We start from the raw sequence: 221,571 nt of genomic DNA, 5'->3' as shown, positions 1-221,571 counted from the left end.
TGCTCTTCAACAAGGAATAGCGACTCATTTTGGAAGCATAGCTCTTATAGTGGAATATATAGGGAACCTTTACGATTAGCCGCTGAAAAGTGGAGGGCTATTCACCTAATACCATTTTAACCATCCAACGTGCTCAATCAATAAATTCCCTTAAATGGAACATTCTCAGGATCTATCTGTTCAGTCGCGCCACTACACTGCTGAAATGATTCAGCATGAATGAGCTCGCTGAAAAGTTCAACTGCTTCCCTGGGGAAGGACACAGGGGCAGGCAGAGGGCCGGAGGTTCGACTGTTTCTGAAATCACACCAACTCAACGCTGCGGGAAGTGGGAGGAAACCGTTTTCGCTTGAATCTAAAGCTGACATCGAACAACAGGGTGATACTCGGTTACGTTTCAGTGAACACAGTGAGTGATCTTAAAGTATTGATCTGCAGCATCAAGTGGGTAAACGGGTGAGAGAGAAAAACAGGAAGTGGACAGCGGAGCAAAACTAATGCGGCAAGTTCTCAAATCTGACAAATCTGACAGATTGGAAAAAACTCAATGTTTTAATAGACTGTAAGACCGTAATTATTTGTGGTTGCCGAGGAATTATACAGGATGCTGTTTTAGTCGGACAAAGCTCAAGGTTTTTTGGTCTTGCAGCATTTTACCCAAGCAAGTTCCAGGCTAACAATAATAACAAACTATTTGTACCCGATGTACCACATGGTTATTGTTCACCAGCTGTTTCGCTCCATTCTTTCCACTCATCAATTTCCCTATTAGAGGACCAGTGGAGGTTGAATACCTCGTCATTCACCAAATGGAGCCTGAAACAATATCAAAGCAATTCCAATAGGCCTATAGGAGCGAACGCAAGGGAAACCCCCGCTCAATATGCACGCCCAATCTGCTCCGGGCATGGGGCTGTCATGGGGCGGTGCGTTGAGTAAGAGTTGTTCTGCAGGAAAATACTTCCTACCACACCTCTGAAATCTATTCCCCCTGAAACTAAGTGCTCTTGCCGGAGCAAAACAGGGCATGCTTTTGGGATGTTAGCTAGCAAGGTTAGCAGGACATTTCTTATGATACATCAATGATATCAGTTTCAAGTTTCAAGGCTTTTATTGTCATTTGTGTATAGCTAGTATATTTATGACAATGGAAATCTTAGGTCACAGGCTCCTCCAACAGTGCAACACAATAACAGATAAAATAGTACAGGTAAAATAAAATAGAATAGAAAGTGCAGAATAGTCTATACAGTAATTGGAATATTGATATATATATATATATATATAAGTTGCAAACCGATGAATGTTATGGATGTTCTTTCAAAAGTTCAGGTGTCTTATGGCCTGTATTATAATATAATATAGAAATGAAGTTTTGTCTAATGGGGTGAGACAGAGCTCTCGAACTCTCAAGCAACTACATCAGCTGTTACTACTGTATACCTCAAGATTTACCAATACGCTTTCTAAAGAAACCCCAGCTGTGTTTTATTGCTAGTTAAGAAATCGTGATCTAATTTCTCCCTGAATTGTCCCTGTGTTTTTTTTAGTGTGTAGTTTATGTAACATTGTGCTAACTTCGAGTTGAAACCATTTCCAGAAGATTATGCTGTTGGATTATGTTTGAGTTGTGTTGCACAAACATGAACATGGCGTACATGTCCAATTAGTAAGGAGTAGCACGATATGCTTGCTGTCATATGACTGTGTGTGTCTGTTTAATGCTCCTCAAGCTTGCAGCCCTTTGTACAACGTGCAGAGCCGAAGTGTCGTCTGGGTGAGACATCATAGGCACGACGTACTGGTTTAATCACTGAAAAGAACATATTACTATAATTCAGAGACGGAAACAATGACTGCAGAAATGATACACACTTTTAATTAACCAATTAAAAAGTTTAATCTAATTATGCTCGGTACGGAACAAATTATTCTGACCTACATTCACCAACAAGTTTGATTTGATTGAACATTGGAGAAGAGATTTAAAGACATCATACGTAAAGTCTTCTGTCTCTAAATTCAAGTTTCTTTTAATCCTTTTTCTCGCAACTTCTTCAATATTTAACACTTTTAATGATGGCTTTTGAGCTGATACAGACACACAATGTTTAACTTTCTTTTCAGGCTTGTAATGAATTGTTTATGCATCTGTCTAGTGGCTTGTTTTACTAATTATAAAGCATAACTGGCAATTAACTAACCCAGAGACACACAGGCGTTTGTTTTGGCAGATTATGTGTTCAGGGCATGTGAGAGTTCAAAGACCTGCTGATCATTTAGAAAAGGGGTAGTCTGTTAAACATTATCCTGCCTTTAAATGGAGTTCATAATATATTTACTTATTACATATTTAATCTATGCTTCCCAGAAGACTGTATAGGGAAAATCTCTGTTCCCTTAATTACAGTTCATCCACAGTTTCCTTTCTATGGAAGAACAAAGTGCAAGTAGTGAGTCATGAATCTTTAAAATAACAGAACGTATCATGGTCATCATTAATAAAGTAATGGAAGTGTATTTGTTCTCCCCCAGAAGACCGTGGGTGAGCACAATGAGAGGTACTGAATGAAGCCGAGCAAACAAACAAAGACATTTCCAAACATCCACTTAACCTCAAGTCTGCAGCATGTCAGCGTTTTATCTTCCAAAAGTACAAAAATGTCAATTGTATTCGAAATGTGCATAATTTGACTGCAATGACGTCGTAGAGTAACAATCTAAATAAACTAAAACGTTTTCCTCTTATGTTGTATTCCACCTGTATGGTTTCGTTTTGCTGCACCCAGAGAAGGAAGGCAGGCAGACAAGACAAGACTGTCAACACCAACACAGAGATGAAATCAGAGTGAAGCCTTTGATTCGGCAAATGTGATCCAATCCCACTGGCAGGTCACGGTTTGTTTGTGTGCCTCGAGGGACGCAGCAAAATGTCTTCCCTGGGCTGCACCGACAGTCCTTTAATCGAAAAATAAATCCATTTTGAAAATGGATTATTCGTCTAAGGTCCATTGCCCTAAATTTAAACAAACGGTAATGGGTTTATGCACAATTTAGAAAACTACCCCCCCCCCCCCCCTTCCTGAAACACCTCCATTTGACTCCTTTGTTTACTTCCGGGACATCTCCAAGCGATTGACCAATCACAATAGAGCCAGCCAGCTAACCAATCAGAGCAGACTGGGCTCTTGTTTCAGACAGAGGGTGAAAAGAGGTGCTGCAGCACAGGCAGTATGAGAACAGTAAAGAGCTTTTTGAACATTAAAGCATGGAGACATGTCCCAGTTAGAGGCACTAAATACTAATATGAACCTGAAAATGTGCAGAATATTTCCTCTTTAAAGCAATTATTTACTCAAATAATAATACCACCTTTCATGTGGATATGTAAACAAATGTAAACACATTGATCTCAATGCAAATGTATGAGGATGACATTTTTTTGCCATTGATGTAATGGAAAAAGTTGACTGAGGAACACTAAATTACATTTTTAAAGCTCAAGGAGGTTCAGGTCAGTTGACAAAAAAAAACAATATACTGTAAGCATGAATTCTGCTGCATTAAAAATAGAGTATATAAATAGGATATGCATGCAAATATAAGCGAGCATGAGGCCGTATGGGGCTGTCAGTCAGTGCTGATGGTGCCTGGGGACCTGCAGCACCGTTACAAGGACAGCACCCGCCCCCCCACCCTGCAGCACCCGGCCGGGGCCACAGAAGGCTGCTCAGCTGTGTGGGATCACTCTCACAAGCTGCTCCCTCAGTCAGGCCTAGCTGAAGCTTCACACTGTTTACTGGGTGCCTAGAACAGGGCCTCAGTGAGCGGTTGTTGCTGGGTTTTAGGTCGGAATAAATTCTGTCTGTGTTCTCCGTGCCAGCGACTCCTCAGTGAATCACGCCTGAAAGAGGAGTTTTCTTAATTCTATCTGTAGACTCGAATCATGAGAGTAAACCTCTTCTTTTTCCTCTTTCATTACCTAAAAAGTATACTTTTATGTGGGATGCATATATATTCAATGCAAAGCAGACGTTATGCTATGAATGTTGGGCTTTGTGATGTTGCTAAAATCTTTATCACAACATGGAAAGTATTATTACAATGTAATGCAAAATAACAGATGCAAAAATATATATATAAAATTCAATGTAATGAACCACATTCAACTGTTATGAATCACTTTAGACTTGGGTCTGCACAAATATCTAACATTGTGTTGGTTTTGAATTAATACATTTAATAATCTTTTGATTCATATGATTATATTGAAATTTTATTTTTGCTCAAATTTCAAGTGAGAGGTAAGGGTGACCGCTTAACAGTCAGCTATTCCATCTAAGGGCCCTTGTTCTGTTTAGAACCATAACTAATGGCGCGTTTCCACTACAGCGCGGAGCACGGTTTAAGAGGGCTGTGACGTCAGCGGCCCGTCTTTGGTTGCGTTTCCACTTGGCCTAGTACCGGCCGGCGGGTCCTAATTCACAGTTTTTCTGGCCTCATAAAATTGCGGGTCTAGGGCCAGAGACAACGAGGCTGAGTCGGGCTGAGTATGCTAAACTAGAGAGAGCATAGCTGGCAAGGGGGCTACAACGACAACAAGATGGACATATTTGACCGTGATTTAATTGTAATACACGTTTCAAAATGATGCCGAAGTAACAACATACTGATACCGGTTAGTAAAAACCATGAATTAATGCTTTGTCAAGTCTGCAGACAGACGGCAGGGGAAAAACCTTTTAAAATGCTTGTTTTCTAAATGGAGATTGGCTAAGCTAACGCAGTATATGCTCCGACCGTCCACACTCACAACAACGGCCTATACAGACATAAATAAAGCAGCGACTGTATTCACCATGACACAGGCAGTCTGTGGTTTGTACTTGTTTAACTTTTGTCTAGTTTCTGAACATATATGAGGAGCTGTGAGCTCTGAGTGCTAACAGCTAACGGCTGTGTTGTTTTTCTGGGGTTTCTCTGAAGATGACGTCACGGCTCCGCCTACACTGCGTTACTATAGATACTACCCCAGTTCCTAAACTGTAATGGAAATGCGCCATAAAGTGAGCCAGTCCTAACGAGGCCCAGCCATACCGAGCGAGGCCGTGTAGTGGAAACACACACACACACACACACACACACACACACACACACACACACACACACACACAGAGGATTGCTTGAAAGCAAATACTTTCCATGTAAAAATGCAGCTGTTAAAAGCAAAGTGCCTTTACACCCGGGTTATGAAGTGTGAGCCAAAACCAGAAAAAGACGTTTGGATAATAAATGTTTCCATTGCAGCTTTTGAAGTCACACCTGGTATTTCTATATGTTCACTGTATCTGTGATGTCTGCATATTGTGGGTTTTACTGTGTGCCGTTGAATGGATGCAATATGAAATGCTGTGAGTCTCTGAAGTATTGTGGCCGTCTACATAGATTCTTTTTTACCTGGAGAGTAGATACAATTCTGTTGCATCAACAAAGGTTGCATATTAAAGTATATTCTGCCACTACGCAATTTCCCTAAATGTAATAATACATCTTGTAAGTACTGCAATACATAAGACCAATCCATACATTTTGATTAGTCCACAAAATGTGATTTATTTACTATTCCGTTGACACAAACTTGAGGTTAACTAGTAATTTATGTTTTATGGGTACACACATTGCAACTCTAATACGGTACAAATGATCAAAATAGAGTTGCAGCGGTGACACATTTCAATTTGTTAAATAAGCAAAGTTTGTCATCTAAAACAAAACATTGTGATTTCTCTACAGCTATAAAAAGGTTTCTTTATGAAGCAAAACTCAAACGGTTATTCAGCAAAAACAATCTACATGAACAGCAGCGATGCCATACAACAGTCTACACATGCCATGCTCTGAAAGTCTGTAGAATAGCGGTCACTTGAGATAAATGCTGATGTCGGCATGCAAACATGCTCGCATTGGAAAGTCTAACATGCTGATGTTAAATAGGTATAATGTTTCCCATGTGCATGATATAAGTTCAGTGAGTTAGCATGCTGACATTTGATACAGTAACTGAAGTTGAACATACAGTGGGGGTTAAAGGACAACATATTGGATTAATTAAAAATCTGACATGATTATGGGCATACATAAAAAATGTAAAAGGATCACCAAAGTGGTTCAGATTCATCCTTATGGAAGCATTTCTGTCTGAACCAAAATTTCATTGCAAACCACGCAATATATTTCACTCTACTACCACAATGTCAACCTTCTCTGCACAACAGGAAAGGTCAGGGAATCACTAAAGTCAGTAAGAATCATCCTCTGGGGACCATGAACATCTGCACGGAATTCCATGGCAATTCAACCAATAATTGTTGAGATAATTCAGTTTTGACCACAGTGATTAACAGACCAACCAATACTTTAATTTCCAGCCAGACACTTTTACTGATCTAATATAATGTGTTTTATTGCAGCCACTGAGGATAAAAGCAGAGCAAATGTCTCTTACATTCCATGCACCATTACATTACCAGGTCTGACTGTAGGCTCCCTCGATTTCACGCAGGTCTATTTCCTTTCAAGGGTCAGCTTCAACTTACAGTAAAGGGGACCTATCATGCAAAATGCACTTTTGTACGTCTTTTATACATGAATATGTGTCCCCGGTGTTCCAGGGAACTCACCAAGTGTCAGAAAACACAACCCTCTCTATTTTCCTCCATACCCAAATCTCTAAAAAAGGGGCTGCAACGGATCTGATAAAAACTGATCCAGATTTGAACACTGTCCTGACGTCAGGACGGTGGCGCTACGGCTATTGGGCCAACTCCACCAATCAGGAGGAGACAGCCACGGCCATTGCCGTTCGAAAGCGCTGCAGACGCTGTAGTACATATGCCAGGCCAGTAGGTGGTGCTGTTCTCACAGAATCTGCCCTTGCTAAAACAGAGCTAAAAAAGTGCAAATTGAGCGAAATGAGGCATGGCTAAAATGCATGATCTGTTTGGTATTTTGAAAGAAAAAAAGTATAAATATGCCTTATATAGGTATGGTCCTACACTATATTATCAAAATATAGCATGATAGGTCCACTTTAAGTTGCAATATTTTTGTCTATTTTTCTTCCTTTCTCTCAAACCAACAGGTTAGACCAGCGGTTTTCAAAGTGTGAGGCGCGCCTCCCTGGGGGGGCGCCAGAGAGCTTCAGGAGAAAAAAATAACGAGAAAAAGATGAGTAAAGTCTCACTTGCACACTTTTGGCTGTCTGTGGAGACCGAGTTCCCCCCCCTCGCCAAAAAGGCTGTAAAAGTGCTCATTCCCTTCATCTCCACCTACCTGTGTGAGTGCGGGTTTTCCGCATTGACTTTGATCAAAAGCAAGGCTGCAGCCAGAGGATGATCTGCGTTTATTCCTGTCTACATTGCATCCCCGCATCATCTGCCTGTGCGCATCAAAGACGCAGACTCATTGTTCCCACTAAAGTAGGGGTGAGTGTAATAAGGAGGCAGAGTTGACGTTCAGTGTGTTGCCGGGAGCATATAAGGATTTATCCACCATGTTGAAAATGTAAAAAATGTAGTGTTTAAAACATAACAAAAATGTATATTTAAAACATCAAGATAAAAAGGTTTAAAAAAGTTATTGTTTAATGTTTTAAGGAGGGGACGCTACTCAGCCACTCAAATCGGTGCAGTCAGGGAGTAATTTCAAATGGGGTGCTCAAAAAAGAGAAAGGTAGACAGCGAAAACAAAGCATTTAATGACATTTTCTCTTACTGGACCTCTTTGAAATGCAATTGAATACCCCTGCATTAAAGCAACAACAACAATAATAATAGCAATAATAATTGGGAGGGGGGGCGCGGCTGTTCTTATGTTCTCTGAGGGGAGGCCCACCTTCCCACACTTTGAAAACCCCTGGGTTAGACGTTCTGTGGAGAAGTCTCCATGTTTGGACAGTGCAAACAAAACTGTCTGAATGCATTTGTATGATCGCTCTCCGGTTTGTTTGAAGAAGAAGAGCGTGATCTTAGTAATAAAGTGCAGGTAAGTGTGAAATGAAATCAAAATAATGTGTGCAATGTTACAGATTTTCTGAAGATCACGTTCATTCTATCGCTTTTTTTTGGGTTGACTTTGCAATTTATACATTTTTAAACAGCCACATACCAAATAAACGAACGACTTGACTCCCATTATCAACTGAAAATGAGTTTATTTACTTAAAAATCATCCAATTGCTTTCGTTAAGAAAAATAGAATCAGTTACATAGCGCATCAACGGTTGTAACTGCGACAACAACGTAACTTAAAATGGTGGCAACACTGATCGATGTTTACTGTAACTGTCCAAGTGTGTTCACAGTTTCTTCCCCACTAACAACTCCAATACCTAGTTAGTGTTTACTTCCTGTCTGCCTTCTTCTGGTGTTTCTCTGACATCCAACGCTCTGTCTTTAAACCTCTTTTCTTCTCTCCCTTGATCCTCCTTATAGCAGCGGCCATTATTTTGCTTAGCAGCGGTGTTTTATCGAGTATTAACAACCTCTGAAATGTCCAAATTGACCAATCAGAATCAAGTATTCAACTACGCCGTATAATAAAATATTATATCTATTGGATTTCCACTTCTATCCTCATGAGTTGAGTAACAGGATAATACGATTATTATTTTTAACCGTTTCCATACTTTATGCTGAATTAACTTTCTCCCATCTCTAACGTCATTTTTCTTCTCACCTAACTTTTAATAAGGAAGCTCATTAATGTGTTTAAACATTTCACATGTCTTGAGTGTAAAACAAGTGTGAACAGAGCAAATCAAATCAAGTTTTATTTATAAAGCACATTTAAAAGCTATTTTTGGTCGAGCCAAAGTGCTGTACATGTAATAAAAACACATTACTACAATCACAATAAAAGACAATAAATTACAACAGATATATATTAAAAAAAAAACACAAGGAAAGCAAGGTTTAATGTGAGGTTCAATTATCAGATCCAGCTTTCTTTTGAACAGTGTGCACATGGAACACTATAGGTGATGCTCCTCTCCACATGCACTTTTTCACACACCTCCCGTTTACCGCGATTCACTCAGTAAACAATACCAATATATAGGAGAGCGTGATTATTGCATAGAGTTCATAATTTGAACACACAACGTTTTTTTGCCATCATTCCTGCGGCTATTTGCCTTGCATTTTCAGGCTCCAAGTGCTACAGTAGTTGTGAGATATTTCTTCCACAGTACATCACAGTGTCCCAACCTCAAATGTATGTGACGCTGCAAACAACACTCTCTACTCTCACGACTTTATGAATCATACATTTTATTCCTTTTTCTGTTTCCACAGTCTTTTTTTGGAGGCAACTTCATTGGAATGACTCAATCTTTTATGATGGACATGCACTCTTCTCTATAGTGGCTGATGTGAAACTTTAATTACTCACATATGACCTGTACTATTTATAGATTTGGTGAGAATGTGTCTACTTTGGCAGGTAGGGGTGAGGGAGCTGGCTGAGGTTTTTCCATCAGCGATGATTGATTGGTCATTGGGTTTGCTACTCTTAACAATGTCCATATTGCAGGACAGATTTTTGCAGCTGGCGATTGTCATTGTGTAATAGGAAATTAGATTTGTGATGCTGCCTTTCCTTCCTTCCATCGATCCATCATTCAATCTATCCATTTATCCAACTATGTATCCATCCAACCATTCATCTATCCATCTATCTATCTATCTATATATATATATATCTATCTATCTAGATGGCGATTGTCATTGTGTAATAGGTAATTAGATTTGTTATGCTGCGTTTCCATCCATCCATCAATCTATCCATCCAACCATTCAACTATCTATCTATCCAACTATCTATCCATTTACACGTATCCAACTATCTGTCCATCCAACCATTCCTCCATCTACCTATCTATCTATCTATCCATCCAACTATCAATTGTGTAATAGAAAATGTGATTTTTCATCCATCCAATCTATTCATCCATCCATCTCTCAATTTTGCAACACAGCAAAGTGTCTTTTATACCGCTCCATTGGTACTTTGCAGCAGACAAAACGTTTTTTGAGGTAAAACATGTAAATATAAACGGAATGTATAATTTTGGTTTTGATAGTACACTAAGGTCATCATAGTAGCACCATCAATACAAATGACAAACCACAATCAGCCATTAACATTTGCTTTTAGTGGTGATTTTCTCTGAATATTATTTTCACAGCTGTTTTGTGAAACGTTCAGCTGCGAGCTTAAGAGACATAATCAGCGGCCTCATCAACATCTGCATCAGCGGCATCATCACCCCTGCTATCAGGCCTTTAGTCTTCCACAACAACACGGCCGTCATTATCCTCATCTTCATCATCCACTTGATCCCCTTCTTGACTTTTAACTCATATCTCTGCATCAGCTGTTTTCCCGACAATTTATATGTTGCATAATTTACAGAGACATACAACCCTTTCAATATCTGCATGGAGCTGATGTTTGTGCTGCCACTCTCTTCACACTGTCGGCTACACAAACTGTTTTTATCAGCGACTTGAAAGCATCCTTTTGAATATATAGATTTTAATTGTAAATATGCGACTACAAAAATCTTGTAAACCGTTTATGCAACACTTGTGGTCATGGTTGTGCTGCTGGTTTGTGTGCGAGTGTGTGTGTACGTGCCTTTTATGTTTCTTCACAAACTGCCAATTTGTCTTGCTGGGAGAGTTCGAAAATACAGGCAAACAGAGAAAACAGTGTTTCTACTGTACCTGTAGATGTAATGTGATAAATATAAGGAGATAGGGTGCTGTGGCTTGAACCACTCTCAGGCTGTGAAACCAATTTTAACACTATATTACTATATATATATATATATATATATATATATATACACTATACTATATACTGAGTTTCATTTTTTTCTCAGTGACACAGGGCACTGTAACAGCTGACATTTTCACAAACCAGCAAGCCAGGTAATTAGGTAACGACATAACACTTGCTACAAGCATAACCATGCTACTGTGCACAGTACCCTCATTAAGTAAATGTAAATGTACTGTAGGCGTTGCAAAGGATAAAATGCATGCACATCTGTTTGCTACATAGCTGTAATACCATTTGAAATGCTTTTCTTTTAGAGATGCAATTGGTTTGGGTTCCCAGAGCAAAAAAAAAAAAAGGTGATTTAAATGACAGCAGGCAGCATCCTGTTTATTTGGTTAGGCAGTGCGAAATGAACCCGCTATAATCAAAGCCTGTGTCCAATCTAGCGGGATAAGAGCACCACCCTTATCACCGTCAGTGTTGGAGGTCGGGTGGCGGCTATCAGGGGCTCAGCCGAGGAACAAAAGCTACCAAACATCATTAGACAGAGCTCTGCCCGGGTATATTCACTTTCAACACCGAATGTATTCACTCATACTTCAGTGTTTTATTGCATACAGAAAATGATCCTCGCTGAAAAGAACTATTTGTCTTTTTGATATATTTTTTTTTACATTGTCCGCTTGCCACCCACTCTAATTTGTTTCAGCACATAATGACGTGAGTGATGTGTGTGTACGAGCGCAGGACGTCGTGGGGCGCAATTTATTTAGATTCTGTCAATCTCACGCAGGTAAGACAAATTAGGAATGAGTGGGAAAATCTTTTAGGCTCATAAATGTATTTGATATTGTGATTATACGGTGGGCTGATATTTCAGGAAAATGCTTCCTGTCAAAGCGGGTGTTCAGACCAAAATCAGCCCTGGAAAGAGGCTGCCCTCGGGGCGGGAGTGTTGCTTCACGACCATGACATGAGACATGAATCCTGAAATAATAAGGAACAGGGGTATATTATACTGCAGAGTGAAGCACCATCACAGGGGCAATTCATGTATGTTTCGTCACAAAGGATCGCAAGGTAAAAGCAGTTTATGATACAAGTAATCCACATGCTGCCAGCTTTGCCTCATTCACATGCATGGGAAAGTTGCATTATCCGCAATAAAGGGCCAAAATAAACAATTATTTGTGTTGATTAATTGTTTAGTCTAAAAAGGAAAGAAAGAAAGGACTAAAATGTATCTTAATATGCAAAAGCCAGTTGAGATCATTTGTTTTAACAAGTCCAAAGTCCAATTCCTAATATTAAAGGATAATAGAAGGAAAATAAAAGAAATACTAATTACTGTCATTTTCATAAAATTGACTTTGTAAAACTATTGGACAATCTGAGAACCTGCAAGTGTTTGGAACATTAAATGTTATTCAGAATGTCCCAAAAATTGTTAATTATTTTTGAACAACCCATGGACTGTAATTTCTATGAAGCAGTGATTTGAGCACGGCTGAGGGAAATAAGGCACGGTGATTTCTATCATCAAAGATTATTAAAAAAAAATGTAATTAGAGTCCTGTTGATAGATGTTTTTAAAAGCATGATGTTCAGCTTTCTTAGTTGAATGTGGCAGAGGTTAGCTTATGCAGGTTAAAAAAAAAAATGCATTCTCAATCTTCAATTCATTGCTCTTAATTTTTTAGAGCATTTATTTATTTATTTAGTCATTTAAAATGCCCATGAAGCAGCTCACAGACAGGTAATGTGCAAGAACCTCTTATAGGGAATTCCCAGAAGATCCTAAAAGATTAACCTAAGCAACTACACACAAGATAATACATATATATTTCATTAAAACTGTCAAAACATACACTAATACAACAGCAATACAGATGAAATACACTGTCTGAGAGTTAACATTTACAGCACACATATCAAAGATCAATGAAGCCCTTCTGTTACTGTGAATACATTTGCACATCTTTCAGACTGCCTACTCAGGAGTCTGAATTTATGCAAATATTCTAAAACATAACCATCATGAAAGCAGATGATCTTTACAATAAATGACAGTTCTTTCCTCCTCAACACTCAAAGAATACTTAAATTGCAACCGAGCTATCATCCTCATATAGATATTTCAGAAAATACACATGGAAAATATGTAACGAGACAACTAGTCCCTCCTGTGTTTCAGTGACATTACCAGGAGCCATCACTCACAACTGTACAGTATACTGCTAATGATGGCAGTGTTTGTCCTTGAAAAGCTCAGTTAATAAGCAGCCATGCCATGACATCTATGGTTAGATCACCCAGCGCTGTCAAATCTCATCCTGAGGAGAATGCCACCAGACAAAACGGAGAGTGGGAGCAGGCAAGCGTCCTACTCTGTGATTCTCCTCTCGACACACACACACACTGTCACACACATCTCCTCCTCAGCAGCCATGCAACAGAACAGCCTGGGTTAATCTTGGGTAACAGCTCCTTGGCCGCGATCAGGCAGCTCCACTAAGACCCAATGAATGCTGACATTGATACGGCAAGGAGCCTCCTCACACAGGTAAGACACACGAGACAAACGCCTTTATAGATGAAGCAGCCTCGGGCAAGGATAAGATTGATTTTGCAATGCAGTATTAGATGAGATTTCCGATGCATACTATAACGAATTAGCATGAATCTGTTCCCCATGAGGGACGCCTGCAGACACGCAGTGAATTGAAATAAATGGCTGTCCCAGTGTTTACCACACAATCCTATGCTGCAGTCAGCTGGCCAGCTAAGTGTGACAGGCCCGGTTTCAGGCTCAGCAGAGATCAGCGTGATGGATGGACGGCCAGGCAGCTGCTGAAATCCCCTGATCAACGGCCAGCCTGATATGCCACTCACTGATCAATTGCATCCACGTAGATTTTCGCCATCCGCTTTAATGTGACATGATAAGGAAGGGGAAACCTCACAGGACCGTGCCCCTTTGACCTCCAGTCGTACACCAATTTACAACGACTGGCCAGGTCATTTCCGCTCTTATTTTCCCCCGAAACATAATCTACCTTTCATCGTGTCCCGTGGCTATTACCCCGAAAAGACGAATGCCTGTGCCGGTGAGAGGAACGCCGTGAATGTAAAATAAATATTCATCGGGCGATCTGCAACTAAGATAGTGTAAGACCTCGGCAGCCCCATCAGAAGTCCCTGGCAACAGATCTGATGCAAGTACTGTCCAAACGTTTCAACGGCCAAACTTTTGTGGGGATTTATTCATTTGATTTCAAGCAACCAGCTGCTGAGGTGATGTAGATAAAGCTTATTGTCAGGCTGCCAGTCACTCGAGGTGAGCGCTTGACCTTCCTTGTGTCACCTGTAAAAGAAACTGGCCCATGCACACGTTTCTTTTAAGATGAATCAGTATACCATTAAGGCTCAATGTGGTGCCATAATGAATCGTGCAGTATTGATCCAGTCTGTTATTGACATTCATTACTAATGCATCATTTGCATTTAGGAATGGCAAAACCAAATATTAAACAAGGCAATCCCAAATATCAAAGTATATTAAATTGATGATATTTCATGAAATACTGGTTCTTTCACAGTCAATTAGGCGCCCCAATTTGGGCCACTTAGCTGCAATTTAGCCTTTTGGATGAGTTAAAAACCCACACAGAGTATATCATTTATACTGTATAAATACCAAAATCCCAGACAATATCTAGTCCCTTATCACACCGCCAAGCTTTACTTGTTTTGGGGTAAAAATAAAACAGTAAGTAGAGCATACAGAGGAGTATAGTTTTTCGCTATCAGTGCTGTGTAGTAAGCCTCGCTGTATTGCCATCTTCTGAGCACTGTTACTGCATAATGTATATCCTGACGGGGTGATATTGTTTTCTATATCTCTAAGGGCACTGATTATGCTGCCTGGGCATGTTTTGGTTAACATTGTGCAGTTTCAGTTTCCTTTTCTCATACCGTCACACAATAATGACAATGGATGAGCTGAAATACCTACAATTGCAATGCAATGCAACATTCTTGAATGTACAAAAGACCTGACTGGAACAGAGAGATAACCTGCTTTCTTCAAATGCTTGGACACATATCTTAGGTTCAATAGTAAATTCTTATTATACTGTAAATATCACCCTCAGGGGCTTTTATCTGCACTATGAACGTATTATTCTGTATGCTATTTTGGTCCAATTACAACAGAAAATGAAACACTTAAATTACCCCGTTTCGATTTTTTTTGTGATTACTGGTCTACACTATCCTCTTAAATCAAGACTAGAAGCTAATTGGATGCCTCATAATCAACCTTAGAAGGTCATCAGTTATAAAAGCTGTGTTTTTTCTGCTCTTCCTAAATTATCTTTTATCAATAGTAACACGGAAACGCCATAAGATGTACCAACGTTACTGAAAGGAATATCCTGGTGTGCTGCTCTCCGAGTTATCATATATGTGACTTCATTACTATTAATATAGCAGGTGTGACTTTTCTGCAGTCATTCTGCTTCCTGAACTTTTCTAACCCACTCAAGCAACATAAAGGATTTTAAAAGTTAAAAAAATTCATTGAAATAAATGCATAATACAGAAACGTTGGTTGTCGGCATTATGTCAAGCTAAAAATGTGATCAGGTACGTTTTTGTCATTCACATAATAAATTAATCACAGCTGAGCTTTTCAAATAACATTTCTGTCACTGCTTTTTCCAATATGACAGCCTCCAATTCTGCAGCCTTGTCTGAATTCTGAGCAGCATTCAGCTTATAGGAAATTATAGACCACCTTCAGTTCCATTCCACCTACTGTACCACCTGTGGTGAAAATAACCGGCAATTTCACCGACTATTATTCCTCAGATATATTGCAATATCAATCAAGCTTACCAGAAACCGTTGCCACTGAATGTACAGATATGTTCTTGTAGAGATATTGGTGTCAACATCCGGACTTTAATTCTATCTAGTCTTGAAACAAGTAGAACAATGACCTAGATTGGGCTGCTGGTGTCATAACTCTGACAATAAGGCTTCTAGCTATGACTGGTATTGAATGTGGGATTTACATTTTTGTATTGAAGTATTTTGTTTTCAACACACAAATAATTAAATAACTCAAACTTGCCAAAGGTGTAAAGAGACAAAGATCTCAACAATGACCTTTTTTTTTTGTCTTCACCATCCAGGGACATAATCCCGGTTTGGCTGTGCAGCTGGCATGCAACTGAGTCACGCGTCAGCCCTGATTAGAAGCAGCAGTGGTCCGCGGGCCCCGTTCCTCTGCCAGAGCCAGGAGTGGAAAAGGCCAGGGCCACCACTTTCAGTCTGTGGATATGACCTTGATGGGGTATGATAGAGAGGAAGCGACACAATTCGCTATGCCGCACAATATCTGTAACCTTCCACTTCCACAGTACACGCATGCTGAAGCGTGACACACACACACACACACACACACACACACACACACACACACACACACACACACACACACACAAACACACACCATGTCAACTCTGCCCTGTCATTATTTCAGGCATCCTTCATCTCCCCCTTCATGTCTTCTGATCATCCAACCCTCTGTTTATATTTGCTTGTGATTTCCACCAGATATCTGAATATCAAATATTATATTCTTTCCTGTTCAGCAGCTGCCATGCCATCGTTAAAGTCAAACCAGTGTAGCTTTATGAGATAATGGATCAATTTAAATGATTACGCTTTATGAAAAATAACATGATGTACCATGCAGTTCATTTCTATTAATTAATATACAATTATTTGTAATATTATTTAAAACATTATTAAAAGGAAGAATTGTGTTGGTGCTGTTTTTTCTTTTTTTAAAAGGCAACCCTACCCAAGCCCTTTAATCTCATTGGAAGCAGAAATGGAAACAGATGTCTTGTGAGTCAAACATAGCAACACGAGTGGGGTAAAGATGGCACTGAAGGCACCAAAAATACTTGGTGGTGAGTAAAATCTTGGCAGTGGCATATCCTGTGTCAAAACAGAGCGGATAAGAAAAAAAGATAAGCATGTGAATTATATCACAGAGTGAAAATAAAATTGCAGTACAACAAAACAATAAGCCAAGACAGTGACACACCCCGCTGTTGCATTGCTGCCTAAAAACATCACCATAACGACACTATTTGCACACAAAAAAAGTCCTGCATGGCATTGCATAAGCACATTGCTCACATTTTGAGAATAGCAAGCCATGGCTTCCTTGATGTCAATGTGGCTTTCATTTAGGAACCCAAGTGGCTTACTAAGTAAAGAGTGAAACAGCCTTTAAATTAGTCTGTCAGCACTGGATTTAAGATTATAGCCTAACATCTAATGTTTATGAGATAATGTGCAAGGGATCTGAGATGCAACAATTGTGTTGCTGTCCACAAGTGAGGTGCTGAGAGATATCCAGCAACAGTAACCAAGCAGAGGTGGTCACCTATTACTGCTGAACAGGAAATCTGAGCTAGAAGTGCCCTTGCCTGCTCTGTGAATACAGGCGATTCAGTTTCCCTGCTGCGAGAAGTGAGTTACAAAATGTGCTGTTGGAGGAGAATTTACAAAGCAAATAGGTTTACAGGAGGAGGAGCAGTGGGTATGCTAGGCCTATATGTGCATGGCTCTGAATCCATGGGCACCTCCCCCCATATACTAATTTCCATGTCAAACAACAGAACCAGAAGACAATCCAAACACAAACACATCCTTGAATGTATTAAAAGTCAACAATACATGAATGCATGCAATCCAAGTACAATAAACTGTGATTGGGTAAACCGTCTCTATCAACTTTAAATATGCGTCAGTGTTAAAATGAGGGTGGAGGACTAACTGAAATGTATTTGTTTTCTAAAAAAAAAGAATTTTTGTATTTTGGAGCTTTAATGTGAACCACCAGTGGTGGACCCGGCTGAACTGATTATCTGCTGTATGGAGGCATGCAGCTCCCATGTAGGCGTGGATACTGGGCTGCAGGTTTTAAGAAACATTATCTTATCACCCAGGTAAGAACCTCAAAACTCCCCCCACCCCTCCTCATAATTTCAGGCATAGGTTGTAATGCCTCCTTTGTTGCAGATGATGTGGCATCTGCTTGACTCAACTACTGTTTCCCTCTCTGTCTCCCTGCTTCCTTTAAACTGCCCAATCCTTTGGCACAGAACATGAAATCCCTCTCAATAATAAATAGGCTACCTCAAGCATTTTCAGAGACAGGGGGCCTGCATGCTGCATGGCTCAAAGACCACCTTAACTTCACTTTTAAATATATTTATATTAAATGAATTCAGCCAAACCGACATGTGGCATCTGGCGTAAGCAAACAAAAGGTGTCTCGTTTCCATATTTCTGCCGGGGCTGCAGCCTTTATTCAGAGGAGAAGGCAGCCCTGTAGGTGCTGTATAGCCCGACCACAGGACATGTCTTCCGGCACGCAATTAAGCGACCTCATCCGCAACCGTGTTGGATTTGGAGGGCTGTACCTCTCCTCCACCCACCTCAACTGACTGTAAACACTGATAACAAAGACGGTTTGGGTTAAAAGCGTGTTATCTCTAGCTGCATTAAGTGAAATCTTCAAAAAAAGACTCCTCAACACAAGTGTCAATAATTGGCGAGCAGCTGCTCCAGCATCCCCCGAATTGGAATACAAACAATCCACTGACATTGAAAAACACACACAGATACGGCACGGGCTTATTTTTGCCGCTTCCTACCGCAGCACGCGTTAAAGCTAATTATCCAAAAGGTCGTTTGTGTGTAGGAGGTGAGCGGTGTCGTTTACCTGAGCATCATCCAGCGATCCGACACATGGACACGGCGCGATTATTCCAGCCAGGCAAACGCAAGCACAAGAGGAAGGGGTGGTGGGGGAAAAAATCTAAACTGAGCAGAGATGAATGCGGCAGATGAATATGCGACCTCTGTCTTCAGAAAGGATAGTCTTCTTATCTTTTTAGATGGTGTTGTGTCGAAGGACGCAGGCAGGGAAGCCCCGAGCTTCTCCGTGCAGACAAATATGCTTTCTCTCCTCCGCCGCACCGAGCAGCACAGCCGTCATTCCCTCGACGCTTGATGGTAATAGTTTGGTAGGTAGATTATATGGGTTGAGGGCGCGGTCAGCTGTCGTTGACCAATCCTGCTCCCCATCAAACTAACAGCAGCGTTGCCATGGAAGATTAAATGGAGTTTAACCACAGAAAGGTAACATTTGGTAATGAAGCACAGACTATCATATTGGAATGAGCATTATCAGAGTAGATCAATGGGGAGCAAGTAGTATGAGAGACACCCTACACTCTTGCTGCCTGAGTGTCCTCAAGCAAGGCAGGATACACCAGCTGTTGGATAACAACAAAAAAACTAAATTGTATTTGAATATTTAAAATGTTTCTTCAATGGAAGTGAACTGTAATTTCCCCAAGTTGTGCCTCCATGTTTAGGCTAGAGCCACTTAACATTATAACCCGTCATAGTCTGTCCAATTACACATCTATGTTGATTGTTGAAGTTAATATTCTTAATTCAACAGAATTCCATCAATTTAACCGGAAAATATCGTTTTTAACAACATTAATCAAAATGCTATCAATGAGCGCAATAACTCACCGATGTATATCTCCAGCTGCCATCATCAGTGGCAGGTGGGTGGTGTACGTGCATTTGTATTTGGTAGAGAAACACATTAGTGTGATTGAGGTTTGCTACTTGTAATGGCCCCTATTATAAATGCAGGACAAGCTACAGCCACACTGGGGTCTAACGCCATGATGGCAGGGAAAAGAGGACAAGTGGATGCTGGGATTAAGATTTGTAGCAATGAAATATTGATTGAATAATGTATTGGTTTGGTTGGTAGTGAAGTAGAAATGTAAAATCTGAAATATGCAAATGATCAAATAAAGACAGCCTAACATGTATTAGTCTTGTAAATAATGCCTAAACTAAGTAATTAAAGAAACAAGTAAAGGTTATTAACCTCTAAAAGCCTCTTAAGGTGAACTATATTGGCTTGAGCCTGCCTTGTGAGAGAGATCAAATCAAAGCAATCTTGAATTTGAGGATGAGGATGAGGTATGAAAAATTAATGTTCTGAAATGTTTTTGCCTGCTGAGCAATTCAGCCTGCATGATTAAATTAACTTTACTTTTACGGGTAGATTTCAAAAAGCCTCACTGCTATAAAGCAACACTATATCGGTGTTTATAATTTAACACTTGTGGGAATTAAGTAATGTGTTTTCCTTACACTATGATAGAAAAGGGTACATTGTGTGTCACATTGAAATATTCCATAATATCCTGAAAAAGGTAGCAATGACACAAAAAATACAGCAATAAACAAATTCAGCAAAACAACCAAAAGCCATTTTCTGAACCAGAAGCATGTCGGCACCACATTTGCCTCCTGGTCACATACTGAAGGAGAGACAGAGGCACTGAAAACCAAACAACGTCCAACGCCTCATCATGCTGAATGTTTTAAACCCTCCACTGAAGAGTAAAGTTCAAACACATTTTAGAGGTTAAATGTCTATGGAGGGGTTGCTGATTCTACTTAGCACAGAGGTGGAGTGGTTCTGAATTAGCTGTCTTCATTACATTCAACCCCTCTTTGACTATTGCTGCTGCATTACGATTTGGCAGAGAAGACTACACGGTTTGACTAACAGGATATTTGACGCAGATGCTCTACGGGATATACTTGTTCTTCTCTCAAATCTTGTCCTAATAGTTATAAGAACAAAAAGAGGAATAAATGCTACTTGTAATGGCCCCTAATTATAAATGCAGGACAAGCTACAGCCACACTGGGGTCTAACGCCATGATGGCAGCGAAAAGAGGACAAGAGGATGCTGGGACTAAGATTTGTAGCGATTAAATATTAACTGAATTAATGTAGGTTCTTGTTTAATAAATAATAAAAAGGAGTTTATTTAGTGAAGTACAAATGCAAAATCGCAACTTTGAAAATGGGCAGATGAGCATAACAATTGTGCATTTTGTGATATAGATTGGGGTGCTGCAAATGTGGCAAAGCCGAAAAGGCTCTATTTATTCCCAATAATTGTAAAAAAAAAACATGATTGCATGTCTCTTAATGATTTCTAAATTGTCTTCAATCTGATGACCTCACATGTCAGAGGACCAGAGACCTAAATGTGTCCCTGTGCTATTTTTTTCAAGGGTGCTTTTTAAGCTTTTAACCCAAAAAATAACATGGAAATCTAAATAAAAAGTAGTACATTTCAAAGTTTACCTTCTTGCCTTCCTGTTAGAATAAAAACCAAATCATCTGAAGAGGAAAATGTTCAGCTCTCCATTAGCACTTTGCTTTTCACCAGCAGAACATTTGACAGAGATATTGCTGGATACATTTTACCGTCGCTGTCAACACTTGATATCATCAGCATGTTGTGAGGAAAATGTGCTTTAAAAACATTTAAGCAATATCCTGTGTTATTGTGTGTATATTTCATATTCTGACTCAACATCTCTGCTGTATTCTGGAGATTTTAAGAAGATTTTAGGAGACAAGCAAGCTGTTATTTAAAACAACGCACAGTATGGATACAGCAACATGTAATTGAAAGGACTTCTCTTAATTCTAAGTGAGGCTGTCTTTGTAATTGCTCACCATCTGTTTTATTTTAAGCCACAGTGGTGGTGCGGCTCCATTGATGGCTATTTCAGTATAAGATTATAAAAAATGGTTGGTTCACTTCCATCAACAATTAAATGCATCAAAAAAAACATTGTGCAAGCAGACAATTATAGTCCATACAGTCAAGGTACAAGAAAACAAAGTTAGTGGAACCAGAAAGCAGAAAGAAGAATAATAACCTTATCCGATTACATAATGTTTGGTTAAAGACCTCAAATGTTATAGCAAATTAACTACAGGCTGTATTATAAAAAAAGTTTCACAATGTCATGTACAGTACAGGGGGTGCAATAATAATACAACACCAGAAAATGAGAGAAGAATACATGCCATACAAGTACATATACAGATCCCAATGCAATTTACTATGACTATTTATTTTTTGAGTGAAATAACTCAAAACCTCCTACAGGGATTGCTATGTAATTTCACACATTCATGTTCTCTAGATGAGTTATTGTGGTTTTTGGTTGTCCCCTTACTGCTCTGCTTTCCTCATGTTGCTCACCATCAGTTAAATCTTTGGTTTTTGGCCAAACGGCTGCTTTAGCATCAGCTGTAATTCGTGTCGAAGTAGCAAAGGTTAGCAGGCTAAAATGCTTAACTCAGGTGGTGAACATTGTTACTATTATTTCCGCTAGACAGACTATGAACATGCTGTAATGTTTGTGATGTTGTTTTTTTTAAGCTGTACTCATCATTATCTATTGCATGTCTGTATGTCAAGAAAGAGGGATCCTTACTCGTTTTCTTTCCATGAGCTTGTTGATTTGTGATATTGGGCTGAATAGAACTGACTTGAATTGACCAACATGTTAGCATGCTGACGTTAGCATTCAGTTCAAAACACTGCTTAATTTCAACCTGGCACTGCTGCTAGCTTGTAGAGTATTATTAATATGTTGTGTTAAAGTAGAATGATTGTGCACACATTTAATAATGATAAGAAAACACATGTAGAACCTAAAAAGTGGGTTTCACTCTAAAGCATTAAGACATTATGATGTTTGGCCACCCAGCTGTTATCAATTTGTCCCACCTATGTGACACAATAATACTCTTTCCAATACATACTTTTATTGTCAACAACAGTGATATTTCTGCACCAAACACAAAAACAGTTGTGTGTATGTTTTACAGACCTGTCTAAGGCAATTATTGATTTGTATTCTGCTGTAAGGCAGAGTGAAGCTCTGCATCCGACATGAGGACATATTTGTGCTTATCTGTTGTGCAGAGACATCTACCATTTCAATAAATTATTAAGCAACAATTGTATTAAAAAGAAAGCCCTTGAGACTTAAGTAAATAATGCATGTTATTTAAATGTGCTTTCTTGGATATAGCAGCAAATTGCAGGATAGTCTTCTTGTTTTCACCAGCTGAGAAAATGAATGTGGCTTTTGCAGTTCTCGTGTTCTCTGTTGTGCAGTTTAAGCAATTTGCTTAGTATAATTAAGCAGTTAATATTCAAAACAGACCAGATAACAAACAGTCAGCAGAAGTGCGGTGAAAGTAAAGAAGGTCTTATTAAGTCTCAGAGTACCTAACTAACTAAAATCCAATAAGTGTTACATAAATTGCTTTGCAATAGCATGCAATATTGATTAATAGGTGAACATGGATGAAACATTAATGAGTTATTTAATGTTGGATATGTGCAGCAGATCAAGTTTTAAGTAACACTAATGTGCAGTGTTATTCATATGACTGTATTTGTAGCTATCTTTCACTGACTTAAAATCTCCTCTGACTCATTTCATTGCTTTGGTAATGCATGTACTGGTGTTTTGTAAAAGTAATATGAGATCATCATAGACAAATAAAATATATAATATTCAGGTGAAGATGGGAGCCATGCAGGGAGTGCTGTGATAGGGTTGTTAGTTTCCCTGCCTTAACAGGGGCAACAGGCGATTGAGGGAGCTGTCATTCAGCCAACGTCTGTGCACACCCACACAGTCCTGGGGTCTTATCAGGTAAAAGTGCATAAGTGTGGGTGTTAACTGAGTTCTTCTTAAAAAGGAGTGAGAGAATATTTTTTACTTCTTTCCTGAAAACTCGCAGCTGTTCCTTTTACGCTAAATTATGATTTACTTGTGCATTTATCATAATAATTAGTTTTATCTTTAGGAGTATAAATACACATTTGACATTGTTACAGTGATGGCAGGCTGTGGCTCAGTGGGTTAGGCGCAGTGGTTCCCAAACGGTGTGCCGCGGCACACTGGTGTGCCGTGAGGCAAGTCCGGGTGTGCCGTGGGATTTTGTGACAACCATACGTTATTATTGCAATATACAACTACACAAAAATAATTATTTTTTAATTTACTATATCAGTACTTTGTATGCACTCATTTCATAATACAGAGGCAAACTCTATACCTAAAAACAATTCTTTAAAAAAAAATCCTCACAGAACCCCATATTTCGCTGTTAACGCAGTTGCAGGTGGGAATTATAAGACCGTGACACATCGAAGGCTGAAGGACAACATTAAAACAGAGAAACACGCAAGAGGGAAAATGGAGCGCTTTCTTGTGCGGAGCAAACCACCAACCACCAGTGCAGAGACTGCCGACAACCCACCACCGAAAGAAAAGAGGAAAAAAACTGTCAGCAGACAGTATCATGAAAGTTACCTGTCTTATGGCACTGCAGGCGAGCGGCAGATTTTCCCTACAAATAGATGAATCTACTGACATAAGTGGGGCTGCCCAACTTCTGGCAAACGTCAGATATGTTGATGCTGACTCTATCAAAGAGACGTTTTTCTTCTGCAAAGAAATGGAAAGCCATACTACGGGAAAAGATGGTGAATTACATCAAATCAAGGCCCCTGAAATCTCGCCTCTTCTCCCAGCTGTGCGCCGAGATGGGAGCCGAGAACCAAAGCCTGATCCTCCACACAGAGGTACGTTGGCTGTCACGGGGGAAAGTCCTATCCCGTCTTTATGAGCTTCGGGAAGAGCTTTTGGAGTTTTCACGTGAACACGCTGTCCCACATGAAGACAAGCTCGCGGATGAGAGGTGGTGCGCCAGGCTGGCTTACCTCGCAGACATATTTGGGCATCTCAACGAGTTAAACGAGTTAAACGCCAAGCTTCAGGGCAGGAATGAAAACATTTTATCATCCATAGACAAGATTCGGTTCTCTACTCTGGTTTACATGAAGAACAACAGGAGGTCACAGCTCTCTGTTGAACAGGACTTGCGAGTGGCCCTCTCCTCAGTGCCACCAAGGATTAAAAAAATCTGCGAGCCCCGACAGGCACATGTATCTCACTCATTTGTAAGTCGGCAAAATATTTATAATAGCACATGTTTCAATGCTGATTGCTGAAATGTTACATTTATAATTTGTAGTTAGGCCCATGGACAGTGCAGCTTCCTTGCATTGACAGTTCTCTGTGCTGAATTTCTGCTGAGTCTTTGCCTCATTTTTAATGTTGTGACCCGTCTGGTTTAAATGAGTGTGTTGCTGCTTTGATGAAGCCTAATTTGATAAAGTTTCAAATTTAATTTCTGAAATATTTCGTTAATAAATATTTCATGAGTAATATAGTTGTCTTTGTCACATTTTATTTGGCATTAGTAAATAATTATGCACATTTACAGATATTTTACATGATATGAGTGATAACACGTGTTATAAGGGCTATTTTGCACAATAGGTGTGCCTTGAGATTTGTACTTGACCTTTGGTGTGCCTTGGGCACAAAAAGTTTGGGAACCACTGGGTTAGGTGCTGATCTTCAGATCAGGGGAGAGCAAGTTTGAGTCCCACTGCAGTCAGCATGTCGTTGTGTCCAAGACACTTCACCTCAAATTGCTCCTGTGGGGGTTGCCCACAGGACTGAATGTAAGTCACTGGATAAAACGTCTAACAAGTGACATGTAATGTAAATGTCCAGTTTTGATGCTTGGACTTTGGCACGTTGGGCGTCTTGTTTTTCTGAAAGCAGAAGACACAAGAGCAAAGTAAAACCAAATGCTGAAAAATGCATATATTGGCGACCAAAATGTTACAAATGACCTTCATGAACAGAAACCACACTCTGAAAGGGTGTAAGTCGTTAGCAGACAAACTGGATGACACTGTTGTAGCCCTACCCTAAAGCTTTACCTGTTTTGTAGGCGATTTTACTCTAAATGGGACCATCATTTATAAAATTAACATCATGAGGATTGAAGATGTCTTGAGACTAAGTATGGAGACGTTAAACTCAAAGACAAGATGTTTACTTCAGTAATCAATCAAGTTAGGAGTTGTCGTTTTCTCAGACATCTATACAATCAGTTTGTATTATCAATTTATAACTTTACCCTGACTTTTAATCCCTGCTCTGAGTTAAGAAAAGAACAAAAAAAAAAACGACAGACCCCACGTTTCAAATAATGGAATTTAGCAGCAGAAATTACATTGAATTCATCATCATCAGGGTTTCTCCAGAGCCAGAGAAGACATTAGACATCTGTTTTCCTCGACTAAGTATTGTAGGTTTTCCTTGATGAGCAAACTTAACTTTATATATGAAATTGATGTACGCACATTGCATTTCTTAGCAAATCTCCTTGTGTTAATTAGTGCAGATATTTAATAACTCACACCTTGTAGCTGCTAATGCTGTTTGTGCTTCTTCAGTCTACTTAATACACAACAAAGCTGGTGTGTTTTTTCATGTGGCATTAGCAGATTTACCACCAGGTGACAGTATTCCTCTTGTCTTGGCCCCATGTTGACAGGTTCAGAGAGTGACAAAATAAAACGTTTAACCCAGAGAATAAAACATTGCAACCAAACAACATCCCAGTGAACCGACTGTTCTGTGATTCATTGCCATCAAGAAATGCAATGCAAATCAGATGATTGGTATTCAGCAAACACAACACCCTTTTAACTCTACACAACAGAAATGTTCAGCACGGATGCAATTAAATGCCTTTTTACCACCATCAGAGATAAAATTGTATTACACAAAAACAAACAATAATACTGATCGTGTTTGTCATTATTAGAAATGGCAGGGAAAGCAGAGATAAACCATTTCACGGTGCATGAAATCTGAATTGAGCACTTCAGATTTTTTACTTAGCAACTTATACAAATACAATACATCAAAGGAAAGGGAAACACTGAGGCATATTAACAATTGCTTGCTGCAGCTTCATGTAAAGGAACAAATGTGTGCCAAGTGGTAGGTGTAATACCTCAAGAACATAATTTTTGGTGAGATGTAAACAAAGATGCTCATATTCTCCAGGCAAGAAAAAGGAACAGCTTTCCTAACAGACTGCTTGTTACAATGAGGATGTCTGGGAGTCAATGTGTGACTGAGGCAAGAGAAAATTACAGCCAGATCAAATTAAGATGCAATTATTGGGTTGCTTAGATGCTCTAACTAACATGTATATTTGGACAGCAGCCATGGGTTTGTTGAACGTAGACAAGATTTTAAAAAAATGTTTAAAAAGAGACATTAACGTTAATTGCACACACTCTCACTATCTGGCCTCATGCAGAGTGTGTTGGCACGTTTTACCTCAACCACGCACCACGCGCCGTGTACTATTTTTACTTGTTTATTAATGAATCACACTTCAATCTGACAAGTCTCATTTCAATTTTGTTCACGCTTTGCTTCCTTTGAAGCAAATCCCATGACTACTGATACCTCGTGTTGTGTAAATGAAGAATATATTTCATTCTTCACCTGGTGAAAAGCTGAATTTGCCTGCTAGCCACATACTGTACAAGAAAACAAAGAAAATAGAAAGGAGAAAGGAAAAGGGATCAATGAAAAAACCCAATGCTTATGTAAAGGATGGCGTCCAATGTGATGTCAAGGACATGGAGGTGCCAGACGTAGCTTGCACCTGTAAATGTAACACTGTGTGACAGCTTTCAGATACATTTACGACCGTGTGAAGGGAGGTATTCCTGTAATGTCAGCTTCATATTGTGAATAGTAAAGTTTTGCAGAAAATAAAATCTCCTGAGCTCTTGTTGTTTAGCGCTAAAAACAAAGATCTCATCAATAAGGTATTTTAAAATAGATAGTTCCTATACATATATACAACATAAAAAACCCAGATAACAATATAATACCTTTGTTTAAAATGGATGTTTTCATGGGAGTTTACATCTACATTTTGCTCACCAAACTCAACCCAGAAATGATGTTAGAAGCCAACTTACTCTTCCTTGTATAAACACATTTTAAATATTTTGAAACTTAGAGTTGTCAACACAAAGGGTATTTTTCCTTCATGATTTGACTCCCTGCTATGCCTACACACATACTGTATTTAAAAAGAAAAGAAGAAAGAAAGGAGAAAAAATAAACAGCAATGTTTAAAAGGGCCCTATTATTCTGATTGCAGGTTCATATTTGTATTTGTTTGCCTCTACTGTGACATAATTACATGCTTTAGTGTCCAAAAGCACTTTAGTTTCCTCATACTGCCTGTGCTGCAGCACCACTGTCTGAAACCAGAGCCCAGTCTGCTCTGTTGTGATTGGTCAACCACCTTAGCCATATCACGTACAATGTGTAGGAACGCTAGCCAATAGAAGTGTGAGTGGACATCTTGATTTCACTTTGTTCCGTAAGTAAACAAAGGGGTTAAATTGGGGCGTTTCAGGAAAAGGGTGTGTGGGAGAGAAACTCAAGCATTTGAGCTTTTGCAGACCATTTAATGCACAAAAACCTATATAACACACTACAGGAAAGGGAAAACCCCACAAAAGCATAATAGGGACAACAAATAAACAAGTTGCTACCCGAAGGGATTACTGCACAAAAATCCCAGTTTGCAACAGCCCACCTGGCTTCACCAGCGACTGTCACTCATTGGCGTCTAGTCTACACCCTTTTTCTAATGCAAGCATGACAACTCAGGCGCCTTAACAACTGTGGTTACTGTTAGACAATCAGAGCATTCATTAACGTCATCGTTAATTAACTTAATATTCTCTTAGGAGTTAAATTATAAATCACAAATTAATTAGACTTCCATGCATTTTCCTGATTATTTCATGGAGATAAATAACAGTTTTAGACAGTCCCATATTGTAGATAGAAAATAAAGAGATTATAGAAAATAAATAAACTGGTCACATTGGGATGGCACATGGAGACTAGACTGTCGCAATAACTCCATTGTTGTTGAAAATCTGCCTTCACATCAAGAATACTGCTGTTGTTGTTTTTTCACAGTTTCCATCAGGCAGTGCATTCATTCAGTGTGGTCTTGAAATGCTTGATGTACCATTTGACAGAACAGCCAGTAGACATGTAAGAACATAATTTGCTCATCATAATAGACAAATCGGGGGCATGCCAGCTTCAATCTCTGTCATCTGTTGTGTGATGGTCCCTCTGTTCTGGGGGTCATTTGGTATGCAGAAATATTAAAAGAAAGATAACAGGAAATGGTGTAGACAGCGTTAATATGCCACGGAAGTTCTTACAATTCTTCAAATAATGCATAAATTGCCCTGAAGCCCCGCCATCAGCGCTAATTTGATTTCTATTCAGCTGTTTTGTTTGTTTGACAAAATAATCCTTTTGTTTTTTCCTTTGCAAATGGATAGAAAGACGCGATGATGTTACTCCCAGTACTTTTCCTGTCAACATTTATCCAAAGTGCAGTGCAGTGCAGTACATCTTGCCATTAAAGTAACAGTCACTCTTTCATCCAGCTTTTAACCAATTCCAGGCAGGAGCCCCCCTCAAACAAGGTAACGATAAGTGTGCATTACTGCATCCCGAGCGGCTCAGCCTCCACCCGTATGCTGCAGTCCGACTCATAGTAGACTAGTGTTGTCTGCCGGCGCATGCTGACATTAACAAGATATGCCTTTCAAATATCATGGCCTTTGGGACTGGGTCAGAGATACTATTTATAGAAGGTCAAGACTTCCTGATAGTTTGGCTTGCTAGAATGACAACTGTAAATAGAGCGGGTTTACTAGTTCTGCTGCAGCTGCTTTTGTGTCTGATATTGCTCTGGGCTCTTGAACAGATGTGATCTACATAGATCGGGACTGCTGGTTGATAAAAGCGTACAGTACTTTTAAAGTGATACGACGGCATGTTAATGTTTAAAATCTCTATACTGCAGTTCAGGTTTTAAGGCTGCTTAAGGAATTACGTCCTGTAACCGCCTAATGCAGGAACAAATAGTGTCATCATGCTACACAATATGAGAATTAGCTGACAGTGCCTTTTGCCTTTTAGTTGCAAAATATACATTTAATCTAATATTTATCGTTACCATCTGCTGACTAAGGTACCCCTGCCAACTATGGGGAGAAAAACAAGTTAGCCACTGTAGCTGCCAGATATTATCACTGCACGTATTCTTTCTACAAAATCAGACAATGCATCAAACTGGCAGACAGGGACATAGTTACACATTGAAAAAGATAAAAGATAATATTCAGATTTTTTGTTATAATTTCAATCATTAGGTTATTTTAGGTCAGCAGCTTTGTTAACGTCACAATTACCCTTTATGTAACAGTGAAACACAAGCATGGCAGAGAATACTAATTCTCCTAATAGGAAGATATAGATTGTGCATACTGCTTTGATCAGGTTGACTCTAAAATGGCTGGATATGACCAGTGCAAATCAAATGAGAAATCTGAAAAGTACCCACCCTGTTTTATATATTAAAAGATGTACTGTAAACATCCTCCAAAATGTCATGTAGCTAATCCAAGATGGGCCACTTGTGTTACATAACATCTATCCTCCAGCTAAGCCCCACCTTTTCCCCTAATATATACACTCTGCTCCACCCTCTACTTAATATTCATAGTTGTGGCTTTAAAATGCCGAGCCCGAGCCGGTGCTGTGGGCGCCTCTCTGCTGTGTGCCTGCTGTCTCTCTGTTTACATTCTGCCAGAGTCAAGAGCCCTGAGCTGCTGCAACTCGTGCCACCATGTCTAAACCCTTATCTGACCATGATAGAAGGAAACAGATTTCAGTGCGAGGCCTCGCCGGCACTGAAAACATTTCGGCATTGAAGACAGATTTCAACAGACATCTCCACTTTACGCTGGTCAAGGACAGAAATGTGGCTACCAGAAGGGATTACTTCTTTGCTCTCGCCCACACTGTGCGGGAGCACCTGATTGGCAGGTGGATCAGAACCCAGCAGCACTACTATGAGAAAGATCCCAAAGTAAGTCATAACAGTAACGATAAATGTATGAATAAATACATTTCATTATTGACTCATGGGCTAAATTCTTAAAAAATGGGTTGTTATTTGAATGGCAACAATGGCAGACACTTGTATTTGTTGTTAACAAGGGGAATACTGGTAATTATATTTAATCTATGAACTGGTTCACCTTCAGGATATTTATGGACAGCCTGTTGCATTGTGAGCCCCGCCTTCCCACAGTGCTCTTTGTTTTCATTAGCATTCTGTGCCATACCCTGCATCTTATACTGTTCATCTCATGCAATAACTTCAGCACATTTCATACATTTTAAACAAAAAGGCCATGAATCGTTCCAACAAGGTATTTATATTCTTCCAAATGTACTTTTAGCAGTTCTTCTGCCTGATGTCAGTGTAAGGTCATGACATTTAAACTTCATCTGGGCTTCTTAGCACTCTGTTGGTATGCTGCCGTTCTTATAGTGTGTTGAAACATTAAACCTCTCCATGACCTTCTGTTGCTGTCCTCTCTGACCATAAAGCACATAGCCCTGTGTCATATGAGCGCATGCCTCTGAGGGCATTGAATAATCAGAGCAGCTATATCTCCCCAACTGCAGTGTTATAAGCTAACAGCCATACAGAAAGAACTACAATAGGAAGCTGCAAACCACACCATCATTATATTGGAGATAACATACCAAACTATGTGAAATGACACCTAACTGTGTGCAATGACAATAGACACAGAAGTAGAGTGAAATTTGCATTTACTTAGCAGGGGGAAAAAATTGTGATTACAGTAAATAAAAGGGCGTGATTTTCTTTTTCTTTTTATCAAAGGAAGAACATTTCCCTGCACCCTCAGGCTTACTCTGCTGGGTTTTTGTTCTGTAACTTACCAAAGCCCTTATGTATTTATCTTAGGAGAGTGACATTTTCTTCTCACTTTAAGCTAGGTTTGTGAAACTTTTAAATGAGATGTTGGTGGGATGAAGCCTCCAACTCAAAAACCATCTGAACTGCATCACCTCTAGACTCAAAGGGCAAAGGTGAATCTGCCCTAAAAGGTCTAAACAGAAGCCGTAAGGAGTGAGGAACTCCAAGATCAGACTGGAGTGTTGTGCTGCATATTAGATAACGTACATATAGATTTATTTTTCACATCACGATTATGCATTATTAGGAGGGGAATACCCAGCTAATCAGCATAATGAGATGTAACAAGGATTGAAGTCTGACAACATTTGGAACAGTCATTTATAATTCAAGAGATAGCTTCTCTGTGATGCTGTTCTGTCATATATATTCATTATTTTTTAACACATATATCAATACTCGAAACTGGAAACTCCACAATGAAAGGGTATCAGGCTTCAAGCCGACCTTTACAGCAACCTCTACAGGAGCTATTTTCTGCACAGAGCAACATGTTGGTGTTATGTTACTCCAAAAGCAATCTGTCCCTTCTCCTTCTCAACTGGGTTGACCCACCATGTGAGAGGAGGGGGGGAAAAAAACAACTAAATGGCAAAGGCTAAACACAGGCTCAGGTGGCACATCTCTATGCACGCCCAACCGCGAATCGAAATAATTAAAATGGAAGGTTTCGATGACAGTCTGGGTTGGATGTTTTTGTGACATATAATTGCATAGATTTATTCCAATCATGCTATTGTGGGAATCTTTCTCGAACCATAATCACACGATGAGATTAAAATACATCTGTTAGTCTTCATCAGACTTTTTCTGGCTGTTCTTTCTAGGGCTGTGTATCGGTAATAAATCTAAAATGATAGAAAAGTTACAATTTAATATAATGTTGAATATTGCGATACTGTAAGAAAGGCAATGTAATGCTTTTTTTCATAATATGAAATCACCACCATATATAAAATCTGAATGAGAAAACTGTAATTTTATATATATTCAGAAGTGTTATTGGTATTTTTCCTTGTAACATCCAGAATTATACCACAAATCATGGATAAAGTACTGTATCACAAAACATAATGGAATTTTCCAGTGAATCAATATTTGAATCAATATTTTCTCACACCCCTAGTTCATACAGTATGTTGTTGATTATTTCGATCTTTCTTCTCAAACTGTAGCGTCTTTACTACATCTCCCTTGAGTTCTACATGGGCCGCACCCTCCAAAACACCATGGTGAACCTCGCCCTGGAGAACACCTGTGATGAGGCCATGTACCAGGTGAGGAAAAGACCTTTCATTTATTACACCCAGAACTTTAAAATGTCTATTTTCTACTATTATTGGAAGGGAAACATCTCAGATCGAAAGCTACATTCGGCCATGTTGTGTGTTGTTGTCTGTAGTTGGGTCTGGACATGGAGGAGCTCGAGGACATGGAGGAAGACGCTGGTTTGGGAAATGGTGGCCTGGGACGCCTTGCCGGTGAGCATCTTTTCACCCGTCATATTTGATCAACTCAAGAGATCTTTACTCTTGTTGACTGACTTAAATAATGCATCATTTTATATAAGAGCTTGTCAAATGTTGATTTGCTTTTTCCCCTGCCTCTGGTTTCCAGCCTGTTTCCTGGACTCCATGGCTTCACTGGGTCTGGCTGGCTATGGTTATGGTATTCGATATGAATTCGGTATCTTCAATCAAAAAATCGTTAATGGCTGGCAGGTTAGAAATGAGAGAACTGATGTAAAACTTTCCTTTTTTTCAGTGCGTATTAATAGCTTCCCTCTTTCACCTCAAATCACCTGCTAGATGATCATTATCATGTCGTCGTGTTCATCATCATTTTCTATGTCTGGCTCAGCTAATGAGTGTTTTTTTCCCCTAAAGATAAATGTATGTCATTATCCAGGTTGAGGAGGCTGACGATTGGCTGCGCTTTGGCAACCCCTGGGAGAAGGCACGTCCCGAGTACATGCGTCCAGTGCAGTTTTACGGCAGGACCGAGCAAACCCCTGATGGAGTCAAATGGGTCGACACTCAGGTGAACATGTGAATAAAAATAGATAATATGAATAGTAAGAGATGCAATGTAAGATGATAAATAAGTATGTCTGTCCCTGTGGTTTATTGGCAGACAGTGCTGGCTTTGCCATATGACACCCCTGTCCCTGGATACAGAAACAACTATGTCAACACCATGAGGCTGTGGTCCGCAAAGGCCCCTTGCGATTTTAACCTTAAAGATTGTAAGTGTCTTGCAGAGGTCAATAATTTACCATCAGTTGTCAAATTAACTTGAATTAAATGTATTTTTTTCCCCTCGCAGTCAATGTTGGTGGCTACATTCAAGCTGTTTTGGACAGAAACTTGGCTGAGAACATCTCCCGTGTGCTGTATCCCAACGACAATGTAAGAAAAAAAGACTGCATTACCTTTTGATCCTCCAGGACTGCACTCTTACTGTAGGATGGCCATGCAAATGTAAACCTGGATTAGGAAACACAAAAAAAGTTGAAAAGTTTATAGCAGCTTTGGACAGTATGGCTCCTGTATGATTTAAGGGCTTATCCTAACTCGGATGGATTTCCATAATTAGGACCCCAACTAGTGTCCTTTGTCTTCAGCTGGAGCCACTGTGTGCTCTTTCAGATTCCTCTGAAGTCGCCCTTCATAGCTGACATAAGAATTGCCGACCATGAGCTTAGTCCCTGAAGGCTAAAGATGGAGGATTTGAGAAATAACCGTCTAGATCAAGATATAATACATGTCAGTTCTGGTAGTTTATGTCCGTGCAAGTGAGAGCAGATCTTCCGCCTAATATTCCAGCCTTGTTTTAATTCAGTCAGGACAGTATCACTGCTATTGGCATTAATAATGTGTATTACTCATAACAATATAAAAGCACTGAAACAATTATTGATTAACCAAGAAGTCCATCAAAGTTAAACCAAATGTTAATATTTGACTCATAATGAATCGTGTAAACAAACGCCTACATTTGATATTGAATTGATCTGTGGGTTATTTTAAACAATTATGCCATTAAATTAATAACAAAACTATGATTTTAAATAACAATGAAATTACCAAAAACTGATGTGATGTCTTCAAATCATGAAACTGAGAAGATCCACAAAAGGAAAAATGTCTACATTTGAATGATGATGATGCTGATCATGATCTTATTAAGTCTGACATTGTTCTATGTTGCTTTAATACAAGGCTTGAAATGACAAAAAGTATCATCATCATTAAAAATGGGAAAGCTACCTTCTTCAATGTTCTTTTTTATATTATTGAAGTCGTTGAATCAGGGTTGTAAATAAAAAGTATTTAGGTTTAAAAAGAAAAGCAACAACCAATCAAATGAGGTAATGCACACATTTCCCCCACATTTCCACACAGGTGATAAATCCCAGCTCATACCGTTTCTCTTCAGTTTGCTGCTATGCTCTTGTCCTCGTTTTCATGAGCTGTCAGTTTGGGTAGATGTTAACTCTGCGGAAGAAGCCTAACTTGGAAACGTTGTCCTGCTGTATCCATTTGAGCAATCCCGAGAGAAGGATGCTTGAGATCCTCAAAGCCTTATATAGACCAAAAGCCTTCTGTATGCCTATACTGCCATCTCCGCCGAATAAAAACCCACAAGGGGGGAACAGAAGCGTTTTATACAGTCTATGGTTTTATCCGACATGCAAGCAGATAGGCATTTAGTCCTGAAGAACCACGTTAAATCTGTTTATTTTTCCCAGAGGTTTGGCTCGTTGCGTTTAATCTTAAGTAGGCCTATTTATTCAACAAGCAGGCCTGCATTTCTATACTGTTAAAGATAATCCGCATTGGTCATGGTAACAGTTGCTATCTTCTCTACGACCATACTAAACAAACTATAAACAAAGTGACGCTAACAGGAAGCAAATTGGCAAACAGCCAATCAAGTTGCAGAGGGGCAACAGGTGTGTCACGGCAAGGTTTTGGCATGCGCATTGTTGTTTTTTCACACTGGTAATCCCACATAAATTCATAACGAGTCAAGGCCCTTTTTAAAACTATACTTTACTATAGCCAACTATATCCAGCCAACGATTTTATTTTATGCATTCATCTCTTTATCACTCAATAGACTCAATTAGACTAATTTTCAGTTGCCAGTAGGTGGGGCAAATGTTGCATTTCTATTTAAAATCACCTTAATATCCACAATTGAAAACATTAAAATAGCCAAAATCACATTGGTGGTCACTTCTACTTACTTCTCCTTCTCCTCCTTTTTGTGGCTTAGCAAATGTGAAATTAGGCTGCATTGGGTCAAACCCTCACACTGAATTCAGTTTGCTTAAATATTTCAAATAATTGTTTAAGCAAACATTTAAACATAATAGAATTGTCCCAATACATTTTAATTAACTGCAATAACTGCATTAATATGATGATTATATGATATTTTAAATAGAGCTGATGCAGTGCTAAAACTTTCTTATAACATCAGGTATGGGTAATTATTTCATTAAAGAGGATTGATTGCAGATGTCTATTAGACATCTGCAATCAATCCTCTTTGCATGATTAGCAGACACAAGATGATATGATGATATGGAATAATTATTTTCCTGCAGATCACAAATAGACAAATGTGTGTCTTTGTCCTCAGTTCTTTGAAGGAAAGGAGCTCCGTCTGAAGCAGGAATACTTTGTGGTTTCTGCCACCCTGCAAGACATCATCCGTCGTTTCAAGGTCTCTAAGTTTGGCTCCAGGGAGATTGTTCGCACAGACTTCAGCAAACTGCCTGACAAGGTGAAGCATTACATTCAACACAATTGTTCTGTAAAAAATAAAAAGGATTCCTTTGTGCTTTTATTAAATTGCCTCTGTCAGTGCATTGAACATGTTGTATGTAGGTTACACTGTATTTTATGAGAATAGATTAAATTAACAGTATCTACAAAGCACTATTATGGAATATTCTAATTATGGATTTTCTTTTATTATTGTGTTGCATATTTAGGTTGCCATTCAGCTGAATGACACCCACCCAGCGTTGGCTATTCCTGAGCTGATGAGGGTCCTGGTTGATGAGGAGAAACTTGAATGGGACATGGTGAGGAAGAGTGACACTGGTGTGACAGTAGAACTGCATTTCCCATGACTTTGTTTGTGCTCCAGTGCTTTTGATTCATATTCTAGGAATGTTAATTTACCAGCATCATCGTAATGGTTCATGTTGTCCCTCTCGCTGGTGTTCAGGCCTGGGACGTCTGTGTGCGCACGTGTGCCTACACCAATCACACCGTCCTTCCGGAAGCTCTGGAGCGTTGGCCAGTCGACCTGTTTGCCCAGCTGCTGCCTCGTCACCTGGAGATTGTCTATGAGATCAACCGTCGCCACCTGGAGGTCAGTACTCCACATTGCAACATGTCATAATTTCTAATAATAATGCGTACAATGTGTATTTATGGCAGCAGAGGAAGCACACACTGTCCATGCTCTCGGTGGTTGAGTGCCACTTTAGTAATGCAGTCTTGCAGTAGCATAGCATTATGCACAGTCATCTGAAAACAAAAGCTTGGTGCAACCAATGAATAAGGGTGAGTATTATCAGAATCAGAATACCTTTATTTGTCCCACAGAGGGGAAATGTGCATGTGTTACAGAAGGAAAAGAGCCAAAGACATCTTAATATTAACCAAAAAGCATGCATTAAAAAATATTAAAGATACAAAATTAAAAAGAATAATTACACAATAAACCAAATACACAAAATACAAATATTAAATGTAAACTTTATAGTTCAAAAACATTATAAAAATGCTAAACTTATAAGACTAGAAAAGCAGAATAAAAGAAGAACAATAGCTAAAATGAAGGTAATGATGTCTTTTTGTAAATACATGTATTGATAACACAGTGGAAAGACAGAAAAACATATTTAAATGCAAGAAGTGGCTTTAAGATTAGCACGAGGATAATACAACCTGTATGTCAAAGAAAAAAAGGTTTTGTATTGGCTTTTAATTGCAGCGTCTGTCAGAATTAGCCCACGCTGAATGGAAGGTGAAACATTTCTGACATTAACTGGTGGGCAGGTTTTATGAGCTGTAGCTACACTTCACAGTACGCCGTTTCCTTATCTTTCATACTGATGGAAAGTGCTGTGTTGCTGCTTCTCTGACCTTCAGCAAGCAAAACATTTTGTCTCACATTCTTTTGCAGAGAGTTGCAAAGATGTTCCCTGGTGATCACGATCGTTTGTGCCGCATGTCCCTCATTGAGGAAGGCGGACAGAAGAGGATCAACATGGCCCATATGAGCATTGTTGGTTCCCATGCTGTCAACGGAGTGGCAAGGATACATTCTGACATCCTTAAAGCTACTCTGTAAGTCTAAGAACTATACCTGTAGGCCTGAATCACCAAAAGTCATATATGTTAGTATGCACGGGTGGCTGCATCATCTGCCTTTTCTGATATGTGTGATGCTTCTCTCTCCCTGCAGTTTCAAGGACTTCTATGAGATGGAGCCAACCAAGTTCCAAAACAAGACCAATGGCATCACTCCTCGCCGCTGGCTGGTCATGTGCAACCCGGGGCTGGCTGAGGTCATCGCAGAGGTCAGCTGGGTTTTTAACATGCACACTTCACACAAATAGCATTGTAAATACTTGTTCTTTTAAAATGTTTTCCCTTTATTTGTGTTAACAGAGAATTGGTGAGGAATTCATCCGTGATCTTGACCAGCTGCAGGGCCTCCGCGACTTTGTGAATGATGAGGCTTTCATTCGCGATGTCGCCAAAGTGAAGCAGGTGAAGTAATATTTTATCTTCAATTTACAGTGTCAGATTGTATACAATCAGACTTTATTATTTCTGCCAAAAGCACAATGCAATCAATGCATTTCCATGTTTATACTGAACATATTATGAGGTATCTCTGTCATCTGAAGCCTGCATTAAATGCTTTTTTTCACATTATTTGTTTTGCCAAAATTCAGAATGTGTGTCTTTACACAGCACAAACAAATAAAGTTTAACTTGTTGTCCTGTATGTGATTAAATGTTTTCGATAAAGTAGGAAAACAAGTTGAAGTTTGCTGTGCACTTGGAAGAGCACTACAAGGTGAAGATCAACCCCAACTCCATGTTCGACATTCAAGTCAAGAGAATCCATGAATACAAGAGACAGCTGCTCAACTGTCTGCACATCATCACCTACTATAACCGTAAGAGCACTTTCATGAATCTTCTTTCCCAAATGTTTTTATCCAAACACACACATTTCACTACTGGTATCTCTTCATGTCTCCACCAGGCATCAAGAAGGAGCCCAACAAGCAGTGGACCCCAAGAACTGTCATGATTGGAGGAAAGGTTTGTGGTTTACGGCATGCAACTGAGCTTCCAAAACAAAATCACCCTCACAAGTAAATTAATCTAATGCTCTTTTGTGCAGGCTGCCCCTGGATACCACACCGCCAAGATGATCATCCGTCTGATCACAGCCATCGGGGAGGTGGTCAACAACGATCCTGTGGTCGGAGACCGTCTTAAAGTCATCTTTTTGGAAAACTACAGGGTCACACTGGCAGAGAGAGGTAACTACCAAAGCACTGCTCTATTTCTAAGCTTTGTTCCCTTTTCTCTTTTAAAAGGTCCCCTATTATACTGTTTTTCATCAATATATAATAGGTCTCAGATATATACAAAACATGTTTCTGAAGTGTTTGGCTCGAAACACCAAACAGATCATTGCAGCATCCCATAATCCCCTCTGTTTCAGCCCTGTTTCAAAAGTGCTGATTCGTCTGTTACTTTAGATGAAAATAAGGAGCCACTCCCCACGCCCTTCTGAGAGATATTTGGTTACAAAGAACACAATGGTGCTCTATCAGGTGATAAGGTGTGTGTGTGGGGGGGGGGGTTACCTTGGTTGGTGATTGGCTAATGGTTACACAAGCCACAAAATCGTTATGACATCATAAAGTGGCCAAAATCTGATCAGCTCATTTTCAGACAGGTTTTTATAGAAATGGATCAGGACAAAAAGAGAGAGAATCTTTTTTTCTGAAACTTTCAGAATCTCTTTACACAGAGGGGACACATGTTGATGTAGAAGAGACATGAAAAAGTGGATTTTACATAATAGGTGACCTTTAATCTGTTCTCATTACATCTGTTGAAAACCCAAAATGCTTACCAATACCCTAAAACATCAACCCGCTACTTCTGTCATATTCCAGCCATCCCCGCAGCTGACCTGTCACAGCAGATCTCCACAGCTGGCACTGAGGCCTCTGGCACCGGCAACATGAAGTTCATGTTGAACGGTGCACTCACCATCGGTACAATGGACGGAGCCAACGTTGAGATGGCTGAGGAGGCCGGCGAGGAGAACTTCTTCATCTTCGGCATGAGGGTGGATGACGTTGATGCAATGGAAAAGAAAGGGTAAGTATTCAGTTACATTTGTGACCTCAAACACATTTTTTTCTATAGCTAATGGAATCTATTCACTATTCATTATGTGATTGTATCCCTTCATCAGAGCTGTGTGTCCCTAAATGTGACTGTTTGATTTGACCATGACAGGGGAACAGCAAAAGGAGCAAAGGCAGAAAAAAGGCTGAACTTTGTATATTTTATTTTTGTGTCTATTGTTGCATAGTAAGAACACAGTTATCTGATCCATGTGGTGAATTATCTACAAGATATTCCATCTCTTGAGATTTGTTTGATATCAATGCAAGAAGCTCTTAGCACTCTGTCTCTCACACAGGTTTTGGTAATGATCACTTGCACCACACGATGTTTTTTTCCACCCATGCTGGGATGTTTCACACTGAAAGGTGTGGCCTTGGGGAATCTGCTAATGTCTCTGTACAGGCACTGGATACTGCACCTTAATTAATGAGGCAGTTACTACAGCAACAAGCTTGTGCTTCTATTTATTTCCCACTTAGATACAACGCTTTGGAGTACTACAACCGCCTGCCTGAGCTGAAACAGGCTATTGACCAGATCGCTGGAGGCTTCTTTAGCCCAAAGCAGCATGACCTGTTTAAAGAAATTGTCAACATGTTGATGAATCATGACAGGTAAAGACACATCTAACATTGCTAGCCTCAGGCACACACATGCGTACACAAATACAAATAAGAACGTGTATTAACTTGCATGGTGGCGCATAAAAGGAAAAGAGACGACTCATAGACATGTACATGCATACAATAATGCACACTTGCACACCAAACACATTCCTATTGTACTATATTTGTTGTTTTTTCATTTTATTGCATCCTTTTCTGCACAGATACAAGGTCTTTGCTGACTATGAAGATTACATGAAATGCCAGGAGAAAGTCAACGCTCTTTACAAGGTATGTTCATTAAAAAACCACACAACCCATATGGTTCACGAAAGCCTTTCATGCATTTATAGTAGGACTTTAATTAGTCTGGGTATATGAGTATAACCACTAATGGAAGGTCACTACTCAGAGCTACTAAGCCTTTTAATTACTGATCTTATTACTCGGATGCCATTATCAATCATTTTCATCTTTTCATCAGAACCCCAAGGAATGGACCAAGATGGTGATCCAGAACATTGCCGGATGTGGCAAGTTCTCCAGTGATCGCACCATTACCGAGTATGCTCGTGAGATTTGGGGCATGGAGCCCACGATGGAGTCACTCCCCGCCCCTGACGACTTCTAATAAACTGTCCACATGACGCCACAACGGCCCGACTTTCCCTGCTTGTATCACAACCAGACGCATTAAGAGTCAGTTTGTCAGATACTGAGCGTCTGGTAAAAGCCACCACAAACCTGCCTCTGAGAGGGAAAGGCATCAAATGCTTCCTGCGTTACTACAGTGTGTGTCACACGACTCTTTGACTAAGTTTACATTCTTCATGCATGCAGATCTACAATATGGTTAATAGATCTTCGTGGTGGGCTTTTGTGAAGTGATCGGTGATATTTTTTGTAGAAAAATATTAACTCTTGTACTTCCACTCCACGCCATTCTGAATAAAATACATCTTAAATACCAAAACAGCCTGCGTGAGTTTGTATAGATTTTTCCATTCTGTTTGAGGGAAAGCCAGGGTTTCCTGAACATTTAAATTGTAAACTGAAGAATACATTTGCACATTTTTATTGTGCAATAATTGTATTTCCAAGCATATTACATGAACAATGGTCAATTTCACAGCCTAAGAACCAAATCAAATTATTTTGATAACCAATAGCACAGTGGGCAACACATCATTGTAATCAGTGAATATTAAAGGTCCCATGTCATGGCCATTTCTACTAATCATAATTCCATTGTTGAGGTCTACTAGAATAGATTTACATTGTTCAATGTTCCAAAATCACATTGGTTTTCTCATACAGCATCTCTGTATAGTATGTGTATTCACTCTCTGTCCTACACGGCTTGTTGGAGCTCCGGCCCCCCCTCCCTATGAGCCCACTGTGCTCTGATGTGTATTTATGTGTTACAATGGCGTTTGTTAGCAACCAGAAAAGGACACCGGTAATGACAAACAGATGAGAATGCTGCGTGGGGTCTGGGTGCCGTGTTGGCGGGACGTTGCGGGGCTCGTTGCTCCGCTCGAGGAGCGGACAGTGTGAGCTGGATTACTGGTGTCGTTTCCTGGTTGCTGCGTGGGGTCTGCGAGACAGCGAGACTCAGCCTTGTGTGGCGAACTGTTAGAGGAGATCCACGGAGCCGAGGCTGAGAAAAGACAAGGCTGAGTGAGTGGGTGTTTCTCAATCGCGAGTAAAGCTGCTTCAGAGCCACTATTTCAAGCATACTACGTCATCGAGTGCCGCCGAAGTACTGTTCCAATCTCCAGCATACTTGGAAATCTACCGAGCCCGGCGTACTCCGTTTGGAGAAATATCGAGGCTGCACATGAGTAGACTCCGCGGTCTTAAAATCCCCACAATGCTTTGCGCACGGACCAATTTCCCCAAAATCTGTGGCGGAAGATGTAAGGCGGGGCCTCTCATATGACGCACACCTGCACACTTGCTAGCATTTTCCACTCTTCGTTTTCCGAATGCCAGGAAGTATTCTTGACTCGCTTCTGAAGCAAGATGCTCGGCAGACATGTGCTACCAAGCAAGCGTACTCGCGATTGAGAAACACCCAGAGTGTGTGTGAGGAGCTCCACGGATTGGTCCATTTGGACCTGGGTATAGGCACGTCACTATACTCAGGAATAAAAAAATGGAAAAAGAGAAATCTCCAACGAGGCGTTCTGGGGCAGCATAGACAGGTATTTTCTGTGTTAGAGTTTTACTCGCTACAAGGTGTACTTTGAGGGTTTGTGACTTTGCAGACTGTTTACATGCATAAAAAGCTACATAACACACAAGGGGACGGGTAATAACCGGAAAAGCATGACATGGGACCTTTAAAGAAATGTCTTAAAAGCAAATGAAATATGCATTTAATTAAACATGGGCATTCTGTTGTATTTTGTGGTCAAATGTTGATTTCAATTAAATGTGTACAATTCAGGAAGCAGAAAATCTGTGGTCCAATCAGTGGACAGTGTTGTGAAAATTCAACATTCATTCAATAACTATAATCCTCAGATTCAGATTTTGGGTTCATTGGCCATTTAAAAATGCATCAAGTGTTTTTATTATCTGTACGAAAAGGTACAGACTATGACATAATGTTATTTAATATGACCTTGCAGCCAAAACACACACATATTGGGTAGAACCAATAGGTACCAACTGCCTTATCTAATGCAAATATTGGGAACATATGGAGCAGAGTTTAGAGGTGCAACACACAAAAAAACACTATAGCGTGTTTGATGAAGCCGTGGCCCCACAGTCCCCTGGATGACCACGGCAGCAGCAGATCGCTCAGCAGAGGACTTCAGCACTGTGGCATGAAGGCAACACGTATCTCAATGCAGTCAGAGGCAGTAAACAAATGCCAACGTTATCAAGGGCGTTTATTTCCTCCAACTAAAGATATCATACCAAAGCAATGGATCATCAACATCACTGTTATCTCATTCCAGCCCTTTAAATTTCATATCTGCATAACACAACATGTGTCACTAAAAGGATCATATCTGATGACAAAATGTTTGTTTGACTGTCAAAGAAACTAAAATAACATGTTAAATAAAAAATAAAAAATGTCCAACTTGGGCCCAAGATGTTAGAAGACAAGGAAAAATACAGCAGAGCAAATGTCCAGTGATCAATCAATATAGACCCTTGCATCGTAGGAAAAACTCCCCAAACAACACGTCTCATAAGTCTTATAGTGACTGAAAGAGCATTCCCATGCAGGCCTCAGAGCTTTCTGAGGGATAAATAAAGTTCTCTGAATGCCCTTTAGGAGGAGCTGTTGCTACCAAGTGAACAGTTGAGGGGAATAAGTTAAACGGACGGATGGTGAGAAACACATGTTACTCTGTCCCGCTGATTCAGCTGTGCACCCCTGTGACCTCAATCGATTCTTCAATGGCTCCTTTGCGTGCCAGTAATGGCTTATTATCTCACACACACACACACGCACGCACGCACACACACACTCAGGGGTTACTGGTGTAATAAATTCTAAGATAACTCCTCATTGCCCTGTCTCTGGATTTAACAGGTTTAAAGTCCAAACCTGCATTAAACATTTAACAGATATGGATAACTGAGGACAATAAAATAAATCCTTTCATTGTTTCATTGCTCTTCATGACTCTGTAAGTGGGTCCGTGAATGAATATCTTAGCTGAAATGTCACGCTTTTATATCATCATTTCAAATGTATTGTGTACAAAATACCCTTACATCTGCCTCACAAGCAGCTATGGGCTCAGGTTCAGGGCCTCATGGAGAGGAGAGTTTGGTGGTGACAGGCCCCTCTAAGCTATTTCTAAATGCTGGCCGAGGGATATGTGGGTGCAGTTGTGGGTGAAATAGTATCAGCAATTTGACTCTCCTCTCGCAACAACATTGAAATTGTGAATTTTAATAACAATAGTCCTCCCCTTACTTAATCTAGCAGCACCATAAGGCAAGATAATGCTAACCAAGACAGTGAACAGGGCAACCCTGGTAATCATCAGCATGTTAGCATTTTAATTAGCAGCATCAAAAGGTCAATCTGTATTCATTTCACATTATCAGCCTCCACTGTAACATGTTTTAGTGCTGACTAAAAAGGCTCCTCCCTGAATCTTCCACTTTGATAACACAAGTGGAGCCTTTTCTCTACATTTAAACCAATTTACCATAACTGCCTGTGTGAAGCAATTTCTTGCTCGTACATTTTTACTCTCTGTTCTCTTGTCTTTCGTTACTCATTAAAACCCTGTGCAAATATCAGCTTGTTGAGGATTGTGCTTTCTCTTTGTAAAACAATACAATTGATCTGTGTCACACTCTGTTAAATGTATAATGCTGATTTAACATGTGTCTGTTCAATCCAGACTCTTCACTTTTTACTGTTTCTCTGTTTTTCCATTTCCTAAAAGTTATTTTGTAGTTTTTAAAAACCATGTATAAATGCTTTTATAAATTATTTCAAATACTCAAACTTTAAAGGCTAAAACATAACGCCCCTAAGAAGGAGGAAATCAAAAGTACATATCTTTGTCCTTCAGAGTCTGGCAGCTGAAAAAACTGACTGTTTATTGTTTTACTTTTGTTCACCTGCTGCTTCATTCAGTCTGACATCTCATGCTGATCACTACACAAGCACACATTCCTGAAAAAAACGAATCACCAGGAAACAGAAACAGGCAGACATGTCTCAGATTTGAGAGACATTCACACATTTCTTGTTCTTTAACTTTTTATTAAGGGGTCATGTTTCATAACTCTCAGTTACCTGGAATACAACTGTTGCTTATTGATAAATCAAAGTCACTTATTGACTGCAAAGTGTGTTCTAACACGGGGTGACAGAGGAGGAGAAAAGTTCATGGTGTTCAAGTACAAATGAATAGTTGAATATTGATCAGAATCTTTTGCAATTTTTGTCAAACACTTACTTTTGGTTTTCCCTTTTCTCTTTACCTGATTGCAGATTTCCGACTGCTGTCCTTCCTTTGAACCAGTGAACAAATAGTGGTGATTTATAAACAAGTCAACAAGCAAACAATTATAGAACATATTAAAGAAACTGACAAACTTAGTTACTATTGAAACCAAATCAGTTTGTTTGACCTCACATTCACAGGCACACTAACGCACAATCTATCACCTTGTCATTAGGGGAGGCTGTGGCTCAGTGGGTTAGTGCGCTGATATACAAATCAGGGGATAGCAAGTTCGAGTCCCACTGCATTCAGCATGTCGTTGTGTCCCTGGGCAAGACACTTCACCCCAAATGGCTCCTGTGGGGATTGCCCACAGTACTGAATGTATGTAAGTCGCTTTGGATAAAAGCATCTAACAAGTGAAATGTAATGTCATTCATGTTAGGTAACCAATAAAGGACAGGGAAAAGGTCTCAGTGTGAAATGTGAAAACAGCTGAAACCACCTTTGGTTGGAGCTCACTTGCACTGAAACCCTTCATCCGAACATTGTTCCTGCACAGCAAGGGCTCAACATTCGCAATTTTTTGTAGGCCAGCATTCTTATTGTTAATATTTATGTTTTGAGAAAAGATTATTCAGGAGGTAAGTCTTTTTGAATTTCAAACTATCCAAACACCTTATGTTTGGTATTTTCACAGATGCTGGAACAACTTACTATTTACTTTTATGTTTTCCAAAGGAACCTACCAACAACAGGATCTGCTGTCATTAACATAAAGTTAACTTGTGGAGTTTTTGTAGTACACCACTATGGGGTTTGGGGAACTCTTGGAGCAAGTAGGGAGCACAGGACGCTTCCAGGTCCTGCAGACGACCCTTCTCTGCATACCTATGATGTTGATGGCCAGTCACAACCTGCTGCAGAACTTTGTGGCTTTGGTACCCCCTCACTTCTGCAGCGCACACACAAACCTGTCTCAGTCCCAGATGAGTGCAGAGGAAGCGCTGCTGGTCACGGTGCCGCTAGACCAGACAGGGAAGCCAGAGAGGTGCTTGCGTTACGCGGCTCCACAGTGGCACCTCCTGACAAAAAACAGGAGCTCCAGTTCAGGGAAGGAGGGAGACACTAACGCTGGTTTGGATGTTGACCTGCAGGGATGTTCCGATGGATGGACCTATAACATGACTCACAGGAAATCCACAATAATATCTGACGTAGGACTACATTTCTTTTTCTTTGCACATGTGTAAATGTTATCTTGTCCTGTGCCTTAAATGGTGTTCCATATTTTTTAGTGGAATTTGGTGTGTGATCAGCGGTCTTTGAAGCAAATGGGACAGACGGTCTTCATGGGAGGTGTGCTTCTGGGTTCTGTTGTCTTTGGAGGTCTTTCAGACAGGTAACATTGATCTCATCACTAATAATTTATAGTTGTGCTACTAATATGTCAGATATTAGGCAACATCAATCATGTATGTAACTTTCAAAGGGGAACAATTATGAAAAAACACACTTTCTTTTCTTAAAGAGACAGGCACTAAAACGGTGTGTTTCTGACAAAGGTGGATGCAGGATTATCTCGAAAGACAGTATACAAAAAAAAAAGTTTTTTCAACATTAAAGCATAAATAAATGTTATACTAGACCCAAAATACACGAATTAACCAGAACATTTGCATCATATTTCCCCTTTAAAAATGGTCCCACACAACACGTCTTCATGCAGTCTTGTTCAAATCATATGATGTGATACAGTCTGAATTAACTCTTTAACCCACCTGGCTCTAGATATGGTCGACGCATCCTCTTGCTTATTTCCCACCTGCTGATGGCTGTGTCAGGAACATGTGCTGCTTTCTCCACCACCTTCCCGCTCTTCTGCCTGTTCCGCTTTGGCTGTGGCATGGCTCTGTCCGGCGTGGTGCTCAACAGCGTCTCGCTCAGTAAGTGTCATGGTTTTGGACTTAAATTGCCATTTCCCGGTTTAATTTTGAAATTCTGTTCTCCCTTTGTCTGGTCTTCCTTCCTGTGTTTGCCCTCCTGTGATTGTCTCATTGTGTTCACCTGTTGCCCTTGTGTTTCTGCCTCCCCTGCCCAGCTGTATCTTGCCCTGTGATTACTCGGCCTTCTGTGTATTTAGTCTTGTCTTCCCCTTTGCTCCATGTTCGGTTGTCATCGTTTCCTACCTGGTCATGTTCTGTGCCTGTGCCTGTTCCCGTCCATCCGTCCGTCTGTCTGCTCCCATTCCTTGAGTCTGCTGGATGGGGTTTGTTAGTTATTTTCTTGTGTTACCTCGCCTGTTCCTCCAGTTCTTGTATTTTGTATCAGCTTTCGAATAAAGCTCGCTTTTGTTTAAAACCCCATACCTGCCTTCCCTGTTCGTATTGCTTTTGGGTCCTATTTACCCCAACCATGACAGTACAACCGAACCAAAGCTGGACCCAGCAGGCGACCTTTATGAGGTAACTTATCATTTAATATACTTAAGGAATGACTGTCGATACGCCTCCAGTAGAGAGGAGAGGCAGTCTATCATGTTTTCGGCACGCAAAGAAGTAACTTCGAGGCCCTGGTTAAGGGACTTATTACCCGAGTTGGTGGAGGACTTTATTGTAATTGTGAGGTCAAATCTGATTCCGGCCTGCTAGCCCCAGACATGCTAGCCCCCTTCCTGCCACAGATCCCAACATTGCTCCTTTCGAGGACCCTTTTGTGGGATCCCGCCTGGCCTTGGGAGGTCCACGGAGCCTCCAAAAGGCTTCTAAGAGACGCAAGGCCAGGCTACCGGCCCAAGCCCTAGCAGCCATGGTTCCGGCTCCCACTCCTGCCCCCCGTGTCCTGTTGGCGGTTCTGCCGACTCAAGTCCCTTCTCCGCCGCGGGTCCTGCCAACTTCATGTCCTGTTCCGTTGGGGGTTCCGCTGACACCTGTTCCCCCGGGGGTCCTGCTAACTCTGTGTCCTGTCCCGTTTGGCGTCCCGCCGACACTGGTTCGGCCAGGGGTCCCGTCAACACCGTGTCCTACTCCGTCAGGCATCCCGCCGACTTATGCTCCTGTTCTGCCGGGGGTCCCGCCGACACCAGCCCTTGTTCCATTGGGAACACCTGTCACGCAGACAGCGGTTCCTGTCCCGTCCGGGGTCTCGCCATCTCCTGCTCCCAGTGCTCCCAATCCCAGTTCACCTGCTCCGGCGATCCAGCTGACTCGCTGCCACCTTCCTGCCTGTCCTTGTGCCCGGCCTCCTGAGTTTCCCCGCCGCGGCTTTCGCCCCTGCTCTGCCTCTGCCTGGCCCACGGGCCATCCGCCCGAGACCCCCTCCTGGTCCTCTGCCGTGCCCCCGGGCTATCAGCCCAAACCCGTCCACCAGGCCCCCTCCACCCACTCTTTTGGCCCTTGTATCAGCTAACCCCATACCTGCCTTCCCTGTTCGTACTGCTTTTGGGTCCTATTTACCCCAACTGTGACAGTAAGACATCTAACTGGATAGGGTACAATCAGCATGAAACAACTTAAATGGAAGCAGTCAACATGCATGATGATTCAAGAATAATAGTTGTACTAAATTCTAAAAAAATACCTCTTTCTCTATCCTAGTTGTGGAGTGGATCCCCACTAGTGTGCGAACAATGGTCGGGACAATGACAGGTTACTGCTACACAGTTGGAGAGTTGATACTGGCGCTCATCGCGTACTACATCCGGGACTGGAGGTGGTTAACCCTGGCTGTGTCTTTCCCTTTCTTTGTCTTCTTCCTCATTGCATGGTAAGATGCCAAGTATTGACATGCAAATCAAATCAAACCAGAATCACTGATGCACATTTATTTGCACTATTAACAGAACACATATTTCACACAGGTGGTCTCATGAATCTTCAAGATGGTTAGTTATGAGTAATAACCCAGAACAAGCCATCAAGAACCTTAAAAGTGTGGCGAAATGTAATGGACGGAAGGAAGAAGGAGAGAAAATCGACATGAAGGTAAGAGAATGTGCTGTGTTTGTGTTATTGCACCATCTATCTGTGTTTATTATTGTGTATAAAATACATGAATCTTTGTCGGTATGCATAGAGGCTGCAGGAAACCATGAAGAAAGAGATGTCCTGCTCACAAGGCACCCACTCTGTCCTGGATCTGTTCCGCACACCTACAATGAGGAGAATGACGATCTGCCTCAGTGCTGTCTGGTACATGTTCCTCCTTGTAAAATCTCAGTTTTTCATTAACAAATATGTAATTGCATTGACACTGTACATGGTTTATTTTTAAAACAAACCCAGGTTATCCACGAGCTTTGCTTACTACGGTCTTGCGATGGATCTGCAGAAGTTTGGGGTGGACATCTACTTGATCCAAGTGATCTTCGGAGCTGTCGACATCCCTGCTAAAGTCGTCATGGTCGTATCTATGAGTTATTTTGGACGGCGCACATCACAATGTGGGGCTCTCATCATCGCTGGAATCACTGTTTTGATCAACCTGCTGATACCTTATGGTATGGTTGAAAACATGTATACAAGTTGAATATTATACTGCAGAAACAACACAGTCCTCTGATGAATGTCTCACTCCATGTGCAGATAAACAGACTGCACGCACGTGTATGGCTGTACTGGGTAAAGGTTGCCTCGCTGCCTCATTCAACTGCTGCTATCTCTACTCTGGGGAACTGTTCCCAACAATCATCCGGTAAGTCTTATTTACAGGTGTCCATTTAGCAAGAAGATTTAGAAAATGTTGTCTTTTATTTTTTTATTTAGGGTTTAAAGGGGCCCTTTTATGCTAGTTTTCAGGTGTTAACTTACTTTAATGTTCAGAGAGCTCATTCTTTTTCTTATACTGCCTGTGCTGCAGAACCTCTTTTCACCAAGCCCCCAGGAAGTGCGCCGGACTCTGATGAAAATATTCGTGCTGGCCAAACGGCGGTACTACACTTCCTTTTGGTTGCCAGGCCCGGAAACACTTTTTCCCATTGACTTACATGGGGAAAGAGTGGTCTGTAAATCGTTGGATAATTTTTTTTAAACTAAATAAACTACCCAGTATGAACACTTGTATAGCCCTTATTAAAAACATTCGTTCCTCAAGTTGTAAAATGTGCTAATAACGTTATTCTGAGAGTTATTTCCCTCTGCATTATGAACGCGCATCTAACCCACGGGACCGCGCCGCCCGGCACGTTCATGTTACGTGTTCAGCACTACATGCGTTTATCTTTACCCATGGATGCACAATAAGAACGGACCCATATCGCCTTACTGCCAGCCCACGGAGCTGTAATAATGGATATATTGCACATGTTTGCTGTAATTCATCATTTATAACATATTATACTACATGGGCTGTATGATTAAATCTTGTACCGTAAATGTTGTATTAAATAAAGTTAATATTACCGACGTAGATTAACGTCCCTGTAGCTTCTTATTGCACTAAGAAGCTTATTGCACTGTGTGTATATATATATATATATATATATATATATATATACAGTGCAATAATTCTTTCATGCTAAATGAAGCTCTGTTGCTTGGATATCACTAGATCCTGTTACAGCGTAATATAAAAGTACATAACGATTGATGTGTAAATTAGCATAATTACTAGCTAACCGCTAGCTGCTAACTGCCGCCTCGTTAATATCAAATCTATCATAACAAACATTACCATGCTGTCATGAACGTGCGGTGCTGTTACGTGTACGCAAATTGACGTGCTTGATGTGAACGAGCATTTTGGGGGGCATGGTTAAAGTTGCGCATGCGCTATGAGCGCACATACGGGTACTTCTCAGGCATGCCGGGTAATCTGTGACGTTTCGCTCTCTCAAAAGTTGGGCCATTTTATCATCATGCGCGAATGAGCAACTCTCATAGGAATGAATGAGGCCCCGCCTCCCACGCTGTATCCAGTTCTTATTATACATCCATGCTTTTCACCCTCTGTCTGAAACCAGAGCCCAGTCTGCTCTGATTGGTTAGCTGGCCGGCTCTGTTGTGATAATTCAACTGCCTAGGGATGTCCCGCCCCTTAGCCTATCAGGTACAATGTGTTGTAGCGCTAGCCAATAGAAGCGCAAGTGTTACTTAGTGATGTCACTATAGGAACTTTGGGATTTTACCCTTTGTAGACCATTTACATGCACACAAACCTATATCACCCACTATATGCAAAAAACCCAAAAGCATAAACCTCTTTAAGTTCAGCTCGTTTCATTTATCGGAGGATCTACATCCTGACTTTTTCAAAAGGGCATATGAGAGTTTTTCTACTTGCTGTGGACAATGCTTCAGAAGTCTTTAGGCTTGAAACAAGTTAGCATTTTCCCACTTCCATTTCCCTCTTCTTGAAGTCAATTCTTTTTTGCACAGGCTTCTGGTTCATGGCCTGAACAAAGGTCTCTCCTTATGAGATTTTCATGATTAGTTCTACAATATAAAAAGCAAACACCCCACTTTTGGAGCTTTTTACTTGTCTTAACAAAGGCGGTTGCTAACAAGTGGCTAAATCTATTAAATCTACTACTACTTCTCAGCTCCTTACACTGTACATAAGTCCGCCTTTATCTTAGTGGTGGGGACATTGAAGTCATGCCACCACTAACTGTTGAGGCAGAAACAACTAAGATCATACAAAAAAATAAGTGAGTCTGCAGTTTAATGTACAGACGGAAGATAAAGCAGATAAAGATTAATGGTGTCAAACCAGGTCACCTTTTACCCAGATGATATGAGGACTAAACGGGGGCCGTTTCTCAATGTCGAGTATACCTGCTGCAGAGCCACTATTTCAAGTATACTACGTCATCGAGTGGCGCCGAATGCTGGGCATTTAACATGCATTTAAACAGTCCTTCGGCGCCACTCGATGACGTAGTATACTTGAAATAGTGGCTCTGCAGCAGGTTTACTCGACATTGAGAAACGGCCAGTGAAAGCCCTTTAAAACCCACAAATAACTTAAACACATTTTAAACATTTTTCACGCTATGGATTCAACAAGTTTTAGAAACTTCTTAGGGCTTTTGGTTTATTTTCATCCTGAGGCCTGTACTACGAAGCTGGATTTTCGCTTAGCCGGCTAACTTCAGGGAAATCTCGGGCTTTCCGGTCCTACGACGCTGGTTCTCTTTTTAGCAGGCTAGATTTCCATGGTAACTTATGCTGAGCGGCAAACCTGCTCCGGAGCAGGTTAGGTGGCAGGCTAAGAGATCAACTCAGTGAAAGCACTGCCTGCTGACCAATCAGAGCTCCGTGTGCGGAGTTTAAAGCGATCAATTCATATTACAGGATAGAGGAAATACAGAAAAACTGCCGTTGCAGGAAAGACGGCCGGCAAAAATCAACTGACTGTGTGAACGTGAAAATTAATAGAATATCCCCTCCCATCTTCAGAGCAATCTGACTATTATAATATTAGCGTTAAGAAAGCTTACTTAAATATCTGCCACAACATAAGTAACCGGATCAGAGTAACATTAAGTACAGTCCGCGGCACTGTGAGTGCAGACGTCGATGTGTCCCATTATCATTCATATCATATCACATCATAATATATCATATATTTCCTTATTTGAGTCAGCTTCTTGAGCCGTATCTGGCCGTGCAACACTCACAGTGTCACATACTGTATGCAGAAGTATTATTTTAAGCAACACATTAAGTTGACGAAACACTCGAGTCAAATTCTCCTAATTAAAGTCAGATCCACTCGTGTCTTGGACGGGGCAGTGATTTCATAAACCTGTTAATGTACGCATTCAAACACTTTTTCTTTTACCAGCTGTATTCACCTTGCAGGTGCAGCTATGTGGCTTTTATCCTGGATAAAGTGTTTAAGTCATGGATGTTTAAAGTTTAACTTCTTCATATTTGACTAATATTAAAGTTCACTTTTCATTCAGGAAGTATGACGCTGCGCTGTCAGTACGCTTGTCTGTGTTTGAGATTGGTCGAATGCTCCAAATACCACCCCTTTCATGTGAACGCACACCTAACTAGATAGGACACGGCTGGCTTGAGCGATCCACTTGATAACCAGCGTCGTAGTACAGTTTAGCCAGAGCGCGTATGTTTTGGATTGGGCCAACCGGCTAACTCAAACATATCCAGGTTAGGTTGAACCAGCTTCGTAGTACAGGCCTCTGGTCTGTCTATTTCCTGATTCCTGGGCATTATTTGCTGTTGTGTTTTGTTGGAAGAAGATTTCCTGGCAGAAGTCACGCTTAATATGTGTCTTTGCTTATCATCTGCACACTGTGTCACCAACAAAACAAACATAGTATATCCATATTTTTTCTAATCAGTTAAATAGTTACTAAAAACCCTTGTCCCAATCAGTGCTGTATATATATGGACTGTATTTACGAGGTTGATCTGTTAAAAAAACACTTGAACTTTGAACTTTCATAGGCTTTTATAGGATAGGCATTCATTTTAATCCGTTTTATTCAACGACAATGATATACTTCTTGTACACCTTCAGCTGTTTTAGTAGTGTCCTCAAATAGGAGCCTCTGATCTACATTTTAATATCTTTCTTACAAAATAAAAAAATAATCAATAACAGTACTCATGTACATTGTTCTTTATCACCTGCCCCCTAATCACTGATTTACAGGAAAAGCATTGCTTTAATGTTAGAGTAATGGTGGTTCTTTCTCCCTCTCAGTCAGAATGGCATGGGCTGGGTATCCATGATGGCTCGGGTGGGAGCCATGGTGGCCCCGATGGTGCTTCTCACGGCCGACTACCTGCCTTGGCTCCCGGGTTTGATCTATGGCGGCGCTCCGATCCTCAGTGGAATTGCTGCAATATTTCTTCCAGAAACACTTGGCTTACCCCTCCCCGACACAATACAAGATGTGGAGGACAGGTAAAATCAGGGGGGACAAGATCTGCTCCTTTCCTTACATCTCTGCAAATCAAAACATAATTTGTTTGTCAAAAGCATTTTAGACATTAAGAGAGAGACAGAGACAGATTCATCTATATTTTTCATTTTCTATTTTGACCACAGGGGAACTGGGAGAAGCTCCAAAGTATCACGAAAGGAAGTGATAATCCTGCAAGACACCCAGGCGGATCTCCTAAAGCAGACGGCCTGAGGGCATCTGTATTCTGCTCCTGAGGTTTTCCCGACATGGTAATGAACATATCTTGGGTACTGCTTTTTCTCCGGCCTGTTTATTAGTTTGATTTCAATATAGAGCTTATTATGTTGTATGACTGCTAGACAGGTGGAGTTGCAATAAGACAGGTCAATACAGTGAAATGAATAGCTGTGAACAATTAGATCTCTGTGTGTGTTTGTGTTATAGGAGGATTTTAGTCTGGATTTGCATAAATCATGTTTTATATTTTGGAAAATGAGCCTTCTACAGGTGCTTTGCTTTTACTGGTATTGTTATAACTTCTTATTATTTGCAATCTTGTATTTGAAAACAAAACTATATTTTCAATAAAATCAGCACCACACATTTAAGTCTTTTTATTCCCTTTGCTCTGTTGAACTGAAATACTTTGCACACTTCTTTATCCAGGCTGCTTTTAAATGGACACTGTCTGATACATTTACTGAAACAAGTCAGACAAAGAAGTTTGCGACAAGAGGATTTACATGGTAACTGGTTTGCATCAGTCATTCATTGCCTGGGCTTTATGCTAAAATATCAATCAAGGTTCAAGGTTCTTTATTTTGTCATACGAACATAGCTACAGTGTAGTTATGCCGATGATAATCTTAGGTCACAGGCTTCTCCAACAGTGCAACACAATAACACAGATAAACTGAAAAATATAGTGCAAGTAAATAGTAAATACAAGAAGAAAAATAGTTGAACCTGTTAAGCCCGAGAGACCCCGACCGGGGCACTCCCGCAACATCTTGCAGGAAACAGTGTCTGAGGGCATGTTCATTTAATAAACTATGAATGTTTTATATCCATGTAACGGGAAGAAACTCATCTAACTGATCATTTAAAAAAAACAATAAAAAAAAAACAACACAATGCTAACGCTGAGACTCTGAATTAGCAACGAGCGAAAAATGCTAACAGATTACTGCAACGAAATTCACTCACAAAACCTTATTATTTATCTTTTCTGCACATCCAACACATTGTTTCACATCGTGAGATGACACAGAATCGATGGGTACATACATTATCACTCAATGATACGAACTCGCGACTTTATAAACAAAAACAGACATCAAAACATGTGGCGCTAGGTAGCTAAAAACGCTAACATGGCTTACCTGTGTCGTAGTCTGGTCAAAAGTGGTCTTCAATGGCATTAAAACGATAAAAACGCTGCTGAAATTAATCCATAGGTTAATCCAATGTGTCTGTGTCCCTTTGAAATGATTTCTGATCATCCATAAGCAATAAACCTGCTTTTCCGTTTCCAGATGTCAGAGCTAGAGTATAGGTTCGCTCTGATGCAAAACTGCATGCGCAAAGCCCCCACTTTTTTTTTGTACCATGTGTGTGAGTGGGGAGATTCCCCTTTAATTCTATTGGCTCTAACGGTCAGAAAGAGATGTCAATCACCAACATCGACCAATGGGTTCCAGAGAAACGGTAAAACCCCCATTTCTACCCAAATCACCTCAGAGGTGGAGTTTTTTTTGCTAAACCTCTCTAAAAAGGTCAAATGTCACTTGTTTTGCATCAATCTTGATACAGGGTACTTATTATATGTTGTACTTTGGATTCCTAAAGCTTTTAGTCTACCTTACCATCATCCAAGGGTAGTTTTCACTATAAGTAAAAAAGAATCTTTGGACGGACACTATAATTTACAGTTTTTTACTATGTAAAATCTGAATTTTCTTTAAAATAAAAAACATCTACTGTATATTGATTCTGACTTTTCTACATCCAACTCACAGGTTTATCATTACTTTGAGAAAAAAGATTATTAATTTAACCCTTTTAGAAGGGAAGATATGGTCATTTGTTCTGGGAATGTCATTTTCGAGCCTGAGACCTGAAAAACAGGCTCAGGGCTAAACAGGTTAAAAAAGTGAAATAGTGAAATAGTGCAATAAGAGTCTATTTGCAAGTTAGTTGTTTAGCATCTTATTGCCTATGGTATGAAACTCTCTCTGAATCTGGTGGTTTTAGTCCGGATGCTGCGGTAGCGCCTGCCAGACGGCAGCAGACAGAACAGTTTGTGCCTGGGGTGATTGGGGTCTTTTATTATCCGGAGGGATTTCTTCCTGAGCCGCTGGGAGTAAAGATCCTCCATGGATGGCAGCTCCGTCCTGGTGATGTTCTGTGCAGTTTTCACCACCCTCTGTAAAGCCTTATGATTGAGGGCGGAGCAGCTGCCATACCAGGCTGTGATGCAGCCAGTCAGGATACTCTCTATGGTGCACCTGTAGAAGTTGCAGAGTATCCTGGAGTCCATCAATCAATACATTAACAAGATTAAATCATGTAGAGAATTATGTCTTTCAGTCACACACAGAACCTACTCCCGTTTTAATTTGACTGTTTCACTTCATAATCACAAGAATGACCTCTGGTGTTCCATATTTTATGTAAAAATGTCACCTAGTCTTTAATATTAATATTTTGAGTCTCATAGATGGTTTGAACATGCCTTTGAATGGACAAACTGAATCCATTTTGACTGTCAATGAGTGCATGACGGCAAATTCAATTGGCAGTTTTTTCCACTTCTAAAAAGACAACTTAAAGTACAGAAATAATTTGTGTTTTAAATGCGATGCTAAATAACTATGATAAGTGCTATGAGAAAGCCTGCACTGTGTCAGACTTTGCACAAAAAAATCACAAAATGACAACAATTTGGACTTTTTACTTTAACGTTTTGTGCTCTGGATTTAACACGGCTCTCTCTGAGGACAGACTCAGTCCAGAAGTGAGTATATTTCCATTGTCTCTGCCAGAGAGAAATATCCGTTTAGGCTAAAACCGATTTAAAATTGTAAAAAGAGATCTAAAAATACAGCAGTCAATAAACTGCTGCTTGTCAGGATGGAATAGTTACGTAAATGAATAGACAATTTAAAATGCAATGATATATATTTCAAATGACAATAAGTTCTGTACTTTAATATCTCATATTTATGACACAAAAATATTGAACCGAGTTTTAAAGTGGAGGATTTTTCAACTATTGATTGATCTTTAATATTTAATTTATATTTAATATGGCTGCTTGGATCACAAACTGCACTCAGAAGTAAAGTAATTATTTGTTATCAGGCTGCAGTTCAGTAGAACTGTCAACCGACACAAAAATAAACACAGCTATAATTTGTATCAAACATTTACTTTTGGTTTTCCCTTTTCTGTATGCGTGATTGCAAATTTCTGACTGTGGTGTTTAGTTTGAACCAGTGAACAAATAATGTAGATTTATAAACAAGACAACATGCAAACAATTATAGAAAATATTAAAGAAACTGATAAAGAAGTTACTAATGAAACCAAATCATTTTGTTTGACCTCACATTCACAGGCACACTAACGCACACTCTTTCACCTTGTCATTCATGTTAGGTAACCAATAAAGGGCAAGGAAAAGGTCTCAGTGCGAAAGGTGAAAACAAATGAGCATAGTTATGAGCCCACCTTTGGTTGGAACTCACTTGCACTGAAACCCTTCATCCGGACATTGTTCCTGCACAGCAAAGACTCCACACTCTGCCTCAGTGTTTGGTGAACGAGTGGCTAATACCTCAAGAGGTTACATTGCACTTATAATCCAAAAAGTTCTGAAAAGCTGTTGGAATTTAAGAGCCGATTTAACAGACTGCACGAACAGCGACCTTTGTTACATCTTTTTGATTCTTTGGGCCTCGTTTTAAGGACTTCCTTTTAGGAATACTTTCTAAGAGTTCTTAAATTGACTGCATCATGTAGTAGTGGTTTTAATGAGTGCAATTTTTTGTAGGCCAGCATTCTTATTGTTAATATTTATGTTTTGAGAAAAGATTATTCAGGAGGTAAGTCTTTTTGAATTTCAAATTATCCAAACATTTACAAATTATACTTTATACTTGCACTTTATGTTTGGTATTTTTCACAGATGCTGGAACAACTTACTATTTACTTTTATGTTTTCCAAAGGAACCTACCAACAACAGGATCTGCTGTCATTAACATAAAGTTAACTTGTGGAGTTTTTGTAGTACACCACTATGGGGTTTGGGGAACTCTTGGAGCAAGTAGGGAGCACAGGACGCTTCCAGGTCCTGCAGACGACCCTTCTCTGCATACCTATGATGTTGATGGCCAGTCACAACCTGCTGCAGAACTTTGTGGCTTTGGTACCCCCTCACTTCTGCAGCGCACACACAAACCTGTCTCAGTCCCAGATGAGTGCAGAGGAAGCGCTGCTGGTCACGGTGCCGCTAGACCAGACAGGGAAGCCAGAGAGGTGCTTGCGTTACGCGGCTCCACAGTGGCACCTCCTGACAAAAAACAGGAGCTCCAGTTCAGGGAAGGAGGGAGACACTAACGCTGGTTTGGATGTTGACCTGCAGGGATGTTCCGATGGATGGACCTATAACATGACTCACAGGAAATCCACAATAATATCTGACGTAGGACTACATTTCTTTTTCTTTGCACATGTGTAAATGTTATCTTGTCCTGTGCCTTAAATGGTGTTCCATATTTTTTAGTGGAATTTGGTGTGTGATCAGCGGTCTTTGAAGCAAATGGGACAGACGGTCTTCATGGGAGGTGTGCTTCTGGGTTCTGTTGTCTTTGGAGGTCTTTCAGACAGGTAACATTGATCTCATCACTAATAATTTATAGTTGTGCTACTAATATGTCAGATATTAGGCAACATCAATCATGTATGTAACTTTCAAAGGGGAACAATTATGAAAAAACACACTTTCTTTTCTTAAAGAGACAGGCACTAAAACGGTGTGTTTCTGACAAAGGTGGATGCAGGATTATCTCGAAAGACAGTATACAAAAAAAAAAGTTTTTTCAACATTAAAGCATAAATAAATGTTATACTAGACCCAAAATACACGAATTAACCAGAACATTTGCATCATATTTCCCCATTAAAAATGGTCCCACACAACACGTCTTCATGCAGTCTTGTTCAAATCATATGATGTGATACAGTCTGAATTAACTCTTTAACCCACCTGGCTCTAGATATGGTCGACGCATCCTCTTGCTTATTTCCCACCTGCTGATGGCTGTGTCAGGAACATGTGCTGCTTTCTCCACCACCTTCCCGCTCTTCTGCCTGTTCCGCTTTGGCTGTGGCATGGCTCTGTCCGGCGTGGTGCTCAACAGCGTCTCGCTCAGTAAGTGTCATGGTTTTGGACTTAAATTGCCATTTCCCGGTTTAATTTTGAAATTCTGTTCTCCCTTTGTCTGGTCTTCCTTCCTGTGTTTGCCCTCCTGTGATTGTCTCATTGTGTTCACCTGTTGCCCTTGTGTTTCTGCCTCCCCTGCCCAGCTGTATCTTGCCCTGTGATTACTCGGCCTTCTGTGTATTTAGTCTTGTCTTCCCCTTTGCTCCATGTTCGGTTGTCATCGTTTCCTACCTGGTCATGTTCTGTGCCTGTGCCTGTTCCCGTCCATCCGTCCGTCTGTCTGCTCCCATTCCTTGAGTCTGCTGGATGGGGTTTGTTAGTTATTTTCTTGTGTTACCTCGCCTGTTCCTCCAGTTCTTGTATTTTTGTATCAGCTTTCGAATAAAGCTCGCTTTTGTTTAAAACCCCATACCTGCCTTCCCTGTTCGTATTGCTTTTGGGTCCTATTTACCCCAACCATGACAGTACAACCGAACCAAAGCTGGACCCAGCAGGCGACCTTTATGAGGTAACTTATCATTTAATATACTTAAGGAATGACTGTCGATACGCCTCCAGTAGAGAGGAGAGGCAGTCTATCATGTTTTCGGCACGCAAAGAAGTAACTTCGAGGCCCTGGTTAAGGGACTTATTACCCGAGTTGGTGGAGGACTTTATTGTAATTGTGAGGTCAAATCTGATTCCGGCCTGCTAGCCCCAGACATGCTAGCCCCCTTCCTGCCACAGATCCCAACATTGCTCCTTTCGAGGACCCTTTTGTGGGATCCCGCCTGGCCTTGGGAGGTCCACGGAGCCTCCAAAAGGCTTCTAAGAGACGCAAGGCCAGGCTACCGGCCCAAGCCCTAGCAGCCATGGTTCCAGCTCCCACTCCTGCCCCCCGTGTCCTGTTGGCGGTTCTGCCGACTCAAGTCCCTTCTCCGCCGCGGGTCCTGCCAACTTCATGTCCTGTTCCGTTGGGGGTTCCGCTGACACCTGTTCCCCCGGGGGTCCTGCTAACTCTGTGTCCTGTCCCGTTTGGCGTCCCGCCGACACTGGTTTGGCCAGGGGTCCCGTCAACACCGTGTCCTACTCCGTCAGGCATCCCGCCGACTTATGCTCCTGTTCTGCCGGGGGTCCCGCCGACACCAGCCCTTGTTCCATCGGGAACACCTGTCACGCAGACAGCGGTTCCTGTCCCGTCCGGGGTCTCGCCATCTCCTGCTCCCAGTGCTCCCAATCCCAGTTCACCTGCTCCGGCGATCCAGCTGACTCGCTGCCACCTTCCTGCCTGTCCTTGTGCCCGGCCTCCTGAGTTTCCCCGCCGCGGCTTTCGCCCCTGCTCTGCCTCTGCCTGGCCCACGGGCCATCCGCCCGAGACCCCCTCCTGGTCCTCTGCCGTGCCCCCGGGCTATCAGCCCAAACCCGTCCACCAGGCCCCCTCCACCCACTCTTTTGGCCCTTGTATCAGCTAACCCCATACCTGCCTTCCCTGTTCGTACTGCTTTTGGGTCCTATTTACCCCAACCGTGACAGTAAGACATCTAACTGGATAGGGTACAATCAGCATGAAACAACTTAAATGGAAGCAGTCAACATGCATGATGATTCAAGAATAATAGTTGTACTAAATTCGAAAAAAATACCTCTTTCTCTATCCTAGTTGTGGAGTGGATCCCTACTAGTGTGCGAACAATGGTCGGGACAATGACAGGTTACTGCTACACAGTTGGACAGTTGATACTGGCGCTCATCGCGTACTACATCCGGGACTGGAGGTGGTTAACCCTGGCTGTGTCTTTGCCTTTCTTTGTCTTCTTCCTCATTGCATGGTAAGATGCCAAGTATTGACATGCAAATCAAATCAAACCAGAATCACTGATGCACATTTATTTGCACTATTAACAGAACACATATTTCACACAGGTGGTCTCATGAATCTTCAAGATGGTTAGTTATGAGTAATAACCCAGAACAAGCCATCAAGAACCTTAAAAGTGTGGCGAAATGTAATGGACGGAAGGAAGAAGGAGAGAAAATCGACATGAAGGTAAGAGAATGTGCTGTGTTTGTGTTATTGCACCATCTATCTGTGTTTATTATTGTGTATAAAATACATTAATCTTTGTCGGTATGCATAGAGGCTGCAGGAAACCATGAAGAAAGAGATGTCCTGCTCACAAGGCACCCACTCTGTCCTGGATCTGTTCCGCACACCTACAATGAGGAGAATGACGATCTGCCTCAGTGCTGTCTGGTACATGTTCCTTCTTGTAAAATCTCAGTTTTTCATTAACAAATATGTAATTGCATTGACACTGTACATGGTTTATTTTTAAAACAAACCTAGGTTATCCACAAGCTTTGCTTACTACGGTCTTGCGATGGATCTGCAGAAGTTTGGGGTGGACATCTACTTGATCCAAGTGATCTTCGGAGCTGTCGACATTCCTGCTAAAGTCGTCATGGTCGTATCTATGACTTATATTGGACGGCGCACATCACAATGTGGGGCTCTCATCATCGCTGGAATCACTGTTTTGATCAACCTGCTGATACCTTATGGTATGGTTGAAAACATGTATACAAGTTGAATATTATACTGCAGAAACAACACAGTCCTCTGATGAATGTCTCACTCCATGTGCAGATAAACAGACTGCACGCACGTGTATGGCTGTACTGGGTAAAGGTTGCCTCGCTGCCTCATTCAACTGCTGCTATCTCTACTCTGGGGAACTGTTCCCAACAATCATCCGGTAAGTCTTATTTACAGGTGTCCATTTAGCAAGAAGATTTAGAAAATGTTGTCTTTTATTTTTTATTTAGGGTTTAAAGGGGCCCTTTTATGCTAGTTTTCAGGTGTTAACTTACTTTAATGTTCAGAGAGCTCATTCTTTTTCTTATACTGCCTGTGCTGCAGAACCTCTTTTCACCCTCTGTCTGAAACCAGAGCCCAGTCTGCTCTGATTGGTTAGCTGGCCGGCTCTGTTGTGATAATTCAACTGCCTAGGGATGTCCCGCCCCTTAGCCTATCAGGTACAATGTGTTGTAGCGCTAGCCAATAGAAGCGCAAGTGTTACTTAGTGATGTCACTATAGGAACTTTGGGATTTTACCCTTTGTAGACCATTTACATGCACACAAACCTATATCACCCACTATATGGAAAAACCCCAAAAGCATAAACCTCTTTAAGTTCAGCTCGTTTCATTTATCGGAGGATCTACATCCTGACTTTTTCAAAAGGGCATATGAGAGTTTTTCTACTTGCTGTGGACAATGCTTCAGAAGTCTTTAGGCTTGAAACAAGTTAGCATTTTCCCACTTCCATTTCCCTCTTCTTGAAGTCAATTCTTTTTTGCACGGGCTTCTGGTTCATGGCCTGAACAAAGGTCTCTCCTTATGAGATTTTCATGATTAGTTCTACAATATAAAAAGCAAACACCCCACTTTTGGAGCTTTTTACTTGTCTTAACAAAGGCGGTTGCTAACAAGTGGCTAAATCTATTAAATCTACTACTACTTCTCAGCTCCTTACACTGTACATAAGTCCGCCTTTATCTTAGTGGTGGGGACATTGAAGTCATGCCACCACTAACTGTTGAGGCAGAAACAACTAAGATCATACAAAAAAATAAGTGAGTCTGCAGTTTAATGTACAGACGGAAGATAAAGCAGATAAAGATTAATGGTGTCAAACCAGGTCACCTTTCACCCAGATGATATTAGGACTAAACTTGGGCCGTTTCTCAATGTCGAGTATACCTGCTGCAGAGCCACTATTTCAAGTATACTACTTCATCGAGTGGCGCCGAATGCTGGGCATTTAACATGCATTTAAACAGTCCTTCGGCGCCACTCGATGACGTAGTATACTTGAAATAGTGGCTCTGCAGCAGGTTTACTCGACATTGAGAAACGGCCAGTGAAAGCCCTTTAAAACCCACAAATAACTTAAACACATTTTAAACATTTTTCACGCTATGGATTCAACAAGTTTTAGAAACTTCTTAGGGCTTTTGGTTTATTTTCATCCTGAGGCCTGTACTACGAAGCTGGATTTTCGCTTAGCCGGCTAACTTCAGGGAAATCTCGGGCTTTCCGGTCCTACGACGCTGGTTCTCTTTTTAGCAGGCTAGATTTCCATGGTAACTTATGCTGAGCGGCAAACCTGCTCCGGAGCAGGTTAGGTGGCAGGCTAAGAGATCAACTCATTGAAAGCACCGCCTGCTGACCAATCAGAGCTCCGTGTGCGGAGTTTAAAGCGATCAATTCATATTACAGGATAGAGGAAATACAGAAAAACTGCCGTTGCAGGAAAGACGGCCGGCAAAAATCAACTGACTGTGTGAACGTGAAAATTAATAGAATATCCCCTCCCATCTTCAGAGCAATCTGACTATTATAATATTAGCGTTAAGAAAGCTTACTTAAATATCTGCCACAACATAAGTAACCGGATCAGAGTAACATTAAGTACAGTCCGCGGCACTGTGAGTGCAGACGTCGATGTGTCCCATTATCATTCATATCATATCACATCATAATGTATCATATATTTCCTTATCTGAGTCAGCTTCTTGAGCCGTATCTGGCCGTGCAACACTCACAGTGTCACATACTGTATGCAGAAGTATTATTTTAAGCAACACATTAAGTTGACGAAACACTCGAGTCAAATTCTCCTAATTAAAGTCAGATCCACTCGTGTCTTGGACGGGGCAGTGATTTCATAAACCTGTTAATGTACGCATTCAAACACTTTTTCTTTTACCAGCTGTATTCACCTTGCAGGTGCAGCTATGTGGCTTTTATCCTGGATAAAGTGTTTAAGTCATGGATGTTTAAAGTTTAACTTCTTCATATTTGACTAATATTAAAGTTCACTTTTCATTCAGGAAGTATGACGCTGCGCTGTCAGTACGCTTGTCCGTGTTTGAGATTGGTCGAATGCTCCAAATACCACCCCTTTCATGTGAACGCGCACCTAACTAGATAGGACACGGCTGGCTTGAGCGATCCACTTGATAACCAGCGTCGTAGTACAGTTTAGCCAGAGCGCGTATGTTTTGGATTGGGCCAACCGGCTAACTCTAACATATCCAGGTTAGGTTGAACCAGCTTCGTAGTACAGGCCTCTGGTCTGTCTATTTCCTGATTCCTGGGCATTATTTGCTGTTGTGTTTTGTTGGAAGAAGATTTCCTGGCAGAAGTCACGCTGAATATGTGTCTTTGCTTATCATCTGCACACTGTGTCACCAACAAAACAAACATAGTATATCCATATTTTTTCTAATCAGTTAAATAGTTACTAAAAACCCTTGTCCCAATCAGTGCTGTATATATATGGACTGTATTTACGAGGTTGATCTGTTAAAAAAACACTTGAACTTTGAACTTTCATAGGCTTTTATAGGATAGGCATTCATTTTAATCCGTTTTATTCAACGACAATGATATACTTCTTGTACACCTTCAGCTGCTTTAGTAGTGTCCTCAAATAGGAGCCTCTAATCTACATTTTAATATCTTTAATAAAAAAATAATCAATAACAGTACTCATATACATTGTTCTTTATCACCTGCCCCCTAATCACTGATTTACAGGAAAAGCATTGCTTTAATGTTAGAGTAATGGTGGTTATTTCTCCCTCTCAGTCAGAATGGCATGGGCTGGGTATCCATGATGGCTCGGGTGGGATCCATGGTGGCCCCGATGGTGCTTCTCACGGCCGACTACCTGCCTTGGCTCCCGGGTTTGATCTATGGCGGCGCTCCGATCCTCAGTGGAATTGCTGCAATATTTCTTCCAGAAACACTTGGCTCACCCCTCCCCGACACAATACAAGATGTGGAGGACAGGTAAGATCAGGGGGGACAGGATCTGCTCCTTTCCTTATATCTCTGCAAATCTAAAAACATAATTTTTTTGTCAAAAGCATTTTAGACATTAAGAGAGAGACAGAGACAGATTCATCTATATTTTTCATTTTCTATTTTGACCACAGGGGAACTGGGAGAAGCTCCAAAGTATCACGAAAGGAAGTGATAATCCTGCAAGACACCCAGGCGGATCTCCTAAAGCAGACGGCCTGAGGGCATCTGTATTCTGCTCCTGAGGTTTTCCTGACATGTTAATGAACATATCTTGGGTACTGCTTTTTCTCCGGCCTGTTTATTAGTTTGATTTCAATATAGAGCTTATTATGTTGTATGACTGCTAGACAGGTGGAGTTGCAATAAGACAGGTCAATACAGTGAAATGAATAGCTGTGAACAATTAGATCTCTGTGTGTTTGTGTTATAGGAGGATTTTAGTCTGGATTTGCATAAATCATGTTTTATATTTTAGAAAATGAGCCTTCTACAGGTGCTTTGCTTTTACTGGTATTGTTATAACTTCTTATTATTTGCAATCTTGTATTTGAAAACAAAACTATATTTTCAATAAAATCAGCACCACACATTTAAGTATTTTTATTCCCTTTGCTCTGTTGAACTGAAATACTTTGCACACTTCTTTATCCAGGCTGCTTTTAAATGGGCACTGTCTGATACATTTACTGAAACAAGTCAGACAAAGAAGTTTGCGACAAGAGGATTTACATGTAACTGGTTTGCATCAGTCATTCATTGCCTGGGCTTTATGCTAAAATATCAATCAAGGTTCAAGGTTCTTTATTTTGTCATACGAACATAGCTACAGTGTAGTTATGCCGATGATAATCTTAGGTCACAGGCTTCTCCAACAGTGCAACACAATAACACAGATAAACTGAAAAATATAGTGCAAGTAAATAGTAAATACAAGAAGAAAAATAGTTGAACCTGTTAAGCCCGAGAGACCCCGACCGGGGCACTCCCGCAACATCTTGCAGGAAACAGTGTCTGAGGGCATGTTCATTTAATAAACTATGAATGTTTTATATCCATGTAACGGGAAGAAACTCATCTAACTGATCATTTAAAAAAAACAATAAAAAAAAACAACACAATGCTAACGCTGAGCCTCTGAATTAGCAACGAGCGAAAGATGCTAACAGATTACTGCACCGAAATTCACTCACAAAACCTTATTATTTATCTTTTCTGCACATCCAACACATTGTTTCACATCGTGAGATGACACAGAATCGATGGGTACATACATTATCACTCAATGATACGAACTCGCGACTTTATAAACAAAAACAGACATCAAAACATGTGGCGCTAGGTAGCTAAAAACGCTAACATGGTTTACCTGTGTCGTAGTCTGGTCAAAAGTGGTCTTCAATGGCATTAAAACGATAAAAACGCTGCTGAAATTAATCCATAGGTTAATCCAATGTGTCTGTGTCCCTTTGAAATTATTTCTGATCATCCATAAGCAATAAACCTGCTTTTCCGTTTCCAGATGTCAGAGCTAGAGTATAGGTTCGCTCTGATGCAAAACTGCATGCGCGAAGCCCCCACCTTTTTTTTGTACCATGTGTGTGAGTGGGGAGATTCCCCTTTAATTCTATTGGCTCTAACGGTCAGAAAGAGATGTCAATCACCAACATCGACCAATGGGTTCCAGAGAAACGGTAAAACCCCCATTTCTACCCAAATCACCTCAGAGGTGGAGTTTCTTTTGCTAAACCTCTCTAAAAAGGTCAAATGTCACTTGTTTTGCATCAATCTTGATACAGGGTACTTATTATATGTTGTACTTTGGATTCCTAAAGCTTTTAGTCTACCTTACCATCATCCAAGGGTAGTTTTCACTATAAGTAAAAAAGAATCTTTGGACAGACACTATAATTTACAGTTTTTTACTATGTAAAATCTGAATTTTCTTTAAAATAAAAAACATCTACTGTATATTGATTCTGACTTTTCTACATCCAACTCACAGGTTTATCATTACTTTGAGAAAAAAGATTATTAATTTAACCCTTTTAGAAGGGAAGATATGGTCATTTGTTCTGGGAATGTCATTTTCGAGCCTGAGACCTGAAAAACAGGCTCAGGGCTAAACAGGTTAAAAAAGTGAAATAGTGAAATAGTGCAATAAGAGTCTATTTGCAAGTTAGTTGTTTAGCATCTTATTGCCTGTGGTATGAAACTCTCTCTGAATCTGGTGGTTTTAGTCCGGATGCTGCGGTAGCGCCTGCCAGACGGCAGCAGACAGAACAGTTTGTGCCTGGGGTGATGGGGTCTTTTATAATCCGGAGGGATTTCTTCCTGAGCCGCTGGGAGTAAAGATCCTCCATGGATGGCAGCTCCGTCCTGGTGATGTTCTGTGCAGTTTTCACCACCCTCTGTAAAGCCTTACGATTGAGGGCGGAGCAGCTGCCATACCAGGCTGTGATGCAGCCAGTCAGGATACTCTCTATGGTGCACCTGTAGAAGTTGCAGAGTATCCTGGAGTCCATCAATCAATAAATTAACAAGATTAAATCATGTAGAGAATTATGTCTTTCAGTCACACACAGAACCTACTCCCGTTTTAATTTGACTGTTTCACTTCATAATCACAAGAATGACCTCTGGTGTTCCATATTTTATGTAAAAATGTCACCTAGTCTTTAATATTAATATTGTGAGTCTCATAGATGGTTTGAACATGTCTTTGAATGGACAAACTGAATCCATTTTGACTGTCAATGAGTGCATGACGGCAAATTCAATTGGCAGTTTTTTCCACTTCTAAAAAGACAACGTAAAGTACAGAAATAATTTGTGTTTTAAATGCTATGCTAAATAACTATGATAAGTGCTATGAGAAAGCCTGCACTGTGTCAGACTTTGCACAAAAAAATCACAAAATGACAACAATTTGGTCTTTTTACTTTAACGTTTTGTGCTCTGGATTTAACACGGCTCTCTCTGAGGACAGACTCAGTCCAGAAGTGAGTATATTTCCATTGTCTCTGCCAGAGAGAAATATCCGTTTAGGCTAAAACCGATTTAAAATTGTAAAAAGAGATCTAAAAATACAGCAGTCAATAAACTGCTGCTTGTCAGGATGGAATATTTACGTAAATGAATAGACAATTTAAAATGCAATGATATATATTTCAAATGACAATAAGTTCTGTACTTTAATATCTCATATTTATGACACAAAAATATTGAACCGAGTTTTAAAGTGGAGGATTTTTCAACTATTGATTGATCTTTAATATTTAATTTATATTTAATATGGCTGCTTGGATCACAAACTGCACTCAGAAGTAAAGTAATTATTTGTTATCAGGCTGCAGTTCAGTAGAACTGTCAACCGACACAAAAATAAACACAGCTATAATTTGTATCAAACATTTACTTTTGGTTTTCCCTTTTCTGTATGCGTGATTGCAAATTTCTGACTGTGGTGTTTAGTTTGAACCAGTGAACAAATAATGTAGATTTATAAACAAGACAACATGCAAACAATTATAGAAAATATTAAAGAAACTGATAAAGAAGTTACTAATGAAACCAAATCAGTTTGTTTGACCTCACATTCACAGGCACACTAACGCACACTCTTTCACCTTGTCATTCATGTTAGGTAACCAATAAAGGGCAAGGAAAAGGTCTCAGTGCGAAAGGTGAAAACAAATGAGCATAGTTATGAGCCCACCTTTGGTTGGAGCTCACTTGCACTGAAACCCTTCATCCGGACATTGTTCCTGCACAGCAAAGACTCCACACTCTGCCTCAGTGTTTGGTGAACGAGTGGCTAATACCTCAAGAGGTTACATTGCACTTATAATCCAAAAAGTTCTGAAAAGCTGTTGGAATTTAAGAGCCGATTTAACAGACTGCACGAACAGCGACCTTTGTTACATCTTTTTGATTCTTTGGGCCCCGTTTTAAGGACTTCCTTTTAGGAACACTTTCTAAGAGTTCTTAAATTGACTGCATCATGTAGTAGTGGTTTTAATGAGTGCAATTTTTTGTAGGCCAGCATTCTTATTGTTAATATTTATGTTTTGAGAAAAGATTATTCAGGAGGTAAGTCTTTTTGAATTTCAAATTATCCAAACATTTACAAATTATACTTTATACTTGCACTTTATGTTTGGTATTTTTCACAGATGCTGGAACAACTTACTATTTACTTTTATGTTTTCCAAAGGAACCTACCAACAACAGGATCTGCTGTCATTAACATAAAGTTAACTTGTGGAGTTTTTGTAGTACACCACTATGGGGTTTGGGGAACTCTTGGAGCAAGTAGGGAGCACAGGACGCTTCCAGGTCCTGCAGACGACCCTTCTCTGCATACCTATGATGTTGATGGCCAGTCACAACCTGCTGCAGAACTTTGTGGCTTTGGTACCCCCTCACTTCTGCAGCGCACACACAAACCTGTCTCAGTCCCAGATGAGTGCAGAGGAAGCGCTGCTGGTCACGGTGCCGCTAGACCAGACAGGGAAGCCAGAAAGGTGCTTGCGTTACGCGGCTCCACAGTGGCACCTCCTGACAAAAAACAGGAGCTCCAGTTCAGGGAAGGAGGGAGACACGAACGCTGGTTTGGATGTTGACCTGCAGGGATGTTCCGATGGATGGACCTATAACATGACTCACAGGAAATCCACAATAATATCTGACGTAGGACTACATTTCTTTTTCTTTGCACATGTGTAAATGTTATCTTGTCCTGTGCCTTAAATGGTGTTCCATATTTTTTAGTGGAATTTGGTGTGTGATCAGCGGACTTTGAAGCAAATGGGACAGACGGTCTTCATGGGAGGTGTGCTTCTGGGTTCTGTTGTCTTTGGAGGTCTTTCAGACAGGTAACATTGATCTCATCACTAATAATTTATAGTTGTGCTACTAATATGTCAGATATTAGGCAACATCAATCATGTATGTAACTTTCAAAGGGGAACAATTATGAAAAAACACACTTTCTTTTCTTAAAGAGACAGGCACTAAAACGGTGTGTTTCTGACAAAGGTGGATGCAGGATTATCTCGAAAGACAGTATACAAAAAAAAAAGTTTTTTCAACATTAAAGCATAAATAAATGTTATACTAGACCCAAAATACACGAATTAACCAGAACATTTGCATCATATTTCCCCTTTAGAAATGGTCCCACACAACACGTCTTCATGCAGCCTTGTTAAAATCATATGATGTGATACAGTCTGAATTAACTCTTTAACCCACCTGGCTCTAGATATGGTCGACGCATCCTCTTGCTTATTTCCCACCTGCTGATGGCTGTGTCAGGAACATGTGCTGCTTTCTCCACCACCTTCCCGCTCTTCTGCCTGTTCCGCTTTGGCTGTGGCATGGCTCTGTCCGGCGTGGTGCTCAACAGCTTCTCGCTCAGTAAGTGTCATGGTTTTGGACTTAAGTTGCCATTTCCCGGTTTAATTTTGAAATTCTGTTCTCCCTTTGTCTGGTCTTCCTTCCTGTGTTTGCCCTCCTGTGATTGTCTCATTGTGTTCACCTGTTGCCCTTGTGTTTCTGCCTCCCCTGCCCAGCTGTATCTTGCCCTGTGATTACTCGGCCTTCTGTGTATTTAGTCTTGTCTTCCCCTTTGCTCCATGTTCGGTTGTCATCGTTTCCTACCTGGTCATGTTCTGTGCCTGTGCCTTTTCCCGTCCATCCGTCCGTCTGTCTGCTCCCATTCCTTGAGTCTGCTGGATGGGGTTTGTTAGTTATTTTCTTGTGTTACCTCGCCTGTTCCTCCAGTTCTTGTATTTTTGTATCAGCTTTCGAATAAAGCTCGCTTTTGTTTAAACCCCCATACCTGCCTTCCCTGTTCGTATTGCTTTTGGGTCCTATTTACCCCAACCATGACAGTACAACCGAACCGAAGCTGGACCCAGCAGGCGACCTTTATGAGGTAACTTATCATTTAATATACTTAAGGAATGACTGTCGATACGCCTCCAGTAGAGAGGAGAGGCAGTCTATCATGTTTTCGGCACGCAAAGAAGTAACTTCGAGGCCCTGGTTAAGGGACTTATTACCCGAGTTGGTGGAGGACTTTATTGTAATTGTGAGGTCAAATCTGATTCCCGGCCTGCTAGCCCCAGACATGCTAGCCCCCTTCCTGCCACAGATCCCAACATTGCTCCTTTCGAGGACCCTTTTGTGGGATCCCGCCTGGCCTTGGGAGGTCCACGGAGCCTCCAAAAGGCTTCTAAGAGACGCAAGGCCAGGCTACCGGCCCAAGCCCTAGCAGCCATGGTTCCGGCTCCCACTCCTGCCCCCCGTGTCCTGTTGGCGGTTCTGCCGACTCAAGTCCCTTCTCCGCCGCGGGTCCTGCCAACTTCATGTCCTGTTCCGTTGGGGGTTCCGCTGACACCTGTTCCCCCGGGGGTCCTGCTAACTCTGTGTCCTGTCCCGTTTGGCGTCCCGCCGACACTGGTTCGGCCGGGGGTCCCATCAACACCGTGTCCTACTCCGTCGGGCATCCCGCCGACTTATGCTCCTGTTCTGCCGGGGGTCCCGCCGACACCAGCCCTTGTTCCATCGGGAACACCTGTCACGCAGACATCGGTTCCTGTCCCGTCCGGGGTCTCGCCATCTCCTGCTCCCAGTGCTCCCAATCCCAGTTCACCTGCTCCGGCGATCCAGCTGACTCGCTGCCACCTTTCTGCCTGTCCTTGTGCCCGGCCTCCTGAGTTTCCCCGCCGCGGCTTTCGCCCCTGCTCTGCCTCTGCCGTGCCCCCGGGCTATCAGCCCAAACCCGTCCACCAGGCCCCCTCCACCCACTCTTTTGGCCCTTGTATCAGCTAACCCCATACCTGCCTTCCCTGTTCGTACTGCTTTTGGGTCCTACACTGTAAAAACTGTTTCTTTGGTAAAACTTAAAAAATATGTGTCAAGCGGTTCCAAGCAATTTTAAGAGTTTAGTCAACTTTTGCATTTTTTGAGTTGGTGAAATGTACTTTTTTTAGTTTTCCTCTACTCAAGAATGTGTTACTTTGCTAAAACTTAAAAAATATGTGTCAAGCAGTTCCAAGCAATTATAGGAGTTGGGTAAACTCACTAATGTGATTTTCTCTGCATATGAAAAGATGAGATGAGCCAATTAAAAGCCCAGATATTAAGTGTAACCAATAGAAATAACAAACTGCTAAGAACCACACGAGAATAAAGTAAATTATAAAACACAATTGAGTTGCCGGAACCTATATACGACAAACTCTTCCTGATTTCAATCCAACCCTTTAAATATTTGAAACATTGCAGATTAAACAAATAAATTAAAAAAAGGGAACGTTATGGACATGTTAATACATTTTATTAAAATTTGATTATTTCAAAACAGTTGTCATAAAAGAGTAACAAGTTTGTTTAAAAGCACAACACATTAACATACATGGAGACACATGGTTATTACTTGATGGTTATAACTGCATCTGGCTCTTGGGCAATGTATCACTTCATGCTGTGCATCACGAGCCTGTTGCACTTCGACCTCTGCTGTTCCCTGTATACAAACAAAACAAGTACAAATAGTACAAATAGTACAAGTACAAATCAGGACACACCATGTGTTTTCCTCAAAACAAAAATCAAATCCGTCTTGAAAACATAACGAGCCAGTTTACATTAGCTGTTAACAGACGGTAACAGAGGTGCTATTCACATGCATTACAAGGGGTTTAAGCCATCAAAAAAAAGGCTGGTTTGCAAGAAAATGAACCAAATACTCATGATATTGATATAGTTCATAAAATGTCCAACTACTTATTTTTAACCCCACCTCATGCTCAGAGATGTATATAAAGTGGCACATGGGTCCTAGAATAAAAAGAACAGACGATTATTTCAACTTTTATCTTGATAAGTGAGAGTGCAGGCCAGTCTACATGAATGCAGGGCAAGGCACGTTTCTGTCCAAAGGTGCCATGATGGAGTCGATAATGTTTTAAAATATCACTTTTGTGGAGGAAACTTCTGTGTAGTAATGCATGGAGTCACCGACTCAGGAAGGAGACACGGTGAGAGTTGGAGCTTTGATGTCAAACACTGATGGGTTTATTCAGAGTATTCGGCCGGAGGATTCACATCACAAATCAAAGAGTCAGAGGTTCTGACCACACGGTAGAGTTGCCACGTCAATTCTGAAGACCCTCTCTCTATGCTAGACCTTTTAACTGGTTCACAGAGAGAAATCAACATCTCTGAAGGAGTAGACTAAACAGCTGGGAACACTGAGCCACCTGCGTCCGACACTCATGGCCTCAAGGATTTCACATCCTAGAGTCCACAAACACCGATAAAGAAGTGCCTCAGTGTTCTCACAACAATTACCCTTCGTGCCAGTCAAGTTGACCGGTCACAAACTGGTGACAACAACACATATGGCACCAAGGCCTTTCCTTAAAGGAGATAACAGACGTCAGAGTAGATCATAAAACGTCACAGAGCAAAAGGTTAGATATCTAGAAGAATTATTCCTTAACAGTTCCTCTCTTTTTATCATTTTTGATAACCTTAAAACATTCGTCTAATAATAATTCTGGTCAATACTTAAATCAATAGGCGTCTTCAGATTCGAGTGTGGTCTCACCTTACATTCAATTACATCACAAAGTAGAACTAGAAAATGCATTTCCTGCAGAAAATGCGTGCGAATGCTGTAAACTGTGAATTAATTTAGCTGAAAATGCAGAAAAAGCTGAATGTTATTAGCTGAATGGTAGCTGCTTTTAGCAAAAAAAATGCAGAAAAAGCTTAATATTTAAAAGAAAAGGTTTAAAAAAACATGTATAGCCTTGATGTCCTGAAATAGCCGAATAATGTAATAGTTGAATGGTTTCTGCAGCTGAAAATAGGCTGAAGGAGTTAAATATCAGATGTAAGTAGTAGTGAATGAATTTGTATTAAGATGAGAAAAGAAAGTAAAAAGGCTTGGGAAAGCAGCAGAATATTTGAACTACAAACTTTTGAACTCACTTGACGGTGAATTATCTGTCGCCATGGCAACGGCATTTGATGACACCCCATAATACGCTTAGATGTGTTGATAGCTGCATCGTTACCAAACCTGTGAAGTTTTGGGCCATTTCGAGCATTTTCACTGAAGTTATGAGAAAACCGTGTTCCATGGTGAGCATTGTGTTGCCATGGCAACGGCATTTGAAGAAATCTCAAAACTGTCCCGTAGATGTCTTCACGGCTGGACTGTTAGCACACATGTGAAGTTTGAGCACTTTTTGAACATTTTCATAGTAGTTATACATTACATTAGGAGGTTACATTACTCTCTCTCTTCTCTTGATCGCCCTCTCTCTTCTCTTGATCACCCTCTCAATCTTCTATCGCCCTCTCTCTCTTCTCTTGATCGCCCTCTCTTTCTTCTCTCTCTCTTCTCTTGCTCGCCCTCTCTCTCTTGATCGCCCTCTCTCTCCTCTTGATCGCCCTCTCTCTCTCCTCTTGATCGCCCTCTCTCTCTCCTCTTGATCGCCCTCTCTCTCTCCTCTTGATCGCCCTCTCTCTCTCCTCTTGATCGCCCACTCTCTCTCCTCTTGATCGCCCTCTCTCTCTCCTCTTGATCGCCCTCTCTCTCTCCTCTTGATCGCCCTCTCTCTCTCCTCTTGATCACCCTCTCTCTCTCCTCTTGATCGCCCTCTCTCTCTCCTCTTGATCGCCCTCTTGATCGCCCTCTCTCTCCTCTTGATCGCCCTCTCTCTCTCCTCTTGATCGCCCTCTCTCTCTCCTCTTGATCGCCCTCTCTCTCTCCTCTTGATCGCCCACTCTCTCTCCTCTTGATCGCCCTCTCTCTCTCCTCTTGATCGCCCTCTCTCTCTCCTCTTGATCGCCCTCTCTCTCTCCTCTTGATCACCCTCTCTCTCTTCTCTTGATCGCCCTCTCTCTCTCTTCTCTTGATCGCCCTCTCTCTTCTCTTGATCGCCCTCTCTCTCTCTTCTCTTGATCGCCCTCTCTCTTCTCTTGATCGCCCTCTTCTCTTGATCGCCGTCTCTCTCTTCTCTTGATCGCCCTCTCTCTCTCCTCTTGATCGCCCTCTCTCTCTCTTCTCTTGATCGCCCTCTCTTTTCTCTTGATCGCCCTCTCTCTCTCCTCTTGATCGCCCTCTCTCTCTCCTCTTGATCGCCCTCTCTCTCTCTCCTCTTGATCGCCCTCTCTCTTCTCTTGATCGCCCTCTCTCTCTTCTCTTGATCGCCCTCTCTCTCCTCTTGATCGCCCTCTCTCTAGTCCTAGATCGGTGCCTGAAGACCGTCCAAGAGCAATAACTAGCTTATCCTCTTGCGACCCCACTATCCCTGTTCTAGTGGTGCTATGCCCCCCGATCAGGAGCACATAGACTTTTTTCTCCTCTACCCTTTCTATCCGAAACTACACAGTTAACTGTAGTCCTGCTCGACCAGCCTATACACACGCCATCATGTTCATCACAACGATGAAACACAGTTTTGTTCTACACTTGCATGCCACTGCCCACCCATGATCAATTAGCCTATAATGTTATGTATGCACCCCGGACCGGCACCAGCTCCTCCAGCAATGTAGGGAGCTGTGGCGCATCAGGTAATGCACGCACCTCGCACTTGCAAGCACGTCGTAAACGGCCACAAGCCACGAGAGTGCTTTTAAACCGTCTCGTTTTTACTAGAGACGGCGGTGGTGTGAGTTAAAGCTGTAGACAAAAGCTGTGATTTTCTCCCTCTGAGTTCACTTCACCAGCTCATGCAGATACGGGGAGGTATTTTACACACATTCCCCGGAGCCGCAGCTGGAGCCGTGTTTTTTTTAGAGGCGCTGGGGGTAATATCTCTGGCTGCTTGAGTTAACTGCTAGTGTTGGCCGCTGAAACCCCCGGAATCTCGACGATTTGTTCATTACAAATCTCTATTTTGATTTCACACAGAAGTTCCACTTTACTGCTGCCCTCATTAAGGTCTTTTTAAACATCTCCGTGTATGCCTGCACGGCACATACGTTCCGAGCAGCACACACAGAGGGAACCAGCCAAGACAGAGTCCCTGGATGATCCCCTGGGGTTACTAGCCCCAAATGTTCATTAACCAAAACGAAACGCAGCCGCTTAGCTTCACAGATAATTTTAGGATACCGTCAATCACAGATTCTGGTAAGGCAATGTCCAAATGTAGATTTGAAATCACACTTACCAGTCTCTGAAGATCTGTTGGTATCCTGCCGACAACGCCAATTTGTGGAGGAAACTTCTGTGTAGCAATGCATGGAGTCACCGACTCAGGAAGGAGACACGGTGAGAGTTGGAGCTTTGATGTCAAACACTGATGGGTTTATTCAGAGTATTCGGCCGGAGGATTCACATCACAAATCAAAGAGTCAGAGGTTCTGACTACACGGTAGAGTTGCCACGTCAATTCTGAAGAGCCTCTCTCTATGCTAGACCTTTTAACGGGTTCACAGAGAGAAATCAACATCTCTGAAGGAGTAGACTAAACAGCTGGGAACACTGAGCCACCTGCGTCCGACACTCATGGCCTCAAGGATTTCACATCCTAGAGTCCACAAACACCGATAAAGAAGTGCCTCAGTGTTCTCACAACAATTACCCTTCGTGCCAGACAAGTTGACCGGTCACAAACTGATGACAACAACACATATGGCACCAAGGCCTTTCCTTAAAGGCGATAACAGACGTCAGAGTAGATCATAAAACGTCACAGAGCAAAAGGTTAGATATCTAGAAGAATTATTCCTTAACAACTTTGAGTGGTGACACTAGTGCTGCACAGTTAACATCTCCATCCCATCTGTGATTAAAAAAATAGAAATGGGTACGTTTACCTGATGCTCATTATATTAGTATGTAAACATAACACGTCTTGAATTAACCTCTGAAACAACAACTCTAGTCTGACACACTCAAGGGCTTACCTAATGTGAACCTGAAGTCCATAGCAGGAGGCAAAATGTCTTCAAGAGGAGGTGTGACTGTTTTCTGGTGAGGCAAATGAAAGAACAAAATAGTTACATGATGACAATGTAACAATCATTTCAGTAGAATTCATTAAAACATATTTAATTCAATTAATGGAATCAAACATTAAAACACAAGTATCATTTAAAACGGTATTGTATTTATATACATTTATAAGGATGGCATTTATTAAGGATGGTATTGTTAGATACCAGTACAATTCCATGATTCTCTACACAGCGGATCCTAATTACTTCAATATACACTCCTTTATCTCGTTTGCCTACTGTCTAATATCTACTTTATGTTGTAGTAAAACATCTCCTTAATAAAACTGTATTATTGATATTTCTCGCTAAAGACTGCATTTTACTGTACTACATTGAACACATCTTGCTGACGTTATCCATGCATCCTCGCCCAATACACACTTTTACTGAATTGCGCCTGAATGCACCTTAACTGAAGTCACCTCCGTCACTTTCTTCTGAGAGCTAACGTTAACTCTCCTGCAGATTCCAACATGGATTTGCATCTATAGCGTTGCATAAGCATGAAAAATATAGTTTGCACTTCATATTGTATAATAACAACTCGATGCTGTAACTGCAGACTATGAGTATAAATTGGGTACACTAAGATTGTAGAAAGATAATTCATTGCTCACAGTAAAACAAAAGGCGAAATACATATAGAGGAATTAATATCAAATATGCGCATTAGTAACTTACTCTTACATAACCGCTGGGTTATAAAGTAGTAGGGAATAGTTTTAACGGAGGTATTTTACCGCACAACATGCACGGCAGGAGAGCCTCTGAGCCCCGCGGCCGCATCACGGTGCCCGGGCCAACGCTTAGAGCGGCATAGGGGAACAGTTTGCGGAGTTGATTCTTAATACGTACTCTTAACTTAACCACTTTTAACAGAATTGCGTCGGTAAGCACTTGATGCAAACTTTGCCCAACAACTTTGCGTGAAGAAATAGACTACATGAGCACGACAGGGCTGAGTCTAACTTTAACAGCAGTAATGGCGCTGGCATGCATTAAAATGTCGATGTTTCGTTCAAAACAGTGAATACAACAAAAGTAAATAACACTTTCTAGTTAAAAAGCAGTAATTAATAACTCAGGTGGCATGCTTACTTGTTTTACGATGGTTTGAGGAGGATCCAACGCAAACACGTGTCCAACTGCTGAAGAACCTAGTGATGGCAGTTTGACACTGAAGCTTTGAACGGAGCTTCAACCCTGGACTTCTTATTCCATAGAAGCAGTGATTCGAAGCTTGCTTCAAATCACGTCACATATGACGTCCGAACCAGCAACTGCTTCAAATCACGTCACATATGACGTCCGAACCAGCAACTGCTTCAAATCACGTGACATGTGACGTCCGAAGCAGCAACTGCTTCATTGACTGGTTCGCGGTCCAATCACGCGATTCAATGCACTGCCTCGTCTCTATTCTGACAGGTGACAGGTTGAAACAGTTTCGAATTTGAGCGCTTCAACACTTATAACAGCTCTAAACAATGCGCAATGTGTGGGTAGTTTGCGTTGTTGCTGTTGAGTTGTTGTTGGTATTGCATTTTAATTGGATCATTATAGAGCAAGCCAGGAAGAAAGATAGGTCGTTCTGGCTCGGGAAACACTTCGAAATGTGGAGAAGTTGTGAACAAAAAGACAATTAACACCAATATAAAAAACATGTGTATAGCTTGACGTATAGATAGCCCAGTGGTTAGAGCCGGCGGCCCAAAGTGGCGATGACCTCCGCGCAGCTGGTTTGAAGCCCGGAACGGATGAACGTTTAATCATTCCTTTTCAACTTTAATACTTTATTAACTGATAAAAGGCCCTTCTCAATAACCCAATACACACAATTATCAATCTTTAATTGCAAATAGAACATGATATTCAGTCTTAGTGTGTGTGTGCATCGAATATTTTTCAAGGCAAAGATACGTTAAACCCACTGCAGCCTTGCACTTCGCCAGGAGAGGTCGCTGTAACTGAAGCTTCGAGAAATGAACCTATTTCCGACACAATTGTCCAAGTGGTTCGATGCTTCATTCAAAGCTTCATTTTGCCATCACTAGAAGAACCGCTGCAAAGAGGAACAGGAAGTCTCACACCGCGGTATTCTCGTTTGAGGGCGTGGCATGACCGTGGCGTTGACAAAAGCATTTTTATTACGTTTTCCAAAACTTATTTTTAAAGAAAGTTCAGAAAATGTGATATTCATTTACAAATTAATGAGTTCTTAAAACATGTTCTCATTGTTGCTTACGTGTTACTTATTTAAACGCACATTGAAAAAAAACTAATTTAGGGCAAGTAAATTACATTAAAAAATGTAGTTTTGTTGACTTCACCATCGGAACTGTTTTTACAGTGTATTTACCCCAACCGTGACAGTAAGACATCTAACTGGATAGGGTACAATCAGCATGAAACAACTTAAATGGAAGCAGTCAACATGCATGATGATTCAAGAATAATAGTTGTACTAAATTCTAAAAAAATACCTCTTTCTCTATCCTAGTTGTGGAGTGGATCCCCACTAGTGTGCGAACAATGGTCGGGACAATGACAGGTTACTGCTACACAGTTGGACAGTTGATACTGGCGCTCATCGCGTACTACATCCGGGACTGGAGGTGGTTAACCCTGGCTGTGTCTTTGCCTTTCTTTGTCTTCTTCCTCATTGCATGGTAAGATGCCAAGTATTGACATGCAAATCAAATCAAACCAGAATCACTGATGCACGTTTATTTGCACTATTAACAGAACACATATTTCACACAGGTGGTTTCATGAATCTTCAAGATGGTTAGTTATGAGTAATAACCCTGAACAAGCCATCAAGAACCTTAAAAATGTGGCGAAATGTAATGGACGGATGGAAGAGGGAGAGAAAATCGACATGAAGGTAAGAGAATGTGCTGTGTTTGTGTTATTGCACCATCTATCTGTGTTTATTATTGTGTATAAAATACATTAATCTTTGTCGGTATGCATAGAGGCTGCAGGAAACCATGAAGAAAGAGATGTCCTGCTCACAAGGCACCCACTCTGTCCTGGATCTGTTCCGCACACCTACAATGAGGAGAATGACGATCTGCCTCAGTGCTGTCTGGTACATGTTCCTTCTTGTAAAAATCTCAGTTTTTCAGTAACAAATATGTAATTGCATTGACACTGTACATGGTTTATTTTTAAAACAAACCTAGGTTATCCACAAGCTTTGCTTACTACGGTCTTGCGATGGATCTGCAGAAGTTTGGGGTGGACATCTACTTGATCCAAGTGATCTTCGGAGTTGTCGACATCCCTGCTAAAGTCGTCATGGTCGTATCTATGACTTATATTGGACGGCGCACATCACAATGTGGGGCTCTCATCATCGCTGGAATCACTGTTTTGATCAACCTGCTGATACCTTATGGTATGGTTGAAAACATGTATACAAGTTGAATATTATACTGCAGAAACAACACAGTCCTCTGATGAATGTCTCACTCCATGTGCAGATAAACAGACTGCACGCACGTGTATGGCTGTACTGGGTAAAGGTTGCCTCGCTGCCTCATTCAACTGCTGCTTTCTCTACTCTGGGGAACTGTTCCCAACAATCATCCGGTAAGTCTTATGTCTATTTAGCAAGAAGATTTAGAAAATGTTGTCTTTTATTTTTTATTTAGGGTTTAAAGGGGCCCTTTTATGCTAGTTTTCAGGTGTTAACTTACTTTAATGTTCAGAGAGCTCATTCTTTTTCTTATACTGCCTGTGCTGCAGAACCTCTTTTCACCCTCTGTCTGAAACCAGAGCCCAGTCTGCTCTGATTGGTTAGCTGGCCGGCTCTGTTGTGATAATTCAACTGCCCAGGGATGTCCCACCCCTTAGCCTATCAGGTACAATGTGTTGTAGCGCTAGCCAATAGAAGCGCAAGTGTTACTTAGTGATGTCAATTTAGGAACTTTGGGATTTTACCCTTTGTAGACCATTTACATGCACACAAACCTATATCACCCACTATATGGAAAAACCCCACAATTATAAAAGAACCTCTTTAAGTTCAGCTCGTTTTATTTATCGGAGGATTTACATCCTGACTTTTTCAAAAGGGCATATGAGAGTTTTTCTACTTGCTGTGGACAATGCTTCAGAAGTCTTTAGGCTTGAAACAAGTTAGCATTTTCCCACTTCCATTACTCTCGTCTTGAAGTCAATTCTTTTTTCACGGGCTTCTGGTTAATGGCCTGAACAAAGGTCTCTCCTTATGAGATTTTCACGATTAGTTCTACAATATAACAATTTACAATTTGTACTACTACTTCTCAGCTCCTTACACTGTACATAAGTCCGCTTTTATCTTAGTGGTGGGGACATTGAAGTCATGCCACCACTAACTGTTGAGGCAGAAACAACTAAGATAAAAAAAGTGAGTCTGCAGTTTAATGTACAGACAGAAGATAAAGCAGATAAAGATTAATGGTGTCAAACCAGGTCACCTTTGACCCAGATGATATGAGGACTAAACAGTGAAAGCCCTTTAAAACCCACAAACATCTTAAAAACATTTTTCACACTATGGATTCAACACGTTTTAGAAACTTCTTAGGGCTTTTGGTTTATTTTCATCCTGGTCTGTCTATTTCCTGATTCCTGGGCATTATTTGCTGTTGTGTTTTGTTGGATGAAGATTTCCTGGCAGAAGTCATGCTGAATATGTGTCTTTGCTTATCATCTGCACACTGTGTCACCAACAAAACAAACATATTGTAGTAAATGCATATTTTTTCTAATCAGTTAAATAGTTACTAAAAACCCTTGTCCCAATCAGTGCTTTGAACTTTCATAGGCTTTTATAGGATAGGCATTCATTTTAAACCGTTTTATTCAACGACAATGATGTACCTCTTGTACACCTTCAGCTGTGTTTTAGTGTCCTCTAATCTCAATTGTAATATCTTTCTTCAAAAATCAATAACAGTACTTATATACATTGTTCTTTATCACCCGCCCCACAATCACTGATTAACACGAAAAGCATCGCTTTAATGTTAGAGTTATAGTTGTTCTCTCTCCCTCTCAGTGCTGCGTTTGACACTATGGACCACAACATATTACTAGACTGACTGGAAAACTGGGTGGGACTTTCGGCAACAGTTCTAAATTGGTTTGAATCATACTTTAATGGACAGAAAAAACGTACACATACACATCTGAGTTGACAAATAGGACTTCATTCAGACAACTCACATGTTTCTTAATATGTTTATTATAAGCAGCATATAGTTTGAGTTTGGCGTCTAGGCTCGGGCCTCATCACTCCACAGATTTACAAAGAACATTGAGTGATGATTAGATAACTATCCCCCGAGCCTACAGGTGGATGCTGGGGTGCTGTTGGGGCAGGCACGCAGCAGCAACATGAAACACAGCAGCAGGAACATGAACGTAGCAATAGCAAGTGAACACAGCAGTGGCAGCAGCAGCATAGCGAGGCAGAGGCAGGAAGACCTGGCGGCTTAAATAGAGCAGCATGTTTAGGAGAATGGGTTTGGTTGGTTGTAAGAGGGACGAGGTGCGTCACGTGTTCATGTATCATTGGTGCTCGAGTTGACTGCCTGAACTAGCTCGCAGGCTTCGCCCCATATGTGGGGTTCCTCAAGGCTCCATCTTGGGGGCTCTTCTCTTTAATATCTGCATGCTACCACTGGCTCAGATAATGAAATACAACAAAATAAGTTACCATAGCTATGCGGATGACACATACATTTACATAACCATTCCACCAGGAGACTATGCTCCAATTCAGACACTGAGTAAGTGCATTGAACAAATCAATGACTGGATGTGTCAGAACTTTCTCCAATTAAACAAAGATAAAACTGAGGTAATGGTTTTTGGAGCCAAGGCAGAACGTATAAAAGTTAGCGCTGAGCTTCAGTCTGCAAGCCAGAAATCTAGGTGTAGTCATGGACTCTGACCTTTCAACAGTCACATTAAAACAATTATTAAATCAGCCTACTATCAACTTAAGAATATACAACCCAGTCTCACGGCATTTCGTGTTATAGTCACGAAATGAATCTATTGATTCGTGTTCACCAACATCATTTCCCCATTTTTTTCATGTCACACAGAACGATTTTAAAAGCAATGTAAATAATAACAAATTAGAAGGAAAAAAAGATTAAAAAAAATACAGATTTCAATATTCTGACACAGAACGATTTTAGAAGCAATGTATTCCTGTTCGTAGTATGTTTCGTGCCTGCACCAAATAATAACAAATTAGAAGGAAAAAAAGATTTAAAAAATACAGATTTCAGTATTCTGAGGCTCTGAGCCCCATTTATTTTCCTCGCGGACGGCAAAAAAAGTCCGACATTATAAAATGTCGAATAAAAACAATAATCGTGGCTTGATATTGAGTAACAAAATGTTTTTATGAACCACACAGCTTCTGGTCTTCCAATACAAATACATTGCTTTTAAAATCGTTCTGTGTGACCCGAAAAAAATGGGAAAATCGTGTACATTTATTTCGTGACTATTACACGAAATGCCGTGAGACTGGGTTGGAATATATCTAGGATTAAAAGACTAATGTCACAGCAGGATTTGGAAAAACTTGTCCATGCTTTTATCTTCAGTAGAATGGACTACTGTAATGGTGTCTTTACAGGTCTCACTAAAAAATCTATTAGAAAGCTGCAGCTAATTCAGAACGCCGCTGCTCGAGTCCTCACTAACACTAAGAAAGTGGATCACATCACTCCTGTTCTGAAGTCTGTACACTGGCTTCTTGTGTGTCAAAGAATTGATTTCAAAATACTGCTGCTGGTTTATAAAGTATTGAATGGTTTAGGCCCAAAATACATTTCTGACCTACTGCTAAATTATGAACCATCCAGAACGCTCAGGTCTTCTGGGACTGGTCTGATTTCTGTCCCTAGAGTCAGAACTAAACATGGAGAAGCAGCGTTCAGTTATTATGCTCCAAATATCTGGAACAAACTCCCAGAAACCTGCAGGTCCGCTGCAACTCTTACTACTTTTAAATCCAGGCTCAAGACTTTTCTTTTTGCCGCTGCTTTTAATTGAACTATTCACATCTTAAAGTAGACCTATTATGCTATATTTGAATAATATATTGTAGGGCCATACCTATATAAGGCATATTTATACGTTTTTTTTTTTCAAAATACCAAACAGATCATGCATTTTAGCCATGCCTCATTTCGCTCTATTTGCTCTCCTCCAGCCCTGTCTTTTCATGAGCTGCAGCTGACCACGCCCCCCTGCAAAGGAGGGGGGCGAGGCACGAGCGTCATGTTACCATGCTGTTACCATGCTGTTACCATGCCACGGCAACCTCTCATTCCCCTGATAGGTGGAGAGTTGGCCATATAGGCGGAGCTCCCTGTTTCTGACGTCAGAACAATTTCAAATCTGTATCAGTCTGCATCAGATCCGTTGCAGCCCCGTTTTTAGAGATTTGGGTATGGAGGAAAAGAGAGAGGGTTGTGTTTTCTGACACTTGGTGAGTTCCCTGACACACCGGGGACACATATTCATGTATAAAAGATGTACAAAAGTGCATTTTGCATGACAGGTCCCCTTTAAACTGCACTGTAACTTTTATTCATGTATTTTTTCTTTTAGTGTTTATTTTATTATCTTTGCATTTTAATGACTGTTTTTAAATGCCATTTTCTTAATGTCTTTTATTTTTGTATAGAACTTTGAATTGCCTTGTGTTGAAAGGTGCTATATAAATAAACTTGCCTTGCCTTGCCTCAGTCAGAATGGCATGGGCTGGGTATCCATGATGGCTCGGGTGGGAGCCATGGTGGCCCCGATGGTGCTTCTCACGGCCGACTATCTACCTTGGCTCCCGGGTTTGATCTATGGCGGCGCTCCGATCCTCAGTGGAATTGCTGCAATATTTCTTCCAGAAACACTTGGCTCACCCCTCCCCGACACAATACAAGATGTGGAGGACAGGTAAAATCAGGGGGGACAAGATCTGTTCTTTACATCTCTGCAAAACAAAACGTACATTTTTAGTAAAAGTATACTGGAGGAATTTTAGACATTAAGAGAGAGACAGAGACAGATTCATCTATATTTTCATTTTCTATTTTGACCACAGGGGAACTGGGAGAAGCTCCAAAGTATCACGAAAGGAAGCAATAATCCTGCAAGACACCCAGGCGGATCTCCTAAAGCAGACGGCCTGAGGGCATCTGTATTCTGCTCCTGAGGTTTTCCCGACATGTTAATGAACATATCTTGGGTACTGCTTTTTCTCCGGCCTGTTTATTAGTTTGATTTCAATATAGAGCTTATTATGTTGTATGACTGCTAGACAGGTGGAGTTGCAATAAGACAGGTCAATACAGTGAAATGAATAGCTGTGAACAATTAGATCTGTGTGTGTTTGTGTTATACTGTAGGAGGATTTTAGTCTGGAATTGCATAAATCATGTTTTATATTTTAGAAAATGAGCCTTCTACAGGTGCTTTGCTTTTACTGGTATTTTTATAACTTCTTATTATTTGCAATCTTGTATTTGAAAACAAAACTATATTTTCAATAAAATCAGCACCTACACATTTAAGTCTTTTCATTCCCTTTGCTCTGTTGAACTGAAATACTTTGCACAATATTTTATCCAGGCTACTTTTAAATGGGCACTGTCTGATACATTTACTGAAACAAGTCAGACAAAGAAGTTTGCGACAAGAGGATTTACATTTAACTGGTTTACGTCCGTCATTCATTGCCTGGCCTTATCCTAAGACATCAATCAATAAGTAAGAAATATGAAATCAGGTAGAGAATTATGTTTTTCAATCACACACACTCCTGTTTACATGTGTCTGTTTCACTTCATGATCTCAAGAATGACCTCTGGTGTTCCATATTTTAGGTAAAATGTCACCCAGTCTTTAAATATTAATCTTTTGAGTCTCACAGACAGTCTAGAACAGGGGTGTCAAACTCAAATACACAGTCGGCCAACATTTAAAAATCGGTACTAGTCGAGGGCCGACTAGTACAGGTTCAATGTTTATTGTAAAACGTATTGAAATGAACTTATTGCACATATTAAACCTGGAACTAACAAAGCTTAAATTATTGCCTATAAAAACAACATTAAACATTAAATAATCAGTTGCATTCATTTCTTATGGCTCTATCTGCAGCTTTTCCCGAGTCATTTCTTATGATTACATTTTTCCACAGGCCAACAACAGCTTCAACAAAACTATTTCCCTCAAAGAAAAAACCAAACATGCCCTGTTGTCCCTGAAAAAAAGTGCAGAAGGAAACATCCATGTAAACTCAGTGTGCTGCTCTGTGATGCTAGTTCAAGCAGATACTTGGCATCTCATCTTGGGTGCAAGTTCATCAATGTTTGGGGTCAGGCTCTGAGCTGAGGAAATCCTCAGGATTGAGTGAAGGTGTGCGTGCAATATACCGGCGGGCCAGATCTAATAGTAATTCAAAATTATCCTGCGGGCCGACATTAAATCCACCAAGGGCCTGATTTGGCCCCCGGGCCTTGAGTTTGACACATGTGGTCTAGAACACGTCTTTGAATGGACAAAAGTCAATTTTGACTGTCAATGAGTGCATGACGGCAAATTCAATGGGCAGTTTTTTCCCAACCTGGTCTCACCAGAATGCGTGACTCCACCACGACTCCTTAACACCGCATTGCGTGGTGGAGTCACGAACTTTGCTACATTTACGTGTCTGCACCACGCAAACAACCCCAATGTAAAGTGAATGAGGCTCCTTTGTCGTGGTGCACACACGCATTTCTACAACGTCCAGCAGTGAGCTTTTATTCTATAAAACGTTTTTAAAATCTACTTTATAGCTTGTAGTAACTCACAGGAGGCTTCTTTTATTTTATTTGTGTTTGATGTTCTTATAAACGAGTCATGTTTATCATAGAACTTGGTTTAATAACCTATTAGTGACGGAGCAACATTATATCCACATGGCTGTTATCATCACCATACACGAACCCCGCCTGTAGATCCCTACCACCGGTACGGTGTCTGCAGAAGGACAACAGAGACCAAATGCGAATACTCTACATCCCCTTTCTTTAGCTCTTCCTACAGTAATGAACAAAACTGTTATACTGAACACATATGACAGAACATACAAAATGCTGCGAATGTACACATTATCAAACTATGTGTGCATTTAGTAACTGATGAACACTACACAATCTCAAAGAATGAGTGTAGCAATTAACTCAGTAATTACTACAGTAACAAAGTAGATTACTAAAATAGAGTACATTTGCACTGTGAAACAAAACTTTAAGTCTCAATATGGCATTACTGTGTGAACTAACAGTTTAGAGTCATTGTTCTCAGAGTGGTATGCTTGTGCATACATGACAAAGCTTCAGTCTCTGTATTTGGGATTAGGCTTGATAGCACGGCCTGAGCGTGTCCTGTAGACACTCTCGGGAGTGTCTGACAGCAGTTTAGCTGTGGGAACATCAGCCCTCATGTGTTCACTGTTCAGTGATTCCTGTGTGTGTGTGTCACAATCTGTAAACTCAAGTCCTGTGTCTTGATGATCGGTGTCACTTGTAGAGGTGCGTGACGGGACCGGCTCATCTACAGGCAGAATGTGCCTACGATTCCTTCTGTACAGCTTCCCCTCTGAGTGGACGACGTACGACCGGGGTTCCTTGCAGATCTCTTGAATCATTCCAGTCCTGTTGTAACCTTGTGGGGTCTGCATCCTAACAACCTGTCCTTCCATCAAAGGTTGTAGTGGTCGGCTTGACTTATCATAGCACTGTTTTTGATACAACCTCTTGTTTAGAAGCTGGGCTTTTACCTCTTGTGGGTGACGCATATCTGGCTCAAGCAGCTTCACCGAGACTGGGAGTGTTGTACGTGTTTGTCTCGACATCAGTCTCTGTGCAGGAGATCCTAATTTTGTGTCACGTGGTACATTCCTGATGTTTAATAGGTTAAGAAAAACATCAGTTCCATCTCTATGAGATTTCTCCATGAGCTGCTTCGCACTGCGCACAGCCCGTTCAGCTAGCCCGTTGGACTGGGGATACTCAGGGCTGCTGGTAATATGAGTGAAGTCCCACTGTGAGGCAAAGTCTTTAAAGCGCTGGCTAGTAAACTGCCTTCCATTGTCTGACATGAGTGTGTGAGGTGTTCCATGAACTGAGAAATGTCTTTTCAGCTTTGCAATGACTGTTGCTGCAGTGATATCACGAAGCATGTCTATCTCATACCAGCCTGAGTATGAGTCCACGAGCACTAAGTATTGCTGATTGTGTCACTCAAAGATGTCAGTTGCTACAGTTGACCACGGCAGGTCTGGAACTGGATGCAGATGGAGTGGTTCTTTCTGCTGGTGTGGTTTTGTGCTGTTACATACAGAGCATGACTGTATTTCTGTGTGAATGTTGTCTGTCATATTTGGCCAGAAAACAATGCCACGTGCTCTCCGCTTTGTAGCTTCTTCACCAGGATGTCCTCTGTGCATGATGCTGATGTATTCTTTCTGTAGTGACAGAGGAATAACTGCTTTGTGACCCTTCATTATGACTCCATTTTCAACAATCAGTTCGTCTCTGAAAGGAAAATACGGTCTAATGGCATGTGGAAGATTATGCTGTTTAGCGGGCCACCCGTGTCTGACAGTGGTGCTGAGTGTTTGTAGAGTCATGTCTTCAGCGGTGTGCCTCTCTAACTCTTCTAAGCGAGAAGAAGATATGTAGTTAACAGTCATTACGTCGAAGTTGTCCTCTTCTTCAGCTTGCTGAACTGTGGAGCTGCGGGGAGCTCGCGACAAAGTGTCAGCCAGGAACATTTGCTTTCCGCATTTGTACACAAGAGTGATGTCGTACTTTTGTAGTCGTAGCATCATTCTTTGTAGTCTTGCAGGTGCTGTGTGTATGGGCTTTTTTAGTATGGTGACGAGGGGCTGGTGGTCTGTTTCAATAGTGACTGGTTTACCATAGATATAGTCATTGAATTTTGAACATGCAAAGACCACTGCCAACAGCTCTTTTTCGATTTGAGCATATCTGGTTTCCGTTTCAGTTAGCGTACGCGAAGCATACGCTACGGGTTTTCCTTCCTGCAAACACGCTGCACCGAGTCCGTACTGTGAAGCATCACAGGTAAGTGTCACTGGCTTGTCAACATCATAGTATAGCAACACCGGTGGGCAAGACATGCGTTTCTTTAAATCTTCAAAAGCTTTCTGCTGCTGTTCATGCCATGTCCATTCTGTGTCTTTATGTGTGAGCTGCCGTAGTGGAGCTGACAGCTGGCTGAAGTTTGGTATGAACTTTCCAAGGTAGTTGACCATCCCCAGAAATCTTTGTAAGGCTGGGACGTCTGCTGGCACTGGCATCTCACTAATAGCACTTGTTTTGGAAGGATCTGCTTTGAGTCCTTCACTGGTGAAAACATGGCCGACATAGCCGACTTGGCTTAGCCTGAACTTGCACTTGAGGGGGTTAAGCCTTAAATTAACCTCCCTGACCCTGTTAAGCACTTTTCTCAGGTTGGCGTCGTGCTCTGCAACATCTTTACCTGCAATAATGATATCATCAACGATGATTTCACAAGGGTATCCAGCGAAGATCTGTTCCATGGAGCGCTGGAACACCTCGCTGGCAGAATTGATTCCAAATGGCATTCTTAGAAATCTGTAACGACCAAAAGGGGAGCTGAAAGTGGTTAACATGGAAGACTTATGGTCGAGTGGAACCTGCCAAAAGGATCTCTTTGCATCCAATACAGAAAACATAGTTGCTTTTGACATGTGTGTAGCGACTTCTTCCACAGTACGCATAGGATGGTGTGGTCTTTTCAGAGCAGTGTTCAAGTCTCTTGGATTAATGCATATCCTGATTTCTTGTTTGTCCTTTTTGTTAGTGGCTACCATAGAGGACACCCAATCAGTGGGCTCTGAGACAGGAATAATGACGCCCAGTTCCTGCATCTTGTCGAGTTCAGCTTTGACTCTGTCTTTCATAGCCAAAGGTATGCGATGTGCAGGACGAACGACTGGTTTTATATCCGGGTCGAGAGTCATGGAGTACGTCACAGGTAGCTTTCCAAGCTCATCAGAGAAGAGATCGCTGTATTCTGTTTGGATCTCAACTGAAAAATCATCGTCAGTGGGGCTTAATTGATGAACTGCTTCACTGAATGAAACTAGTCCCATCTGTCTGCACGCTCGTAGCCCAAGCAGTGGCAGGACATCCTCTTCTACAATGTAGAATGGTAGTGTGTGGACTTTTCCCACTAGGTGGCACTGCAGTCTGACTACGCCCGCAGTTTTGATTTTGCTTCCACCATATGCAACAAGATTAGTGGATTTAAAACACGTCTGTATTTGTTCATCTCCTTTTATCACATTGAGTGATATTTTTGACAGAACATTGCACTTCGCACCAGTGTCTACTTTCATCTCAACTATATTGTCATTGATGTGCACAGTGACAAAAGCCTCATCATTTTTTTCTATCTGTGCATCAGTTGCATCAACACTTACTTGCAGTGTTACGCCGTCGACATAGAATGTTTCATCTGTAGTTGTATCAGCTTGATCAGGTTCTAGTTGATGAACTATCCTCCTGGGCCCTTGCTTGTTATATGTTTGTTGTATGGACTTGCAACACTTTTTGAAATGATTCCACTTTTTGCAGGTATGACACTGTTGACCATTAGCTGGACAGTTGTCCCTCTTTGCTGCATGACTACCTCCACAGTTGTAGCAGTTGGAAATACAGCTAAATCCATGTGTATCTGCCTGAGGTTTCCTTTTGTTGTCGTATTTTCGTGTTCCTCTCTGGTAAGTCTGAACTGAATCCACGTTTGTGGCAGAGTGCTGTGGCATAGCTAGCGTTTTATTGTGCTCTTCAGTCATCTCATGGATCTGACATATGTTAACAGCTTTGATTAGTGTTAAATCGCAGTCTCTCAGGAGCACTTTCCTTAAGTTGTCATTACTGATACCACAGACCAGTCTATCTCTGATTAGTTCTTCATAGAGATTCCCAAATTTGCAGCTCTTTGCCTTGATCCTTAAAGCACTGACATACGATTCAATTGGCTCACTAACATTTTGATTCCTTGTATTGAACTTGTGTCTTTCCATAGTGACATTTGTTTGAGGGTTGCACATCTCCCTATATTTTCTTTTCAGACACTCCGGGTCTTCTTTAGACTCAGCATGAGTGATGATGGGCGCATCCACGCCAGGACCCCTCACTTCAGCCGCATAGACAAAAGACCTCTCGCGCTCGATGGCCTCTGGTCCCGCTATATTGAGGAGAATGTATGCTCGTGTGCGTGCTGGCTTGTCATAGTGTGCCGCCGCGATGAAAATGTCATATTCCTGTTCGAATACTCGCCAGTTCTCTGCGATGTTACCGTCAAAGACGAGTGGGTCGGGTCTCCGGAATCCATCCGCCATGTTAGCTTAGCTGCATGCGTCGTGGAGCAGGCTTAGTTGTCCTCGCAAACGTCACCTAGACGTGAAAAATCAGCCGAAAAAAAAAGACTCCGGAGACTTGACTTCTGACACCATGTTTGATGTTCTTATAAACGAGTCATGTTTATCATAGAACTTGGTTTAATAACCTATTAGTGACGGAGCAACATTATATCCACATGGCTGTTATCATCACCATACACGAACCCCGCCTGTAGATCCCTACCACCGGTACGGTGTCTGCAGAAGGACAACAGAGACCAAATGCGAATACTCTACAATTTGTATTCATAATAATTTTTATTTTTCGTCAGAATGTATTATGGTGCATTATTCACCAATGTTTGTTCTCAAAAAACAGTGCATTGTGTGTAATACAACTGTGATTTTTATTAAATTAGTTCGTTTTTAAGGAAGGCCAGAGCTTCAGCTGTGTCAAAGAGATTGTTCCCTTTAGTTAACGTTATTTAAAAGATAATTATATTCCTATTTGATCAAGTACCCTTTATTGTATTACGGACCCAAAGAGCTGAGGGTCCATTCCCATTGGATAACGGAGCATTTTACACCCGGAAGTAAGTATTCTCCTTACTGTCCATTGATTTTATTTACAGTGATATCTGCACTACTCATCAACTCAAAAACACCAGATTATCCTTGTTAATTACACAACATTGATTGGTTTAAATTGTGTACAATGCTTTTGTATTTTCCCCTTTCGATTCGGAGAAACAAATATTTTTTCGGAGTGTGTGGATGGCAGAAGGCACTACACTACCCAGAATCCTCAGCTATGGGACTACACCATGTGCTTAGAACGTGTCCTACCCCCCCCCCCCCCCCCCCCTTAGGTCACAGGCTCCTCCAACAGTGCAACACAATAAAACAGATAGGCTACACAGAACAAATAGTGCAAGTAAATACAAAAAGAAAAATAGTAAAAAGTGAAATAGTGCAATACGAGTCTATATACAAGTGATTGGAATATGATATATTAGATAAATAATTTCTAAGTAGCAGCCAGATGAATGTTATGGATGTTGTTTCTAAGTTCAGGTGTTTAATAGTCTTATGGCCTGTGGGATGAAACTGTCCCTGAGTCTGGTGGTTTTAGTCCGGATGCTGCGGTACCGCCAGACGGCAGCAGACAGAACAGTTTGTGGGGTGATGGGGGTCTTTTATAATCCTGAGGGCTTTCTTTAAGGTTAACCTGGTATTTTTACTCCACTACATTTATTTTAGTTACTTTACAGATTTGGATTAATGATGTGAAATATAAACAACCCTTAAATCAGACTTTAGTTACACCTGAGTAAAATTCAGTGAACTCAGCCAACAATCAGGCGAGATATTTGGTAGTGGGTGCTTGAGAAGACTACATATTTATCTGCAGATCCCTATAAAGCATATTCATTACTCGTTATTCTCTACTAATAGTTCATTAAAAACTGTATATAATGGCTATTTTGCACATCCCTTTCAAGATTTCAAGATTTTCTAAGGTTTATTGACATATCATATACACAACTACGGTGTAGTTATGCAATGAATGAAACACTTGGGTCACAGGTTCATCAACAGTGCATTACAAGACATCTATCGATATCTGTGTACCTCCACCATTAAACATATTCTGCACATTTCTTATACTATCTACATACATCTTATAAGAGTATAATTAATATGTATAATATCAGTTAAAATAAGTGCTTCAACATAGTTAACATTGAAGGAAAGTTGATTGTCAAGTTCCAAAACAAACCATGCAATATATTAGACGTTAAGTACTTTGTCAGGCTTAATATCTGTAGATACCCCCAAAGCTTTTTTCTTATTTAAAAGAAGACCTTAACCTAAAGTATTCTTTAATGTTTAAATAAAGCCTTATTAGTTTGTCTGTTTTGCACATCCTCCTATCAGGCACTAAACTGTTTTATTGTAGAGATCACTTACAGTATCTTCTTCATATTTTCTATTCTATATTATTTATATCATTGACCTTCCACTTTCCCACTATATTAAGAGTATGTACTCTTAATATTTAAATGTTTTCATCAAATATAACACATTCAAAAGTGCTTTACAAAAATGAAAGACATTAAGAAAAAGGCATTTTAAAACAGTCATTAAAAAGCAACCCAATCTACCTGCATTGCATTACTCTAAACGTGTAATAACGTGCTTTAACCAGTAGGAGGTGCGGGTTAAAAAACTGTCAAGTTTACAGTGTTAACAAAATAAAATATACTGCTGTTTCTGGTTTAGTTTACGACGGATATATTCTGTTATTGTTTTGATATTTGTAACACAAAAGCGATGTAAAAAACCCACAGCAACACAGAAAAGATGGTCTTAACATGACCCAGCGGTCTAGTAGTTAATAAAAAACAATAATATCAAAACAAATTATTACTACTAACTTTATTGTGAAATTAAAATAGAACGGTAAAAGAATAGTTTCCGGTCTATTCTGAGGCCCGATCTCTGTAGATAAATAAAGAACTACGACAGATGTGTAATGTTTAATGCAGCCAAACCATTCATTACAATGCATTCATGTGATGACTTTCAAAGAGTAAAGCAAGCACTGCTGAATAAAGTATGATTTGATCTTTTACGAAACGTTTTTTTCATTGGAATGCAGTTGGAGGTCAACCAATCACAGAGCTTGAGGCAAAGCGGAACAATAGCTGAGGATTCTGGGTAGTGTAGTGTATTCTGCCATCCACACACTCCGAAAAAATATTTGTTTCTCCGAATCGAAAGGGGAAAATACAAAAGCATTGTACACAATTTAAACCAATCAATGTTGTGTAATTAACAAGGATAATCTGGTGTTTTTGAGTTGATGAGTAGTGCAGATATCACTGTAAATAAAATCAATGGACAGTAAGGAGAATACTTACTTCCGGCGGTAAAATGCTCCGTTATCCAATGGGAATGGACGCTCAGCTCTTTGGGTCCGTAATACAATAAAGGGTACTTGATCAAATAGGAATATAATTATCTTTTAAATAACGTTAACTAAAGGGAACAATCTCTTTGACACAGCTGAAGCTCTGGCCTTCCTTAAAAACGAACTAATTTAATAAAAATCACAGTTGTATTACACACAATGCACTGTTTTTTGAGAACAAACATTGGTGAATAATGCACCATAATACATTCTGACGAAAAATAAAAATTATTATGAATACAAATAAAATAAAAGAAGCCTCCTGTGAGTTACTACAAGCTATAAAGTAGATTTTAAAAACGTTTTATAGAATAAAAGCTCACTGCTGGACGTTGTAGAAATGCGTGTGTGCACCACGACAAAGGAGCCTCATTCACTTTACATTGGGGTTGTTGTGGTGCCGACACGTAAATGTAGCAAAGTTCGTGGCTCCACCACGCAATGCGGTGTTAAGCAGTCGTGGTGGAGTCACGCATTCTGGTGAGACCAGGTTGTTTTTTCCACTTCTAAAAAGACACCGTAAAGTAAGGAAATAATTTGTGTTTTAAATGCTATGCTAAATAACTATGATAAGTGCTATGAGAAAGACTGCACTATGTCAGACTTTGCAAAACAAATTAAGAAAATAACAAGTGAGTATATTTCCATCGTCTCTGCCAAAGAGAAATATCTGTTTAGGCTAAAACCGATTTAAAATTGTAAGGCAAGGCAAGTTTATTTATACAGCACCTTTCAGCACACGGCAACCCAAAGTGATTTATAAAATAAAAGACATTTAAGAATAAATACAGTGGAAGCATATTATAAAAAGGCATTTAAAAACAGGCATTTAAAAATGTTGTAAAAAGAGATTTAAAAATACAGCAGTCAATAAACTGCTGCTTGTCAGGATGGAATATTTACGTAAATGAATAGACAATTTAAAATGCAATGATATATATTTCAAATGACAATAAGTTCTGTACTTTAATAGTAAAGTAGTTTTAAAGTGGAGGATTTTTCAACTATTGATTGACCTTTAATATTTGCAACGATGGCTGCTTGGATCACAAACTGCACTCAGAAGTAAAGTCATTATTTTTATCAGGCTGTCAACCGACTCCAGCTATAATTTTGATCAAACATTTACTTTTGGTTTTCCCTTTTCTGTATGCGTGATTGCAAATTTCTGACTGTGGTGTTTACTTTGAACCAGTGAACAAATAATGTAGATTTATAAACAAGACAACATGCAAACAATTATAGAAAATATTAAAGAAACTGATAAAGAAGTTACTAATGAAACCAAATCAGTTTGTTTGACCTCACATTCACACGCCCACAAACACAGACACTATCTCCCTGTCATTAGTGCGAATGCTGTGCCACAGCATTCCACTATAGTACTTCAATTTCTTTATTCTTCCCCTTAAACTTATTATTATTTCAACCATACTTTGGCTCTCCATAACCTCAGCTTACTTTCAGCTACAGAAACCATTCAAATATCAAACTATTCAGCCTGTTCAGGAATCGATGGGAAACCTTCAACTTTTAAAAAATATTTTATACTTTTAGAAATATTCAGCTTTTTAAACTCTTTTTTTTAACATTGAAGTCAATGGGAGATGCCTTCAAATCCTCTTTTCCTACACTTTGCGCCAAATGCTTCTCCTTCCTGATAATTTCAGCTAGACACTTCATTCTAACTTTCAAATTATCACAATACTTTCAGCTATAAAACTTGTTATTCAGATTCTTCATATCTTTTACACTTTTTGAGATAATTAACTTTGTTTGGAGCTTGGTAAAGAGGCTTTCTTCAGATTTTAACATTAGTGTGGATGGAGCAGCTCGTTAAGTCTAGAGTTCTTTGATCTCAAAACAGAGTGCAGCAGTGCTCCCCCAAAAATGTTTTAAACTTGCCATATTTCCAAAACCCTACACTCCTCAGACATATTTTTTCATGAAAAACGTAGGAAAACCTCTCCTAGGTTGGAAAATTAAAAAAAATTAAGAAGAAATATTAAACAAAATGCCTCTTGCGGGCATGAAAAGACAAAAAGTCCAGCTAGCTCCCAATTGATTCCCATGTTAAATCTTTCCGGAACTTTCTTCAGAACAGAGAGAAGTACACTTTAGACAAACTGCTCCCATCTCCACATTTTACACACAAAACCAAAAAAAACAACATATATCAGTTCATTGGGGTTCCCTGATGCTCACGGTCTGGTAATTTTTTGATAGGAGCCATGGTTTTTGAACAGGAGGCAAAATTGTCAGATACAAACCTCAATGCATTCTTAATGGCACTCAGTGCTGCAGTCGTCACCAAGGTAACCTTACATCTCTGGGTTTACACCTTATATATACAGTCTATGGTTTACACACACAGGTGTTTGTAAACATTCACCTCTCTCTCTCTCTCTCTCTCTCTCTCTCTCTCTCTCTCTCTCTCTCTCTCTCTCTCTCTCTCTCAGGGAAGACAGACACCACACTCTCTCTCATACACTCCACTCATTACTCACTCACTCTCTCTCTCTCTCTCTCTCTCTCACACCACTCACACTCACACTCACACTCTCCTCTCTCTCTCTCTCTCTCTCTCTCTCTCTCTCTCTCTCTCTCTCTCTCTCTCACACAGACAGACAGACACACACACTTTCTCTCTCTCTCTCTCTCTCTCTCTCTCTCACAGACAGACAGACAGACAGACAGACACTCTCTCTCTCTCTCTCTCACACTCACACACACACACACACACACACACACACACACACACACACACACACACACACACACACACTCTCCCTCTCTCTCACAGACACATCAAGAGAAGAGAGGGCGATCAAGAGAAGTGAGAGAGGGTGATCAAGAGAAGAGAGAGGGTGATCAAGAGAAGAGAGAGGGCGATCAAGAGGAGAGAGAGAGGGCGATCAAGAGAAGAGAGAGAGGGCGATCAAGAGGAGAGAGAGAGGGCGATCAAGAGGAGAGAGAGAGGGCGATCAAGAGGAGAGAGAGAGGGCGATCAAGAGAAGAGAGAGAGGGCGATCAAGAGGAGAGAGAGTGGGCGATCAAGAGGAGAGAGAGAGGGCGATCAAGAGGAGAGGGAGAGGGCGATCAAGAGGAGAGAGAGAGAGGGCGATCAAGAGGAGAGAGAGAGGGCGATCAACAGGAGAGAGAGAGGGCGATCAAGAGAAGAGAGAGAGGGCGATCAAGAGAAGAGAGAGAGAGGGCGATCAAGAGGAGAGAGAGAGGGCGAGGAAGAGAAGAGAGAGAGGGTGATCAAGAGAAGAGAGAGAGGGCGATCAAGAGAAGAGAGAGAGAGGGCGTTCAAGAGGAGAGAGAGAGGGCGAGCAAGAGAAGAGAGAGAGAAGAGAGAGAGGGCGATCAAGAGAAGAGAGAGAGGGCGATCAAGAGAAGAGAGAGAGGGCGATCAAGAGAAGAGAGAGAGGGCGATCAAGAGGAGAGAGAGAGGGCGATCAAGAGGAGAGAGAGAGGGCAATCAAGAGAAGAGAGAGGGCGATCAAGAGAAGAGAGAGAGGGCGAGCAAGAGAAGAGAGAGAGAAGAAAGAGAGGGCGATTAAGAGAAGAGAGAGAGGGCGATAGAAGATTGAGAGGGCGATCAAGAGAAGAGAGAGAGTAATGTAACCTCCTAATGTAATGTATTACTTCTATGAAAATGTTCAAAAAGTGCTCAAACTTCACATGTGTGCTAACAGTCCAGCCGTGAAGACATCTACGGGACAGTTTTGAGATTTCTTCAAATGCCGTTGCCATGGCAACACAATGCTCACCATGAAACACGGTTTTCTCATAACATAACGATGCAGCCATCAACACATCTAAGCGTATTATGGGGTGTCATCAAATGCCGTTGCCATGGCGACAGATAATTCACCATCAAGTTAGTTCAAAAGTTTGTAGTTCAAATATTCTGCTGCTTTCCCAAGCCTTTTTACTTTCTTTTCTCATCTTAATACAAATTCATTCACTACTACTTACATCTGATATTTAACTCCTTCAGCCTATTTTCAGCTGCAGAAACCATTCAACTATTACATTATTCAGCTATTTCAGGACATCAAGGCTATACATGTTTGTTTAAACCTTTTCTTTTAAATTAAGCTTTTTCTCCATTTTGTAGCTAAAAGCAGCTACCATTCAGCTAATAACATTCAGCTTTTTCTGCATTTTCAGCTAAATTCAGCCACAAATGTTCACAGTTTACAGCATTCGCACGCATTTTCTGCAGGAAATGCATTTTCTAGTTCATGTTGCGTAACCAATAAAGGGCAGGGAAAAGGTCTCAGTGCAAAAGGGGAAAACAGCTGAGCATAGTTATGAGCCCACCCTTGGTTTGAGCTCACTTGCACTGGAACTCTTCATCCGGACATTGTTCCTGCACAGCAAGGACTCCACATTCTGCCTCAGTGTTTGGTGAACAAGTCGCTAATACCTCAAGAGGTTACATTGCACTTATAATCCAAAGTTCTGAAAAGCTGTTGGAATTTGAGAGCCGATTACTCACTTTAACTGACTGCACTAACAGCGACCATTTTTACTTATTTTTGATTTTTTCGGCTCGCTTTTAAGGACTTCCTTTTTTGGAACACTTTCCAAGAATTCTAATTTAAGTTGACTGCATCACGTATAAGTGGTTTTAATGATTTTCTCTGGGCCAGCAATCTTTTTGTAAATGTTAATGTTATGAGAAAAGATTATTCAGCAGGTAAGTCTATTGAATTTCAAATTATCCAAACATTTTTTAATTATATTTTACTCTTGCACCTTATGTTTGCTACTTTCACAGATGCTGGAACAACTTACTATTTACTTTTATGTTTTCCAAAGGAACCTACCAACAACAGGATGTGCTGTCATTAACATAAAGTTAACTTGTGGAGTTTTTGCAGTACACCACTATGGGGTTTGGGGAACTCTTGGAGCAAGTAGGGAGCACAGGACGCTTCCAGGTCCTGCATACGACCCTTCTCTGCATACCTGTGATGTTGTTTGCCAGTCACAACCTGCTGCAGAACTTTGTGGCTTTGGTACCCCCTCACTTCTGCAGCGCACACACAAACCTGTCCCAGTCCCAGATGAGTGCAGAGGAAGCGCTGCTGGTCACAGTGCCGCTGGACCAGACAGAGAAGCCAGAAAGGTGCTTGCGTTACATGGCTCCACAGTGGCACCTCCTGACAAAAAACAGGAGCTCCAGTTCAGGGAAGGAGGGAGACACTAACGCTGGTTTGGATGTTGACCTGCAGGGATGTTCCGATGGATGGACCTATAACATGACTCACATGAAATCCACAATCATATCTGATGTAGGAATATATTTATTTTTTCTTTGCTTATGTGTATACGTTTTCTTGTCCTGTGCCTTAAATGGTTGTTCCATATTTGTCAGTGGAATTTGGTGTGTGATCAGCGGTCTTTGAAGCAAATGGGACAGACGGTCTACATGGGAGGTGTGCTTCTGGGTGCTGTTGTCTTTGGAGGTCTTTCAGACAGGTAACATTGATCTCATCACTAATGATTTACAGGTAAACGAACATTGTGCTATGTCAGATATGTGGCAACATCAATCATATATGTAACTTTATGTAACAATTATGAAAAAACACACTTTTTTTTCTTAAAGAGACAGGCACTAAAAGGGTGTGTTTCTGACTAAGGTGAATGCATGATTATCTATAGAAATACAGTATGAGAACATTTTAGTTTTTTCGGCATTAAAGCATAATTAAATGTTCTACTAGAAAACCAAAAGACACGAATGAACCAGAAAATTAGCATCATATTTCCCCTTTAAAATGGTCCCACACTACACAACTTGTCTTTTTTTTCATGCAACCTTGTTAAAATCATATGATTTGATACAGTCTGAATTAACTCTTTAACCCACTTGGCTCTAGATATGGTCGACGCATCCTCTTGCTTATTGCTAACCTGCTGATGGCTGTGTCAGGAACATGTGCTGCTTTCTCGACCACCTTCCCGCTCTTCTGCCTGTTCCGCTTTGGCTGTGGCATGGCTCTGTCCGGCATGGGGCTCAACACCTTCTCGCTCAGTAAGACATTTAGCTGGATAGGGTACAATCAGCGTAAAACAACTTAAATGGAAGCAGTCAACATGCATGATGATTAAAGAATAATAATTGTACTAAATAAAAAATAAATACCTCTTTCTCTATCTCTTTTTTCTTTAATATCAAGTTGTGGAGTGGATTCCCACTAGTGTGCGGACAATAGTGGGGACAACGACAGGTTACTGCTACACAGTTGGACAGTTGATACTGGCGCTCATCGCGTACTTCATCCGGGACTGGAGGTGGTTAACCCTGGCTGTGTCTTTGCCTTTCTTTGTCTTCTTCCTCATTGCATGGTAAGATGCCAAGTATTGACATGCAAATCAAATCAAACCAGAAACACAGATGCACGTTTATAAGCACGATTAACAGAACACATATTTCACACAGGTGGTTTCATGAATCTTCAAGATGGTTAGTTATGAGTAATAACCCTGAACAAGCCATCAAGAACCTTAAAAGTGTGGCGAAATTTAATGGACGGAAGGAAGAGGGAGAGAAAATCGACATGAAGGTAAGAGAATGTGCTGTGTTTGTGTTATTGCACCATCTATCTGTGTTTATTATTGTGTATAAAATACATGAATCTTTGTCGGTATGCATAGAGGCTGCAGGAAACCATGAAGAAAGAGATGTCCTGCTCACAAGGCACCCACTCTGTCCTGGATCTGTTCCGCACACCTACAATGAGGAGAATGACGATCTGCCTCAGTGCTGTCTGGTACATGTTCCTTCTTGTAAAAATCTCAGTTTTTCAGTAACAAATATGTAATTGCATTGACACTGTACATGGTTTATTTTTAAAACAAACCTAGGTTATCCACGAGCTTTGCTTACTACGGTCTTGCGATGGATCTGCAGAAGTTTGGGGTGGACATCTACTTGATCCAAGTGATCTTCGGAGTTGTCGACATCCCTGCTAAAGTCGTCGTAGTCGTATCTATGAGTTATTTTGGACGGCGCACATCACAATGTGGGGCTCTCATCATCGCTGGAATCACTGTTTTGATCAACCTGCTGATACCTTATGGTATGGTTGAAAACATGTATACAAGTTGAATATTATACTGCAGAAACAACACAGTCCTCTGATGAATGTCTCACTCCATGTGCAGATAAACAGACTGCACGCACGTGTATGGCTGTACTGGGTAAAGGTTGCCTCGCTGCCTCATTCAACTGCTGCTATCTCTACTCTGGGGAACTGTTCCCAACAATCATCCGGTAAGTCTTATTTACAGGTGTCCATTTAGCAAGAAGATTTAGAAAATGTTGTGTTTAATTGTTTTATTAAGGGTTTAAAGGGGCCCTATTATGCTAGTTTTCAGGTGTTTACTTACTTTAATGTTCAGAGAGCTCTTTATTTTTCTCATACTGCCTGAAAACCTATTTTCACCCTCTGTCTGAAACCAAAACCCAGTCTGCTCTGATTGGTTAGCTGGCCAGCTCTGTTGTGATAATTCAACTGCCAAGTGATGTCACTTTGTGATGGAAGTAAACAAACGAATCAAAGCGAGGCGTTTCAGGCCAGGGGGGAGTGTGTGCGATATAAACTCCCTCTGTAGGGAACTTTTGCATTTTAGCCTTTGCAGACCATTTGGACATGGAGCTGCTGTGACGCAAGTCAAATTTCAGACTTGATCTGACAAATAAAGTAATATCGTATCGTATCGTATCGTATCGTATTTACATGCACAAAAACCTATATCACACTACACAGGAAAGGCAAAACCCCCAAATGCATAAAAGGGCCCCTTTAAGCTCAGCTCATTTTATATATTGAAGGATCTACATCCTGTCTCTTTGAAAAGGGTAGATGAGAGTTTCTCTACTTTTCTGATTGACATGCTGTTCGCTGGCAAAATGGAAATGTGGACAATGCTTGAGAAGTCTTTAAGCTTAAACAAGTTAGCATTTTCCCACTTCCATTTCCCTTGTCTTGAAGTCAACATTTGTTTGCACGGGCTTCTGGTTAATGGCCTGAACAAAGGTCTCACCTTATGAGATTTTAAGATAAACAACTAAGATAAAAAAGTGAGTCTGCAGTTTGATGTACAGTACAGACAGGAGATAAAGCAGATAAATAATGGTGTCAAACCAGGTCACCTTTGACCCAGATGATATGAGGACTAAACAGTTTCAACCAGTTTGGAAACTTCTTAGGGCGTTTGGTTTGTTTTCATCCTGTTCTGTCTTTTTCCCGATATCCTGGGCATTATCTGCCGTTGTGTTTTGTTGGAAGAAGTTCTATTTCATCCTTACTGACCGCCAGAGGCAGTGTTTGGCACTGGATATCTTCTGTCTAGCGCATGCGCAGGTCGAGTATTTATGTCAACAAAGTCATGTGTGACCTCGCATGTGTCAGGGTTGAGTAAGCAGGCAGGACCCAAATGCAGATTTCCAAGAATAATCCTTTATTCCAAGGTACAAAGTAGAAAAACAGAACACTACCCTGTGACACACAGTCAACTACAAACAATGAACCAACCATGACAGACAGAAAAACCAGAACTAAAATACACACAAGACCAATCACACAAACAAGACACAGGTGAGGAGGGAGGAGAAAACACAGGGGCACCAGATGAACACAATCGGGCAATCAGGCAGGACAGGGGTGAACACTTTTCAAAACAAAACAGGAAACAAAAGACAGAAAAAGACAAGAAAAAACCCAACACAGACAGATCGTAACAGTACCCCCCCCCTCAAGGGACGGATCCCAGACGTCCCAAAAAGTCCCAAAAAGTCCAAAACATTCCAGCAGGGTGGGTGGAGGGGGTCTGGAGGAGGGACGCACAACCAGGACCAACAGGGTGGGTGGAGGGGGTCTGGAGGAGGGACGCAAAACCAGGACCAACAGGGTGGGTGGAGGGGGTCCGGAGGACGGGCCCGGAAGGGGTCCCGGGCGGACGGCCCGGGAGCAAGGCAGAGTCCAAAAAGGGGCGAAGGCCACAGCGGGCGAACTCGGGGACCCAGGCATGAGAGCGAAGGCAGTGGTTGGGAGAGTCAGGGGGCCGGGCTCGAGGGCGAAGACCACGGCTGGGGAACTCAAGGGGCCGGGCTCGAGGGCGAAGGCAGCGGCTGGAAGAGTCAGGGGGCCGGGCTCGAGGGCGAAGACCACGGCTGGGGAACTCAGGAGGCCGGGCTCGAGGGCGAAGACCGCGGCACTCTGGGGGCCGGGCTCGAGGGCGAACAAGAAGGCGTCTACGGGACAGCTCCGGAGGACGGGCAGGAAGGCGCTGACGGGACAGCTCCGGAGGCCGGGCAGGAAGGCGCCGACGGGACAGCTCCGGAGGACGAGCAGGAAGGCGCCGACGGGACAGCTCCGGAGGACGGGCAGGAAGGCGCCGACGGGACAGCTCCGGAGGCCGGGCAGGAAGGCGCCGACGGGACAGCTCCGGAGGCCGGGCAGGAAGGCGCTGACGGGACAGCTCCGGAGGCCGGGCAGGAAGGTGCCGACGGGACAACTCCGGAGGACGAGCAGGAAGACGCCGACGGGACAGCTCCGGAGGCCGGGCAGGAAGGCGCCGACGGGACAGCTCCGGAGGCCGGGCAGGACCCAGTATCGGCCGGACAGGAACCGGAGCCGACGGGACAGGCGTAGACGGGATCCTGAACATGACATGGGCTGGTGTCAATGGGACCCCGGATGGAGCAAGGGCTGGTGTCGACTGGACCCCCAACGGAACAGGACACAGAGTTGGCAGGACCCCCGGCGGGACAGGTGTCGGCGGGACCCCCAACAGGACAGGATCTGGTGTTGGCAGGAAATCCGGCGGAGCAGGTGTCGGCGGGACCCCCAACGGGACAGGACAAGGGGTTGGCAGGACCCACAGCGGAACAGGTGTCGGCAGGACCTCCAACAATACTGGACGTGGAGTTGGCAGGACCCTCGGCAGGAGAGTTGTCGGCGGGACCCCCAACGGGACAGGACATGGAGTTGGCAAGACCCCCGGCAGGAGAGTTGTCGGCGGGACCCCCAACGGGACAGGACAAAGGATTAGCAAGACCCCCGGCAGAAGAGTAGTCGGCGAGATCCCCAACGGAACAGGACATGGAGTTGGCAAGACCCCCGGCAGGAGAGTTGTCTGCGGGACCCCCAACGGGACAGGACATAGGATTGGCAAGACCCCCGGCAGAAGAGTAGTCGGCGGGACCCCCAATGGGACAGGACACGGAGTTGGCAAGACCCCCGGCAGGAGAGTAGTCGGCGGGACCTCCAACAGCACTGGACATAGGGTTGGCAAGACCCCCGGCAGAAGAGTAGTCGGCGGGACCTCCAACGGCACCGGACACAGGACCGGCAGGACCCCCGGCAGAAGAGCAGTCGGCGGGACAGGACATGGAGTTGGCAAGACCCCCGGCAGGAGAGTAGTCGGCGGGACCTCCAACAGCACAGGACATAGGGTTGGCAGGACCCCCGGCAGGAGAGTAGTTGGCGGGACCTCCAACATCACAGGACATAGGGTTGGCAAGACCCCCGGCAGGAGAGTAGTCGGCGGGACCTCCAACGGTACAGGACATGGGGTAGGCGTCGGCCGTAGAGCCAACAGGACACGGGGGGCTGGCGTCGGCCGGAGAGCCAACAGGACACGGGGTGCTGGAGTCGGCCGGACCACCGACAGGACACGAGGGGCTGGAGTGGGCCGAACCACTGACAAAACACGGGGTGCTGGAGTCGGCCGGACCACCGACAGGACACGAGGTGCTGGAGTCGGCCGGACCACCGACAGGACACGAGGTGCTGGAGTCGGCCGGACCACCGACAGGACACGGGGTGCTGGAGTCGGCCGGACCACCGACAGGACACGAGGTGCTGGAGTCGGCCGGACCACCGACAGGACACGAGGTGCTGGAGTCGGCCGGACCACCGACAGGACACGAGGTGCTGGAGTCGGCCGGACCACCGACAGGACACGGGGTGCTGGAGTCGGCCGGACCACCGACAGGAGACGGGGTACTGGAGTCGGCCGGACCACCGACAGGAGACGGGATGCTGGAGTCGGCCGGACCACCGACAGGACACGGGGTGCTGGAGTCGGCCGGACCACCGACAGGAGACGGGGTGCTGGAGTCGGCCGGACCACCGACAGGAGACGGGGTGCTGGAGTCGGCCGGACCACCGACAGGAGACGGGGTGCTGGAGTCGGCCGGACCACCGACAGGACACGAGGTGCTGGAGTCGGCCGGACCACCGACAGGACACGAGGTGCTGGAGTGGAATCCACAGGTGGACTGGAGGAGGCAGGAAATGCAGCAGAAGACGTCAAAGTCGAGACCCGAGCAGCGAGGCCCGGGAAGCATAGAGCCAAGGACCGCTGGCTTTCCTCAAAGTCTCGCCACGCCTGCTCATGTTCCTGAGAAATGGCGTGCTGGAACGGAACAGAGGGCGGAACCATGGCTGCCGGGGCCAGAACTGGGGCTGGAACCATGGCTGCATGGGCCGGTTCTGGAGCCGGAACCATGATTGTTGGGGCCAGAACTGGGGCTGGAACCATGGCTGTGTGGGCCGGTTCTGGAGACGGAACCATGGCTGCTGGGGCCTGTACTGGAGCCCAAAGCATGGCTTCTGGGGGTCGGGCTGCTAGCCTGGACTTGCGACTCCTTCTCCTAGGAGCCTTTTGGAGGCTCCGTGGACCTCCAAAAGCCAGACGAGTGCCCGCGAACGGCTCCTGGACAGGAGCAGGAAATGGGGAAGAAGCAGGGGTTGACTTCAGACGGAACACACCGAGATGTATGGTGTTAGGTTGGGAGTTGGGAGGCAGGGGGCTAGCATGCCTGGGGCTAGCAGGCCGGGAATCACACGTCGAGAGGAAATCCAAAATCCAGTCAGGTAAGAACTTAACTAGAGATGGATCCACTGTTGCCACCTGGTGAGCCTCTGCCAGAGCAGCCTCTCTCTGCTGAACACTGGACGCTCCCCTCCACCTACTATAGCAGCAAGCCAAAGAAAAGGTAAAATGTTGTAATTCCACCTCAAATGGATCTGCTGGGCCCATTTCTGGTTGGTTCATTCTGTCAGGGTTGAGTAAGCAGGCAGGACCCAAATGCAGATTTCCAAGAATAATCCTTTATTCCAAGGTACAAAGTAGAAACACAGAACACTACCCTGTGACACACAGTCAACTACAAACAATGAACCAACCATGACAGACAGAAAAACCAGACAGGGGTGAACACTTTTCAAAACAAAACAGGAAACAAAAGACAGAAAAAGACAAGAAAAAACCCAACACAGACAGATCGTAACAGCATGACCCTGGAAGGCATAAGTCCCGGTATTGTCAACAAGTTCAGTCCTTTTTCATATTTTCGCTGCGCAGGCTACTACTCTTAGAGCAGAAGCCAAGCTAAGCTATCAATATTTGATTATTCAAGCTCATCGCTATCTGTAGCCTTGTGATCGCGTCGGGAACCACGGTGTTCACCGTTCGGACCCTCATGAGTCCCGGACCGGCGGACGCTCCTGCACATCAGTCGGTGACAGTGGCGAGCCGTCAGGGCCCTCTAGGCCCTCTCTGAGGGCCTGAGATATTCTACAAAATAATATTTAAAAACATTAAAAAATATATTTCTTTTTTATATATTTCTTTTAAATATTTTCTTTAAATATTTTTCATTAGTTTGACCAAAATAACTTGATTTAATTGTATTTAAAATAACATTTCCAAAGAAATAAATCCTTCGAATCTGCCTATTCAGTTTCTGTTTGAATGTGAAGGGCTAAATTAAAGAAGCTCGTCTCTGCGAGTCACTGTGAAGACAGGAGCTGATTGGTGGTCCTGCTGTAAATTCACAGAGGGCCCGCTATAGAGTGGCGAAGTCACGCCCACTTACTTCCGGGTAATGGGACCTTATTTTGGAAAAATTATGCATTGAAGTCAATGGGGAGAGAAAACGTATCTTTCGATCCCGTTTGAATTGTGCCATGAATTACACATATGATGTTTGTCAATCTTAAAAAATAATTTCCATGTCAAAAAAGTCACAGTTTGTCGTAAAACTTTTGAAATATAAGACTATGAAAAATACGCAACTAGAAAGACTACAAATCCCAGAGTTGCGTAAGTGATGTCACAATTGAGACACTACGATATACGTATAATACCGTATATATACGATCAGCGCCATATAGATAGAATCTATCTATATGGCGCTGGCTAAGATAAGATAACTTTCACAAGATGCCTGTGTGCTTAGTACCAGGTTGTTATTATACCAGCAATGGGTCTTGCTCGTTCTTTCGCTTCCCGTCTGATGAAAGAGGAGTGTGTGGATCAAGCTAGCTAGTAGCTAGCACGTTAGTTAGCATTACAGCCTTGTCATTTGTATTAGCCTTAACATGAAGTAACATTAAGTAACCCAAAATGTTAAACAGTAAGAGTAGTAGTCATATTTCGTGAACCCTTTGAAGAGTAGGCTACTGTCACCGGTGTGATCATTCTATAATACACCATTTAAGCCCGGGGGAGAAATGCTAACGCTAACGCTAGCGATCTTCTCTACTTCATGCTATCTGCACAAATGGTTGACATTAAACATTAAAACGACCAGGCAGTTCAGAGAGAATCAAAGGAAGGCAGACAGGCAGCTTTGCATGACATTCTTCAGGACGTGTTTCATTGTGGTGATAGTGAGGGTAGTCAATCGTTGTGTTGACAAGACAGTAGTGACGGCCATCTTGGTGACGTGTGTTGTTGACCAGAGATGTAGTTCATTGAGCGTTTCACACAAACAAATGTGTTACTTCACAGTTTTACGACACATTTTTTTTTTTTTACTTGCAAAATTATCTTTTAAATTGACAAACATCATATGTGTAATTCGTGGCACAATTCAAACGGGATCGAAAGATAATCTTTCTCTCTCCATTGACTTCAATACATAATTTTTCCGAAATAAGGTCCCATGGAGGTCCACCGGAAGGGGAGGGACTTCGCCACTCTATAGTAACTGAACGAGAGAGTAATGTCAAATGACAGTACAATTGACCAATCATATCTTCCCTCTAAATGGGTGGGTTTTATTATCGCAGACTTTATGACAAGTTCTGCCCGTTGTGAAGCTTTTCTTGTTTCCATAGAAACAACAACTTCCTGTCAACAGCGTAAACTCGCCTTCAAAATAAAAGCATGCCAAATTACAATCAAGACATACAACTGCAACGAAAGTAACAAACACAATGCAATATCCTTTTAAATTTCAAAGAACACAAATCGGGTTATTTACAGGTGTTGTTTTGTGTGGTAGAGGGTTGCTTTCATTGATGCGTTTTACACCCCGGGCCGTTGTTTTGATATTCCGCTGAAGTATACGCTGTGACATAATAACTTTTTCGAGGGAAGGGGTGGGGTTCAGGGCCTAGGTATAAAAGTCACGGCTCGCCACTGGTCAGTGAGATCGCTGCCATTTAATTCTGATAGTGCTCACAGGGTTTCCTACAAACCACTATTAATTCACGGTTAAAAGAGGGCTATCGCCCGAGCTAATTTGTGCTATACTAGCAAGATGTTTGCTGATATCGGCAACGTTCTGTGCCAGTGAGGACAGTGTCCCGCTTCTCCTCACTGTAGCTTTGTAAACTCTACTGCATGGTCGCACGCTATTAAGAGTTCTGCCGATAATTAAGACTGTGTATATATTGTTTCCCTATACAGTGACTGTTTAATAGTTAGCAGAGTGCTCTCGCTCAGGCTAACTTGGCTGGAAAGTAGCAGTAATTGGCTGATGCCGCATACATTTATTTTTTTCAGATCGCTGAGAAAGAATATATTAAAAAAAAAGAAATACTTTAGTAGGGTGCTCTCGCCCAGACTAACTTGTTCGGCCGCTAGCACTGCTGATTGTTATCTATACTCAAGCTCAGGTAATTGTTCCATCTCCCAGTTAGCAGAGTGCTCTCGCTCAAAGCTAACTTGCTACTGCACTAGTGAAGAGTGTCCTCGCTCCCCTCTCACTGCATACAATTGGTTCCTTACCTGTTCCATCCCCCAGTTAGCAGAATGCTCTCGCTCAAAGCTAACTTGCTACGGTGCTAGTGAAGAGAGCTGTGTTCTCGCGCCCCTGCATGCAATTGGTTCCTTACCTGTTCCATCCCCCAGTTAGCAGAGTGCTCTCACTCAAAGCTAACTTGCTACTGCGCTAGTGAAGAAAGTGTCCTCGCTCCCCTCTCACTGCATGTAACTGTTTCCTTACTTATTCCTTCCCCCAGTTAGACCCGGCAAAAGAATTAGCCCTGAACCAGGAGCTGTCAGTCCTCCTTGCCAAGGGTGCAATCGAGCATGTGGACCCCATCTCACAGCCCGGGTGCTTCTACTCTACCTACTTTCTGGTAAGGAAGAAAGGCAGTGGACTTCTCCCAATCCTGGATCTGAGGAGACTCAACATTTCCTCAAGATCTTACCCTTTCACATGCTGAGCACAGCAGACGTTATTCGTACCGTTGCCAGGGGGGAATGGTTCACGTCCGTCGACTTGAAAGATACTTACTTTCATGTGCCTATTGTGCCTCATAACAGGCAGTTTCTTTGCTTTGCCTTCAGAGGCCGTCATTTCCAGTTCAGGGTGCTCCCATTTGGACTCTCCCTCTCCCCACGGGTGTTCACCAGTTGTGTCGCAGCAGCCCTCTTGCCCCTGCAGGCTCAGGTCATGAAGATTCTACCATACAGATTTGTGCACCATCCCGGTTGTAGTCGACCCAGGACACAGCTCTCCTTCTCTCTCACGTCGCCCGGCTAGGCCTCAGGGTGAACTTCGAGAAGAGTTGTCTGAACCCCTCTCAGAGCCTAACCTTCATTGGTGTGGCTCTGGACACAGTCACTATGCGGGCCTGTCCATCTGCTCAGCACCTGGATGACATCCTCCAGCTTCTTCCCCTCTTCCGAAGGGGCAGGTCTCTGGCATACATTTTCTTTCTCCGCCTCTTGGGCAAGCTGACAGCTGCCCCGCGGACACATGGGCATCCCAGAGCACATTCGCCAGATACTCAGGTTTCCACGTGACTTTGTTGACATAGGTACATGTGCTACCAAGCAAGCCTCCTCGACATTGAGAAACACCCTGTGTCTTTGCTGATCATCTGCACACTGTGTCACCAACAAAACAAACATAGTATATGCATCTTTTTTCTAATCAGTTAAATAGTTACTAAAAACCCTTGACCCTATCAGTGCTGTATATGGACTGTATTTACGAGGTTTATCTGTTAAAAAAAACACTTGAACTTTGAACTTTCATATAGGCATTCATTTTCAAGCGTTTTATTCAACGACAATGACATACTTCATGTACACCTTAACTGGTGAATTTAGTAATGTCCTGAAATAGCAGCCTCTAATCTTAATTTTAATATCTTTATTTAAAAATCAATAACAGTACTCATGTACATTGTTCTTTATCACCTGCCCCACAATCACTGATTTACAGGAAAAGCATAGCTTTAATGTTAGAGTAATGGCTGTTCTTTCTCCCTCTCAGTCAGAATGGCATGGGCTGGGTATCCATGATGGCTCGGGTGGGAGCCATGGTGGCCCCGATGGTGCTTCTCACGGCCGACTATCTACCTTGGCTCCCAGGTTTGATCTATGGCGGCGCTCCGATCCTCAGTGGAATTGCTGCAATATTTCTTCCAGAAACACTTGGCTCACCCCTCCCCGACACAATACAAGATGTGGAGGACAGGTAAAATCAGGGGGGACAAGATCTGTCCTTTACATCTCTGCAAATCAAAACATACATTTTTAGTAAAGTATACGGGAGGCATTTTAGACATTAAGAGAGAGACAGTAACAGATTTATCTATATTTTCATTTTCTATTTTGACCACAGGGGAACTGGGAGAAGCTCCAAAGTATCACGAAAGGAAGCGATAATCCTGCAAGACACCCAGGCGGATCTCCTAAAGCAGACGGCCTGAGGGCATCTGTATTCTGCTCCTGAGGTTTTCCCGACATGTTAATGAACATATCTTGGTTACTGCTTTTTCTCCGGCCTGTTTATTAGTTTGATTTCAGTTTATTATGTTGTATGACTGCTAGACAGGTGGAGTTGCAATAAGACAGGTCAATACAGTGAAATGAATAGCTGTGAACAATTAGATCTCTGTGTGTGTTTGTGTTATAGGAGGATTTTAGTCTGGATTTGCATAAATCATGCTTTATATTTTGGAAAATGAGCCTTCTACAGGTGCTTTGCTTTTACTGGTATTTTTATAACTTCTTATTATTTGCAATCTTGTATTTGAAAACAAAACTATATTTTCAATAAAATCAGCACCTACACATTTAAGTCTTTTCATTCCCTTTGCTCTGTTGAACTGAAATACTTTGCACAATATTTTATCCAGGCTACTTTTAAATGGGCACTGTCTGATACATTTACTGAAACAAGTCAGACAAAGAAGTTTGCGACAAGAGGATTTACATTTAACTGGTTTACGTCCGTCATTCATTGCCTGGCCTTATCCTAAGACATCAATCAATAAGTAAGAAATATGAAATCAGGTAGAGAATTATGTTTTTCAATCACACACACTCCTGTTTACATGTGTCTGTTTCACTGCATGATCTCAAGAATGACCTCTGGTGTTCCATATTTTAGGTAAAATGTCACCCAGTCTTTAAATATTAATCTTTTGAGTCTCATAGACAGTCTAGAACAGGGGTGTCAAACTCAAATACACAGTTGGCCAAAATTTAAAAATCGGTACTAGTCGAGGGCCGACTAGTACAGGTTCAATGTCTATTGTAAAACTTATTGAAATGAACTTATTGCACATATTAAACCTGGAACTAACAAAGCTTAAATTATTGCCTATAAAAACAACATTAAACATTAAATAATCAGTTGCATTCATTTCTTACGGCTCTATCTGCAGATTTTCCAGAGTCATTTCTCATGATTACATTTTTCCACAGGCCAACAACAGCTTCAAAAAAACTATTTCCCTGAAAAAAAGTGCAGAAGGAAACATCCATGTAAACTCAGTTTGCTGCTCTGTGATGCTAGCCAGATACTTGGCATCTCATCTCGGGTGCAAGTTCATCAATGTTTGGGGTCAGGCTCTGAGCTGAGGAAATCCTCAGGATTGAGTGAAGGTGTGCGTGCAATATACCGGCGGGCCAGATCTAATAGTAATTCAAAATGATCCTGCGGGCCGACATTAAATCCACCAAGGGCCTGATTTGGCCCCCGGGCCTTGAGTTTGACACATGTGGTATAGAACACGTCTTTGAATGGACAAAAGTCAATGTTGACTGTCAATGAGTGCATGACGGCAAATTCAATGGGCAGTTTTTTCCACTTCTAAAAAGACACCGTAAAGTACGGAAATTATTTGTCTTTTAAATGCTATGCTAAATAACTGATAAGTGCTATGAGAAAGACTGCACTGTGTCAGACTTTGCAAAACAAATTAAGAAAATAACAAGTGAGTATATTTCCATCGTCTCTGCCAAAGAGAAATATCTGTTTAGGCTAAAACCGATTTAAAATTGTAAGGCAAGGCAAGGCAAGTTTATTTATACAGCACCTTTCAGCACGCGGCAACCCAAAGTGATTTATAAAATAAAAGACATTTAAGAATAAATACAGTGGAAGCATATTATAAAAAGGCATTTCAAAACAGGCATTTAAAAATGTTGTAAAAAAGAGATTTAAAAATACAGCAGTCAATAAACTGCTGCTTGTCAGGATGGAATATTTACGTAAATGAATAGACAATTTAAAATGCAATGATATATATTTCAAATGACAATAAGTTCTGTACTTTAATATCTCATATTTATGACACAAAAATATTGAACCGAGTTTTAAAGTGGAGGATTTTTCAACTATTGATTGACCTTTAATATTTGAACCGATGGCTGCTTGGATCACAAACTGCACTCAGAAGTAAAGTAATTATTTTTATCAGGCTGCAGTTCAGTTGAACTGTCAACCGACTCCAAATAAACACAGCTATAATTTGTATCAAACATTTACTTTTGGTTTTCCCTTTTCTGTATGCGTGATTGCAAATTTCTGACTGTGGTGTTTACTTTGAACCAGTGAACAAATAATGTAGATTTATAAACAAGACAACATGCAAACAATTATAGAAAATATTAAAGAAACTGATAAAGAAGTTACTAATGAAACCAAATCAGTTTGTTTGACCTCACATTCACACGCCCACAAACACAGACACTATCTCCCTGTCATTCATGTTGCGTAACCAATAAAGGGCAGGGAAAAGGTCTCAGTGCAAAAGGGGAAAACAGCTGAGCATAGTTATGAGCCCACCCTTGGTTGGAGCTCACTTGCACTGGAACTCTTCATCCGGACATTGTTTCTGCACAGCAAGGACTCCACATTCTGCATCAGTGTTTGGTGAACAAGTCGCTAATACCTCAAGAGGTTACATTGCACTTATAATCCAAAGTTCTGAAAAGCTGTTGGAATTTGAGAGCCGATTACTCACTTTAACTGACTGCACTAACAGCGACCATTTTTACTTATTTTTGATTTTTTCGGCTCGCTTTTAAGGACTTCCTTTTTTGGAACACTTTCCAAGAATTCTAATTTAAGTTGACTGCATCACGTATAAGTGGTTTTAATGATTTTCTCTGGGACAGAAATCTTTTTGTAAATGTTAATGTTATGAGAAAAGATTATTCAGCAGGTAAGTCTATTGAATTTCAAATTATCCAAACATTTTTTAATTATATTTTACTCTTGCACCTCATGTTTGCTACTTTCACAGGTGCTGGAACAACTTACTATTTACTTTTATGTTTTCCAAAGGAACCTACCAACAACAGGATCTGCTGTCATTAACATAAAGTTAACTTGTGGAGTTTTTGTAGTACACCACTATGGGGTTTGGGGAACTCTTGGAGCAAGTAGGGAGCACAGGACGCTTCCAGGTCCTGCAGACGACCCTTCTCTGCATACCTATGATGTTGATGGCCAGTCACAACCTGCTGCAGAACTTTGTGGCTTTGGTACCCCCTCACTTCTGCAGCGCACACACAAACCTGTCTCAGTCCCAGATGAGTGCAGAGGAAGCGCTGCTGGTCACGGTGCCGCTAGACCAGACAGGGAAGCCAGAGAGGTGCTTGCGTTACGCGGCTCCACAGTGGCACCTCCTGACAAAAAACGGGAGCTCCAGTTCAGGGAAGGAGGGAGACACTAACGCTGGTTTGGATGTTGACCTGCAGGGATGTTCCGATGGATGGACCTATAACATGACTCAGATGAAATCCACAATCATATCTGATGTAGGAATAAAAAAAAAAATTCTTTGCTTATGTGTATATGTTATCTTGTCCTGTGCCTTAAATGGTTGTTCCATATTTGTCAGTGGAATTTGGTGTGTGATCAGCGGTCTTTGAAGCAAATGGGACAGACGGTCTACATGGGAGGTGTGCTTCTGGGTTCTGTTGTCTTTGGAGGTCTTTCAGACAGGTAATATTGATCTCATCACTAATGATTTACAGTTAAAGGAACATTGTGCTATGTCAGATATGCGGCAACATCAATCATGTATGTAACTTTAAAACGTGAACAATTATGAAAAAACACACTTTTTTTTCTTAAAGAGACAGGCACTAAAAGGGTGTGTTTCTGACTAAGGTGAATGCATGATTATCTATAGAAATACAGTATGAGAACATTTTAGTTTTTTTGGCATTAAAGCATAATTAAATGTTCTACTAGAAAACCAAAATACACGAATGAACCAGAAAATTAGCATCATATTTCCCCTTTAAAATGGTCCCACACTACACAACATGTCTTTTTTTTCATGCAACCTTGTTAAAATCATATGATTTGATACAGTCTGAATTAACTCTTTAACCCACTTGGCTCTAGATATGGTCGACGCATCCTCTTGCTTATTTCTAACCTGCTGATGGCTGTGTCAGGAACATGTGCTGCTTTCTCGACCACCTTCCCGCTCTTCTGCCTGTTCCGCTTTGGCTGTGGCATGGCTCTGTCCGGCATAGGGCTCAACACCTTCTCGCTCAGTAAGACATTTAGCTGGATAGGGTACAATCAGCGTAAAACAACTTAAATGGAAGCAGTCAACATGCATGATGATTCAAGAATAATAGTTGCACTAAATAAAAAATAAATACCTCTTTCTCTATCTCTTTTTTCTTTAATATCAAGTTGTGGAGTGGATCCCCACTAGTGTGCGGACAATAGGTGGGACAATGACAGGTTACTGCTACACAGTTGGACAGTTGATACTGGCGCTCATCGCATACTTCATCCGGGACTGGAGGTGGTTAACCCTGGCTGTGTCTTTGCCTTTCTTTGTCTTCTTCCTCATTGCATGGTAAGATGCCAAGTATTGACATGCAAATCAAATCAAACCAGAAACACAGATGCACGTTTATTTGCACGATTAACATAACACATATTTAACACAGGTGGTTTCATGAATCTTCAAGATGGTTAGTTATGAGTAATAACCCTGAACAAGCCATCAAGAACCTTAAAAGTGTGGCGAAATTTAATGGACGGAAGGAAGAGGGAGAGAAAATCGACATGAAGGTAAGAGAATGTGCTGTGTTTGTGTTATTGTACCATCTATCTGTGTTTATTATTGTGTATAAAATACATGAATCTTTGTCGGTATGCATAGAGGCTGCAAGAAACCATGAAGAAAGAGATGTCCTGCTCACAAGGCACCCACTCTGTCCTGGATCTGTTCCGCACACCTACAATGAGGAGAATGACGATCTGCCTCAGTGCTGTCTGGTACATGTTCCTTCTTGTAAAAATCTCAGTTTTTCAGCACCAAATACGAAATTGCATTGACACTGTTAATGCTTTCTTTCAAAAACAAACCCAGGTTATCCACAAGCTTTGCTTACTACGGTCTTGCGATGGATCTGCAGAAGTTTGGGGTAGACATCTACTTGATCCAAGTGATCTTCGGAGCTGTCGACATCCCTGCTAAAGTCGTCATGGTCGTATCTATGAGTTATTTTGGACGGCGCACATCACAATGTGGGGCTCTCATCATCGCTGGAATCACTGTTTTGATCAACCTGCTGATACCTTATGGTATGGTTGAAAACATGTATACAAGTTGAATATTATACTGCAGAAACAACACAGTCCTCTGATGAATGTCTCACTCCATGTGCAGATAAACAGACTGCACGCACGTGCATGGCTGTACTGGGTAAAGGTTGCCTCGCTGCCTCATTCAACTGCTGCTTTCTCTACTCTGGGGAACTGTTCCCAACAATCATCCGGTAAGTCTTATTTACAGGTGTCCATTTAGCAAGAAGATTTAGAAAATGTTGTGTTTAATTGTTTTATTTAGGGTTTAAAGGGGCCCTATTATGCTAGTTTTCAGGTGTTTACTTACTTTAATGTTCAGAGAGCTCTTTATTTTTCTCATACTGCCTGAAAAGCTATTTTCACCCTCTGTCTGAAACCAAAACCCAGTCTGCTCTAATTGGTTAGCTGGCCAGCTCTGTTGTGATAATTCAACTGCCAAGTGATGTCACTTTGTGATGGAAGTAAACAAGCGAATCAAAGCGAGGCGTTTCAGGCCAGGGAGGAGTGTGTGCGAGATAAAGATAAACTTTTGGATTTTAGCCTTTGCAGACCATTTGGACATGGAGCTGCTGTGACGCAAGTCAAATTTCAGACTTGATCTGACAAATAAAGTAATATCGTATCGTATCGTATCGTATTTACATGCACAAAAACCTATATCACACTACACAGGAAGGGCAAAACCCCCAAATGCATAAAAGGGCCCCTTTAAGCTCAGCTCATTTTATATATTGAAGGATCTACATCCTGTCTCTTTGAAAAGGGTAGATGAGAGTTTCTCTACTTTTCTGATTGACATGCTGTTCGCTGGCAAAATGGAAATGTGGACAATGCTTGAGAAGTCTTTAAGCTTGAACACAAGTTAGCATTTTCCCACTTCCATTTCCCTTGTCTTGAAGTCAACATTTGTTTGCACAGGCTTCTGGTTAATGGCCTGAACAAAGGTCTCACCTTATGAGATTTTAAGATAAACAACTAAGATAAAAAAGTGAGTCTGCAGTTTGATGTACAGTACAGACAGGAGATAAAGCAGATAACAAATAATGGTGTCAAACCAGGTCACCTTTGACCCAGATGATATGAGGACTAAACAGTTTCAACCAGTTTGGAAACTTCTTAGGGCGTTTGGTTTGTTTTCATCCTGTTCTGTCTTTTTCCCGATATCCTGGGCATTATCTGCCGTTGTGTTTTGTTGGAAGAAGTTCTATTTCATCCTTACTGACCGCCAGAGGCAGTGTTTGGCACTGGATATCTTCTGTCTAGCGCATGCGCAGGTCGAGTATTTATGTCAACAAAGTCATGTGTGACCTCGCATGACCCTGGAAGGCATAAGTCCCGGTATTGTCAACAAGTTCAGTCCTCTCTGAGGGCCTGAGATATTCTACAAAATAATATTTAAAAACATTAAAAAATATGTTTCTTTTTTTATATATTTCTTTTAAATATTTTCTTTAAATATCTTTCATTAGTTTTACCAAAATAACTTGATTTAATTGTATTTAAAATAACATTTCCAAAGAAATAAATCCTTCGAATCTGCCTATTCAGTTTCTGTTTGAATGTGAAGGGCTAAATTAAAGAAGCTCGTCTCTGCGAGTTACTGTGAAGGAGCTGATTGGTGGTCCTGCTGTAAATTCACAGAGGGCCCGCTATAGTAACTCAACGAGAGAGTAATGTCAAATGACAGTACAATTGACCAATCATATCTTCCCTCTAAATGGGTGGGTTTTATTATCGCAGACTTTATGACAAGTTCTGCCCGTTGTGAAGCTTTTCTTGTTTCCATAGAAACAACAACTTCCTGTCAACAGCGTAAACTCGTCTTCAAAATAAAAGCATGCCAAATTACAATCAAGACATACAACTGCAACGAAAGTAACAAACACAATGCAATATCCTTTTAAATTTCAAAGAACACAAATCGGGTTATTTACAGGTGTTGTTTTGTGTGGTAGAGGGTTGCTTTCATTGATGCGTTTTACACCCCGGGCCGTTGTTTTGATATTCCGCTGAAGTATACGCTGTGACATAATAACTTTTTCGAGGGAAGGGGTGGGGTTCAGGGCCTAGGTATAAAATTCAAGGCTCCACTGGTCGGTGAGATCGCTGCCATTTAATTCTGATAGTGCTCACAGGGTTTCCTACAAACCACTATTAATTCACGGTTAAAAGAGGGCTATCGCCCGAGCTAATTTGTGCTATACTAACAAGATGTTTGCTGATATCGGCAACGTTCTGTGCCAGTGAGGACAGTGTCCCGCTCCTCCTCACTGTAGCTTTGTAAACTGCATGGTCGGACGCTATTAATAAGAGTTCTGCCGATAATTAAGACTGTGTATATATTGTTTCCCTATACAGTGACTGTTTAATAGTTAGCAGAGTGCTCTCGCTCAGGCTAACTTGGCTGGAAAGTAGCAGTAATTGGCTGATGCCGCATACATTTTTTTTTTTCAGATCGCTGAGAAAGAATATATTTAACAAAAAAAAGAAATACTTTAGGGTGCTCTCGCCCAGACTAACTTGTTTGGCCGCTAGCACTGCTGATTGTTATCTATACTCAAGCTCAGGTAATTGTTCCATCTCCCAGTTAGCAGAGTGCTCTCGCTCAAAGCTAACTTGCTTTTTCTAATCAGTTAAATAGTTACTAAAAACCCTTGACCCTATCAGTGCTGTATATGGACTTATTTACGAGGTTTATCTGTTAAAAAAAACACTTGAACTTTGAACTTTCATATAGGCATTCATTTTCAAGCGTTTTATTCAACGACAATGACATACTTCATGTACACCTTAACTGGTGAATTTAGTAATGTCCTAAAATAGCAGCCTCTAATCTTAATTTTAATATCTTTATTTAAAAATCAATAACAGTACTCATGTACATTGTTCTTTATCACCTGCCCCACAATCACTGATTTACAGGAAAAGCATCGCTTTAATGTTAGAGTAATGGCAGTTCTTTCTCCCTCTCAGTCAGAATGGCATGGGCTGGGTATCCATGATGGCTCGGGTGGGATCCATGGTGGCCCCGATGGTGCTTCTCACGGCCGACTATCTACCTTGGCTCCCAGGTTTGATCTATGGCGGCGCTCCGATCCTCAGTGGAATTGCTGCAATATTTCTTCCAGAAACACTTGGCTCACCCCTCCCCGACACAATACAAGATGTGGAGGACAGGTAAAATCAGGGGGGACAAGATCTGTCCTTTACATCTCTGCAAATAAAAACATACATTTTTAGTAAAGTATACTGGAGGCATTTTAGACATTAAGAGAGAGACAGTAACAGATTTATCTATATTTTCATTTTCTATTTTGACCACAGGGGAACTGGGAGAAGCTCCAAAGTATCACGAAAGGAAGCGATAATCCTGCAAGACACCCAGGCGGATCTCCTAAAGCAGACGGCCTGAGGGCATCTGTATTCTGCTCCTGAGGTTTTCCCGACATGTTAATGAACATATCTTGGTTACTGCTTTTTCTCCGGCCTGTTTATTAGTTTGATTTCAATATAGAGTTTATTATGTTGTATGACTGCTAGACAGGTGGAGTTGCAATAAGACAGGTCAATACAGTGAAATGAATAGCTGTGAACAATTAGATCTGTGTGTGTTTGTGTTATAGGAGGATTTTAGTCTGGAATTGCATCAATTATGTTTTATATGTTAGATAATGAGCCTTCTACAGGTGATTTGCTTTTACTGGTATTTTTATAACTTCTTATTATTTGCAATCTTGTATTTGAAAACAAAAATATATTTTCATTAAAATCAGCACCTTCACATTTAAGTATTGTGTGTCTTTTCAATTCCTTTGCTCTGTTGAACTGAAATACTTTGTTTGTTATTCAGGATCCTTTTAAATGGGCGCTGTCTGATACATTTACTGAAACAAGTCAGACATAAGAAGTTTGCAACAAGAGGATTTACATTTAACTGGTTTACGTCCATCATTCATTGCCTGGGCCTTATCCTAAGACATCAATCAATAAGTAAAAAATATGAAATCAGGTAGAGAATTATGTTTTTCAATCACACAGAACCTACTCCTGTTTACATGTGTCTGTTTCACTTCATGATCACAAGAATGACCTCTGGTATTCCATATTTTAGGTAAAAATGTCACCCAGTCTTTAAATATCAATTTTTTGATTCTCACAGACAGTCGAACATGTCTTGGACAAACTGAATCATGGGTATCCATTTTGACTGTCAATGAGTGCATGATGCCAGCAAATTCAATAGGCTGTTTTTTCCACTTCTAAAAAGACACCGTAAAGTAACAATAAGTTCTGTACTTTAATATCCCATATTTGTGACAAAAATATATTGAACTGAGATTTAAAGTGGAGGATTGTTCCACTATTGATTGACCTCTAATATTTACAACGATGTCTGCTTGGATCACAAACTGCACTCAGAAGTGATGTTTGTTATCAGGCTGCAGTTCAGTTTACTGTCAACTCACTCCAAATGAACACAGCTGTAATACATATAAAGTGTGTTTCTATTTTATATTCAATAAGGAAATAACATACAATACAGAATAAAACTCACCCTTGCAAACGTTGCTCTTTCCCGGTTTGTCTTGTGAATCTTGCTGTTGTGCCTCCATCTAGTGGTGAGTCCTCGGTAATGCAAAAGCTAAACCAGTCAGATCACTGTGTTGATCTTTATTTTGAAGAAGGGCGAATATTTAGAAGCTAAAATAAAGCAGGAAATCTTCTCTGTACTTCTTTAATGCTAGAAAATCGTGTTCTTAAAGATCTGCTTGTCACTACATTTCTTACAATACGCAATATGGGATTTTTCTTCAAGAATGCTGGTGAAACATCAAGATTTAAATCGATAAGGAAAATAAATAAATCATAATTTTTTCGTTTCAGAATAGGTCCATCGGTTTTTATCTTTTGTACTTTTCTGACAATAAGTTTTATAACTTGACAACGCTTATTTCCCACACATGTTTTTGTATGTGCTTGTGTGACTGGCTCTGACTGTATGAGCTATGACTTCTACCATGTGAAACTGTTTTGTTCAATCCATAACCCCTCAATCAACATATAAACCATATATCAGAATCAGATTTTATGTGTGTACTCCTGAGAGACGTTGTGTATCGTATGCACTACATGCCAGAATAGTCAAACCCGAAGTCACACTAAAAGGTGAATTAAATGCAAAAGCAACGCTTTCTACAGAAATAACTACATCGTAAAATGATATGAATAAAGATTTATTTTCTCATATGAACAGGTGGATTCATTTTTCATTTTATTTTACAATCTATGACAATCTCGCATTTTTTTTCTTTTTTTCTAGCATATTTCAGGAATGACATGGGGGAAGGTTCTCTTTTATTGCTGAATGTTCAAATGAAATACACTTTCACTGACTGGAAAATAATTGTCTGCTGCTTTTTTACCATGCACCCATCTAACCGTGACCACAAGGACATGCAGAGGAGAGGTGTTCAAACATTTCAAGCGAGGGTGGGAGTCAGGTGGAGTGGGGGGGGTCATAAAATTAAACAGAAGAGAGTGGCAGGACGTGCCTGGTAGCATCTCCATTGTGTGAGAGGACTAGAAGAGTGAAGGGAGTATCACATTTAAACTAGAGGAGCACTATCTTCTTCTGTATTTTTCAGACATACAAAAGTAAACCCAGAGGTGAGAAACTCAATGAATTATCTGCATGTGAGGTGTGACCAAAGACCTTTCTATATAGCAATACCACTGTGCGTTTACCATATAGACGTACATATTGCAGATTAATCTTTTCAAGAGTTATAGTCTGATAATTCAGAATAGTTGTTTTTTTAAGGAGTAAATACCATACCAACAGTGACAAAACTGTTCTCTCTCACGGAGTCATGATTCTTGAATTACCTTTGAAATGTTTATATCCTTCAATGGAGGACAGGGGGCTCAAATGTTTTTAATTTTGAAATCATCCTCATTTATGGAGTTCATTTGAAATGACTAACCGTCGACAAGATAAAAAGCAGTACACAGTACCATTGGAGGAGACACTATCTGGATGCTATTTGCCATTATTTGGAAGTGTGCATGTTAAGTGGAGCAGTCTAAAAGTAAGTGATACAACAATTCATGGACACAGTCATTCAATGGACATGTGAACAAGAAAGGCTGACAACGTTATAGATGGCTGCATAATGGCTTTAAAAACTAACTCATGTAAATATGCATTTATATCATGTTCATTCTACACTACAGGCATCACATCGTTTTTTTTCCACACAAAACACACTACAGTCACCTGTTAGAAAATGATGTAATCAAACAGCAAAATAGAAAGTTTGCATATTTTTTGCATTGTATGATCCTCCAAAGTTTCACAGCTATTTCCATTATATTGTCTAGCATGTTCTATACTGTTCTCCACTCAGCTGCTTCCACTTTCCTTCTCTCTATGTGCATGTGTTCAGGGAACTGGTAGGCTGTATGTTTTACATTTAGGCCTTCATGATCTGAGAGCCTTAGTCTTAGGTAGAGGAAGAGGGTGAACAGAGTTTAAGGTGGAAGAGAAAAGGGGGGGTGGGCAAGTGGAAATCCTGAGACACTGTGTGGCCTTTAACACGATCCACAAAAACAGAATGGACACAGAAGGATGATGAGGAATGGGATTAGGGGCTGAGTTGAGTGAAAACAGATGCAATCTTTTGGTTTTGCCATCACTCCTGATGGCAGGGGTCACCCTGTGCCAAGCGGCTCAGCGTTTGTTGGCCTCATAAGAAACTAACATGAGGGAAAACCTGCAGGGGAATCAAAGAGGACTAAACTGGGGCAGGCTGGGAAAGTGAAGGAATAGCTGTAAACACATCAAGCAATGACCTGCATAACATACAACCCTAAAACAGCCTTACCTGTCCACATACACTGGGGGTCACTGTTCTGATAAAGCACTATTCTGTGAACCTCTGATACACTCTTCTGAGACACCGGTAGATCCACAAGTTTGATGTCATCACAACAAACAATGACATTCATCTAACAATCACTCACACACACACACACACACACACACACACACACACACACACACACACACACACACACACACACACACACCACACACACACACACACACACACACACACACACACACCACACACACACACACACACACACACACACACACACACACACACACACACACACACACACACACACACACACACACACACACACACACACACACACACACACACACACACACACACACACACACACACACACACACACACTCAATCTCTCTGTAGACATCAGTCAGAGGGCAAAAAGGATCTACATCGTATTTATCAGGCGCTCTATTACTGTAGATCCCAAATCATATACCTTACAGGCGAATCATATTAATGTAAACATACACTTTATGTTGAAGTGGTTTATATTGCATGACATGGAAGGGGTTATGTTCCAGTGGGGCTAGACTCCTCAAAGAATGCAACTTGGAAAGAAAGTAAAACAGGAAACCAGAGAGGAAAAAACAACATAAATGTGTATAAAAAATGAGGCGTCCATATAAGAAAGGCTACAAAAACCTCCACTGGCCCTCTGGCATCGGCATACAGCAAAAGGCACCACAATATTACTATTATTTTTTTTACGTTGTGAAAAAACTGGCACATCTTTTTATGCTGTAAATCAAAAATGTACATATAAATAGAGTTTTCCCTATAAAAAAGTCTTTGCTGTTAACTAGTAGACAACTTTTGCTAAAATGAAAATAAATATTTCATTTGTTTAGAATATCTCAGTTATATAAAATAAAAATATTTCTTATAGATGCAGGTCTATACTATATTGATTTTTGTTGGTTCATTTTCACTCTTTAATGGGTGTATTGTCCGGTTTGGAGCGTGAGTGTGTAAGTCTTGTATGCATGTTCCCATGCCCACTGTGCCGCCCCGATGAGTGAGAAGTCCGACTGTCCACCGGCCTGTAGATGGTGGAGGGCTCGGCATTCATGTTCTGCATACTGAGGAAGGGTGTGTTCTCCCCGTCCTCCTCTGACTCACTATCTGTTAGGCAGCTTCGAGACCCATAGTCCCGAGAGGCCTCGTATCCACGCGGGGCCACGTGGCCATTAAGTCTGGATCTCCGCCAGCGCCGGCTACCAGTTCCACTGGACCCACTTCTCTTTGGTTGCTCCCGAGAGGAGAGATACTCCTGGGTGGTCTCATAGTCTTCTTCTTTAGCCAGCCGGTAGGGGCTGGAGGGCAGGCTGCCCCTGCTGTCGTTTAGATAGGTGCGGCGCTGCTGCCGGTAGGGCTCCTGGCACTGGGCATCGTGTAGTGGCACCTGGTAGCGGCGCAACAGGGGCTGGTCATCCTCCAGAGGGTAGGGGTTGCGGATAGCAGGAGGGAGAGACATGGCATGGCTGGCATTGGGGGATGTTATCTGGAAGGTAGGCACCTGCGAGGGCAATGAGTAATGGAAATCCACTGGGGAGAGTCGGGCTGGTGTCGTCAGGGCTGACACGTATCTGTAGTAAAAGCAGAGAGGAGGGCATAGTTAAGTAGAGAGAAGAGCAACAAGCAGAAGTGAGCAAGTGGAAGAGTTTAAAGAAATCTGTCTGAATTTTTCACCAACATTTGATTAATTGAATGAACTACCAAATTGCCAAGTTACAAGCAAGCTGTAAGCAGGCACTGAAATATTAAATGGAAAACAAGTGTTGTATCATACATTCATTTAACCTAGATGTCCTCTTGAGCTGAACTGCTGTAAGGTATTTTTTCACACTGGGTATTGTAACTTCTTCCCTGACCATTGACATCGTCTCAATTTAAAAAAAGATGATATATTTGAGATATTTCTATTTTGATCTGAAGTTTTTTTATCGGCAGATTTGACTAAGGTTGAAAAAAGTCACTCAAAGAAAGTGATCACCTTGTGTTACCTTAAATTCTTCATTTATTTTGCATGCATCTACTACAGTGAAAGAAAAATATAAAATCGGGGAAAAGTCTTGATGAATTGAACTAAAGAGGAGCCGCTTTAAACAACAGCAATACTACAGTACTGTATATCATATCCCAGGTTTACAAACTTGGAGTCTGGTGGTGTCCCCCAAGGATCTGATGTGGAGCCATGTCTTTTTTTAATATCCTTGGGTCTTATAAAATACAAATATAAAATTGGTTGATGCTGAGGTGATTGTCTTAACAGACATTCATAAACATTCCTTCTACTGCATGACAGTGAATCTGAATGACTGTTTTGGATTGTATCAATAACATTTCCAGCAGTTTGTTTTACGATCACATGTCTATTTGAGCGTCTCAAGCAGTTAAAATCGAATCCCAGCCAGAGGTCTTCAGGCATTTTTTTTACATTACATGTTACTTGTTAGACGCTTTTATCCAAAGCGACTTACATACTCAATACTGTGGGCAATCCCCACAGGAGCAATTTGGGGTGAAGTGTCTTGCCCAGGGACACAACGACACGCTGACTGCAGTGGGGTTTGAACCTGTGACCCCCTGATCCGAACACCAACGCACATCCCACTGCACCACACGCAGGAGCAGCTGCTTTTTGGTTGCTGTATAGTTTATTCTAAAGAATGACGGTGACTAAATAATGTTTCTCCAGACTCTGGACCAACCTGCACAGCAAGGTTTCACTTTAGCATTTTAGTGTATACACTGATCACAAGACAATACTTCTCTTAATCCTTTGAATAATGGCATGCTGCACCTTTCTATACCTTCATCCCCAACTTACTGTGGTTTTCAGTTTATGCTATCTTGTTTAATTTGGCCATGTTGGCACCATGACTGAATGCTTGAGTAAATGTAGAAGTTCTTGAAGATACACAACCCCCAATTATTGGTAAACGCTAGCTATAAAAACGTACGGCTTGGCTCTTGAAGTAGAAAGTCAATATCAAGCTTTAAAGACAGGTACATTTAGAGTGCGTTTTCTCGACTGACGGGAGTCTTGGAGTCATGGTTACCACTTTTCCATCCCTTCTCCAACCAACCCTATAGTTGCCAATATGTTGATTGACAGTTACAAAACTATAATCATACACCAACTAAACATGATTGTCAATACATTTTAAATGCAGTTTCAAGTCTTCATATCACTGACTGTAGATCAGACTTTTTGTGTCAAATGTTCTTTGCTCTTAGGAAACTACAACACGCTGTGTGAGACACAAGCTTGAGATATTCCCACAACACTGCTGATTCAGCTGAATCCGAAGCCGTCGCCATGATGGAAACAGGCGCCTGTTACCTGGAATGACTCTGAGGGGATGTTGGTTATGCAATCTGGCTCTGCATAGCAACTCATTGGCCAAGGCACATTTCGTGCTGAAATGCTTGTTGTGTGCTGGCATTGTTGGGACGATGAAGCTGATGCACAGAGGAGGCAAGACACATCTTGTCCAGCTTGTTTTTGACAGTCTATAAAAGGCACTGTTTATTTGCTGCAGATAATAGGCCAGGACTGCATAGTCTTGTCATTTATACAGTATCTTATTTACATTTTTGCTGCAGTAAGTCATACCCTTATGCTACCAAAATTAGGACATGGGAAAACACACTTGACGTGCCGGAAAACAGGGTTAATAAACAGTAAAAAGTATTTAAGATGGTTACTTTATTTTTACATTGTTACTTATTCTGTCTCTTTTTGAAACTCACAAACCAGCGTAGGTCATTGTTGGAACAGTGAAAGAGTAAAAAAAGGTTTTAAGGAGTTATAATTTGTATCTTTTGTGTGTGTAAAGTGAGTTTTTACATGAATCAGTGTGATAAAATTACTGATGGAATCTGGTAGTTTTCCAAATAAATTACATGTTTTGTACTCTATACATTCTAATAATTCTCCAAAACTCTGTTGATTTTATTTATTATATCTCCACTTCAACATGTGTCATGGACATTGTACAATAAAATGGGTCATATTTTTATCACTGCTGATCAAAGCTGGAGCCGACAAATACCTGTGACTTCACAAGTGATTTGTCCCGGGAATGAATGCTGATTATAACCTTTCCCACGAAAGAGAAAAAGCCAGATGTTAGTGGGAGTTAGTGGGATGTCCAGTGGGAAAGGGGCTTAAGTCATGTCGTCATTTCTGGACATTTTTTAATACTTAAATGGATGCATGCAGCTATAAAGACATTAGGAATATTCTTGGTCCATTACTTTCATTTTGGCCCAGGGACTGAAGTTGGACATGCACCGATTTGCATATTCAACACCTCAAGTAAGCATTTTGCAGCATTAGCAGGCATAAGTTAATGTGTTAAGTGTGTAAGGTCTACATCTGGTCCAAAGTGTGGCTCTAGTTGGCCCGAATGATATGTACTTAAAACTCTAAAGCCATAAGCAAGCAGGCTTATCCTGTGAGGTCAGTGGGTCACTATGCATTCTGTTATCTTCTGTTCATCTTTTTGTTAGTTTCAATGCATTTGAACTCGTTTTTTCTTGCATTTTGACTTCATACCTGAGGCCTGTGCCGTTTTAAAATGGAGAACAGTTAGTGTTCTGCACTTGCACAATTAATTGTTTGTTATGACAACCCTGTAAAAGGGTAATAACTTCAAACGCAATCGTCTAAGAATGTGATCACTCTTTGTTGGTTAATAAGTAACTCAGTAAAGGATGTCTGTTTTGTGGGCACCTTGGCTCAGAGATCTGATTATCATACCGATTATCATACGGTCCTATCCAAATGATCTTATGTGGTGACCCATTTTAAATGGATTGGCTGATGCTGAGAATAATTAAAGATCCAATACAGAAGACATTAGGGTAAATATTGATTCTAAAGACTTGAAGCAAATGTTAATAAGGCTGTGTGTAAGCTATCGGTAGAAAAGGGCTGGATGACCTCATGTAAAGCAACCTTTAGCATGTTTTTTCAAACCTTAAACACAGGGTCTTCAATTACAGGGTCAACAAAGACCGACTTCCTCAACATAGCTGGGCCATCATTCCAATCCCTCAAAAAAGTTGTCTACTTTTGGAAAAGATAACTCACCCACTGTTTTTGTGCTTCAAACTTCATACTTTTAATATATGGCTCAATAGTGCTCCCATATCCCTGTATGTTCTCCTAGCTCAGTGCTTATTGAGCTTGTTGAGTGATGGATGCTTAGCTGTAAAATGTTTTGGAAATGTAAACGTTAACAGTGAGGGCATTTTGGGAGTGGGTGGGGAGGGTCATTGCTAGGCCCCTATAACAATATCCCTTCAAATTTGGACCATGTGTGACATTGCAAATGAAATAAAGAGCATGTGGCAGAACTGAAAGCACAATATTTACAGTGAACTAATTGTGTTTGAGTTGACATGTTCTGGGAGCACTCAGACATTTGATGAAATAATCTTGTTTGACATGTTGACACATGAGAAGATTGACATCTCTGTGCCTTGAGAACAGAAATAGACGCAGGACTGCTAAATATAGACTGCTTTGGGGTTGTTGAAAGGAATATGTTCTCACTTCTGACAGACTAACTTCTTCTTCCAGCTTCTACACTTTGTGCTAAATTTATCCTCTACCTTTCCTTGTGACGCACGGATTAAATCGTTTCTGGCCAAGAAGTGTATGTCCAAAATTGTCACATAGATCCTTAAGGGAAATAAAAAGGGAAAGCTGAAGCCGATCGGAATTACTACTGGCTAGGGACTAATGTTACACTAGCTGTATGCACATTGTCCCCATTTTCCACACTTGCCTACCTTAGCGTATTTCATCATCATGCCTGCTGTGTGTCAGTTTCCTCTGAATCTCAGAGTTCCCTGACTGGGACTGAGGCTGAGAGAGAACCAGCAGAGAGAGCAAACTTTTCGAGAATGTTAACGCCAAACCTAGAGCCACATAGGCCTGTTTCCCACCTGTCGCTGTGCGGAGAGTCTCCCAGCGAGTCGAAAGAGTCTCCGTAGTGCAGGCCCGTCCGATGGGGGTCAGAGTAACCACAGTGAGCAGCGCGTCGTGTCCGTGCCTCCATGCACGCAGGACTGCTGCATTTACTGGTCCCCACGGATGATGACATCATTCCCGGCGAGTCGGAGAGGATGCTGTCAGAATGTTCCAGGCTCCATGTCCGTTCCTCATGTCTGACAAATAAAAAAGGTGTTAACACGCACACACCCCAGCGTGAGCCTTTTTTTCTATCCTTTTCTTTTGGTATTTTTGACAACCAATTCACCTGTTTGAGGCATTTGACCGCTTAAAGAAATGGTTTGGTGTTATGAATGCTCACCTGTGTGTTGATGAATGGGCTCGTGTGGAAGAGTTGTGAGATCTGGAAGAGTTATGGCTGGCAGGGAACGATCCCTCTGTTGCAGGCCGTATGACTCGTTCAGTTGCAGGGACATTCTTTGATATGTACTGTGTCGGGAAAAAATGGATTTGGCAGATGGAAAAATGTGGGGGGAAAAAAAGACAAGCTTTGATTATATAACTAAGCATTAAACCATTTGGTGTACAGTACATCTGTGTGCGTTTACTTTAATAACGTTAGGAATCCTTTCAGAAACTCACATCTACCATAGGGATTTCCTCTGGGCCTGGTCCGGGGTGATTGGGTCCGTTAGCAAGGTTATGATTGGGATGTTCTGGACACATATTTTGTCGCAGATGAGTGTGCATCTTCTTTCTTTGTTTCCTGTTGAGCAAATATTGGTCAATTTCTCCCTTTCAACACTCTAGTAGTAACAAAAGATGACATGTTAACCATAAAAATAACAAAATGTTTAACTAATAAACAGTATTCTTCTATTTCTCTTCTGCATATTACATGCAATGAAAACAGTTTGAGTATACATACATATTTTAAGAAAGGCAGGTGGAGTTAAAAATGTTAAATATCCATTCATCAGCAGGACTTACTTGGTTTTACAGTAGGCAACCACACACACGATGCCCACCACCAACAGCGCCACACAAATACCCGTGATTGTCAGGACTCTTTTCTGGTAGAGTTCCTCTGCCTCTGTCAACATCACACACACACACAGACACACAGACACACACACACGCACGCACGCACACGCACAGGGAGAAAAATAACAGGAGAGAAACAAATTAGTGTCACAAAAATGCAGGTTCACCACTTTTTCACTGATCCACATTTCCTAACTTTTTTATAGACTAAATCCTGAGCAGCATGAAGCTTCACCTTCCCTTCCCTGACAACTCACTTCACAGGGAAACCTTTCCTCGCACATAATCACAAATAAACAGATGCTGTTGCCGCCTGCGCTGCAGTAAGGCGGCGTAGGTGGGGGCAGGGAGTTGGACTGATCGAATAAGCAGCTGTATCCTCTAAAAATCCAAGTAATTTCAAATGATACAATATATGATACTTTAATGGTTCGGGCCCTTAATGGATGACCAGCGGAACCTGCAAACTGTGCAGTATAACACCGATGTGTCACCGAAGTGATTTGGAAATGTTTTGACATGTCTTAATCTTAAACAACAGCTGCATTCACTTACAGAAGTCTTCATCTGCTCATGGATTCAGTAAGTACAATTATGAGATCTTATTTTACGCTTATTCATTAAACACATTCATTTTGAAATGAAATATCATTAAATATATGACTGGAAGAATTTAGACTTAAATTGTGCTTTTCCAGAGAAGAGCTTGTGTGAGGTTGAGGTAGACCTGTGCCCTTGGAGGACATGATGGAGCTAAGAGGTAGTGTGGTCCCTGATAAATAATGTACCACAAATAAATGAATGTGTACAACTCCTTTCATCTGAAGCTGCCAATTTACACCACCATACCAATTTGTTTCAAGTTCCTAAAGAACAAACACATCATAATCACAAGTGATCTTTGTGCAGGTCCAGTTTCTATATGTGTTATTTTGTGATCTGGAAAGAAACGCCTTTCGCGTTCATTCTACAACCCTCAACCAGTGAAGCACTTGTCTGGAAAAGTTAGCAGAAAACAAGAGCTAACAACAAAGAAGGATGAAAATAGCTGGAGATGGAAGAAAATCATGAATGTAGGTTCTAAATATAGCAATGCATGCTCACATCACAGCATCCTCATAGGATAATTCAGACCAGTTACACAGATATTATATGACATACTTCAGAAGTTACATTTCAGCTATGCTAACGACGGGGTGATGCAGGAAACATGGACAGAACACATACATAAAAGTAAAGGGGTGGCATATCAAAGGAAACAGACAGACACTAGAGGTATGAGACTAAAAGGTTTGGAAAGATGAAGGTGAAGATTGAGGAGAGACATCTGGTAGCTACCAACATGATACACCATGCTTATGACAGATGGAATGAGAAAACAAAAATCAGTCCAAAAAAGGGGGGAAAATGCTATTGAGCTGCAAACTCTGTTAATGGTTCTACATTTCCATTGCACATGTATGAGGGTTGCGAGTGAGGACATCCATGTTAATGATGATTGATGGAGGATCGGATGCGTCGGGTTTGTCATTATAATGAGTAATGGTACGATAGAGATTTGATTGGTTAATCAAGGGACGATATGATTAACAGTTCAAACCACAGACAGGAATGGGAGCAAGTCAACACGAAGGACACCTATTTAGTAGTTATGCTAGGGCAGAGAGTCAAAATGGATTTTTCCATACCCATAAATTCAATCCCAAGATGCTCTGCCATTGCAGAGGGTTGACAGTTGAAGAGAAACAAAAATAAACAAAAGACCAGGTTTAGAAAGTGACACCTTCTAACACACAATGGAGCAAACAAAAATATGCATTACGGCAACTGGGACAACAAACACTTTGTCAGTAATTGTCGGCATGACATGGTCAGTAATGTCAACGATGGGAACACACAGCATGCAACACACACGTAAAACCACACTACACAAAAACTACCATTTCATTCTTAACTGATTTGATTGTTATGTCTAAAATAGTCTAATCGCAATACACAATTTCTTTTTTGTGTGCAGTTTTCTATTTGCTGTATGTCTCAACACAGTCTGATTCTCACTGATTTGTGTGTGTTTCCTGCAGAGTTATATTTGATAACATAACGGAACAAAATCTCCTAATGGGATTTGGAAGAATTAGACGCACAGTCACTCTCATTATTGCTCTCGGGGGGAAAATATGCGTCATCTGCTGAGATTACCTGGGCTTTCAGTTTTCTGCTTTCTAAAAAAACGCTACACTCTCATTTCCCCGAACACACCCATCGCATGAACAGGCAAGTCAAAAGGAGTGTATCTGTACAGTATCTGAGTAATCGCTCGGAATAGGAAGAATTATAGCTGGACTTTATATCATATGGCACAGAGAGGCCTTAGGGAGGCTGCACCAACCAGCTGAGTCCATATCTCTGGCAGCTTTCTTGCTTTACTTGGGTTGAAGCTAGTCCCAGCTGTTCTTATGACAACATGCTCTTGTAAAGCCAAGCCCTTATGGCTGAGGAGCAGAAGCCATCCTCCTTCTCTTTGGTATCTCCTGGGGATGGGAGGCGCCCTCCAGGAGATGGGTCTTTAAATATGGAGTGCGTGCGTGTGTGTGTGTGCACATGTGCCTGCTTTAAAACTGTGATTTATTCTCCTTAATTGAGAGTAGGAAAATGAAATATGTGCGAGGCCATTAACGATTGCTAGTTTTCCAAAAAAACAAAAGTCCCTTTACGGCTACATCCATCATGTCTGACAGGGGCTTTCATGAACATGATAACTGTTGATCTTACGTTTTTTTCAACCCACGAGGTTAATATCCTTAGATAAACAATGATATTAAATCATATGATGTGACTGAGAGGAGGCTTAATCTTTTATATTTTAAATAACAGCATTCAATTATTGATGGATGAACGTTTCATCAGAGAACATCTGATTGTTTAACTCCCCTCCTTACTTTCAAACTTTAATCTGTTAAGCGTACAGATAGTCAGGTCATTGATTTGAACAAATTCAAATGTAAAGCAAGTAATCAAAGCCTGTTTTGTGTTCATGTAGCTGGATGAGAGCTGGAAATATATGCTGTCCTTGATGCATTTGCACAGCTGCGTCGAAGTTAGACAGAATGCAGAAAACAGTGTAGGGAAAAAGAGCTCCCACACATCACTGTCTGCTCTGCCAAAAGAACAAGTAATCTCAGCACAGTGCATTTCCACTTAATGTGAGATGAAATTACTTGTAGTTAAGAGGGTTTATTGGCATTGTACTCTGAGCCAACATACAACAAACACTGAGTGTAAGCTCTGCAAGTCAGACTGCGGGGATGAGGCTCTGAAGGCAACATCAGGCAAAAGCAGATGCAGTTAGTTATTTCACTCTTATGTTACACTGAATTGCAACCACATGGGCTTGCAAAGACATGACGCTGACGAATATGCAGAAAGATACCAGAAGATTCTTTGCTATTATCCAAAATGGGCGTTGTATTTTAATTCTATGGTATTACCGTACACTATCAAACTCAGTCGTTTATCTTAGCTTCACTTGGGACACTTTCAAGTAATCAACCAACAGGTAATAGAGGATGTTTTTTTAAATCAAAATACCTCAAGGGCAAGATCTAACAAATCCATAGTTATCTCGAAATCTTTGTTTCATTTCGCTTTTGATGGATTTGTTTTCTGATGTTGCCGTGTGGAGTGGTGTGAGGTTTGCTCCTCTTACCCCAGGCAAAGTAGTTTGACACGGCACTGTAGTGCAGCGTGTGAACTCTTAGCTGAGGACATCTGCTGTGAGAGCACCATTTTGTTGCTGTTCTTCTGAAGCAACAAACACAACTGGCGGATTGTAGTGTGGATGTTACGATTTACTAGAGTCTGAGTCTTGAGCGAGTTATGCGGCTGATTTGAAGTGAAAGAAACGCCTGTATGTACAGTATGTTCTACTTGTAACCCATGAAGTGAGAACACTAACATTAAAATATTTGCTGCGAATGATTTGATCTTTGGTAAATCCTTTATTATGTTTGAGATAAAAATCAAATTAGTCAGGAAAAACATAAGTGGAATGTTTTCATGTTGGCTCATGTACAATGTACAGACCTATGGATGCACATGTTAAAGTGTCGCAATTTCACAACCTACATGAGATGTCTTGTTGGCCCTCAACAAACACTTCCTTATGGGTTAAGCCAGCGCACCTCTTAACAGGTTCATCATTTGTCATGCCTTAGTAAATGCTAATTGTTTCTCCATCCATCAGCTTTAATTCGATCATACATGCTTATGTTTGCCGCTGATTGCACAAACAAGCGTCATTAGTGAGCAAGATTAAGATAGGGTTTTAGTAATTGTTTTGCCATTAGACTGTGTTGTCACATGCAGCTGACTTTGTGCAAATCCACATAGCATCTGAGTTCTGCCGCCTACTTGTTGCTATCACACGTACTATCGGCTCGTATTCTGAAGAACGTGCATGCAACACACTGCGAGTTAAAGGGCACGCAATATCACATGCAGACCAAACACAATAACAGACTCTACTAAACTCTGCCAGCTTGTGAATGAGTCATCGCAGGAGGCACAGACACATCTATTAGGTAATAATAACAGGAAATTAATGCAATCTCTCAACACCCAGCATGCACGCATGACACAAGGACAGTCTGACAGAGTGACAGAAGAGGAAATTGACATACGGTAGAAACTGGCCATAACGTAGGTTTGACAGCGATCACCAGTAAAGTCATTTGGACACCTGATGGAAAGAAACAAAGCCACAAAGAGAGAGGGAGAAGGAGGAGGGTGGTAGGTGAGTGAGAAAGAGAGAGACAACAGAAAGAGGGAGAGTGAAAAGTATACGTAAGAAAAGAGTGAAGGGGGGGATAGGGAGGGAGGGAGAGGGAGAGAAAGAGAGAATTAGAACAACAGCACAACTACAGACAGCAGAAGCAGAGTGTTCCCATGGACGACACCACCGTGTGCATGGTGTAACGCGCAGCTCATTGACCTGAGGAAGAGAAAGAGGAGGAGAAAGAGGAAGAGAACTTTTGGGCAGCAGGAGTCAGTCCAGAGGTAATCCAGTGACAACTGTGTCTCTGTTCTCAGCTGCTCATATCAAGTGGACATACTTTCTGTAGGCTTGGGCATAATCAGCCGCAGCGGCTCAGTCTGTAAGCACCGTGGGCCGAAGTATCCGTCCGGACATCTGGGAAGGAGCAGACAAGTGTTATGAGAAGGAAAAACACAGGAAGTGAGGTGCACTGTAAATACCGGGGGGTCGAAATCCTTTCAGGCGTATTGTTGAATGTCACTGTGAAGCCACATGGAGAAAGCACACAAAGTGAAAACACAAGAAGCAACACTTCCAAAGATGATTGTTATTCCCATAAAAAATGATGTTAATATTTTTTATGTAAAGAGGCCCTATTATGCTTTTTGGGGTTTACCCTCTCCAGTAGTGTGTTGTATAGGTTTCTGTGCATGTAAATGGTGTGCAAAAGCAAAAATCCCCAAGTTCGCTCCAGATGAAGTTTCTCTCCCACGCATGTAAACATTATGTAAAGAGGCCCTATTATGCTTTTTGGGGTTTACCCTCTCCAGTAGTGTGTTGTATAGGTTTCTGTGCATGTAAATGGTGTGCAAAACCCCCATGTTCCCTCCAGATGAAGTTTCTCTCCCACGCATGCAAACATGTCACAGTAGAGGCACAACATACAAATATCAACCTGACATTAAGTATAATAGGGCCTCTTTTACATTACATTACATTACATGTTACTTGTTAGACGCTTTTATCCAAAGCGACTTACATACTCAATACTGTGGGCAATCCCCACAGGAGCAATTTGGGGTGAAGTGTCTTGCCCAGGGACACAACGACATGCTGACTGCAGTGGGGTTTGAACCTGTGACCATCTGACCCCCATACCAAGGCTCCCTCCCTTTTATCAATATTACACAGTAAAGAAATAAACTGCTTTACCATTAATAGTAAACAAAGAAATGCTACTACAGTACAAGTGAGCAAACGTATACTAAAACTTAAAAAACTCAAATAAATAAACATTAAAAAGGTAAATACCCTGCTAGTTAGCAAAAACAAGTTTGACATAGTGATATGAAAAGGTCATATTTGGGCTTCAGAGGCTCTTGTTGACCTCAGTCTGTATGGGGAAAAAGAAAAGTGGAATGTATCTGTGGATAAACCATGTGCTGCTTTCCCCAGTAGTTCAAAACTTTTAATCTCAATCAGATCCGATCAGATTTTGAAATCCCATTCTTTGTGATCCAGGATCAGACAACTCGGCCAGATTTTGTCCCAGTATTTCAAAGCAATTCAGGATAGGATCACTCTGATCCAGATTCAGACTTTTCAAGATTACTAGATCCTGAATATCAGTGCTTTAATCCTACCGATCTCCATCTAGTGGATATGAAAAAGAATACAAGGAAGACAAGAGACCACATTGCAGAGACATCTATTGTCCGCAATTACGTTTGAAAGGTGACGACAGATGATGGACTTTTTTTTTTGTTGAAGATATTTTTTCTTTAATCTAAATTACATTTGTGATTGACAGTCTTTGTTTTATGAGCATACACATTTATGTCATCAACATTTGGTTGAAAACAAAATAGGCCACCACAAACGTGACCAAAAAATGAAAAATAAAATTGATTTGCCATGAAGGCTAAAGATTGTATATTATTTCAGTTAACAAACTTTGCCATCTTATTTATATTGAAACATATTTTTAAATACATTTTACAGTACATTTTGCTCTGGTAATCCACCCCTCTGGTGGGATCAAGATAATCCAGTTTTTTGGGATCAAACTGATCCAAATCCAGTGTTGTCGGTTTGAACTACCCGTTTTGAAGATTTGATCCAGATTAAAGCTTGGATTTGATTTCCTGATCTGATCGGATATCAAAGTGATACTAATCCTGTTTTGTGGTTTTGAACTACCCAAAATCCAAATCTGATCCGATCAGATAGGGATTAAAAGTGTTGAACTACTGGGCCCATGTGATCAATAAATCAATCATGGAGCAAAAAGTGGGTTAATGTGGCTTCTTCTCCTGGTGCCTGTCGTGAGCTGGTATGTGTTTATTACCTCCAAATGTGACAGTTTTATAACCATAAAAGACAGGGAGGAAAAGTAATCAAATGAGGAGAAAGAATTTCCTGTATTTCCAGTCCTAAAAATTATATGGAAATGAAACCACCTGGAAAACATGACTGGACAACTCTCTTCATTGTTTGAAGCATTAATCAAGTTCTCTGACATTTAGCATCATACTTTTGCAACTGCGGACAAACTACTGTATCATCAGCATCAAGTGAGTGAAGACAAACCATATTTCCTCATTACAAGCCCATTAGGAAGAGCGGCTGGTCTTTGAGGGGCACGGCATTCCTCTCACAGTCTAGACCACCACCAGTCCAACAAAGGTCATTGCTCCTGATTTACTGGTTTCACACAACGCCTCCCAGGAGCACCATAACATTCAGCATTAAATTACTCATCCTGAGTGATGGTGTTTAACGGGGGGATAGCACCACCTAGACCTAGGAAACTTGGCTGGAAGATGAAATAAATAAACGGTCACTGCGTAATTTAAAAATCAGATGAGCGTGCAAATGTGCAGCTGCAAACTCTATTACCACTCGTTTTAACTTTGGTGTAAAATACATCACTGTCATTATTTATTATTCTTTGATGAAAAATAAACATTTAGAAAGGAAAAGATTTTCCATGAAGCGTGTGGAATTGTACTTATGTTCTACATACTGTATATACTGTATTTATGTACAATACAATTACATAATCCTCTGTCAAGTCCCACAGAGAGGTGACTTGTTCAAAGTTAAATAAGTTCCCTTAGAAAGAAGAACGCTAATATACTTGTATACATTTGAATAGGGCTGAAACCATTAGTTTCTCAATTGATTAGTCATTTGACAGAATCTTCATCTGCATCTTATTTGATAGCTTCTCTCGTGTGATATTGATGGTTTTTCTCCGTTTTAAATGAGCTGAATATCTTCCAGTTTTGTTGGTCTAAAGTTTTAAAACATCCCCCATGGAATAAGCAAACAAGTTTTTTAAAACACCTCCTCAATTGATCAAGAAAATATTATTTACATTATCTTTATCCAACTAAATGTAAATTAAACCTTCTGAAAATGTCCTGGAAAAAGTCCATAAAAATGATAAACGCTTTATTCATGGACAATATGTTAAACAAGTCTACATTTGTTTTTTATAGCTAATTTATGTGAAGAAAATCATCAGAAAAATGATGTTTACATTTAGTGAGTTACTTACTGTGGGTCATTTGTTAACTTTAACGTCTGCCCAAAACAAAGTGTATCCTTCAGAGTGAAGGAGCAGGGCATTAAAGTAGGACTAGCTGTCTGCAGGACTTGTTTAGCCAGTGAGTAATATCCACTGAAGCCTGGCCTATATTGAATGAGATGGCTGGGGGGCAACAAATCCCTGCAGGCCTTCACTGCATTATCCAACTTTTCTGGACCCATGCCCCGGCTGTGAGTGAATTAGCTGCAGCAATTGAGTTATTGCTGCCTCCAATTTGTACACAGCGTATTGAACGGCTGTTGCAGCCATGTCCTCGTTGCTTGTCGAGCATTCTTCCTCGGGCCAACTGGGCACCGAAGCGTTGCCAATGTTTCAGCTCTATTTCAAACCAGACAGAGGACTAATGCTATGTGACATATGGCCCACATGCAACATAATGTTTGACAACCATGGCAAGACATATGTGCATAGTTTGTGCTATAACTATTAGGTTTGACTTACAATGATTTTCATCTGACGGGTATTTCCTTGAATAAATGAATTGTGAAATGTCAGAAAAAAATCTTAAAATGTCCAAAAATGAAAGCAGCCATAATTAAAATTTGAGAATTAGAAAGCAGTGATTCTTAATCTTGAGCGATTATCGAAATAATTGATGTCATTGAATCTCTACTCATAAAACCTTGTCAGTGTCCTGAAAAGGGAAAACACTTTTTTTTTTTAAATAACTCTTGAACATCGTGTCAAATAAGGCTCCTTGACCTTTTGTCCAACTCAACTAAAATGGGTTTCTCAAAGCATAAAAAAGGTTGTTTCTGTGTTAATGTCAATGTGTTTTTCTTCCTGAAAAGCTGAGAGACACAGGCGCACTTTACACATGGGTCTTGATCCCTTCTGCCAAGGACCTCAAATGTAAGCAAGGATTCTATTTACCTCACTGGGGGCCTCTAACAAGCATAAATATTTGCTCACTACTAAACCAGTGACTCATGACATTTTGAAAAGGCTTTTAATGTGAAGCCCTCCTGTACACTAAACATGACATAAAAGGATGAGCACACCACCGCCTCACTCCATTATTAGTGTTAAAATACACAACAGGTGGGTAGTTAGGAAGACTGGCAGCATTTTCCTGTGATGTGTTGCTGCTGCTGCTGAAAGGAAAGCATAGATCAAGTGCTATCAGGAAAATAAACAGCAGGATAAAAAATATGAAGAGTTTGGAATATTACTGGAAACATCATGAAAAGTGATTTGAATGTTATACAATACATGTATTTTACGATGTCAAAAAATGTATATTTTCAAGGTGAATAGAAAAAAATAAGAATATAACTCACTTGCAGGCAAGCTTATCTATACCGCGTATGAAGGAACAGTCGCCGCCATTCACACAGTAGGCTTTCTCCGTGTCGTTGCATTTTCTGGCGTGGCCTGAGTCTGGAGCAGGCGTTGTGGTTAATGAGAAAAAAGAAACATTTTTTTGGTCAATATTACTCTTGCTGATGATGATTTGGACATAAAATGGCATGATCACACATTATTATTTAGTATTCTAAGTTGAACTCATATTATACACTTGTATTTCCACGAGAACTCTTAGTTTCCCATCCACAAATGTAATTATGCCTCTAAGCAGTGTTGACACTATCTCAAGAAGTTCTATGAGCAAAGATAAATATTTCCCTGACATAGCGTAGGAGTTGTTTACGCGTTGACTCAGGTCCTTGGAATGGTCCAAGAAGTCATGTATCTGCACTTAATCCCCCTGATTGAATAGATATAATATGTTTGGGATGAAGCATGCTTATCGGGACGAAAGCAGGGACGTTTGAAGGAAGGGGAGTGCTGAGAGAGGTGCACAGCGACAGGATGGGGCTTGAGGAAGGAGGAGTGTCAGATGCTGACACGTGATTGTATCCGTGTTACCTGCTGTCTGGCGCTCTTAGCACCTCTGCAGAATGTGACAGTTTGTTGGTAGAAACACAGACTTTTTCCGATTGGAAAGACCTTTACAACCGCATCAGCTCGAGCAGCCTGAATGCTCGTGTCATGCAGAATGTTGTGACAAGAAATTACATTTTACTCAGCTGGGCCACTTGCTCTGACATAAAATAGGCTGTTTGCCACCAGAACAAGATTTCATAATCCTGTGTCAGAGTTGAGGAAGTCAGTTTGACTCAATCCTCTGGTGCAAAAAGTGCATCCTTTTCAAAAGCACACTTCTGGATTAGCTAAAACAACAGGGATCCCTTGCTAGTTAGCATAACAAAGCCAAATAAATTAAATCAGTATGAGTCTGAATATCACAAACAAGTCAGCATTTTGTGTATTCCAAAACACAGCATTATATATAAAATTCCAAATATGTATTTTCATATTTTATATAACCAAAATAGGATATCTACTTCCTCTCTGTGATACTGTTGGCATGTATTCAGGTTTTCAGGTTCTGGCAGACATACAGGTTTCCTCTTACAAACACCCTTCCCAACAACAAACGGAGTCATTAATCTGATGAGACATGCTGATATGACTTTTGATTTAAAGGTGAACTTTTATTATTGCTGTTAAAAAGGATGTCATTTTTGCACTTTAGTCAAAAGCTGTCATGTTGTTGCTCTTACAAAGTTCCCTTATAGATGATTTAATATTTCCAACATAACACAGCACGCATCCCCTGACACCTCGAATAGTTTCCAAAAACCTTTCCAGGTCTACCAGTTAATCAGAACTACCTCATCGTCACACCTGACCTCTCACTCGGAGTGCTGGCGTGTAAAACGCCTCGTAAAAAAAGATCAGACAAAGCTGTCGGGAGGAGGGATCCTCAAAACATTGTAAAACACCTCCTACGCTCAAAATAGAAGCCTTGTGCAGTCTTCAACTGTAAAACACCCAACACAAAAGGTGGCGAAACTAGCTGCGTGGATCTCTATCTGGGGCAGCGGCCCATCCCAGAATGCACTGCTGGAAGGGAGGGGAAGGTCCTGGACAGATCATTAGCGCTCTGCAGGGGCGGGCGGACACACACACAACATGCTGCGAACACATAATCTCCAGTCCACCTGGTTTACATGTGGGTGGACTGCGGGTGGAAAACAGACGACCCGGAGAAAACCCACAAAGGGAGTTGGAGAACATGTAAACTTCACACAGAAAGGATCAAGGCTGATATTTGAACCCTGGCAAGTTTATTTGGCTACCGGTCATACCAAATCTGCTTCACTGTACTCAGAGTCTCATGGCACTTTGACTCTAAAGAGCAGGACCTCTCCTTGTAATGAACCACAGACGACTTTTGTCTGTTTAATGGTCACAGTTTCTATTTACAAGATGTCTGTATGGGCATTGATCTCTACATTTCTTTAAACCATTAAATATTCAACCGATTTGCATGACATTTGGGATTCAAAGAATGCAAAACCACATAGGACTACAATACTTTCATTCAGAGGTATTAATGTATTTTACCGGCTTTGTTTTCCTGCCCCACCACCAGGGTTTCTGAAAATTCAATGTCCACAGGAAAACTCCGTTTTGGTTTCGTATCCAAGACATTTTAAAGCATTATTGGTTATATTTCTCAACCTAATTTGTATGATGAGCTCTTTAAGAGATCCACTTTCTTTCAAAGACAGGATATATTCCAAGTATCTGTACCTATTTATTCGTAAAATGTCCCAACTGAATTATCAGAAAACAACAATGAGAATCCGACTGACAAGAGCTCCCAGGATCAGACCCTGAATGGTGTTGCAGGAAAACCTCAACCTGTAATGTTCTCAAGACCTCAGATAAATGACCATAATCCATCACAACTCAGCTTTATAACCTTCATGTAAAATGTTTGAATTTTCTATCCACACAACTAAGATACATCCAACTGCAACAACTAGCTTTTCAGTGGCACGTAACCTAATTAAATAAAAAACGATAGATATAGAAAAAATGTTTTGCCTGCAGCCTTTAACTGATATCCAATCTATGACACTGCACAGTCAACGTTCCAATTTTCTCTACCATACTCCTTTCTTTACTTACAAATACTCCCTCTGCAGATACACTGGTTTATCACAGAGAAGTAAGGAAACGTTCTGATGTCATACAAAAAAACAAAGCTGGGAAATGCTCAATTAAAAAGCATTTATTAAAACCTGCTCGGCAGCATACAGGGCCTGGATGCAACACAATGTCATCTGTAATATTGCCTCTGTGAATAGCCAACGTAAGTCAAACTTTATTGAGTTTTCACTGAAAACTTAAAAGCACCAGAAACTCAAGTTTGAAGTTTGGATACTTTGAGCGGGGTGACTGATGCCCGGACAGCTATAAATCATATGTGCACCCTCTTCAGGTTTGACAATATTACCGTAGGTGAGAACCTGCTGAGAAGTAGTAAAATGTTAAGAAGCCATGGACTTTCTGCACGAGAGTCCGTGGTTAATTCTGGGCACTTGCATCACTGAAAACTGTGTTGCCTTACACAAAACCACACGAGGGCCTGCAACACTTATATTTGCTAATTCAATTATGTATTATCCAAGGGCCAAGTGCATATATGATGTAATGTATGTGTTCCAGAACAAACCACATGATTAAAACATGGACAGAACCACCACAGATATTGCTGGTAGTAGTTATCTCACTTATTGTAAAACCCTTACAAGGAGAGGTCCTGCTCTCAGGGACAAAACAGTGTTTTCTGAGGTGATCAGGTTCAGCCAATACAGTGTTTACTCAGGCTGCACTACATGTTTACTCGAGGTTAAAACTAATGACAAGTCCGAAAATGTATTGACATAATCAGGGATAAAAAATACAAACAAGAGAGCAGCATCCCGTGTAGCTGCATATGTGGTGGATTTAGATGTATATTTAAATTATTGCACTGGTGTGGTTGTAAAACTAAACTTTTGGCAAGACTTTGTGGGAATATATTTCCTCTATAAATTAAATTAAATACAACGCATCAGCAATCTTATAGTTTAAACAACTGCTTTCAAGGAAAATAGCTTGCCTTGCAATAGTTGTTTTCAACATATTTCTGTGTTTACACGACCATATCTAGGACAGTTTTGTTGTTTCAGTGGGAGCCTGGGTCACAGACCTAACCACAGAGCTCTGCAAGAGTCATACAGTTCATCTCTTCTCAATCTGTCTTTCAATGTTTGTGCTGTGTCTTCTGTGTTATTTTATCTCAAGTTTTTTTAATGTGAACAATGTTGAATGTCCAATTGAAGACGGACTCATTTGTAATCACATAGTGAGTCTGCTGTGAACACACCACAGAGATATCTACTGACAGTTGGCATATTAACATGTGTAGTGAATGCTGCGCGTGTTCATCATTTTCATGTGGAGCAGCTGTTCAGAGTGGCATGTGTCTAATAAAGAAAGTACATTGCAGTGTCATGCATCAGTAATATTGGTTCAAAACCTGTTAAAAGCTATTGTAATTCAATCTATTTGTTTTATGAACCAAACAAGCTACACATTCTGTCACTTGACAATCCTCTGCTCCACCTGCTCAGGTCCTGTCAAACGAAGGATGTTCAAGGTGATGATTAAGGCAACGGTGTGCAGCGCTATAAACAGAAATAGCTTATTTAAAAATTAACAGTTTCGTTCTAACTCTCCTTTTGTGTTTTTTATTGTCATCCTCTTTCAAGAGACAGCCCTTTTATCTGCATCCATCCCCAAGAGGCCAGGCGGTAATGGTGAGGCTAAAATGGTAGATAAAAGAGAGACCTTTGCCTGATCATAGCAATCTGGATGTTTTGTACTCGTCTTGCATTATAGTGCGAATGCATTCAATCACGGCGAGCGGATTCGAGTCATGGCCAGAATGACATCAAACTCCATTAAAATCTTTACATGTAACAGAGAATCCATAAATACCAAGCAGCACAATTCCCCAGCTCACAAAGGGGATCAGAGTTCAGGTGTATCCGTCGGGGTTAGCCCCGCTTTCCTGGCTGGATGTAGGAGACAAATTCCTCTAACCCGCAGGAGATCAACCGCTGTGATAAACACACTACGTTTATCCGCACTTATGTGGCCAGGGTTTAGTTAAGTTTGCTTGGTTTTTGAACCTCGGGTTTCAACTTTCCTCTGCTATGTAGCCCAGGGGCTGAATCTGAGTTGGAGTTGAAGAGGGGTTTCCTCTAGGTTCGCGAGAGCCACAGTGTTTAGCCATCAGCCCTCGCCACTGACTTTGATTAATCCTTCATGGCCCAAGAACTGAAAAGAAAAGCTGGGGGTGCAGGCGGGACCATCTGGAAACCTTCATAAACATGCCTGTCTTTCCACGCTCTCCAAAGGATTCTAGGAAAATCGTAAAAATGAAAAAAGAGGTCCCTATTGCACCGGTTTTTTTTTCTTCTCTTGAGGCACCCTGTGCATATGCAGCAAACAGCAAAGGGCCACACTCAATCCCAGCCCTGCACTGCACCTCACAACCCAGCCCCAACATGTGTAATGAAATACATTTTCAATTGGCCTGTCTATGGTGCAGAGCTATACACAGGTCCCCCTTAATTTATGACAAATGTTGATAATTTACCGCAGCTTGGTTTAATCTTTTTCACTTCTGCAACGCAATTGACCAGAAAGCCCATCGCTGAAGCACGAGACAGAACCTGATTCTGCGCAGGAACAAAGCCAAGGTAGTTATTCTACCAGCAGTGGATCGGTTCCATCTGGACTGTGTTATGTCTTTGTGTTTTCACTCTTAAAAGCAATGTTATCAGGATAAAAAGTTTAAAGTATTTGGGAGTTTGTAAGTGAGTGGGAACAGTGTGCAGACCTGGTGAGTCTTTGCCAGTTTTACACATCTGCAGCGTATTGAGGAAGATGAATGGACACAAAGGTTCAGGAACAAACAAATGAAGCCAACATGAAGATCTTGAACCTGTCAGTCATGTAAAAGTTAATTATATTACACATTCAAACCTGCTTTCTAAGGAATCAAATACATGCCAAACTCTTTTAGTTACACCAATACTTGACAATAAGATAAGATAAGATTCCCAATTTGGGAAATGTTTGCATTGTAGCAGAATAAAAAAGACATGGCATTGTACAATAAAAATGCAAAGACTAGAAATAAACAAGAAAGTAGAAAATATACATGTTGAATTAACAAGGTATTATGCATATATACATACATATATGACAGATGGAATATTAAATATAGAACAGATTATATAAATGTACAATGTGTTTTTATTCCAAGATAAACTATGGAGTTCTCTGCCACACTTTAGTACTTTAGAATCTGAACTGAATAAAGTGCTAACTGCAGAAATCCTTCAACAGGTGGCCTGAAACTTAAATACCACACTGCGCTTTTAACTCTTTCTTTTATCGGACAAGGAGAAAAATTAAACTCCTATCCCAAAGGCCAAATAAACCGGTTGGATGGGAAAGTGATACATGTCTTAAGGACTGACCCTTCAGGAGTCATGGTATCTGTAATAGCTCTGCCACCCAGTCATGCTTTTCCACAAGTCAGTTTTATGTACCAGAAAAAAAGCTGGGAGTCCCCCCTTTCCTCCCCTCTCCTCCCCTTCTCGCCTCACCTCCCGACTCTTGGCAGGGAATGTCTGACATGTCTCCTGTTACAGCTTGGACCAAGATCTTTTATCTCTATACTTGAGGCTAATTCATATTGCATGCATTCTTGCTACACTTGGTAAACTGCATTATGTTCCTTTCCGCAATCTGAAAAGACTGCCTATCCTAGCTGGAATGAATAAGTAAGATAAACAGAAAAGGAAAAAGTACAAAAGCCCAGATTGGTGAGTGTGGTTGGGTTCAATCAAAGCCGTTGACAGCTGGTCTGATGTGGTGAAAGAGGATGTGCAGAGGCAGTTAAGAAGATGCATGCACGACAGAGACCGCAATTTTTGAGCTATTAGTAATGTAGGTGGTTTTCTAGCTCTATAGAAAGTGGAGCCGGAGACAAATAATACCAATAACAAAGCGAGATAAATGTCCGGATCTTGTTTGAAGACTAGCATCTGCAAGTAGGATCTGCTGCATGTAAAGATTAGCTTTTGTATTTAAGAAAGATTGATTTGATCTTAATTTGTTTAATTGAATGAGCAATTGCTAACAATACGCAGTTTTTATATTCAGATTTAGAAAGGCAACATATTTGGAAAGGAGCGCAAGTCCAGACAAATGTAGCCGCATTGAAAGAAAAGCAAAAAACAAATGAGAAGAAAGGGGGAAAAAGAGATGGATACAGGAGTAATCTTAAGCTGGAAAATAGTTCAGCGTGCCAAAGCCAACAAAAACAAGCACGCACCTACTTCCACGCTTACAGTACACTGTAGGCACACCCAATCAATGCCAATATCCAGCATCTGTGTTTTCAAGCATAGAGTTCAAAACAAAAGAGATTTCATGTCAAATACCCATAGAGGAATTAAATGACTATTTACTGTAGGTAGGACGCACGAAAGAACCCATTGTGATTGAGAGTGCACTTAAAAGCTTTTCTTCAATAGAAAATCATCCACAATTCAAACACCTTCAGTAGGAAACAGGAATGTTTAGAAATGAACAAAATGGAGCCTGCCAGGAACATTAATCTACCACCCACTCTTCAGCAAGACTGCCACTGCCACAACCAGTGTGTCTTCTTTTATATTCTAGTCTCCTATTACCATTTTTCAGTCACATAGCTGATATGCCTGGTCTTGCCTGCCTCGATCGTCTCTGCACTGAAGGGAAATCAAACAGCAGCCCAGTGTGTGTGATTGCACAACAGCTGCTCGTGCACTGCAAAGAATCAAAGTGCACTTAGGAAGGGCAGGGTATGGTATGGTGCGGGCGCTGGTATGGCAGGCACCACGATGCGGGCAGTTGGCAACAAAGTGACACATGGTGTTTTCTGCTGCACGTTCCACACGGGGCTGTTCCTCTCTCGGTCCTTTCGGGAAAAGCGTGGCGTTCCTGACGCTGTTGCTTTCATTTTCCCCACTCTAAGTATTGTTTACTGAATGCTTGTGCCTGCATCTGTGTGTGGACACTGCAGTCACACGTGAGCAGCACAAGGTGAGATGAGGCAAATGACCCCTACAGAAAACCTTTAATGACATCTTAAAGCAGGGACGTACCCTAAAGCAAACTCAGAGATTCACCCAAGGAAAAAAGGAGAATTGTAGCATGTTTCCAGTTATCCATCCAAAAGAAAAACCTGTGCCTCTTGTCCAACTTCACCTGACGGACAGTAACACTGGTGGTAAAGGTCAGAAGAGTAGATTTGTGACTTGAAGGAGCCATGTTTGAACCTGAGGACCAGCAGGAATAATCTGTGGAACACACTCTTCTGCTCAGCTATTGCAACAAAAAAAAACAAGATGTCTTCCAGATCTACATTCTAATATTTGAAGTTTATCTTTGGGATGTACACACTTCATACACACGTCTGACTGATTTATGATTAGACGAAGAACTAGCCTGATTTAACATGTCTACATTTTCTCAAAAAGTGTACGGTTTTTTTTACATTAAAACCATATGTAAATGAAATGTACTACTTTCTGTGGAAACTCACTTAAAAATGAAATCCTTCACATACATTTCAGCGTTTTATGCAGGTTTATAATTAAGTGCATCTGCAGTAATGTCTTACTCCTCCGACCACTCCGATTTGCGTACTGGATACAAAAATAAGGATCCTTGAAGAAGAATGTCAAAAATATTGAAGTATCAGAAACTTTTTCTTCATAACCATCACTTTAAAAGGACATAACTTGGAGCGTCCACATCTCCCCGTTGCCCTTCATCATTAACATCTGGTGCTCATTTCTGAGGAAAGACAGACTTTTGCAACCTTGTACCAGATACTGAAGACATATACCACACTCCATATTTGGGTCTTGTGCTTACAGCTACGGTAGTGGCCAGCTGCTAGGTCTAAAGGTTTCCCCTCCGCTGTCCCCCGAAAGCCAGAAAGCACAAAGTCTGCTTATGTGTGTGTGTGCCGCTAATGTACACACACCTCCCACACTCGCTATACGACCCGACCAAGGGCACTAGCGCTGCTGTTTTGTCAGGCTTCCGGCCTCCTGTATACTAAAGTATGAGTTCACTGCGAGTGTGATTAAAGTGAGCCCCAGTCCATCCACAGTTCACACCTACACACTCTAAAAGGAAATGGCTGCTGACACACAGGAAGGGGCTTACTCACCCCAACAGACGCGATGTGATGAACACAGTTGCCCAACAAAAGAAAGAAGCGTGATGGAGTAATGGGAGGTTGAGGATGAGAGACAGCTGTGGCCACCAAACTATAGTACTACACTCCTGAGCTAGAAGCAATGGAATGGTGTAAGTATATGTTCCCCTCGTGCTCAAAGAAAACTTGAAAAAGTACGAAGACACACAGGATCGCTCATTAAAAAAGCAAGGTAATAGGAGGCGCGGGGATTCTGTTTGATGTATGGGAACAATAGTTTACTCACAGCCCCATTCTCACAAGAAACTGCTAATTATGACTTACTCAGAACAAGCAAGTCTTTATGACGCAATGCTTCATTTCTAGGTAATAATTCTACCCTCTTTGAAAGCATTAACAAACGCCGCCGTGCTTGTTTGTTGTATGGCAAGTTAAAACAGATTCTTGCACCCGCAGTTGGGGTTATCATCGAGGAAAAGACCACCAGGACAGCTGAGGGTTCGGGGGAGGCGGGGTGAAAGGGAATCTTTTATAATGCTATTAAATGTCTCTCAGATGAGTTTTGTCCGGGGCCCTGGAAGAGTTAACAAAGCCCAGCACACAGCAGAACCTCATGTCACCTCCTGCTCACATCACTCAGCTTTTCAAGTGTAACAGCTGCTTCCTCCACACACATAGCAATATCCTCACTCATTCACACTGAGGGCTTAACTGTCCCACAGAACACAGCAAGATTACTGCGTATCCAACAAAGTGAGATGTGGTTGGATTTTCAATAACTTAGTTGTTTCGGCAAAGATTTGATTGAGGGCGCCCACTTATCTGGAAGGACCGGCGGGATTAAGAGTGAATTAAGTGAATTAAGAGTGCAAGCATTAGCAGTGATGTTCCTGGAAACTTTTCTGGTTAGTTTTATTTAATATATTTTACCCAACTATTCCTAGATTCTTGATAATGATAAGATTTAGCAGCTGCATTAGCACATACATGTACGTACAAAGCCGATGACCCGTACCATGCATAGCACTTGTCAAAAATGCTATGAAGTACTAACATATTAATGATCTGATTTATGTTTTATGTGCCAACTCCCTTACATTTCTGAGCTCATAACATATTAAGGTTGAGATGGAGAGTTCAATAAACTCCTGTTGCTATGTAAAAAAATACCTAAAATCATCTAAAAGCTGATAAATATCTTGAGATATGAAGAAAAATAAGGTTTATGGAATATCGTATACATATAAAATGTTAACATTATTATAAAATGCTTAATCTAAACACATCTGCGCCAGGTGTAAGATAAGTAAGTATGAACAAATGATGCTTAAAGAGCAGCGAATACATGGGGATGTTTGCAGAGCAGCAGCAACTTGTTGTAGTGTCTTGTCACGTTGGTTTGTATTCATCATGAACATGTCATGCCTCCGATGCGTGTACGATGCTGTGGGTGTTCATCCGCTCATGACATCAACTCTTCCATCCACTCTGGATCTTTCCACTGTCCCGGATGCTGCCCACTAATACTGAAAGGCTCGAAGAGTAAACAAAAACAGAAAACGAGCGTGGGCGAAGTGACGTTTTTTTGTGACCGCCTCGAAAACTAAACATTATTGTAGGTGAAGATCAAAACAAGTCCTGAACTCTGACATGCTGCAGCTGTCCTGAGGTAAGATGTGATGTTGGAGAAGATAACAAACATGCCCCTTTCAGTTGATGACATGTAAGCTTGGACTGCGAAAATAATCAGTTGATTGAATTTGAAACTGTTGGTTATGTTTGGTCATGGCTTTGCATTTACCTTCAAATGATATGTTTATATATATATATTTTTTTCCTTTTCTTGTTCGTGCATTGGAAAGCTTGTGTATACAAAAGCAGCTTTTTACGAAGCAAGTACGAGCAACATGCATTTTAATATGATTTTGTTACACATCTGTCTGTAATCAAATATTTGCAAATTTGCCTAAAGGCTGTTATAAAAACTATTCCGAAGCGAGGACTTTTTTGAAATAAAAATTACTGCAACGTAAGACACTTGTTGTTTTGCTTCCAAATGACAAAATCAGGATCAATTCCTTGCATAAGTTTATCCTAAATGGCACACATCTAGCCACATTTTAAGACCACTGTGTGTTTATGCTGTCAATGTGCACCAATGTGGTTCAGTCTATGTGTTTCTTACAGATTAAAACATCCTATTTCTCCAGTGGACCCTGATTTTGTGGTCAAACCTGCCAACCTTCAAGTCCTGAGTTTCTGGAGCAATCAAACGGCCACCTTGGAGGAATGCCTGTCCAGACCCCTGGACAGAGGGTAATTTTGAAAAAGTGGGCATGACTAATAGCCCAGCGGCTTGATCCACAGGACCTGACAAGCTGTTCTCCAGTGGCCTGTAAATACAGAACGCTAGGCAGATGTGAAGGCCTGTTCCTCTCAGACATGGCTGCTGCTGCTGCTGCGGCTTACACACACCAATCAATAGCATTGACTAGCGTACACACACTCCACTTTACGCCGCAACCACAACTAACATCCTTTAGCGTCATTAGAGATGAGTTTATCTTGTCTCTTGCGTAGTAGGAGTGAGTGAGTTTTGTTTTTACAACTCGGACCAAATTGGAGACATAGAAGGAGCGAGGGAAGTTTTTGTTTATGTAGTTCAAAGTAGTACTTACTGTAACGCTTCCCTTACGTAGGGCAGATATGACAAATTACTGGAAGAAAACAGAAAAAGATGAGGGAGTTTTTTGTCTCTTGTTTATTTATGGGGGATTATTCTTCTCTGTAACATTAAATAATGATTAGGGGACAAATATAGCTTTCCAGTACGAAAGAACATGAGTCAAAATGTATCCATGACGTCAGATAATACTCTTCCTTTGTGTTTACGAGGCCAACAATAAGACCCTAGATTATATTCTTCTCTAGTCTTAAATAAAGTGACAATAAGGCATCTACAAGCCTTGTTTTTCACTTTAACTAACTAAGAAAGAATCAGACTAGAAGCGGACTGGTTTCAATTATTAAGAGTAAAATCCATATCTCTCTATGCCTGGAGTTAAATACAAAGAATAAAAGGAAAGTTCTGATTTGTGGCGATATGGCAATACAGTGTTGTAAGTTTATGCCAGAAAACCAGACCAACAACAGAAAACCATCTGAAAGTGATAAGCATCAGAACATTTTGCACTTTTAATGAGCAGTTCAAAAAATGTCCTAAAAGTCTGCTTCACATCGTGTTCATGCCTTCAGAGAATGAAGCTACAAAGTGTCTATAACAAATAAGCTCAGACTTAAAAAAAAAAAAGGTATGCATCACAAATGACTTTTAATTAAGAAATTAGATTTTCTGTAGCTGAATGAGATGCAATATATTGCTCCTGACACCGTGCATCCATCTTCCAGCAGCGGCCTGGTTTCAGACTCAACATATGGAATGTGAAGCAAAAATCCAACCATGGTGTGTGAGAGTGAGATGCAACACCTTGTAAAGTCTCACGTTTTCAGCACACCAGGACGTTGCTGAGATGCTGTCGTTTTGTCCACTGCTGTGAAAAGTGTCATTTTAAGTTAGTTAAGCACTAGTTTGTGACAGAGGAGGGGGTGTTTTGGCTTCAGGATAGGGGGTAAAACATGTAAAGGTGTATGTGCACATCTGTATGTATGTACATGTGTGTGTGGGCCTTGCGTGCATGCATGCGCGAAATTGTTGCTGGTGGGCCCCAGCATGACTGCTGAGGTTGGAGCAATCATATGTTCAGCTGTGATTTCCATCAACACATTCCTGGACGCTCACACACTCCCTCAGTGGAGCTGCGCACAGCACCCCCCAAGGATGTGACCTGCAGCCTGCAGACACATGGCTGCCTCGCAAGCGCTTATCACAACACAGCAGCCTGCAGGATAATGGGAGGCCTTAATCTGAAGCCACGTGGAGCCAAGCAAACTTTGACTAGTGTTGCTCCTTCACACTGGCCTTATAGAAAACAGTTGATGATATACTACACCGTTCTGCAGAAGGCCAGTAGGTCTTACCATGCCAGACTGATTACGGGGTAGAGGTCAGACCAAATGGACAACAAATGGTCCCTAGTCCTCTTCACTGGGGGTTGGGTACAGGGCTGGAAACACCACTCAGGAAAAGGCAGCAATTGTTACAGAAATGGCTAAGAGGGTATGTGATATTCCAGACCACCATGATCTTGTGAATTGTGTCACAATGCCGGAGTTGGCAAAAAACAAACAATACAATGGGGAGAAAAGTCCTGGGGATTCAGAGAAGAATGTAAAAATGGATCCACTGATTGATATCAGGTTTCAAAAGTGCAGCCTCAGAGAACGTGAGAGTATTAACATGAATCTTGAAACATTGAAAACAAGCAACTTAGGCGTTCCAGCTCAGCAGAACATCCAACCATCTGTGCTGAATAATTGCTCAGTAACTGGCACTCGATCGGCTGACAGTGTGCATTTCTGTTCTGCCGGTCAAACAGAAAGACATGGGTAAAATCCCCAAACAGGCCCAATCATTCAACGTTATTGGCGAACTGCATGGCTGGCGCGAAGCCAAAATGTACTGCGTGCTTTAAAATGCATAAGGGGTTCAGTTTAGGTTCAGCCTTAAACACGGTGGGTATTTTTTCCTGCTCTAGGCAAATCTCCACGTCAACGTCTCGGCTCAGAAAAACAAAGGTGTCGCATTTGCCTGATATTGATATGGGTTGGCTTGGACTGAGTAATGACCAGTTGTAGTATCAATAATGAGGGCTTATATGTTTTTGCTGTTTATGATAAGTGGCAGGCTTCCCCTCTACATACTCCTTTAGCTTTAAGTACAGTAGATGCATCACTTTTTGTTTAAGGTATTTAACTCAGGGCTACGCATCAGTTTTTTTTGGCACTGTAATTTCTAATTGCAGCTTTACACATCAACTTCTAAACTACTATGTTCAAACTTGTTGGTTAAATATGAAGCTGTGTTTGGAATAGCGGAAATGTCCCGACTTCCAAAAAAGGGAAAGGCTCCCTAATTAAGGGGGGGAGACAATAAACAAATAATTAAAACAATTAAGAGCTACTTTCACCCTTCACCTCACACAAACACAGTGTGTCCAATCGCAGTGAGGAGTCTGCTGAGCTTGTGGTGGCCTGTATTCACCATGTGGTGGAGCTGAGTGATGGTCTCCCAAATCTGCCTCCACCAGAACAGACAGCAGGCACTGCGAGGGAAGGAATGATGCTCCTTCTTCGACTTTATCATCTACGATCACTACGATCACTTTTCTGTCTGCGCAAGGCGGTATGCAAAAGACAGAATCTCTAATGATTGCATTTTCCTCAGAGACTTTGATGAAGCCGGTCCAAGTGGTGTTAGCATGCTTGGCTCTACACCTGACTGTAGACATCAGATACAGTAGGTGTCTCGGACAACAGCATTTTAAAATGGGTGTGAAAGTCTCCTCTGCAACACAGCGGGCTTTTCTCTTCCTCTTCCTCATACTTTTCTCTCCCTTTCTCAGTGTCTGCCTCTTTTTCTCTCGCTGTATCCCCCTCTCGTTCGCTACCCTAATGTCTTTGTCTGCTTCCTGTCATGCATTCCCTAATTTTGTATCCAACCCCCCTGCTTTATTCACGCTCTCCTCTTCTTTTTTCCTCCCTCTGTCCATCTACATCTGCACCCCTCCCCTTGCTCTCCCTCCCTAGAAGGCACACATACACAGATAATACTGCGGCTACATGCTGCTTCGGCAACATACTGCAGCAGGCAAGCGTACTCCACTGCAGCCCTTTAACACAATAGCCATTTCTCTTATGACCTTAGGATGACAAGCAGCCCTTGGTCTTAAAAGAAAATATGTGTCTTATGCATCAATATCAAGCAAAAAGACACATTTGGCTCAAACCTTTTCAAATACAACCTGTGTCATGGCAGACAGAGCCCTTTATTGTCACCCAAAATCAGCACATTTTAAGCATTTCATCAACCTATGACAATCACAGCAACAGGCACTGTTTGCTGCCACTTCCCTTTTATTGGCATATGTAGTTTCAGCGAAGCCCCCCCCCTGCCTATGGACATACCACCCCTGATTCGCCCCGTCTTGCCTTCTCCCCTGAAGCATGACGGAACTAGGCGTGCTGTTCGAACACAATGGGACTTTTTTTTATTTAACAGTGAACATTCGCACATACACAAAAACACAAGAAAACACCTCCGAGACAGACATGCGATGATCACTGCACTTGATAGGACACACAGTGATGCCATTGTGTGGATATCCAGGAGTGATGTAAAGAAACGTCACTGTTGACAGACATACACTCGAAGAACACACACAAAAATGTGCACAAATGTGGTGCACAAATGTACACTGTTAAACAAATCTTTGACTATTAGCAACTGGTTTAACCACCTTTTGCAGCGGACGTAGTGATATCATGTGTTAAAACAGTGTGTGATGTACTATAACATTGCTCAGTCCGGTTTTATCCATTGTGGCTACTGTAAGTCTCAGCCCACATGTTCACTCCTTTGTAATATTATATTTTCTTTGATATTTTGGCATTACAAGCTTTTTTGCCTGCTAGGATCATCATATAGAGTTTCACAGGCCAGTGGTCACATGTTCATGAGCCTTCATTAAACACTCGTGCAAACAGGTGCTACCACCAGGGATTCCCCCGACCTCTGCAGGATGTACAGTTTAACCTGATATATATTTAATTAAATGTGAGATGATGATTACCATTTAATTTGTATATAAATGTTGGCAGTGGGGCTTTGAGTCTTGCGTCAATGACCTTTTAATAAATTACATGGATAAAAAGAAATCTATCATTGCTCTGGAATGAAGCCAAGAGTCATAATAAGCGTACAGTAAGTCACACGATCCGGCTGTAAAACTCAACAGAAACTTTTTGGACGCATTTTTTAAAAATGAGGCGATGTGAAGCCCCATTTAAATACAAGATGGATGACTTGTGCTCAATTGTTTGCTGGAAATCAAACGAGTATATTGGAAACACTGAGAGTCAAACACAATGGGCCCTTTCTTCTAAAAGAATAGCTGCTAGTCTAATGATGCATCTCAGCTTAAGTCTGCTTACTGTAAACAAAAGGTGGCCTTGACAAATATAGAGAAAGAAGGGGGAGTCATTATTTAGCCTGAATGTGAATACAAGGACGAGTGAGTGATGGCTCAACTCCAGTCCCGCTTCTCTTTTTCTTTTTCCAGCTACACCTCTCCTGCCAGTGTGGGATTCTACAAAAATCATCCCGTTGTCAAGGTCAGCGATGAGAATAGTGTTTATGAGAAACCTCCAGAAGCACCACTTTATCTTCAGTGGTGGAAAGTTACTTAGTACATTTACTCAAGTACTGTCATTATGTACTTTATTATTTCCATTTCCAACCCTGTTGCTCTACAAATAATGTTTCATGTAGTATTAAAGGTTAATATAAACTTTATTGATACCTTGGTAAAATGTACAAGCTACGCAGCAGTAAAAAAATAAGCTTCACATTAACCAGCTGCAAATATTTTTACAGACGAACTGAGTACTTTCACTAACTTCTTATTTTCCGACTCTCCAAAAGCAATGATGTACAGTGTAGTGAATATATACATTTCGTCAAGACATGGTTTACTTGCAATAGCATAAATATGTCATCACCCATGTTAAGTTTGCTAAAAAAACAACATCACAACTCTTTGTCTGCACTGCATCAAAGTCTAGAGACATTATTTAGCGTCCTTCAGATAGAAAATCCAGGTGTGTGAAAGACAAGCTGCCGCATAGTTCTCCGTCCACCAGATAATATCAAGTCATCCCTTGATAGAGGCAGAAGCAAAACAACATAAATTATATCTGAGCTGCAAATGTCTTTACTGTATAAGTATTTACATATTTCTTTATACTGGCTACCAACAGCAGCCACACACTCCCCACCCGCACTGCTTGGAACAAACACAAACTCACCACCCCAGCTGTTATCAAAACTCTTTCATCTGCTACAGTACTTTGCAAAACTCACAAACGTACACACACGACTACTGAACGAGCCAGTTAGATGTCATCACACACTGCAAAGACGATTCTTGTTTACTACTTTCATATTATGTCAAGCTATGTTTTACTGTATACTGCATTGCTGTGTGCAATTTCGATTTATGGGATTTCACAGCTGACCGCAGTCAATGTAACACGGAGAGATCATACCATACATTTAAATTCCATTCCCCACCAAGTACAATGTACTGTTCCACCGATGAATGGGTCACAGACACATGTGTGGACAGTTGTTCTTCATGCATGTTACCAATGTTACATGCCTGTTTGGAATGGCTCCCTTTCATCTATCAAGAGAGCAGTCATACCAACAATGTACATCTTGTGCCACTTCACGTGTTGCTTAGGTACTGTAGTACTCACTACTTTGGACGTTAACAGTGCCGGTGGAGTTGTCCTTTCCCAGCGAGTTATCCACCACACACGTGTAATTCCCAGAATCCTCCAGTTTTGCTCTGTTGATCTGGACTTTGGAGCTCCTCCTGTGTGAGACAACACTTGCAAAGCTGAGTCAGGGGAATCAGGGCAGGGAGGAAATAGCAAGGAAACTCAACAAGTGGAAACATGGGGGACAGTGTCAGACAACAGGGCAAGCATCAGCATGGCAACAGCTCTTTGCTTTGATAGGGAGACATAATCACTTACTCTGGGGCCAAATTTGAGGGGGGAAACACTGATTACAGTTTTAAAAAAGCATAGGGCCGAGTGTTACTGGCATACTCTCTAATAAAAGGGGGTTATTGGTTTAACAGTTCAGGTGAATATACATCAATAGGAGGTTTTACTACAATACTTTTTCAAAGTCAGCTGCCTTTATTTAAGTCATTATTAGCCAACTTGACTAAGAGAGAACCATGGATGTATTAAGAGAGATGAATATGGCAGAGCTTGTAAACCCTGTTGCCAAATTGGCTACAACTAAAAAATATCCCATGAAAGAGCCCAAAAAGCATTTTCCCCAGTATTCTGCAAAGGTTTTACCAGTACACCTCAAATTGCTAACAAAGTCAATTATGACTATTTGTGTAATGAATTGTTACATTTGTTTTTAAAAGAAACTGATATATCTCTATGGGGTAATTCCAATGTATGTTCACTGGCCTCGGAGTAACTATGCAAAGGAGTCGTGCAGCTGGCCGAAACATATAGGAAACTGGTAAGAGAGATAAAACATCCATGGAACAAAAACATGGTATTGTGGGTTTTGCCAGGTTTCACTTGTCTTAAATTAAATAAGTGAAATGTTTAACCGTCAGATGCTAAAATGCAGTGTTAAAATATCTCTCTGAGGTTAGTAATACAAAGGGCAATGTCTCGGTCAAGCCAAACATTAGCCGGTGCCTATCAGGCAGAACGTGACCAGTAGTAACATATGTGAATGTATATGTTTAATTGCCTCAAAGTGGAACTTTTTATTTGAGTTTTTTTTATCTCACTTATTCTTGTTGAATAAAGTTTAAAATAAAAAAATAAGAAAAATAGATTTGCATAAATCATCATACTACATTTCATCGATTGAATAAACGTTTGTAGTCCAAAGCATTGAGTACATGCTTTTATTCCACTTCTTTATTGATATAGGCTTTTAAACTTGTTTCAAACGGCAGTTTCATGAAAAACGGAATAAGCACATTCTCCTGATAACAGCATCCTTAGGAGTACCTCGGTCTATTTCCATCTTACACTGTATGTAAGGTTTACATGACATGGATGACTTATACTCACGGGGTGTTCCTTATTCTGTGTTTTTTGCTTTTCTTCAGCTCGTTGCCATCTTTGAACCATGTGAAGGAGAGAGAGCTCCCTGTGGCCGCACACTTAACTATGAGCTTGCCTCCCTCGTCCACTATTTTTGGATTCTTCATCGGTTTTAACTTTGGAGCCGCAGCTAAAAAGGGGACAAAGAAAAAGGCATTGTTATTAACCACTATCAACACACATTTTCTTGATGATTGTGTGCATTGATTTTAGGAGAAACAGCGGGAAAAAGCAGGACAATCATGGTCTCTACGGACTGAGCAGATAACTCTCTCATGTGACCGCCAGATGTTGTCACTAGAGACATCATCAACCTTGCCTCAGACTAATAAACATGCTGAATTTCACTCTAGATTTGTTGCTCTAAAGACACCCGAAGCAATATTTAGCAAACATGCCCAAGCTGATGAATTACATTTGCAACCAAAGACCGATGCATTAATAAAGGGGTAAATAAAAAAAATCTAATAACACATTGAAAATGTAATAACCTGTTTGTTGTCAGTACAGCATCAAAAAGAAGATGTAGTCAGTAATAAAATAGTAGCACTTTCATCTGCTACCAAGTTACTTACTATGTTCATATTTTATAACAGTGTATATTATATCTGATGTGTGAGACAAAAATATGTTCACAAGTCACTTCGTGCAACTTATTTTCCTCAGAAGAAAAACGAATTGAAATATGACAATGATCTTTGTCTAAACGCCCACACACACACACACACACACACACACCCCCCCCACACACACACACACCCCCACACACACACACTTACACACTTGCCAGCTGACAGCTGCACACATGTTTAGGAGAAGACTCATGCAGGGAGGAGCGAGGGAGAAGGGGTGAACAAGGGTCAACCAGGGGCTGTCCAAGATGCCCCCCCACTCCCCCTCACTCTCCCTCTATTACACACAAACCCACTCCCTCCATGTGTAACATTTACAATTTCATGCATATGCTTAACTGAGTGGTCCTACAAATTACAGCTGTGCATCTCCACTACAGCGATGGCTACAGAATGAAGACTAACAAAGCCTGACAAGCACAGAATAGTATACATAGGTAATGACTTCAATTAAACATTTAAAAAGTATTGCAGCAAAGTCGGCCCCCGTCTTCCTCTTTTGAGGAGACTGTCCTACTTCCCTGACCTAGTAAAGGCGACATGTCTGGAAAAAATGAAAAACCTTAATGATGCTGCATTGTTCTTTTTTTCTTTGTTAGTTTAAGACGACAGCTGAGATGGATCATGGGGTACAGTTGGGTTTGGATTGGCAGTGTGACATTTACAATGGTAAAGCACACACTTAAGCCGTGACGAAATAGTCTCTATCGTGATGTTCTGCAGTGTTTTGAAGTCACCGCTATTATTAATATCCTAATTCAGCTCACCACATTAGCCACATATACACGTTTTCTCATGCACACAGCTTTGTAAGCCTGGCAGATATAAAGAGAAAATAAAGAGGTCTGTCAATGGGAACCTAGTAGTGTTCGGTACCTTACGAGTGTGTGTGTGTGTGTGTGTGTGTGTGCGTGCGTGCGTGCGTGCGTGCGTGCGTGTGACCTGCCATCTCTGGTCACTTGGCACTAATTCTCCTGATGGGAGTCAGAGGCGACAGCTCTCACTTCCTGTAGTGGATCTCTTTGCTATCTGACATTGAACTACTTCACATTTGATGCAAATCTACCACCATCCATCCTCGTACACCCACTTCATGTCTCACGTAAGGGCCCATATTTGATTTATGATGTTTTCCTAAATCATTTAAGAAACATATTCTATAAATAGAATTAACTTAATTTGGATCTTGGGTGTTTACTGACATGATTCGCCAACATTTTGTCCCACTTTAAGAAGACGTTGTGCACATTTTCAGGTCCATATTTGCATTTTGTGTGACGTGTTTAGATACTTTAATGTTAAAAAAATAGCTATTTTTCTCATACTGCCTGTGCTGCAGCTCCTCTTTTCACCCTCTGTCTGAAACCAGAGCCCAGTCTGCTCTGATTGGTTAGCTGGCCGGCTCTGTCGTGATTGGTCAACCGCTCAGAGATGTACCGCCCATTAGCCTATCACTTACAATTTGTGGATCACTATCCAATAGAAGCGCGAGTGTTACATAGTGATGTCATGTCACAAAAGTAAATAAAACAGTCCAATGGAGGCGTTTCATGCAGGGGGGGATAAACTTTGGGATTTTAGCCTTTGCAGACCATTTACATGCACACAAAGCTATATACATGTAACACACTATAGGAAAGGGAAAACTCCTAAAGTCATTATAGGGTCTCTTTAAATGATATATTTATTTCTTGATTCTTGAATGTTTTTACCAATCGCATCCTATTTAAGGGGATCCAATGAATTTAAATACTATTTTTACTTCACATCAAAAGCAGTCATGATTATTCCACAGTATACTACAAGAGCCTTTTTTTTCCACTGGCGTCAAAGATAGTGAAATGTCAAAGTTAAAATAGCTCACAAACAGCTCAGATCAACGGAAAAACAACTATTCTTAGCTCAAAAGCATCTTTTTGTTACTATAATTATTCTGTAGCTGGAAAGACAGAGGTCTTTTATCTGTGAACAGCTTCCTGTAGGAAAATGTGAGTGATGATATTCATGGCGTTTGGAAAATAAAGACAAAGAATCTAACACAAGGCAGACGCTCCTTTGTGCCGTGGCACCGAAGGACATAATGAGCTCAAATTCAGGATGGATGTATGTGCAGCGTTTGTTCCAGCAGTTAGTTTAAGATTTGACTGCCCCAATAGGGTTTGGGACAATAAATATTGTTAATATTATATGCTGAAAATCATAACATTAAATAGGCTACACATACACGTTATCGCCATTTCAGATCAACTCTGCATGTGGCGTGCGTTTATCAATAGCCTCCAGCAAGACCATATACTGAACATGAGACTCCTGATGCTGCCAGATGTTCTTCATTAAACATTTCTGTTATTTAACAAATGTAATATAGTATATGGGACTTGATGTTAAATAAAGATCAGAATGAAAAATGTTCTATGGTCTACTGATCCCCCTAATTTTCACATTAGGCTGGCTAATGGAAACATACCAGCAATGAATGAGTTATACTGCACGTGATGACAGAGCCTATATGTGCACTGTTAGCAGCCTCATCAGATATTTTCATGGGTCGTTCTCAAGTTCCAAAATCAACTTTCTAAGAAAAACTATTTTGTTTGAATATAATTTACTGTAAAAGAAACTTATCATACACTGCTGTATATAATGACTTATAAAACGCCATGCACTCAAGGGTGCATATGTACATGATCTCCAAACACACTGTGCTCTGCTAGACTAAACCCAGCACACTTCCCCAGGAAAGCCTTGTCAGTCATAGTCAGAGAACAGCAGGAATGAGGTTGCACCATAAAGCAAGAATATGTAGGACTTTGCCTGGACACAGTTTTGTCCTTGCCAAGCAAATTAAACAAGCCATGTCCTTGCCTGGAAAAGTTACAGGACTGCACTTCTCATCAACCAAGAGAGCCAGATGTGCAAGAAGGTCTGCTCCATCCACAGGATACACTTTTAATGAAGACACAGGAGTCCATCAGAGACTCCAGCTCTGAGATACAGATGTTCACCATTATACTGCATGGATATTAGTCTTTATGTCCATGTTAAATAATGTGTGTCTTTCCAGCTCCTTAATCTGTGCTGCACAAAATACATTTGCCTCTAAAGATTATCAAATAACATGTTGACATTGGTCAGTGACATAGTTTCTTGGAATAATGGATGTAAAACAGAGCATCTTAAAGGAGATACTTTGATGTAACGACTTTAATTAAATTAAGCCAACTGTACTTGACACAAAGCATATTAAATCTACAAACTGCAATGTTTTCCAACAAGAAGATAAAGAGTGATTATCATTGGAAATAGAATAATTTCTTGGAGGCAAATGGTTATCTCATTTTCCATTACACCAGTGGAAAAAGTGTCGGGCAGCTACGATAAACCCCTCGCCTCAACAACAGCCTGATTCTCTCTTTTTGAAGCGGAGGGGCAGCTGCAGACATGGACTATAAAAACCAAATTTGAGAATAGAAGCCTAACCGGCGTGTCAACAGCTCATGCCTTGGGTAACAGTTGGAGACCTCGGCCCAGAGAGAGGTTCAAAAACAAAGTCAGTTGATGAATTAACAATGCCTTGCTCGTATTATTGAGTTAACATTTCAGTTTTACTTCCAGGAGCTTAGGAAAGGAATCCGAGGCATGCCTTTGTGTTTCCCCCTTCTAGACAAAGTACCGCTGATTACTCTGGTGTTATGTCACTTTACTGCACACTGTCAAAAGACACATTACATGGTGAGGTAGCTAAAGAAATCTGTTTTGCATGTGGCAATGGTCTTCAGACATAGTCACTGTAACACAACATCTGTTCAAAGATATCATTTCAACAGCCTCCCACCACAACCAATACACTTTCCCCGAATAATTATCTGTTACATTGTTTATATGTGACTCAAAACACTCTACTTATCTCTCGCTAAACACCACAAATATGCATCCGATAGTGTTTTTTAATTTATTATATTTTTTGTGTTTCTTTGCGGCAGTAAAACGTACTATGATTAAGTCCATCTTGGCATGTCAAAATCCCCATTTGGTCAATGCTCAACTTTTTAACTACTATGTCCTTTTTCTTTCATACAACCTGTCTTTATAGCAGATACAAAACTTAACAATGTAAACACAACGCGTGGACTCCTCAGTGGACTCCTCATTTCATCCAGATGTGAAGGGACAAATGTCCATGACTACTTTAGCTTTTAAAACACAACCCAAAGAGGCCAAATCATCATATTTAGTTCAAAGCAGAAGAACTGGTGTCTGTCACAGCTTTGTGCCATGAACAAATAAGAACCAACAAGTTGACCAATCAGCCGGCCCCTGCTAGGAAATAAAAGCTTTCCTTTACACTGAGGGGAACATTTACAAACAGTTCAGCAGCTTTTGCAGAAGCTGAACCCGCCAAAGAAACGGTGGTATTCTTACCCACAAGGAGTGAAATGTAACGCTAACTGCACTACGATGCAAATGGCGAAATATGCACATTTCTGGGGCAAAATTAGCCTCTTTCTGTGCAAACGGATCCAATTGCAAACCGTCCAGTTCACAAAGATCAGCGCAAACACATGCAGTCACACCACTAAATGACCAATGCACCTTGTTGTGATGGAATCACCAAGAAAAGAAAAGAGATATGAGATGTCTGCTTCAACTACCTTCACAACAATATGTATTTATCAGCAATATTATATCAGTCCAACACATACGATAACACATACTGTCTTCCCTTTGACTGCTGTGTGCTGGTCCTTTTTGTTTAGCAAATGACTTTCATGTTAATTTTCATACTATTTTGGTACACACTAGTCATTGTTGTTGAATTACTCGAAAGTGCAATAAAAACTGCAGGCAAATTAGGTACCAAGTCACTGACATTTGCATCTCAGTTGCTCTCCCAACACACAAACTCACACACACTGGATGTGTGTTTCGCATGAGTTAGTAGATCAGACTGGACCAGATACTGTTCTACTGCTGACAGTTATGGAGCGAAAGGTCTCCAATGGGATGCAAATGTTTCTGATGGATGAGTAACATCATTTCAGACATGCTAATTTAGATTCAAACCACATCTGGCCTCTTGCTTACATGGCCAACTTTAATATCAGGTTTGGGAATTGTGCTTAGTTCTGCCAATTTCTTTACAAAAGCAACATAAGGACAGGCAAAGAAAATGGGCAAACCACAGATGTTGCATTTGGTGTCATATCTTGCAAAATACTATTGTGATTTAAGTTTATGTTGGTATAGTAAAGGGCAATTGTTGAGTAGTTGACAGAAGTAGTTAACATTTGATCAGCATAGCAAACTGAGGTGCATTACAAGCACTCACAGCATTCCACAGATTCTTTGGTAAACCAGAGATTTCAAAAGTTTCATCAGCAGATTACTTTCAGATTAAAAGCCTGTCATAATATGTCTCTACACACACGTTTGCCAACGGATTTTTGGTTTTGATTAACTGTGTTTAGTCTACCAGCGACAGTGACACTCTTTGAACAGATATTAAGGTGTTTCATAGACACTATTATTCTGTAGGTTGGTAAATTGTAATAGTCTCTGATTTTAGTTTCTGATTTGTTTCAAGTTGTTGTTGATCAGAACATGATAGAGTAATTTTGTAAGAGCAATTATATGAAGCAAGATCCTACATGAATTAGAAGCTCAGACTGTGCTTCACCACCATCTCCTTACACCACTGGCCTTTATCTAACAAATATTGTGATAACTAACTCAAATAGCTTTATTTCAATTATAAAAGTTGTGGTAGGTGTTACATTATTAAAGTGTCTGGCACAAAATGAAGGATCTCACACATAACTAATTATAAACATCCTGACAACACAAGCAAACCCAGCCAGAAGGAAACTGGTTGTGTCTTGTGTTGATAAAATATAAGATGGATGGTTGAAGTTTATAGATTACAACATCATCAGCAAAATAATATTTATGTAGGTCAGGCGAACTGAACAGGGATTTCTAACTACTATTTAAAAAAAAGAGACATGCATTCTTATAGCATTGTATTGATGACAGATTTGATGAAATGCCTGTAGCATTTTGCTCTTGTCTTATTCATAAGAAAGACAACCAAGTTGCAGAGTATTTCCATCCCTCAGGGGTCTTTTTCCTTCCAAAAAGAACCACGATTTTGGCACAAATCTCTGCAGAAGTTTTCCCTTTCTAACGCTGGGCTTGTTTCATTACAAAAAGTCCTGCAACATTATTTTAAAAGTGTCAACTTCCAGCCACAAAACACAAGCCTATCAAAAAAAGACCTGAAAGGAAGTCATCATGTAACATTGCAGCAGCAGAATTCCATAAATCAAAAACTTAAAATACTTTCTGATCCAAATTCTGGAGACGTCGTTAAAAGGGAATTATAACTGAGAAGTACATGCTGCGAGTTAATTTTCTTAAATATATGTGTGCTGATTGGGAACACATCATACTTGAGATAATACGGTTGAGTTCCTGTGATATCATTGATGGTTGACTGAAAGTCTAACAACCTCAACAGATCGCTCATGGGTTAGATTACATACAATTATATTTTTGACACACCTCTAGACTTCCATACAAGTATACACGTGAAAGGACACAAAGTACATTGTACAACGTATCGGATGCGTTGTTCAGAATAAACAGTTTTCAGTGTGTTTCGACCTGACGCAACTTCAATTATCAACAAACTAACCGCAGCAATTTATTGGAAGGACATCGTGAAATTGTAATTATTATTAAATGCAGCAATTAAACAAATTGCAACATTTAGAGAATATGACAGTTGTATTTCCAAAACAAGAAAAAATAATCAGTTTTAACAACTTGCAGAAAAATCCCCAAGGAACCAGCTATCTCTTGTCTGAAGGCTTTGAGAACAACAGCGTGTCGCCAGCAAACTTTTACATCAATACAATTCTGTGCCTCAAACACAAACATTTGTTTTGGGTTTTTCCTGTACTTACACCTTCACGTCTAAATAACACTTTCGTTTGACAAACTCCTCAACATTAAATGATAACATATCCATGTTTTGGTGCAATGTACACAATATCCATGTCATACCACACCGCTAACATGCAGCACAATAGCGACAATCTGCACTGTTTTTTATGCGACTCTGATGCTTAGTTAGCACACTAGCGAAACAAGCTAGCTAGCTCAAAGATCTTTAATTAACTTTTGAGCTAAGCACTGACATCAAAAGGTAGCTTACAGAAAGCTGGCATCCTATTCTGATGCTGTATATATGTCTACTCATTTCATTAGCAGATCATACATAGCTACTTTTGATTATGAAGACTTGTTGATAGATTTGCGAATGATAAGGCTACTTCTTTTGAACTTCCTTCATTGAAAAACCACATCCTGAATGAAGCCATGTTACTCGTAGATAATTACAAGCAACATTTATTAAAAAGCCAGATCAGAGTGATGTTGGTAAAGGAACCATCTTTATTTTGACACACCTCTTCCATACAAGTATACACTTGAAAGGACACAAAGTACATTGTACAACGTATCGGATGCGTTGTTCAGAATAAACAGTTTTCAGTGTGTTTCGACCTGACGCGACTTCAATCATTAACAAACTAACCGCAGCAATTTATTGGAAGGACATCGTGAAATTGTAATTAATATTAAATGCAGCAATTAAACAAATTGCAAAATGTAGAGAATATGACAGTTGTATTTCCAAAACAAGAAAAAATAATCCGTTTTTTTACAACTTGCAGAACAATCATGAAGGAACCAGCTATCTCTTGTCTGAAGGCTTTGAGAACAACAGCGTGTTGCCAGCAAACAATTACATACAAAAATGTGTTTTTGGTTTTCCTGCACACCTTCACGTCTAAATAGCACTGTAAGGTAGCACTTTAGTTTGACAAACTCCTCAACATTAAATGATAACATATCCATGTTTTGGTGCAATGTACACAATATCCATGTCATACCACACCGCTAACATGCAGCACAATAGCGACAATCTGCACTGTTTTTTATGCGACTCTGATGCTTAGTTAGCACACTAGCGAAACAAGCCAGCTAGCTCAAAGATCTTTAATTAACTTTTGAGCTAAGCACTGACATCAAAAGGTAGCTTACAGAAAGCTGGCATCCTATTCTGATACTGTATACATGTCTACTCATTTCATTAGCAGATCATACATAGCTACTTTTGATTATGAAGACTTGTTGATAGATTTGCATATGATAAGGCTACTTCTTTTGAACTCATTCATTGAATAAACCACATCCTGAATGAAGCCATGTTACTTGTAGATAATTACAAGCCAGCAACATTTATTAAAGAGCCAGATCAGAGCGGTTCTGGTAGAGGAACCATCTTTATGTGTCATTTGGTTCCTTTTTTTTTTTTTTAATGTTAAGGACGACCTATTTTAGAGCCTTAGGCCAAGAAGGCACCTGATGCGGAGCAGACACAACAAGCATCACCAATGAGGGTGTGATCATTTTGGCTTCCGTTTAATAAGCTCCATTTTATGAGAAAGCAGGTAGTTTCAAACAGGTTACCTAGTTACCAAAGTTTGTAATACATCAATGACGTGATCTCCATGTGGATATTGAAGATCATTATCAGATACATACAAAATTAACGTGGCACTGGAACATCCGCAGTTACTTTGTTAAAGGCAATCTTTTTCAAATTCAACCAAAGTTAAGTTTATTATCAGTTGCATCCTTTTGTAAAAGTAAACTAAACCAGACATCACACGCTGATCTTCTCTGTGTCCAGCAGCTGTGCTAGCTTATGAACAAAGACACAGAGAAATATTCAAAAAGCACTCTGTGTCCTGTGTAGTTCTGGCAGCCGTTTATCTCACATGTTTATAGATCACAATCAGACCTGGAACCAGGACCATTCATTATTCAGGCTACATCTTCCACTTTACATGGGTAATAAAATCAAATTAACCGTAGGTGCCAAAAACAACTACAGTAGCACATTTAAGCTGAAAAGAGGCCCAATAAAGAAAGACTCAAAGACATGCAAAAAATGGTCTACATAAGGAAATTCTGTTCATGCTAAACCCAGTTTTGAGGGTTATCTGTTGGAGGCTGACATGAGTGACATCAGCAGGTACAAAATGGCTACTTACGTAACAGATGCTGTATAAGATACAGTATCTAATCCAACCAAGAATGAGAAGTCAAAGTAGCTACAGTGCTTCTCATGGTATTGTCCTCAAAGTGTCACTGAAACGGGGGTTGGGCTTCCCCCATGACCTGAGGTCAAACTACAGTGACATGCTGCAGCTTGTAGGATCCTCCACTAAGCAAGCACATTGCTACGTCTGTGATTCTGAAATACAAGCAGCTCCCATACTATACCTATGTCAGAGTAGCTTCCAGCACATACACAGTCAGACTTTTATGTTATATGACTCACCACATATGCATATTAAGATGAAAGCAACTGTTGAATTGTTAACCATGTCGAAAAATGCGTGATGAAATTCAGAATCTTGCCATACAGACATTACTTTTATGATAAAGACCGGGAAAAAAATCTGATATATCAACATTTGATGTGGCAGATCAGTTGTTAAATGATCAGATGAATCAACAAAAGCAGTTATAGCCAGTTTTCACATAGCTCATTATACAGCTGTGCTTTGGCTCTGTGAGATCCAGAAACAGTTGGGCTACAAAACCTAAGTTTAAGTTGATTTTGTACACATGTCATATTAGTTCTCTTCCCTACAATTCCCAATTGCAGCAAAAACCAGATGTGCCTCTACACGCTGTCCATATAAGAAGACCAATCCATGTGACAACCAAGCGGCAAGCTTTGACAAGCCAAGGGGATACTTACTTTGTCCCACACTTCCGTAATACAGTAACACAAACTTAAACTCACTCTGTCTCTCTCTGACACACAGCCATACACATACATACATAACATGTTACACAGAAACCACCTTTCATTTATTTTTACCTGCAGTGGAATCGCCCTTCTTACCCCCCTTCTTTCTCCCTTTCCTATCTTTCTTCTTGGTCTCCGTCATGCTGTCACAAGAAAGTAAATCCTCAGTAGAAGACACAGGAAAAAAAAAAGATCCCAGGTAGTCCTATTGGGAACGTGTGGCAAGTGGGCACCACCAGACTCTGAGCCTGTTAGAGTCCTCTCTCCTCCTATATAGACTCACACCAATCAAGTAGAGCAAGAACCACCTACTCACAGCAGGGCAGAGGGAGAGAGAGGGAGAGGGAGGGAGGGGAGGGAGACGAGGGAGGGAGGGAGGGAGGGAGGGAGGGAGCGAGCAGGAAAAAAAATGGGAGAAAAAGGTAGAGAGGCATAGCTCGAAAGGGGAGAAGTGAGAGAATACAGAGGGAGGGAGTGAAGAAAGAGGGAGGGAGCGAGGAAGGCATTTCCCATTGCTTTAACGGCAATCAACTGTTCCTCTTGTGGATCCATCAGATAAGCAGCGGGTCTTACAGGCCCTGCAGCCACGACTGAGGACGGAGAGACAAGGGCTCCTAAGTCCAGCCAGAAATCTGTCCATTCATGCTCCACGGCCTCTTAGCCAGCTCCGTCTCTAGTCCCTACCTTCGGAGCATCTTCTCCCCTCTCATGACCCGTGCAAAAGTGCAGCGAGACCCCTTAAGTTGTCCCCTCTGCACTGCTGACCCCACCCAGATCATTCAGGCGGGGACCTGCCCTTGCCAGGTTGATGTCGGGGTCCCAAAACACTTCACATCTGGTCCAGATTTGCCGAGCACTGATTCTGTGGATATGTGCGATGTGTGAGGTGCCAAATGTCAGATCACAATCTACCACAGACTTGCTTCTTGCAAAAATACAAAAAAAGAAAGATAATCTCTGGCTTTTCCTAGTTGCTCCCTTTCCTCAGCTTTCTTGTCTGTCAGACCCCCCTCTCTTTACTTCAGGCGGGTCTCAGCATGTCTGTGGTTTTAACTCGCTCTTTCACTGTCGCTGTCATCAATGTCCATGCAGCGGTATGAATATGCATCCATTGAAATTCAGACTTTTGCTTTTGATACCAGACTTTGTTCAAATGAAGATTTTGTTATTCTGCAAATAAGTTTTTTTTAAAAGGCTAAGGGGGCAGCTCACCTTCTGTGTTTCTATTTATTCAGTAGAAAGTTTGAAAGCACAGAGGAAATAGGGCAAGGGGAGACAAATATAAAAGAGGGGGGGGGGGGGGCTGGGTTGAAGGCCAGCAGCAGGCCATGTTTGGCTCCAGAAAATAAATAAATCAAAGTACAGAACTTTCTAAAAGTGGCAAATGAGTCACTGCCCGAGTTTAGTACAAGAGGATATTAGTTATTTTTTTCTTTTCGTAAAACAATATCTAATGCAAACATAACTTTGACAACTACAACGCTGCGGCTAATCTGTTTATCTTCATTTGACATACCCCAAACTGTGGCTACATGGCGTTCAGAGTATTATTTTAAGCTGCTATCGCGAAAGTAAGGTTTTCTAATTTCATGCTGACTGAACTCTACTGTCCTGCTAAGTGGCAAGAAAATAAAAACCTGTTGAAACAACAGCAGGTCCACTCTCAACGAAACTCATTTGTTTAAAAAAAAGATCCGTAAATGAGTCATCGGCGGGGCCCTCCAGAGGTTTGTCTCCGTCTCCATAGATTCATGACGTTTATTTATTAGGAAGAGGTGGCAGCAGCAAGGATTGGAAAGGGGGTCATGCCTTTACGGGTCACTGCCCTCAATAGCATAAGCTTAATCTGTGGGCAACAAAACTGGTGGGGGTCACACTGAGGCTAAGGTCTGACACGGCAATCCGATCCAATGTAGTGCTTTTCCTACTAACAAAATGCTTGTTCGTCTGTCCTCTACTCCCGATGATCTAATCTGTCAGCGGACTTTGCTGAGGACTGGCAGGGGCCACAGTGTGTCAGAGAGCTGCCCCTGCCGCCCTATCTCCCCCCTAACCTCAACACTCACTTCCTTCTCTACTATTCAACAAGATGGGACTCGTTCCCAGGCCCGTGTGTCTCTGGGTGGGCGTGCGGTTTATGTATGTGTCAGAAATGTGAGTATCTGTGACGTCAGGACAAAAGAACCACACCACCTTCAGGCTGATGGGATGTAGATCTAGATCTTCTGTGTGCCTCTCATAACATTTCCAAAGCTGCTCCTTCATGGTCCCATGAATGCCTTCAAGTAGAGCCACACAAGATGCAAATTGGTGAAATGTAACATGAGTTATGAGGGAGTCCTACATAGCAGTAGGAGCATCAGGAGCAGGTTAACCTCGGGGTTGGCGTGGACATCAATATGTAGCTCTCGTCTCAAAGTTTTTGCAAACGTGCCGAGCTCCTGCTGAATTGGGAAAAGATTTTAAAAATATACTTCATGTCGCAGTGCAGATGCATTTGTTTTTTACGATCACTACGTGCCACAACTGTGTCCCACTTGGCAAATGTTAAAGTATGCAAACAGTGTGTGCACATACAGGAAAGAGATGGAAATGGAGCCAACTACACACTATCAGAAAATAGGGTTAGATGTTTTTTTTTTGTTCACAAGATTGCGTTAAGAGCTCTGAACAAGGTTAAGCTTTTGTATATGAGACTGTGGAGTACAACAAGCATCTGAAATGAACTCCGTTTTTCACCCCAAGACACAAATATGGTCATGGACATGTGCATCTAAATCTCTCTTCATTTTGTTCTACTCGAAAGCATCTGCTGTTTTGCAACAGCCGTGGGCCGTCCTTGGATCAGGGTCTGGAGGTGGAGGGGCACAGTGGGCCAGTGTGGGAGGAGCATCACTTGAAGCGCATATCCAAAAAGAAAAGAAGTGGAGCCAACCCCTAAAAGTTCTGACATTGATCCTTTGTATGCCCTGCTCATAAATGCTCCACAGGCCCCATCTCCGCCTGCCTCCTAATCCCTCCTTGCTGTCCCTCAAATAGGGGAGACGGCTCTCCTGTATGATGGAGCGGAGCTGCCCCCCCCCCCCCCTCCTAACAACAGCATACCTGCACATCATCACATGGATACCGCTCGACAGCACTCCTGCCCTTTCACAGGCACCGGAGTTTATCTTTTTAGACATAATGGCTTTAAACAGCCATTAGGTTGTGTTGTTTACATCTGTCTGCGTTTTTTTTTTGCCAACAAAGTGTATATGGGTGTCGGGGGGGCTTAAAGTAGGGCATAGTGCAAGCTTTTAACACACATCTTGACTCTCAGAGGTGAAGCAAGGGCAAGGAGGAGGGGTAAGTAACACAACAGTAAGGGAAAATGGACAGAAAAAATAGGGAAGGAAAGGAAATGGGAGGACACAAAGGTGTAACGTGTGAATGAAACTAGGGAGTGAAAATAATGTCTTCCTCATCAGATGACAGAAACAGCCCCACCTGCTGATATTCACCTCTTAATAAGGCATCTGCTCCCTCCGATGACCGTGCACTGAGGTGTGTTGTGGAAACAACACAGGCGGGCAAATAAGAACCTGCTCACCCAGCAGCAGGATATGTTGTCAGTACAGACCAAGGAGATTGCGTAAAAAGCATAAATATAATCTGCTTGATGCTGCCAGTCTCGCTGCTTTCCATTAGCGGTTACATGTGTCCGTCTGTGCAAGTGGCCCTCTGTATGAATGACAGGCTAAAGATGAGAGGCATGTGAGGAGACTTATGTGACTGGGCGTGCCGGTGAAGCCCCTTCAAAGACAGACACCACACAAATCAACGTCAGTGACACCTGGAAGCCCCGAGGAAGGGGATTTATTTTTTTTCAAGGTCAGCTGTACCAAGGTCAAATGAGTTTCCAAAACTGAGTGTCACTTAGGACTCTGCTCAGCAACAGTTGAGATTGGGATCATACAATACTACATTAACAGCCTCATTCACAACATAGCACATGCACTGATGCATTCAAATCAAGCATGGCTCTTTGGCATTTAGAGATCAAAGAGAAACAGCGAGAAAGAATGTAAATGTTGAACAAGGAAGTGATCCTGGGTGGATGCAGCTTCTTTGACGTTTCCGCAGCACATAGCTGTCACCATGGTAACCACCAGTCTTAAGGGTAGCAACTAGAGTATGTGTGTGTGTGAGAGAGAGAGAGAGAGAGAGAGAGAGAGAGAGAGAGAGAGAGAGAGAGAGAGAGAGAGAGAGAGAGAGAGAGAGAGAGAGAGAGAGAGAGAGAGAGAGAGAGATGTGGAAGGGCGGAGTGAGGCTGAGACGCGGGGAGAGTGAGACAAGAAAAGGATGCAGGCGTGAAAGTAGGCGATAATGTGTAAGAAACACAATGAGAGAAAGAGTGGGGAGAGGCAGAAATGGAAGAAAGGTGACACGGGAGAGCCGCAGAGAAACACAGAGTGAATTAAAGAAACACAGGCAGAGGTTTCCACCGAGCCGCTGCAGCCTGGCCACTGTATCGCTCCATAAGAGAGATGTCCATGAGCAAGCCTGTGCCAAGCCTGCTGGGAAGCACTGCAGCAGCATCTCGGAGAGGGAGGGATGACAAACATCAGCAGCACTGAGCATGCTCCACTCTCAAGGCCACTGAGAAAATGAGATTTCAGCTCTTTAGCCTCTCAGTTTGTTCAGTTCCCCAGCCTCCGTCTGTCACTGGCCAGCTTTCACGAGCACATCACACCACCAGTGGCTTCGGCACTGGATTAAAATGTGACCGGTGTGTCACAGGACTGATTGATGTAATGGTGAGAGGCATCGGTCCCACTTATGGCCACGCTGACTCATATTGTGACAGGTTTGATTGGGGCTGAAAGGAACAAGAGATGAGCATAGCAACTCATCAGCCAATGGGGCATGATACTGCAATAACAGGCCAGCACCATGGCAGCCTCGCACACACACACACACACACACACACACACCCAAAGCAGCCCTGTTGCCAGATGTGATCTCTGTGCCTCCAAACTCTTACTGATCGTCATCCTTATCTGGACAGCTGCCAGAGCTGCATTGCAAATGACAACCATACATTTGTGTCAGACGTGCAATTAAGCCAAGGTTGATTTATTTGATTTTTGGCTCTTTCTGCTTGTTCTGCAGGCAGACAGACACACCTACGCCGAGACACGACTGCGTGTTTGTCAGTTTCATCACTGAAAATGTACGCCTCTCTTTGCCCATCATTCACAGTCATGTGTTGAAGAGTGTGTGTGCACTGTGTGTGTTGAGAGGACACAGTGAAAGCTGTAGAGGATGTCAATGGCCACTCAACTTCCACTGCGGCCAGAGTAGGGAACACTGTAAAATAATGTTTCGCTTGTCGATCGGGGATTCAACTTTTGTATCAAAGTTAACGTGCCACATCCTGAAGATCTTACTAAGAGCCTTTCAATTGGACAATAATAGCTTATTGTGCTGATACCGAAATAGCACAAATACTTATAATGACAGATGCTGTCTGAGCATGACTTTGATGATCCTCTTAAACAAAAAAATCCGCTCCATCTTCTTAAAGCTGCCTGATTGAATCTGTCTCCCTTTACCCTCTGTACTTTTCCTCTTTTTAAACGCATTTATTTGTCTTCTTCTCCGTCTGTCTGTCTCTCTCTCTGCCTGTCTCCCTCCCCTCTGTCTAAGGGAGAGATAAAGAGGTTTTTGTGTGACTGTGAGCAGATTGACTTGAAGATAGACGCTGGAAGCAGATCTCTTCCACCTCCTCATTCTGCTCTTTCTCTCCTGCTCTCACCCAGATGAATAGACAAACATTCTCCCACATGCTCTCACAGTTTATCAAACACACACCCACATAGTACCAGGTCTTCATGCAAACACATATGTGTGCTCTCAGCAGAGAGGACAACACACACTCAATCTAAGTGTCCTCGGGCCGACAAAGTATACACTGTCACACTCAAATACAAACAGACCCCCTCAAACACGCACATAAGCATACTCATACAAACACACAGGTGCATCCACATGTAAATAGAAGGAGCCGATGGGTCAGTGATGCGTTCAAATGGACCCGTTTTCCACTCGTAATGTACCCAATACAAACCATTCCCCTGGCTTTCATTTACAAAACAGACTTTTAAGACCTCTGAATCATAGCACAACGTCAGGCTTGTTGTGATTTCTTACCATTGCGCACACAATGAACTTTTCATACATCTTGCTTGTCGTCATTGCATATCATGTGTGAAAAGATATGTAACAAAAACCTTAAAGTCTTAAAATAATATTTGAAATGTTTAGTATATTGTCTGTACATTCATACTTGGACACGATGACCCTCTCCAATCCTAAAACCTTCACAATAATAGATATTAATATCAGTGATAAACCCCACTTTAAAGGAATCTATCAATTAACCTTTCATACATTTATAAAACTTGAACTAGAAGTGTAAATTTAAGGGAAAACAAGGGAAGGTTGTGCTCTTATCAGCAACCGCCCCCCCTTCAATAACATGCGTGCATCCGCTCTCTGCTTTGCATTCTTCGCATGAAATCAAATTCCTTTTGTGCTCTGCACTTGTCCTTTATCTCCAGAATGTGCTTTTAGAGCAACACAAACATGTCACAATGAGGACACTGAGTTTCACACAGAGTGGAAGTAGCTTCTTGGTAAAAAAAAAATCATTTGCATTTCTGCTTTTGCCTCTCATGGCAGAGTTTGGGCTTATCAACGCTCCGTCTTATCTCTTTTGTTTGTTTTTCACCCATGTCGTCTCTTCCTGAAAAACAGGCCACTACGCATGTGTAAGCTTAGATCACACTTTGGCGGCAAAAGACCAGATCAAGGCGGTCTCAAATTGAGTGAGCTTGATAAGTGGGCAAGAGATTGGCCCCAGATGATGGTGCCAGGACGGCCACACACTGAGCTCTGGCACGCAGGCATGGCTGACAGGAAGCCAGGACTGAGGTCGGGTCATCTCAGAGCGACAGAAGGACTGCCTGGGTCCAAAAAGCCTCTCCACCCAGTCCAGGAGTTAAAGTCATTGCCAAACAGTGACGGCACTAAGAAGGAGGTCAAAGCTAGCTAAAGCTATAATATTTTTCTAAATAGGCAAGCCACCGCGAGCAGCTTAGCGATGGAGGAGCATTGCAAAAGCTTTAGAATCTAATAGTTGAGGTTTAGCCAACAGGGTATTAATTATTGCTCAAAAGGTCATGCAGTAAGAATATAATACTAATCCATGTTTGTAGACAGAGAGGAAAACAGGTTAGTGGCAACTCTTTGACATCAAAAACCGAGGTCAGACTAATAGTTTTCTCGGCTTTAGAGAGTTGTGTAAGGATCAAAACGAAAGCCATCTTTTGTATTATTTTTAACGTTTTGTTTTGATTCGGAATACTGACTTTTGCCTGCAGTGATTTCCTGGCTCATGGCCATTTGCTGGATGATAACTGTTGCTCTGCGAGCCTCATGTCAGGGAGACAACAGGGGAATGAAAAGAAACATGCCTAGACAATGCGTAGCAAAAGTACACATCCCAACAGATGTGATGGAGCAAAAGCGGAAACAGGGTTACACGACTCACACAACAGGGACTTTCTGTAACGCTGATCTTACTGGCTTTTACAAGTACAACAGACCTCTGTGAGGAATGTTGCCTTCTCATTTAGGGTGAAACACCCCTGGAGTTAAGGGGTATCGATATCACAAGGGAGATATATTCCTCTTTTGCCTGCATTTGCTGCAGTGAGGTGATGGTTAGTGTGCTGGTCTGTGGGCCAGCTGGGACACATCTCAGTTCACCCGTGCGCAGACACACACGCACTGACACACACACACACACACACACACACACACACACACACACACACACACACACACACACACACACACAAGCTTGCTCGACGCTGCTCACTATCTTTCAACAACAAGCTGAGCAGGGACCAGACGGAAAGAGGTCCTATTTGTGCAGGAAGATAAATACACTTCTGCACCCAGTCCTGTCCCCTCCAGATTAGAGAAACACAATAATGAGCAGACGCACCGGTGGAAGTTCAGAAGAAAGCAAGGGTAAAGGATAGAGTAACAGTGTACTACCAAAACACACATCCCCGCACACACACAGACAGACAGGCGTGCATGCTTTTATCATCTAATTATAAGAACTTAAAGGTCTAAATTATCAACTGAGATGTGTCCCAATGTTAAAAGAATAAAACATCTTACTTCTAGGAAACAGATTGCTTTGAAAAGGGATTCATAAGTTTACTTAACAGGAAATAACACTTTTGCCTAAACTTATCATTTTGAAGTTAATGTTGATTGCAAAATGTATAGGCTGTAGAATAAAAACACCATCTGCATATGGATTTGTTCCACGTAAATCTGGCCTTTTTCTTTCTGCTGGGCTCCAGATTTCAAACTGCCTTTCACAATAAAAGCCCTAGACATTTACACTACATCACCGCTAACCAGTGGCCATTTTCCGAGATGGTAACTCAACAAAGTAGCTTAAAGTAGCTACGTCAGGTAAACGGATGGTGGAACAACCAGAGAAATGTTAAGTATGGAAACTCTACTTGGTAAAAGAGCCCGGAGACAGATGAGGCAAAGACGGCACAGATGAAGAGTGATGGAAAAAGTTTTCTTCTGCTGAGCTATATCAGTAAGTAACAAAACCTTCTAACGTATTAATAAATCAGGTGTTTTACTCTGCCTATACCATAGCACTGATGTCTGGGCCTCTTGTTCTTTGGGATTCTTGCTGTCGTTCGGACAGTAGCATTAGCCTGTGTGCTAGCCATGTTGCTAAAGATTCATGAACAAGCATCTGGATTTTTCCGTGATTTTGACAATCAGTACACAGGAAATATTTTATCACAGTAGTCGTGCAGTTTTCTAGGAAATTAATGCTGTGTTTAGAGCTTGAGAAAAACAAAGAGAGTTCTGGTTGTCATGTGACAATGGCACTATCAAAATTGTCAAGAAATTGTCTATTTCTTTAAAGTCTATTTACTTTATTTTGAAAAGACGTTCCAACTTAAAAATGAGAAACAAACTTGGGGATTTAACCATAAGAGGGGTTATTTTTGAAGTTACAGTATACACCTTGATCACACGTGAATATGGATAAAACCCCCGAGGGGAATTTTCCTAACTTTCCAAAAATATTCTGGAAAAACTCTAGGATTTGCAAATTAATGGCGTCACAGTTTTAGGAAATACAGACAGTACGCACAAGCCGCTGTGTGAGTGAATGTCAAGTATCTGGTCGTCGTATAGTGGGATGATGGTCATTTACAATGTGTCTAAATATCCACATACTCATTGTAAATATTCAAGAATGAGTGTATCGAGTTGTTTACAAGTTCTTCTGTGAGTCAGCAGTCTTAATCAGCTCCTCCTCTGTGTTACGTTCAGGATGGCAAAGCTCAATCCCGGACCACAGAGTTAGGCAATCCATCTCAGCTATGCTTTCAATGCATGTTTTCTGAAACAAAACCTCTTAGTCAAAGCAGGAGACCCCTTCACTGTTGAGGGAAACATGATTTTCTCTTGGTCCACTTCCAACTTACCCTGCCAACAAGCCATTCCATTCTGTTTAAAGTCTTTTCATGTTAAGACACACATCAATCCACACCTACAACATACCTGAGGAAACAAACCTCTCTCAGGATATGTGCTGTGTGTGTGTGGGGTGAACATGGCCGGACACGTCCCTTAAACACACCGGGAGGCGCCCAGCGGGAGTGCCGGCAGCCCCTCTTTTCAACACTTCGACATGCTGCACACAAACACAGTTGCCCTTCCCATGGTCCTTTTGTTCCCTATCGTTTTGTTGAAGTTCCTGTCATGGACACTGTCAGCTTTCTCTGGACAGTTATAACCAACAGTTATTACACTTTTGGACACACACTCACTTAAAAGGGAATTATATTTTTCCAGGACTTCACCGGGCTCGTCATGCAGACATGGAAAACATGCATATGCTTGCCGACACAGAATTATAGCTAATGCACTTTAAAGAAATTCAGACAATTAACTAAGTATAACACACCCAAGCAGTGGCAAGCATCTACAAAGACGTCTAGTTATATTGCATGCATACCTTATGAAACACACTGAATCTTATCTTGATGCAGGAAAATAGATTCGTTTGATTTTTTTTTAAAGGCTGTAAATGGTAGAATATGCGGGTTAACATAGTTATGTATCTGAATATAAGTAGCATGCCAGTCCCAGTAAATGTCAGTTACCTGATTTTAAATATGACCTAAAATGGCCAAAAGGCAGTCGTCTATCATTCATATGATGACATAACATTACCTGCTCAGATCTACAGATAACTGAATGTGGTGCATGGTGAGAGAGAGGCGGTGGCCTGGGGGCCTTTGGTAAATGAATGCCACAGAATGAGTCTGCAGTGAAAGGTTATCTCCTGCACTGTCCTTCAGTATCACGCTGCTTCCTGTGAATATACCGGACACCTTAGTGAGGAGACGCTGCAATGGAGAAGCTCCCAGAGAGCAAATGCATAACTGAAGGGCAGGTTTTCATTCACAAACTGACTAATCCACAAACCAGTGACAAATCACCAAAAGATGCACACACATCACATTTTAGACACGTAAGCATGCAAACATTGCAACATTGCTCAGGTTTTAACTTGTGTCCATCACTATTTATCACTGGCAACAAGACAATGGACATATTCTTTACCATTTTGCAAGACACTGCACCATAATTACCCTGAAGCAGAGGTTGACATTGACAACCTAATGTTTACACAAACCTTTGATACCCTGCGATTGAGGATCATTGTTGACATCTATGAACCAGTTTATGGCATATTATGGAATGTGTGTTCTGTAGTGCTACGCCCACAGCTACACAGATCTTCAGGAGAGGGAACATGAAAATGTGTGCCCGCCAGCTTCACCCTCCCTCTTTGGGCTGAGCAATAGTTCTCAAACATGCCAAAACAACATAGATTTCAGCAGTCATTGGTGTGATCTGACACTGCTGACAACAAGACTGGTGGTGCAATTATGCTGTTTATAAAAAGATGCCTATCCATCGACTGAGAATGTAACCCGGTGTCAGTAAGAGTTAGCAGAGATAACAAGGAATGGGAAGAACAATATTTCACATGCCACAGTAACCAGTTCAATATTTGAGGGAGCAAATCAGCTTATTAAGATTTAAGATCATTGACATGGATTGTTCAGTTGTGCCATTTACATGCATTGATCCAGTCCTGTATTATGAGACTACACAAGGTTAATAATCGAGCTGATAATAGCCAATTGCATAGGTTTATAGCTCTGAAAAAATGTGTTGCCCTTTTTATAGAATTATTGCATAAAACTACTTTAATTAAAACACATTCCTGACTCAATGCCAAATATTAATTCTGGTGAATGATTGACTTGTTTTCTGTTCTGTCATTTATTTAAACTACAAATCTATCGTAATGCTAACCTACAGTACGAGAACAATAGCCCTTTCCTTCCTTCTCTGTACACCTACATGTGCTGTACCGTACATACTATGTTCAGATTTGCCAATAACAGTTTTTTTTTTACCTTTGACTTCTGATTTTCTTGTTTATTTCTGGTACTATTCGCAACATTCAAGAGTTAATTTTGTTAGCAACCTTTCATGCTGTGCACCGGAAAAAAAACCTCTTAAATATTTGATTACATGCACCGGCTGCAGCCTGTGAAGGAAGAGTATTGCGGCCCAAGATAGCTGCAAATTACTGAATGATTCAAAAGGCCGTGCAAACTTAAACTGCCTCTACAAACAGCAGCATACAATTCACGCAGAGCAGGCCAATAGAAGAAAATGTAACAGTGCTCAGGTGAGGAAAAGGACAAACTTATTTTAAAACAAGTGTGTGTCTCTTGTTTAGGCTTTTTGTGATTTGATTTGAATGTTTTTTCTCGTTGGCCCATGACTTATTGTTCAATGTTTATTGTGATTTTAAAAAGACACATATTCCGGTCATTGATTGATATTGATTGTTGTGTTTTTTATCTTAATGTGTGCATATGTGTAAATGTGTCTGTTGATTGTGTATATAGGATATACATATTTGTATACATATCTGTATATTGTATAATTTTATATTCGGGATTGTTGGAAACGTCATTTTGATCTCTCTGTCTGTAAACACAAACTGAGTAAGATTGACATTAAAGTTGACTTTGACTTTGACTAATGTATCAATCCTGTATTCAAAGGGGTTGATTGTTATTTGGAGGATATCCAGCTCTGGTGGCAGCCGTGTATATTTTCATTTACACAACAGCTCAGAGTTGTTACTGGTCATCTTTTTGACCTCGGCCCAACACTGTACATGATGGCTTCTCCCTGAGGGATGCCATTACAGTCGAGTTAGTCAAAGGAACACAGCGGCGTACAGCTGACTGCAGTATGAACAGCTAAGGAGTAACACAAGAAAGATGGCTTCCTCTTCTGAACAAACTCATATCCAAATGGCAGTGACTTTCACAGTTGTTATCCTGTACATATTTCACAGCCTGTGCCGTGACTGTGGGCTTTTGAGTGTTTTTGACACGGCTCCAGCAGCAGGGGCAGGGATTCTAACAACTGCTGGGACATTCCCAACGGACTCATCTCTTTTAACTTTTCGGTGTTCCTCCTGCTTCCTGATCCTGATCATATACTGCCTCATTGTGGTGAAGGCAACATTCTTCAGTGGGTTGGAAAACTCAGACTCCTAATTGTCGGATAAGCGGCGAGATAAGGACTAAGCTGTGATTACAGAGGGTAAAGCCAAAATAATGTAAAGATTATTTTTTTTGTTAGACTGAGGATGTGTTTAGTTCGACATTTACTGTAAATTCTACTTTGTCATATCAGATTACATGCATAGTAAGTTTGGTTCTCACTGAACAAAGAGCTGCTTGCTGCTGGACAGTCATGGTACAGTCTAGTGATAAAAAGTACACTAATAATTTAGAAGTTTTTCAATTCTGTAACTAGCTAAATATCTAAAATGACCTTTTAAATTCATTGTGATAGCAACTTAAGAGGCTACTTCCTGTAAAACTCACTGAAGTTCATTCAATGGTCAAATTTAAGGACTAAATACTCTTGTAAATAAAGTGTTATGGTCTAGATATACACATCTATATATTTTAGAAAATATCAAAAACAACTCAAGCTTTATAGAAAAGTATGCAAAGTGTAATATCTGTGATGAAATAGGCTTTAAAATAAATAAATGTCCCTCTATTAATAAAGCTTCACACCACAATAATACGTTTACAGAACAAATTGTTCTTGGAAACATGTTGATTGCTTTAAGGTGTTTCTTAATCTTCTTGTAGTCATTACAAATCATCTGTTTAAGTCCAAATAAAAAGAGCCACTAACAGCTCCACTTTTATAGACCTTATATTCATTTCTTTGTTACAACGCATATTCTCCATTCAGTTAGACATTGATGTGGTTTAGGAATCCAACACAAATACCAAATGATCTCCGGGCTTAATATTGACAAATGCCACCAAACCCATAAGACATAAATGCATGTGTCCACTCTAAAAATAGTCTAATTCTGTTCTAAATAGTTTTGCTCCTCCAAAAGCAGCTTTCATCCCGTTTTACAAGCCTGAGATTACCAGAGATTACTGGATGTGACATTATGTATTAACTGAAAAACTAATCTGCGTTCTCACCCGCAGCATCCGACCCAATCCCTCTGTCTGAGGCGGATTTCAGCCAGCTGTTAGCAAGCTGCAGCAGCAGAGGATACCAATGGTATACAAAATAAAAAACCACCAATGTTTCTGTTATTATACAAAAAAAAGTGACTATTTTTCCCAGTTTCTCGCAATGGGAATACAAGAAGCCTTAGTTGATCAAAGTTGGCAGAAATAGCCGGACTTTCAAACAGCGCGCAGACGAAAAGAGAAAATATCCAACACTTAATGATACTAAATTTGCTTGTTTTTATAAATGATCTTTTTGTAATAATGTATTCTTAATTATTATGATAATAATATCTGTACGTCTAATTATAATTATATATTTTTCTTAAATAATAAACATTACAAAAAAAATGTGTAACCAGAAGATTACAAAAATGATTATTATTGATTGTTAAAACAAAATAAAAATTCAGAAAGGAGATAAAAGCCCGTTTTAAAATCCACATTGCAGTTTCGTCTTTGATGCAAAAAGATTTTATCCAAAAAGAGAGAAATCATGACTTTCTGACCCCTTTTCACTACTTCTGCTGAAATTACCCGAAACTACTTCCCCAGTCTCGACATTTTACAAATAATTTTAAATTGCAAGTCTAACTGAAGCAGTTTACAGTTTTATGGAGTACTAATTTGTTATATTACAAGCATTCAACTGCAGACTTGTTCTCATAGTTCTTATCCAGCTGAATTTAGAATAATCCCATTATTCTCCACGAGCCCAGACATTATTCTGTATTACAGAATGGTAATTTGTCATCCAAAGCTTGCTGTGGTGTGTGTGAAATCAAAGGGCATGTTAACAGACATTCAAAACGGTGGAAAAAATATCTGTCACAGTAGAGTGGTTAAACCCCTCGTGTAGAACTAAACTCATGTTAAACCACTCATAAAGTGTTTTAGTTCTGTGGTGAAGCGCAGAATTAGGAAGTGATAACAACTTAGTTTCCATGTCCAGAGCTTTTATAGGAAAACAGCGATGTAGCTCATCAAAGAGAGATCTTTTTAATCGAATGTGGATTTTCTGTTGTAATAGGAGTGTGTACAGTATAATTCAAGGTGTGTGTATTACTGTATTCTATCAAAACACAGCTTTCTTTTCACTTTCTCATATTAGCAATATCGACCATCCACAAATCTCACACAAATCCTGTCCTTTCTCTTTCTTAAGCTCAATATAAACTTTGGAGCAATATAAGTATTTTTGAATATATTATGATCAGTTTACACAAGGGAATAACATTTTATTTCAGTGTTTTTCCACAACTTAGAAGACAGAGATATCATACCATCAGGAAAGTTGGGATCTCCTTTTCTTAATAACTTTGTGTCATCAATTCTCTAAACCACTTTGCACTAAGCACGACCGAGTTCTGGCTACATGATGGGATGTTATACATTAGTGGTCATATAGGTGACTTCTCTGCCCTAAAAGCATACTGCTGATGGCTAACAATTTTTTAACGACAGCAGGCGCCATGCAAAATTCAAACCACTAGCCATCTTGAATGCTTTAATAGCACCGCACAGCTGTTCTAAGGTGAAAAGGTTCAATGAGTGTACAGTACACCACCTGCCCAGCACCAAATGATAGAGACATACAAGGTAAGTGGCCAACTAGCTACTGAAGAACCTTCAAGCTAGCTACAAACCAAATAGTATATATTTTTGCAGCTCTTGGTAGAGACCAAAAGAAACAAACAAGGAGAATAATGATTTCCATTCAATTGGCAAAAAAAACACAACTCCAAATAACGCTCGCTGTGTTATCTATAAAGCAACTGGAACACAAACTGTATCTTAAGTCAAAATGATGTTGTGATGCTAATCGGATTTGTGAATCTGATACTCGCTCTGCCGTTGTGGGACTTAGCATTCTGCCTTTAATATTTACTGATCATATATGGTATTCAAATATTCAACCGTCCATTTGATCTTGCTTTTACATGGCAACAGATATCATGTACTTATGTTTAACCACTAATGACCACCAGGGGGGAAGTTCATCTGTCATCACGCATATTGTTAGAAGCTACTTAACAGTTTAATGTAAGCAGTGGCTTCATTGAGATACCAATAGTATGTTTGCCTCCAAGCCTAGAAATGTATTAATGTTGGGCAATGCCAGCAAGACATTTTGGTTAGGGTATGACAGTTTGAAAAAAGATTTAGTATTGGTTTACAGCATGGATATTCTTTACAATATGCACCATGTCTTTAATAGAGCTGCAACAATTAGTGGACTAATCGATCAAGAGAAAGATAACTATCATAACTATTTTGATCATTGATTATCCGATAGAGTTTTCATGCAAAAATTGAATAAAATGCTGTCTTTCGCATCAAATCTGAAGATGTTGTGCTTTCCTATATTTAAGGTGTTTAAAGATATCGTAACTTGTTTAGACGAGTAAAGACTGACATGACAAAAATGAATCCTTTTTTGGAGCTCTATTCTTCACCCTGTCCAAGTTCCAGCTAACAGCAGATGTTGCACATAAGTACAATTGCACAACATAGCAGCTGCACTTCACTAGAAATTGCGTGACTAAACAAAAAGTATGTAAAAAAAAAAAATCACACTTAAGAACAAAAGCTATAGAAATGATCCTGTAGTATGATATTATGTTTGTGAATTATATATTCAGACCAATAATTATACTATGTTAGCTTTAAGTATTAAATATGTTTTTCTTGTTGGATAATGAAGCGTAGACTGATGTCATTTGAACAGACTGCTGAGATAACATCTCTTCAAAGTAAATGCTGAGAAGACCAAAGTTGGAGTAGAAGAGACATCTAAATTCCTCACTTCTGTTTTAGTCATCTAACCTCTGCAAGCATGCATCATTCTTCAGATTTCTGTGATGTTCTAAAAATATATATGAATCAACTGACACTGTAGTAGACTAGACAAAGTATTGGCTTTCACAAAAGGATACTACTACTACTACCAAACACAAATGCAAACAGATACCAACCATGACCCAGAATCAGTAAACCTCAACTCCATAAGAACAGATCAGTAACTGCGTAATTGACACATTTACATACACAGAAGATAGAGACCCAACATGCTCACTGTGTCATAATCGCATGTAAAACGATGTCTTGAGTGATTGTGCGAAAGCGCCTAATAGGAGGGACCAATTACTGAAAATGGCCATGCTCTTTTTTTTTTTCATACATCTTATAAATATACATCATCTTGTCAGAGTAGAGTAGCCGAGCGCAGATTCAGCGAAGCAGCAAGTCTACATCAATGACTCAGTGGGTGTTTCTCAATGTCGAAGACGCTTCCTTGGTAGCACATGTCTTCTGAGTCAGGTCCTTCAGAAGCGAGGCAAGAATCCTTCCTAGCCTCGGAAAGCGAAGAATTGTGGAACAGGCTAACAGGTGTGCAGGTGTGCGTCATATGAGAGGCCCCGCCTTAAATGGAACGCGACTTCCGCCAAAGATTTGGAAATTGGTCCGTGCGCAAAGCATTGTGGGGATTTTAAGACCGCGGAGTCTACACATGTGCAGCCTCGAAATTTCCCGCAACGAAGTACGCCGGCCTCGGTAGAATTCCAAGCATCCTGGACATTGGAACAGTCCTTCGGCGGGCACTCTATGACGTAGCATCCTTGAAATAGTGGCTCTGGAGCAGCCTTCCTCGACATTGAGAAACACCCAGTGAACATAGAAAACAATCTCAACAAACATACAGTTGAAACAAATCCATGCGTCCTGCTGGTCAACCTCATTAGCCTGTGCCCTTGGCAAGAGACAAAGCGTTGACAATTGAAAACACTTCAATCATTGTTATCTTAACAAACACACATCCTGTACACAACAGTTATCTTGTTGATGAGATACAGTCAATGAGCCCCTTTGTCACAATCAACAGCTGCCCTTGAATGCGCCATTAGGGCATAATGACCAGCCAGCCCTTCGGTTCATTCTGCTGCCAGATAGAGTTGTGGTTTAGCAGCAGAAGCCAGTAGCCATCAGCAGCTGTCCTTCATGTTCTATGTCTAGCTCTTCTAAAGCAGTCTCTCAATTCACAGAAAGATACATAGCTGGGGGCAAAATCCTGCCTGTCTACCACCTCAAAGCAGCAGCTGCGACCTGCATACAGTGGGACGGATTAATGATAAGAGCGCTTTCACAACAACACTGTTACATTCATTTAATTCACAGAAATAAACTGGCTTAATGAGTGATAAATAAATATGAGTGAGAAGTGTGAGGGCGGTTTCAGGGCGATGCGTTACTCCTCGACTCGGGTGACCTTTTTTTGTGCATGAGTGTTTGCACCGATTTCTACTGACACGATGCTCCCACCAGTCTGCAAACACCCACACAGTTGCATACACAAAATGCAATTATGTAGGTCTCCTCCAAGAGATCTATGGATAGACAAAAAAGCTTCCCAAGGTTGCATTACACAGACTTTGGTTTAGACTAAAACACTCTGGGCGTACTAAAAAATTCACAGCTTAAAAAAAGGCAGATTTGATCTACTTGAAATGACAATCACATAAGTACAGTGATGTCCGACTATTACAAATGAAAAGATCAATTGAGCTAGATATTCTTTTTGAAAGTGCATAAATTGAAGAAAAATGTGTAATAGGAGATTACCATGATCCCGCTAATGGATATGCTGGCCTTGTGAATCACACATAATGTCATTTCAGGGGGTCAGTGTATAGTCCACTATGAAATAAATGTGTTAATGTGTCTGGATTAAATGTTGGACAAACTTCAATGATGGTGTGTTGTCATCTGCAATGCCAGGAAACACTTGCAGCTATGAGTTTAGATACAGTAGCTGTCTGAGAGGTTTACAGTCAGTACTCTCTTTACTCTACAGTAGAATGATGGCCAGATACAACAAGGCCTGCTTGAGAAACTGGCAGCCAGTATGAGAAACATGAGCCTGTTTGTTGTCATCTATATCAGAAGAATAGTATTTTCCTTCCTTCTTTGGCTGGAACCTAGAGCTCCCAGCTGGGTCCTCCTTAGGAAAGGGTGCAGGTGGCAAGCCCTTTAGTTAGCCTGTTTTCCAGGCAGCCGGAAGACAACACCTGCATCACTTTGAGACTTGTACAGTTTGTACTCTCAGTCCCCTGGTAAACACACTTGGGAGCTTTCTTTGTATCTGCACAAGAGGGAATCGAGGCCAATTTTAAATGTGTGCTAAGCGGCCATAGAAGCAGTTTTTGGACCCAAACAAAGATGCATATGCAGCAGTTCAAGTTTAATAGCGTGACAAAATATAAGCTTTTTAATATAGTGTTTGTGACTTAATATGAAGTAAAGAAGCAACAGAACATTGTTGATATTGCGTCCCTGCTGAATGAAGGAGGAAGATCAAGAGGCCACGGAAACACAACTGTGTATCTGTCTTTATGAAAGGCAATGTTTAGACTGCATGATAAGAGACGAGTGATTAGATAAATTACACTGAGTGAGACGCCGCTAAACTACAATTACCTACCAGAGAAACCCGAGCTATGTTGTTGGGTACTTTGAACTAAATAAATGAGATCTTCAGAGGCCCAGGGAGCGGGCGTGGCAGCTCTCCCAGGTAACAGACTGTGGTGATTGTGCCAGTGGGATCACGTCACTGACAAACCCGAGCTTAATGCCAGAAGAATCCACGGGGGATGTTTGGGCTGTTCAAGGTACTCAACAGGTGAAAAGGTCCATTTTGTGTTACCCCTCTATTGGGATGATGAGTTTGAAAGCCAGAGTGAGTGAGGCAAAATCCAGAGAGGGGAGCATTTGTGTCTCATGAGTACAGCATAAGAGGATTTAAGAAGGCAATGGAGGGCACACATCATTTTCTAGGCCACAACTCCCGAGTGAGTGTGTGTACCCTGCTGCACAGTTTGAAGTTGTGTTGTAGGCTGACTAGTATGGGACATAAGTAGTACAAAAGGAGTGGCTCTGTGAAAAGCACTGTGTTTAAGGATGCAGTCACTGACACCACTTTATAATTAATGTAGTAGAGACACATTTTACCCACTGGAGAACACCAGGAAAGACACTTTGTAGCATTTGAGCAGCCGACAGGTGGCTCTAGCATATCTTGTGACAGAGCTCCTGAACAGTACATGCTTTTTGAAACACTAATGTGTTTACTGCATGAACACCATGCACTGCAACAATATTCTGCATTGTTCTTAGTCAATTACTTTCAGTGCCTAAATGAAATAATTAGCCATGAAGGAGAGAGAGACAGCGAGAAGCCATTGTTCACTAAACCATATAAGTAAGTAGTAAGTAAAGTACACTTAAATAAAAGCCTTATTACAAATAAAATGTGTCTGGTTCGATGTGAGGTTTCTCCCCAAGGGTGACATCTGCTGACCAAAGCCCATTCCTGAACCACTTGTGCATAAATCTTAAAAAATACTAAAGTGATGGGTGGTAAAGTATATATATTCTGATATTTTTAAACAGCAACCCCATCGGTTTCTTTAAGACTACACCACACACTGCTAGCTCTGAGCATGCATAGAAGATACATGTCTGAGGACTTGGTCTAAGATAAGCTACACCAAAGTGTGGGGTATTAAAGAATTAAAGCAGGGTATGAGCCTAAATATAGCCTGAGAACCAATTTGCTTAGGGCAGCGTGATTTTCCACACGTGATACCGGTGATACAGGCCGCTGTCCCTGGTCCTGAAATTGTACCGGGTCCATAAATGCATGTGCTCGATGTTTAGAGAGGAAGCCGGTTCAATGCGGGGAATACAGACATCTGTACAGTATATGCAGACTAAAGGTTAAATATGCATAAGCATGTGCATGAAACGTACAGTATAATGCGGGTTTGCAGGATGCAGATAGTTTGACTACACACCAACTGCAATTCCTCACAAGCAACAGTGCGAGGCGCATGTCTGATGCAGTTCAGGGAGAGAGAATGGGAGAGAGAAAGAGAGAAAGAGAGTTTGATTGATCATGTGGGCTATGGGAGCCTGCGAGAGTTGTCGAAAATTGCTGCATAGACGCCCCTTAGGCACCTATCTGGTACCCACTGACTCGAAACAATACTGTTGCCATAATAACCACAATTCACCAGAGTGCCCGTTACCAAAAGCCCTAAAAGCCAGGGAGCCGTTAACAGACCGTTCATTCTTCCGGGTTGGACTTCACCGGTAATCCACAATACATTAACTTACCGCAGTCCTCACACAAGATCTTCCCAACATCCTTTTTTAGGCTCTTCACACTCGTGTCCCGAGGCGCAAACGATGCCTTGAAAACCAATGGCTCGTCAGTGGGGTCCATGAAAAAAATGTACTTGTGGTTCTTCTTCACTTTGGTACACGGAGCCTCAGATCCAAATTCCCCCACGGTGACGAGCTGTTCTCGCTCCAGACCCCCGCTGTTAAGGGGCCAAACATCCAGCACTTTGACATTCACACGGTACCGCTCCGCGGAGACGTTCACAGGCGTAGACTGCACCTTGCCCTCGATCACCACGGCGGATTTGTAAACCTGGTCCTGCAGGGAATTCAAACTCGGGGAGTAGCAGGCGAATGAGACCCCGATGACCAGCATGGATAAATGTACTGAATCAAGCCTCATGCCGCCTGCTTTGGCTCGGTGGTCGCTGGTCGCGTTGCGGCAGGGCTCTCTGGGCTGCGGGGCGATGGAGCTGGGTTGAATGAAGAGACAGCAAGTAGGCTCCAGTAGCACGGCAGCGCGGCAGACCTTGCATAAGTGTCCATGCCATCGGGATCCGCTGCTTTTCAAAGTGATTTTCAATGGGTAAACAGCAGCTTTGAAACGGGGGAACCGCGGGACGATGCTGGGTTTCAAATCCAGTCACAGCTTACTGCTAATAATAAGGCATTGTAGGTAGGCTAAGCGCGGAATCGGCGGATTCTCCCCTCCAGAAGATGCCCCCTATGCTGCCATAGTAGCCTTAACTGCAAGACGACGCCACTCTTATCTTTGCCCAAAAATTGCAGTGGTGGGGTACCGCTATGATGGTTTTCTGTATCATCTGCAGCGGAGGGAAAAGACGCAAAAATGCTGCAGTGAACCACAAGTTTGGTAGTCCAGTCGCAAAACATAAGCCACGTTTCTTTCCAAAAAATAAAACAATATCTCTGGTCGGAAGCTATAACGCTAACACGGCGCCTTCCACCGTGGCTCTCTCTCCGCCTCCCCCACTAACCACAGACGGAGAGAAAATAATGCCGATTGCCAAGGGGCTCCGTCAACAAAAACGCAGGATTGGAGCACTGATATACAGGCAACCGATGGACCAAAGGGTCGATCTCCTCTCTCCCAAAACCCAGTTACTGTATGTCAATCACTCCATGGTGTTTTATCAGCGGTGATCTCACGTTATAATGAAACAAACGGAATCCTAAATCCACGACTGTTCCTCCTCAGCATCGCATCTTACTGTAGCCAAGGCATTACTCCAAAAAACGAAATATGTTCACGGTGAAAGATGCAGCTGCATATATAGTCCGGTGGGCCTAAAAATCATATGGCTGCGATGACTAAGGCTGCGAAAGCATTTCAGATTCTTCAAGAGACTGTTTTGAATGAGTTTTGCGTCTCATCCCATTAAGTCATGCCCTGCATTCAGGTCACATTCGCTGCTCAGCCTCTAAAAAAACTGATGTTGAAGCACTGCATTAAATCCATACAGCTAAAACAGCAGCAAAATTGGGGTCCAAAGCAAAGAAAAAAAAAACACTTAAAAATAAAACATTTAAAAAGTAAGTTTCTCTGGGTTTTTGGTATTATATTCAGATTTTTTAACACAATATCTCCCATGAAGCAGTTAAATACATGCCAACTAAAGAAAAGAAAAAATAAATCCATAAAGTGTGGATGATATCTATAGCAATGTTAACGTCAATTTATGATTGTAATGTTTAGCTTAGTCTAAATTGAATGCGGATACAGAATGTTGCACTGACAGTATTCACAAAGAGCGACATCTGCTGTCCACACAGTATTTATGAGCTATTTGACACACTTGATGTAAATGCTGCTGTAAATCAAACAGAAAAAAGTACTAAATAATAAAAAGAAAGCACCCACATTTGAATTCGTTCATACAACATATGCTCAGTGTGGACTATACAAATTCACGTGGCCTAGTTTAGGAAAATACATGTTGCAATTAAAGAACCCTAAAACTCAGAACAAGCAAATGTCTATTGTAAATGTATAAGACACAGCTACAACTATTATCTGTTTTCATCTGTACGCAGACCTAACAGACCTGGCTGCTCTCCGTGGTGCTGAAATCCTACAAAGCCTTTAAATGTAGAGTAGACTATAGATTAGACCTGTATGCTTATGTAAAACAAGGTATAACATATTGTATTACTGAACTGATTGTGAACTGAATCCCTTTTTCCCGTAACAACTGCTCATGTGCCTTTTTAAACAACACTAATCACAGAAGAGAGAGCAGGCTTCGTGCATGGATGCAACAATAGCTCCCTGACAAATCCAACATGGAGAGTGAGACACGTAACATATTATCAACCTGAAATTGTAAGAGGTGTTAACAGCAAAGCTTACTTTCTTTTTGAGACAGTGCCCTTTATAACAGTTGCAGAAACTGTTGCCTTACCTGTAACCACCAGAAGGCAAAGCTGCAACTCCTCAGTAGAACCAAGGGGGGGCGCTAGTCTTCGGAGTTCCCACAGTGCGTGTTGACATCAGAGGTGAAGCGTGCGGCGTTGAACTTGTGCGTGTGTTGCTTTCCGTGCCACGACTCGCCGTTCCTTGTCCATCTTGTGAAGCAAGCAGAATCAGTCGGTCGAGGTGTCATACAAAGGCCTGGCAGCCACATACATGTGTCTAACGCCTCGCTTGGTCTTCCGCAGCACGCCTTCGATGCTGTAGGCGCTCCCCTCTGCAGACTGAGCGCTGTAAGGTAGGTTATGGGATCTTGCTAGGTTGCAATGACGCTATATGTACATGTCATCTGTATTGTTACCGCGTCCTGCAGCAGTTAAGTGTCCTAACGTGCAGCCAAGCATATGAAATCGCTCCAAAGAGTGTACAGAAGCAGAATATACAGCATACGGTCGTGCGTCGGACATAATAAGCCGGCTGCATTTGAAGCAGCGTCACTGCATTCCGGTGTTGGGATGTAGGGCAAAAACTTTGAGAGCAGACCACAAAGGCTGCCCTTTAATAAACTGCGACGACAGATTTGTTTTTCTTTTAAAAAGGTCAAATCTGTGTTAGACGTCATTCAAACAACTGATTCATATTCACGATTGAAAAAGATTCTGAAAATGGTGCATGTAGGCTATCCATTCACGATAGATTAACTACATTTGACAGGTTGTTTGTTGTGTGCTGGAGTATCTAAGAAACCACGAAACAGAGACAGGGCGAGGGTCCCTCTGCAGCCTATTAGGTAACCCAAGGAAATGAGGCAGACATATCACATGTCCAAGGACGTTTTGGATTATAAAGTAGTGTCAAACTCTAAATGTGGATTTTTTTTATGGGTAATTAGAGCCTAAAGAGAATATTATATTGTACGCAAATACAGTCTGTATTATAACAAAACGAAGAGACCATCTCAGTCAGAGTTTAAGTAACTTACCTACTTTGCATGCATCCAGGCTCGAGTTTATCACACACCTGGTTGAGAAAAACATAAAACAAAAAAAAGGGATCACGTCACGCAAAAAGGCTAGCGTTGCTTCAACAATATAAATAAATCAAAAACATTTAAAGCGTGGGTAAGGGATGTTGAGATGAGGGTAAACCAGCAAACGGCTAACAAAGCCTCAGTAGGCCTATATGGACATTACAATCCTACGAGGTACATGAATAGCCCTCTTTAATTACTTTAATATGATTTGCTTGCGTAAATGTTGGTTGAGCTGACTAATAATGTACTCACTTATTTAACATTTCTCCAAACATTATTTTGAAAAACGAGACGTGACAAATGCTGTGGAGCTGATCAGGAGGCCGGGCGACGTTCGCAGGGCATATCTGAATAATTTCCACAACATATGTAAACTTAAATCAAAGAGTTAAAGAAGAATTCAGGTAAAGTATGATAGCCCCCTATAGGCCGGCATGCCTCCTCACATGAAGGATGAACCAAATAAGTACGAGTAAACCACTCACTTTCAATACATTAACGTTATTTCTTATTCCCAATGGCTTTTCAATTATCAATAATAAATCCAAACAATGTAGTTCTCTAAAATGATAATACATGTTGAACTTTATTTCCATTGTATGAAAAAATATATATATATATATAGTATAAATAAATCTAATGAATGTAAACATTTTAAGGGTATCTTAGTTTGTGCGTCAGACTTCCTTTAGTTCCACTCAGGCCTGCTGGCACTTTATGAAGCTTACACTAAAGAAAAAGTCCACGTTTATTTATCATTAACAATTCTGTCATCGTGGAAATTTTTATTATTATTTTATATATAAAATAACATACGCTGTTGAGACATCAAAACACCTAAAAAGGCTAATCAAAGATCTAATTCCAGAAACGGACCATCTATCATTAGGCGATAACAATAAACTTGTTTTAAGCCAAATAAAATGTTAAAATTATGAATGCTTTCACTTGCATACGAATAAATGTGGCGTGCATACCAAATATTCACTGAAAGAGTTCTTATTCAGCGTTGTATGTAAAGGATGGTCAGCTGGCCTGTTCCCCTTAGCGGCTAAATATCCACTAAACATCTGCTTCTATTAAATATTTTCATTTGACTTTGGGGGCGGGGGGGGGGTGCGCTAGTGACTTATCCGACCGGCCCACATCGGTAGGCTACCGGCCCATCGGGATTCGTCCCGAACGTCCCGATGGCCAGTCCGCCACTGGCTGTTCCCCATGGGCCATAGCGGCTAAATATCCACTTAGTGCTCATGCGTAATCATCTGCTTCTATTAAATATTTTCACTTGACTTTATTGACTGGAATTATTAACACGTAGCACTAGCAAGTAATGGCAAAGTTATTTGAGAGAAATATTAACATACATTTCCATATCATACATTCATCCACAGCAGCAGCAAATTGGCACCATGCATCGAAATAACGCCAAAGAGGCAAAGAAGCTTTAAGTGAAATGTTTGCGCTATCAAATGTGTTTACAGGTGGACCAGAAGGAAGAACATTACAGTGGAGAAAGTATCGTCAGCATGGGAATAGTATTTTAACAACTGACCAAAAACAGGTATGGCTACATTAAAAGTGTCGTGTGTAGCCTAATAAAATGTGTTAAAATCCGTTGATTGTTTTTGTTTTTTGGAGTAGACATGCATGCAAAACTAGAATAGTCAACTGTAATCACAATAAGAAAGAATTAAGAACAGAAATGTTGAGCTTTTTGCAATCACATTTGGATTCAATAACAATATGCATACATCATCCTCTTTTGACAAATCGTGTGTTTATAGGGTCCTACAGTAGGCCTAAACATAGCCACCAGTCTTTTCATACACTATGCCGTAAAGCACAGTCAATTATGGCTTGCGGCACAATTGACATCAGCTGTCTTTAAATGCGATTGCAGCCTGCAGTCAGGTAGCCAATATGCAGCTTAAAAATGAAGAAGAGGTGGGCCTAAACAGCAGCACTGCCACTCACTGCCACAACACACTCAGACTGAGCACCTGGACGAGGACACATTCACATCAACCTAACGACGGTAAGCTATGGACTGGCGTCATAAATTAGATAACTTAAATAAAAAATGATTTACCTTGATGGTCTCTCCAATGCCAAAGATACACCTAAGTAATCCTTTTATTCCATGTGTGCTTCTCGTGAGCGCGCTTGTGGCAGTCAGGGACAGCGTGCTGGTCGTTTAGGCCCAGATAGAGTTAAAATGTGGCGAATCTGCGAGTCTGAACGAAAGGCCTAATAAGCAAACGGAAAGAGTTTTTATTAATTTATTTTCGTGAACATTTGGATTATCATATGAATTCAGTCTGCAGTTGCTGAAGGTAGGCCCACCAGCTTAACTCGTCTGATTTCAAACCCTAAAGGTTGATTAAAAATCGATTTTAATTTTGACTCGAGTTAAAAAAAGTCACATTTACATAATGACACCAACTAGTCTGGCCTACTATGGTGAGGTGGCTCTGAATCCTTGCATTCCTAAAACTACAAACATTTGGGTTGAGGGCTTTTCCCTTCATCTCATTGCCATGCCAGAAAAGTAAATGTTGAATTAAATATGAGAGAATGAATTGAATGTGTTTTGAAAACAAATATAGTGATGTTTCTTAATTCACAGGTGTAGTATCAAGTTTAAAAATAGCCTAATTTACACGCAATGCAGAGTCGCCTGCCATAGGCTATTTAGTATGCCTAGGCCTTAGCCTTCATTGTCGTTAAAAAATATAATTAAAAAACGGTGATCGTGACTAGCTTAGGGAACGAAAGTCTTAACAATTTGGCTCAAGGGACTTGTTTGTCATGACAGAAGTTTCCCATGAGTTGAGTCAAAAGAAATGAATGAGTTTGGCAAACATGTGTGTAGCCTAGCAGTAAACTATTGTCATGATACCTTATCATTGACTAATTCGTAATGTATAAGAATATTGAGCATATTAAACATGCACAGAGCTGATGTAACCAGTGTTACTTGGAAAGATGAGCATTTTTCCTCCTACTTTTTGAAACAGAGGGCAGGCTACAGTCTTTCCTAGGTTGCAAACCCCCCGTCATTTTCAGAGGCTCTTCCGGTGAATCGAAACTTAACCAGTGCTAGGAGGAGTTGCATTTCTTCCAAACAACCCTTGTTTCATTTGCGTTATGACAGCCTATGATAATACACCCTGTGTGAGGGAGAAAACAGCGTCCTTCTCGCTCTGCATAATGTTTTCCCCCTCGCCTCTTTATACCTCTCTGTGTAGATCTCGCGAGAGCTCCGGCGTTCTCGGTGACTGGCCGTGGCTTTGCAGCAGACAGAGGGAGAAGGCAGGCAGGCAGCATCATGGCGGACAGAGACAGTGGTAGTGAGCAGGGAGGAGCAGCCACGGGCCCAGTCTTCGGTTCCGTGCACCCCGCGACAGGAGGGGCGGGCTCGGCTACCGGGCTCCAGCATGAGACTCAAGAGCTGGCGTCGAAGCGAGTTGACATCCAAAACAAACGCTTCTATTTGGACGTGAAGCAGAACGCGAAAGGCCGCTTCTTAAAGATAGCAGAAGTCGGGGCCGGTGGAAACAAGAGCCGCCTGACTCTCTCCATGTCGGTGGCTGTCGAGTTCCGTGACTACTTGGGGGACTTCATCGAACATTATGCGCAGCTGGGTCCGAGCAACCCGGCTCTGGTGCAAGATGAGCCCAGGCGAGCACTCAAAAGCGAGTTCTTGGTCCGGGAAAACCGCAAATACTACATGGATCTGAAAGAGAACCAGAGGGGTCGGTTTCTGAGGATTCGACAGACCGTTAACCGGGGGCCCGGTTTGGGATCCACGCAAGGCCAGACCATCGCTTTGCCGGCCCAGGGACTTATTGAGTTTCGTGACGCTTTGGCTAAACTTATTGACGATTACGGTGTAGAGGACGAACCTGCAGAGTTGCCCGAAGGGTCATCATTGACTGTGGACAACAAACGGTTTTTCTTCGACGTCGGATCCAATAAGTATGGTGTGTTCATGAGGGTTAGCGAGGTAAAGCCAACCTACCGCAACTCGATTACCGTGCCCTACAAAGTGTGGTCCAAATTTGGGAATACTTTCAGTAAATATGCCGAAGAGATGAAGAAGATCCAGGAGAAGCAACGGGAGAAAAGGGCAAGCGAGATGCAGCAACAAGAGGAGATGCAGCCAGACGATGGAGAAGAGGATTGATATAGATAGCAAAAAAACATGAAAGAATAACGAAAAATAACAAGAGAAATATAATTAAAAACTCTACTGTATAAAGAAAGAAATCTAAAGATTTAACTGTAATGGTTTAACTCCAAGGGAGCATCACCCACAATATAAGAAACCTCCACAACCTGACAGTTATGACATGTTGTCACTCATTGCTGGATGTTATCCCACTTATCCACCATTAATACAGTAACAGGCTGCTAAACAAAGTAATAACATTATATTTGAACATTGTTTCCTACTTGACAAACAATATTGAACTGAGTGTTTATTTCCCTTATTAACAGAACTTTTGTACCAGTTAAAGCTATTGTAAAACCACAAAAAAATGGTGTCTGCAATGTTCAAGAGGAATTATTGCTGAGGACAACCCGTTTCTTTTTCATGTGAGCTAATGACTTCAGCACAAATCAGATAATTTAATTTAAAAAACCAAAATTCCAAAACTTTGTAAGAGGTTGTCACATGTACATGCCATTCTATTTACTTTTTACATGTGAATAGAGATGTGTTTACACATAAATCATATGAGGGCTAGGCCTGCTTCGGAAACCGGTTAGATGTCATGCAGTATAAAATAAACGTATAGGCATTTCATCAAATGAAATAAGTGCTCTATTTCTCGTGCAATATGCATTGCATACAAATCAAATATATTGAACTGATTAATGGATCTTCACATGATGACGTTTGCCTGAGGCATTCAAAGAAATATTAATATTGTAATTTTGTTTCAGTTTAAATTGTTGCCATGCAGATGGATATATTGTAGACCTTTTTGTGTCTCGTTGTTAATGCAATGTGTTAATTTTAAAGGTACTAAATGTGTAATCGATAGAGGAAATTCTTTGACATGTTGCAAACGGCCTGAATTAGCAGATTACTGAATAAGACAAACGCCCTACACTGATTTGACTTGGTGGTCTGAAAAAAGAGGCAAAAAATCAGCAGAGCATTATTTTGGTTTGTACATCTAAAGCATTTTGTGATCTGTTCAGTCATAAAAGTCCAAATGTTGCCAAGGAGTGCTGTTGCTGCATGTTAATCTCCACTAAGATACATTTAGTTGGTTTCCCTAAAATATTGGACCAAGGACCCTTCCCTATATATATCTTTATCTGCCTGCAGTGTATGAATCTCAAGTTTGAGTACAGAGTGATTTCCATTCAAAGGCTAGGTGTTGTTGTAGGGAAAGTTGTTTCAGAGCGCATTCGAAAGGAGCAGCCTCGCAAACAGAAATCAAAACATTGCCATTACACTATAGGTAGAAAGAAACCAAGGTGAAAGGGGTTCAATTCAGTCAGTGGATTTGCACATTCCTACAAGTTTAAGATCTCAAGGTGTGAAGTTCAGTGGTGCTATCTGGACACGTAGCACCACTTGAGATTTGTTAGCCCATATATCTACCTGCCGGGGCTGATCAGATTCTGTCTAGGTCTATTTGTAAATATTTGGGCTGCCACGTGGAAAACAACTGGTTCTTAACCAGTTCAGTCGCATCTCATAGATGTGTGATAGCAGTTCTATAAACTCTGTCAGTAAACTCCAGAGAAACTGGCAACAATCAGATACTGTCAGATGTTCCACAGCAAAGAATTAATTGATTGCTCCCATGTTTAGATTGACTGGAAACCAGCAGACTAGACAGCTCTTGACCACCTATTTCTGGAGCTTATGGTATAGCCTAAATGATACCTGATTGGGAGCATCCTCTTCAGCATATAAACAACCCGGTGCCTTACACGCTCTGCATGCTTACACGCTGGCCTGATGCTTTGGATCGCAGTTTGGCTTCTTTTAGTTATTGTTTCCTCTCTTTCTTCCATTATTGTGTCCCAGCCCTCTTGTTCGCTAGTGCACGACTCGTGGTGCTAAAAAGGGTTTGTAAAAAAAAAAACTCTTAAGAAAAAAACTTGGTGCAGAATTCTTTTTTCTGCTACCTTCCTTCTTAACTTATTTGCCATCCCCATTCCCTAGCCATCCAGGTATCGGCCTACATGTAAACATGGAAGGGGGTGGACACCTAGATGAGAGGTGATGCAGAGGAGTTGGCTCTTTACTAGCCTAGCGCGTTAGCAGGGAGAGCAGGGGCAGATTGGGAACATTCGGTAGTACGCTGAAATGCTATGAGTTGTTGTTTGGAAGCCAGCCCCCTTTGAAATGCTCCTTCTGTGGCTTGCTATGTGTTAGTTGTAAGTCGCTCAATTAATGGGGAGCAGCAAGCATGTCTTGTTTTTTTCGTTTTACGAAGTTTTACCTTTCAGCGTTATTCCACATTATTTGTAATTTTGGAATGTTTGTGCCCACAAAAAAAAAAAATCTATTTTTTCTGTGCAACATTTCATCACTGTGTGCAATATCGTATGTGCCAATGGTGGCAATATATGTATATCAATTAAATATATAATTACTATTGTAAAGCATGTGGCTGAATTCCATGTTTATTTCTCATGAGGAGTTATATGCCTTTATTTGCACTCAAAGCTCCATCCTGGAGGAAATAGTAAACCAAGGTCTTAGCAGCCTGTTGGGTTAAGCAGTTCACATACGTACTTTAACTTGAAATAGAACAATGTCACTGCAAGTATGCCTCTCTTTAGGAAAAAGGTAAACTTGGATGGGTTGTTGAAGGTAGACTATAAACACACAATGGAGCTTTATTTTGTGAAAAGGAAAACTTTAAAAAAAAATACAATACAGTGAAATCTCCATTTTAGCTTTAAGCTAAGAAAAGGTGCTTCAGTCCAATTCTCATTAAGGTGTATGGTGAACTGTCTTCAGTGGTTGTTGTGTGTAGCACTTTGCTTTTTTCCAGGTTAATAAAATGCCTGACCAATACTTGTTTAAAATGATCTCAACAAAGAATGTCCTTTTTTGTTTTTAAAGATAAAGAAGTATTTGATTTGGTTTTGATGCATTATATATAATTTATGTACATTTGACAAATTTCAAAAATAAATTTAATTTACCCAATGAGGGAAAATCTACATTCAGAATGTATGTGTTTTTTGTTTCATTTCTTGTTGGGAGAAAAAAAACGTCCCCAAATGTCGACAATTCACTGAGGAAAAGTACGTTTAATTTTGATGTAGTGTTGTCCACAATGTCTACATTTACAATGATACTAATTACTAAAGCTTCATTTTACAGCCTTTTAAAATGCAAACTTTGCAATGACAAGTTACTGATTACTCATGTCTTAGAGATTTCTACATAAGTACTGTATGTATAATACCAGGCTGTAAAATAAAGCATTACCTTGTTCTCTAATCATCTGGACTATGCTATTTGTGACCATCCGTTAGCAAAGAATGCTGTTCTTTGAGCTTTACTTCTCATATAAGGCTATAGAAAATGAGAGCTTGTTTATCAAGACTTAACAAACCTGAATGTGTTTAATGATACTTTAAAAAATAGTTTTAAGGTTTGCCATAGTGCTTTCAAACACAAAAAATATTCTGATGTGAATACTTGTTTTAAGATAATACCAATTTATAAAGTTGTATGGATTTGTAGTTGCAAGTTAGATTTCTGTTGTAAGGCATTTTACTGCAAACTAAGGTAGAACATGTTGATACATGATTTTTAACATACGCCAGGCTTTCTCTTTCACCACAACAGCCTCAGTTTTGCTTGTAACTCTAATAGCATATGTGTTGCTAAAACAGAGACGCAGACTGCTGGTTACCAAAATGTTATACGGATAAGTTGTAACACCACAAACAATCCCTCTCCGTGGGGGTCAGAGTTCAGGGTCTGGAAATGCTCCAAGACATTTCTGCAGGATATTTATTTGCCGGGTTTTTGTTGTGAAGTCGATGGTCTCTCAGCATCTTGGCCCCCCTGCTGGACCGGATGAAGGATACAAACACTGAAGGGGATGTGCTAAATGAACTCCAGCCCATCTGCCAATTCACCTTTTGTTGTTTTATCCAAAAGCCCACATAGGATTGGTTTAGGTCATTACAGCGATGTTCGCTTAAGTGCACCAGAACTGCTGATGAATGTATTTAAACCACCCAATTGTTGTACAAGCACAATTTATTCTAATGAAAGAGTATCGGTTTCCCTTTATTTTTAATTATGAGTGTGTCAGTCATGCTACTTACAAACACAATGGCAATGAATACTCAGGATTGCTGCCAGGTTAGACTAAATTAACAGGTTTAGTCTGGTCCAGCTGCCAACATGCTCACTGAGAGAGAACTACTTGATCATGTTCATATTTTATTGCTACTGCAACATGATCAACTAAACACTCCCTGAGTGTATTGTACTATGAACGGCATGCAGCAATGTACAGCATCCTGCCTATTTTTGTTCACGACCCCCTGCATGCATGTTTATTTAATGCTGTGGGGTTGAAGATCTTCTCTGGATGTGTCTAAAAATGCTGCGGTTGCTTTAGCGTCGATTCATCTTTGTTATCTTGTGCTAATGCTGGAGCAGTTTGGCTTTGGTGGTGACGTAATTCATAGCAGTCTTCTCTGGTTTGGACCACTAGAGGATGCTCTTTACTTATGAATAGCAGGCTCAGAAACAAGGGAGAGGAGAAGAAAGAGGAAGACATGTGCCTTTGGCTTCACTGTGGTAACATTAACAGATTTCTAAGCTTCCAGCTGCATGTAATATACATACGTTTAAAATCCCTACATGCTATTCAGACCACTGTTTGTTTTATTGTCTTAACTTTAGATGGATGCTAAAAGTTCCTGAACAAAATGTTACATTTACACCGTGTGACCCCATGTCTGAATGTCACAGTAAACGATGACATTAAAGCATATATCAAGAAATCTGTCATGCAAGTAGAAAGAAATTGTTTAAAGAAGGAAGAAAAAAATAAAGTGTTGGTGTAGAATGTGTAATGATGTGCTATATCAACATACATTTGTCCTTATGTAAACACATCGGAGAGAAACAAGGAAATAACTAGGTTATGTCTGTTTTAAAGGGTTCCTTTTCCTGTAGTGTGTCATATAGGTTTGTGTGCAGAAGATATGTAATAAGTGTTTTTGACTTTATTTGCAGAGCTGATGTAAAACATGTTTTTGAATTTGTTTTGTGGGAGGGAAAGCAGTGGTGAAAACTAAAGATTTCCCACCCCTTTTTCTCAGAACTTCTTTAATGTGTGAAGTCAACTTCCTGAATTGCAGTCTCCCCCTTGTTTTAAATAAAGAGAGACACAGAGAGAGAGAGAGGGAGGGAGATTATGGAATGCTGTGATGTCATCAACCCAGTCACACACACACAAAGACAAGGAGGACCCACGGCGCTCTGACTCTCAGCTTAGTTAGCATACTCTGCTGTGGAGCGGCTGTCTACATCCCACTGTGAGTACTTCAGCACATTCTACCCTTCTCTTACAACTCCCATTTGTCCTGTATCACGTACGCTCTCCGTTCCCTACACCCCTATCCTTGGGTTTCCTTCTCTGCATTGTGTCTGGTAATCTGTATTCCTCCAGTGTGATAGTTCTCAGTCTGAGACAAGCTTTCTTTCCCTCCAAGTGCTGCCTATGTGTGGTAGCCATTGTTTAACTCCCCACTGTGATTTGAGGAGTCCATTGCAATCCCCTTGTTAGAGAAAGCCGGCTCATGTGCTCCTGGGCTATGACCCTGTTGTGTTTTCTCTTAACAGCCAGAAACTAGCAATGTTAAAATGGAGCCGCTATCTCGTGGGAGTTAAGGGGAGAAAGGAACATGGGTTTTGGGAAGGGATGTGTGGTGGGAAGGGGGAGGAGGGAAGAAAGAGGGGGGCACTGATGACAGAAGCAGTCCCATTCCTTAGCAATCTCCTCCCATTCTGGGCTACAGTCTCTGTCAGTTTAGGAACAGGGTTTGGGCTCTTCCGTATTCATACAAGACAGCTGCCTTAAATACACTTTCCATAGGAATGAAAGAGAAAAAGTTTCCCTAAGGTTAGATCAAGAAACATAGAAGACATTGAGAAGGTTTTGAGTCTATAGGGTACAATGTAATCTTCCAAATGTTTGTTTCAAGTGCTCTCTGTTTGTTTTCTTTTAGATTATCCAAAAGATGACCTCCACCTGTCACCACAACACAGAGCGGAAACAGGATGTTGTGTGTGTTTGAGTGAGTGTATGTGTGTAAGATTGTACCTCGTGTACAAAAGTGTGTTTGTGAGGAAGAACATGCTCCTTAATTCATGAAGAAGACTTTCATTAAGAGAGATTTTTAGGACAAAGAAGCGGTGCAAGACTTCTTCTGATGACATGAGACTATAAAACCAACACTTCAGAAAGCAGCTGGCCAAAGGACAGAGCCCCCTACCTCCTAAAGCTTTGTGGTACGAAGTTAACACCACCATTCGACCGCCAACATGCTGCAGCAGATTTTAAAGGACATGTTCATCGACCCTGATATGCTGAACGCTCTAAATGAGGACCAGAAGAAGACTCTGTTCCTGAAGATGCGGCAGGAGCAGGTGCGGCGCTGGAAAGAACGGGAGGAGAAAGAAGGGGGGGACGCCGAGTGCAAGCAAAAAAAGCCAAAAAAAGGTAACGACACATCTCCACCACCACCACTTCACCTTTGTGAACTTCTCTTCTTTCTTCCTGTGTGTCCACCTCAACAGGGTGCAGCGTGACACTTTTGAACAAAACTTTTTCACGGAGAACTTTTTAAAGAATGACATTATGAATCTTTTTTTGTCAAGATGTTTGCATTACAGGTTGTGAATGACGTCCTTTGCTGCTGTAGCTCATGTTCCCCAACAGCTGTTTACCTGAAGTCCATTCTGGCAAGTTTAACAATTCCCCGAAATACAAGCTTGGGCTAACAAACACCAGCTGCTCCACATGAATGTGTATGTAGTGCAGCGTGACATGAGGACAGAAACCAAAGAGCACTTTAACTTCACCAACATGAAGCTCTATTTATATCTGAAGTCCTAAACAATTACGGCGGATTGATGGTGTTGCTGGGTTAATGTTGACATCACACTCAATGAGGATGTTAACATTTACACAAGGGAAGTAAAGTAGATGTCAGGGTAAAATGATATTCACCCTGAGAGTGTGTGAGTGTTTTATAGGAGGCATTTATTAATAGTTTTTAGTATGAGGCAGTGTGTTTATGCGTTGGCATGCACATCATTTTGATTTCAAGCTCTCACTTATCATCTTGTTCCCAGTCACACCACACAGTGAGCCTAAGAGCGACAGATGAAAAATATCCACTTGATCAGTTGTCCCTCATAACCGGAACTTGTGACCGAAACATAACCGGAACTTGTGTTTAATGGAAACTAGATACAGATGATGAGAAAAAACACATGTGGGTGGGGAATTAACAGGCAGTGTGGAAGTTAAACGTGTGTAATAGGAAGTGGCTTCTACTCAAAAGCAACAGTCAACAATATACATGCAGCGATCAAACAAAACAACCAGAAACTCAGGAGGCCGTGAGTTTGCCCTGAAACTGGTTTGACGTCTTCTGCAAAATCCTGTCTGTCTGCATTTTCTCCACGGTGTCACCAAGTAGTATGAGAAACGAGTGGTGTAATAACACTGACATAACAAATTGTGCTATTTTAATATTCCAAGGAAGGATTGTTATTGTAGATGACGAATCTAACTACAAAAAGTTCCCGGATGTCTTGTTGTACTGGGCATTGAAGATAATAACTGATATTTTCAAATGAAATACAAATATTATGTTAATGGTAACCTACACATATGATAGATGTAAATAATCCCTCTTAAAATATCAAACAAATCACCTTTTGTATGCTTTTGGTTAGTTCTGGTTATATTCTTTCCACCTTCTTACACTTGTTTTTAGGGTGTAATTCATTTGTATAAAAACAAAGAAAATGAATGTGGCTAATATCCTTATTTAATTCTTTAAATTGTCTATCGATATCACGATAACAACATTATACAAAATGTATTTGTCATGTAGTGTAAATCTGATTTTGCGACCACCCTATATAAAACAACACAGCTGTTGCTAAAAAAATCTTGTTTAAAAGTGACTTAAAGCCAATTAACACACACAGAAGTTGGTGTGTTAACTCTGATTAATAGAGTAATGTGATCTTCCTTGCCTTGCCTAACAACAAAGGTCTTACTATATACTGTGGTGCAGAGTGAGAGAACAGAGGCTTTTTCTATATCTCAATGACCAATGCAGCTGTCTTTAGGCTGGATGGAGACTGCAGGCTGAGATCACATGGTCACACAACTCCTCTCCACACAGTCTGCAGAGGAAATGGTGGATAGTTGGTGTTTCTGTGTAAAAATAGGAAGTGAGTCAGTTCTCAATCCCTCACACAATTAGCAGTGAGCGAAACAGGAAGCATGCAGGAAATGTATGTGTGTTGGAAAACAAAGAGAGTGTATCTGGCTGGCCTTGTGGTAGAGCTCGCATGCTAACTTTGTTTTTATGTAGATGATGTAGCCGGCGTCTCTCTAGGCTGGAGCTAACAGTGTCAGCCTTTAAGACTTTCTCAATCATGGGACTTTTGCTGTTGTTCGGCTGGCTTTAGGGTTGTTTGTGTTTATGTATTCTGTCTCATGACTATGTGCTGGGCTGTTTGTGTCCCTGTGTTTATGTTATGTATGAAAACTGGTGACATTCACTTGAGGCAGACATGGCTCAGTGTAGAGCTTCTTACTTTGATCAGATAAGTTGTTCTTGAGATGTTGAAAAAGGATATCTTAAATTGTTTTTGCACACTGTTTAGGACATTTGACAGTTATGGCTATGTATTTATAAGAATCTGGTGATATGACATCCATCATGATACAGGGGAACCATTCTAAATATTGCTATATTTTGCGATACTGTAAGCAAGGTGTGAGTAAAAATAAGTTTTGATGCAATCAGAGCAGTGTTATCTGCATTTGCCTTTATCACAGTCCCAGTTACATCCAACATCACAAAGGTTTTCATGTAAACTATTAAATAATATAAATAATACAGTACAATAAAGGGTTTTAAAAATAGATGCAGTATCAGGGAACATAATGATCAACTCAAGTCTGACAATGTGTTCTTACACTCCTAATGGCAGCACATTAATCTTCCTAATGTGCTTTACTCAGCTGACAGGAATCATCTCGCCTGACAATGGTGTTGTAGCTGTCAGATGGGACTGATACAAGTTTACCCAGGTATTCTCTGACTGCTGTGTTTTCGTAGTCATCCTGGTATGCCCTGCCTCAATACGATCCACAGGGCAGGCTGGCAAAACCAGTTCACTATGAACTATGTTCACTATGTTCACTATGTTATCCTGTGTTCAACCCAGCAAGCTGTCACCCTCTGAACCCACGTCAGATCCCTTTTCTCTTTAAGTCACTTCTGCATGCTCCCAAACAATAGTCACAAAGCAGTCACATGGTATGAACGTGTGTCCTATTGTGTTTGAAAGCGTATGTGGATTCAATGTCCTCACATACAAAAAAGGAAGTGTAACACCAAATATCAGGTATGGATATTTTAGGGTTAGGAATTTGGAAAATCTGAATGATTTCATATTAGTAAATTAAAACAGTTCAAGGAAGGTCTTTTAAAACTAGATGTATACAAAAAAGGAGGGCAGTGCTGCTTCCCCCTGTCCCCTCTTCTTGAATACTCTATAGATCCTCTCTTGTGTTTGCATTCTGCTGCCTTGCCCCACCAGCTGTTGCTCCTGTCGGTCTAACCAAAACAGCAGACTCAACTTATCGGAGACACTGGTGGTGAAGTTGACAGTTTACTTCAGAATGAACAGAGCCAGAAGTGATTATCTGGAATATTTAAAAAAGATTAATTGCTAATTTTCAGGTTTCATATTAGTATGTAGTGTCTCTACTGTGACATGTTTACATGCTTTAATGTTCAAAAAGCTCTTTCATTTTCTCATACAGCCTGTGCTGCAGCACCTCTTTTCACCCTCTGTCTGAAACCAGAGCCCACTCTGCTCTGATTGGTTAGCGGGCCAGCTCTGTTATGATTGGTAAACTGCTTAGAAATGTCCCGCCCCTTAGCCTATCACGTACAATGTTTGGGAGTGCTAGCCCATAGAAGAGTGAGTGTTGCACAGTGATGTCATTATGTTATGGAAGTAAACAAAGGAGTCCAGTGTGTGGGAGAGAAACTTACATTTGGGATTTAAGCCAAACATCTGTATAACACACTACAGTAAAGGGAAAACCCCCCAAAATGAATAAGGCTCCTTTTTTAAAACTGGAAAAGTTCGGAGAAAGTGGTATTCTTAAAAATGTTGATAAAACTGTGCAACTTTTGGCCAATTACTGAAAAGGACACATTACTGTACATTATAAATCTTTCTATCATTTATGTCTATGGGATTTGTGTGTTATTTCCTGTAAAAAATATCATGTTGTGGTCACACATTTAGTTTATTTGATCCTGAGTTGTAATTATTTTCTTATTTGGTCAGTGTTTTGATAGCCAACTAACCCACATTTTGTGTGTTTCCTCCAGCCAACAGTAAGAATGTGAGCTGGCTGCTCGGACGGGATGGAGACGTGGCGGTCCTTGTGATCGGGGAGTTGGATGAGCTGAGCTCCAAATTCATCTCCTCAGGATTCGTAGAAAAGAAGTCGCCAAGTCTACAGAACAATGCACAGTAATACACTTTTTTTTTTTTTTAAATACATCCCAGACCATGATTTGATAGATTACAGGCAATGAATGATCTGTAACCAAAAAAACATATATTCTTGTTTCAATTTGATATCCGGAAGTTTCTTTGGATACATTATCATGATACTATGAAGATAACACACATTCTGGTTTATAAGGAGATATAATTTTGTCTGATTATGTTTTGCAGCCATCAAAGTATCTTGAAGAGCAGAAAACCAACAGAACCTGTTAGAACTGAGAGAGAAAACCCCACCCCTAAAACACAACCTGGTATTTCGCTGGATTTAAAGGTGTGTATATGTTTGTCCACGGCAAACAATTATGCTATACTATTTTCCTAGTGATTTTTCTTCATGTGAAATGACTGATTAGCCTCTTTACTATTTAGTCAAACAAAACAACCTGATCAAGAACAAAACATTATTTGTCTAAACTGTTCTTAAGACTAGTCCTTTTTGTCTCATTCCCTCAATGGAAGACTTTTTTAATTCACTTCTGTTACCTGACGTACAGTTTGTGAAAACTATCAATTAGCCTTTTTGAGCATCACTTTTCAATTATTCCTCCTCATACATTTTTATTTAAGCTTCTCTTTTGTGTGAAAATAAGCCCTCACTGTGCATCATTTCCAAGGTGGTGATATTTTATGTGTGCACTTGGAGGTGTGTGAGGTGTTGATTTTGTGTGTGTGTGTGTGTAATGGGGGGGTGGGCTCCTTTTTTTCACGCTATCTTAAAAAGAAATTTGCTGTGTTGTCATGGCAACCTTGCACACACTCAGCCAGGGCGAGCCAGGCGGACGGTCTCATCTGGCCTGACCACGATTCATTCAACCACTCAGTCATTTTTTCCCCTGCAGTTCACCCCACCCACTGCACAGATATGTTCCAGTTACATATGCAATCATTCTTCTAACTCTTATTTAACTCTGGAAACTCTGTTCTTCCCTGCTCCCTGAAGTACTGAACTGACTCAAAGTTAAGGAGGATGACGTGTGGCCTCTAGTATCATCTAACATGGCACTGTCTCTCCCAACAGGGGAAGTGTGGGGAGTCGAGCCCGCTACTCCCTCTGCCGGTGAGTGGGAGCTCCTCGCCTGCTACAATTTGAGCTCTGTGCTTGCATCATGGCCTGTAACACTTGTGTAATGTCTTTGTTAAACCCACAGGTGTCAGTGAGTGAGCATCCATCACCTCCAGCTGCAGAAAAGGTATTTGCAAACTAAAGTACAGAGTGTATTAAACCTTAAAAGTTGCTGCAATCCAGTTATAGAATTTGTATAATATACTTCTTATGGTATAGTTTATAAAGCAAAGAGCAGCTTATGTTCTGGTGTCAAATTCACTCCGAGACACTCTTATTATTTTATATCTTTTTATGCATGCTACTTAGGTAACATTAAGCTGTCTTTGGCTCTTTTCTGCTGTCGGACTAATACAGGTATTCTGATTCTGCGTCTGATTTAAAACACAGTCTCACAGATCACAGCAAGGTGTGATTGATTAACAATCCTCTCCTTTGAAACGTGGCTTTAGTGTCTTTCTTCGACATGGCAGTCCCACCCCTTGTGAGTAACAGGAAATGGTGGTTAGGCCAGCTGTCCCCGCACTCCCAGCCTCTCTTCAGATCAGCTTTCTCCCAGCATTCTGCCTCTCTTTCCCCCCCCCCTCTCGCCTGGGCTGCCGCACCCCTCACAGCCCTCTCTCCGGGGAACAGCTGAACTGAACTCTCCTCCCTCTGGCTCCATCATCGCTCCAGCCTTGGGTTGTCCGAGGAGTATGCTCTCCATCTCTCTCTCCCGTCTCTTTTATGTGTTTATATGCAGGCAAATGTGTGTGTACGGTGTGTACAGCTGAATCACAGAGGCAAGGCGGGATTTCTGGACTGCCCTAGAACAGATGGTTGATGAACTTGATCAGGGAATTAAAAAGCCAGAGAGAGCGAATGCGTCAGTCGCAGATGGATGGGATTGTGGGATAGTCTCTCGAGGTTTGGGCGCGTGAGCTCCCCTCTGTTCTCTGTTTTTCCCTCCTCTCTGCCATAGAAGGAGATGTCTCTCCCTCACTTCCTATATCTGCACCAGACTATAAGAGGCCCAAACTCATCCCTGGGCAACTCATGCTGATGTGGCAGTGAGCACCCACACCTGTCTGACAGCCTCCCTTTACAAGATTCATTATCCTGGAGAACGTCTTGTTTGTAGGTAGAGTGATTTGTTTCTGGAAACAGGAAGGGGGTGTTTCAGTGCTGCAGATGTATTAGTGGCTGTTGCTGAGAGCCCCACTGCAGGTTTTCTCCAGTTGATTTAGTGAGGGAAGGAGCCAGAGAGAGGAGGAGAGAGTGATTGTTGATTAAGGAGGCGTAAGATCAGGACGGAAGATTAGCCAGGTTGCTTGATTTCCAAGTCACCTTATAATTTTCTCCCACAAATAATCTTTGAACTCTTAATCAGCGGTCATAGTTCTGTGTGTCTCAGCGCAGTCATTGGAGAACTGTAATTTGGTGAATCATTTATCCAATGATTGAATCAAACATGACAGTAATTCCACTGTATGTGAATAAGCTGTCAACACTAATCACGCTCTCCTGTGCTCTTTTGTCACTCTTCCCTCTGCAGCCCGAGCTGGAGTCAGCCAGTGCGACCGAGGAGAAGTCGGCTCCGCAGCTCTCCATCTGCTCCAGGCCTCCCATGAGAGCCAGCCCTGTCAACGTGAGACCAGCTTCTGCAAATGCTGCACCAGGCTCTGTCAGCCCGAGACTCTGCCTCGCAAATCTGAAGCTGGCCACCGCCGCAGCGTCCCCTTCCCCCAGCAGGAGCACTGTCAAAACAGACTCTGGCACCACCAAAGGGGGGCTGCACCCACAGGAACCTCAGAAACCGAATGAGTCACAGGGTGGGAAAGGTGAGTGAGCAAAGCGTCACGAGGAAGGGAACATGATGGGGCTGATGTCAAATGAAATAAGATCTCTATGTTCTTTTTCATCTGGAATTGTTTTCCAGTCAATGCAATCTTTTACTTGTTTACACCAATAGCAACAACCTTAAAGAGGCCCTGTTATGCTTTTGGGGGGGTTTCCCTTTCCTGTAGTGTGTGTATACGTTTATTTTTTGCATTTAAATGGTCTGCAAAGTCTTAAATTCTAAAGTTCTCTCCAGAGGGATTTTCTCTTGCATAGTCACATCACCATGCACTCGCTCTTCTATTGGCTGGCGCTCCAACAAGTTGTAAGTGATATGCTGAAAAAAAAGGGCCTGGACACCTTTTTAAGCGGTTGACCAATCACAACAGAGCCAGCCAACTAACCAATCAGAGCAGACTGGGCTCTGGTTTCAGACAGAGGGTGAAAAGTGGCGCTGCAGCACAGGCAGTATGAGAAAAATCAAGAGCTTTTTGACCATTGCAGCATGTAAACATGTCACAGTAGAGGCACAAAATACAAATACGAACCTGAAAATCAGCATGATAGGGCCCCTTTAAGAATGGCTGGTGTCATCATGGACACAGCTAATAGAAACATCTATTACATTAGGATAAGGATAGGATATAGAATCGGAAAGGATTAAGATAGTCTCTTAACTATGAAAGACTGGACACGGATGTGAGTTGCACATTTACTCAAGTTTGCATCCAACACAAACCACTGGTTTAACAAGAAAACTATTTTTCCTACTGCTCCTTCTCTGTGAGCAATAATGGCTGCGGAGAGCTGAGCAGTCTGAACAAAGTCCATACTAGATAGATTTCTCAGTGCTGCAGCACGTAGGAAGGATTTATTTCTCCAAACCCAAAGTGCTCGCCAAATAGTGCCTCAGCCCGCTGGAATCTTTATGTACTGGCAGAGTAAAAAGAGGCCTGCCCAGAGGGGGAAAAAGCTTCTGTGACTGGGATTTGTGACATCGTACTGCATCGCCCCCACACACCTGCTTCTTTGGTAGCTTCTCTATTGTCAGTTAGCATTGAAATTGTCAATAAACACTCTTGCTTGGTTGAGGTGCCAAGATCAAGGCAAGGGATACACAGGACAGACTGCTATACGATGGAACAATAGTCCTTCAGATCAATATTACAGGATTATGGATTCAATGTGGGCTGAAATGAGCATGAGCAAAAGAGCCATGTGTTTTTTATAAAGTTATAATATGAATCTCCTATTTCTCCTCTGCTTTTCAGTTATTTGGCATCGTTAGTATGCACCTTGTATCCCACAACAATAATAGAATGAACACTGCATTCACTTAATATCAAATTGTATATCATCAGATAGTTTTACGAAAGTTAAATATGAGGGGCACTACTTTTTGAAGAAGAGTATGTTTGCTTACATTCATCAGAGCGTTAAATAATATCTGTATATTTTAGTAGATTGCACACAAGAGTATATATTATCATCATTAAACCGGTTGAAGCAGGTAACTTTGTCTTCGGGGACAGTGGTGGCAAAACGGACCAACTCCATGCATTACATTAAACTGGTGATCTCATTTCACTCAGTTTTTCACAAACCAGTGGGAAAACTCTGACTTTTTTCTCTCTCTTTGTGTGTATCATGTGTTCTATATTTATTGCGTATCCCCGCCTTTTTCCCATGCAGTTGCTCTTAGTTTAGAGTCAGAATTGTTTTCTTTATTACAGATATGTAAGGCCTCGATATGGTTATTATTCTTACAGCATGTTGTGCACATTACTTCTAGTTTAGTTTTGTGATTCCCAGACTTCCTGTCTGAACACAGCAACCAATTTCATGAATTGACCAAACACTCATTCACCATACAGTGACCCAGTTATTTAGAAACATGAGGACTGTAAGGGGTGAACTTGGCACCATCCAGTGGAAAACAGTGATACTGAATAGAAACACTCCAATTGGATAGAGAACATGATATCCATAGGGTCCCTCTGCTGGAAAAATGCACATCCTACAGCCCACTGCAAGCACACACACAACTGTTCTTGGAGGCTATGGGAAAACATAAGTACAGCTTGTATACAAATTAAGACTCTGTGGGAAAGGTGTCACTCATGGTTAAGAGTCAAAACTAGCATTGCCTCATTGGCTCAATATCATGCTTTAGAACACACAGCACACACAGTGACATGTGTTCTCTGCATTTAACCCATCCTAGTACCAGGAGTCTAGTACTAGGAGCAGTGGGCAGCTATTGTACAGCGCCCGGGGAGTGAGGGGGGAAGGGGGGTGTCCGGTGCCTTGCTCAAGGGCACCACGGCAGGGCAGGAGGTGAACTGGGACCTCTCCAAGTAGCAGTCCACACTCCATATTTTAGGTCTGGTCGGGGACTTGAACCGGCGACCCTACAGCTCCCAGTCCAAGCCCCTACTGACTGAGCCACTGCCGGACATTGGCTAGTTTAATAAAGTAGTTTCAAATTAACGCTGTATTAGAAAGGAATTGACATGTTATCATTTTCCGAGAAAGAAATTATTGAATGTTCCTTCAGATCACTTCCTTCAGAAAACATACCACAACAGCTAGCATGTTTTCTAACATTGCAATCCTCAAACTTTCTTCCTTTCTTTAGTTTTCATTTTCATTTCTGGCACTTTATTGTAGATTTTGGAGGCCGGGCAAAACTCTACAAAAGCCAGACAGAAGAGCGCTACCAAGCTCCTAATATTATCCCGAAGAGGCATTATTCTGGAAGTATTTATGAAATCATGTTTGCTTATTTTGGCTGAACATACAATTGAACAATGAAATAGTGAATTTCTGCTCCTAACACACGTGCAGAGAGCTCAGCGCTGATCTGTCGATTGGATCAGGAACATTTTTCAGACAACAGAAATGACTAACACCTGCAAAGAATGAAGAAACAAAAATATATAATTCCAATGAATCATGGTTGCACCGGCGTGTTTATGTGTGTGTGCCTGCACCCACATAGGTGGCTGGATATGACACCAGTGGGCAAAACCAGGGCAATGAATAACAGAGAGATGAAGGGAGAGGAAAAGAAAGGGAAAGGAACAGCTGGTGTGGTGGGAGTGGAGGTGGGCTGAACACTGCTGGATAAATGTATCTTGACTGTGGACAGAGAATACTGACAGTGTGTCTGTCCTTGACAATGGCAGGATGCTTGTTTCAAAACGCGGAGGAGGCTGATTAGGATAGGGCCCATGCCTCAGCTTTTGAATGTGGTAATGACAAGGATTCCTGCATCCTGCGAGGAGAGAGGGGGTGTTTCTCAATCGCGAGTAAAGCTGCTTCAGAGCCACTATTTCATCGAGTGCCGCCGAAGTACTGTTCCAATCTCCAGCATACTTGGAAATCTACCGAGCCCGGCGTACTCCGTTTGGAGAAATATCGAGGCTGCACATGAGTAGACTCCGCGGTCTTAAAATCCCCACAATGCTTTGCGCACAGACCAATTTCCCCAAATCTGTGACGGAAAATGTAAGACGGGGCCTCTCATATGACGCACACCTGCACACTTGCTAGCATGTTCCACTCTTTGTTTTCCGAATGCCAGGAAGTATTCTTGACTCGCTTCTGAAGCAAGATGCTCGGCAGACATGTGTTACCAAGCAAGCGTACTCGCGATTGAGAAACACCCACGGTGTCCCAGACAACAGTTGGAAAAGATTAATTTAATAATTAATGTGATGGTTGCCATATAGTACAACGTTTGGAAATGTAGTTTTATGAGATTGAATTAACAATTGAGTAAATAAAGCACGTAAGAGTTACGTTTTGGTTATTGTCATCACCGTCAAATATCAGGAAAGAGTTTTATGATAGTAGATGGAATAGAGTTTTAATTTGATCTGAAGTAGTCTACTTTATTATCTGAAAAGTAAGATTCAAGATGTCATAACTTTTAAAAAGGATTGTGTTTTGACGACAGTTTATTTACTTTATCTCTCTTCTTCACTATTTGGCTTTTCAGCGTTGCATGTCGTGAAGTGTTTACTATGCTGTCAATGTTGACCTAATGAACTGCAAACTCCCTCAGGAGGAAACATAATAGATTTTTTTCCCAGCGCACATAAAATCTGGGTTAAAATGTGTTTTAACCAATCTACTCATTCAAAAAACCTTGGTATTTTTCCATTATAATCTGAAAATGAGAGCCTAATTGACCATTTTAAGCTTTGTCTAAAGTTAAGTGTCATCTGCATGACAATGAAAGTGAATCCACGTATTATAGTTCATACTTCAGATAACAGGGGTCAGTCTAAGTGTGTTTGTCATATAATATTAGCATATATGCGTGAATATGAAAGTGTATCTCCAGCAGCTGGCGGTATGTGTTCATATGTGTGTGTGCGTGCGATCATGTTTAGAAACCTTTCGTCTGTCGGTCGGCTTTCCTCTCCTCTCTCTTCACCTTCAGAGGGAAGGACACACATTCCAGCGCTGCTTCCCGACTCTAGCCCTGGGCGACGCTCAGCCAGAGCTGATAAGTGACAGGGGCCCCAGCCCCCACACAGGAGGGCCCCCCCCCTCGCTTCCACACACACACACACACACACACACACCTCCTTTCCTCCCTGCCCTTCAGTCCACAGACATGCTGCTCGGGAATTCTGCCCTCTGCCCCACTTCAGCCCCCCACCCCCCCCCTCGTCCGAGCCCCCCCCCCCCCTCCTCTCTTTCTGCCAGAGACGTGGAGGTCTTTAAAGAGATAGATTGGTCTTTAATTTTTGTGCTAGCCTGGTCAGTGACACTGCTTCCCGCCCCCACCTCCTTTGTCTCCCTGTACATTTACGAGCTGGACTGAGATGTGAGGAGTGGCGCTTGAAGGCTCAAATGGGAGATTAATCAATCTTGACGAGTGATTTAATGCAGAGATTCTCTTTCATTTTAATAGGTGTTTTCGCAGGTAGCTTTAATAACTGTTTCTGCTGACAGGGCTAAGAGTGCAGCTGCTTGGGAGAGTTTCAGGCAGAAAGGCGTGGGGTTTGAGCAGTTTTTGGGTGTGTTAAGACAGGTTCGTCAGGTTACCTGTGGGAGGGTATGAGGTTTTGCTTCAAGAAATACTCTGAATACAAACAGTATCATTTATATACAAATCTCTGTATATAAATGTGTTATTTATGCACAGTCCAATGACAATAACACCAATCCTCCATCTGCTTCACTTTCTATCTCTCCGTCCCTCCATTAAGCATTCCTCTCAGACCTGCACCAAGGCTCTGAGCTAAAAAAACTGACCACGAGTGTGTATGTGCCTGTGTGTGTGTGTGTGTGTCTGCGTGTGAGCTCGGTGCGTGCCTGAATGTGTGTCAGCCTCAATTGCTGGAGCCTATCCAAGGTTTCCGTGGTGACCACACAACACAACGAGACAATCAGAGGCAAGCCCACGCAGCGCGGCGAGAGGACATTAACACAGGAACTACGGGTCATGGGGCAGAGGAAGGCAGGGCAAGACAGGGGGAGAGGAAGATGAAGAAGAAAGGTGGAGGGAGGTGTTAAAGCCACAGGGAGAAGGGGAGAGAGAGAGAGAGAGAGATAGAGAGACTGAGAGACTGAGAGACTGAGAGACTGAGAGCGAGGAGAGAAAGGAAAGTAAACAACAATAACACAAGCTTAAAGGCAACTTTAGGTCTTCCATGCACTCTCATGGCTCCAAGACATCAAGAGCTTTAGTGTGTGTGTGTGTGTGTGTGTGTGTGTGTGTGTGTGTGTGTGTGTGTGTGTGTGTGTGTGTGTGTGTGTGTGTGTGTGTGTGTGTGTGTGTGTGTGGTGTGTGTGTGTGTGTGTGTGTGTTGTGTGTGTGTGTGTGTGTGTGTGTGTGTGTGTGTGTGTGTGTGTGTGTGTGTGTGTGTGTGTGTGTGTGTGTGTGTGTGTGTGTGTGGTGTGTGTGTGTGTGTGTGTGTGTGTGTGTGTGTGTGTGTGTGTGTGTGTGTGTGTGTGTGTGTGTGTGTGTGTGTGTGTGTGTGTGTGTGTGTGTGTGTGTGTGTGTGTGTGTGTGTGTGTGTGTGTGTGTGTGTGTGTGTGTGTAAAATTCAACTTTTACAAACTGTGTGAACGCTTGTGCATGTTTTCACTGTCTCTGTGTGACTGAGTGTGTGCGTGTGTAGCCGTGCACGCGGGCGCTCTCACATATCTCTGTCCCCCGGGGATGACGCTAAAAATATGTGGCTCCTCAAGCCTTCTGGTGTCTGAGCAGCGTCTGTCTGCTCTCCATTGCCGTCCCTGTGGCCCTCCCTCCCTCCCTCCGTTACTCCTGTTCCCTCCATTCCTCCCTCAATTACACCCTCTTCCAAACACAGTACCTCAGAAAGCGCACACACCAACTACACCCAGCTGTGTCCCTGTACACTTCCACTGAGGATGACCTCTGCTCAGCCAGAGTGGGATAAAGGGAGACGAATGAAAAGGAGCAAAAAAGCAGGTAGTAAAGAGCGAGGAGAAATGTAGGCGCTGTTTTTGCAGAGAGGAAATTATCGGGTAATGTGGGAACACTTCATTCCTGTTTTTGCAACAACAGCATACATGCAGCATACGAGGGGGGGTGGGGGGCTGAGGGAAACTCTCATGGTTTATCGGTTTTAAACTCCTTTTCACCTGGATTTCTTATTCTTATTCTCCCAAAAGGTGTTGTGTTTCCATCTGCAACAATGCCCTGCTGTAGAGTACAGTCCCTTTGAGACAGCCCAAAACATCATCCCTGCACATTGAAGAGAAAAACTGAGAGAAAATGCTAATGAGGCAATCGCTTTGTACTAAAATCACTCCCAGGAAGTTAAAAAATAATGTGTTATTCTGGAGGAAGAAACGGAAAATGCATTTAAGAAACAAAGATTAAAATATATTCATAACCCTTGAATTAAAGGTTCTGAAAATTGTGTTTTGGAATAAGTTTTTTGTCATAAGCCAATTTAGATTTTTTTTTTAAGGGGCCCTATTCTGCTCATGTACAGGTTCATATTTGTATTTTAGTGTCTCTACTGTGACATGTCTCCATGCTTTAATATTCAAAAAGCTCTTTATTGTTCTCATACTGCCTGTGCTGCAGCACCTCTTTTCACCCTCTGTCTGAAACCAGAGCCCGGTCTGCTCTGATTGGTTAGCTAGTGTGATTGGAGACCTGCCCCCTTAGCCTACAATCACATACAATAAAGGGGGGGGGGGGGGTGTGGGAGTGAATCTCTGGAGAGAATTTGGGGATTTTAGCCTTTGCAGACCATTTACATGCACACAAATCTATATAACACACTACAGGAAAGGGAAAACCACAAAAAGCAGAAGCTTGAGCGGAAAAAATGCTTTCCTATTTAAAAAAATTAAAAAATGTAGGTGTACTAATCACTTCTCTGTGCATGTCGCCCATGGAGTTGTTTTTTTAGATTTTTGTTTTATCTCTCCCTCTCTTTTTTCAGATCTAGGTGCATCAGAACCGTCTAAGAGGGCCCCGGTGGGGGCCGCGTCGTCGGGGGGGGCTGCAACCTGCGCAGGGCGCGGCCGGGTGGCTCAGCTGATGAAATCATTCAGCACCGAAAGCACTACACCCCCCGCAAAGAGCCCCCCTCGCGGCATCAAGCCTACTCTCCCCACCAAGCCAAGCCACTTGCGTCTAACGACCACACCTACTGTCAGGTAATCCTCACACACTGATGCACAGGCGACAGCTGAATCCCACAGATTCAAACAAAGCCACACTGGACGATGTCGGACCCCCAACATGGAGCCTCAGCCAGTGGGATAATGGGATAGAGAACTCCAAATATAAAAAAAGAGAAGAAACTGGCAATGTTTCCATCACCCTAAAGCACAGCAATGGAAATGCTTGAATGTAATGGTTTTCTCTTATTTTGGATGCTGCAGTACTGTACACACTCTTTGTGGGAAAGAAATTCCAAAGCAATTATTTGCAATGTATTTTTCCAGGGAAATGACTATCACATGTATTCACTTGACGTCGATGCTTTCCACTTGGTGTAAAATGTGGGAAAACATTTTTTTTTTGTAAAATACACAAATCCTATACAATATTGTTTACTTATCAATGACATTTTTGACCACTTATGAGTCAGTTTGAGCTCATATAGAGACACAGGACAAAAGATAAGGCATGGGCAGACATAATGGGGTGGAATATGGCACAGTAGGGTCCTCCTTCATGTGTCTCCTCTTTGGGAATACTGCAGGGTTGTTTATTTGTCACAATGCAATGTATGTGTCCCTGTGCCACCTGGCAGGAGCCTGGCTGCGACCTGTTGTGGACCAATGACAGTGCCAAATGCCTCGTCTGTCAATCCCAGTGGATCATGTTAGACAGTCGCTGCCAAATAATCCTGCTCTGTGTTACTCTTTTGCAATTTTTTCAGTACTATTTTGGAGATGTTTGGTTGTACTTTTTCCTTTTTACATTTTCTATAGGGAGAAAGACGTTTTGTAATGGAATATTTAACATTACTACAATGCTCGCTTGTACAATGAGATCATTTTTATCTTTGACGTCAAGTTGTATGGTGCAATCAAAGAAACAATAAAATTGTGTAACTTGTACACCTTGAATTTTTTGTTTTGTATTATTTTGTCTCTGTATGTAGCTTCAATCCTCATAATTCTACACTGAAATAAAACATTTTTTAACTAATTGAAACTTTGATTAGAAAGCAAAACCACAACAATCACAAACATGTGCATGCTTCACAAGGGCCAGTATTTAATGAAATGTTTCGCAGGGCCACACATGTTTTTTGTTCTGATGTTGTTCTGATATTAATATGAACTTGCAGTAGACGTATTTGTTTAAGAAAATCTCCGTAGCGTGTGTGTGTGAGACGCATGCACGACGCATGCACGCTGGGACTGATGTGACAATAGTCAATTGTTCAGTCGTGTTAGGGAAGTTCAAAGGACAGTGATTCATTGAGACTCATACTCTCCAAAACAGCACCATCATCATAGCTTTCTTTCTTTCTTTTGAACAAACTTTCACATTTGTTTTCATTACCAGTCATTGTTTCGGTCAAGAATGGGAATAGGAAGAAGCTTAATTAGGATATGTTCTGCATCTGGAACCAGATGTGCCCCCCCCCCCCCCCCCCCCCCCCCCCCCCCTTTCGCCTTCAGATCCTAGAAGAGATTCCTCTTTGTTTTTTTCAAGAAGACATTATAAACATCTGACAAACT

General features: G+C 41.3%; 9 protein-coding genes across 13 annotated transcripts; 8 read left to right on the top strand and 1 right to left on the bottom strand.

Annotated features, from left to right (window-relative positions):
• The first annotated feature begins 30,407 nt into the window (after positions 1–30,407).
• On the top strand, positions 30,408–41,706 carry pygma (phosphorylase, glycogen, muscle A). Its single transcript, XM_034140371.1, has 20 exons — positions 30,408–30,730; positions 32,830–32,931; positions 33,057–33,135; positions 33,272–33,375; positions 33,563–33,694; positions 33,788–33,899; positions 33,980–34,062; positions 36,305–36,448; positions 36,660–36,752; positions 36,899–37,045; positions 37,865–38,028; positions 38,147–38,261; positions 38,353–38,454; positions 38,723–38,870; positions 38,960–39,018; positions 39,101–39,242; positions 39,888–40,095; positions 40,608–40,742; positions 40,958–41,024; positions 41,218–41,706. The coding sequence occupies exons 1-20, from the start codon at positions 30,488–30,490 to the stop codon at positions 41,362–41,364; spliced, it is 2,526 nt and encodes an 841-aa protein (XP_033996262.1). The 5' UTR covers positions 30,408–30,487; the 3' UTR covers positions 41,365–41,706.
• Positions 41,707–46,165: 4,459 nt separating this feature from the next.
• Positions 46,166–55,087, top strand: LOC117490505 (solute carrier family 22 member 6-like). The gene is made up of 11 exons (XM_034140266.1): positions 46,166–46,314; positions 46,412–46,887; positions 46,969–47,072; positions 47,462–47,616; positions 49,267–49,435; positions 49,530–49,653; positions 49,745–49,860; positions 49,954–50,168; positions 50,254–50,362; positions 54,344–54,547; positions 54,692–55,087. The coding sequence occupies exons 2-11, from the start codon at positions 46,483–46,485 to the stop codon at positions 54,777–54,779; spliced, it is 1,689 nt and encodes a 562-aa protein (XP_033996157.1). The 5' UTR covers positions 46,166–46,314; positions 46,412–46,482; the 3' UTR covers positions 54,780–55,087.
• A 3,248-nt stretch (positions 55,088–58,335) lies between these two features.
• Positions 58,336–66,425, top strand: LOC117490243 (solute carrier family 22 member 6-like). Its single transcript, XM_034139883.1, has 11 exons — positions 58,336–58,654; positions 58,779–59,254; positions 59,336–59,439; positions 59,829–59,983; positions 61,635–61,803; positions 61,898–62,021; positions 62,113–62,228; positions 62,322–62,536; positions 62,622–62,730; positions 65,632–65,835; positions 65,982–66,425. The coding sequence occupies exons 2-11, from the start codon at positions 58,850–58,852 to the stop codon at positions 66,067–66,069; spliced, it is 1,689 nt and encodes a 562-aa protein (XP_033995774.1). The 5' UTR covers positions 58,336–58,654; positions 58,779–58,849; the 3' UTR covers positions 66,070–66,425.
• Positions 66,426–69,617: 3,192 nt separating this feature from the next.
• On the top strand, positions 69,618–86,469 carry LOC117490419 (solute carrier family 22 member 6-like). 2 transcript variants are annotated; one of them, XM_034140160.1, is made up of 11 exons: positions 69,618–69,939; positions 70,064–70,539; positions 70,621–70,724; positions 71,114–71,268; positions 80,384–80,552; positions 80,647–80,770; positions 80,862–80,977; positions 81,072–81,286; positions 81,372–81,480; positions 85,654–85,857; positions 86,006–86,276. In XM_034140160.1, exons 2-11 carry the CDS (start codon positions 70,135–70,137, stop codon positions 86,091–86,093), a joined length of 1,689 nt encoding a protein of 562 aa, XP_033996051.1. In that variant the 5' UTR covers positions 69,618–69,939; positions 70,064–70,134; the 3' UTR covers positions 86,094–86,276. The 2 variants fall into 2 exon arrangements, with proteins under 2 accessions (XP_033996051.1, XP_033996052.1); XM_034140161.1 differs by lacking the exon at positions 69,618–69,939 and having other exon boundaries at positions 70,135–70,539; positions 86,006–86,469.
• Positions 86,470–99,717: 13,248 nt separating this feature from the next.
• LOC117490420 (solute carrier family 22 member 6-like) lies at positions 99,718–112,678 on the top strand. The gene is made up of 11 exons (XM_034140162.1): positions 99,718–100,032; positions 100,155–100,630; positions 100,714–100,817; positions 101,222–101,376; positions 101,522–101,690; positions 101,785–101,908; positions 102,000–102,115; positions 102,210–102,424; positions 102,510–102,618; positions 111,874–112,077; positions 112,225–112,678. Exons 2-11 carry the CDS (start codon positions 100,226–100,228, stop codon positions 112,310–112,312), a joined length of 1,689 nt encoding a protein of 562 aa, XP_033996053.1. The 5' UTR covers positions 99,718–100,032; positions 100,155–100,225; the 3' UTR covers positions 112,313–112,678.
• Positions 112,679–114,655: 1,977 nt separating this feature from the next.
• LOC117490416 (solute carrier family 22 member 6-like) lies at positions 114,656–121,244 on the top strand. 2 transcript variants are annotated; one of them, XM_034140155.1, is made up of 11 exons: positions 114,656–115,057; positions 115,180–115,655; positions 115,739–115,842; positions 116,251–116,405; positions 116,551–116,719; positions 116,814–116,937; positions 117,029–117,144; positions 117,239–117,453; positions 117,539–117,647; positions 120,430–120,633; positions 120,781–121,244. In XM_034140155.1, exons 2-11 carry the CDS (start codon positions 115,251–115,253, stop codon positions 120,866–120,868), a joined length of 1,689 nt encoding a protein of 562 aa, XP_033996046.1. In that variant the 5' UTR covers positions 114,656–115,057; positions 115,180–115,250; the 3' UTR covers positions 120,869–121,244. The 2 variants fall into 2 exon arrangements, with proteins under 2 accessions (XP_033996046.1, XP_033996045.1); XM_034140154.1 differs by having other exon boundaries at positions 115,233–115,655; positions 120,781–121,118.
• Positions 121,245–124,846: 3,602 nt separating this feature from the next.
• Positions 124,847–191,571, bottom strand: nrg2a (neuregulin 2a). 2 transcript variants are annotated; one of them, XM_034140152.1, is made up of 11 exons: positions 191,163–191,571; positions 159,685–159,847; positions 158,323–158,441; positions 141,035–141,134; positions 136,068–136,126; positions 133,077–133,100; positions 131,335–131,437; positions 130,987–131,110; positions 130,706–130,833; positions 130,338–130,559; positions 124,847–125,962 (listed from the first exon to the last, which is right to left on the bottom strand). In XM_034140152.1, the coding sequence occupies exons 1-11, from the start codon at positions 191,569–191,571 to the stop codon at positions 125,302–125,304; spliced, it is 2,112 nt and encodes a 703-aa protein (XP_033996043.1). In that variant the 3' UTR covers positions 124,847–125,301. The 2 variants fall into 2 exon arrangements, with proteins under 2 accessions (XP_033996043.1, XP_033996044.1); XM_034140153.1 differs by lacking the exon at positions 191,163–191,571 and adding an exon at positions 170,311–170,525 and having other exon boundaries at positions 141,035–141,140.
• Positions 191,572–193,699: 2,128 nt separating this feature from the next.
• On the top strand, positions 193,700–202,120 carry puraa (purine-rich element binding protein Aa). Of its 2 annotated transcripts, XM_034140157.1 has the most exons (3): positions 193,700–193,897; positions 196,117–196,196; positions 197,884–202,120. In XM_034140157.1, the coding sequence occupies exon 3, from the start codon at positions 197,964–197,966 to the stop codon at positions 198,819–198,821; it is 858 nt and encodes a 285-aa protein (XP_033996048.1). In that variant the 5' UTR covers positions 193,700–193,897; positions 196,117–196,196; positions 197,884–197,963; the 3' UTR covers positions 198,822–202,120. The 2 variants fall into 2 exon arrangements, with proteins under 2 accessions (XP_033996048.1, XP_033996047.1); XM_034140156.1 differs by lacking the exons at positions 193,700–193,897; positions 196,117–196,196 and adding an exon at positions 196,541–196,670.
• A 1,908-nt stretch (positions 202,121–204,028) lies between these two features.
• Positions 204,029–220,950, top strand: zgc:100829 (uncharacterized protein LOC445149 homolog). Its single transcript, XM_034140159.1, has 8 exons — positions 204,029–204,181; positions 204,875–205,368; positions 209,306–209,450; positions 209,658–209,760; positions 210,508–210,546; positions 210,638–210,679; positions 212,087–212,372; positions 219,813–220,950. Exons 2-8 carry the CDS (start codon positions 205,191–205,193, stop codon positions 220,031–220,033), a joined length of 1,014 nt encoding a protein of 337 aa, XP_033996050.1. The 5' UTR covers positions 204,029–204,181; positions 204,875–205,190; the 3' UTR covers positions 220,034–220,950.
• Positions 220,951–221,571: the final 621 nt, after the last annotated feature.

This window comes from Trematomus bernacchii, unplaced genomic scaffold (assembly GCF_902827165.1).
Source record: "Trematomus bernacchii unplaced genomic scaffold, fTreBer1.1, whole genome shotgun sequence".
Lineage (NCBI taxonomy): Eukaryota > Metazoa > Chordata > Actinopteri > Perciformes > Nototheniidae > Trematomus > Trematomus bernacchii.
Note: the sequence above shows the minus strand (reverse complement) of the source record. Positions and strands in the feature narration are given on the sequence as shown.

Excerpts from the sequence above, each read along its gene's own strand:
- LOC117490419 (XM_034140161.1), top strand. The coding sequence starts at position 70,135 with ATGGGGTTTGGGGAACTCTTGGAGCAAGTAGGGAGCACAGGACGCTTC. Across the intron at positions 81,287-81,371 it reads CAACCTGCTGATACCTTATG|ATAAACAGACTGCACGCACG; the intron begins GTATGGTTGAAA and ends CTCCATGTGCAG. Across the intron at positions 85,858-86,005 it reads ATACAAGATGTGGAGGACAG|GGGAACTGGGAGAAGCTCCA; the intron begins GTAAAATCAGGG and ends TTTTGACCACAG.
- LOC117490420 (XM_034140162.1), top strand. The coding sequence starts at position 100,226 with ATGGGGTTTGGGGAACTCTTGGAGCAAGTAGGGAGCACAGGACGCTTC. Across the intron at positions 100,631-100,713 it reads AATCCACAATCATATCTGAT|TGGAATTTGGTGTGTGATCA; the intron begins GTAGGAATATAT and ends CATATTTGTCAG. Across the intron at positions 102,425-102,509 it reads CAACCTGCTGATACCTTATG|ATAAACAGACTGCACGCACG; the intron begins GTATGGTTGAAA and ends CTCCATGTGCAG.
- zgc:100829 (XM_034140159.1), top strand. The coding sequence starts at position 205,191 with ATGCTGCAGCAGATTTTAAAGGACATGTTCATCGACCCTGATATGCTG. Across the intron at positions 210,680-212,086 it reads CACCTCCAGCTGCAGAAAAG|CCCGAGCTGGAGTCAGCCAG; the intron begins GTATTTGCAAAC and ends TTCCCTCTGCAG. Across the intron at positions 212,373-219,812 it reads TGAGTCACAGGGTGGGAAAG|ATCTAGGTGCATCAGAACCG; the intron begins GTGAGTGAGCAA and ends CTCTTTTTTCAG.
- LOC117490505 (XM_034140266.1), top strand. The coding sequence starts at position 46,483 with ATGGGGTTTGGGGAACTCTTGGAGCAAGTAGGGAGCACAGGACGCTTC. Across the intron at positions 47,617-49,266 it reads GCTCAACAGCGTCTCGCTCA|TTGTGGAGTGGATCCCCACT; the intron begins GTAAGTGTCATG and ends TCTCTATCCTAG. Across the intron at positions 50,169-50,253 it reads CAACCTGCTGATACCTTATG|ATAAACAGACTGCACGCACG; the intron begins GTATGGTTGAAA and ends CTCCATGTGCAG.
- LOC117490416 (XM_034140155.1), top strand. The coding sequence starts at position 115,251 with ATGGGGTTTGGGGAACTCTTGGAGCAAGTAGGGAGCACAGGACGCTTC. Across the intron at positions 116,406-116,550 it reads GCTCAACACCTTCTCGCTCA|TTGTGGAGTGGATCCCCACT; the intron begins GTAAGACATTTA and ends TTTAATATCAAG. Across the intron at positions 117,145-117,238 it reads ATCTGCCTCAGTGCTGTCTG|GTTATCCACAAGCTTTGCTT; the intron begins GTACATGTTCCT and ends AAACAAACCCAG.
- nrg2a (XM_034140152.1), bottom strand. The coding sequence starts at position 191,571 with ATGAGGCTTGATTCAGTACATTTATCCATGCTGGTCATCGGGGTCTCA. Across the intron at positions 133,101-136,067 it reads CGTTATGGCCAGTTTCTACC|AGCATCTTGGGATTGAATTT; the intron begins GTATGTCAATTT and ends CTGCAATGGCAG. Across the intron at positions 130,834-130,986 it reads AGGAAATCCCTATGGTAGAT|TACATATCAAAGAATGTCCC; the intron begins GTGAGTTTCTGA and ends TTCCCGACACAG.
- LOC117490243 (XM_034139883.1), top strand. The coding sequence starts at position 58,850 with ATGGGGTTTGGGGAACTCTTGGAGCAAGTAGGGAGCACAGGACGCTTC. Across the intron at positions 62,022-62,112 it reads GAGAGAAAATCGACATGAAG|AGGCTGCAGGAAACCATGAA; the intron begins GTAAGAGAATGT and ends CGGTATGCATAG. Across the intron at positions 65,836-65,981 it reads ATACAAGATGTGGAGGACAG|GGGAACTGGGAGAAGCTCCA; the intron begins GTAAGATCAGGG and ends TTTTGACCACAG.
- pygma (XM_034140371.1), top strand. The coding sequence starts at position 30,488 with ATGTCTAAACCCTTATCTGACCATGATAGAAGGAAACAGATTTCAGTG. Across the intron at positions 32,932-33,056 it reads GTGATGAGGCCATGTACCAG|TTGGGTCTGGACATGGAGGA; the intron begins GTGAGGAAAAGA and ends TGTTGTCTGTAG. Across the intron at positions 34,063-36,304 it reads TGCTGTATCCCAACGACAAT|TTCTTTGAAGGAAAGGAGCT; the intron begins GTAAGAAAAAAA and ends CTTTGTCCTCAG.
- puraa (XM_034140156.1), top strand. The coding sequence starts at position 196,556 with ATGCAGCTTAAAAATGAAGAAGAGGTGGGCCTAAACAGCAGCACTGCC. Across the intron at positions 196,671-197,883 it reads TTCACATCAACCTAACGACG|ATCTCGCGAGAGCTCCGGCG; the intron begins GTAAGCTATGGA and ends CTCTCTGTGTAG.